Source organism: Papio anubis, chromosome 10 (assembly GCF_008728515.1).
Source record: "Papio anubis isolate 15944 chromosome 10, Panubis1.0, whole genome shotgun sequence".
NCBI lineage: Eukaryota > Metazoa > Chordata > Mammalia > Primates > Cercopithecidae > Papio > Papio anubis.
This window is the reverse complement of record NC_044985.1, coordinates 41373958-41662315: the sequence shown is the minus strand read 5'-3', so window position 1 is coordinate 41662315 and position 288358 is coordinate 41373958. Positions and strand designations below refer to the sequence as shown.

At 40.0% G+C, this 288358-nt stretch overlaps 1 protein-coding gene and 1 non-coding gene across 9 annotated transcripts; one reads left to right on the top strand and one right to left on the bottom strand.

Moving 5' to 3' along the window:
• Positions 1-37948: 37948 nt before the first annotated feature.
• LOC116269271 lies at positions 37949-38056 on the bottom strand. The gene has a single exon (XR_004176751.1). It is a non-coding gene; the product is annotated as a U6 spliceosomal RNA (small nuclear RNA).
• Positions 38057-75239: 37183 nt separating this feature from the next.
• ACVR1 (activin A receptor type 1) lies at positions 75240-216248 on the top strand. Of its 8 annotated transcripts, none has more exons than XM_021923637.2 (12): positions 75506-75784; positions 132411-132585; positions 149160-149329; positions 150771-150844; positions 170304-170567; positions 172564-172775; positions 176704-176803; positions 180394-180540; positions 184704-184979; positions 189806-190003; positions 214112-214242; positions 215029-216248. In XM_021923637.2, exons 4-12 carry the CDS (start codon positions 150778-150780, stop codon positions 215161-215163), a joined length of 1530 nt encoding a protein of 509 aa, XP_021779329.1. In that variant the 5' UTR covers positions 75506-75784; positions 132411-132585; positions 149160-149329; positions 150771-150777; the 3' UTR covers positions 215164-216248. The 8 variants fall into 8 exon arrangements, with proteins under 8 accessions (XP_003907550.1, XP_021779329.1, XP_021779328.1 ...); XM_021923636.2 differs by having other exon boundaries at positions 132411-132700; XM_003907501.4 differs by lacking the exon at positions 149160-149329 and having other exon boundaries at positions 75240-75784; positions 215029-216083.
• The last annotated feature ends 72110 nt before the right edge of the window (positions 216249-288358 follow it).

Genomic DNA, 288358 nt, shown 5'->3' with positions numbered 1-288358 from the left:
AGATAGATAGATAGATAGCTGCCCCTTCACTTACCACTTTTCAAGTATCACACAAAATGCCTCCTGTGGCCAACACAAACTGGGGACCATATGGAAAAAATAATTATAGGAAATGTGATTCCAGTAAAACTAATCTGACACAGTTCAAAGCTATCACAATATTATATTGTTGGTTTGGTTCAAGAACAAACATAGACAAAAAAGAACAGAAGTGAGTGCCAGGGACATGTTTATACAGGAACTTAATAGACACTAAAGGAAAACTAGCTATATTCACACAAAGACTGCATCTTTATATAACATAATAAAAAAATGGACTCCAGATAGATTTAAGAAGAAATATGCTGTAATTCCAGCACTTTGGGAGGCTGAGGTGGGTGGATCACAAGGTCAGGAGTTCAATATCAGCCTAGCCAAGAAGGTGAAACCCCATCTCTACTAAAAATACAAAAAATTAGCCTGGTGTGGTGGTGGGTGCCTGTAATCCCAGCTACTCAGGAGGCTGAGGCAGAGAATTGCTTGAACCTGGGAGGCAGAGGTTGCAGTGAGCTGAGATCGTACCACTGCACTCCAGCGTGGGCGACAGAGCAAAACTGCGTCTCAAATAAATAAATAAATAAATAAATAAATATGAATGTTATAACTATAAATTAATAAAACAAAATATAGAACATTTTTGTGACTTAGGAGTAGGGAAGCGTTACTTATACAAAACTTCAGAAGCACAAGCCATAACAAAAGGAAAAAAAGTAAAGTAATTTGATTACATCTAAATTGAGGCTTTCTGTTGAACGAAGAATACTTTGGACAAGATTGTGTAGTTAGGGCTGGGTGTGGTGATGGACACCTATAATCCCAGCACTTTGGAAGGCTGAGGCAGGAGGATAGCTTGAGGCCAGGAATTTGAGACCAGTTTGGGCAATAAAGTGAGACTTCATCTCTATTAAATTGAAAAATAAATATTTTTTTAAATAAAAATTTTTGAATGTACAAATAAAATCACAGTTGAGCAAAGGAATACAAAAAAAAAAACACTCAAGTGTATTAGCTGGATGCACGCATATTTATTCCTGCCCCCATTGTGTAAAAGCAGCCCTACTGCCTCCTAAAGAACAGGGTCCATGATCCCTGCCAAGATGATAACTTCTCTTCTTGCCTGCCAGTCCCTGGACACAAGGAGCATGGTGGCAGTTGTTGTCTACATTTGCTGGATCCCCTAGCAAACATTTGCTGGATCCCCTAGCAAAACCGTACCTCCTTTGGTAACCAGAACCTCTAACCCTTCAGAGCCTAGAGTTGTGGGGAGAGAAAGTTCAAGTCTCCACTAAGTCTTTAGGAGAGATGGTAAGTGGGGTCACTCCTGCTTCTATCCCTTAGTTCTTGGACCCCTGATTTTTATTACTAGAGATATAGTATCATGTAAAATTGTTTTGATTCAATCTCCTGGGAGATGGAAGCCAATCTCTCCTGATGCCCAGTAGCTGGAGCTCTTTCTGGAGAATGAAACCCTTTTTTGGTAAAGTATTGTCTCTAAGCTAGCATTTCAACTGTGTCTTGGGCATGACATTTCAATGCTCTCCCAGGCTGCCAGCTTCTGAGTGGTGTGGTATGTGATGTGACCAGTGGATCCAATTGTCACAAGCTCACTCCTATACCTCCTTTGCAGTAAAGTGAACTCTCTGCTCTGACAGTGTCAGGAAAGGATCCTTTCCTAAGGAGAAAACGTTTCACACGTTCTTGGATGGTGATGGTAGCTGAGGCTGTGCATGCAGGAAAAGTAAACCCACTCCCAAAACGTGTGTTTATTCTTATTAGAACAAGCCTCTGGCCTTTCCAAGTTTGAAGGGGCTTGTAGTAGTTAACTTACCACTAAATTGTCTCCTTGAGAAACTATAAATCAGGTGCTGAGCATCAGTGTCGGCCCCTGGCAAGTTGGACATTTGATGCTGGCAACAGCTAAATTCACCTTGGTAAGTAGGAACCCATGCTCTCTGGCCCATACATAACGTCTGTCTCTCCTACCATGCCTATTTCATTCATCAACCCATTGTGCCCGCACTGGGGTAGCTGATGACAGAAACTGGTGGAGTAATGCTGTTTACTTGGCTGTTTAGATCGATCTCCACAGTTAATGCTCTTTGGTGGGCATCAATATGTGACACAAAGACTTTCTCACTTCATTCCTACTTCCATTTGTTCAACCACTTGCTTATCTCATTCCTTCAATCTTACTCTTTCATGCGCTCCTGCCCATGAGTCTGGATTTATTGTTACATCAGGCCACTACTCCTTTTACACAAAGTGGATCAACAGGTGAATCATTCCAAACTACCTATTAGGAGGATTGTCCCTGTCCCTCATTATAGTCTTTTAAAACCTCTTCAGAGTGAGACTGCAGTTCAGTTGTTTCCATTTTTAAGAACCACATACTAAACTCTTCCGTTTCTAAATCAAGCTTTGGATTTTGCTTCTTCCATTAGCTGGTCATGAGAGATTCCCAACATGACCATGGCGAGATGAGAGACTGGTCCTAGTATGCAGTGGTGAAATTCATGGGGGTCTGGCCTACGTGCTTATGCTGCTTGTTTTTTGCTAGTCCTTCTTATGCTTGGAGCTCATGCTTATCCTTAGACAATTGCTGTGGCGCTTAAGCAACCTTATGATTGGGAGGTTCTGTGTGAATCAAGCTCATGATGGGCATTTCTTGGAGGTATGGCCATTGGTGTCTCCTGGTCAGGCATTTTTGTGAATTCTGTGAATGCCTGGCAGTATCCCAGGAGTTTTGTTTTGGTTTTTTCAAGTACCTAATTCTTTTTGCTCCAGAATCTCAGAATCTGGCACTGTTATTCTCCTGTTGGGGCTTACTGTAGCCCCACTGCCACTTTGTATCTTTTCTTGTTACTGGTATTTCTAATAGCATAGTATCTGCAGGGTCTTGTGGTCCAAGTAGTAGAGCTGCTAGTCCTACACCTTGGATTTGGTACATAACTCTTTTCTGCACTAGGACCTTCTTAAAGATGGCAATATTTCTTTCTTTTTTTTTTTTTTTTTTTTTTGACAGGGTCTTGCTCTGTTGCCCAGGCTGGAGTGCAATGGTGGGATCACAGCTCAGTGCAGCCTCAACCATCCAGGCTCAAGTGATCCTCCTACCTCAGCCTCCTGAGTAGCTGGAACTACAGGCTCATGCCATCACGCCAGCTGATCTTTTTTATTTTTTGTACAAACAAGGTTTTGCAATGTTGCTCAGGCTAAAGGTGGCAATATTTCTTATCAGCTGATGCATGGGCTGAAGAAGTATTCCCTAGTGTGGAATAGGCTATCTCCAGAATCGAGGGCAATGTATTACGCATAGAGTTTCCTTCTTTGTAGTGGGAGGTACAAGATGTAATGATTTGTCTTTTACTTTGAAATATGTGCCCATATATATTAATACTTCTGACTACGGGACTCTTAAAATTTGCTTACATGTCAGCCCCTGGTTCTCTACAGGCTTTATCTCATATCCTATGGAGCACATGTGTCTTACTAAGTCCTCTAATGCACTAGCCATTTTTTATTCATTAGCTCCAATTAACATAATATCACTGATGTAGTAGGTCATTGTGAAGTTTTATGGGGTGTCCAGATGGTCCAGATCTCTTTGGACTGTATTATTACAGAAAGCAGAAGAATTAGCATAGCTTTGGGACAAAACCATAAATATGTCTTGTTACCCATCCCATGAGAATGCAAACTCGTTGTGATCAGAATATAGAAGAAAGTTTTTGCCAAGTCAGTAGCTATGTACCATGTACCTGAAACCATGTTCATCTCCTCTAGCAAAGATATTAATTATATCTAGTCCTGTGGCTGAAATTAGAGAAACAACTTATTTAAGTTTGCAGTAAACTGACATTTTCCAGGAGCAATCTGGTTTCTTCTGGGGCCAAATTGGCAAATTAAATGGAAATATGAGAGCATCTATCATCTCTGCATCCTTAAAAGTAGTACTAATTTCTGCCCTCTACCAACCTGGGGTGGTAATGTTGTTTTTGGTCCTTTGATGATATCTTAGTTCATTTTGTGCTACTGCAACAAAATACCACAGATTGGCTAATTTTTAAAGAACAGAAATTTATTTTCTAGCAGCTCCAGAGGCTGGGAAGCCTAGGATTAAGGTGCCGGAAAGTTTGATGTTGTCCAGGGCCTGTTCCCTGTTTCCAGGCTAGCACTTGGTTGTTGCATCCTCATATGGTGGAAGAGATAGAAGGGAATAAACCTGCTCCCCCAAGGCCTTTTATAAGGTCCTAATCCTATCCAGGATGGCTCTGCCCTCATAATTTAATCACCTCCAAAAGGCCCTCCATCTGGCAGATCACTTGAGGTCAGGAGTTCAAGACCAGCCTGGACAACATGTCGAAAACTCATCTTTACTAAAAATATAAAAATTAGCCAGGCATGGTGGCACGTGCCTGTAATCCCAACTACTCAGGAGGCTGAGGCAGGAGAATTGCTTGAACCCAGAAGGCAGAGGTTGTAGTGAGCTGAGATCATACCACTGCACTCCAGGCTGGGCAACAGAGCAAGTCTCTGTCTCAAAAATCAAAACAAAACAAAATACCTCCCCTTAGTACTCTCACATTAACCATAAAGTTTCAACACATGAATTCTGGGGGATACATTTAGACCATCTCAGATGGGATTGAGTAGATGATGGGGTATTTTTAGAGGCTTCCACTTGGCATTTCCCACTATGAGATCCCTTAATCTACAGGCCAAAGACCCAAAGTTAGGGTTGTCCCAAGTACTACATAGGGCAATCCCAGTTATACTTTTGTGAACCAGAGGAATGACAGCCAGTTGGGAAAACAAACCCAATAGGCCCACTATAAGCAAGACTTTGGTCATAACACTGTAAGGCCTCATTCTAACAGGGAGACCATGATGTTACCTTGGGTCTCTGGATCTGGTATCACCTCAGAACTTTGCATCCCACAGTGTCCAAAATATTTGGGATACCTAAGTAAGTGAGCATTTGTCCCTTTAGAGAAAGATTAGCAGGTATTATTAACATGGATATTTGGCTGGATGTGGTAGCTCACGCTTGTAATCCCAGCACTTTGGGAGGCCGAGGCGGGCAGATCACCTGAGGTCAGGAGTTCGAGACCAGCCTGACCAACATGGAGAAACCCCGTCTCTACTAAAAATACAAAATTAGCCAGGCGTGGTGGTGCATGCCTATAATCCCAGCTACTCAGGAGGCTGAGGCAGGAGAATCGCTTGAACCTGGGAGGTGGAGGTTGGCCGATATGGCGCCATTGCACTCCAGCCTTGGCAACAAGAGAAAAACTCCATCTCAAAAAACAAAGAAACAAACAAACAAAAATGTATATTTGGCATGAGGTTAGGGTCTATCCTCCTGGAAACCTGGCCCTTTCTTCAGTCGATGGGTTCTGTAGCTGAAAACGAACTTAGATGCAGGAGCTAAATTGCTCTCAATTTAGTGGTCACCCATATTCAATTTCCTCTGATAGTACAAGCTGAGTTATACTCTTATAGCCCATATATTTTGCCCCTATGAATACTGTATTACAGCCATCTCCTTTACTCTCTGCAGGTCAGGCCCTCTTGGTTATAACCCTATGATTCTGCTACTCATTTAGATAATTATGTCAACCTGGCTTCTGGCAGTTCCTACCATTACACACCCTCTATTGTTTTGGAATCCTAACATCCCCATTGCTTTTATTGAGCCTACTCTGTAATAGCCTCTCCTACTATTAACCCTGTCTAATAAAGAAGTCCCAGCACTAAACATTTTAGTGATGCTGGTACCCCTCTCACCAGTGCATTATTGTGGCCTTGACAATGGTGTGCTCAATAGTCCTTCTCATGGTACATAATCATCTGGTGAGTCTTTCAGCATTACATAGATATGTAATGCCCATTTCAGCATGCCCATTCCCCTGAGCTTTTAATCCTTTCCTCCACTGCCTACCATAGCAATTCTGGCATTTCAACTTTAGTAGGGGTTATCATTTTCTGCATGCTTCTAGGATCTATACTAGTAGTGAGTTGCTACCGTCTCCTCAGATCCTTGACAGAGTATTGAATCTTATATTTTTGGAGAGTGCCCCAAATAAATAAAGTCTCTCCTATCCAATATATTGTTCCAGATTGCTTAATGGTGCACCCTCAGAATCCAGTGCCAATAATGCCAACCAATACATTCTGTTTAGGTCTTGCAATTCCTTTGGGTAGAGCTTCTTTCCCTCCTTATCAAACCCAGCAAGTCTGAAGCTGCATTATGTTGGAACTTAACCCTAGTTATAGATCTAGTGGCCAGGAAGGGAAATGGGAGTAAACCAGGAGGCGGGCACATGTGGCTACAGGAAAAGGCCTCTCCATTGTCTTCAAGCAAGAAGGATGTGCTAACTCTTGGAGAGGGATGGTCACTTCTGCAGACCAGGAGAATTCAAAGAAGCCTAGGGGTTCACAATCTTAAATGACATTCACCCAAATCTCCCCAATTTAAGGGACAGTGTCCTGTTTTTCCTAATCTTGGCCCTAATCTTGGCATAACAGAATTGCTTTAATTCCGCATTTACTCTTTTCCCATTATTATTACTAATTAAGAAAAAAGCCCTCTCTGTCTGTATGTGAACAAGTGTACACACATGCATGTACATCCAATGAAGTGCATGTGAATTTAAAGAAATCTCTAGAAGAAAATATCAAACTTTTAATACTGGTTAAATATATGGAGGGGAGTACAATGTAAAGCTCTGGAGAAAGAAATTTGCACAATTTTCTATACATTCTTCCATGTCTAAATATTTTTGCAAATATTTGTATAACATTTTAAAGTATTAGGAAAAGTAAAAGGATCAATCAATGTAGGGGAAGAGAACTGGAAGAGGGAAGAAAACTTTAGCAATGTTCTTTATTCTCTCCTAAGAAGTTTGACCTTACTTCACCCAACCCAAGAGGAGAGAATGAATGGGTGATAGGCATTGAGAGCTTGTGTGATGAGTCATTTCCTTGCCCCTGGAGAAGGTGGGAATGAGGAGAAAGGGGCTTACTGTCCCTAGTCAGCTATACTCTTTCATTCCTCCTTCAGAAGGGGCCCAAGGGCTTAGGGATTGCAGCTCTGATCCAGGGACCATGAGAACCACATGAGAGGCATATGAACCTGGGTGCATTACAGAAGGATGATTCAGCTAGGGACAGTTGTGAGCCGCACCACAGGAGGAAGTGTATCTGGGCAGAAACAGCTCTTCACAGCTTTTTGGAACATTGACATGGTAGGAAAGCGCAAAATAATCTATATAAATAAAATTAAATTTCTGTCTGTTAAAACAATTGATTAGACAGATTCTCAATGCATTTGACAAAGGTACTTAGAATCACATATTGGTTTTCTGTAGCTACTATAATAACAAATTACCACAAACCTGGTGGTTTCAAACAACAGGAATTTATTCTCTCACAGTTCTGGAGGTCAGAACTCCAAAATCAGATTCACAAGGCAGAAATCAGGGTGTTGGCAGGACCATGCTCCCCTGAAGGCTCTAGGGGCCTTGACTCTTCCAGTTTCTGGTGGCCGGCAGTATTCCTTGACTTGTGGCCATGTCACCTCAATTCTCCTCTGACTTCACATCATCTCTCTGTGTGGATAAAACTTCTCTCCCCTTCCCTCCCTCCTATAAAGGCCCGTGAGATTCCATTTAAGGTCTACCCTAAATGTAATTTGAATAATCTCCCCATCCCAAGATCCTTAACTTAATCAAATCTATAGAAACTCTTTATCCTTATAAATTAACACTTACAGGTCCCAGAGGCTACAACCTGACATGCTTGGGAGCCATTCAGCCTACTGCAGATGGACTGATTTAAAACATGCAACACACATGAAGTTAATGTTGAGAATTCTGGTTTTTCAAAGAGCAGTCTGCTTCTAGAGAACCCAAAATTGAGAAACAATAGCAGTTTCATGTATCTGTCAATCAGAAGAGAGCTATGGTATGTATTAAGACACCAATTACAGAAAATAACTGGTGGCTTCAAAGTCAAGCTCTGCCTCCCCAACTCAACCCAGTGAGTAGAATTTCTACATATGATTCTTACCCTGACTAAAGGCATAAGTGTCGACACTGATGTATAGGCTTCAGTTCACAGGCAGGCTGCTTCTCACATGAGCAACTCCCTATAGCTGACTTCTCAGTAATAAGTAGGGATTTATTTGTGTAACCATGTAGAATCCAAGTAGGAAGTCAAATTGTAGTAATAATACTAGCTAACGTTTACTGAGCATTTATTATATCCCTTGTAATGTGCTATTTGCCTCTCATGTATTGTCTTATTTAATTTCAAAGCAAACTTTTGAGGTAGCTTGACTCACTAAGGCTCTTTGATTATATCCACCACAATCAAACAAGATTAATTGAAAGGCTTCTAGGCTGGCTCACAAATCAGGAGAGCTGCAAAAACAGGGTTGGTAAGGACAGAAATAACAGCAGTTCAAGTGTGAAGAACTCAGTCACAGCTCTTGGTGATTTTCTCAGTTCATGGCACTATCATTGATAACTATCTAAATGACCTTTCACCTCTGTGGGTTTCCACTCAGAGTTTGAATTCCAAGCAAGTTAATCTCACCCTGGTGGGACAAAGCCACAATCATTGGCTTTGCCTGGGACGAATGCCCACCCTGGGCCAGCGGAGCAGGTTCAGACATGAAAAAAGAGTGAGGAGTTGGGTGCAGTGGCTCAAGCCTGTACTCCTAGCACTTTTGGAGGCCAAGCGAGCGGATCACCTGAGGTCAGGGGTTCATGAACAGCCTGGCCAACATGGCGAAACCCCGTCTTTACTAAAAATACAAAAATTAGCCCGGTGTGGTGGCACATGCCTGTAATCCCAGCTACTTGGGAGGCTGAGACAGGAGAATCACTGCAACCTGGGAGGCAGAGGTTGCAGTGAGCCTAGATCATGCCACTGCACTCCAGCCTGGGTGACAGAGCAAGACTCTGACTCAAAATAAAAAGTATGTGTCTCAAACACTATTTTGCAAGCGTGAAAGAAGGAAGAGATAGAATTGTGATGTTAAGTTCCCCAAGTCACTAAGCAAGCTGATAGTGAAACTATAATATATCTTTCAGTCTGTGACCTTTGGAACTCTCTGATAAGATGCAGACGACTTTAGCTATGTAGTAGACAGCTAATGTTTTTGCTAGGCCAGTACTGTGGATTAAATTGTGTCCTCCCAAAATTCACTTGTTGAAACTCTAACCCCCCAATGTAATGGTATATGGAGATAAGGCCCTTGGGAGATAATTAGGTTTAGATAAGGTCATCAGAGTAGAGTCTTCTTGATGGGATTAATGCCTTATAAAAAGAAGAAAAAGTTACCGAGTGCTCTCTCTGCCACGTGAGGACACAGCGAGATGACAGTTTTCTACAAGCCAAGAGTGTGTCACCACCAGAACTCATCCATGCCAGCGCCCTGATCTTGGTCTTCCAACCTCCAGAACTGTGAAAAGGGTCTCTGTTGTTTAAACCACCAGTCTATAGTATTTTGTTATAGTTGGTGCCCAAGCCAACTAAGACAACCAGCATTCTTACCCCTTATTTTGGGTAAGTCTTGGGTAAGACTTTCCAATTCTAGGAAGTCTTTTTTTTTTTTTTTGAGACAGAGTCTTGTGCTGTCACCCAGGCTGGAGTGCACAGTGGCACGATCTCAGCTCATTGGAACCTTCGCCTCCCAGGTTCAAGTGATTCTCCTGCCTCAGCCTCTCCAGTAGCTGAGATTACAGGTGCCCACCATCGTGCCCAGCTAATTTCTGTATTCTTAGTAAAGACGAGGTTTCACCATTTTGGCCAGGCTGGTCTGGAACTCCTGATCTCAGATGATCCCCCCATCTAGGCAGTCTTAGTAGGAAAGTCAAGGCCGGGTATGGTGGCTCACGCCTGTAATACCAGCACTTTGGGAGGCCGAGGCAGGCGGATCACGAGGTCAGGAATTCGAGACCAATCTGGCCAATACAGTGAAACCCTGTCTCTACTAAAAATACAAAAATCAGCTGGGCATGGTGGTGCGCACCTGTAATCCCAGCTACTCAGGAGGCTGAGGCAGGAGAATTGCGTGAACCCAGGAGTCGGAGGTTGCAGTGAGCCGAGGTCGCACCACTGCACTCCAGCTTGGGTGACAGAGCGAGACTTCGTCTCAAAAAAAAAAAAAAAAAAGTCAAGCACAGGGCCCTCTACCAAACCAAGTCAATTAGACTCTCCAGGGAGAATGACAGAGAGACTCTGGGTGGGTGAAATGGGGTGATTTCCATGACATGACCTAAGGAAAGACTTAATGTATATTTCTGACTAAGATTCGGTAGCTTCCTGTTCCTCTTTCTTCCCAAGACCTGGCTCATCAGTGTTTCCTTCAATTCTGTGAGCTATAAAGCGTCCTTCCAATAAATTCCTTTTTCCATCTAGGTGAGTCAGAGCTTCTTTCAGTTTCTTACAGAACTGATTCAGAAATGGTACCTGGGAGTGAGCACTGCAAGCAACAGAACTTTGCTGTGGAAATAGCAGAATTAGGTGCAAGGCAATGAGAATTCTCCAATTTAGTTTAGAAAGCTGAAGCCAATTATTTTTATTGAACTTCCCAATTCATATATTCACCAATAAATTTCCATTTTTGCCCAATCTAGTCCTGATTAATATAAGCTACTTATGCAAAATGCAAGGACTTATGCTAGTAAGGTGTTTCTCTTCTTGTGGTTATTTGGTTAATTGATGTGGGCTGCCATTGTGTATCTGCCTGGTAGCACTTTTTTTAACCCATCAGAGTAGCCTCAATGCACATCAATACCTGGCCCCAAACCAAGCCTTTGGCTTTTATAACCCTCAAACTAATAAATGAGAACTGGAAATTTAGGTGCATAGAGAAGTACCCAGCCACACTCCCCTTCTAAGATTATTGTATTAGAAAGAGCTTATGGAAAGCAAAAAGGTAGAGCACAGCAGGCGAGCATAATAATAATGATGACCACCATTTGTTAAACCCTTACTGTGTGCCAGACATTGGACTATTATGTCACTTAATCCTGGAAGAGCAATACTATTATGTTTTGTTTTATTTTGTATCTAAGGTTGAGCTGCAGAGGCTCAGAGCTGAATTGATTCAATCAGTCATTCTTTTCCGTTATGGGCATGATATAATCATCTGTCTAGACATGACCCCCATTTTTTCTTATCTTCTTTATCCTTCATCCCCAAGTGTATCTAATGTGTGTCCTTCCAATCTACTTTCCATAGACTTACAGATCCGTAAAAATATGTAGTATAGTGTCTGCTTTTAAACTGTATATAAATGAATCATACTGTATGTCTCACTCTGCAATTTGCTTTTTTTACTCAGCATTATGTTTCTGAGATTCATCCACGTTGATATATATAGAGAGAGCTAGTTCATCTGTTTAAACTGCTCCATTGTATATGATCATATCAATATACTGTACCTTACTTAGGTATTTTCTCCTGACAGATATCTAGACTGTTTCTAATTCTTTCCTAATACAAAAAAAAAAAAAAAAAAAACTTCAATGAATAATCTTGCACACATCCCTCCAGGCATTGTGCAAGAGTCTCTCTAAGATTTACCTAGAAGTAGAATTGCCTTAGGCTATATATATTTTCAGTTTTAGGAAATCTTGCCAAATTACTTTTCAAAGTAGCTTTACTAATTTACACTCCCACCAACAGTGTATGAGAGTTCTTGAGAGAGATACTATTTAGTATCTCTATTTTGCAGGTGAGGAAACTGAGGAAACACAAAAAATGTCCAAAGTAAAACACTGTATCTATCTGAACCATGTCTATCTAGCTCCAGAACTACACTATTCAATGTCATGATAAGATATATCCTAATTAACATAAGAAATACATTCAGCTGCAAGTGACAGAACCATCTACCAGTAGCTAAAGCAGTATAGGCATTTACTATCTCACTTAACACCATGGACTGAAGTGAGGTAGTTCCAGAGCAAGTCAGTAGCTCAGCTATGGCAACACAGGTACTCTTCAGTTTTTTTATTCTGCCAACCTGTAGCTGTTTTCACCCTTATCTTATCTCTTCTCAGTCCTAGGATGTCTGACATTGTTCTGACATTGTGTTTGAGTTCAAAGCAGAAAGAAAAGGGTTGGGGGTGGTGGTGCATGCAGCAGTGGCACCATGAAGCTCTTTGCTTGTTCTTCTCCTTTTTATTGGAAAGAAAAATGCCTTCCTTGAATCTTTACTCATCTAAGCCTACTTCCTTTATTTGTCTCATTGGTTAGAATTTGGTCAGATCCCACTACTGAAAGAATTTCAGGTAAAGTGAAATGAGATATCATGCATGCTTTAGATAACCATGACTCAGCTACTGGGACTACAGGAAGGATCTGCTTTCCTGGATCTAAAGTCATCTTCAAGACTAAAACCTGTTCTGTTAGCAAGAAAGAAAGGAAACAACTCTTGGATATTGACATGGCTTTTCTTCCAACTTGGTATCTTCCTAGATTTCTTTGCTGACATCCTCATCCCACTGAGATGTTAAATTCTTGCTTGGTCCTGGTCCTCTTCTCTTTCCAAGATATTTAAAAGAAGGCCAACAGATGGCCAACAGGCCAAATTTGAGTTTTTAACCCCTGCTGTATGCTCCCTAGGCTGATAGTATCCATTTTTATAGTTTTAATTACCATTTACATATTGATGACTCCTAAATTTGTATCTCCAGCTTCCTCCTCTGCCTTGAGCTTCAGATCCATATGTACCATTGCCTACTTGGATATTCCTAAGACACATCAAAGTCAACGTATCCAAAACTGAGTTTTTCACCTCCCACCCAAACTTGCTCTTTCTTCTTTGGTGACTCCTATCTCAGTGAATACCACCCCCTTCCACTCAGTTACCCAAGTTAGAGACCTGCAAGATATCTTGATATTTTCACTCACTTCCCACATAATAACTCTCACATTTATCTGCTTTTCTTCATCTCCATTGCAACCCTGACCTAAAATTTTGTGATTCAAGTGTTTGTAGTGTGGACCAGCAGCACAGCACCTGGAAGCTTGTTAAAAATGCAGAATCCCAGGCTCTACCTGAGATCCACTAAATCAGAAATCTGCATTTTAACAAGGTTCCCAGGCAAAATTCTTTAAAATTTGAGAACATCTCTTCTCGTCTTTTGACATAGTTTACTATGTCAAAGTAAATCTCTGGCCCCCTAAAACTTTTCCTTTACACTGCAAACCTCATAAGTCACCTCCCTCATTAAAGTCCATAACTAGCTCCCCATTGCTTTAGAGACAGAATGCAAAAGCCTACAGAGTACAAAGCCCTGCGGAAGTTCCCCCGCTGCCTAGTCTCCAGCCCCATTCTGCCTTCCCTTGTGGATGCCAGCCACATTAGTCTCTTTCCAATTCCTGTGCCAGGCTATATTTTTTCCAACTTGGGGCCTTTTTGCCTACTGCCCACCCCTATACCCAGCATGATCGCAACTGCCCTGGCACATAGCTAACTCCTACTCTTTTGCTTCCTCAAAAAAAGCCCCTTCTCTCACAGCCCAACTGACATTAGCAACTCTCCTGTTAAGCTCTCTTTGCACATCATGCTCCTTTAAACATTTATCACAGTTGTATTTAAATAATGAAGTGTGTGTTTCATCATTCAATGTCAGCCTTCCCAATTGAACTGAAGTTATACAAACAACTGTATCGGCTCTGTGCATTGTTATATCCTTTCAGCGCCTAGCACAGTGCTGGATGGACATTAGGCTGTTCAATCAGTACCTGTTGACTTAATGAATATGAATGAATAATCGTTCCCTGGGATTTGTCTTGGCTCAGGGTGGCCCCACTTTCTTAGTTCAACTGGAATTGAGAATCAGAAAAAGACCTCAGAGGGCCAAGGAGGTATAAATTGACCACCAGCAGCTAATCAGGGATGAAAATGTCCAATTCTGACTGATGGACCCCCATGCACGTGCTGAAAGGAAAACAGAAGCAGCCCGCCTGAGGGTGATGGTAAACATTTTGTTCCCCAGCCAGTGCCCTCCTCCTCAATACACTCCCAAACTGACCTTTAGAAGCACTTTTGTATTGTGGGAGGTCTCTTTTAACCTCCAGTGAATAGGGGTATGAAGTGGTGTTTGCTTTTTGCCCTTTGTTCTCTGGCTGAGAAAAGTCTGGAGGCGGTGGAGTGAGGCTTAGTAATACAATTGCCTTCCCTTTCATATGCTAAAGAGGGTTTTTCCTCCTGGTTTAGTATAATCTAAGAGTTGTGGAGGTCTGGAAGGGATCCACTCCTCTTCCTTTTGGCATCTCATTTCCTGCAGACTAAGGATAACTTTGCAACTAATAGAAAAACCAGAGCTATAAAAGTATCATCAACATTGCTCACCAAGCAACTCTGTGAGTTGAGCCAGTGTAGGATCATTAAATGCTAAGTTTACAGGAAGGACATCCAGGTGAAATGCGGGGAAGTCCTGCCATCGTTGAAGCTGGCCAGAGATCCTTGCATTCCTGCCATTCTCCACACCTGGAGGAATAGTTGAGTTTGACTTGCTCAAGAGAGCATGTTATCACAGCCTTTGACTCTCATACAGGGGCGGATCTGGGTTTTGGGGCATTACATTTATACAGTTCGGAGGGTTCCCCAAATTAAGAAACAGAATGTTATGAATAAAATCAGGTTCCGGGCTTCAGAAAGATCTAGTGCAACTGAGGACAGGCTTTGTGACATATCCACGTCTACCCCCAGCTGAGTATACTGGAAGAGCTAGGCTTCAAAGCCCTTGGGCAAGTGTCTCACTACCTAAAGGCTTTATCCAGTAATCTGTAAAATGGAACTCTCAATCCCTTCTCCACAGAGATAAGGTAAAGATACGTAAGACAACGGCAGAGAAAGTACCCATTATTTGACAGGAAGTACTCAGTAAAAACGTTGTGGTGGAGACCTCTTTGGGAATTTACAAATCCCTTCTGGGCTACCTTCTCCTTCCCTTTAGTATCTCCTTTGCCTTTAAGTTTTTGCAGGTACTTCTGTGATCAATCTAGGAATCTAGGATGAGTATTCTTACTGGAGACTTAAGGAAAGCTCCCAAACAGGCAGCTGAAGTCAATACATTTGTTGGGAGATCACAAGATTTTTTTAATAAATTTAATTTGCTTTAATTTTACTGTTTTATCCTTAGCTTGCTTTTTTCATATTTTTCTTTGTTTTACTTCATAAAGAGTCAATGCAATGTTATTTGTTTGTTTTGTTTTGTTTTTTCTTGTTTGGTTTGTTTAATTTGATTTTTCGTTTAATTTTTTGCTACTGTGCAAAAGGCAATCCAAAGGTCAGTCTAGTGTGTGTGTGTGTGTGTGTGTACCGAATTAGGTCCATATTGTTTACCATCCCTAATGTTTACCATCCCTTACCAGCTCCATGTTTATAATCCCGAGGGCATCTGAGTTTGTAATAAATTAAAATCAGCTAGCAAACACACAGAGGAGTAGGAAAGGAATAAGGAAACTGCTGGGAACTAATACATAGCAAGCAGGGAAATAGCACTGGAGTTTGTGAGGGAGCCTCTTGGCCTGGTACTACCTGGTTCAATTCCCACTTTAGCCACTTACTGGCTTTTAACCTATAGCTATATTCATTTGAACTTTCTAAATCTCACTTTGCTCATGTAGAACACTGGGATATTTATAGAGCTTTCCTTAGAGTTTTGCTGGGAGGATTAAATGAGAAAATCCTCTCGAAGTGCTAAGAATAGTCAGTGGAACAGGGTAAACCCTCAATAAATGTTAGTTATTATTAACAGCACCTCCTGTGTAGCCCATAGTGAGCTTTATATATGTCACCTCGTGTCACAGCAGTGAGAGGTTAAATGGCCTCCCCAAGATGGGGAAATGTAAGAGTTTAGACAAAGAAGCTATTTTTAATGAGTTTCCATTTACTGATTTTTACCAAATCAAAGACTCATGGATTTGTAAGATTTGTAATGCTTATTTTCAAGCATTAAAACTTGAGAAAAAATATATGTCTCAGAAACAAAAGATAATAGTGCTCTTTCCACTATACTACATCATGTATCTCCCCCCAAATTGTTCTTCATTAGCACATTGTCCAATGGTAGATGTGCCCATTGCCAGCATTATTTATTAGCTAGATCATGTACAGATACCTCAGTCTGGAGTCCTGTAGCACTTATTGTACCTTCCATTGTCATCACTTCAAGATGTGATCCAGATATTTGGCAGATCAAGCTGGGAAGGTCACCCTTCTCCCAGCTAAAAAAAACCACTAGGCCACTGTATAGTAATGTTCAGTTTCTACCCTAATCCAAGTTTTGTGCTGCCTTTCTCTGCAGGGCACCTTAGTAGAGACTGGGGAGACCTGATTGTGGAAACTGCCCTGTAGAAAATGGGGTGATGTAGAAAATAAACTCAGAATTTGGTGTGAAGAACCTGAGTTGAGTGACAACCTTTTCAACACAAGTAACTATGAGACTTGTGGGAAAGGACATCCTCTATAAAATGACGGGAACAATCCCACCCCACTTACTTCTGATCATCAGAGTGAAGATCTATGATATGCGAGTTGAGCATCCCTAATCTGAAAATCTGAAATCTGAAATGCTCCAAAATAAGAAACTGTTTGAGCACTGGCATGACACCATGAATGGAAACTCCACACCTGACCTCATGTGATTGGTCGCGGTGAAAACACAGGTACATAACACACAGTTTTTCAGCATTCCCAAAGGAAAAAAGACCCTCTCAGCCCTTCGTTAACTGTGACATCTTTTCCATACATGCCCAGATTTCCCCACACAAGCACACCCACCAAGGTTCATAAAATGGCACATGTGCAGGCCAGACACGCCAATGGCAGGTTCCCCATGATGCCCTACACAAGGCCAAAACCTACATGCATTACTCACTGTGGGTTTTTGCTTATTCTCTGCTCTGTGGTGTAAAAATTTGTTGAACATGTCAAAAGTGCCTGCGGATACTCCTTTGGGTAACAGTGATAAGGAAAAGAGGAAGCATTTATGTTTATCCAAAGCACACAGAAAGTCAAGCTGTTGGAGACACTGGACAGCAGTGTAAGTGTGAAATGTCTTATACAAGAGTATGGTGTTGGAATGACCTCCATATGTGACCTGAAGGAAAAGAAGGATAAACTGTTTAAGTTCTATGCTGAAGTGATGAACAGAAGTTAATGAAAAATAGAAAAACACTGCATAAAGCTAAAAATGAAGATGTTGATTATATATTGAAAGAGTAGGTCTGTCAGTGTCACAGTGAACTTATGCCACTTAACAATATGCTGATCATAACACAAGTGAAGATCTTTCATGATAAACTAAAAATTGAAAGGAACTGGTGAATATTCAACAGACTGGTACAAAATGTTTATGAAACCAATCAACAATGATGTCCCTGGGGATCCATGTCTTTTTGTTAGCATAATAATGGACTGGTAAGAAATTCACTCCAGAAATTTAAGAAAAGGCATAGCATTAAATTTTTGAAAATCTGTGGTGATATACCAGGTACAGTGGCTCGTGACTATTACCCCAGAACTTTGGGAGGCTGAGGCGGGCAGATTGCCTGAGGTCAGGAGTTTGAGACCAGCCTGACTAACGTGGTGAAACCCTGTCTCTACTGAACATATAAAAATTAGCCGGGCACGGTGGCACATGCCTGTAATCCTAGCTACTCGCGAGGCTGAGGCAGGAGAATCGCTTCAACCTGGGAGGCAGAGGTTGCAGTGAGCCGAGATCACGTGACTGCACTCCAGCCTGCACAACAGAGTGAGACTCTGTCTCAAAAAGAAAAAAAAATTACGGTGGTAAAGCATCTGCTAATCACAAAGCAGTGAAGAAACTCATTGATGAGTTTGCCAAGGTCATTGGTTATGAAAATCGGATGCCAGAACAAGTCTATAATGCTGATGAGACATCGCTGCTCTGGCATTATTGTCCCAGAAAGACATTGACTACAGCTGATGAGACAGCACTTACAGGAATTAAGGCTGCCAAGGACAGAATAACTGTACTGGGATGTGCTAATGCGGCAGGCGTGCATAAGTGTAAACTTACCGTGATAGGCAAAAGCTTACATCCTCCCTATTTTCAAGGAGTGAATTTCTTACTGGTTCATTATCATATTAACAAAAAGAGATGGATCACCACGGAATCTTTTTCTGATTGGGTTCACAAACACTTTGTACCAGTGGCTTGTGCTTACTGTGGATGGCTTACTGTAGATGGCTTGTGCTGAACTAGATGATGACTGCAAGATTTTGCTGTTCCTTGACAACTGTTCTGCTCATCCTCAGTTGAAATTCTCACCAGAAATAATGTTTATACTATGTACTTTCTCCCAAATGTGACTTCAGTAATTTAGCCATGTGACTCAGGTATCTTTAGGTCAATGAAGAGTAAATAGAAAAACATTTTCTTGAACAATATGCTAGCAGCATTGAACAGAGGTGTGGGTGTGGAAGATTTTCAAGAGGAGTTTAGCATGAAAGATGACATATATGCTGTTGCCAACACTTGCAACACAATGACTAAAGGCACAGTGTACATGCCTGACACAACCTCTGGCCTGCCACTATGTTCAGAGTTGATGATGAACAAAGTGGTGACTTTGAAGAATTCCATATGTCGAGTGAGAAAAAAAAGTCTCTGACCTTCTTACATATGCAAAACAATATATATTTTCAGAGGCTGTTGTAAGTAAGCTGGAAAAAGCAGATATTAAAGACATTTTTAACATGGATAATGAGTCTCCAGTTGTTCACTTATCAACCAATGGTGAAATAGCTGAAATGACTCTGAATCAGTATGATGGTTATAGTCCAGGCCTGGTGGCTCACACCTATAATTCCAGTGCTTTGGGAGGCCAACGTGGAGGGTCACTTAAGCCCATGAGTTCAAGACTGGCCTGGGCAACATGGGAGACTCCCATCTCTACAAAAAATTAAAAATTTGCTGGGCATGGAGGTGCACACCTGTAGTCCTAGTTACTTGGGAGACTGAGATGGGAGAATCACATGAGCCCATGAGTTCAAGGCTGCAGTGAGCTATGATCTATAATTTATGATGAAGCCATTGCACTCCAGCCTGGATGAAAGAGTGAGACCCTGTCTCTACAAAGAAAATTTAAAGAAACAACAACAACAAAAAGATGATAGTGACAATGAAGTTGATCTTAACACTACAGAAAAAGTGTCTATAGGCAGCGTGCTGAAAATGTGTGATGGGTTTATTGAAGGATGAAAGCTGCATGTATTCATAACAGAACAAGAAGTCATGTCCGTTAATAAAATCAGAGGCTTCTAAAACAAAAACCATTGTTAATGAGGCAGATGACTTTGGAGGAAACATTTTAAAAAGCTATCCAGCAGAATGTCTCCTCATTGCTAGAGGACCCACTTCCTGGTCCCTCAACTGCTTCTGATGTTTCTTCTTACCTGAAAAAAAAAAAGTACAGTGTACTGTAACCTTTTAATCCAAACCTTTTAATTGTAGGTGGAGACAGAAAGTCCACAGTTGTTTGTTTTGCTGTTGTTTGACAGTTGATACAAATATCCTGATGATGTCACCGTGCTGCTCAGTTAGCCCAAACACATCATTTTTTCCCTGTATTAATTGTATGTCATACTTTTTCCTGTATGTATGTGTAAATAAGTGTAAGAAAACAATTGCTTATCAGTAGCATATAAAATCAAAGTCAAGAATGATGGTGATGCCAAAGAACCACATATCGTCCACATGGGTGGGTAAGATAGTGACACCTTTGCTTTCTGATGGTTCAATGTAACTGTTTCATGCCCAAAAATGATCAAACATGTTGTATACAATTACCTTCAGGTATGTGTATAAGGTGTATATAAAACATAAATGAATTTTGTGTTTAGACTTGGGTCTCATTCCCATGATATCTTATCATGTACATGCAAACATTCCAAAATTGGAAAAAAATCTCAAACCCAAAAAATTTCGGTTGCAAGCATTTCAGATAAGGGGTACTCAACCTGTAACACTTGTGAAATATAATATGTGTGGATGTGCTGTACAAATGTAACCTTTATTAATGTCATTGTTAATTGCTGTAGCTTGTTACTTTTAGCAGAAAATAGGCAATAAGATGGTGGGAGTTGGGCAAATCACTTACAGAAAAGGTATATGCATATATGATTGTGTATGTATTCTGAAAATTCTAAAAGGGTATTTTCCAAATGGTATATGGTAGTGGGGCTTACTTCCATATTTGTGGATTGAGTTGTTCTTTTTATTTTTTATTTTTTTAACATTTCTTTGTCAATATTCAATAAAAATATGTAGTTTTAATAATAGTAAACTACATATTTTTTTATTTCAATGAATCTATAAAAACAACAAAGAATCCCATGCTATAAAGAGGTTCTTTCCAGGCCAGGCGCGGTGACTTGCGCCTGTAATCCCAGCACTTTGGGAGGCTGAGGTGGGTGGATCACCTAAGGTCAGGAGTTTGAGACCAGCCTGGTCAACCCTGTCTCTACTAAAAATACAAAAATTAGCCAGGTGTGGTGGCGCATGCCTGTAATCCCAGCTACTCGGGAAGCTGAGGAAGGAGAATCGCTTGAACCTGGGAGGTGGAGTTTGCAGTGAACCAAGATCATACCACTGCACTTTAGCCTGGGTGACAGAGCAAGACTCCATCTAAAACAAACAAACAAACAAACAAACAAACAAACAAAGTAGAGTTTCCAGAAACTGTGGTTTGACCAAATTGAATCAATTCTTAACACATCTTATTCCAGCCCACCACCCTGCCCCTGTAGGTTACAGATCATGTGAAAAAACAGCCCCTACTAACCAACTCTGTTTTAAATTCTATGGCCTAATTTTTTTTTTTGATGGAGTCTTGCTCTTGCTGCCTAGGCTAGAGTGCAGTGGGGCAATCTCAGCTCACTGCAGCCTCCACTTTCCGGGTTCAAGCTATTTTCCTGCCTCAGCCTTCTGAGTAACTGGGATTACAGGCGCCCACCACCACGCCCAACTAATTTTTATACTTTTAGTAGAGACGGGGTTTTGCCATGTTGGCCAGGCTTGCCTCGAACTCCTGACCTCAGGTGATCCGCCCGCCTCAGCCTCCCAAAGTGCTGGGACCACAGTCGTGAGCCAGCATGCCCGGCTATGGCCTAATTTTTGATGGTCGTTAGTTTTGGTTTGTTTTTTTCTTACAAAACTTTAGTTAGATATCTTCACTTAAGAAGGGAGTACCTCTTTGAAAGAAAAACAATGAATTTTCATACCACTAATTATTAAGATTTACAATCAAAAGAATCTCAATTTGAGCAGAGAATCAGCAGTTTCCTCAAACGAAAAGCACAACATCTCAGAAATTGGAAATTTCTCATACAATTTTAAAAACCAAAACAATTATTTTTTTTTTTTTTTTTTTTTTTTTAGACAGTCTCGCTCTGTTGCCCAGGCTGGAGTGCAGTGGCGTAATCTCGGCTCACAGCAAGCTCCGCCTCCCGGGTTCACTTTTTAAGAAAACTAAAACATTCATCATTTCACCTCCATGGCCAGCCTACGACAGGCTCTTTTCTGATAGGACTTCCTTCTCTCACCTTTGAGATTGATAACATGCTTATAGCTCTCTCCTCAGACCTGGTCTTCTAATAGGCTCTTCTTTGGAGATCACACATCTGGTACCACCTCTTTGCATATAATTTCCAAATATTATTTTCTGGCTTGAAACACCCTTTTCATTTCTATAAAACTTTTCACTTATCAGTTAGCCCAATTTACATTCATTGCTAATATCTCATCCCAAACTTGCTCAGAGCCAAATTAATCTTTCCTTCTTTTTGTTTTGTTTTGTTTGTTTTGGTACACCATAATTCTTTCCAGTCAACCAAGACCAGCCAAGACTGACATGTTTTTTCTTTGACTTCTTCCTTCTCTATGCCCCACAATTCTTTGCTTAGATTTTTATTATGCCCTTTGCTTCTTCCCATGTCTATTCCCACCTCCCTGGTTCAGGCTCTTGCTTTCAAAGCAAGCAACACAAGTGAAGAGAAACAAGCAATAGGAGGTGAGAGAAGCACTCACAAAGGGTCTAGCATGTGACCGAGAACTTGAAAGATATTCTCCTTAAGTGAAATAGGTATTCCAAAATAATAAAACAGCATCAATAGAGGCACCCCAGGCACAGATATGCCAGGCATCATGAAAGAAAAGGAAGAAGCTGGTGGGGCTTTTGTGTTGGGGCTGTATAAAGATTCTCAGGGATTAGGTTGGACAGGTAGGTTCATTCCAGAAAGACTTTGAATTACATTCTCTAAGCAGTGGAAAAATAAACTTATGTGGCAAGAAAAATCTGTTATAAAACTGGTGTGGGCCAGGTGCAGTGGCTCACACCTTTTATCCCAGCATTTAGGGACACTGAGGCAGGAGGATCACTTGAACCCAGGAGTTTGAGACCAGCCCGGGCAACAAAGTGAGACCCTGTCTCTACAGAAAATTTAAACAACATAACACAAAAACTGTTGTGATAGCCAAGGGAACAAACCATGGAAGTACTAATTATGGCAATAGGAATTGACACACAACATATTTGACTCTTAGAATCCACTGTTTTGGTGACTAGTTGCTTGTGGGAGAGGGGCAGGTGGGAGATGAAGAGGTAACTCTGAGTTTGGTAGCCTGGGTACTTAAAAGCATGATTCACCTTGAAGAGCAATGCAAATTGAGCTTTGCATTTCTGAATGACAGTAAAGCTCAGTTTTAGGCATGTAGACTGTGATGTGTCAGTGGGATATACAGGTGGAGAGGCCCAAAACACACTATTACCTCTGTGAGAATGATCTCCTAGGAAATCTATTCCTAGATCCCTGTTGGATATATGCCTTTTATTTATATATCCCATCAAAACAAAGACAACCTGTCTAGCCCTGAACCTATCATGATTTATTTGCCACAAACCATCTTCACATTCCCACTGCTCTATTTTGGATAATGACATTTTCATTTTCCAAAGTCCCTGTCTAGTACCTATAGGTTGTTTTCAATTCCTTTCTCCTTTAATGCTTATCTTTACTTAGGCACCAAATCTTATTAATTTTTTCCTTTACAGCGTTTCTCACATCCACAAATCTTCTGCCTCATCTAACTGCTGTTGCCTAACTCTGGCCCTTATTTTTTTTATAGCTTAGTAATCACTTCCTAACAGGACCCTTGCTGCCAGGCTGCCCTCTAACAACCCATTCTATCTCCCACAATAAGGTTACTCTTCCTAAAACCCTATATTGATCTTGTCACTCCCTTTCTCACAAACCTTCATTCCAAAGCAAGCAACACAAGTGAAGAGAAACAAGAAATAGGAGGTCAGAGAAGCACTCACAATGGGTCTAGCATGTGACTCAGAACTTGAAAGATATTCTCCTTAAATGGAAAAGCCTGGACAACATAGCGAGGTGCTGTCTCTACAGAAAATGTAAACAAAACAACACAAACCCTTTCTCACAAAATTTCATTGACTTTCTATTATTAATAACATAAAGTTCAAATTCCTTAATATGATTCAATTCATGATATGTATAGTCTAGCATTTTCTCCAGCCAAACTGATCTGCTTAGCATCCTAGGAAACTACTCTACTCTCCCCAGGTTTTGCTTCATTGTCTGCATTTTAATCAGAGTATATGGAGGGCAAAAACTACTTTTTAAAAAACACCTTGAAACGCAAAAGAAAGGTGTTGGTGTCTTGGCATAGTCTCAGATGGGACTCCATTGAACACATCTGGCCAACTTGCCATGCCAGGGGCTCCAATCACAGATCTAAAGACTACATAAAAGAAGGGAAAGAAAAAACAAGAGAAAGTAGGGAAGAAAGGAATAAAGAGGAGATCAAAGAAAGAGATGTATAGGAGTTGGCCATAAACGACACACATCAGAGTTCTCATCCCTTTCTAAATAACCAGTCTTTATAAACTTAAAAGTGATTATCCTCTTCCCTTGGAGCGCCTCAAGGGTAGAAATCAAGTCTTTTTTTTTTTTTTTTGTCTCCAGCGCCCAGCACAAAGGCTGGCACATAGATAGTGCTCAGTAAATGATTCTCAAATGAATTGCCAGCAACTGACTCATCTTCAATTAAAGGATGTTGGTGACTTCACCATCCTCCCAGATTACATTCTGCACTTGTAAAGACTTCTTTTGCTTTCTGTGTGCCTTTTCCAAGATGTCCAGAACAACACTGAGGAAAAAAACAGCACTCAAAAAGGGATTTTTAAAAATACAGTATATATTGGGAAAATTGATTTACTCCGATATACTCCTATTTGTTGGTCCTTTTTCTAGAATCATATTTGACTTTCTGTCTCATTTCCAGTTATGAGTAACTTCCACCATTAACTCCTTCAAGCAGTAATCATTCATTGCCAGTCACTGTTCTTGCTATGTTGGTATAATCTGTTTTTCCCTCTTAATAAACGTATTACTCTGTGATAGTTGCTAATGAAGTTCATTCTTTCTGCCTCCACCTCTTCCCCATCTTGCCAGACCATTTGGAATTCTAATCCTGTCCTGGATGCTCGCCTTCCTAACTGACGATGGGTGTCATCTGCTAACAGCATGCTATCATCTGTCAGCTCTAGGAGCTTATTTTCTGTTCTATCCATGTAAATCATTGATGAAATATTAAAGAATCAGCCCCAGAATGGAGGCCTGTAGGACATGATTTCTAATATCCCTGAGTTTGACATGAATACCATTGACAATAAATTTGTCGTAAAACTACCTACCACAGAGCCAGACTTTCCCCAGTGTATTGGTGGAATACACAGTCTTAGGGAAGGTAATCAAAAGTCTTCCTGGGGCCAAATAGCCATGGAAAAGTTTAGGGAGAAAACTAATGTACTGACTGCCCACATTTCTGTTAAGCAGGCACTTCATGTATGTTAATTTAATGAATCCCTCCACCATTCTATAAGGCAGTATAGTATAGTGGTTAATGCCAGGGATCCTAAGGTTAACGTGTCTGAGGTTGAATTTTTACTCCATTACTTTTTAGCTGCATGAAATTGGCAAAACATTGAAATTCTCTGTGTTTAATTTTTTCATCTAAAAATAACAATAGAATTCACCTCGAAGAATTATTTTGAGGATCCCATTGCATGTAAAGCACTTAAACAGTGCCTGACACACACTGAATTTTCTACAAATCTTAGCTGTTATTATTATCACATATTAAAGTTGAGGAAACTAAGGCTGGTATGTAGCAGAGCCAAAATTTGAGACCTAAGTGTGTCTGACTCCAAGTCTCAGCTCTTTCTACTCTATTGTACAGACTTTTAGATTTATATTCAACATATTTCCAAAGAGATTTCAGATGAAAATGACTCTAGCAGTCAGAAATGCATTAGATTGTACCTAAGCCTCATAATTTAAGCCACTATTTATTTGTTGGGGAGGTATTTATATTTGGTTGAGTTCTGTTTGAAAAACAAGTTATATTATAAGAGAAAAAAAATGACCTAAGTATAAAATGAGAATCATATAATACTAGGTTTGAAAAACTTCAGGGATCAACCAGTTAAAACTATAGACTAATGACTAATGAAGGGATTTTTGTTAATTTTTTTTTCTAATTACATAATGGTAAGTGCTTAAAGTAGAAAACTCGGAAAACTCTGACAAGCCCTGAAAAATCACCCATAATTCAAATAATACTGATAATCACTATTAATGTTTTCATGTGTGTACTTTCTTTAATTTGATCTTTCTTTATAAAATGAAAAAAATAGCAAAATGAAAAAAATGTATATTTGTTTACAAAAATTTTCTTTACAAAGTTGTATCACAGTATGCATGCTATTTTAGTAGGCTGCTTTTTCACTTAGCAATAGATCATCAGCGTTTTTCTATGTCATTGTTGTACTGACTTTTAATATTTGAAAAATCTATAAAAAAAAATCATAGGAAAGTACCATAAATAACTAATCCCCTTTTGTTGGACATTTAGGTTGATTCTATTTTTTCCCTTACTATTATAAATAAAACTGTCATGAAGAGCCTTGTATTATGTTGTTGCATAATTCTCTCATTATGCACAAATCCTTCTTATCCTTAACAGATGGTTAGCCAGCCTCTGTTTGATCACTTCCAGTAACAGGGAGCTCACTTCTTTGCCAGACAGCTCATTCCATTTATGGACAACTCTAATTGTTAGAAAGTTCTTTATTTTTAACCCAAATCTGTTCCCCTTAACTTACACTCATTGATTCTAGTTTTGTGGTCTGGAATTACCCAAAGCAATCTTTTTTTTTTTTTTTTTTTTGTACTTGGAAGCCCATCAAATACTTGAGGAAGGCCATAATGAAACTCCCTAAGTATTCTCTTCTTGAAGATAAATATCCACGTTTATAAGTCTTATGATAAAAAAGGATGAGAAATTGGTTGTGGTGAAGGGGTTCCTCAAGAAAGATATAAATTTGGTGACAGATCATATTTCCCTTTTTGCTTTGGCCTCCTGGAAGCTCAGAGCCTACTTGGCTGCCCTGTTTTTGTAACAGTAGATCCTTATCACCTGTTTATATGTGCAGTATCTTTTCTCTTGGACCTAATCATCCTATTTTGCCTACATTTTTATGTCTATAAGTTTTCTTTAAAAAAAAAAAATACTTACTGGTAGATCTCGTGAAGATGCAAAGTAGATTGGTGATTACCAGAGGCCAGGAAAGGTAGAGGGGTGGGGTGATAAAGACAGGGTAATTAAAGGATACAAATACACAGTACAATAAAAGAAATAAGACTTGGTATTTTGTAGATCAGTAGGATGACTATAGTTAACATTAATCTCTTGTATATTTCAAAACAGATAGAAGAGAATAATTAGGATGTTCCTAGCATAAAGAAAAATAGTTAAGGTGATGGATATTCTAATTATCCTGATGTGATTATAGGAATGCATCAAATGATCACATGTACCCCTGAAATATGTGCATCTATTATATATCAATTAAAAACATAAAAATAAATAAATAATAACAATTTTAAAATTTACTGTAAGCTCTCATAAATCCTCTGTAGTACAAGATGCAATATAATCATGTAGGTTTCTCTATTATCTTTAGCCACTCTGTAAAAAATTAGTTGATCCTTTTGGTTCTCTCTTAGTATTTTAGTACATATGCCCATCTTTAACTTCCAAAAGCTATCAGAGCAAAGCAATCGTTTTAATTCCCTGCCCCTTTTCTCTGGTGGGGGAACTGAATGGAATGGGAGGATAGAAAACAGACTCTCATTCCTCCAAATCATTAGTTGTTTCTATCAAATTTTCAGTATCTCCTCTGTCATCCAATGGCATCATTTTCTGTCCTTAAAAGACACTATAACATGTATCTCACTGACCCTCAGAGAAATGATCACCACGCATCACTGCAGGGTCCACAGACTATCCATACACATGTGAGGATGGGTCATCCTCCCCGCAGCACCTCTGATAGCAAAGTACCATTATCCTCATTGTAGCCTTGGAGAACAGAGGCTCAGAGAGGTGAGACTTGAATCCAGGTCCTCTAACTCCGAATCTGAGAGCCCATCCATGCCCCTACAGTGTATGGACTTCAGAAGAGCTCTGGACAGACCCAAGCCAAGAGGATTTCACTCCTGTTGGCCAGGAGGCAGGCAACTCTGCATGTTCCTCCTTTCAGTCAGGAATCCAGCTCTGATGATCCTCTTCCCACAGAGAGAAGCGTGCTGGCTGCCAGTTGCATATGGCTTGACGAAGATAGGAGAGGACATAAAGACACCCCCCTCCTCCCTGTGCCCCCGGAGGAGAATCAAGCAGATTGTTTCCTGCGTGGAGGAAGTGGATGTGAGAAACCCAAGGCAGCAGGCAGACCTCAAATGGGTGAGAATCACAGTGACTCCCCTGACCCCCTTGCAAGCTCTGTCTTGAGGAGCCAGGTTCGAAGGCACCAGGGCTGCCTGTGGGCCAAAGAGCTAGACCATTTCAAGCCCCAGGAGCTTCCTCCCTGAGATGCCCACCTGAAGAGAAGCCGCTCTTGCCTTCAGCCTCCCTGGAAGACCTCCGCTGCTGGCAGGCTGGTCGATGTAACAGCTCAGAGTTGAAACCCTCTCAAAAATAGCTCTGTTCCCTTCTGGGTTTAGCAACTCACACTTGAAAAGCTCTTTATTCTTTATAATGAATAGAGAGCAGGAACTTTTCATTGACAAAGAGGAACTAAAATACAAAATAAAGGCAGACCGATGGTAGTTATTCTTTTGAAGCGGTGGACAGAGAAGGCTTCAGTACTCAGCTTTCACAGATATCTACCCTTTCCTTGGGTTATTCCTGGAATAGAGGCATGAAGAGGCTTTTGAGCGGCTCTTGCTGTCAAAAGCTCATGTGTGGTGGGCAGTATTTCAGGTGACAGCATTAGCTAGAGACCAGCAGAGCAGTTTGAAGTTGAAATTTCAATCTAATTAATCGACTGAAGGAGAAAAAGACCTGAAAGAAGGACTTAACTCTTTGCTCTCCAGGCCTTCAAGACTCCTGACCATACTGAGGAAGGGCTGAGCAGGTCTGACAGTAACAGGATGGGAGTGAAAGGTCAAGAAGCCAATACTTATCTGGGTGGGAGGGACCATTAGGTTCGTGTTGGGGAACCTTGTCTGTCAGGCCAGAATTACTCAATTTATGTCTTGCCCATAAATCAAAAGTAATACAGATGGAGGAATAATGTCAAATCTAGTTTCAAAGTAATTTATTTTCTTTAAATCAAATGAAATGCATCTCTCAGAGTCCCAATGAGTTGGTGAGAAATTTTTTTTTTTTTTTTTTTTTTTTTTTTTGAGACGGAGTCTCGCGCTGTCGCCCAGGCTGGAGTGCAGTGGCCGGATCTCAGCTCACTGCAAGCTCCGCCTCCCGGGTTCACGCCATTCTCCTGCCTCAGCCTCCCGAGTAGCTGGGACTACAGGCGCTGCCACCTCGCCCGGCTATTTTTTGTATTTCTTAGTAGAGACGGGGTTTCACTGTGTTAGCCAGGATGGTCTCGATCTCCTGACCTCGTGATCCGCCCATCTCGGCCTCCCAAAGTGCTGGGATTACAGGCTTGAGCCACCGCGCCCGGCCGAGAAATTTGATCTCAGTTATTATTTGGGTCTTCTTCCCTCCTTCCAAATATAAACATCTGGGAGGCATATGAGTTACCTGGGAAAGAGGGAAAAGACGTGTACATTATGCAGGGTAATTGAAGCTGGTCATATGCCAAAAACTCCAAATCACATTGTCTTAAGATAGGATGTTTATTCCTTGCTCAAAGTCCAATGTGGATGTTCATGATCAGGAAGTCATCCCAGGCAGCTCTTCTCCAAGCAGTGACTCAGGGATCCAAGCCCCTTCCATGATGGGGCTCTGTCATCATCTGGGCTTTGAAATCATTTGCTTCCTGCCACTCTGACTGGAAAGGAATTAGAGGTAGAGATAGAGAGATCATGAGGATATATTTATGAATCAGGCCCTAAAGTGGTATATTACTTTAGCCCACATTCAATCAGTCAGACTCAACCACTTAGCTGTAAGTTGATACAAGGAGGCTGGCAGAGAAATAGAATTTAACTGTGTGCCCAGTGAAGAGAAATATCTATTGATAAAATTTAGCATTCTGTACCAATGTATCTAATCTTTGGGTCATATGGCTTTTTCTGTTATTCTTCTCGTTCATTCCACATGGTCCATAGTAGCTTGATGCTCTCTCTTTGTCAGAAGGATTCAGTGAGGCTGGAAACCACACCTGCTACAGTCTTGCTGCTGCTTCTGCAGAGGGGTGTCATGGACCCATCAAATTCTAACTCTTCTTTTTCTCTTTCCTCTAAAGCATCCTTTTCTATTCTCCTAGGATTTCTAGTATAACTTTTTCTTTTTTTTCTTTTTTGAGACAAAGCCTTGCTCTGCCGCCCAGGCTGGAGTGCAGTGGCACGATCTCGGCTCACAGCAACCTCCACCTCCCGAGTTCAAGTGATTCTCCTGCCTCAGCCTCCTGAGTAGCTGAGATTACAGGCACGTGCCACCACACCCGGCTAATTTTTGTACTTTTAGTAGAGACGGGGTTTCACCATGTTGGCCAGGCTGGTCTCAAACTCCTTACCTCAGGTGATCTACCTGCCTTGGCCTTCCAAAGTGCTGGGATTACAGGCATGAGCCACTGCACCTGGCTGTTCAGCATCATTTTCATACAGACAGAAAAGACATAATCACTGTGAAGAGAAAAGAGTAAGAATATGAAGCACACAGTTGAGACGGGCATGTTAGGCAGTTGGTTGGGCTCAGCTAGGCATGCTTATGTCACTTACAATTATGACAGTGGGCCAGAGTCCAATGCCTCAGCAAAATAACAAATTACTACCTACCATGTATTTCTGAGTCTATTCATAGTTGAAAACTACGCATGACAGTTGCCATAGTTTGTTTTAGTTTGCCCAAGAGAGACAAGATTTCACCTGGTGGTTTTTATGAGTTCCAGTGTCTAGACCTTGAGAATTACATTCCATGGTTCTGAAGGAAATTCAGGTACCATGTAACTACTACAATGGGCAATCTCAGAGGAAGTGTGGCTCATGGGAGTGGTTTCCAAAGACAAGAAATGGGTAAGTAGTCTGATTTTTAGAAAGGAGAAAAAGTGGGAATCACAGAAAGTACAAATGTGTAAGTTTGAGGTTTGAGGCCAGTTCTTTATTTTTTATTTTATTTTTATTTTTTGGTCTGTTGCCAAGGCTGGAGTGCAGTGGTATAATTATAGCTCTCTGCAGCCTCAACCTCCTGGGCTCAAGGGATCCTCCCACCTCAGCCTTCTGAGTAACTGGGACTACAAGTGTGCAACCACGCCTGGCTAATTATTTTACATTTTTTGTAGAGACACGGTTTTGTCATGTTGCTTAGGCTGGTCTTGAGCCCCTGGGTTCAAGTGATCTACCCAAAGTGCTGGGATTATAGGCATGAGCCACTGTGTCTGGCCCCCAATTCTTTTTAATACTCATCTAGATTTTACTAATCAACAGTTAATTTATAACTTTTTAAAAGTTTTAGGCTGGGCGCGGTGGCTCACGCCTGTAATCCCAGCACTTTGGGAGGTCGAGGCGGGTGGATCACAAGGTCAGGAGATTGAGACCATCCTGGCTAACACGGTGAAACCCCATCTCTACCAAAAATACAAAAAATTAGCTGGGCGTGCTGGCGGGGGCCTGAAGTCCCAACTACTTGGGAGGCTGAGGAAGGAGAATGGTGTGAACCCAGGAGGCGGATCTTGCAGTGAGCCGAGATCATACCACTGTACTCCAGCCTGGGTGACAGACTGAGACTCTGTCAAAAAAAAAAAAAAAAAGTTTTAAAAGGAACATAATAATCACTTCATATTATGATCAGTTTGCTCAAAATAAGTCATACTTTTGAACCAAAATGAACCAAACATTACCTTTCCTTTTTTAGTTTGGAGTATTAAGTTGTCAGGTTAGGGGACTATGACAGACTTACTTTTCCTGGAATTGGTTGAAGGCCTCAATAATAATATGTTTTGATAGATTTTAAGCTGTTGAAATATCAATCTTGAGTGTTAAGATTGAGCTTTGGGAACAGTCCATTAATAACAAGTTGCTCTTACCCATCTAAGTTCTGAAGCGATGAATAAGTAAACACAGGTGTCAACCAGATGGGGAAAAAAGAACCCCTCACCTCTGCTTTTGATTAAACTGATAAGAGAAAGTGGCTTGTTGTGTGTCCACAACCTGGCCCTTAATCCTTGCTAATATTCCAGGCCTGACACAGTTAAACATCCCTCTCCAGTCATAGGCACAGCTGAATTGCCTCTGGCCTCCATTCAGGGGCAGCTCAGTGATTGGTGGAAGAGGAGAATGTAGGTGTCCTGCACAGAGGCAACTTCAAAGAATTCGGAGAGGGCTTGTTGAGGCAGCTTCAGTTCCTTCTCCAAAATTCACCAACCATCAAGCATGGTTGGAGGTAGAAGGAGTGAACTAGAAGCAGTAGAAGTTATGATCCTGACATTTCTGCAAGGGCAGAAGGTCTCATTTCATGGATCAAGTTAGGAATGCATAGAGGGGAACAGAGAGATTCCTTTTAGCACACAATAGGGTAACCTAGAGTTCTTTCCGCTTGTGCTGTTACGGTCAACATTTTGCTATTTGATGCATATGAAGGCACAGAAGGAATGTGTAGCTTTTTTGAAGTTCTTACCAGAATAGGAAGAATAACTGACATGACAAATGATGGAAAATTAAAAATCACCTCACCTGCCCGGGCGCAGTGGCTCATGCTTGTAATCCTAGCACTTTGGGAGGAGGTGGGTGGATTGCTTAAGCCCAGGCATTTGAGATCAGCCTGAACAACATAGCAAGAACTCATCTCAAAAAAAAAAAAAAAGTGGAAAAAAAAATCACCTCAGCTGAGTGCAACCTATGCTGGAGTCTCCTAAACTCAATTATTTAGGTTAAAAAAAAATTTTAAGGAAAACTTCATACACTATGCAATTACTCAGATACAGAGTGAAGAACAACAGTGATGGCATCAGTTTATATTAAAATATGGCCGGGCACGGTGGCTCACGCCTGTAATCCCAGCACATTGAGAGGCCGAAGCAGGCAGATCCCTTGGGCTCGGGAGTTCGAGATCAGCCTGGCCAACATGGCGAAACCCCATCTCTACTAAAAATACAAAAATTAGCTGGGCGTGGTGCCACGTGCTTATAATCCCAGCTACTTGGGAGGCTGAGGCAGAAGAATCGCTTGACCCCTGAGGGGTAGAGGTTGCAGTGAGCCGAGATCGCGCCACTGTACTCCAGCCTGGCTCAGGCCTGTAATCCCAGCACTTTGGGGGGCTGAGGCGGGTGGATCACCAGGTCAGGAGATCGAGACCATCCTGGCTAACACGGTGAAACCCGTCTCTACTAAAAATACGAAAAATTAGCCGGCGTGGTGGCAGGCGCCTTGTAGTCCCAGCTACTGGGGAGTCTGAGGCAGGAGACTGGCGTGAACCCGGGAGGCGGAGCTTGCATTGAGCCGAGATCGCGCCACTGCACTCCAGCCTGGGCGACACAGCAAGACTCTGTCTCAAAAAAAAAAAAAAGTTGTGTTACAATTTTCTAGGGATTTTTAGTTCACCTGAACTGATATAATTATTATGCATCCACTAAAAATGTTAGTGCAGTCTCCAGTTGCATTTGTTCAACAAATACTTGTTTAGCATGTATTCCATGGCAGGCACTGTGCTGGGTGGGAGTTAATTGTACCACAGTGTCTGGAGTAATCTGCCCATTTAGGGGCACATACTTTAAGAGCAACATTAATGAATTAAGTTGGAGGATTGGTGGGTCGAAACCTAGTCCTATTTCTTCAGCTTTTCATGAGGCAATTTCTTTTCCTTTGTGCGTGTGTGTGTGTGTGTGTGTGTGTGTGTGACAGAGTCTTGCTCTGTAGCCCAGGCTGGAGTGCAGTGGAGCATCTCCGCTCACTGCAACCTCTGCCTCCCTGGTTCAAGCCATTCTCATGCCTCAGCCTCCCAAGTAGCTGGGATTACAAGTTTGTGCCACCACGTCTGGCTAATTTTTGTATTTTTAGTAGAGACGGGGTTTCCCCATGTTGGCCAGGCTGGTCTTGAACTCGTTACCTGAGGTGATCCGCCCACCTCGACCTCCCAAAATGCTGGAATTACAGGCGTGAGCCACCGTGCCCAGTCCCATGAGGCAATTTCTACTAAATCATAGAAAAAATATTTGAGTATTTTATTGGTAGAAATTATTTTAGCCGGAAATAACAGAGACATTGACATAACCAGCTTAAACAATTTAAAAAATTAATATTATTTTAAATAACAACAACAAAAGCCAGAAGTAGAGCAAGTATCATAATTGGGGATGGAGATTTATTGCTTTGCTGTTCTTTGAGCTCCTTTGTCCTCCAGATAGGGGCGTTTTCTTCAGGTTGCTTCCTCCTGGTGACTGCCATCAACTCCTGGAACAGCATGCTTCCTCATTAGAAAATTCTTTCCAGGCCAGGTGTGGTGGCTCACGCCTGTAATCCCAGCACTTTGGGAGGCTGAGGCAGGCAGACCACCTAAGGTCAGGAGTTCAAGACCAGCCTGGCCAACATGGTGAAACCCTGTCTCTACTTTAAAAAAAAACACAAAAAAATTAGCCAGGTGTGGTGGTGCATGTCTGTAAGCCCAGCTACTTGGGAGGCTGAGGCAGGAGAATCGCTTGAACCTGGGAGGTAGAGGTTGCGGTGAGCCGAGATCACGCCATTGCACACCAGCGTGGACAATAGAGTGAGACTCCTGTCAAAAAAAAAAAAAAAATCTTTCCTCCCACCTTTGAACAAAAGTAGTCTGATTAGGCTCGTCTGTATCACTAGTCCATCTCTCATCCAATAGCAATCTCTAGGAGTCATGCCATGCACTGATTGGCTGAAGCCTAAATGCTGAAACCAATCACTTGCAAGGAGATTAGATTTAATAGGATTGGCTTCAGTTGAGGATAGTGCTGGCTTCCTGAGACACTAGGGCACCATGAAAGGGGTTGTGGTGGGGCTTTTGTAGATAACATTAGGGTTCTGTTTGAAAAAAGGAAAACGGTGGGAAGGATGCTAAGGAGGCAACCCTGGGAGAAGGAAGCCTCTTGGGATGGGTGGATTTGATGGAAGAGAAGGTAGAGATCTTTCCTTTCTCTCTCCCAGGAAAACCTGATCTCTCCTAGTGCTGTTACATTTCTTTACGAGGCAATAGCTGTAACTCATACCCTTAAAACCTTGCACAGTGGTGTGGAGTCAACTGTCCTGCTTCTTTGTATATGACTCTATTACATAAATTCAATTAAGTGGGGGTTCATAGGAAGGCTGATTGTGGTCAAGGTCCAACTTCTACCCTCCAATCTATGCTTACTGGAAATATAATTGATCTTTTGATCTTCATCTGTTGGATTCCTATATCTGTTTCTAATTAACTCATAACCAGGGGTGGGGGGACATGATTATCACCCCTGAAAACCTTAACAAGTGTGCCTTTCAGAGCAAACCAGAATCTAAAGGATTTGGAGAACTGTCACAAAGAGGAAATGTAAAATTCAATATTGAGACTTTGTGCAGCCATCAGAAAAAAATATCGAGACTTTCTGCTGCCATACATCAGCTAGATGTATCAGATATTCGGAAAGTTCAAAGGGCACAAATTTCAAGAGCATAGCCATCAAGAAAGCTGCACTGCTAGTAAAGGGGACTCTGTCTTTGGAAGTATTCATGCAATGGCTGGATGATCACCTCCCAAGTATGCCTAAACATGGAATTCTGCACATTTGGGAAGTGGAACAGTTACTTCCATGGTAACTTTTGTTCCAATCCAACTTTTGTTCCAAGTAATCCTGTTTTGCTAATTGTTTGACCTATGGTTTTCAAAGTGGAGTTCCTGTAACAGCATTAGCACCAGCTGCGGAACTTGGAAATGCAGATTAACAGGCCACACCCTAGCCCTCCTGTTATGGGTGGAATTGTGACCCCAAAAGGATAGGTTGAAGTCCTAACACCCAGTACCTCAGAATGTAACCTTATTTGGAAATAGGGTCATTGTAGATGTAATTAGATAAGCCAAGATGAGGCTGTACTCGCTTAGTGTGGGCCTTTAATCCAGTATGACTAATGTCCTTATAAGAAAAGGAGAGAGAGACACGGATACACAAGGGGAGACCTCCATAGATGATAGAGGCAGAGACTGAAGTTATATACTGGTAAATCAAGGAACACCAAAGATTGCCAGCAAACTACCAGAAGCTAAGAAGAGGCAAGGAAGGACCTTCCTTACCAATTTCAGAGGAAGTGTGGCCCTGCTGATGCTTTGATTTCAGACTTTGAGCATCCAGAAATAGGAGCTTGTTTTAAACCACCTATTTTGTGGTAATTCATTATGGCAACCCTATGAAACTAACACACCTACTGAATTAGGAACTCATATATTGTGGCCCAGCAATTTGTGTTTATAAGTACCCCAGATGATTCTGAAATATACTAAAATTAGAAAATCACTGATTCCTTCCTTCCTTCCTTCTTTTCTTTTTCCTTCCTTTCTTTCTTTCTTTTCTTTCTTTCTTTCCTTTCTTTCTCTCTCTCTCTCTCTTTCTTTCTTTCTTTCTTTCTTTCTTTCTTTCTTTCTTTCTTTTTCTTTCTCTTTCTTTCTTTCTTTTCTTTCTTTCTCTCTTTCTTTCTTTCTTTTCTTTCTCTTTCCCTCCCTCCTTCCTTCCTTCCTTCTTTCTTTTCTTTCTTTCTTTCTTTTTGTAATTTCAACTTTTATTTCAGATTCAGGGGGTACATGGGCAGGTGTGTTTCATGGGTATATTGCATGATGCTGAGGTTTGGGGTACAAATGACCCCATCATGCAGGGAGTGAGCAAAGGGTTTTCCAATCCTTCCCCTGCTCTCTCCCTCCCCGCTCTAGTAGTCCCCAGTGTCTGTTGTTGCCACCTTTATGTCCATGAGTGCCTAATGTTTAGCTCCCACTTACAAGTGAGAACATGTGGTATTTGGTTTTCTGTTCCTAGGTTAATTTGCTTAGAATAATGACCTCCAGCTGCGTCCATGTTGCTGCAAAGGACATGATTTTGTTGTTTATGACTGTGTAGTATTCCATGATGTATATGTACCTTTTCTTTATTCAATTCACTATTGATGGGCACCCAGGTTGATTCCATGTCTTTGCTGTGGTGAACAGCGCTATGATGAGTGCATGTGTCTTTTTGGTAGAATGATTTGTTTTCTGTTTGTTTTTGTTTTTGTATTTGGTTTTTTGAGACAAGGTCTCATTCTGTTTTCTAGGCTGGGATGCAGAGGCGTGATCATGGCTCACTGCAACCTCAACCTCCCAGGCTCAAGCAATCATCCACCTCTGCCTCCCAAGTAGATGGGACTACAGGCATGCCCACCATGCCTGGCTATTTTTTTTTAAAAGATAGGGTCTCACTACATTGCCCAGGCTGGTCTCAAACTCCTGGAATCAACCGATCCTCCCATCTCAGCCTCTCGAAGTTTGGGGATTATGGATGTGAGCCATGACGCCCTATCCTTCTTTTGGATATATATCCAGTGATAGGATTGCTGGGTAAAATGGTAGTTTTCCTCTTGGTTCTTTGAGAAGTCTCCAAACTGCTTTCTACAGTGGCTAACTAATTTACATTCCCACCAACAATGTATACACATTCCCTTTTCTCTGCAGCCTCACCATCATCTGTTGTTTTTTTTACTTTTTAGTAATAGCTATTCTGATAGGTGTGAGATGGTATCTCATTGTGGTTTTTATTTGCATTCATCTGATAATTAATGATATCAAGCATTTTTTATAAATTTGTTGGCTGCTTGTATGTGTTTTTTTGAGAAGTGTCTGTTCATGACTTTTGTCCACTTTTAATGGGTAGATTCTGGATATTAGAGCTTTGTTGGGTGCACAGTTTGTGAATATTTTCTCCCATTCTGTAGGTCTGTTTACTCTGTTGATAGTTTCTTTTCCTGTACAAAACCTCTTTAGTTAATTGGTCCCACTTGTCAATTTTTGTTTTTGTTGCAACTGCTTTTGAGGACTTAATCATAAATTATTTCCCAAGGCCGACATCCAGAATGGTGTTTACTAAGTTTTCTTCTAGGATTGTTATAGGTTGAGGTGTTACTTTTAAATCTTTAATCCACCCTGAGTTAATTTTTGTATATGGCAAAAGGTAGGGCTTCAGTTTTATTCTTCTGCATATAGCTAGCCAGCTATTCCAGCATCATTTATTGAATATGGAGTCCTTTCCCCATTACTTATTTGTGTTGACTTTGTCAAAGATCAGATGGCTGTAGATGTGTGGCTTTATTTCTGGGGAGAACCCCTGTTTCCTTTCTACTTTCTTTAAAGTTTTTTTAATGAAATCCTTCATGAATTTGCATGTCATCTTTGCACAGGGGCCATGCTAATCTTCTTAGTATATATACTGCTGAAGCGAGTACAGAACCACTGTTTTCTATTCTAGATCTAGACCAATGCCTCTCTCACATTTATGTGCATGTGAATGAACTGAGGATTTTGTTAAAATGCAGATTCTGATTCAGTGGATCTGGAGTAGGACCTGAGTTTCTGCATTTCCAATATGCTCTCAATACACGCCCAATATGCTCTCCAAGGACTGAACTTTGAATACCAAGTGTCTAAATCAGTGCCGTCTGGTAGAACTTTTCATGATAATGGAAATGTTCTATACTTCTACTGCCCAATATGAAAGTCACTAGCCACATCTAGCTACTAAACACTTGAAATGTGGCTTGACTGAGAACTAAATTTTAAATTTTTATTTCCTTTTACATTTTTTTTTATTATTATTTAATAGAGACAGGTTTTCCCTATGTTGCCCAGGCTGGTCTCAAACTCCTGGGCTCAAGGGATCCTCCTGCCTTGGTCTCCCAAAGGGCTAGGATTACAGGCATGAGCCACCACACCCAGCCAAGAACAAAATTTTTAAATGCTATTTAATTTAAATAAATTAATAGCTACATGCATTATATAGTACAGGTCATCAATTTCCTGTTTCTAGTCTTAAATGGCATGTTTTGCAAAGCCTTCAGGGCTCTCAACTTTTGTTCATCTTGAAATATCCATAATTTGATAGTCAGGACTGGTGGTGTTCCCTATGCAAGACTGTGTGCTCAGCAGTATATTAGGAGCCACTGGAGAGCATAAAATAAATAGATTGCAGGGTCTTTGCCCCTGAGGAACTTCCTGTTTATTAACCAGCTCTCATTGTGTTTTCTTCCAGTTTCTGCCAAGCCTGAAAGTGTTCAATGTTAAAGGGTGGGGGGAGGAGGAAATTAAGCAATAATTAGGAGAGATGATGCTTGGCAGGGGCTTTTTTATCTCAAGGCTACCAGATTCTGTTCATGGAATTTGAGAACATGAGTGATTTGCATATGTTGCATAAATTTGCATCTTGTATTCAAGAGACCTGACTCCAAGTCTATGAAGTACAATTTAATTAATTAGTGAAACCTACTATGGCTGTATTCAGAATAGAATTCATGGCATAACACACATGAAATTGCTAGCTGTTGATAGCTGGGATCAGGAGATCCCAGACCAGGTCAGGAGACCAAAAAAAAAAAAAAAAAAAAAAAAAAACAGAGCAGAAGAGGTTGACAGTTAAGGGGGAAGAAAAGGTACCAGGACCTTTGTTATCATCCCTCCCCTCTGCCTTCTGTGCACCTCCAGCCTTTGTATATAGGGTCATTAATTTCCCACAAACAGCACTATGTAAAATGAAGTTGCACCAAAGAATGGAATTAGACCTCTTGTGCCCAGTAGTGTCAGTTTCCTTATCTTTGGCATACCCCATACTTCCTGCCTTGCTTCTCTGCCTACAACTGAACTCTGCACGAGTGTTAGCAGATAGTTAGATAGTTTAAAAAAGGAAAGATAGAGTGAAGGAGAGGATGTCTAAAGAAAAGAAGTGAAAAGTCAGGTCATTTTTTCTGCTCTCTCTTCCCTTCTCTTTCTTCTCTCCTCTAGTAAGCACCTACTCAATGTCTGTGCCAGGTCTGTGGTAGGCCTGGGAGATACAAAGGTAAAGTAACACAGCCTTCTTGTCTCAAAGGAGCTCAGCACTGCAGCAGTGGAGATGAACATATAAGCAGCAACTACCATACTGTGCATAGAAAGAAACGATAAAGGTATGTCCTAGGAAGGGGACCCAGAGGAGACAGAGATGCCTCTATTGATGTGGAGAGGTAGAGGGGAAGTTTTCTCACAGGAAGAAAGGGAAAGGACTTGAAGAAAGAGAAAGGACTTAAAGAAAGAGAAGGATTGTGGTGGGGCAGAGAGAACAGCATGTGTAGAAACAGCACGATGTGCTTAGCGTACAGTTAAGTATCACAAATGTGAAGGGGAGGAGGGAGGTCAGGGAGAGGTACAAAATCCAGACCAGCCTATAAATGCCTAATTAACTTGCTTTCAAGCACCAAGGGAATGGAACTAAAGTAGAGTACTTTAGACCACCTTACCTAGGAATGAAAACATGGCACCTACCCCAGCAGCAGGGCTAAAGGATCTTTCCCTTAGGAGTTAAGTCTCCCCTCCTAGCATCTCTTGACCAATGTTAGTTAGCTGTAGATTTGCCCTTAACATTTCCTACTTGTGCCCCTTTCTAGGAGAACTTGAATTCTATTATGACTCAAGTTGACTAGAAATAGGCATCTGTATAATATATCTTCTATCTGTTGTCTGTAACCAAATATACCCCCTGCCTGCCAGGCAGCCTGGAGAGGTCAGGTGGAGCTGAAGGGTCATCTTAAAATGGTCGTGTTCACCACCTGAATGATTCCCCTGATTCTCTCCTCTCCCCATCGTGTGGGTATTTACTCCTTCTTTCTTTTCGGAAACTCAGAACCAAATGTGGCAACTGCGTGTGGCCCCAGAGATACTAAAAACTCCCCTGCTCCCCCACCACCTCCATGGCCAAATCTGGGAGCCATAGAGCTACCCTTCACTGCAGAGCTAGTGGGATGGCATAAGGATAGAGACTGTGTCTGGTGCCTCCTCCCACCTCACCCATGCAACTCTATACTCTGTGGGAGAACTGGCTGCCATATTTCATTGATCTACTACTAAATGTTTTAGCAAAACAAAAAGCACAGAGTATACAATCGCTAATTCATACCTGCTCCTCAGCTTAAGAAATACATTTCAAATTCAACTGAAGCTCTTCTGTTTCCCTCATTAATTACATTCCTTTCCTTCCTCTTAAGAAGTAATTATTATCCTGAATGTGGTATTTATTATACCAAATACTTGTATTTATATGATACTATGGTATATTGTGTTAAGTATTTTAAAATTTATAAAAATGTTATGCCTCAAATGCCATCAACAACCAACTCTGTTAGTTTCCTGTGTGGGAAAGCTTCTGAATTGTGTGGTCTTGCCCCTCTGGACCCAATGGCTATATCATAATAAAAAGATAGCTTTTGGCAAGATTTTATCTTATGCTACATTGTCTCATATTTTTCCTTTATTCTTGTATATTCTATGAATATGGTGCTATCCTGTCATTTAGTTATTGTAATGTGTGTGAACTGCTGGGGACACACTGATGTGAGTGCAGTTCTTAAACTTACAAAGTCCTAGACATCACAGTTTTGGGGTTCAAGGTATGAGGAACAGCTCTACAAACAGGGGTTGATTGTATTGAATATTTTTCCTGCTGAGGCTGCCTTGTGATGGGGGATCTTGGAGATCTTGGAGCAAAAGAAATGGCTAATCGTTCAATAATGGTCCTGTAATATTCATTACCCATGAGCAGTTAGTAAAAAATGGCTGCGAAGCCAGAGTTAGGCTACTAACAAGGAATTTATGTAGATGTGCCATGTCTAGCCTGTGTTCTGGAACTATAGAGATGAATAAGGTATGGTCCATTCTCTTTGGAGGCTCATAATTGAATAGGGAGTATTAATAATCGAATGACTGCAATTCAGCATGGCAAATGCTAAAACATACGTATGTAGCAGCTATAATAGGAACAGAGTAATAGTGAGAGTCAGAAAGTATGGTCAAAACCCAAAAAAAGTCGGGTATATAATATGTGTATATTTGGTATATACATGTAAACTCTTAACTATGAGGTAATAATCTCTGGTCTGTCCTTATTACCTGTGTGGATTGGGCAAGTTACAACACTCAGCCTGTTTCTTCATCTGTGAAATGGTGATAATATCTCATAGTGTTGATATATGGATTAAATGAGATAATCTAAAAAAATGTTATCCAGTGATATCCTGGTTTTAACAACAGGCTCTCTAGGGAAAAAAAGACCAACTTAATTTAAAGCATCTGCCAATTTCCATGCTTACATACTCCCACCATAAGCAGTTAGTAAAGAATGGCTGCAAAGCCAGAGTTAGGCTAATTCCAATGCCAAAGGCCAAATTCAAATGACCACATTGCGTCAGTGAAGAAGTTAGGAAGAGACAACCCCAATACATGTGAGCCAGCTCTGGCACCCCACTGATTTATTATGCTCTATGTTCTTCATTAACTTGATTTTTTTCCTCAACATTATTATATTTGAGATTTGTTCATGCTGATACATGAAGGTCTAGTTTCGTTTTGTTTTTGTTTTTGTTTTTTTTTCTTTCACTTCTACTGCTATGTAGGGTTGAATGTATGAACACACCAAAATTTATTTTCCCTGCCAGGCACAAGAGGCTCAGGCCTGTAATCCCAGTGCTTTGGGAGGCTGCAGTAGAAGGATCACTTGCACTCTGGAGTACAAGACTGGCTTGGGCAATGTAGCAAGACCACTTCTCTACAAAAAAAGTTTAACAATTAGCAGGGTATAGTGGTGCATACCTGTAGTCCTAGCTACTCTGGCGGCTGAGGTGGGAGGATCACTGGAGCCTAGAAGTTTGAAGCTGCAGTGAGCTATAATCACACCACTGCACTCCAGCCTGGGCAACACAGCAAGACCCTGTCTCAGAAAAAATTAATTAAATAATTTGTTTTTCCTTTTTTTTTTTTTTTTTTTGATGGATGTTTAGGTTGCTTTCGATCTGGGGACTCTTGAAAATAATGCTGTAAAAATCGTTTTGCATGTACTTCATGGTGCACAGCTGTAAAAGATTTCCCAAAATCAGAGTAGAATTCATAGGTTTTGGACATACATGTTCCAACATGAATGGATTTTGCCAGATTTTCCTCGTAGGTAGCTGTGATGATTTACTTTCCCACTAGTATATCAGTATTTCCATTACCTTCATTTTCTCCTGTTCTAAGTTTTGACAGATGTTATAAACTAAATTGTGTCCTTCCAAAATTTATATATTAAGTTCCAACCCCCGATGTGACTGCATGTGGAGATACAGCCTTTATGGAGGTAATTAAAATCAATGAGGCCATAAGGGGGGGGCTTTAATCCTATATAATTGGTATCCTTATAAAAAGAGGAAGAGACACTAAAGCTCCCCCAACAACTCCACCCAACTCCCACCCTCTCCCCACTATGTGTGCATAAAGGAAAGGCCATATGAGGACACAGTGAGAAGCCAGCCATCCATAAGCCAGGAAGGGAGCCCTTACTAGAACCCGAATTTGCCAGAACCTTGATCTTGGACTCCTAGCTTCCAGAAGTGTGAGAAAATAGTCTCTTGTTTCAGCCACTCAGTCTGTGAGATTTTTGTCATGGCAGCCTAAGCAGATTAATGCAACAGACTTAAAATTTTGCCTTTAAACAGATGTAGTTTTTCTTTATTTTAATTTTAGAAACTCTTTGTTTCCTTCTAATCAAGCCTCGACTCTTATCTAGTTTAAACGAACTCTCAAACTGACCTCTTCCTTTATAACCCACCTAATTTACTTATTTCCAATTTACTTCATTTGAAATTGCTCTATTCAGGCTGATTTTCTCAGATTCCCCAAATATACCATGCTCATCCTTTTTTTTTTTTTTTTTTTTTTGGAGGGGGACGGAGTTTTGCTCTTTTTGCCCAGGCTAGAGTGCAATGGCACTATCTCAGCTCACCGCAACCTCCGCCGCCCGGGTTCAAGCGACTCTCCTGCCTCAGCCTCTGGAGCAGCTAGGATTACAGGCATGCGACACCATGCCTGGCTAATTTTTGTATTTTTAGTAGAGACTGGGTTTCTCCATGTTGGTCAGGCTGGTCTTGAACTCCCGACCTCAGGTGATCCACCCGCCTCAGCCTCCCAAAGTGCTGGAATTACAGGCGTGAGCCACCGCGCCCGGCACCATGCTCATTCTTATCTCTGGACCTTCATTAAAGCGGCTCTACTTGCCTGGACTACCCTACCATTTTCCCCGGGCACATCAAAATCCTGCCCATTTTTAAAATACACAAGTCAAATCCCATTCTCTAAGAGTTAGGACTCCTTCTTGGTCAAATGAAAGAACATCCAAAGCAAACTTCTATGGCATAAAAAGGAAATTTGGTTTTATGAAAAACAGAACAGCTTGCTTCAGAGATGCCAGGGACCTAGATAGTGCAATTAGGTCCCTCTTCTCATATCCAGTCTCACTTTACCTTGCACTGGATGTATTCTCTCCTTCTATAGACATCATGCCTCCATACTGAAGGACCAGCACAGGGCCACGGAAAGCTCCACACTTACAACATCTTATGCATAACCCACAAGACTTCCTCTCTCCCATCCTCCATTTGTAGTATCTTGGCTGTGGGGCGGGGGTGGGGGAGTTTTCATTGGCCTAATTTGGATCAAATGGCATCTTCTTGTTCAATCGTTTCATCTAGAATGGTGGGGTACTATGATAGCTAAGCCCAGGGTATATGCCCACATCTGTAACCAGGGAGGTACAGTATTATGACTGTCAAACCCATTAAAACCACATGGAGTGTGGAAGATCAAATCCCTTTGCTATGGTCTGAATGTTTGTGTCTTTCTAAAACTCTTATGTTGAAACCTAATCCAGGGCTGGGCATGGTGGCTCACACCTGTAATCCCAATGCTTTGGGAGGCCGAGGTGGGTGGATCAGTTGAGGTCAGGGGTTCGAGACCAGCCTGGCCAACATGGTGAAACCCCCATTTCTACTAAAAATACAAAAATTTCCCAGGTGTGGTGGTGGGTGCCTGTAATCCCAGCTACTCGGGAGGCTGAGGTGGTAGAATCGCTTGAACCCAGGAGGCAGAGGTTGCAGTGAGCCGAGATCCTGCCACGCACTCCAGCCTGGGCAATAGAGCAACACTAAAGAAACAAACAAACAAATAAACAAAGAAAAAACCGGAAACCTCATGCCCAACATGATAGTATTAAGAGGTGGGGCTCTTAAGAAAGGGTGCAGGTGAATCATCTTGAGCATTGGAGTTTGAGATCAGTCCAACACGGTAAACCCCTGTTTCTCCCTTCCTTCCTTCCTTCCTTCCTTCCTTCCTTCCTTCCTTCCTTCCTTCCTTCCTTCCTTCCTTCCTTCCTTCCTTCCTTCCTTCCTTGCCTTCCTTCCTTCCTTTCCCTCTTTCTCTTTTTCTTTCTTCCCTTTCTTTCTTTCTTTCTTTCTTTCTTTCTTTCTTTCTTTCTTTCTTTCTTTCTTTCTTTCTTTCTTTCTTTCTTTCTTTCTTTCTTCTTTCTTTCTTCTTTCTTCTTTCTTTTCTCTCTCTCTCTCTCTCTCCTTTTCTTTCATTTTTGAGACAAGAGTCTCACTCTGTCGCTCAGGTTGGAGTGCAGTGGCACCATCTAGGCTCACTGCAACCTCCACTTCCCAGGTTCAAGTGATTTTCGTGTCAGCCTCCTGAGTAGTTGGGATTACAGGCATGTGCCACTATGCCTGGCTAATTTTTGTATTTTTAGTAGAGATGGGGTTTCGCTATGTTGGCCAATCTTGAACTCCTGGCCTCAAGTGATCCACCTGCCTTGGCCTCCCAAAGTGCTGGGATTAAGGCGTGAGCCACTGCGCCTGGCCGCAGAACCCTGTTTCTACAAAAAATACAGAAATTAGCTGGGCATGGTGGCTTGTGCCTGTAGCCCCAGCTACTGGAGAGGCTGAAGTAGGAAGATTGTTTGAGCCCAGGAGGTCAAGGCTGCCATGATCTGTGATTGTGCTACGGCACTCAAGCAGAGAGCAAGTGTTTGCTAGACACCAAATCTACTGCTGCCTTAGACTTCCCAGCCTCTAAAACTGTAAGAAATAAATTTCTGTTGATTATTAATTGCCCCATCTAAAGTGTTTTGTTATAGCAGAATGGACTAAGATACCCTTAAAAAAGGGTCCTTGACAGACACAAATGACAGAATCTATCACATGCATTATCCATGAAGCTACCCCATTTCTCCAGCCCTCACAGCTCCTGTTTACTCTTGAATTGTTACTGTATCTAGAGCATCTCTCACTTAATTATCAAAGTATCTTTTGTCTTACGTTAAATCATAATCTTGTTAATATTAGGAATCATGTCTTCACTTACCATGTATCTCTCACAGTCCATTTTTTTTTTTGAGACAGAGTCTTGCTTTGTTGCCCAGGCTGGAGTGCAGTGGCACGATCTCAGCTCACTGCAACCTCTGCCTCCCAGGTTCAAGCGATTCTTGTGCCTCAGCCTCCTGAGCAGCTGGGACTACAGGCGCCTGCCACCATGCCCAGCTAATTTTTGCTATTTTTTAGTAGAGACGGAGTTTTGCCATGTTTGCCAGGCTGGTTTTGAACTCTTGACCTCAAGTGATTCGCCTGCCTTGGTCTCCCAAAGTGCTGGGATTACAGGTGTGAGCCACCACGCCCAGCCATCTTCACAGTCCTTAACAGAGAACTGAGTATGTATCAAACACCCAACAAATACTAATTCTCAGAACCTGTGGCCTGCTATTTCTAATGGAAGCAGATCTTTAAAATCCACTCCTATTGACTTCAATTGTAGTTTAGCTGAAATTTGAATTTTGAAGCTATGATGCAATTTTGGAGATATCATGGCCAAAAATGTATATGGTGCATAGCAGTTTAGAAAATACTCTCACATTCTACGATCTTCACAAACAGACAGAAGGCAGGTTCTGCCCCTTAGGAAACTGAGATTTACCCATCAATGCATGTAATTTTTTTGCCCAAAGTAGACTGGCTAGTGAGTGGCAGAAACAGATAAGCCACAGTTTGACTGGGCCTTGGGAGAAATTTACCTTTTGTCACAGCCCTATAGAGGGCTGAATGTTCTGGGAGGTGTGGTAAGAGACTCTTCTAGAAATAGTGCTCTAGGGGGCTGCCTTCAAGAAGCTCTGATTGCCCCTCCATCCTGTGAGGGTTGCATGAATGAATCAGCCCATGGAAACTCTACCTTCATTTGGACACTCACTGTCTGGAACATGTGTTTGGCGCCTGGAACCAAAGCATCTCTGTGGCCCCGAATGCTACTGAGGAGAGATTCAGCCCACATCTAAATGCCAGATGATAGAAGCAAGTGGCCAAGCAGTGCAGGCATTTTTGCCAAGTTGGAATGGGAGCAAGTGTGACTAAGCCAATGGGACTAGAGGTGGCAAACAATTCGTGTCTGGTTGGAATCAAGCACTGTGTTGGTGATAACACTTCCAGAACAGGCAAGGGTGACCATAAACTTGCGTTCCAAGGCACCCTGTAAAGGAATGAGCTGTATACGCTCATGCTATTTAACAGAAATTCACCAATGAGGCCCATCTTTTAACATCAGCTAGAACAGCAATGTCGACAATGGCATCACTAGGCTTCCCCTGCCTGCTGCTAGCCCAGCAGAAGCTTGTAAAGGCAGAACTTTCGGGCCCAGACGTCTTGTTTCTGTTGCTTTTGCCAGAGAGCTGCTCCAGAGGGGGGTTGCATTGTGTTATAATCACATGGTTTGCAAAATGATAGTTAAGAGTCTGTTAGCATTTCCACCCCAAACCTCATATTTTCAGCTGCTCGGAGTGACTCAAATATAAGAATTCTCTTTAGGCTGAAATTTGGCACACAGGGTCTCAGGCCCAGCTGGGGAGCAATTTCAACCTTTCTTGGGACCGGATTTCAATAACATCCATTTGGCTGTTTTTGAATAACAGCAGAAGTACAACAGAAGAGAAGTTAGCATTTTTATAGCAAAATGTTGCCATTGTGTGACTCAAGAATTGGTGGTGAGGGGTGGGTGGGACCCACCCTAGCAACTCCCAATAAACCCTGGCAGGTGATTAGCCTTCGAGTGGACTAAGCATGTATACTTTTCTCAAGTATGTATTAAAAAAACCAACTGCTAGTCTGTTGTTCAGAACAGAGGGGAGATTTTGTTTAATAACATATTGTGTTTTTGAAAAGCAAAGTTGACTCAGGAACAATGACACATACCAGTGGATATTGAATTTCTACTACACCCACTCCTTGGTGCAACTGGGGCAGTGGCAAATTGTGGGATGCAACTGAGTTCCCGAATGTAAAGGAAAAACTGCGAGGGGGCAGGAGAAAGGGAGGGGAGGGTAGTGCCATGACCGCAAACATGGTATGAGGAATATTCTCGATGGTCTAAGATCTCAGATCTGGTCCTTCCTTCTGGAAGCAAGAAGACATCGGAACTCAGTTCCTCTTCTGCTCCTCCCCACTCACTACTGACAAAGCATCAAATTACAAATGACAGATTCCAAAAAGGCAAAATGATACCAAGCTTTTCTTTTTTAATGACATATTCCAGGAAAAAAAAGCATAGAGAATAATAAAACACACATTCATGTGCCCACCACTCAGTTTATGAAAGAAAACATTGCAAACATAGGCCAGGCGCAGTGGTTCACACCTATAATCCCAGCACTTAGGGAGGCCAAGGCAGGTGGATCCCTTGAAAACAGGCATTTGAGACCAGCCTGAGCAACATGGTGAAACTCTTGTCTCTACTAAAAAATGAAAAAAATTAGCCGGCATGGCAGTGTGAGCCTGTACTGTAATCCCAGCTACTCGAGAGGCGGAGGCAGGAGGATCAAGTGAGCTCGTCTCAAAGAAAAAAGAAAGCCAATACAATCAAAGTCCTATCTGTGTATTCTTGATGATTTCCTTGTTTCTTGTTTCTTTTTTTTTTTTTTTTTGAGATGGAGTCTTGCTCTGTCACCCACGCTGGAGTGCAATGGCACGATCTTGGCTCATTGCAACCTCTGCCTCCCAAGTTTAAGCGATTCTCCTGCCTCAGCCTCCCCAGTAGCTGGGATTACAGATGCCTGCCACCATGCCTGGCTAATTTTTGTATTTTTAGTAGAGGCGGGGTTTCACCATGTGGGCCAGGCTGGTCTCCACCTCCTGACCTCAGGTGATCCACCTGCCTCAGCCTCCCAAAGTGCTGGGATTACAGGCATGAGCCACCACACCCAGTGATTCCCTTGTTTCTTAATATGAAGATTTATTATTATTCTCTTTATATAGGATGTTATATCTCCAGTTCGTATTTCATAGGAGTAATTATCTATGATTCCTCCTCCTCTTCTTTCTATGTTATTCAGATTTATAGAAATTCTGTTTAAATTTATGCCTTTTCTTTCCAGAAGTTCCTAGTTTCCAACACTGAATGGCAATCAGCTATAGCAGGTTTGCCCACGTGGGATCCAAAAGCACCTTTCCTGGTTAAAGTCAAATGAAGACAATTTTCCTCAACCTCTGCTAAAATGATACCCCAACATACCTTAAGAATTTTCTGGCTGTTACATTATAGGGATTGATACCCACAGTCTCTAAATTCTAGACTTCATATACTTTCTGCTACATCAAAGTGTCTTTTCTGCAGTTTAGGAGACTGCCCCCTGCTGTAACCATCAGTTCTATCCCTTCTATGCTCATCAACATCTTTGCAAATAGAAACCTTGATTTACAAGCCCCTTATATTCTGCGTAAGCCACCTCCAGTTCTATCCTGATCTCCTAACCACGACCTCAGGGAGAGCTTCTAACTATAAATACAGTGGTTTTTACCAACTCAGTCAATTCTCAGATTTGAAGATACATTGGTCCCAATGAGCAGGCTATAGAAGTCGCAGTAGTTTCCCCTCTAGAAGCCATCCCCACCCATTCTTGGGTCATAGACCCCTGATTTTGTTCGGGCATCAGGTAGCCACATGCTTCAGGAAGGCTGGGCCCTTCTCCAGCCCCAGAGCCAAAAGACCAGCACTGTATTTCAGTTAAGAGTCTGGTCTCATGATTCCTCCATAGGCTCTTGAGTGACTTTAGGTAAGTTACTAAAACTTTATGTGTCTTGGTTCAATTCCTCTTGTCAGGGATTGTTGTACCTGACTTGCTGGGGTTGGCAGAATTAAAACAAACAAATAAAAAATCTGAGAATTTGTTAATGCTGCTGAGTCACCGAATTGACCAACCATAGAATATAAGCTCCCTAAAGGCAGAAATTATTGCCTGCCTCATACACCACCAGCAGTGCCTGGCACTTAGTAGGTGCTCAATTAAGTACTGGTTAAATTGCATTGACTTGAATCTCAGACTCAGTAAATTTCAGGCAAGACTTTTTTTTATGTGACATAATAAATACCCAGCCCAAAGCATTTTTTTTTTTTTTTTTTTTAAGACGGAATCTCACTTTGCCACCCAGGCTGGAGTTCAGTGGCATGATCTCGGCTCACTGCAACCTCCACACTCCCAGTTCAAGCAATTCTCCTGCCTCAGCCTCCTAAGCAGTTGGGATTACAGGCGCCTGCCACTGCGCCCAGCTAATTTTTGTATTTTTAGTAGAGATGGGGTTTCACCATCTTGGCCAGGCTGGTCTTGAACTCCTGATCTCGTGATCCACCCACCTTCCAAAGTGCGGGGATTACAGGTGTGAGCCACCGTGCCCAGCCACGAAGCATCCAGATACATAAATACCCTTTGTCTAGTCAGTACCATTCTTTCCTAGGAACTGTCCCCTCCACATGTTTACAACTATGGCAGCGATGGGAGCTGAGTTAATACATTGTGACCCAGTGGCTACCATTAATTCATTCAGGGGTGGCTACCTGACCCAAAAGGGATCAATCTTAACCCTTTCCCAGGAGTTTGGAATTAGACTAAGACTCAGGCCAGTCTTGCTGCTGTTCAAAAAGGAAGAAACCTAAAGATGTGGCCTATTGGCAGTTGCGTTTCCCATGTGCGCGCATGAGCACTACAGCAGGTTAGCTGGCAGTGAGCAAAAGAGGAAGCCGACTGGCAAAACAAAGACAAAAGATGGACAGAGAGTGCTTGTGGTATTTAAGTGTGGTTAAGTGTGACCCACCTACATTCCAGTTCTTGGAGTCTGGGAAACACATGGATTTTCTTATGATAGTCTTTGCTCCTTAGGCTATTTTGAGTTGGGCTCCTGTTAATTGCAGAGAAAAGATCCTAAGAGGTTTTTTGTTGTTGTTGTTTTAATTATAGCTATGAATTCTGAGCAAACCACACCTTACTTCCTGTAACTATTATATGCACCCATGAAAAGTAAACACTTTTTAAAAATTTGGGCCGGGTGCAGTGGCCCACGCCTGTAATTTCAGCACTTTGGGAGGCCGAGGCGGGCAGATCACGAGGTCAAGAGATCGAGACCATCCTGGCCAAGATGGTGAAACCCTGTCTCTACTAAAAATACAAAAATTAGCTAGGCATGGTGGCATGTGCCTGTAGCTCCAGCTACTTGGGAGGCTGAGGCAGGAGAATTGCTTGAACCTGGGAGGTGGAGGTTGCAGTGAGCCGGGATCGCACCACTGCACTCCAGCCTGATAATAGAGAGAGACCCCATTTCAAAAAAGAAAAAAAAAAAAAAAAAAAAGAAATGCTGAGGGACAAATATAACCCAAAACATAACCATAAAACCTTTGGAAACTTAAATGAGAAACAAACTCTGAGTACAGTTGTCTCAAGTCTACCTTTAAGCCATCTTCTACAACCCTTGCAATCCAGTCCTCTTCTTTTGTCCATGCAAACATGGTGACCCATGAGATTCTTCACTGTTTACAATGGTGTGCTCCTCTGTCATCCCCTGGTTTTTCCATGTGGCAAACTCAATAACTGGAAACCCTTTCTATTCTAGCTGTTTAGTACCTAACTCCTAAAGTTCTCTCTTCTCGTCAGCTTTAAATGATTTCATGGTTGGTTTTGCTTTTATTTTTCTCTGAGGTTTCAACGTACAGTTCCAGGAACTAGCTATCTCTATCAACCTGAAACTGTGACTGGGTTCTATGTTGATATTTTTTTACTAAGCCACAGGGACCATCTGGTCTAAGGTCATGACTCTGTTTGCCATTTGTGCAGCTGCCTGCACATCTGTAGGTTTCGATGCATTCTTTTATTACTGTCTTTCTATTGCATGTTGTCAAAGGCCTGGGGACTGCATCTGTTTGAATTTTGTCTGTAGGGCTCCGAACATAGAGCAGTGTGTGGTTGGGAACTCAGAAAACATTACTTTCAGCAAACTGGATTCATAAAGAGTCATGATGAATGGAAATGATGAGGGAGATTTGAGCCCAGGAATAGGGACTGGATTTCCTATTTACTTCCTCACTAGCAATGATGATTTTAAATGTTCTCGCTCTGAACAACTAATGCTTTGAGCTGAGACCCACTCACATAATGATTATTTCCTTGTAAGTACTTATTATTTAGTTGAGTTAGCTGTTTAAATATGAAGTTTTTATACTGGTTTTTAGAATTGTTCACCATACATTCTCTTTAATATGCATTCTCTTAGTCTCTCTTTCTCTCTCTCTCTCTCTCTACACACACACACACACACACACACACACACACGTGTTCATTTGAAAACTCAAGTTTTAAGGCTGGGTCTATACTTGGCCAACATCTTCAAGGTCACTAATGTTACTTCTTGCCTCTGCTGTGTGGGAGCCAGAGTGTGAGTCATCAGGGTGAATAATGCCTCTGTAATACTACCAGATTGTGTTTGTCTCCACTTCAAAGCTCTTAGTTTTAACAGAATAGTATTTCTCCATCCCGCCCACCCAAACAGCAGTCTAGATGGCTGAGAGGCAACAGTTATATGAACAGTACTATCATTTCCATAGGATGGGCTACTCCCCACCCAACCCATACCCCTCAAAAAACCTGCAGGACCCTTTATGGAAGTTATCAGGCAACATTCTAGTCAGGTTTTGTTGACTAGAGATTACAGCTCATCACCTCTTTTTTTTTTCTTCTTTCCTTCCTTCTCCTTCTTTTCCTCCCTCCCTCTCTCCCTTCCTCTCTCTCTTCCTTTCCCTTCCCTTCCTTTCCGTTTCCCTTACCCTTTCCCTTTCCCTTTTTGAGATGGAGTCTCACTCTGTCACCCAGGCTGGAGTGCAGCGGCGCAATCTTGGCTCACCGCAACCTCCGCCTCCGGGGTTCAAGTGATTGTCCTGCCTCAGCCTCCCGAGTAGTTGGGATTACAGGCGCTACCACCACACCCGACTAATTTTTTGTACTTTTAGTAGAGACGGGGTTTCACCGTGTTAGCCAGGATGGTCTCGATCTCCTGACCTCATGATCCACTCACCTCAGCCTCCCAAAGTGCTGGGATTACAGGTACGAGCCACCACGCCTGGCCTCCTTCCTTCCTTTTCTTTTCCTTTTTTTTTTTTTTTTTTTGCCTCAGATAGGTCTATAAATCTATTTCTGATCCATCTTCAGTGACTTTTTTTTTTTTCATAGTTCACTGCAGCCTTGAATTCCTGGGTTCAAGCAATCCTTCCATCTCAGCCTCCCAAGTAGCTTGAACTACACAAGTGCACCATGGCTTCTGTTTTTCAGTTACTGCTCTTCCCTTTAGTCTTTCACTTTCTTTTTCATTCACCAAAGACTTTATGACTGAGTTTGTCAAAAAAAGAAAGAGAATCAGTGAAAGGAAGAACAGAAGAAAGGAAGCAAGCAAGCAAGCAAGCAAGCAAGCAAGAAAGCAAGAAAGAAAGACAGAGAAAGACCAGACGTGGAGGCTCATGCCTGCAAGCCCAACACTTTGAGAGGCTGAGGCAGGTGGATTGGTTGAGTCCAGGAGCTCAAGACCAGCCTGGGCAATGTGGTGAAACCCCATCTCTACAAAAAAGACAAAAATTAGCTGGGCGTGGTGCACATGTAGTCCCAGCTACTCAGAAGGCTGAGGTGGGAGGATTGCTTGAGCCCAGGAGGTTGAGGCTGCAGTGGGCTATGATCATACCACTGCACTCCAGCCTGGGTAACAGAGCAAGACCTCTCAAAAACAAAAACAAAAACAAGAACAAGAAGTCTTTAAACCCAAGAATCAATTCCCATTTCCACAGCCTCTCCATGGCTCCTCTCACAAGAACACTTTATTTTAAAAGTCATGTGACTCTGGTGAAACTATAGTGCAGAGTGGCCACGATGGAAAGAATAATGGTGGAACCGCCATCATTGAGCACCTAGTCACAGTACCAGCTGGTTTACATACATATTTCATTAACTCCCCAAAACTGAAGTAAGCCTTATTATCTTTTCTACGCATGAGTAAAGTGAGGTTCAGAGATACTCAATAACTTGGCCAAGATCATAGCCATTAAGCAGAAAGGAGGAAAATAACTAACTGTACGGTGCTGAGATTCACGCTTTTTTTGGCGGGGGGAGGGGGGCTCAGTTGCTTGGTGAGAGAGGAGATATTAGCCTGTCTAGACTTCCTAGTTTTTCCATGTCCTGCTTTCCTGCTGCTAATTTATGGGATAACATGAGAGTGTAATTTTCTCTGATCATTCCTATGTCACTTCCCAAAGCATCTTCTCATTGTTGTCAATGGTATCTGGGTATATTTCCCCATACTCATGAGTAACTCATGAATAACGTATCTTAGAAATTTTGCCAGTCCTGGCGAGGCCTTGATGGCTCAAGCCTGTAATCCCAGCACTTTGGGGAGGCGAGGCAGGCAGGATCACAAGGTCAGGAGATGGAGACCATCTGGCTAGCTACGGTGAAACCCGTCTCTGCAAAAAATACAAAAAAACTGGCAGGAGGAGGCTGAGGTGGCCTGCAGTCCCAGCTACTCGGGAGGCTGAGGCGAAGAATAGCAGCAGGAGGCAGAGCTTGCAGTGAGCTGAGATCCCGGCCACTGCACTCCAGCCTGGGCGACAGAGCAGAGACTCCCGTCTCAAAAAAAAAAAAAAAAAAAAAAAAAAATTTTGCCAGTCCTTATTCATGTCCTACATGTGTTAATCAAATGTCTTCTAGGCCTAGGGTAATGGTATATAATCTATCATCCAAACGCTTTTGAGATGAAAAAGAGTGCTATTAATAATTATGCTGGGAACACTGGGATGTATGGCCACCCATTTAGAAAAAACTATAGTCAAGCTAATGTCTCCTATGGACAAGGAGGGTATGAGTAGAATAGTCCAGTCTTAACTAGACAGAGAACAGAGGTGGTGGGGGAGAGAAGCTAAATCTACCAGATTCCAACCTTTTTGTCTCACTAGCAGTTGTTGTATTTCTGGGCCTGAGTGTGTGTGGTGAAAGGAGGAAGGTAGCTGAAAACCACTCAGAATTAGAATTCTCACTATCTCCATTCCTTAAGGAAGTGGTGCTCAAACTTCAGTGTGCTTAAGAATTACCAGTCGTTTTTAAATAAAATGCAGATCCCTGAACTATATGCCTTAGAGATGCTGAAAATACAGTCTGAGATGGGCCCTGGAAACTGCATTTTAACATGCTCCTGTAAAGATTTTGATCTAGGTAATTTATACATTACCCTGCGAAGAAAAACAGTATTCCTTGATAGAAAGATTCCTGCATACTTACTCTACAAAGACAGGCAAAATTTCAGAAGAAGTCCTTGCGGGACTCAATAATACAACAGTTTACAACACTGATATTTGTTCAGAGATACTGTCTATATGGCCTGAATCACTATTTGAATCAAATAATTTAAACCACATTAACCTTACAATTACTTTCAGCACAGATTCTTAGGGATTCCTAGCCAAATATATATAATTTATCTTTACATATATGGTGTTATATATATTCTTCGTATCTTTATATTGTAGTCAAAGGAAAGAGAATAACATTTTGTGTGCTTTCTGGTAATCACAGTAATAATAGTTTTTATATATTAAACATTGCTCTTGTGTCAGGCATTTATATACATTACCTTGAAAACAAAAAGCCTTGAAAGAAGTCAGTCAAGCGAGCTCTGTTTTGGACAGGAGGTGCTACAGGCTCAGAGAAGCTAGGTGACTTGCCTGAAGCCTCACAGCTAGTAACTGGCAGAGTTGCCATTTAAAACCAGGTCACCTGCCTCACACTTGAAATATTTAGTGAACTCATAAGCGCTCTGTGAATACTGAAAAATACTGGTTGGAAGGCTACATCATGCATGTAAGCTAGTATGACCTTTCTAGAATAGTAATTCCTAGAGAGAGAGAACAACTGAATGGTGACTTTGAGACATGAAAAGGCATTTCTCTGAAATAAAAGGCTGAAGAAAGCCGATGATCGGTTAACATTTGGGAAACTCTGGGGTACAGCTAACCATTTGCCAGGCTAGCCTTTGGATTTATTTCTCTTTTGTTGGCTGTGCCGCTGCTACGCTCTTTATTCATATTTTCAAGGAAACACAAGCAAAGCGAATGTTCTCTAATTGCGCTCCCTTCCTGCAGTAAACCCGCTCCTCCTGAGCACCCGGGCTGGTTCCATACGCAGCTCGTTGTGTGGAAGGGCTGGTGGCAGCTGCAAGTTGGTGTGTGACACATTGAGTAGTCATATTTCTCTTCTCTGTGGCCCTCCAAAGCCCTTTCCAACATAACTTTTCCCCATCTGTTCTCGTTTGCACTGCATAATAGGGGACAGGTTTTGGAACTTGGGATTCAAAAAAACATTAAGAGAAAATAAAAATGAGATGGAATTTGAGTAGAAAGAAACTCACTGGCTCTCCCCACCACAGCCCCCTTCCTTAGTTGCTGGGATCATTACCAGAGCATTAAATCGATCAAGTTTTTACCCTCGTCTAGTTGGTTCTCTTTATGGGGTAGTGGGGAAACGTGAGACCATTAAAAAATCTCTTCAAACTGTCTGCAATAAAGTAAGCGCAGGGCTGAGTCATTAGTAGGAACAATGTTGCCCAATACCTGACAAAGTTTTTCCACGTTTGCTTAGAATCTCTAATAAGTTACATGAATCGTCTCCTGCCTCAGGTTCCTTCTCTATGAAAGGGATGCCTGAAGTGAATTTTAGGAATATTTAGAGACAGTGTTTTCCCGGGTGCCATAAGCCCATCTCTGTTGTATGCACTAAATAATTTTGGAAATGATAGAAACATTTTAAAAGTTTGATAGTAATAAATTTCTTCTCATATACATTAGGAAGAAAACTGGCAATAACAAAATATACCCCTGATTTCACAATTATTTTTGCTTAAGTAGAGGCTAAACTGGGCATGTAAGTTTAAAAAGTGAACAAATTTAAAGAGGAATATTCAGTAAATAATAAAAGTGAATATGGCAAAACAGAGAATACAAGAATGGGTGCTTAAAAAGCAACTATATCAAGGCAGTGGTTCTTACATTCTTTGTTTGTGGAAAGCTTTACTGTATGGTATGGGCCTCTGGTTCTCAGGGTTGGATTAATCATAATCCTTGGGTCATGGCATATGCTATCATTGTTGGTTTAGCAGGGGCTTGGAATCCTTAATGGATAGCAGCCTTCTTTGAGAATCTGATGAAAGTTATGGGTTACCCTGGAAAAATGTATATTCCCATATACAGACAAACTTACATAGAATTTCTGGGTTTTCAGGACCATTTGGAGTGCATTTGTGAGCTTCTGGAAGTTTCAGGTGCATTCAAGGTTGTGTCCACTTGCTTCTCTGCTTTCTTAAGCTCACAGGCCAGCCAGCAGCTGAGCCTTTAAGTCACACCTACTACATTTCTGCAAGGAACAGCATCTTCCCTCACTGCAGGCACCACCCAGACTGCTGCCTAGGATCATGTAGATGGTATAGAAAATATCCACCCCCAACCCACCTCCCCACTTTCGCCTTTTCAAAAACAGAGATACTACAAAAATGTCAGTAGCCAGGACCAGTTGCTGTGTTTGCCCAGTTCACCTCCTCATCCACTGAGATCTGTTCCTCCTCACTCCAACAGCTTGCACCTCTGAGCACTGCTATTTCTTTCACTTGTCCAGAGACAGGCACCTACCCCAAGCCAGACCAATCAGCATCTTTCCATTTTCCACATCAGAACTTGGAAAGAGAGGTACATGACATGAAACTCAGTGGGAGTGCTTGTTTGTTAATTCTGCAGAGAAGAGCACTAGGTATAGACAGGGGGTTCTATACATGCTTCTGATGATATTGATTCCTTCAGCATGTCTTTGGAGCTGAAAAACTTTTAAGTAATCACTTCCATAACTCCCACCACGATAGTGTGCACTGTTCTTCAAGTACTCAGTTATTTATGAGAAGGCTGGTGATAATATTAATCAGAAAGATCATGGTAATGCCTGGCATCTACTGGACCCAGGCACTGTGCCACCTCCACTGCATGCTATATGCACGCCTTCTCGCTCATGAGGCAGGTAATATTATCTACTCCACTTTACAGAAAAGGACTCTGAGGTTATGGTGTCAGAAAGTACTAGAACCAGATGGGCATGGTGGCACGTGCCTGTAGTCCCAGCTACTCACAAGGCTGAGGTGGGTGGCCTGGCTGAGCCTAGGAATTCAAGCTTTGCTTGGGAAACACGGTGAGACTCCATCTCTAAATAATAATAATAATAATATATATAAATATAATTATATATATATAAAGAAAGGTGCTAGAACTAGTATACAGAACCAGGACTGCCTCGCTCCAGACTCTACAACTTTTTCTTCTTTTCAATTTTTGAATAGGTAATTCGTTCACATAGTCTTTCTTTTTCTGTTCAAAATAGTGAAACATCTTGCCCTGTCCTTTTCTTCCTTCTCGTTGTTCAAAGCCCCATCCACTTCTGAGAATTTGTGTCCAATTATACTACCCAACATAGACGTGTATCTCTTTTTTTATTTAAATGATAGCATATGGTAGCATACGATCTATTTTGCTGAACCTTGCAGGATTTTTTTTCCTACTTACTGCTAATTGAGGAGCTCAGTTCTTATCGATACATTGAAAACATCTTTATTATTATTATTTTTAAAAAGCGGCTTCATAGTGTTCCATTTTAAGAACGTTTCATAATTTACTGACTCAATATCCTATTGATAGGCAGGTTGTTTTCAATCTTTTGCTTTTATATATAGTGCTGCAAAGAAAACCTCCTACATCTGTCATTTCAGAATTGGGTGAGTATATGTGTAGGAAATATTCCTAGAATGAAATTCCAAGGTCAAAGTGTATGTGAATTTATAATTTTGCAAGAGAATGTCAAATGCCTTCCATGGACCTTGTATCAACTTCCACTTTGACCACAATGTACAAGAGTAACTTGCAGTATTCTTGATGATTTCAAGGTCTTCTTCTCCTCTCACATTTAAAAGTTTCGTCCTCTCTAGAATGTCTTAAATTGCTTTTCTAAAAAGAAAAACGAAGAGCTGGGCATGGTGGCTTGTGCCTGTAATCCCAGTTACTTGGGAGGCTGAGATGAGAGGATCACTTGAGGCCAGGAGTTAAGACCAACCTGGGCAACACAGCAATACCCTTCTCCAACTGTCTCTATAAAAAACTCTAGGCCGGGCGCAGTGGCTCACGCCTGTAATCCCAGCACTTTGGGAGGCCGAGGCGGGTGGATCACCTGAGGTCGGGAGTTCGAGACCGGCCTGACCAACATGGGAAACCCCGTCTCTACTAAAAATACAAAATTAGCTGGGCCTGGTGGCACATGCCTATAATCCCAGCTACTAGGGAGGCTGAGGCAGGAGAATTGCTTGAACCTGGGAGGCGGAGGTTGCGGTGAGCTGAGATGGTGCCATTGCACTCCAGCCTGGGCAACAAGAGTGAAACTCCGCCTCAAAAAAAAAAAAAAAAAAAAACTCTAAAAAATAACAACAGGAAACCAAAAGTCTTACAACCAGTTTCTCCCCTGGCTCCATCCGGCACGCACATACATACAGAACTTTTTTCTCTTGTACATTTTTACCTACTTTGCTTAGAGCTCCCCCAACTTTGAAAGGAAGCTATGAGGATAAATGGTTTAAGGGCTTGGGATTCTATCAGCAAGTCAGTCTTGCTTAACCACTCAACGAGCCGATGCTGCATCTCCAAGCCATTTACCACGAAGTCTTTCCAAGGGGGTCTCTGATACCATTTCCGTGTTCCCCATCGCCAACCCTCCCTCCATCAGCTCACTGTCAGGCATCTCCACCGCAAAACCCCTGCCTCCAGCGTTCCTGATAGTTTGTACCAACTCCATCTTTGGGGCCCTGCCACTCCACTTAGTATTCTCATTCTTTGGGAGGTTAATGACTTTGTGGAAATCTGAAACAGCCCCTCCTCAGGAAGTGGTAAAAGTCTCTTAGAATGACAGAAACAAGTCTTGAAAGAGCTCTTGAGTTCATCTGCATTTTAGGCCAATTAAAATCCCTAAAGAAACAATGATATGCATAAAAACTCAAGATTATATAATTGGCAGTGGCCAAAATCTCATAAATTTATATAGATATTGTCCTTTACAAACAATGAAAACATATCTAAAGGGGGAACACAAGCATTCCCCACTCTCTCTCTCTTCTTCACAAATTAATGACCCTTTCCCTCCTTTAAGTCATTTTAGATATCAATTATTTAGCCAAGAAGAACCAGAAGCAGTATCTTCTTTGTAGTAATGAGGCTTTGTCTTCACAGGAACTCAAGTTCAGTTCAGAAACTTTCAAACATGGTTTTAAAGGCTTTTGTGAGTCAACTGTTAGTGAATCACACAAAGGGGGCCTTTATTAATAAACATATTCTGTTCATTATAGAGAAATGAAAGCCTCAGAATAATTCGCCAAATGTTTAAAGAGAAAACAAAAACAATGTGGTAAACATATCAGGCCTTGATGAGCTGTCTAGGTAATTGGTTGTTTCTGTGCACCTGGTTCCAAAGACAATATTTAATGTGTAATCTGTTTCATTTGCTTGGGGAAGTAAGTGTAACTCTACCCCCTGGATCACATCTGCATTAAAATGAGGGGAGGCAGAGTCTTGTTTCAGCGAGTGGAAATTTATGCACATGAGTTGTCTTTTACATGGAGACAGCAATTATACCCCTAGAAATGCAGTCTGTGGGAGAAAATGACATATTCAATACCGGGGAACAAAAGCCTAATGCTAAGAGGACATTAACAAGGTTGGGAACCCCCTCCCAACAATTAACATGATCATTTACAAACTCTGCAATCTATAAAATTATTTTTAAAACATGTTTTTCAAAACAATGTGGTTTTTCTCCTTCTTTCTCAAAGAAATAAAAAGATTCAGCAGCAACCATACAGAATCTATTAGCTATTCCACAATAACAAATAACGTTTTGAAATCTCTTAAGATATATCTGGGGATTGAAACAAACACACACCAGGGAGTGACAGGTGATCCCTGGTTTAACAGCCTTATAACGACTGAGGGGAAAAGTGTGGCCAATAATTTTTCATTTTTACGTAAGAAAGTTATGGTGTTTGAAAGCAACAATCAGAATTCTAGAACACAGACTTAAAAAAAAATAGAGCATATGCAAATAAAAGTTGTTTGTTAAAAGTGTTTTTTTAAAAAATAATTTGTTGGTTGATTTTCTTAAAGTCCAGAAGGGCAAAACTGGAACCATTTAAATGAATTTAAGTTTGTGCTTCTCCCTGTCTTCTCTGGAGACTTTAAGGAACGGATGAGGAAGGATTTGCTCTCTCTCCTCAATGCCTCTGTGTCCTTTCCACTTTTGTGCTTCCTGGACACACAGAAAGGCTTTATTTCACACACCATACTTTATTTCATGTACTAATTGTATCACCAACAGAAAACTATGTGCCCTGCTTAACTAAGATAGAATACAGTAAGTCAATGAAAACTCCCATTTGTTTTTGAATTTTTCTAAGTTGATAATGCTTAATCTTAAGTTTTGGTGCATACTCTTTAATTAGTCCTGCTACAAAATCTGAGTGACAGCACTAATACTTTTTATTGATTTACTCTGAGATTATTTATTTGGGTTCTTGGAAAACTTAAGGTTTTCTATCAATTTTGGCATATTTTCAGAAAGTAACATTGAAAGAGTAACTTCAATGGGTCAGGCTCTGGGGAAAAGCAAGCTGCAAATTCTAAATCCCGACTACCTTTTGGAAAATACTAGGAATTGTAAATGTAAACAAATATGGAAGAAGGAGTATTTAAAATGTTTTTAATATATACTGAACCACCATAGCACTAAAATCGTAGATATTGTAAAATTATGGCATGGCAATATGATATATTATAGAAAACAGCATGATAGAATGGAATTAGAAAACCTGAATTCTACTCTGCATTGGGTAACTACCTCTTTTGGAGGAATTAATTCAAATTTTAAGCCTCCATTTCTTCAGCAATTGAAAAAAAAAAGTAAAATGGAGGTGGAGTCCACTGACCTGGTTTCATCAAGTCAGTAGCATTGCCATCATGATCATCATCAACAACAACACTAAATATGGGTAGGGTTAGGGGAATAGGGAGGACTAACTGATCTCAAAGTTAAAAGAGACCTAAAAGGCCAAACAGATAAATGCAGTAAGTGGTCACTGTCTGGATTCTGATTTGACAAAAGACTTTTCTGAGAAACTTCAGGCTATTAGAATCTGAACTGGGGATTAGAGGATACCAAAGAATCATTAATTTTGTTAGATGTGATAATAGCATTATGGTTGTGTAAGAAAATGTCCATATGCTTGTTTATTTATTTATTTATTACTTATTAAGATACTGTCTCACTCTGTTGCCCAGGCTGGAGTGCAGTGGCCCTATCTCGGCTCACTGCAACCTTCATCTCCCAGGTATAAGTGATTCTGATGCCTCAGTCTCCCAAGTAGCAGGGACTACAGGCGTGCACCACCACACTCAGCTAATTTTTTGTATTTTTAGTAGAGATGGGGTTTCACTATGTTGGCCACGCTGGTCTTGAACTCCTGGTCTCAAGGGATCTGCCCATCTTGGTCTCCCAAAGTTCTGTGATTACAGGTGTGAGCCATGGCGCCCAGGTGTCCATATGTTTTAGACATGCTTAGTGAAAGATGTCAGGATGCAATCACATGATGGCTAAACTTTACATCAAAATACTTTCAAAAAAAAAAAAAAAGAGAAAGTGGGAAATAGACAAATCAAGTAAATCAAGTCTGGCTTGATATTGATTGTTGTTCAACCTGGTGATAGATATATGGCATTCATTACACTATTTTTCCTCTTTTTGCTTATGTTTGAAACTTCATTAAACAGAAACCCTAATATCATCAAATTCTCAAAAAGAATTGAGGGCTGTATTAAATTAGTTCAAAATTCTCTTCAAAATAGAAAATTCCATCATTCTACTTCAAAGACTGAGTAGTGATAATTGTAAACATCTAAAGCAATTTTTGTTTTATTTTCAAGATCAAATAGTATCTAAGTAAAACTGTGTTATGATTATGAAATTTCACTGGTGCCTAATATCTATCTAACTGAGAATCAAGTGGAAGTAGAAAATTCACTGCAGAAAAACTTCTGATGAACACTTGATTTGTCAACAAATCCACACTTGATTTGCCAACAGGGAACTTCTGACCTTTAGCAGCGACAGAGTAAGCTTTTCCAATTGAAAGCTCATCTCAGCTCTACGAGAGGTTGTGTGGAACATGTTCATCCAGATCAATAAATTGCCTTTTTCTTCTCCTTTATCACCAAATAGATTATGTGGCCATTTTCTATCTAGGAATAACCACTGGCACCAACAATTTTTTTCCTTCTTGTATGTGTATTTCTTTTCCATTTCCAAGTCCTTTCCATTATGAAGAGATTAAAATGTTTTCACAATTCACATTTTGAAACTCTAAATTCTTAGATGTGATCAGTAACATCTTTAGTTGTTAAAGAGTGGGACGTTTATTTCCTTCATTCCAAATTGGATTTCTGTGTTAGAAACTGGAGGATTTGGTAACCTTTTGTACTCTGTGGTAGAGCACTAGGAGGAACTGAGTCATAGTCAAACTTCAGACTGTTCATTGGTTTAAAAATTCATGTTCGTCAAAGAGAAAAGTAAAGCAAGATTTGGTGCATTTTATACTCTGGTACTATTTGACTCGGTGTTGATGTTAACCTTGATAGGGATAGATGAATTTGGTTGAACACAATTTTTCTGGTTACTTAGGAAAATCAAACATTACTTAATGCAGTTTTTATATTATTGATAGTATATACAATATTATTTTGGAAGCTTTAGAATAAAATTGGCAAACAACCATTTTATCAAAATAAAACAAACTTTTCAGACTGTTCCCTCCCTCATCACTGGTGACTCCTTCAGTATAATAGAAATGGAAAGAGTTCCCAAGAGAAAGGCAGCCAGCCCCACTGCAAAGATGGGAAAATTAATAAGTGGGAACTAAGTTAATCTTTAAAAGTTGTTTGCAGATTAGAATTTCTACCTAGTCAGTCCTCAGCAGGAAAAAATCTCAAACCGCTTTATACTATTTTCAACAAAAATAATACTAAAGTGCTAATGGAACAGTATGCAAAGGGCCTTAATGAAAAAGAAAATTAGAAAAATAAACAGCTAACATATATTTATGAACAAGGTACAATCTCATTAGCAATCAAATATTCAGATTGAAGAAACTAACTCTTAAAATTTCCAAACTGGCAATGATAATAGAATGTGTGGTGACAAAGATAATGTGGTAAGATGGACAAGCCACTGCAGAGAGTTCTTATTACTGGACAATTGGAAATATGATCTGGAGTCCTATTTTTAAGAATCTATCCTGCTAGGCACAGTGGCTCACACCTGTAATCCCAGCACTTTGGGAGGCCGAGGCGGGTAGATCACTTGAGGTCAGGATTTCAAGACCAACCTCGCCAACATGGTGAAACCCCGTCTCTACTAAAAATACAAAATTAGCCAGGCAAGACAGTGCGCACCTGTAATCCCAGTTACTTGGGAGGCTGAGGCAGAAGAATCACTTGAACCTGGGAAGCAGAAGTTGCAGTGAGCCAAGATCGTGCCACTGCACTCCAGCCTGGGCGACAGAGCAAGACTCTGTCTCAAAAAAAAAAAAAAAAAAAAAAAAAAAAGAATCTATCCTAAGGAAACAATGAGATTCCCTATCACCATCATACTCTCATAGACTATCTAATGATCTGGGACAATGCTCACAACAAAACTCGAGGAGTCACAGAAAACCATGTGTATTTATATTTATATATAACATGTGAATAATGAAAAAAGCAAGATAAATTTATCTAAAATATCATATCTACTTACAATGGACAGTAAAATCAGTTTTACTTGCATTGAAATACTTTTCTCTCTCTCTCTTTTTTTTTTTTTTTGAGACAGGGTCCCACTCTGTTGCTCAGACTGGTGTCTAGTGGCACAATTTTGGCTCACTGCAGCCTTGAACTCTTGGGCTCAAGCAATCCTCCTGCCTCAGTCTCTCAGCTTCCTGCATAGCTGAGACTACAGGTATGTGCCACCATACCTGGCTAATTTTCTTTTTCTTTTTTCGAAGATACAGGGGTCTCACTATATTGCCCAGGCTGGTCTTGAACTCCTGACCTGAAACAGTCCTCCCTCTTCAGTCTCCCAAAGTGTTGGGATTACAGGAATGAGCCTCTGTGCACAGCCTATGTTTATTTTTTATAGTATATGTTGCATTATTTTAACTTTATTTCTAACATGTTTATTTTTATTATAAAGTAACAATTATTGCAAAACTTTTAGGAAATACAATATATGAATAAAAAGTATATGACTACTCAATATATCCATGTAACAAAATTGCACTTGTACCCATTAAATTTATACAAATAAAAAAATTAAATTGTGGAAAGATGTATAAATATGTTGAGAAGCTGCTAATGGCTGCAGGAATTCTTTTTGGGGTAATGAAAATGTTTCAAAATTGATTGCAGTGATGGTTGCACAACTATTTGATATGTGAAAAACCATTGTACACTTTTAAATGGGCGAATTGTATGGTATGTATATTATATCTCAATAAAGTTGCTGTCAAAACCCAAAAAAGAGGCTGAGAATGGTGGCTCACATCTGTAATCCCAGCACTTTGGGAGGTTGAGGCGGTCTGATCACTTGAGGTCAAGAGTTTGAGACCAGCCTGGCCAACATGGTGAAACCCCATCTCTACCAAAAATAATAATAAAAAATACTAGCCGGGCATTGTGGTGCATGCCTATAATCCCAGCTACTCATGAGGCTAAGGCAGGAGAATTGCTTGAACCCAGGAAGTGAAGGTTGCAGTGAGCTAAGATCGTGCCACTGCATTCCAGCCTGGGCACAAGGGTGAGACTCTGTCAAAACAGAAAAATGCCCAGAAAAGTATAAGAGTATAAGATCATCAGCACTGCCATCATCCCAAGATTACCACTGTCAGTATCTTGGCAAATAGCCCTTCAAGCTCATTTGTACGCATCATATATGGTTGTTTAAAGAACAAAAATTAAATCTTACCAGGCATACCATTTAAGAAGTATTTTTAGCCCAGGCACAGTGGCTCATGCCTGTGATCCCAGGGCTTTGGGAGGCTGAATTGGGAGGATAACTTGAGGTTAGGGGTTCGTACCTACGGTGAGCTATGATAGCGCCACTGCACTCCAGTCTGGGCTACAGAGTGAGATTCTGTCTCTAAAACAACAAAAAAAGTATTTTTTATTACAACATGTATAACTTCATAATCACAGAAGAACCAAGTTCTAGTTCCAGCCTTGCCGTAACCTGCTATGGAACCTGAAGAGTCACATTGATTTTCAGGGACAAACTTTTCCTGTGTAAAAGGCAGGCTGGGACTAAATGAGATCTTCTGTCCCTTCCAAGTCTAGAGTTCTGTGCTTCCTTGAGGGAGGTGGCACTATAACAACAGTACACGCTTGGATGTAACAACTGTGTTGAAATAATGAAGACTGTTTATCAATAGAGAACTACTAATCTTCAAGATAAACCTTTAGGTTAATTTTAAAAAAAGAAAACAAAGGATAGAAGAGTGTGGATAGCATACCATCTGTGTTAAGATAAAAGAGAATACATGTATACTTTCATATGTCTAGAACATCTCTTTAAGGATACATAGAAGCTGGCATTATGGAGAGGGAAATGAGTAGTTGGGAAACAACGGTGGTTCTGGAATTTATTTTTCACTATACAATATATCCTTTTGTGGGTTCCATGGTGTAATAGTTAGCACTCTGGACTCTGAATCCAATACATCCTTTTGTACTTGTACATTTTCGTTTCTTTTTTCCTTTTGGAGAAAGGGTCTCACTCTGTTGCCCAGGTTGGAGTGACACAATCTTTGCTCACTGCAGCCTTGACCTCCAGGGCTCAAGTGATCCTCCCATCTCAGCCTCCCGAGTAGCTGGGACTACAGGCTGGTACCACCGTACCCATCTAATTTTTGTATTTTTTGTAGATATGGGGTTTTGCCATGTTGCTCAAGCCCTGAGCTCAAGCAAATCCTCCTGCCTCAGCCTCCCAAAGTGCTGGAATTACAGGCATCTGCCACTGCCCTGGCATACTTGCATTTTTTCTTTCTTTCTTTTTTTTTTTTTTGAGACACAGTCTTGCTCTATCGCCCAGGCTGGAGTGCAATGCTACGATCTTGGCTCACTGCAAACTCCACCTCCTAGGTTCAAACAATTCTCCTGCCTCAGCCTCCTAAGTAGCTGGGATTACAGGCGCCCACCACCATGACCAGCTAATTTTTTGTGTTTTTAGTAGAGATGGGGTTTCGCCATGTTGGCCAGGCTGTTCTTGAACACCTGACTTCAGGTGATCCACTCAACCCGACCTCCCTAACTGCTGGGATTACAAGTGTGAGCCACCATGCCCAGCCTTTCTTTTTTTAAACAGTAAAATAATTATTAGGAAAAAACATGATTAATAGAGACATACGATGTACTGGGTATAGTGATAAGTGATGTAAAGCAAATTTGTCACTCACTTCCTTGCTTAAACCCGTTTTTTTTTTTTTTTTGAGACGGAGTTTTGCTCTTGCTGCCCAGGCTGGAGTGCAATTGTGTGATTTCAGCTCACCACAACCTCCGCCTCCCGGATTCAGGCAATCCTCCCGCCTCAGCCTCCCAAGTAGCTAGGATTACAGGCATGAGCCACCACGCCTGACTGTATTTTTAGTAGAGATGGGGTTTCTCCATGTTGGTCAGGCTGGTCTTGAACTACCGACCTCAGGTGATTCGCCCGCTTCAGCCTCCCAAAGTGCTGGAATTATAGGTGTTAGCCACCGCACCCGACCCACTTAAATCCTTTTAATCACTTCCCTTGATGGTGACTTGTGAGACCTGCATAATTGGCCAGGCTACCTCATCCTCCTCCATAGCCATTTCACCACATGCTCACTTCACTCTAGTAACACTGGTCTTCTGTAATTTTCTAGAAATTTTAAGCTTTTCTTCCTCAGAAACGTCAAATGCAGTATCAGCAACTTCAAACAATTAACTTCCTAGGAATTCCAACTTAACTTGAGGAATTTCAAAATGCAGAGACCTCCAAGGTGCAACCCACCCCTCACTCTACACCTGAGGAAAAACTAGGCTCTGAAATCTGAAGTTACTTGCCTAGGATCACACACCTAGTTCTCCACTACATATATGTAATTAACCTTAGCAGTTGCTCTCTGGAGTTTCACCAAACAAAAGTAGGTTAATAAAAAGGAAGCCTTTGGATTTTAGATATTGGTAGAATGGGGCTACATCAGGACTTAGAAAATTAATCTGATTTCTTATCCATGAAAATGTCTTCATGATGCCATTGCTCAGAACACCCATCAGGAAAAAGAATGCTTCCTAAAACTGAAAAGCCACTGTAGTGCTGGATTCTACTAAGAGCCACACAGTTATATTTGAAAGACATTGTTTAATTTCAGGAAGAAATTAATTTGATCTTCCCGCCATGGGACTAGCTTTTAAAATCCACATCTCAACAATGTAGCTAAATTAACATAATTAAGTAAATTAGAAACTCAAGGAGCTTCAGAATGTGAGCAAGATCATGGACAGTCCTGATGGGCATCTATCCCTTGAGGCTACAAGGAGGTTGTCACAAAGAACCTGAGATGCACGCAAAAGAGGCAAGTCAAAGCTCTATGAGTTCTCTGAAAAAATGTCTTCTGAAAGAGATGGACCTATTATCAGAGAACAAAAATGTCAAATTTGAATTCCATTCACAACACCGCACCTCCCACTTCACAAATAAAAATCCATATGCATTCCTTACCAGTTAGGTCTTGTCCTGATTATCAGACCCTTTAAAAATATGTGCACTGCTATTTTTATAATGTTTATTATTTCTGCTTATAAAAGTAGTATGTTATAGAAAAATTGGAACACATAGATGTGTAAAGAAGAAAATAAGTCAGTCATAATTCATGTAAGTATTGCACATCCTGGAATATTTCCTTCTAGTCTTTTTTCTTTGTGTATACATTTGATGGAGGAATGTGCTTATAAGGGTTATGGAATTGGAATATTACCTTTGTCTTTGATTTTTTTTCAACTTAGGCTTTATTGTTGGAATTTCAGAAGTTATTAGATAGTAATTATTCTTTTACATAAATTTTTGTGCAATAATAATTATTTTCATGGCATAAGTTTCTGAAATGGGATTAAAATGTCCAAGGGTATACATCTTTTAAAGTATTTGATACATATCACCTAATTATCTTCCAGAAATTGTTTTCCAGTTTACACGCTCCATAGCAACTATGTCCTTTATAAAGTCAATTTCGCCAATAGAGAATATATTTAATTGCTGACAAATTGTGTGAAATAATTATATTAAATATTTTATCTCAGTTTTGTTTGTATTATCTTTTCTTAGAATTTTAGAAAGGGTAAACTTTTTTCCTAAATCTCATATGTAATAATTTAAATTTTCCTTGTCTAGTCATACTATTTGCTTAATGCTCTATTAGATGGTACATTTTATTTGAAATTTTTTATAATGAAAGATTTTAACCCTTTGAGCATGTGTTGAAAATACAAAAAGGCCAGGCACGGTGGCTTATGCCTGTAATCCCAGTACTTTGGGAGGCCGAGGTGGGTGGATCACCAGGCCAGGAGATCTAGACCATCCTGGCTAACACAGTGAAACCCCGTATCTACTAAACACACAAAAAATGAGCTGGGCATGGTGGCAGGCACCTGTAGTTCTAGCTACTTGGGAGGCTGAGGCAAGAGAATGGTGTGAACCCGGGAGGTGGAGCTTGCAGTGAGCCGAGATCATGCCACTGCATTCCAGCCTGGGTGACAGAGCAACTCCATCTCAAAAAAAAAAAAAAGAAAATATCTTCTTTTGTTTGATTTTTCTTAAACATTTTTAGGGAACATTTTGGACAAAAATCAGAATGTTAGGGAAATTTTTTCCTGTAGTCAAGCAAATCAACCTTTATTTCTTCCATTGCTTTTATTTAGAAAGTTCTTTTCCCATCTAAAGATATTTACCTACATTTGCTTTAATTTTATGATTAAATATATGTGTGTATATTTAACTTTTTATTCCTTTTGGAAATATTTTCAGAAATGGCTTGAGGGGAGGCACTAACAGAATTTTTTTTCCAAGTGCCTCTATACCATTTAATAAATAATTGGCATAATTTTATAATGCCTCTTATATCACACTGTTGGCCCATAGTCACACAGTGGTTTGTATGTAGTCTGCCATGCCAGAAGTGACTGCATTGACCTCCCATTTCAACTATAGGCAGCTTGAGGACTCTGTGTATAACTCTCATAGTTCCCTGAATATGGTAGGTGGCCAGTGAACTCTTATATGAAATGCACAATTAATGAGTCATTGATACACCTGGGAAAGTTTAACTTGGAAGATAAACAAATGTCTGTCCTGACTGGTTTAAATGTTTACCTTTTGAGAAAAAGGGTGCCAAGCCAGACAGGACTTTTAGTAATCCTTTCCGCTTATGATTTTCTCTTCCACCCCCTACTATTTTGATCGAGTTGCTTAGATCTTTAGAATATACTATTGGTTTCTTAGGGCCTCAGGATTAGGCCCTTTCAGATCTCAAGGCCTTTTAATTCATTATTCTCTAAGAACAGTTATGATGCATCTGGGCTAGTATTTCTCACACTTGAGTGATATACATAGCTTTAAAATGTATGTACCTTTTTTTTTTTAAATGACCATGAACCTTCAGTAATGCCTTATTTTTATTAAAACATCATTTAAATAAGGTGGATGTCCTTTTAGGCACATAGCAAAAAAGGCAATGGGGTCATAGTTGCATGGTAGACACTCATATGATCCACAATATACACAATATGAATTTCTTTAATATATTGTTGCGAAAACATTGTGATTGATGCAAAAGCACAAATTTCAAGAATTCATAGAGAACCTGGAGACCTCCCTAGGAGTATATGTCATTATTCTAGTCTAACAAAATAGAAATTGGAAAATTATTTTAACCATATACCACATTCAACCCTCAACCTTTGCCATTTTTCTAGGTTGTGTGGATGCCTACCTGTATAAAGTCATCTGCATATATTGTAACCACTATACAACTATGAAACTGAAACTAAATATAAACAAAACTATATAAAACCTGTGCTTCAAATAACCTTATTTAATAAGACAGATGATATTGTTTGCTGAATAAAAATCTGTTCACATCACAAACATGGTACTATTGTCTTCTATAAGGAGGGATTTTTTTTTTTTTCGTTCTACATGCCCATTACTTAGTGAACAGACTTATCTGGATTTGTTTGTTCCTTCCTTCCACTATTAATCTTTATTTTTCTTCAAGAAACATTTATTAAGTTGAACAGCACATCAATCCATCAGGATTTTTATGAATTATCACCAGCTCTCAAATATCCCACCAATATTCTGAAGAATCTGCTTCTGGAAGTTGACAATTAAGCTGATTTTTATGTTACAGATTTTAAGAAAATGTGTTTTTTTTTTTTTTTTTTTTTTGGGACAGAGTCTCACTCTGTCACCCAGGTTTGAGTGCAGTGGCCCCATTTTGGCTCACTGCAACCTCCGCCTCCTGGGTTCAAGTGATTCTCCTGCCTCAGCCTCCCGAGTAGCTGGGATTACAGGCACGTGCCACCAAGCCTGGCTAAGTTTTGTATTTTCAGTAGAGACAGGGTTTCACCATGTTGGCCAGGCTGGTCTTGAACTCCTGATCTCAAGTGATCCAGCCGCCTCAGCCTCCCAAAGTGCTGGGATTACAGGCGTGAGCCACTGCACCCAGCTAAGAAAACATGTTTTTATCCCATTATGAAATAAAACCTCTCTCTGAAACCAAAAAGAAATGGTTCCAAGATGAAAGAAAAGTACTCAGTGAGGTTAAATATGTTAAATAAAATAATTTAAAAAATTATGACTTATATACTTATTGTATCACAATCTGAGTACAAAGAGGATGTGGTTATTGTTTGTAAATCTAAAAGCTTAACACACTGTAACAGAGAAGCTGTCTGCAAAATTTTATAAAATAAATTCCTCCAATTTTATAGAAAAATATCATACGGGACTCTTATGTTGCTCAAGACCCTGTTTCTTAATAGTTTTTGAAAGCTGTTGACTTTTAGAAATGAACATGTTGATCTGGGCGTAAAGGAGGAGGATATGCAGAAAACAGAAGAGATGCCAATTCACAATGCAGCAGGCAATTAATTAGCAAGAGTCGTGCTCCTTGAAACATATGATTGAGGAGATCTGAAAATCTTAGAATAACAGAAGATGTATTTCCTCCAAGTAACTTTACTAGTGTGATTTTCCACCAGAGTTCAATCAGTGAATTAGATCTTAGAGTAAGGTTGCGGGTCTCAACAGGAGGTAGTTTGGCACCCCCTCCCAGGAGATATTTGGCACTGTCTGGAGACATTTTTGGTTGTCACAACTGTGACGGGAGGGTGTTCTGGCAGTTAGTGAGTAGAGGTCAAGGATGCTGCCAAACATCTTACAATGCACAGGACAGCATTCACAACAATTACCCAGCCAAAAATGTCAATAGTGCTAAGGTTGAGAAACCCCGGATTAAGGTGTCCAAGCCAAAGGGCTGTATCTTTGTGTGCACAGGGCTTGTGTGGAAGGCTGTATCCTGGTGGAGGAGTGGAGGAGCCTTTTGCCTCTTGCTTTATACATACACACACACACACACACACACACACACACTCTCTCTCTTTATGTTAAAAGGCCACAAGTACTGTTATAGGACCCCAACACTTACCCAAAGGTAGCTGCTGGATCAGGGTTTCTGCACTGAAGTCCCATCTGTGGTTGCCAGGTATATGTTATAGGGCAGGGGTCCCAATCCAGACCCCAAGAGAGGGTTCTTGGATCTCACGCAAGAAAGAATTCAGGGCGAGTCCGCAGTGTAAAGTAAAAGCCAGTTTATTAAGAAAGTAAAGTGGTGAAAGGACACCTACTCCATAGACAAAGAAGGATGTTGCCGAAAGTAAGAGGAGGAACGATTCCATGCTAGGTACATCGCTTGTATATACCGGGAGATGTGCTCTGCTATAAGAGTTTGTAATAAATAAATTAATTACTATATTTTGCAAGAATCAATATTACTTTTAAAGCAAAATTAGGAATACCTTTGTTCTCCAGATATCGGGATATCTGGACACTCCCAAGTCTGGGTTTGTTTAGTAAACATTATTAATTTGTTCCCTTAGCTGTAAACGTCTAGAGGCTAGGAAAGCCTGACTTTCTGAGAATGCAGTCCAGCCAGTCTCAGCCTCATTTTCCCAGCCCTCATTCAAAATGGAGTTTCTCTGGTTCGAATGCCTCTGACAGTACCATCCAGAATTCTCCCAGTCTCCTGGCACACAAGTTAGTCACAGGAGGTTGAGTTAGAGGGTTTTTCACTGAGCCAGCCACACAATAAGACCACTATTGAAAGAACTGCTTAAGGAGCAAATAATAGGAACTGTTCAAAGCATAACGGGATTCATTAATTCATTTACCTACTCAGCAAAATTTTATTGAACACCCACATGAACCCTTCTGCTAGGCATTGTGATACATGATGAATACAACCAGACCTGGTCCCTGCCCTCTTGCAGCTTACAACCTAGGAGGGAACTCTAAAGGTTACCAAGAAGGGGCTAGTTTGTACAATGAGGACTCCATGAATGTACATGATTGAGCTTCACAAGCTTTCACGTTTGTAATCTCATTTGAACTGTACAACCACCTCACGAGACAACCTTTATTCCCTTCTTAGGTTAAAAATGTGCCCCAGGTCAAAACAGTTTGTAAGTGGCAGAGCTGACACTTCAGCCAAGTGACAATGAGGGCCCTGTTATATCATTCTATAGAGCAGGGACACATATAGGTGCTCTTGCCTTGATTGGTACTGAACTTGCCTCTCCTGATCCTCACCAATCATACAGGTACAAAGCCCTCCTCTTTATGAAGAAAATGCCCCCACCTACTCCATCCTTTTGCTTACAGCTGGGGATTCTAGTTTTTTCACGTATATATGCCTTGTGTTTCTAATTAGATCGTAAACTCCCAACCTGCAGGGACCAGATCTTCCATTTCCTTTGCAACCTTTTGCAGTACTGCAGTCACCCAATAAATGCCCTCTGCATGAATGAACCTGTAGAGATAAAAATACTTTATGGCATTCCCATTTATAGGTTTCATGTTTTTATTTTGCTTTGTGATAGGACTGTACATTATAAGCTTCTAGAGGGCAGAGAAAATGGCTTAGTGCTTTCCTTTACACTCAGCAGGAACCATGCAAAATTTGATCCTTGCTTGCCTTTTTGACGCTCTGGGTAATATTAGCACACTGGGGCGTTTTTGTGTATCTAAGGACCGAGGTTATCGGCCTCTCTGCAGCGGAGAATGTTCCTGCCTTTCCACTGTAAGCTCCCATGGCGCCTAGGACAGGGCTAGATCACTGCAGAAGCCCCTCCATGCTTATTTCTGTTACTAAGGAAGCCAACGGCGAACACGGCAAGCTCTTGCATAACCCTAGACCTTGCGAGGAAATGAGCAAAGTGGAAGGGGATTTGAAGGCAGGTCAGAGATGGCCTGGATGAGAATGCTAAGGCTTCTCTCTGAGAATCCAGCCCAAGTCTGACATGTAGGGCTCGAGTAGGTGGCCGCCCGCAGTCCCTGGGCCCGGGATGCCCGCCCGTCCGCCCGCCTGCCCCGCGCGCCCTCGGGAGCTGTCCAGACGGCCCCGCCCGCGCCTACCTGGGCACTCACCCGTGCCGCGCGGCCTCTTCTCCTCCCACCCCGGCCACGGGAGCCCAGCTCGGGCCTGCCCCGCCGCCTCCGAGGAGCCCCGCTGGCGGCGCGCTTGTAGCTTCCATCCGGCGGGCCGAGCGACCGGCCAGACAGCGCCAGGCGCGCCGGGGGCGGCGCGGTCAGGCTCGGCGGGGCTCGGCGGGCTCGCCCTCGGCCGGGCGCCTGCAGGGGGCGCGGGGACGGCCCCGCCCCGCCGCCTCCTCTCTCCCCTCCCGGCTCCCTGGATCCGCGCCGGGAGGAAATGATGTGTTGCTGCCTGGTTAATCACAGCTCCAGACACTCATTGGCCGAGCGCTCCGCAGCCACTTCCTCCTCCTCCTCCTCCCGCTCCTCCCGCTCCGGCTCCTGCTCTTTGCAGCCGCCGCCGCCGCCGCAGCCTCCCCCTCGGCGCTGGGGGAACTTTTCTACTCTCTGTGACGGTCTCCCCCACCGCCCCCGGGGGCAAGTCCCGCTGGTCCGCCCGCCCCGCCCGCGACCGTGCTCCCAGCCCGAGCCTCTGCGCCTCGGGAAGTTTATTCCGCCCGCCCTCCTCCCCTTCCTCCTCCTCTTCACCCCGCCTCCCCGCCCTCCCCCGGCTCTTTCCCCCGGGTGGCTGCCGCTGCCGCCGCTGCCGCTGCCAGCCTGCTCCTCGGCCAGCCGCGCCGGCCCCAGGGCTGGGAAGCCCCCGGCCCCACGCACCGCTCCGCTGCAGCCGCCGCAGCCGCCGCTGCTCTGGGCCGGCCCTCGGTCCCCGGCTGCCGGCCCCGCAGAGTTCCGGGCTCCCTCGCCGGCTGCACCGCCCCGCCCCGCCCCGCGCCGCCCCGCGCCGCCCCGCGCCGCGCCGACCTGCAGCGCCCGGCTGCCTTGCACTCCGCCTCCCCCGGCTCAGCCCCCGGCCGCGGCGGGACCCGAGGTGAGCGCAGGTCGCCTGCCGCGCCTGCTGGAGCCGGGAGGACCGAGGGAGGAGGTAGCCTAGCGGGAGAAGAGGCAGGGATCGGGGGTGGCAGGGTGGGCGTCTGCGGTGCCTCCCCCTCGCTTTCATTCCTTTCTCCCCCAAGCTTGATCCCCACTCCGTGGGGGAAGCAGCCGCGGAACAAAACTGTCTTGCTTTGGGCCTGAACTGCTGGTGGGATATGAGGGGGGGGAGGGCAGAGGCGTGGAGCGGGGGTCTCAGGCTTGCATTGGGGTGTGTGTGCGTGTGTGTGTGTGTGTTGTGAACTCCTTCAGGGTGTGCGACTCTGACTTTTAAATCGATCTGGCCGCGGGGCCACGGGGCTCACCTTCCTAGCAGAGCTTGGTAGAGAGTAAGGAGATAGATAGGCGAATTTCCCCCACCCTCAAAATATCCATCTCTTCCAAGAGGAATTTTCTGCTGGAGAGACAGCCAATAAACTCTGCTCAACTCCCTCCCTCCCTCGGTTCTTCCTAGCTGCAGTTTCAAAAAGCTTCAAAGCCAGGAATGTGGGATTCATCTTCCGATCCCCAGAAGGCAAATGTGGTTACAGATGTTGCACGGTACTTTGCCAAGTTTAAAACCCTTCCTTCAACACTGTAACCAAAACAGTGAGGCTAGAACCTCGGGCGCCCTAAGAAGAGATGTGGGCCTCTGGGGCCGCTGGATTCAGTAACTTCCGTCGGGTTCTAGACTGGCTCGGCTCTGTCCAGTTTGTGCCAGATAGTCTCCCACCCCCTCCCCACCCCTCCTTTCCCCTGGAGATTTGAACGCCGCTTGCATGGAAGAGAAGCTACTTAGAGAAGAAAACGTTCCATTTAGTAACATAAGAAAAGTCTTGATTAAAAAGTTGTCATGAATTTGACTTTCGGGGAGAGGCAGCAAGGTAATACAATGGACTTGTCAATTTTATTGGGCTTTTCTTTCTTTTTTGAGGGATGTATGATAAGAGTTCGATGATGGGCAAAGGGGCCGTTCCATACGTGCTTTTACATATTTTTGAAAAGAGGCCCATGAATTGAGACATAACCCAGTGGTTTTAAAGAATCCTGTCCCAGAGATGCAGATTGCTCTGACAGCCCAAGGGAAGGCGGTGGCAAAAAATAGACACCACCTCCCTTTTCCCCAAAAAAATTCTTCCTGGAAAGGTGGTGTTAAGAAATTTCAGAGATGGGCTGATCCAAGTGGCGGGCCTTAAATGGAAACACTATAGTATGTCCTGGCACTTGTCTCTGGAGGTGGGTTGCTGGCCAGGGGCCCAGGCTTGGGCAGCCAGCAGACACTAGACTTGTGCTGACCTCAGACATCGGCCTCTCCATGCAGCTTTATAGTGTGCAGACTGCTTAAGTTTGGAATATGGGCCTCATCCATTTCACTGATGGGGACATAGGGGTCAGAAGGTTATCTTATGCCTGGATGGGACTTCGATCACTTATTTTATGATTCATTTGTTTTTATTTTCTGTCTTGGGATTTTAAAATGGGATTCTTTTGAAGCTGAAATGTAGGCCTTAAGTTGATGTAACTGGGTGTTGGATAATAGCACTTCTACTATTACCCCTTATGCGGGTACTCACAGGTGGTGAATGATGTATAGATAAATTTCGGATAAGTGACAAAGACTAAGGATTGCGATGATTATAGATTGGGTTCATGCCCTCCCTTTCCAGCTGTGTTGTTGAGTTTTACTTGAAATGGAGAGGGTGATTTTAAATAAAACCTGAGTTAGATAGTAGTCTTAGAACTTTTGTACCTTGGAAGAGAGTGATCATTTGAATCCAAGCAAGTTTGTTGTTATCTGTGAGGAATTTAAAGGAATATTAAGGATTCAGAGTAAAGATGCCATATTCAGGAATGTAATATATTAATTTCAGAAGTGAGGAATTTAATTTGATTAATAGAATTGTAATGAATTTTTTTCGAAGTAGTGATTTGCCAGATTTTCTTCATGTGTCCAAGAAAGGTATAACAGAGATTGAGTCAGGATATAGAGGTTATGCATCTGTCTTGCCCTAGATTGTTCTGAACTAGTCCCGTGATGGTCATGATAGGCTTCTAGGTAATTCTCAGGCTTGGATTGAGTAGTCCAGTCTTCTGAGGGAGAGGGGCAGGACAGAAATGGATCTGAAAAATGATCCTGCTCTTCAAGGTCATGAGGTGAAGATGGAATCAGTGCTGGGACTGGGAGCTGTCATCTGTGGCTTGTTCTGCTCTTGGATCCCTGCATCTTGATTTATTTTTATGTGAAGAGATCTCATGCCCAACTCAGTAGGAATTCTGGAGAAGCAAACCACTGATGGTGGCAAAACTCTTTGATATGTTTGGGTGGCTTTAATGACAGGATAGTTTAGGGGTGCTGGATATGTGCTAGGCACTGGGCTTTACAGGTGCTTTTTCATGACATTTCCACAAATACCATATGTCTTATTGTTACTTTACCTTTCTACAATAAGAAATTGAAGCTTGGCAAATTTCAGTGGTAGAATGGGGATTTGAACCAGAGGTCTGCAGGACTTCAGAACTCATGTTCTTGGCCACTTTTGCCAGTGATTGTCAAACTTCATTCACTCACATACTGTCTTCCTGAGTTTACCATGGCTGAGTCCCACTTACTCTGTTAATATTTTTCTTTAAAGCAACGATTCACTTAAAGAAAAGAACCTAAAGACATCATTTTTTTTAAAGAGGAAATTGTGTATTACTACCGTATTTGGAAAGCCAACTCACTTGTTAGGAATAGGAGGTAGTCATAAATATGCGTTTGTACTTGCACTGAAATCCCAACTTCAGAATAAAGATTATGTGGAGTGTGCGTATGTTGCAGGGACCTGGAATAAAAATGGAGGAGGTAGGTAGATGATACAGTATTGGTGATGTTCTGGTTTTTGGATTGGGTGATGGGTTCATAGGTGATGATTTTATTTTTAGACTTTATAACCTACATACATGATACATTTTTTTGTAAAATGATAAAGAAAATTAAGCACATAACCATTAACATAATGATTATTTAGGGAATATTTTACTGCACTATGCTGACTATAGATTTAGCTTGGTGCCTTGTATGCAGTAGGCACACAAGAACTATTGGCTGATTGACAAGACCCCAGGAAATAATTGTAAAGCAAGCTCATTGTTTGTTATATTTGAATAAGGTTGAGGTATATACCCCTCCTCCCCTATTTTCTCCTGCTTCTACTCTCCTTTCCAGTATTGCAACTAAATAGCGTGGGCTGCAGTGAGGTTTCACCTGGCTGTAGTTATGGGAGACACAGCCTGGGCTGAAGCTAGCACTTTTCAGCATCACCTTGTCTTATATATCTAGCACTTGGGATGGGGCAAAGAATGCTGTCGTGAAGTGTTAAGACACCTTCATTTTTACCCAGTAGTAAGGTGTGACCATTCAGAGCTGGAAGCAGTATTTAAAGCAGGGCCTGGATGAAATGTTAGCAACATTAAACTGGTGAGGCTGGGAAATAAAGCCATCAGAAATTTTAATTGGAATCCACAGAATCTCCTGTTTTATTTTCCCAAGCAAGCACTGGGCACTGTGGCTTTATTCCTGGAAATGAGGATTTGGAATTGGGTTTCCTGGTACAAAATGCCTTCTTTGATCTTTTGGAGTGAAAACTTTGTGTTTCTTTCTGTGGCCAATTCCAGTTCTCAGAAGAACCAAATGGAAGATTTACCTCCTCATTTTTAGCAGTTGGCCATGGAGTGTTCTTGCTTGCCATGCTAAGTTTAAGAATCAGAAGTTCTAAACTAGGATTTGTCTGTTGGAAGGACATTCAAATGAAAGACTGCTTTCGAAAGAGCCTCATCAATTTGGTGTGGTTGGCACATCACAGCCTTTGGTTCAGATGGGAGGTAGTTTTGCTTGAACTCACACTCTCAAAGTTAACTAATAAGAGATTCCGCAGCTTCCTTTTCTGAGTTAACACAAATACACCCTCTGCCCCTAATATTCAAACTGACCGCATATGCGAATACTATTCCTGTGCTCTTCTAGGCAGTTCTGGAAATGTGAGATTGTTTATATGTGTAAAGGCTCTTATGTGATCCGTCAGCTTTGTTTTCCAGAGCCACTGCTCTTCAGTTGTTTGATTTTTGGGTTTCACTCTCTGACCAACATTCCACTTTGCCCATTAGAGTTGCTTCATTGTTGACTCTGGGTATTTGGCCTTTATTTCTGTGACTGGGAAAGTAACTTTAAATTTCAGTCTTCCTAAATTTTGTGGAGGCTTGTGCAGTAGGTGAAGGTTGTTTTGAAGAGGGGGGATCCCGGTGAGACTACTTTTAGTGTAAGTGTCCTGAGGGATCGCCCAAGGTCAGTTCTCATTCATCTTGAGGCCAAACCCTGGCTGTTCTGGTCTCTCCATTGCCCCCGACTCCCCTCCTTTTTGGGGGACCCAGATTCTTCAAGGCTCAGAGTAATCTTACTAAGCAAGACTGCTTTCTGGATATTGCTGTTTTGCCTTTCGACAGTCTCCTAGGTTTTATCATCCCCATTGCTTATTCTGGGACATGATTGATCTCTCTGAGGGCAAAGACTTCAAGTTGTTCATTTCTCCGTTGATTCTTTCTGCACAAGTCATTGCCCTTCACCAATTTAAAACCTTTCAAATTCTCTCCCTGGGCTCCTTGAGGCAAGGGACTGTTTTATTCATCTTTTGTGTAACTTTTGCACCTAACACAATGCTTGGCCTAGACCACACGGTCAATAAATCGTTTTTGAATTGCTGAGAGAATGAAGGGATGATTGCATATTAAGGGAGCAAAGGGACCCAGTCCTCTAGGAAATCAGGGAAATCGGGGACAAGATGATACTACCCACTGTGGTCCGTAAGGATGAGTTTGGAAAGTGGGAACGAAAGACATTCTATGTAGAAGGAACTGCTTTTGATACCTCTTCTTAGTGCTTAATGTTATAACCTGTGCTTAGTCAATTCCACAGACATTTATTGTGTTCTTTTCAGCATATGTTTCTTTCTTTGTTTTTATATTTAAGGGTGATGCCTACATTTTTGGGAAGAATATCTCACTAATTTTTTATATCCTACAGAGCAGGGAATCCTTTATTGTTTATAGTTAGGACCCAAACACTCAGTGAATCAATTACTTTACTCGGACTTTTTCCTGTTGCGTATGTTTCCAAACAGTTGACAGTGAAAATATAGTGGTGGGCAATGCTTGTGTGAGAGGTGGAAGAATGTAGGTGACCTCTTTGGAAAATGGATGGAATCCAAAGTAAACTCCTCTTCTGAGAGATTTTAAGGGCTGAAATCAGTGGACATACCACAAGTAACTTTTCATCTTCAATACTTGATGGCTGTGTGTTTTTCCTCATCTATGAAAGCCAAGATTGGCGATTAACATCACCATGCCATTGAAAAGCAAGGTTGCTCTGGTTTGGGGGATTCCTTTTTAGCCAGTTATAGAAGAATATTGATAGGCCCTCCAAAAATATAACCTTGAACTTTAGAAATGTACAGAGGGGAGAATGAAGGTGGGGTGATCTTGGACAAAGTTGGATGTTAGAAGTGGGATGATACTTGGGAGTTTGGAAAGTGGGTACTGAGGAAAATATGCAGTAAGAAGAACTTGAGCATTCTGGAATAGAAAGGATGAGTTGAGGTGATGTTTTAAACCAAGTTCCGAAACTTCCACTATCGCAGCTATTGATGAGTGTTGACTACGCTTGGAGTGAAAGTAAGATGTGCTTGATTTACTCTCTGTAAGTAGTGAGTTAATGTGTATAAGCAAACATGACCATAAAGGCTGGAGCTTAGGGGGGAATATCCCTTGTCCTGATGTCAGGGACTTACACAAGATAGAAATATATGTACGAGTGAAAGTGTAGGTAGTTATCTAGAGTGACACCTTCCTTTTCACGATAAGGGACACATGTGCCCAATGCTATTTTTCATACAGTTTTCATATGCTTATCTTGAACTTGAAGAACCCGAGTTGTTGTGAACAATAAGTGGCAAGAACAAATATCTTATGAGGATGGCCTAGTAAAAAACAAAAGCTCGGTCAGCAGAGATTACTTTATATAAACATAAATGTTCTATTTCAGTATTTTTATTTTTTTTTATTTTTTTATTTTTATTTTTTTTTTGAGATGGAGTCTCGCTCTGTCCCCCAGGCTGGAGTGCAGTGGCCGGATCTCAGCTCACTGCAAGCTCCGTCTCCCGGGTTCAGGCCATTCTCCTGCCTCAGCCTCCCGAGTAGCTGGGACTACAGGCGCCCGCCACCTCGCCCGGCTAATTTTTTGTATTTTTTAGTAGAGACGGGGTTTCACCGTGTCAGCCAGGATGGTCTCGATCTCCTGACCTCGTGATCCGCCCATCTCGGCCTCCCAAAGCGCTGGGATTACAGGCTTGAGCCACCGCGCCTGGCCTATTTCAGTATTTTTAAAACATTTTAACACTCAGCAGTACATTTTATATCATGACCTGGTGCACACACAAACATACATGCATGTGCACGGGTGTTGAAAAGAAAGCCGAATTACAAGTTCTACAAAAAATATTATAATGCTTTTTAATTAATATTCAATTTTTATTTTAAAAATTCTAGTCTTTATATATTAAACTGATTTTACAACTTGCTAATGGGTCCTAATAAGCAGTCAGAAAAAAACTATTCTAAGTATTGTGGAAATTTGCCTTAATTTGTTTATTGAATAGTTGCTAGTCTGGATGAGACTTTTGTTTTTCTTTTTGTGTGGATTTCTGTCATTTTACAGAAAGTTCATACCCCTATGCTCCTCTCCCTCGCTGGATTATTTTTTCTGTGTAAGGGTCTTTACTTGTTTCCAAATCAGATTAAAGTGAGTAATATGTGATTTGGACCAGCTCCAGTGTGCATCATCATCATCATCATCTTGATCCCCATCAGCATCAAAGGTGGGACTGATTCATTTAGAATGGTGACAGGAGCCACTTAACTCCCTGTTTATTTAGATTATACTTGAAGAGGTTGTTGACGTTCAAGAATAAGGAGAAGCCGAGGTTACACACACCCAAAGGATGAGAGGGAGGTAGGGAAGATGACCCCCATATATTGTTCAGAAATAAAAAATGAAAGCAAATCGTTAGTAGGGACAGCTCTTTGCATTCAAAGACACAAGAGCTTAATTGTTGTCATTGTCCTTATCATTAAAATCTTGCTTTCCTCCTCCTTCATCTTTTCCCCTCTTCTTTGTCCTTTATTTATTGAGCATTTATCAGGTCTTCCTGTAGGTGAGGCTGGGCATAGAAAGCTCAGTTAATATCAAGTTAATATTAAGGTTCACTTGAGTAAGGGAGTGAATAATTACACGTCTGACTATTAGTGGCAGAACTCTGAATATCTTGGTCACAAGTTACAGAGGGATAAGGATCAACCAACACCTTTAAGGAGGTGGCTGTTTGGCCTCTGAAAGAGGTACCAGTTGGATGTTATTTTGAGAGGTATCTATACGTGTATAGGTTGTAGCATAGGCAACATTCCAAAAAGAGGGAATGGGACAAGTAAATATAAGGGGGTTGTTTTTTATTTAGAGGCCAAGTTGTAGAAAAGATAGTTGCACATCTTTCTTTTTTTGAATCGGAGTCTTGCACTGTTGCCTGGGCTGGAGTGCAATGGCGCGATCTCGGCTCACTGCAACCTCCGCCTCAGGTTCAAGTGATTCTCCTGCCTTAGCCTCCTGAGTAGCCGGGATTATAGGCACGTGCCACCATGTCCAGCTATTTTTTTTTTTTTTCGTTTTTAGGAGAGAGAGGGTTTCACCATGTTGGCCAGGCTGGTCTTGAACTCCTGACCTCGTGATTCACCCACCTTGGCCTCCCAAAGTGCTGGGATTACAGGCGTGAGCCACTGTGCCTGGCAGTTGCACATATTTTTAATCACTGGTCTCAGACTCTGTGTCCTGGGATGTAGCTTCTCAGGGTAACATGCAAGACCTTAGACAACTGAAAGGAACAGCACGTTCACAGTTAAAAGTGCTTTGTGATGTGGCTTGACTCTATAGAGCACATCAAGATGAGCACCATAGGAGCAAGCTTAGAAAGGGAGATTTAGAGGCATGTTATGGTTTACTTTGAATGACAGGCTGGAAGTTAAGATATGGCATGAAAACAGGCCTTGGTCTAGCCTCTTGCATTATCTCATTTAATGCTCACTCACACTCCATAAAGTACCTACTCTTTTTTTTCTTTTCTTTTTTTTTTTTTTTGAGGCGGAGTCTCGCTCTGTCACCCAGGCTGGAGTGCAGTTGCGTGATCTCGGCTCACGGCAAGCTCCACATACCAGGTTCACACCATCCTCCTGCCTCAGCCTCCCGAGTAGCTGGGACTACAGGTGCCCGCCACAACGCCCGGCTAATTTTTTATATTTTTACTAGAGATGGGGTTTCACTATGTTAGCCAGGATGGTCTTGATCTCCTGACCTTGTGATCCGCCCACTTCAGCCTCCCAAAGTGCTGGGATTACAGGCGTGAGCCACCGCGCCCAGCTAAAGTACCTACTCTTATGCCTATTTTATAGAGGGAGAAACTGAGGCCTAGAGAGGTGACATAAATGTCTAAGGTTACACATCTGAACTTTAACTCAGACTGTAAATTCCTACTTCACCATCAGTGTGCACCAGAGCAGAGGTTGAAAACTGGTGGTCTCTGAGCTCAGTATACCTCAGAGTTCTGTCCTGTTTGATACTGTATTTAAGACATTTTTAAAAAAACATGGTTACTAACATGTAAAAATGGGGGACATTTTCATTTAAAAAAAAATCAAAATGTCCAGCTGCTCCTGCAACACTGAAAACTCTGGCAGCCCCAGGGCCGTAATCCTTCCTACAAGAAACTGCCAGATCTTCTTTTGACCGTGTCTGTCTGAGGGAGACGTGTGTGCTGTGGCTGCTACTGTCTCAGTTCATCCTGTTTTCTCCCAGACGCTGAGGTTCGGTGTTAGTTGCTATTTATTGTTCTTGCACTGACAGGTTGGTTTGTTTGTTTGTTTGTTTTAAACTCCTCGCCTACCTGGTTCCTGTAGGCCAACTGGATTGACCCTATAGGTGTATGAGTTTGAGGCCCTGGCACATAGCCTTCTGTTAGTCAAGGATGATTGGTCTAGTGGAGTGGGAAGCCCAGAAGCCAGGAGGAAATAAGAATAGATGGAACTAGGGTTTTAGCCTTGGGCTGGAGAAGCCATAGGGCTTGGTGAATAAATTACTTTTGCGATGAGAGGGTTGGGCAAACATATGACTTTTGGAACCTGGATGATGGGGAGAATGGTGTTGCTCTTAAAAGAAAATGGAAGGTTGCCAAGAGGACCTGGCTTGGGATGGACTGTGGTGTTGGGTTTGAGGTTCTGGTAGAGCGAGAACCCAGAAGAATGCTTACATGAGCCCTGTGAGAAGCTGGGACTATGGTACTGGAACTCTGGAGATGAGGGTTTGGGGCTTTGGCTTTGTATTGACTATTGGGTTTGTACTGGTGATTGGTGAGGGATGAGCATGCCCTGGGGGAGAGCTTCCTTTTGGAAATGGGAAGAAGTGGGTTGAGGTCTGAATGAAAAAATGAACCAGCTACAAACAGTTCAAAGTCTCATATTGACTTTTTGGGGTCAAGTGCCTTATCTTGCAAATAAATCAACTGTTTATCCGAATAGAGGAGTAAAATAACAGTCTTCAACTTTTGAACATGGGAACTGGTAAAACCTCTGCTCGTAGAATCAAAGGCAGATATGCTGTTTGATGGGTGACACCTGTAACTTATGTCTGTGCCTATTTCACTGAGCCTTATTAAGGTAAAACGAATTCTAATAGTGACCTTTTCTTGGTATCATAGATGATACAAAATGTGAAAAAGAAGTTGCTGGAGCCCCAAGATGGGAAAAAAATGCCAGAGGAAAATGCTCTGTGCTTGAGATTTATCCTTGCTTTTAACCAGTTTAGAATGGAATGTCCTTTTCAAATTCAGAGAAGCTTTTTTTTTTTTTTTTCTCCTTGGCTTGTTTGCTTAGGATTCCCTCCAACTTATTGTTTCTTAATCAGCTATGTCCTCAGCTCCTCTGTCTTCTCCTACTTGGTTCCCTTTTGATCCCTAAAGGTCTTATTGTTTTAGGACATTCTAAGCACAAGTAGGGTGAATCTGTCTCAGATGTGAGTGTTGTACATGGAAATCATCCAGGAGGGCATTTCTTTTGTTCTCATAGAGACTTGTCTCCTTTTGGGGCCATATAACTCTGACATTTTTAGTTTAATTCAAATTGGTGTTTTTATTTTTCGTTCCTGGTTAGCTTTATTTTATTACATGTGCACAGTAATATGAGTTCCTATACATTTTTTCCTAGAAATAAAATAATTTTATTATGTTGTTTTATTTTTGATACTAGTCATATTATGACAGTAATATGTGTGCACAATACAAGATTTGAAGTACAGGAAGGGTGTACAGTAAAACCATTTAATTCAGGGACTGTCCATAGATAGAGTTCAGTATTACCTGAGGTTTCAGGTGTTCACTGGGGGTCTTGAAACATATCCCCATGCCTACAAAAATCAATCAATCTATCTATCTATCTATCTATCTATCTATCTATCTGAGATCTATCTATCTATCTCTTTTTGCTCAGGCTGCAGTGCAATGGTGCGATCTTGGCTCACTGCAACCTCCACCTCCCGGGTTCAAGCGATTCTCCTGCCTCAGCCTCCCGAGTAGCTGGGATTACAGGCATCCGCCACCATGCCAGGCTAATTTTGTATTTTTAAGCAGAGACAGGGTTTCTTCATGTTGGCCAGGCTGGTCTGGAACTCCTGACCTCAGGTGATCTGCCTGTCTTGGCCTCCCAAAGTGCTGGGATTACAGGTGTGAGCCACCGTGCCGTGCCTATCTGTCTGTATGTCTATCTATCTATCTATCTATCTATTGATCTATCTATCAATCAATCAATCAATAATCTATCTCCTGTGTATCTGGAGATAAATACCAAGGATTGGAATTGCTGAATCAAGGGATAGTTACATTTTAAATTTCAGTGTAGGCTGTGCCATGAATTGGGTTTTTGCTTTGTATTTGTGAAGCAATGTGGTGTGGAGATGACCCTAAGACTCAAATGCTCGTCTGTTCTCTGGTGTAAACCAATTGTGTGGCCCAAGAAAGTCGTTTTCTTAACCTTTGTCTTTGTGGTGCTTTCCTTTCCTCATTTGTTAAGAAGGGCACAGACTTAGTTATTTCTAAAGTTTAGTAATTTGTTGATTCTCTCAGTCTCACTCTTTTTTGGTCCTTCCAGGAAATGGAGCTTTATGATTTTTTTTTTTTTTTTCCTGTGTAAGTATGAGTCTGTAAAGAACTCTGGGCTTTGGAAGCCTTGCTAACCACAGCTTTACTTTGATTGTTTTAAAGCACTATGTCTGGTGTGTGCTTTACGTTAAAAGCAGAGCTTATATGGCTGATTACCTTTTTTTAAAAAAAAAAATATGGTGAGTGGTAAGTAGGCAGTTAGTGACCAGGAAACTCATATAGTCAGCTTTTTATTATTGATCAAGAGTGGAGGCAATGGATTTTTAGACTTAAGGAAAAAGTTTTATTTTTATAATAGCTGTAAAAAAAAAAGCAGTAGGGCTATGATAGACAGTTTTTAAGAAACAGCAACATTTTATTTATGACTTTGGAACAGACCAGAAGAGGTAGCTTTTGATCTTTTGAATTGATCTTTTGGATTTGATCTTTTGAGCTTTTGATATTTTGTAATGTGAAGGTAAAATAGGAATTTTTGGAAATTTTGAGATATTTAGCCAGTATTGTGTAAAAAGATGATTGGATTTCCTGGTGATTAGCAAGCTAGATCTATTTAAAAACTGAAACCCAAGTAAACAAAATTTCATGGGAATTCGGCCAAGCGCGGTATCCAAGTGCGGTGACAATGGGTCACTCCTGTAATCACAGCACTTCGGGAGGCCATGGCAAGAGGATTCCTTGAGTGCAGGAGTTTGAGGTTAACCTGGGCAACGTAGTAAGGCTGTGTCTCTACAAAAATTTTTTTTAAAAATTAGTAAGGGGTGGTGGCATGTACCTGTATAGAGGTGGGAGGATTGCTTGAGCAGGGAGGTCAAGGCCGCAGTGAGCCATGATTGTGCTATTGTATCCCATACAGCCTGGGTGACAAAGACCCTTGTCTCAAAAAAAATTAATATAAATTTATGTTTATTTCTCATACTGCATTTTTTCTTTAGAATTTGCTCCTGTAAGGCTGGACACGGTGGTTCACGCCTGTAATCCCAGCACTTTGGGAGGCCGAGGCAGGCAGATCACGAGGTCAGGAAAAAAAAAAAAAAAGAATTTGCTCCTACAACATTAAGCAATGTATTTGGATTCCAAGTTAAAAGACTTGGAATTTAGGTTGTTAATATAAATGCATTTCTTCTGGAAAATTTTTGAGCCCTTAGTTACTCATTTTAGGAAAATCACTTACTAAATCAATCTCTCTCTGTCTCTTTTTTTTGCTTGAGATGGAGTCTCGTTCTGTTGCCAGGCTGGAGTGCAGTGGCATGATCTCGGCTTACTGCAACCTCCGTCTCCTGGGTTCAAGCGATTCTCATGCCTCAGCCTCCTGAGTAGCTGGGATAACAGGCATGTGCCACCACACCCAGCTAATTTTTTTATTTTTAGAAGAGACAAGGTTTTGCCATGTTGGCCAGGCTGGTCTGGAACTCCTGACGACCACAGGTGATCCACCAGCCTCGGCCTCCCAAAGTGCTGGGATTATAGACCTGAGCTGCTGTGCCCTGCCTAAATCTCTTTAAGTATATAAATGTATTCAACTAGGTGTAGAGTAGCAAAAAAAAAAAAAAAAAAAAGAAAGAAAGAAAGAAAGAATTATTTAACTGTTCTACAGGCCAGGCATGGTGGCTCACACCTGTAATCCCAACCCTTTGGGAGGCAGAGGAGGCCAGATCACCTGAGATCAGGAATTCAAGACCAACCTGGCCATCATGGTGAAACCTTGTCACTACTAAAAATAAAAAAATTAGCCAGGCGTGGTGGCGCACGCCTGTAATCCCAGCTACTCGGGAGGCTGAGGCAGGAGAATCTCTTGAACCTGGGAAACGGAGGTTGCGGTGAGCTGAGATCATGCCACCGCATTCCAGCCTCGGTGACAGAGTAAGACTCTGTCTGAAAAAAAAAAAAAAGGTAAATGTTCTACAGCAGAGGTTAGGTTTACATATATTCACAGAATAGAATTTTATGTAATCACTAAAAACACTATTTTTGATGAATTTTCAGAGACAGATCTCATTTTAATGGTAGTTACCTTTTCAAAGAGGCTTTTGTTGGCTATTCCATCTAGTTTGAGCCTTAATTATTTTCCGTATCTTACATATACTACCTTATATATATTATCAGTAAATACAAGGTATGTCTATTTTGTACTCTGTGTGTGTGTGTGTGTGTTTATCCTGTGCCTACTATACTGTCTTATGCATAGGAGGCACACATAACTTGTTGCAATGAATGAATGACCGTAGAGAGTACACATAATATTGTAGAGAGTACACATAATATTACGTGAAAAAAGCAGGACACTAAAAACATAGTATAATTCCTTTCATATAAATTATGTACAGTTCCGTAAACATAAACATAAAACATAGTACACTTTCAGATTTGTAGTTAACATATATATATGGATGTAGAGAAAAAAAGATTGGTAGGAAATAATCCTAAATTTTAGCTGTTACCTCTGTGCTGTGGGTCCTGCATAATTTTGAAGAGACAATCTTTAAATACAAATGGGTGAAGTAAATATTGAAGATTATGTCACCCTGATAATGTATTTTACCCTTTCCACATTAAAGGTGGTCACCTTACCTAAAATGATATATTACAATACCGTGGCCTTTTCTCCTCTTGAGTAAAATGTACTGTATCTCTGTAGTGTGACAGGTTTTATATCTACTTGAGGTTTAAATTATGATCTAAGAGTTGCACTTTTAAGAAACTGGCTTTAATTTCACATCAGTTGAAGTTAAAGGGTGGTGAAAGTATATTAGATCTGCTACAAGTGTGTAATTATAATTATTGACACATTTTCAACTCTTAAGTGTGATGCATTGCCCATGATTTTGACAGCTGTGACTACATTAAACCTGCTGGAATACTCTTTTCACAAAGATTTGTTTAAACTTAGAATTGTCAGAAGGATTCTCCATAAAGTGGATGAACACAGATTTCGAGGTGAAATGGTGGTTCATTTCCCACTGTGCCTGTTGATTTTTCGTCTGTTAAATGTTAAACAGAAGATTACCTGGATTTAGTTTTCATGTCAAGAAACCTGGGAATTTTATTTTATTTTTACATAGTATAAAAAATGTGTGCTGCTATTGCTTTGTGATAGGACTCTATGCAGTGATAGCGTAGAATCTCATTCTGTCTCCTTCTGAAGGTCCCCAACCACATAACTCCAAACTGACAGACTTGATGTTGCATAACATCCTTATTTTCTGAACGTCTCCTTCAAGAAAGTTCACATATTATCTCCTTTTCATGGCCATTCTATCCTTCTATATAGATTTATTAAGTAGCTACTGTGTGCCAGGCACTGAGAATATAGACAGAAAGGCTGTCAGAGAGCTCAGCTTGGCAGAGGCAGAAAAAGAAATAGCCAACGTACAGTAGAGTGAAGCGCCACATTAGAGCTCTAAACGTAAAATTGAGATGTACAGTTCTGTTTGAGGGTACTGGAGGTCATCTCAGGGAACGGATGTTCTTGAGTATCTTCAAGGTTAAGTAGGATGTTATCAGGTGGGGAAAGGGTCTTCTAGGCACAGAGGCTTTCAGTAGAGACAGCAACCTTTAAAACTGAATATGGCTAGAACCTTGCTACTCAGCAGGTGGTCCTTGGGTCGGCAGTGATGGCATCAATAGAAATAAAGAGTCTCAGGCTTGCCTGAAATCCTGCTGGAGCAGAATCAGCTTTGCAACAGTATCCCCCAGTGATCTGAATGCTTCCAAAAGTTTGAGAAACATTGGACTTGAGCATAGGAAGGGGTAAAAGATGGGAGAGCTTGGAAAGTAGACCACCTGCAAAGGAGATTGGATTTTTTTTTTTTCTAGCAAAAAGTTGATAATGGAGAAGTGACATTATCAGATTTATATTTTCTAAAGATTATCTGGAAGTACATGTAGAGCAGCATCTGCCAAGAATGTTTCTTGAAACCTTAATTGTATATAAGGTGCTTCACCAAAAAAGGTCCTCAAATAAGTTTGAAAAATGCAGGATATTATATTCTTCTCTCAGACAATATAAAGTATCATAGTAAATTGAAAGTTTTGAGAAATTAACTTTGAAGAAAACCATTCACTTAACCACTTATCCTGGAATATCCCTAGGGTGTTCCACATTTATTCCACAGTGGAACTCTTTGTAGCCTCGCAGCTGTTAATACCCTAGGGATGGTGGATAACATTCTGCTGAACTCATTTTGGAAAATGCTAGCGCTGCTTCCTAAACCTCAGACACTTAGCCTTATCTGAGTAGGGTAACTGACTGTCCAGGTTTAGCGGAGATCCTGGGATGCCAGACTTTCGCTGCTAAACTGGGCAAACTGGGGTGGAGTTGGGTACCCTTCCTAGCAGTTTACCACATATATTACTATTTACTTTATTTTCTTTAGGTAGGCTCAGCCTTCTTTCCTTCAATTCCTGTTTTAGTCTCATTTTCATGGACTGGTCCCCCAACTTGTCTGCATTGGAAGCACCTGGGGAGTTTCCAGACCTGAGCCTGTGCCCACCTCGTGAGGTTGTGATTTAATTGGTCTGGGGTATGCATTGGCCCTTGGGATATGAGGGAGACTTTTCAAAAAGTCCTCAGGTTATTCAAACGTCATGAAAGTTTGTCCAAAGCCATTATGCCTGTGGAAACGTAGTCTTGAAATGCTGCTTAAGAATTTATTTTAATATATAATACAAAAAATGACCATTAAAAACAAAAAAAAATAGTTGAAGAATCACCTAGCAGCATGTGAGGCAACCACCAGTTGTACATGTTCCACACTTTGGGAAACGCTTAGGGGAATAATCGAAGTGTGGGCAAAAATTAGGGGGCTGGAGCTTATTTGGTGAGTGGCGTGGCTGGAAACGATATTGCAGATTTCAGGGCTGTTTGGGAGTCTGAGCCCATGAGATGTGGTGACTGATGTGGTCTGTAAGGTGGAATAGAGTAGGAAAAGGAGAATCTGATAACTGCAGGCAACCTGGGGGTACATGATGATCATATTACTGGAAAGGGGTCCCAATCCAGACCCCAAGAGAGGGTTCTTGGACTCACGCAAGAAAGAATTGGAGGCGAGTCTATAAAATGAAATCTAGTTTATTAAGAAAGTAAAGGAAGAATGGCCCTTCCGTAGGCATAGCCCCCCAAGGGCTGCTGGTTGCCCATTTTTATGGTTATTTCTGAATTATTTGCGAAACAAAGGGTGGATTATTCTTGTCTGCCCTTTTAAGACCATATAGGGTAACTTCCTGACATTGCCGTGGCATTTGTAAACTGTCATTGTGCTGGTGGGAGCATAGCAGTGAGGATGACCAGAGGTCACTCTCATTGCCGTCTTGGTTTTGGTGGGTTTTTGGCTGGGTTCTTTACTGCAACCGGTTTTATCAGTGAGGTCTTTATGACCTGCATCTTGTGCCGACCTCCTATTTCATCCTGTGACTTAGAATGCCTGTCTGGGAATGCAGCCCAGTAGGTCTCAGGCTTATTTTACTCAGCCCCTATTCAAGATGGAGTTGCTCTGATTCAAATGCCTCTGACAATCACATGACAGAGCAGGAAGATGTGGGGAATGCAGCAAGGTGACAGGCTCTATTTGAGAGGACTTGGGATGTCCAAGTAGAGCTGTCTGGTGGGTTGTCAGAAGAAAAACAGACGGGGCATGCTGGCTTATGCTTGTAATTCTAGCACTTTTGGAGGCTGAGGCAGGAGGATTGCTTTAGGCCAGGAGTAGGAAACCAGCCTGGGCAACATAGCAAGACCCTATCTCTATTTAAAGAATTAAAAATAGGCCAGGTGCAGTGGCTCAGGCCTGTAATCCCAGCACTTTGGGAGGCTGAGGCTGGGGGATCACCTGAGGTCAGGAGTTCAAGACCAGCCCGGCCAACATGGTGAAACCCCATCTCGACAAAAATTAGCAGGGCGTAATGGTTATGTAATCCATAACCAATAGTAATCCCAGCTACTCTGGATGCTGAGGCAGGAGAATCTCTTGAACCCGCAAGATGGAGGTTGCAGTGAGCCGAGGTCGCGCCACTGCACTCCATCTTGGGTGACAGAGCGAGACTGTGTCTCAAAAAATAAAAATAAAATTAAAAAGAAGAAAAACAATTAATATTTAATAGCTTAGAGAGGAGAGGGCTAGATAGAGATGAGAGCCTCTACTTCTTGGTACAGGAGGCAGTAAAGTTCAAATGGGGATCAGAAGCTCCCTGGAGAAAGGGGAGAGGGTGGATCTGTCCCCTTGGTCCAAGGGATGAGTTCTTGGAGAAGGACGTTGAGAGAAGAGTCTGGGAACAGCCTGAGAGGTAGGAGGAACACAGAAGAGAGGCTCCTATCGTCATAGAGAGGAAGGGAAGGCTCCTCCCAGGTAGCCCTGAGAACCCAGTAAGAGAAGAGCTCAGGAGCGTGTTTTGTTGGAAGTTAGTCATCATTAGTAGTGTTTGTAAGTTTAGCATAAAGGAGGAAACCAACTTTTCGTGGGTTGAGAGGGAGGAGACCACTAGATCAAGTGACTTTTTTTTTTTTTTTTTTAAGTTTTTACTGAAGAAAAAGCCTGGCATAGTGTGGGACCTTAGGGAATAAGTATGGATTTCTTTGGGGAGTAGTCATCTTCTGGTTACTCATGAAGTTATGTCAACAAGGAAGAAAAAATTACAAGAAACATTCACATATTCACCGAAAAAGTGCCAGAGTTACCTGGGGCCCCATAAAATCCGTTTATTTTCAAATCATAACCTCTCACCTTTTCTCCCCATCTTCCCTAAAGTTTGCTCTGTTATTCTCTAGACACAACAATCTCAATTTCTGAATTGATATTCTTGTAAATGTCATTAGGATTTCTTACGGTGCTGATAAGGCTGCTTGTGATTAAGTGTTCAACCTTTGTCTATATGTGGTGCACATTTCTGGAAGGCTTTGTAGTTTACCAAAGCAACACTGCATTTTACATGATCCTCTTAATAACCTTGTACAGGAGGCAGGGCAGAAAATGATATTATTTTATTTTACAGGGAGAAAAAAGCCTTTGAGGTTTAAATATATTAAGGAGAACCTGCTAATGATGAATGATTTAGTGATGGATCCAGGGTGCAATTCTGGTCTCTCTGGTACAGTATTTCTTCCTTATGGTGGAGGAGGATGGGGGAAGGGTATCTTCTTTTTTTTTTTCCCAATTAGTTCATAATTTCCTTGAGGATGGGGACCATGTGTTCATTGTTGAGACTGTGGGTGTTGGGGATGGGTAGGAGAGCCCTTTGGTCCAAGCTTTACCACACACAAGGACTTCACATTGTCTTGATACTACCTTTGTATCACGGAATCCCATAAATATCCAGAATTGTATATTTTCTTTTTCTTTCTTTTTTTTCTTTGAGTCAGGGTCTTACCCTGTCACCCAGGCTGGATTGCAGTGGCACAATCATGGCTCACTGCAGCCTCAACCTCCTGGGCTCAGGTGATCCTCCCACTTCAGCCTCCTGAATAGCTGAGACTATAGTGCGTACCATCACACCTGGCTAATTTTTGTATTTTTTTTGTAGAAGCGGAGTTTCACCATGTTGCCCAGGCTGGTCTTGAACTCCTGGGCTTAAGCAATCCACCTGCCTCAGCCTCCCAAAATGCTGAGATTACAGGCATAAACCACTGTGCCTGGCCCAGGATTCTGTATTTTCAACAGGATTGAAAGAAGGTAGCATGGATCCTGTAACTTTGAACTTGCATCTCAGTATTGGACCATATAATTATCTTGAGACCAGCCCGATAGTATTGCTTGGCATGTTTTGTAAATATTTAAAACATACACAGTTTTTGTCATCCTGTTTTTACATTTAAAAAACATTTTTTGATACCAGAAATCATCTATAGTGGAAGTGGCCCAAACCTCTCGACTTCAAAGGGACCCTTCTCTGTATGTGCATGGAAGGACCTGAAAATGAACCAGCCCCTGTAACAAAGCTCAAGTCCAGTAAAGATGTTTTGTAACCACCATAGGGCTCACCACAGACACTTAATAAATACTTGTTAGTTTGAATTGAGGGAGGTGTTGTTTTGTGTTAAACATTCTCCACATTTATCACAATGGACCACTGACAATTTTTAATTTTTTGTAACGATCTTTCCCATGAGTCATTAAAGATACGGCACTAGGATTTGGGGAAGGGGAATGATGAAAGAGAATACAGAAATGGAATTAGCAAGTTTTAGGACAAGAGATGAGAAGTTTTGAGTGAGTGAATAGTTGAAAGCGGGAAGGCATTGCTCAGGGGAAACTGGAAATAGGTGGAGGCACTTTTAAGACGGCAGACCACGGGGATATGAGGATGAGACAGGAGTAATGCAGAGCTGATATCTTAAGGGGGAAACTGAAGGCTTTTTTTCAACTTTAATTATAGCCACAGGATAAAAGCACGTTATAGCACTTTTTTTCTACCTCTACTAAGGGCTAGGAGGATATAATCTGTCTCGTAGAGTCTTGTCAAAGAATCTGCACTTCAGACTACATTGAAATGTATTTCTTTTTAAGTTTTTGGGGTGTCACAGGTTGAGGAAGAGGAATAAACATTTGATTCCTTGTGTTTACATTAAAATTTCAAGCTACTATTTCATGATGAAGCGAGGAACTTTTTAGTCATTGAAGAGATTTAGGCGGATGAGTTAATGTTTGGTCATCAGAAAATGTAGCATGAGGAGCATGTTTCTTTTGGGAGGAGAAAAAAGCAAAATATGAGTCAGACAAAAACATCAAGTCATTTCCCGCCACTCGATGCAGCCACCCTTTTGCTGAAGGACCATCGACCCTGCAAGTCTAATTCAGACAGTGATGACCACTGGCATTTGAAGCAGACTTCACAGTTTATAAAGCTCTTCCCCCTGAAGGCCACTCACAGTGTTGCTGACTCTTTGTATAACATTGGCACTTCTGATGAGGTGGGCACAAGTGAGTTATTCTTCTGGGGAAGGTGCTTTGATTTAAAACCTAAAAATGCCATCTGTAATCCTAATGGGACAGAGTTTTCCTTTGTGAGGGCCCATCAGTTATTCATTGACAATGACATGGACTGTCACCCAGTCTGGAGTGCAGTGGCGCGATCTTGGCTCACAACCTCCACTTTTTGGGCTAAAGTGATCCTCCCATATCAGCCTCCTGAATAGCTGGGACCACAGGTGCAAGCCACCACATCTGGCTAATTTTGTGTGCGTGTGTGTATGTGTGTGTGTATATATATATATACACACTTTTTTTTTTTTCTTTTTTAGAGACGAGGTTTCATCATGTTGCCCAGGCTGGTCTCAAACTCCTAAGCTCAAAAATGTCTGTCCTCCTTGGTCTCCCAAAGAGCTGAGATTACAGGTGTGAGCCACCATGCCTGGCCAGTTCGTTGGCATTTTTGAAAAATGCTAAAAGGCAGTTAACTAGCCTGTAACATTGGGAGAGTGTGAGGTTTGTCTTAGATACTTATTTTATTTTTGAGATGGAGTCTTGCTCTGTTGCCAGGCTGGAGTGCAGTGGTGTGATCTTGGCTCACTGCAACCTCCGCCTCCCGGGTTCAAGCGGTTCTCCTGCCTCAGCCTCCTGAGTAGTTGGGACTACAGGCATGCACCACCATGCCCAACTAATTTTTGTATTTTTAGTGGAGATGGGGTTTTACCATGTTGACCAGAATGGTCTCCATTTTCTGACCTTGTGATCCACCCACCTGGGCCTCCCAAAGTGCTGGGATTACAGGTGTGAGCCACCGCACCCAGCCTGAAAAAGATACTCATTTTTTTCATTTTGGATTTGCCAATATGATGGCAGAACACTGTCATTGTCTTCCGGTATCTCTGTTCTTGATCTTTCAGTGATTTTTTTATGTTGTGTTCCATTTTGCTGGGTATCAAATTATCACCAAGTCTTTGTGCAAATCCAGAGAGGTAACTAACTAGAAATATGTGTGTGGAAGATAGGTATGAAATGTTAGGAAAAAGAAAATGCTTCTTCCTAACTTTTTTTTTTTTTAAACTCCTTTGGGGTCTGATTGATTCATGCTTTTTTATTTGTTGAAATTTTTTGAATACTAACTATGTGCTAGGCTCTGTGTTGATTATGTGTTGGTGACACTGAGACCAAAGGTGCTATTCCTGGCTTCAAGAGAATTCATGGCTTAGTAAAAGGAACACGTAAATCAGTGGTTACAGTACAGCTTGGCAAATGCGGGTGTGCACAATGTACAGCAGTGACCCAGAGGGGGAAACCTCACCCACGTTGGGGAGAAGGATGTAGGGAAGCTTCTGATCCTGGAAGGTATTACGTGAGGACTTGAAGAATAAGTAGAAGTTAGCCTGGTAATGTAGAGGAAGGGCATTTTAGCGTAGGGAAACTTCATTGTAAAGATAGAAGGCATAAGAAGAGCATAGTACAAGCTGGGAATGCAGGTGGTTTAGTTGAACTGCAGCTTAGGGTGCCTGTGGGAATTGATGTGACATAAGGCTGGAGAGGTGGATAATGGCTATGTCATGAAGACTACTTATTGCTTCCTAAACAATTCAGGTCTTATCCTGAAATATGCTAGCTAGGATTTTAGGCAGGAAAAGGATCTGATTAGATTTGGATTTTGGAACAGTTATGAGCAGCAGCTATAAGAATATTCTTTTTCAGTGGTGTCTATTCATCTATGCTTTAGACTGAATTGTGTCCTTCCCAGTTCATGTGCTGAAGCCCTGACCCTCAGTGTGCTGCTATTTGGAGATGAGGTCTTTGGGAGGTGATTAGGTTTAGGTGAGGTCATGAAGGCGGGACCTTCCTGATGGGATTAGTGAGCTTGTAAGAAGAGATACCAGAGAACTTGCTGTCTCTTTCCTACACGAGAACACAGCAAGAAGGCTGCCCCTCTGTTAGCCAGGAAGAGGGCCCACACTAGAACCTGACCATGGCATCCTGATCTTGGACTTCTAGCCTCTAGAACTGTGGGAAAGTAAATTTCTGTTTAAGCCATCCAATCTGTGATGTTTTATTATGGCAGCCTGAGTAGACTAATACAATCTATTTATTATTTGGGTAATTGTGAAACTAGGAACAGGAAGAATATTATAGTAATTCAAGTAAGTAGCAATAATTTGGCTACTGTCTTCTGTTTTAAAAATATTTGGGCATGGAACAAATCATTATAACTGAACTTCTAGTTTTGAGATCTTATGGTTAGGATATTACTAGCTATAATAAGTTTTATGAGAGAACCTTCTCCCTTGAACATCTCCACATCCTACCTTTTATTAAAGTAATCCACTGATTCCCTTCACTATAGAGGCTTTGGGTCTTTTCATTGTCTTCCGGTCAGCAGGTTGGTACAGCTGAACTCTCAGTACCTAGTGCCTGAGTGTTGAATCTGTTAGCCCTCTGCTTTATCTAATTTTGATACTATGACATTTATAGTGTTTTAAAGGAATCTTCTGTATATGGTTTTAGGAGTTCTGTGGGAATTAATATCATTTGGAGGATCATGTAACTATGGCAGATGATGTTTGTGATGAAATTGGTACCTATCTTGTGTATGTTTGAATAACTATTTAAGAGAGAATATTTTTCATAGTTTTGTTTTTATGTCTGAAGATCTGTCTTAAACATTTTATCCCATACTTAACTTGTGTCCGATATTTGAGTCTAGTTTCCCTTTCTTTTCCCAAGGTCTTGCTCTTTTTTTTTTTTTTTTGAGACAGGCTCTCGCTCTATCATCCAGGCTGAAGTACAGTGGCATGACCTCTGTTTACTGCAGTCTCCACCTCCCTAGTTCAAGCAATTCTCCCATCTTAGCCTCCCTGTAACCGGGACCACAGCCATGTACCACCACGCCCAGCTAATTTTTGTATTTTTTATAGAGATGGGGTTTTGCCATGTTGCCCAGGCTGGTCTGGAATTTCTGAGCTCAAGCGATCCACCCGCCTTGGCCTCCCAAAGTGCTGGGATTACAGGTATGAGCCACTGCACCTGGCCTATTCTTTATTTTTTAAACTCTGTCCTTTCTCCCCAATTCTCTCTAATTTGTCCTCTTTATTGGCCTTTTCTCTTGAGTTTAGAAATAGGCTTAAGTATTCTGTTCTTTAAAAAAAAAAGGTGTTTTGACGCCTATACCTCTCATAAGCCCCTTCCTGAGGAAGCATTTTAAAAAATGAATCCACATTTAATGCTATTGCCTCTTCAGCCTGTAGTCTTCTTCAGAACATAATAATCTTACATTGCTCCCATTCATTCAATGTTTTGGAAGTGCCTACCAAACGCCAGGACTGGGGGGTGTGTGTGTATCTTTGTTTCCCTCCCAGGAGGCCTCTTTTTAGTGGTAGGGTCACAAGACTGGGAGGAGTTATTTAGCCCATCTCTCCAGTGCCTGCAGTTGCTCTACATTATACCCTCTGAGTGAATCCTCAGCCTTCACTGAAATTCTACAAAGTTAGGGGATGCAGTATCTACTAGGAGCCCACTCTGCCTTTGGACTAATCTGACTGCCAGAGGGTTTTTTGGTCTATAATGAATTTTGCTTCTATTTATCCTTTGATCACAGTTCTTTTCAGCTATACAGAATATAGAGTATAATAGTATTTTTACATGATTTGAGCTGTCATATTTACCCCCAATATCTTTTTTCTAAGAATGTCTTCATAGCTTCCGTGGGTCTTCACCATCCTTCCTGCCTTGTTGCTTATACTTCTGTTTGATTGAGTCTTTAAGAATTGGTGTCTAGAACTGATTGTAATATTCCTGACTGGGTTTTCTCTCCTCTGATTTTTTGACTTCCATGCTTGTATTATGCAGCCCAAACTGCTATATTTCAGATGGCCACATGGTTCTACTTGGAGAGCTGATCACCAACGGAAATCTCAGTTTTTTTCCATAGATGATACTGCTAGGTCCTGTCTTCCTCAGCCTCTCCTTGTCTGCTTATACCCTTGTCTTTTATTCCCTTTACTGCGTGTGGGATCTTAAATTTACCTTAAGTTAACTTTCAGTTTGCTAGGTCCTGTCCATAGCAGTTTGCATTGGATTCCATTTCTGTTATTTTAGGGAAGATATGAGTTTTTCTGAAATAGTACCCTTTGAATGTAGTAACTTAACAGATCTATCTGATCTGTTAAGATAGATCTGTTAAGTTAAGATGGATCTGTTAAGATGGATCTGTTAAGTTAACAGATTTACTAAGTTAACTTTTCTTTTTATTTTTGGAGACACAGTCTTACTCTGTTGCCCAGGCTGGAGTGCGGTGGTACGATCTCGACTCACTACAACCTCTGCCTCCCAGGTTCTAGCAATTCTTGTGTTTCAGCCTCCTGAGTAGCTGGGATTCCAGACATGCACCACCACAGCCAGCTAACTTTTGTATTTTTAGTAGAGACGGGGTTTCATCATGTTGGCCAGGCTGGTGTCAAACCCTTGACCTCAAGTGATCTGCCTGCCTTGGCCTCCCAGAGTGCTAGGATTACAGGTGTGAGCCACCGCCCATGGCCAAGTAAACTTTTTCTTTTTCTTTATCTTTTAACTTTTTACTTATCTTGATCACAAATATTTCATAAGACATGTTGTCAAGTCTAGATGTGTATGTTCCCTTGAACTGCCAGCTTAGGAATCTTAACGAGAAAAGGAAACTGGGTTAATCTTGTATGATTTGTTCTTACTATTAGGGTTCGCAGGGATTACTACTTTCTAAGTGTTTAAAATCCAGTCTCAAGTATTGCCTGGGACTTGTTCTGAGTCTCTGTAGTCTGTTGGCATTTTTCCTTCTTTTTTTTGAGACCAAATCTTGTTCTATCGCCCGGGCTGGAGTATAGTGGCATGATCTCAGCTCACTGCAACCTCCACCTCCCAGGTTTGAATGATTCTCCTGCCTCAGCCTCCCGAGTAGTTGGGACTACAGGTGTGCCCCACCACACCTAGCTAAGTTTTGTATTTTTAATAGAGACAGGGTTTTGCCATATTGGCCAGGCTAGTCTTGAACTCCAGACCTCAAGTGATCCGCCTACCTCGGCCTCCTAAAGTGCTGGGATTGCAGCCATGAGCCACCACACCCGGCCTTCTCATTTTAATTTTTCTAAAGCGTCTTCTGAAGCATCTTGTTCCTTTCTGACTTCATTCTTTGCTGACCTCTTTTCCCCAAGTTTTGGAATTCTCTGAGATTGCTTTTCCTCTCTCTTTCAATCTGTGTCTTTTAAGATTCTCTATGCTTGCATTGTCCAGTAAGGTAGCTACTAGCCACAGTCAACATAGAAATGTTACTGGCTTTAAAGAATCTACTGATTTCAAGTTGAAAGCCAGAACAGGAAACGCTGACACCTGGGTAGAAGGTTAAGGTTGACTATTCCAGGAATCGAGAGAGGAGCACGAAAGTGGCCACAGTTTAACTAGTTATACTTGCTTGTTGGCTGTTGCCAGGTTATCTGTATAGGTTCCTGACCCCTGTCTCCTGCTAACAATAAGTCATTATTGCAAATAAAGTAAATATTAATAAATATATGTGTAGAGTATTTTTAATAAAAGCCTATGTGTAGTGTGCCAAAAGATAATGAGCTTTGGAAACAAAGTAAGTTCTTAAATTGGCAGTTTCTACGCCTGATTCTGTATAGTACTGCTAAACTTGCTAGGTTATTCAAATACTATATAATAGTGTTTGTAGGCATTTCCTAGTGTTTGCATATTTTCTGTAAGCTACAGTTTTGATATATACTACTGTACTTCACATTTTTTATTAAGCAATTTAAAAAGATGTTTATAATAGTGAATAAACAGTATTGGAAGTATTTGAAAAATAATTTATGATTTCAGAAATTACAGTTTTTTCCCCCCAAATTTTGAATATTGATATTGATAGAGAGTTTGAAACAATAGTACATAGTGCTTGTCCAAAGAACTATTTATTTCTTTTGATAATATGATAGGTCTGTACCTATCTAAACACAAATTGAGATAGTGTTTAGAGACTGTTATGGTAATTTGACATTGCCATCAGTACTTGTGATCAGTGGATTCAACCCACCGAACAAGGAGTTTTACAAAAGTATTGGTCCATTACAGATGGTAATTTTGTTGTATAAGTACTGGTCTAGGTGAGAGGTAGTGATTTCTTGAACCAGACTTGGAAGTATGAGAAGAGATTGGTTGGAATCAGGATATACTTTGAAGATAGAGCCAGTGGGATTTGCTACTAGATTAGATGACAGATTATTCTAGATTATCTTTCCCTCTAAACTGCTTCATTTATAAAATGGGTGTAGTTATGACAGCAACACTCATTTTTGTTGTAGCTGTGTCAGATGTTTCTTTGAGCTTGCTGGAAATCCCTTATGTTCATTGCTGCTAATATCATCTTTCTAATCCAATCATGTAATTCCCTTGACTTTCAACCATCAACTGCTCACCATTATAGATAAAAGAAATATTAAACTGCTTAGGTTGACTTTTAAGATATGAGGTGCATCTTCTTTCAGACTCTTTTCCATATCCGCTGTTGCTCCTGACAATAGCCCAACTAGACTGCCTGCTGGTCCAGTCAATCTCTTTCTGCGTAATAAACTACCCCAAACTTGATGGCATAAAACGACAACCATTTTATTGTGCTCACAGTTTAGTGAGTCAGGGATTTGGAACATGCACAGCAAGGACAGCTTGTCTCTGTTCCACAATGTCTGGGGCCTCAGCTGGGAATTCTTGAAGGTTGGGGGCTGGAATCATCCAAAGGCTCATTCACTCGCATGTCTGGCGGTTGATGCTGGCTGTTGGCTGGGAGCTCAGCTGGGGCTGTCAGCTGAAACACCTACATGTGGTCTCTCTGCATGGGCTATTTTGAGCTTCCTCAGAGCATGGCGGCTGGGTTCCAAGAGCAAGTGTCTCAAAAGACAGGAAGTGGAAGCTTCCAGTTTCTTAAGATCTGGTTCTGGAAGCTGTTACAGTGTCACTTCCACCATATTCTGTTGGTCAAGCTGTCACAGAGCCCCATTAAAGAGGAGGAGATACAGATCCCACCTCTTGATGGGAAGAGAGCCAAAGAATTTGAGGGCCATTTTAAAAAAATCAAATGGGGTGGTGGTGGGGGGGTATTTTAAAATGGCCACATCCTACTATTCACCAGTCTTCTCTGTCTTTCTGAGTCTCTGTCAGCTGCTCCCTGTCTCCACTCCTCACCCCCTCCCCAGTTCAAACTCCATCTCTTTCTCCATGCAGTCTTTGTCATGTCTCATCCTCTGGCTAAAATCAGTTTTTCTCTCTTCTGTGTTCCCATAGCATTCCTGTTTGTAATTCTTCTGTGGTAATTTTTCAGTGTTTTTCTTTCTTGGTAGATTATAAACTCTTTGAAGGTAAGAACCATGTCTTGCTTACCTTTGCATATCTCATAGCAGGTAAGTTTTTTGAATGGAACTTTCAATATCAAACTGAGTCTCACATCTGATACCCAGATGGGTTGGGACTTAACAGTGGTTAAACAGAAAATACAATGAGAAAATTTAAAACATTCCTTAAAAACATCGTTTCTGATGTTGTATTTTAAGACTTTTGAAATGAACTCTCTGTTGTGAGTAAAACTTCTAATTTTTTTCTCCTTTGGCCATAAAATTAAAAGAGATTAACTTTTTTTTTGATATTATCAACATCTTCCTGCTCAGGTCAATCTCTGATAGGCATGCCCTAGTGTTTTTTTGGTGAACTTTAGATCTCAGTCCATTACTGGATCAGTTTAGGGAGTCACACCCAAGACTAGAAATGAAAGGAAATTGAAGTTCTGAATAAAGCTTATGAATTGCAAGGGTAAGAATTGTTTCATGAAATTTTTGTTTCAGTTTTATATGCATGTGTATAATAAGTTCAAATATAAAATAAGTATTAAAAATCTTTGAAAGATACTCTCTTATGCAGCCTCATTCTAAACTGTTGATGTCCTGGTTCTTTTCTTTGGCTTTTTCTTTTTTAGCTTATTTCTTCTGGTGTCCTTTCTGAGGGCTTATATATGTACATATTGATTCTGGGGACCATACACACATGTTCCATTAATCTTTACCTATCTAGCCTCTTTTTATAGTAAACCTCAGTTTCCCAGAATAACATATGTTGCTTTTTCTCTTCTCCTTTGGAGACTTTACACCTACTCTCCTGCCCTCAAGAGGCCAGGAGGTGGAATTAGCTTATTCTTTTCTTTTTTCTTTTATGTTTTTATTGAAGTATAGAATCCATACAGTGAAGTGTACAAATCTACAGTATACAACTCAATAAATTTTTGCATCTGTATTTATCCCTATAAGTATCACTGCAGATGAAGATGTAGAAACAGTTTCATCAATCCAGAAGGGGTCAGTTTATTCTTAAATTATTTCTGGAACAAGGTGGTGGTGTGGTGGTGTGAGTAAATTAGTAGATTCTCTCTGATTTCTTCATATGGCATATGTAGGTTATAATGTTTAGTTTTGAAGATCGCAAAGGTCTGAAGCAACTGAGTTAGAAAGTGTTAAAACAGGGAGATGGGATGTTGAATGTGAGCTTTGGCAGAATTAAATGGGACGAACTTGAGTGAAACAAGGGGAAAAGCAAAGAGGAGTCATATCACGAAGAATTCAGGAGAAGCAAGGTTTATTTGAATTTCAGAAGGGAAAACATAAAACTTAGTTTGCCATTGCTGCTGTAACAAATCATGACAAATTTAGTATCTTGAAACAGCACAAATTTACTTTCTTCCAGTTTCGGAGGCTCTCGGGAGAATCCACTTCCTTTGGCTTGTGGCTCTTCCTCCATCTTCAAAGCACCTTCTTTCCTCTCTGTTTCCATCGTCACACTGCCTTCTCCTCTCTGAAGTTAAATCTCCATGTCTGTTTCTTAAAAGGACACTTGTGATTATATTTAGGGCCTACCCGGATAATCCAGGATAATCGCCTCATCTCAAAACTCTTAATTTAATCACATCTGCAAAGTCCCTTTGTCACATAAGGTAACATTCACAGGTTCTGGGGATTAGGGCATGGATACTTGGTTTTGTTTTTCAAGGATCTTTCTTCATAAAGGGAAGGTCTGCTATATATTTCCTGCTAGTTCATTCTCCTTTTTAATGCTAGATTAATTTTTCTAAAACAGCACCTTGTACATTTTACTTCTTTGCTCAAACATCTTTGATGACTTCCCATTGGCTGATACAATTATTAGGGCCTAGATTGACATTCACGTGGCTATTTAACCCCAAGTCACATTTCAGGTTTTTCTCCTCCTCTTTCATCATGGATGCAGCAGCATGCATTTTCTCACTGTTGCCCCCATGATCGACTTGTCTTTGCTTGCTCTGACTCTTCCTCCTGCCTGTGGGGCCCTTACCCTCCCTTCAAGGCCTTCTCAGCAGCATTCCCCTAACCATCTGTATTAGCTTCCTAGGGCTGCCGTAAGAAATTACCACAAACAACAGCAATGTATCTCACAAAGCTGTGGAGGCCCGAGGTCTGAAATCAGGGTGCCGGTAGAGCCATGCTCTAACTGATGGCTTTAGAGGAGACTCTTTCCTAGCTCCTTTCAGCTTCTGGTATCTCCAGGTGTTTCCTGGCTTGTGGCAGCATGACTCCAATGTGTGCCTCCATCTTCACATGACCTTCTCTCTGTGCTTCTCCATGCGTCTGTCATAAAGATGCTTGTCATTGAATTTAAGTACCACCTACAGAATCCAGGATGATCTCATCTCAAGATTCTTAAGTTTTTTACATTTGTAAAGACCCTTTTCCCAAATAAGGTCACACTCACAGGTTCCAAGGTTAGAACGCAGACAAATTGTTTGGCAGGATACTGTTCAACCCACTACACTACCTCAGTCAGCAGTCATAACTTATTTCTGTGACCTCTTGACATGACTGGCATGCCTACACAACTTATTGGGAACCCATCATCTCTATCTTACTATTTTTGGATAATTCTCACCTCTTTCACTAAACCGTAAGTCCTTGTCTTAGTCCATTTGTGCTGCTATAACTAAATCCCTTAGTCTGGGTAATTTATAAACAATAGACACTTATTGCTTACAGTTCTGAAGGCTCCAAGATCAACGTATGGGCAGGATTTGGTGTCTGGTGAGGGCTCACTCTGCTTCAAAGATGGCACTTTCTTGCTGTGTTCTCATATGGTGGAAGGGGGGCCCAGGGAGCTCTATTTTTTATAAAAGCACGAATCTCCCTAAAGACTTAATCACCCACCAAAGGCTCCCTGCCTCTTAATAGTATCTCATTGGGTATTAGGTTCCAATGTATGAATTCTTGCGGGGGCACCAACCTTCAGACCATGGCAGCCCTTGAGGTCAAAAGGGTTTCTTTTGCTCTGAAACCCTCAGTTCCTAGCAGGGTGCTTAGCTCTGTAGTGCTTCAGAAGCAGCATCTGTCAGATGATCAACTGTTTTTTTTTCTTTTTTTAATAAAATGAAAGGTGTCAAGTAAAAATCCTGGTGTGATTATCAGAATTTTATTTTGAAATATCACAGGTGATTTTTCTCATCACAAGTTTCTTTTTTGTTTGTTTGTTAATTTCTGGTACTTTACTTTTGGTGTAGAGTAACCACTTTTGATTGTCTGGAACCTTAAGTGAGTAGGGAGCAGAGCTGATGTTGGAGTAGCCAAGCTGAGAAAGGCCTCTGCAGGGAAGTGCAAACCCAGTGGAGACAGGGTGGGTTTGGAGATCGGCCAGATACAGCTTGAAAGGCTTGGGGGCCGAGCTGTCACTGTTACTTGGGAATTTGTCTTACCTGGGTGGGCTCTTGGAAGTCTTGATCCTCACTGGAATCCTTTCCAGTGGGTTCTACAAACCTGGAAGACACTCTTGTGAGCACTTGAACTTGATCTCCCACAGCACAATTGGAGGGCTATGCCGAGGGCGGCCCCCAGCCTTGCTTTCCATAAGGAGATGATGGTTTCACAATGTCTTCTGCATGACAGGGCCTCCTTTGCCTGCCCTGTAAGCACAGCTGCTCTTTGAAGCTTACCAGTGAGCATGGGTCTTAGGCTGTTTTCCCAATTATTCTCTTTTCTTTATTTGGCTTAATTTCAAGATTATCTGCGAATAGCTCCTTTTTTCTTTTTTGTCTTTGGATGCTGGCAGTCTAACCCCATTAAAGTTTAAGTAGTGCTCTCATGTTTTTTGTATTAAGCATTTGAAGGTGACTGATTTTCAGCCTTTGGTATGTTCAGGCTAATATTCAATGGTTATCTTCATTTGGAGTTTTACTCTATCCATGAATCCTAATATAACTGCTCAGGTCTGTGCAACATAACCATTACTTACAGTGCCAGTATTCTATTGCGGGGTTGGCCTAGAACGTACATGTTAATCCTTTCCCATGATATCATGGGAGAAAAGAAAGGCTGGAAAAGAATGCAGAGACTGTGACATAATGTGTAAGAATGGCCTATAGTGTCAGGCAAGTGTGGGTTTGAATCTCATTCTGTCACATCCCAGCTTTGTGACATTAGGGAAGTTACTTTTCTTCTCTGAGCTTCAGTTTTATCATCTGCGTAATGGAGATAATTGCTGTTATGTCATTATGTGTGTTGGGAGGATTGAGTGTGGTAATATGGATGCAAATCTCTGTCACAGTAGTGTCTGGTACCTTAGAAGTGTTCAAAAAACTGTGGCTGTTATTATTACTCATTTTTTAGGGAAAACCAAGGCACTAGTGATAATTATGGAATGTTTCCAAGTCACCCACAGTAAAAGTCTTTAACTTGTGGGATTTAGAAAACAGACCATTAGTGTGTTGAGTAATGCAGTATTGAATATGTCAGTTACTACAATCTGGCTCTATGGTATTTATTTGGTTAGTTTGCAGAAAGATAGACAAATGACATGAATAAAACACACTTATTGACTTTCTTACTGATCTGAAGCATTTATCATGCTGGCTGTGTAAAGCTATACTTCCTCTAAGTTCAAGGCCTCTACCTCCAAACTCAATGGGAGGATAGAATTTAGAGTATAGTTTAATTATTGGTGTTAAATTTGTATTCTTAAGAATAATTTTGTGACTGTTAAAGTCTGAGAGGTTTATTCTGTATCACATGGCTTTTATAATAGAGATGTGATTAAATACATTCTTTGTGCTGGGAAACCTGGAATCTGTACACTGCCTTGCTGGTTTTCAGATCAAAGAAAAACATCATAGTAGGTGAACCTTAGAACAGTCAGTCACCTGCCTAGAGTTAATATTTTGGATTAAAATTACATTTCTTAAATTCCTCTGTGTAGCAGATTATTTCTGAAATTTTCCGGGGATGGGGGAAGCAGGAACATAAAATGCTAGAAATTGAGTAAATCGCGTCATCTTTGAACCTTAAATATTGATGTTGTAACTGGATGTTGAAGACTTTGCCAGAGTTCATTGATTCATAAGTTGAAGAGTTCCTCATGTAGGGTCATGTGTTCATACACGGAGGAAATCTTCTAAGATTTGGAGTCTTACAGCGGGAGATACAGGGCTAGATGCATGAAAGAACTTCCATGTGGAGTCTTCTGCCTGAATGTAAACTCTGAGGGCAGGAACTTGATTGCATTTGCTGTCATACCTCCAGTGCCTAAATCAGTACCTGGCTCATTGTAGGTGCTCAGTACCTCCTGGCCAAGGGCATGAATGAATATGGGAAGGAAAGGCAGTGAACTTGCTGTGGTTCAGAACACTTTCTGTACTCTGTACTTTATGCAGTTTATTTCTGGCTTGGCCTTTGTTAAGGGTCAGGAAGTTGGTTGGAAGAGAGATCCATCCACATGTTGGAACATCAGCTGTGTGCCAGCACTGTGCCAGTCCTGGAGATGAGATGGTATAAAAACCTTTTCCAAGGTCTTCTTCAGTATTGGACTGTTGGGGCTTCTACTTTTCCTTTTGACAGTGATTGTAATAAGGGATGTTTCCCTAGAATGACTCCCACTAAAGTAGCAGAGTGATCCCTGAGTTCAGGGGATTGGATTATTTTTATTTATTTGTTTATTTATTTATTTATTTTGAGATGGAGTGCAGTGGTGCGATCTGAGCTCACTGCAAGCTCCACCTCCCAGGTTCACACCATTCTTCTGCCTCAGCCTCCCGAGTAGCTGGGACTACAGGCGCCCGCCACAGCGCCTGGCTAATTTTTTAAAAATATTTTTCGTAGAGACTGGGTTTCACCATGTTAGCCAGGATGGTCTCGATCTCCTGACCTCGTGATCCACCTGCCTCGGCCTCCCAAAGTGCTGGAATTACAGGTGTGAGCCACTGTGCCTGGCCAATTTTCTTTTTTATAAAGAAATGGGGTCTTGCCATGTTGTCCAAGCTGGAATGCAGTGGCTATTCACAGGCAAGATCATGGTACACTATAGCCTCCAACCTTGAACTCCTGGGCTCAAGCGATCCTCTTGTCTTAGCCTGCCTAATAGCTGGCTCTACAAGTGTGTGCCACTGCTCCCAGCTCTGGGTGGATCTTTAACCGTGAGTTTAAGTCAGTCCTGACAATTTTGGTTCATTTTATTGTCCCTGAGAAGCAGCTAGGTAAATGCGGTCGTTAAAATACATGTCTAAGCAGTCTTAGTGGCCTTCTTGGGCTTCCTTTTGCTCCTCCCAAGTTAGAAGTCAGGGCAAGTCCTTCCCCCTGCTTCATCCTATCCCCTTATAACTTCACATAAAATAATGACTATAAAGATTTGAAATCCCTATGATTGTGTTGAAGGAGAAGGGTTGAGAGTGAGTGGGTCTTATTTTCCTCCCTACCTTCCTTGTCAATTTTGAGCCTGTGTATTCTATAGTTTTTCTTTTTTTTCTTCTCAGTATCAAACTGAAATCTTATTTATATCTTTTTCAACTTTAATATCCCCACTTTTTGATCTTTGGAGATTAGAAGCCAAGTATGGACAAGAGGAGAGTGGCCAGGGCATTGAGTAAGCATGTATGTACATTTCGTAATTTTTGCCATACCTGGTGGGTTGTGCTGAATTTCTTGGGCAAAAGGCCTGAAGTTCTGTTACCACCAGGGGAACAGGAATTGTGGTTGCCATCAGGATCACAGCCAGGAGTCTATTTATAGTCTGCAGTGAGTGGCTGTGAGCCCACCATGGTTCTGAATATGCCTCCTGCCTTAAAGTTCCCAGTGTTCTTGAAGCGGACCCTGCCCTGGCTGGCCAGACAGTAGTTAATGATAAAGTGGACGGCTGCAGGATGTGGCGCGTGATGGCCTTGGCGGCTCCCAAACTGCAGGTGCTTGTGCTTTGGCTGACCTGAACCCAGCCAGAGAGCAGGTGCTCCCTGCCCCCATGCTGGCTTCCTGGCCTTTCTCTGAGCTGGCTGCACTGACGTGGAGCTGATGGACCACTCGCTAACCAGAGTCTACTTTCTTTATTCCACATACGCCATGTCAGGTTAAGATTTATAACAGGTCATGAATTTAGCTTCCTCCTCTCTCTGAGTTCAGGTCGAATATCTAGATTTGCCTTGCAAAAAGGGCCAAGATCAGCTGACACTTTGCACCTTTTAGCTCACATTAAGGTATACGGACTGGAAGGAAAAGGTGAAAAAATAAGTTCTCACAAGAAATAACCAAGAATGGAAAACTTTTTTCTTGCGTTCATAGCAATGTATGATATGCGTATTTATGTTGATTCTTGGATGCTCTAACGGTGGAGTGATAGTTTATGCGTTCAGTTCCTTTTGCAGGTGATGGAAAACTCCAACCCAGACGAGCCTTAGTAAGATGAACATGGAATGGCTGCCATTTTATGGAGTCCAGGGTAAAACAGGTTTTAGATCTGGGTTGACTCAGGGCTCAAGCAGTATCCCTAGAGCCCTGTGATTTCCCCTGCAGTTCCTCCTTTGTCAGTTCCATTCTCAGCAGGTTCTCCTTTCATGGTAGCAAAATGGCTCTGGCATATCCTGCATTCAAGTATAATGAGAAAATCACACCTTCTTTTCTAGTAGTTCCTGTAAAATCCCAAGAATCACTCTGGGTGGGTTCAGGTCATGTCACACCCTGCAATCCAGTGCAGTGTGATGATTTCCAACCACACCTCAGCACACAGAATACGAGGGGGTGTATCCCAGACCCAGTTCAGGAGTTGTTGCTGGGAAAGAGAGGGAGGAACTGAGGAAGCATAGAGTTTCTACAGAATGATTCCATGAAGCACATATTGGGGACTTTTGTTCTCATAAAAGAGCACTGTTCTTGGGACCTCATACAGTGTTGCTTGGTTCTCAAAAAGTACTAAGTTCTTGTGTGGTTTCTGGGTAAGTCTGGCATCCCCCAGAAGCAGGGAGTCAGTGATTTTGCTGATGCCCTTGGGATGTTCACTGCAGGGTACCAGATTACAGTAGGTTGTAATGGATGCCATGCCCAGGTAGTTGTGTGGTATGACATTAGATCAATTAGCTTTCCCTGTACACCATTACATTAAAGAGTGTCGCTGGACAGCTATTCTCAACATATGTTTTGTTTGTCTCTGAAAACACGTGTTCCATTTCTCTCTGACCATTCAGATTCATTTTGATGACTGTCTTGTCAGCTTGGGGCTGGGGAGAGGGGAGGACAGGCTTCGTTCTGGCAGTGCTTCAGGCTTGGAGCAGCATCCTGCAGCCAGCACCATAAGCTGTATAATTTGTCCATGGAGGCCTATGCATTATAGAAATGAAAATTCCTTCTCTGACAGCATTCATTGCTTAGCACGCAGCAATTTGGCTGTCAGAAACAGCTGGCCCTGCAGGGTGGGACAATAGAAAGGCGAGACCCGAGAGAGGCCAGTGCTTACTCAAGTCTCCCACTGTGAGAGGATCAGGTTACTGAGACTGTCATTAACAACAGACTGCAAGGGGCTCTGGGCACAGCTTCCAGTGAGCAGGAGCCTGTGGCTCAGACAGTTAGTGATTTTCCCCTGTTTTGCTGAATGGAACAAAAATAAATAAATTAAAAATAAACCATTAACCTTTGCTGACAGTTGTTCAGTTCTGATTGTGTCTTCTACTGGGTGATGAGCATTTCTGGGGAAGTAAATCCCTTCTAACCTAAGTATAGTTATTGGTGCATTGCAGAAAACTCAGAAGGGAGTGGGGCTGAGGGGCAGGATGGATTGCTTGACACCTGCATGTTAGAGGGCTATAATTTTTGGTTCTACTTACCTAGAAACAATGCTGAAAGGACCAGTATTGGAGACCTTATGAGACAGGTTTAAACATGAAGTAGAAATGGGGTTATGCATTCTCCCCAGATGTACATACTTGGAAGAGCCATGCAGCAAGCGGAGGAGAGGAACAGAGGAGCTGTGTGGCTTGACCCTCCTCGGAATCTGCAGTGTGGCTGGCTCTGTGTGCTTCCTGTATTGATTCCATGACTCACAGAGCATGAGCTAAGCAGAAAGCATACTTAAACTACAGAGGAGACAGCTGTCTGTTACAGGAGGACATATTTTCTGGGTTTAATGGCGCCACATTTTTCCTAATAGTTTGTACACTAGAAATGTACTTACTAGTAATGTCTGCTAAAGGGTCTTTATTATTTTTTCCTTTTTGAAAAAAAAAAGACATTCTTTAAAAAATCACCTTCTAAACATTATTCTTGACTTATTTCAGAACAGGACTTCCCATGTGGGAAAACAGTACCAACATTTTGTTTTTCTTTTTGTACAATAAGCAGCTTGTCACTGTGGGTTGTTTTTTTTTTCCCCACCTCTTGATAGCAAGGGTCTATCGGAAGTTTAAAGCAATGCAGCGGGAAGTACCTTGCCTTTTTGAAGCGAATAGCGTTTCAGAGATATTGGGCGGCTCAAGGTTAGTTCGCCTGTTGGAATTCGTTTGTTGTTCAGTGTGGCTGGAACTGTACTTTCTCCTGCTCTCCCTCTAAATCTGTTTCGCTTTTACATGATAGAGGCTGAAGTTCCCAGATGTTGTTTGGATTAAAGAGTGTGTGTGGGGAGGGGGGAAAAAAAAAGCTTTCTTGATGATAATAACAGAGTCAGACTGGCTGGTTCTGTACTGACAGGAAAATGGAGAGATAAAAACTCCATTAATGGTGTGTGCATTGCCTAAGTAGCCAATAAAACAATGCTGTCCTCACTGGAAGCCGGTCCCAGACTGGCAACGCTTCGTGCCAACTGTAGGAGACAACAGCTGCAAAGAGGGGCAGAGAATTCGAGTCAAGAGTCCACGTTCAATGACTGGCTTGGGGGGCAGTTCTTTTGTTCTCTTCCTCCTCCTCCTCCTCCTTCTCCTCCTACTTTTGCCCATTTTCCTTGATGAGCCCCTCTTAATGCTCACTGTTCCAGAAATTGAACCACATCTGATTAAAACTTAATGGTTACTCACAGAATGAAGTTGGCTGGTAGTTTCCAAGCCTGTTTGTCTGGTTTCCTTTGAGTTTGTGACAATAGAAATTGTTATTTTGTATAAAATGTATCTAAGGGTTACAGTCCTTAAAGTTTGACAGAACAGTCACTTATCACAGATGTACTGCTCTATTTTCCCTCAAATATCTTTAAATTTCCATTCTCGAAAATAAATTAAAAAATTAAAAAAAAATTTTTTTTAAAGCATCTAATTTTAGAAGATAATGGAAAATGGCAAAGGCTTGCTTTAGTCAGCTTTCGTTCTATGTGTACTTCCTGAACCCTTTCTCTGAGTGAAGCTCTCTTCTGTGATGCTGGGCCAGGTAAGGCTATATGCAGAGGAGACCCGACTTTGGGAACTTACTGTATCTTGGTTAGGTAAATCCTTTGATCTCCAAAGGGAAAGAAAGACATGCTGTTTGCATGGTTTAGAAAAGCATCCCTGTAAATTCAAAAGAGAGATGAGCTGATTACCTAGCCCTGCCTCTGTGACACGTGAGTGTAAATTTTAAATTACTTTGACTTTTATTCATAATATACATGGGGAAGGGAAAATATATTTGAGTGTTTATCTTTGTGCCACATCCTGTGCTACGAACTTTATATATATTAGGAAGTTGGTATCTGTAGCCTCATTTTACAGGTGAAAGAAACGTAAATCTTAAGGAGCTCATTTACTCAAGGCTGCAAAGTCTGTTCTTCCTGTTCATAGGTGCAGATGTAATGAAGGACATGATATGAACCAATTCATCTGGTATTTATTGCACGTAATTACAGTAGGCATCCAGAAGAGGAGATGGAGTGTTCTTTATCTAGTCCCTTCAGAATGCTGGTGTCATGGGGGAAGGGCACACACTACTTTTAAATTCTGGAAGCCTTATAAATCCTGGAAGGCTTCATAAAGGAGGAGAGACATTCATTTATCTTGCAGCACACCCCCTTGAGTGTGCTTATTGTGTCAGGCACCCTGGTAGGGACTGGGGACTCAGTGCTAAAGACGACAAAGTCCTTCTGTTGTCAGAAGGTGGTGGTGATTTCCTGGTGGGCAAAGCCGTGGGAGGGGAGAACAAGGGTGGGTATCCAAGTACGCTGGAGGAGATGAATCTTGAGAAAAGTACCTGGCGAAGAGCTCAGCTGGGAGTGACGCTTGTCCAGGTTTCCTTCCTGAAATGGAGGACTGTGCGCAGATATAAGGTGGTGGATAAAATGTATAGGAAGAAGCAATAAGGAATGCTTTTAGGTACAACCTGTGTTTCCTTTTTGGAAACCCCATGTGAATTGTGAGCTGCCTCAAGGTTCCTGACTGCGGACCTCTCACTCTCAGGCCACACCAAGTGGCCAGTGGCCACAGTATCTCAAGCCTGGTTTCTTCTCTCATCACTAAAGATGGCAAAGTAAGGTCATGGGCAAACCTTGTTCTTACAGATAAAGCCTTTATGTTAGGCATTTCCAAAAAAGTATTTGCCTCTTCTGACACAGTTTTAATTTACACAGCAAAGTAGGGAGCCTGCTCTGAGGAAATATGACTCCCCATGATGAATATTAGATATTGAATGGCCTTTAACATGTCATGCATGTATTACTGTGCCAGCTTGTCTTTTTCTAAATGTCAGGTCATCACTGTTAATTTTATATGTTTAAAAGATTTGGGTGAATTCCAGGTGTAACACTTTGGTTTTCATTTTTACATTTCATAGTAGTTGAAAGGCTCCATGGTATTCTTGATAGATGCTTGTCTGCATCCATACTGATGAAGAACAGTAGAGTATATTAAATTAAAGGTTGTTGGCTGGTTGGTTGGCGGTGACTTGCTTTCTGTTTTCTGTTCACTAGATGATGCTTGGAGGATGTAATCTTCATACTGGTTATCAATCTGAAGGTTTCCCTTTGTTCTGTCAATAAACCTTACTGGTTAACAGATCCTTGTTTTTAACCACTGGTTTTCAGCCCTGCTGTGGGGCAGAGCTACACTGCAGTCCATTGTGAGTATTGCTAAGTAATTTATTATTCATTATTGAGATAAAGAAATTTTGACATACATTGGAGCTGATTCAGCACAATACTCTTCCATGCGTTCCATTATGTCTTTCAGAGTGAGGAAAAAAATGGAACTCAAAGGCAAGTCAAGGTACTGTATGTTTTAGTTAGTAAAATACACTGTTAAGAAAAAGAAACATTGTTAAGGAAAGGAAAGAAATGAGTATCACAGAAGTCAGCATTGTGGTTATAAGAGCATCAATAATATTAATAACTTACCCTTTAATGGTGCTTATATCATGTTCTGTTCTGAGTGTTTTACATATATTAACTCATTTAATTCTTATGATAATTCTGCAAGGCAGGTATAATTTTTAATCTAAACTTTTCAGATGAAGGGAATGAGGCACATTAAGTTAGCTTCTGAGGCCTGAAAGGTAGCACGTGGCAGGACCACAGTTCTAACTGGCTCAGTTCTGGGTTTTAACCACAGTGTAGGGGAGGAAGGGGGCATAGTGGTTGAGGACACACGGGGTGCGGTGTGGTGGGGTGTGGAGTGCTGGCAGTTTCCTAGAAAGGAAACATCAGGACCTTCACTGAAGGTTTTAGTTGCATATTTAGTATATATGGATTGTTTTAGTCCATTTGGGCTGCTATGACAAAATTCCAGAGGCTGTGTAGTTTATAAAGACCTGATGTTTATTTTACGCAGTTCTGGAGGCTGGGAAGCCCAAGATCAAGGCACTGGCAGATTCAGTGTCTGGCGAGGGCTTCTTAGGTCATAGTTGGCATCTTCTTGCTCTGTCTTCACATGGTGGAAGGGATAAGGTAGCTCTCTGGGGTCTCTCTTATAAGGGCACTAAATCCACAGGGACACTCATCCCATAAGGCCCTGCTGTCATGATTTAATCACCTCCAAAAACCTCACTTCCTAATGTCATCCCATTGGTGATTAGGTTGCAACATATTAATTTGTGGATACAAACATTTAGACCATAGCATGGATTGAATATATATAGTCCTATACTATATGTTTTTATATATATGAATATATTTGTTTATTTGATATACATCTACATGAATTTATACTGTATTTGAGAAATGGCAGTATGAATGGCATGTATGTGTGATATATATAGCTCCCTATTCTTGCTGTTTGATGTATTAATACAATAAACCCCACAGTTGGGACCCACCCATCTACCTCTAGAGAAAGAGCATAATCACATATGGAAGCTTTTTTCAACCCTGGAATGCCCCTACCTCTGTGGAGGATTCACATTTATTTGCCTCTTAAAAAAAAATTACCAGGCTGGGCATGGTGGCTGATGTCTGTAATCCCAGCACTTTGGGAGGTCGAGGCAGGCAGATCACCTGAGGTCAGGAGATTGAGAACATCCTGGCTAACATGGTGAAACCCCGTCTCTACTAAAAATACAAAAAATTAGCCGGGCATGGTGGCACGCGCCTGTAATCCCAGCTACTTGGGAGGCTGAGGCAGGAGAATTGCTTGAACTCGGGAGGCGTAGGTTGCGGTGAGCCGAGATCGTGCCACTGCACTCCAGCCTGGGCGACAGGTGATTTTAAATATAATCCAAAATTATATTTAAAGGAAAATAGCTTCTAGACATGTATGTGACCTGCCCTTTGTATGTCCAAAGTATTACTGAAAAACAGTGGAAGGATACCTCATGGTTGTGTTAAACCAGTCTAAATTTGGTTAGAAGTTCTAAGAGACTCAGTTGAATTCATGTTAGTATGTGTTGTCTTAAGCCTGAGTGCACAGCAGTTCTGGCAGAACCAATAAAAATGCTGCCCATGAAACAACTGAAACAGATTTTTAAAAAAGCTGTTATCTAAGAGTTACCTCCACCAATACTTAATGCATTCAAAATTAAAACTAACAGGAGCTAACCTTTTCCTTCCTGACAGTTTTAGAAAATAAGCCATTCTAAAACTTACAGAAGATTATCATTTCCCTCTTGGATTTAGAAAGTAAAAAAGCAAAATCAGGTAGACAGATGTTTTTGAAATGGACTAGGGTTCAGTGACCCGAAACTCAGTTGAATTTTTCTCGTAATTGTTGACAGTGTGAATGGTAAACAGACAATTGCTAACGTTTTATTTCCTTTTTATATGTGTGTTGTACTTTCATGTCCTGTCATATTGAAGCAATCCTGAAAGTATTAACTGTTTCTTACCTTGTCTCTCTCAGTGATACTCAACTCTCAGCTGCTCATTTGAGCCACCTGGAGAGTCAGGCACTTTTAATGTACAGCCAAGGGTGAGAACAACTGGGCTTATTTAGTCCTTTAACCATGGGGTTTTGGGTAATGCTTGTCTGCCCTTCCTCTTCAGTGCACAAAGCTCAAGTATATGCTGAACATCAGGGATGCAAAGATACAGGAAGCCAACCTGTGCAGTATGGAGACTAATTTGTTAACTTACTGATCTCTGGAGGAACTTTTACTTAGAGAATTCAGCTGGCTGTAGTATCACCTCTACCAGAGGAAGGATAGGGCTGACAATTTACTAATCTCTAGCTCTTCTTGAATTGCTTTTGAAGGGTAGAAATGTGTGACAAAAGGTTTATACATGTGTGTGTCTGTACTTAGATATAAAAATAGATGTTTTTAAGTCTTTTTGAACAATGAAAGTTCCTTTCATTGTTGCTCGGATAAATAGAGCACATTTTAAATGAGAATGGTGTTAAAATGGCTATGAAGAATTAATTTCACATTAGAAATTCTGGCCCAAATTCTGGGAATTTGGGTTATTGATGATAAATATAGATCATTTGTATTAATTGTCAGTTAAGTTGCTTCTTAAGAGTTGCAATATCACAAATGATCAAAAAGCTGATGTTTCAACTTGTGCTTATGTAAATTAATCACAGGTGTGGAATCTTGAGGCTTGTGATGAAAAGACTCCTAACACAGTCATATTCAGGCATGTTTTATGTTATAGAATTAATCTATAAAAAATGAATCCTGATGCAAAACTATGTGTTCTAATTAATAGTAACCCAAATCAAGAGGCTAAAATTCCATTAGTGAACTGAATGCTGAGTGACACTTGAGGAGAGTAAAGTATAGAAAATGTCTCTGTTTTGTGGTTACTCATATAAAAGGTCTTGCGTTAAAGAGTCCCGAGATTTATGTATCATAGACAAGGTCGTCTTGATAATAGCACATAATTCTGGGAACAGACCCGTCCCCATCTTCCCACCCCACATCACCCCTACTCCAAAGTATCACTGGAATCCCAAAGAGGATTTGGCTTCAGGTAGGCTGGCTTCAGTCCTAACTCTTGACTTGCCATCATCCTTTCTCATTTTTGTCTTTCCTGTTATTTTCTTCTGATACCTCATGTGTCCTTTGGTAGAGGCCATTTCATTTTAATTATCTGCAATTTGCTAATTTAGTCTGAAGTCGGCAGTGATTTGCAGTTTCTCAGTAGTAGTTCTCATCTGACTGGGGGGTGGTGTCTGCCTGTTTTATGGATGGGACACAGGCAGAGAGTAATGTGCTTAAGATACCAGTGCCTGGGAAGTTACATGCCTAGGTTCATTCCTCAAGCTGTGTGATTCCAGAGCTTTTGCTGTTTTCACAAAAATTAACTGGGAGATAAGCTACGTCCAGGTGGTGAAGAGGCACAGCCCAGAATGTACTCGAGGTCTAAGTTGTACGGAAAAAAGGCTGTAAGACCTTTTAAACTGATTTTTAAAGTAACAGTTTTATTGAGTTAGTTCATATACCAAAAATATTCACCCTTTTATAATGTACGATTCAGTGGTTTTTAGTGCAGCCACAGAACTGTTCAACTGACACCACTATCTAATGTTAGAACATTTTCACCACCCTGACAGAGAAACTATTAGCAGGTAAGACTAATTTTAAAGCTAATATTATTGGAGTAGAAGCCAAGGATTGGGCTCTCCTGATCATCCTGTGAACTGAGTGAGGGTAGAAACCCAGTTCCTGGTCCAGCCCTGCAGTGGGCACACAGTAGACACCAGTGTTGACTCTCACAGAATCCTCCAGAACAGTGAATTCTCAACTTTTGAAATTTTAACCCAGTCCAATTTTGGTAAACTAAAAAATCTCCCTTTGCCCACTTGTTTTATGAAAACAACAGGATTTAAAATTTTTTTCTAAGCACCTATTTATGTTTTCTGATTTTTCTAGGGTAGATCTGCCACCCTCATTATTTTGCTTGGAGAGTCATTGGCATCTCAAGACTTCTGGGTTATTTTCATTGCAGGTTTGGTTGAACACATGACATGATTCAGTGCAGTCATGAGTTCACATGACTCACGCATTAAGCGATTTCATGGGTTAAAGTGATCCCAGCCAGCAAATGCTAATAACAGCCATTTATTATTCCTTGGATCTTCCTACTCTTTTCTTTAACATTTGTCTTTGGCCATTGCCTCCTTTCTGTTACCTTTTTCATGCTTATTAAAGTAAATTGAATAACATTATATAGCAATGTGTGTTATTTGTCTTTTCTTCCCAGTGTGATATAAACAGGCTGGGGCTGAGAAAATGGGTAGTGGGGTGGGGAAAAACCTTTAAGAAGGTAAAGGCCAGGTGTGGTGTCTCATTCTTGTAATCCTAGTGCTTTGGGAGGCCAAGGTGGGAGAATTGTTTGAGACCAGGAATTCAAGGTTACAGTGAGTTATGTTTCTGCCACTCTACTCCAACTTGAGCAACAGAGTAAGACCCTGTTTCTAAGACAAAAAATGTAGCAAATGTAATATTGTCATGGTGAGAGGAAGAGCACTTCTTTTTCCTACTTTAGCTCCCTCAGTCACCTTGACTGACAACATCTGGAAGCAGGCCAGCCAGTGAGAGCTTAGCCAAGGGAATTGTATGGGGGCATGAGTCCAAGTGACCATCTTGGGAATAATTCTCTGGGAAAAAATTACAATTTTTTTTTTTTTTTTTTGGTGAAACAAAGCATCGCCCTTCTTACATTTTATTGGTAACAATTTAGTTTCCAGTAATATTACATGGTAATATTACATGGTATTTAAGTATTGTTCTCAAGTTTTGTTTTCTCTCTGTGTGTGTATATAAAATTTAGAAAAAAGATTATGTCCTAAAATGTTAGAGTAGGGAATACTTTGTTTTCAAATGTAAGTCAGGAGGAAGCTGTGGTTGAATATATACATTTAGTTTACATGTTGTCTTTTTGTATGAAATCAGAAACATTGGTAGTTCTCTGTCTCTATAACTGAGGGTTTGGGGAAGTTTGTTTTGTTTTTTACTTTGAGTTAAAAGCCATGACAACACTGAAAATGGGTTCTAGTAGGTCTATCTCCTTTTTTGCCATTAGCATAATTATTTCTCTGTCATTTTTTAAATTGTTCATGTTTCTCTTGGATGGTACCTCTTATGCTTTGAATCCATTATCAGGGTACACCATTTATTATCAACATTTATTAAGGGCATTTTATTTTATTTTGAGACGGAGTTTGCTCTTGTCATCTAGGCTGGAGTGCAATGGCATGATCTCGGCTCACTGCGACTTCTGCCTCCTGGGTTCAAGCAATTCTCCTGCCTTAGCCTCCCAAGTAGCTGGGATTACAGGAGCCTGCTACCACACCTGGCTAATTTTTGTATTTTTAGTACACATGGGGTTTCACCATGTTGGCCAGGCTTGTCTCAAACTCCTGACTTCAGGTGATCCACCTGCCTTGGCCTCCCAGAGTGTTGGGATTACAGGCGTAAGCCACTGCACCCAGCCTCTTGGCCTATTATTTATATGACTATCCTTGATGTTTCAGAGGTGAAAAATACTGCTTACCTTTGAGGAGTCCATGGACTCACCAGGGAAACAGTAAAATTTAAAAATTGAAATGCACTTTTAAGGGTCACAATAGTTAAGTTTGGGAACAACAGATGAGGGGGCATGTATTAATATTTCAGACAGGATGTAGACATGGGGGCTTTGGGAGGTGATGCTGGGGCTGATCCTGAAGCATAGGAGTTTGCCAGATGGAAAAAGACATTTCAGGCAGACAACTGCAAAGGCAGAAGGTGAACAAGGCCATGGTGTCCCCAGGGAGCTGTAAGATACAATTAGGATGAGGGTACTTATGAGATGATAATTCGATGATGTTGGAGATGTCTGGGGACAGATCGTGACAATCAGGAAATCTACACGAGCTAGGAGAGCCATTGATGGCTTTAAGCAGAGGAGAGTCACTAGTGTGCTTTACTCAATGAACGATTTACTACGCTGATGGCAGAGATGTAGAAGAGACCATGAAGGGGTCAGCTGGAGCACTGTTGGTGGGAGAGGTCCTGGGCTGGGATGTAGGTAGCGGTGGGGTTTGTAAGGCGAATTTGGTTTCTGGCTTTGTCTACAAGATTCTTCAGTGGTTCCATTGCAGAAGATAGGGCATAAAGAAAGATTAGTAGATTTGGGATGGTGGGTGACATGGACAGGATGCCCTTTAGTCTTGGGAACCTGGATGTATTCTTTTGCGCCCTTGAGAGACTGTTCTTAATAGACCCACTGTTACTCTACTTCTGTTTGTACATTTTCTTACTCAGTTGCCCTTCAGTTGGTGAGCAAATGATTGGTGAGCAAATTAAATTAAGGGCAAACCTCAGTCAGACACAGTGGCTCACGCCTGTAATCCCAGCACTTTGGGAGGCCGAGGCGGGTGGATCACTTGAGGTCAGGAGTTCGAGACCAGCCTGGCCAACATGGTGAAACCCCGTCTCTACTAAAAATACAAAAATTATCTGGGCATGGTGGCGGGTACCTGTAATCCCAGCTACTCAGGAGGCTGAGGCACAAAAATCGCTTGAGCCTGGGAGGCAGAGGTTGGAGTGAGCCAAGATTGTGCCACTGCTCTCCAGCCTGGGTGAAAGAGTGAGACTCTGTCTCAAAAAAAAAAAAAAAAAAAAAAAAAAAAAGAATGAAACTCCTAAATAAAAAGTGTTATGTTATTTTTACATTTTTTCTTTAATTAGTGGGCTGGGTGCCATCTCAGTACAGAGGTACATTGGACAGCTGTCTTTTTTTTTTTTTTTTTTTTTTGAGACAGGGTTTTGCTATCACTCTGTTGTCCAGGCTGGAGTGCAGTGACATGATCTCAGCAGCTTCTGCCTCCCAGGCTCAAGCAAGCCTCCTGCCTCAGCTTACCAAGTAGCTGGGACTACAGGGACCCACCACTATGTCTACCTAATTTTTTTTTTTTTTTGAGACAGAGTCTTTCTCTGTTGCCCAGGCTGGAGTGCAGTGGCGTGATCTCGGCTCACTGTAAGCTCCACCTCCCAAGTTCAATTGATTCTCCTGCGTCAGTCTCCTGAGTAGCTGGGATTACAGGCATCTGCCATCATGCCCGGCTAATTTCTTTTGTATTTTTGTAGAAACGGGGTTTCACTGTGTTGACTAGGCTGGTCTCGAACTCCTGACCTGAGGTGATCCGCCTGCGTGGGCCTCCCAAAATGCTGAGAATACAGGCATGAGCCACTACGCCCGGCCTTTAGTATTTTTTTTGTGGAAATGAGGTTTTGCCATGTTGCCCAGCAAATTCCTGGTCTCAAGCAATCCGCCTACCTCGGCCTCTCAAAGTGCTGGGATTACAGACGTGAGCCACTATGCCTGGCCCCCAAAAAATCTTTAATTAAAGAATACCCCTTGCCGTTAGCATAATTCTTGAGGAATCCTGGTAACAATCATGAAAGAAATATCTAAGCAGAATCTTTGAGCTAGAAGGAGACTTAATGACTTGGGCCACTGCTCGCTCTCTCTCTCTCTTTTTTTTTTTTTTTTTTAAGACGGAGCCTTGCTCTGTTGCCCAGGCTGGAGTGCAGTGGCGCGGTGTCGGCTCACTGCAAGCTCCGCCTCCCGGGTTCAGGCCATTCTGCCTCAGCCTCGCGAGTAGCTGGGACTACAGGCGCCCGCCACTACGCCCGGCTCATTTATTTATTTATTTTTTGTGTTTTTAGTAGAGACAGGGTTTCACCGTGTTAGCCATGATGGTCTCAATCTCCTGACCTCGTGATCCGCCTGCCTCGGCCTCCCAAAGTGCTGGGATTACAGGCGTGAGCCACTGTTCCCGGCCTGCTCTCTCTTTATAGTTAGTATAAAAGGATAACAGAGAAGGGTGAGAAGGGTTAGTGACTTCTGAGTGTCATACAGCAGTGGTGCAGGGTCATGTCTAGCTCACCAGTTCAGTGTTATCTCCATCGACCTGGATGACTCCCTGCTCAATCCCATAGAGACAATAGAGCTGAGTTGAGAGACCCTAGTGCTCAAGACCACCAAGTCAGCGGCAGACCCAGAGTTGCCTAAATTCTTGACTTTAATCTTATTTTAAATTAACTCACTGTTCATAGGCCAACAAGTATTTGTTGACTAGTTAGTATGGAAGGGATACTACCCCAATTATTACACAATCAAAGATAAATAAGAGGCTATTTTTCTCTTCAAGAAGTGTGCAGGTTAATTTTTCAGATTAACTCATTACAGGACTGGCAAATACTTATACAATTCATGGCTTGTCTGACATAATTATGGGTATGTAGTATATACACACACAAAACCAATGAGAAATGAGGCCACATAAAACATTGGTCATTTTTCGTTTCTTTTTTCCCTAACTTTATTGGATTTTGTTTTGTTTTGCTTTGCTTTTTTGCTTGTTACCTTGTTCTCTCTGCACAGTGGGCAAGCAGTTTTTAGACTAGCTTTAGAAATGCCTATATGCTGGTGGGCAAACAATAAATGGAACCAAACAATAAAAAATAATATTGATTGTCTTTTGTTCAGTTTATTCTTGTTCAATCGTAATTAGGAAGCGTGATCTGGTGAAAATTTTTCTTAGGTTGGTAATGACATAAATACTTGCAGGAAGGTATTTGGTACTTTCTGCTACTGCTTTGAATTTAAGCCTAGAGTAGAAATTTAGCCACTTAGTGATAGAGAAGTTTCTTTTTCTTTGCCAAGCTTATGAGCTTGAAATTATTCCTTCCTTCCTTTCCTGCCTGCCTCGCCTCGCCTGCCTTTCCCTTCCCTTCCCTTCCTTCTCTCTCCTCTCCTTTCCTTTCCTTTCCTTTCCTTTCCTTTCCTTTCCTTTCCTTTCCTTTCCTTTCCTTTCCTTTCCGTTCCCTTCCGTTCCTTTCCGTTCCCTTCCGTTCCCTTCCCTTCCCTTCCGCTTCCCCTTCCCCTTCCCCTTCCCCTTTCCCTCCCCTCCCCTCCCCTCCCCTCCTCTCCCGTCTCCTTTCCTTTCCTTTCCTTTGTTCTTCTTCTTTTTTTTTTGACAAAATCCTACTCTGTCGCCCAGGCCGGAATGCAGTGGTGTGACCATAGCCCACTGCAGCCTCCACCTCCCAGGCTCAAACAATCCTTCCCCCCCTCACCTTCACAAATAGCTGGGACTACAGGTATGTGCCATCCATGCTTGGCTAAATTTTTGGAGATGAAGTCTCACAGTATTGCCCAGGCTTGTCTCGAACTCTTGGGCCTAAGCAATCCTCCTGCCTTGGCCTCCCAAAGTGTGGGGATTACAGGCATGAGCCACTGTGCCCAGCCTGTTTTTTCTACAATTTTAAACTTCATTCACGCCACAAATATTTAAATAGTCTGGCATGATGCTAGACCAGGCATTGGAGATATAGCAGCACATTGAATACACAGAGTTCCTACTTTCAAGAGGCTCCTCGTTGAAGTTTTGCTAAATACCTGTCTAGTGAAGGTAAATAGTACAGCCTAAGTGAAACAAAATGCCAGACACTCCATTAGAAAACCAGAAAATCTGGTCCTGGCCTGGTGGGTGGCAGTCTTGCGAACTCTTATAAAAGTGCCTGAGATCATGAGCTGATGAAAGCCTGTATAGTCTTATGTGTGAGTGTAATCACCAAGGATTACCACATTCCTGCCAGACAACAGTTACAACACGGATGTCTCATGGTAATGAGGAGAGCTGGAGCGCTGCTGCAATGGGGTGTACACACATGAAAGCTGAAGCCAAACAGACAGAAAGGCGATCTGATTACCAGAGAAGTCTGATTCTGTTTAGGGAGTCGTGTGTTGGGGGAATGGAAGAAGTGACCGGTTCCTCCTTTCTTCCCTTCCACTTGTTCTCAATCCCTCTTCACTCAAGGTGCTCTGATTCTTCTCTGAGAACCATTTGGAGATGTATATATGGCTGTAATAAAGCTACTTGGGTTAGCCCAGGACAGCAGACTGGTTTCATGGAAGACATTTTTTCTATGGATGGAGTAGTGGAGAGGAAGAGTGATGGTTTCAGGATGAAATTGTTTACATCACATCACCAGGCATTAGTTAGATTCTCATAAGGAGAGTACAACCCGGATCCCCCACATGCACACTTCACAATAGGGTTCGCTCCAGTGAGAATCTAATGCCACGGCTGATCTGATCTAACAGGAGGCAGAGCTCAGGCCTAATGCTCGTTTGCCAGCAACTTACCTTTTGCTGTGCGGCCAGGTTCCTAACAGCCCATGGACCAGTACCCGTCCACAGCCTGGGGGTTGGGAACCGCTGGCCTGGGGGTTGTCATGAAACTCATTTCTCACTCAGGAATTGATATGACTCCATAGAACCACCACAGACCTGTTAACTGGGTGAAGGCTGATGGGACTTGAAAAAAATGAAGGACAATTAGAAAAATAGGGAGAAAGTGTGATGGATCCATTGGATGTCTATATTGAGCTACTAGCTGCTCTGAAAGGCTTATAGAAAGGCCTTCTGTGTAATTGGTAATATCAGTTAACCAGAAAGGCTGTGTTTATTTCCTTCCTAAACTGGTTAATCAAAAATTTCAGTGGGCCTTGCATAGGGAAAGAAATCAGGATAGAAAAGGGAGAGAGCAGGAATAAAGAAGAGAGAGAGAAAGGAGTGGCTGGGTGTGGTAATCTCTCACTCCTATAATCTCAGCACTTTGAGAGACTGAGATGGGCAGATCACTTGAGGTCAGGAGTTCGAGACCAGCCTGGCCAACATGGCAAAATCCCATCTCCACCAAAAATTAGCCAGGCGTGGTGGCATATGCCTGTAATCCCAGATACTCAGGAGGTTGAGACAGGAGAGTCACTTGAACCTGGGAGGTAGAGGTTGCAGTGAGTGGAGATTGTGCCACTGAACTCCAGCCTGGGTGAGAGAATAAGACTCCATCTCAAAAAAAAAAAAAAAAAAAAAGAGAAAGGAGTGAGTGATATGGGTTACTTATGAGTGAGGAGTGCATGTGTGTCTGTCTTTTGTGAAATCTGATCTTCTCTGAAGTCACACCTCATATCTGGTGAGAAGCTGACTTAAGGGGGTATTCTATTTTAGTCTGTAGCCTTCCTGTTTGGTGTCTGGATTTTTTCTAAGTCATCACCAGTGGAAGAATGAGTATTGGGCTGTTAGTCTTTCATGGTCTCTCTTTTCAGGCTTCCTGTGGAGCCTTTTGTAATATTTATTTCAAAGTTGCTTCTTATTGTTATTATTATTTTTGACAGGTCTTGCTCTGTTGCCCAGGCTGGAGTGCAGTGGCGTGAACATGGCTCACTGTAGCCTCGACCTCCTGGGCTGAAGCAGTCCTCCCATCTCATCCTCCTGAGTAGCTGGGACTACAGGTGTGCACTACCATACCTGGCTAATTTTTAAATTTTTTGTAGAGATGGGGTCTCACCATGTTGCCCAGGCTGGTCTCCAACTCCTGGGCTTAAGCAGTCCTCTTATCTTGGCCTTCCAGCGTGCTGGGATTATAGGCATAAGTCACCATGCCTGGCCCTAAATTGCTATTTTGATAAGTCAAAATGGTCAAATCTCAGCAATTGCATAGGATTCAACCTAATAATTCAACCCTGGTAATCATCACTTCTCTTCTTATAGCTGCTCCTTAAATATTGAGTTCACAACATTAGCTACCATTTATTAGCATACACTGAGTGCCATGTACTTCATACATGGCGACTCTGCAAGGAAGTCATGACGCCTGTTTTGCCAGAAAAGATTACATGGGCCAGGGCCGGGATCCAACTCAGAACCCTTTGGTTCAAGCATGGAACTTCTTTATGCTACTATAGCCCACTGACTGCCTTTGTTGCCTCAAGTTTTCTCCTTGATTCCTTTACTTTATATTTCTGGCAGGAGTAGATGAATCTTTGGCTGGACAGATGAAAGGGATTTTGATGGATCATCAAACCACTTCACTTGAGGGTTTCGGGGTTACAGAGTGTAGGCAGATTATCTTTAGAAGTGTAGTCTGGTACTTAATTACACTCTGTAATTAAGTAATCCACAGTGGGCCCCTTTTGTCTTAGCCAAATTGTACGTTAAATTCTGGAGGAGAAAGGTAGTCTAATATTTCAGCCAAAGCATTAGGAAAACCCATCTTCACTGTATTTCCACTTTGACCCGGTCTTCTTTCTAGGCTGTAAGGCAGACCTGAATCTTTTCCTTAAAACATCTTGGAGATTTTGTTTTTCCTCATGCTCTGCCCTCCCTCCCCAGCTTTTTCTCTTCATTCTCTAGAAGTCTAACATATGATTCCTACTCTGTCTCTCGATATACACCTGGAGAGAACAGTGTTTCTGTCACAGAATTCCTTCTCAGGATTTCTTGGGAAATATATGTTTTTCCAAATCCCTAGAAACATCACTTATGAGGTAAATGGGAAAAAGTGTTATAATTCTCCTGTGAGAATTGTATGAGTCAACACAATGACAGTAGAAAGAATTCACTGATGTCAAGTTGAAAGCAAGAACAGGAAAAGCTGACTTGCGGAGTTGAAGGATAAGATCCACCTTTTTTGGAGCCAGCGCAGGATAGGAGCATGTGGGAGAGAATGGGTCATGATTTCTTCTCGCTGTTGCCATGTTAAAAATGTGTCTTTGTGACCCAATCTGCTACTACCATTGATCTGTCATGTTTGCAAATAAAATAAGTTTATATGCACAGCATACTGTATACATATCCTACGCTTGGTATTACAAGAAATAAATTTTAGAATTAAACTGAGTCTTTAAATTGGCAACTTCAACATACGAGTCTGTGTTGTACTGTTAATTTGCTTGTAGATCTGAATGTAGGTTATTGCAGTGGTCAACAAAGTCTCTTTCTAAAGGGCCAGATAGTAAATATTTTAGGTTTTGCAAGCCATACGGACTCTGTTACAACTATCAGTTCTACCATTTCAGTGTGAAAGCAGCCATAGACTATACTTAAAATGAACAAGTGTGCCTGTTCCAATAAAACTTTTATTTACAAATCCAGACTGTGGGCTGAAGTTTGCTTGCTACTGGCATAACATCCAATAATGTTCACTGGCATTTTCCAGGATCTTAGTATTTGCTATAGGCTACAATTCTTTGTAAATACTACTAACTATGATAGTTCCCATTTAGCAATGTTTTTGGATATCCATAATCATGAGTAAAGAATGGAAGTATTTTAAGAACAATATATTCTGGAGAAATTCCTGGAAATTCGCATTTCTCATGGTCATTCACATTTTCTTATGCATAATTTGGGAATAATATAACCTCTCAATTTCATTGTTAGGATTAAGTCAGACAATGCAAGTAATGTGGTTAGCACAGTTATAGAACTAACAACTCACTAAATGATAGCTACTATAATTAGTAACTAGATGGGAAGTATTTACCCTATTTCATGGAAAAGGAAACTGAAACTCAGAGGTTAAATGATTTGCAGAGGTCACATTTAATAGGTTGGAAAACTGAGTTTGGCTGCTTCCTAAGTCTATGTTCTTGCTACCATATCCTGCTTTCTGAAGTAGTTCTGGTTAATGGCAATTCCACAGCAAGATACACCATGGTTTATTTGGTTTATGGACTGGGTGAACAGACAGGGAGAGTATGGAATGGTTCTTGAAAGGGTAAGGATTTGCAATGTTTAGAAGCCACAGTTTCTAGAAGCCAAGGATATGGTTGTAACTAAAGAGCTGAGAAAACTTGTCTTGATTTTTTTTTTTTTTTTTTTCCTGTTGCTTAGCTGCTGTGTGGACTGCCAAGAGCTTGTTTGATTTTAAGTGCTTTTTGTGCTTGCCTGTTACTCAGGTCCCATCATATTGCAACAACTTTTAAGAAACTATGCGTGTTCTTTTAAACTGGATTAAAGAAAACTGTACTGTAATGTTAAATGCCCAAAATTAGAGTTAGAAAATTGGATTGGATTTTCCTTCTCCTTCTTCATTGTCATCCTCCAACCCCCTGCTCAGGAATGTGCCTTTGACCCTTTAGGGTCAGACTTTTACACAGCTTGATTAGCTGCCAAGAATTGAAACTCCATTGCCAAATAAGTTGGCTAAATTTTTGGGAAAAACTCAGCTCAATGAATGGTTTTTGAAAATTTGCTAGAGTTTATTATATAGATATTTATTTCATGGCACTGATTTTTGTTTGTTTGCTTGTTTTTTTGAGACAGATTCTCCCTCTGTTCCCCAGGCTGGAGTGCAGTGGCACTGATCTTGGCTCAGTGCAACCTCCACCTTCCAGGTCCGAGTCACTGGGATTACAGGTGCCTGCCACCATGCCCGGCTAATTTTGTATTTTTGGTAGAGACAGGGTTTCACCATGTCGGCCAGGCTGGTCTTGAACTCCTGACCTCAGGTGGTCCACCCACCTCAGCTTCCCAAAGTGCTGGGATTACAGGCATGAGCCACTGCACCTGAATGATAGCACTGATTTTAATTAGTGAGTATATCTTTTTGGGGAGTTGGTTTTTGTATTTTCAGTCCCTCTTGGGGTTTTGAACACAACAGTTTTTAGCTACCTTTCAGGTGTGCCGAGCTTGCCTGTTGATATGAAAGGTATTTGTGGGGAGATGGGTGCCAAGTAGAACATTTGAAGAGTTAAGTATCCAGTTCAACACGTTATTTGCCATTTTACCAACCTGGTCTTTCTTATAGTACACCACAGTTTTGATTTCAGTCCATGGTTTGTTTGAGAGCCCAGTGAATTTTAAAACAAATGTTAAATTATATTTAACTTGGAGATTTAGTTAAACTCTTGAGCACCAAGTATATGCTAAGTATCGTGAAAGAGGGCTAAACACTGAAGAATAATATGTGATCTTTATCTAGTTTTGAATTGGTTTCGAGAAACCCAGTGCATGGCAGGGAATTAATGCCAGGTTGTTTGTCATATAGAATATAAATACCAGGGGAATTAGAAAGATCTGGGAAATATAAGAATCTTTAGAGAAGACTGGACAGAGGCAGGGGAACCCAAACACTGTCTTGAAGGATGAGAAGGAATTCCATGCAGTGAAGATGACGGGGCTGGGATGCTGGATGGCAAATTAGAAGCACCTTTATAATAAGGGGGAAAAAAAAAAAGAGAGAGAGTCTCTGATTTTTAAAAAGAGAATCAGAAAAATACGTACCGGTGTTTATTTTCTGGTTTATCTAAACCTCTTCCCACCAATACAGTAACTCTCACTTAAAAGACATGGTTGACCCTAGGCAGGACAGCTGAACACTGGCCTCCTCTTAAAATGCAGTTAGTCTTTGGCAGAGGGGAAGGCAGCTTTAGTGTGACTCTGCCAAATTTCCCTGGCCCCAGCATCTTGGAAAATACCAGTATTTCAACAGTTTGTTCTGAAACTCAAGGGTTTGTGGGTGCTGCTCAGCTGATGAGTTTGTTTTTAAGGATGCCCACTTTAGAAATGCATTTTTGCTCTTTAACTTTGCTAAGTGATTGCTGAAAAAGACAAATTTCTGGTTGACCTCTCTATGGAAGATAGTTTTACATGTCTTTTTCTTACTGCGCCTATTATATGTCTAGATTTTATTTTCAAATAGATTGTGAGCCTCAATTTAATTTGAAGTGAGGAACGGTTTGATAGTATCTGTAAAACAGTTCCCCTGAATTCCAAGGTGGATGGGAAGATTTTTCCCCATAATTACTGCAGAGTGCTGCATTTGGGGCTTGTTTTCTGCTTAGATTTATTTACGTGAAGGTTTTCTTAGCAAAATGTTACTTGAGGTTAAAAAAAAGGTGCTGTTTTCTGAAGGCAGTAAGTTTTCCAGTGTTTTGTATTAACAATTTGAATGGGAAAGTTTGGTTCTAATAAAAATTTCCTCTTCCTTTGGTTCTAATAAAAATTTCCTCTTCCTTTGGCAAATGTTGATGTTTTTCAAGTCTTCCTAAAGGAAAAGGGGGCCTGGGTGGGTTTTTGTTTTTTATTAGATATCTAGAGCTCCGCTCCTCTTCCCTTCCGCTTTGTGCTCCTTCCCCACCATTGTTTTATGAGCCTTTGAACCAGATTTGTCTATGCCAGAGATTGTTGCTTGAAAATAGACCAAAATCAGATATATTTGAATGGATATACAAGAAATTGGTTACTCTGGTACACTGGATACCTCTAGGAGAGGCCAGGGATGTTGGAACGGGAGGAAGACTTTTCATTCTATAGTTTGTACTGCTCAGACTATTTTTTTTTTCTATTTTTGAGACAGAGTTTTGCTCTTGTTGCCCAGGCTGGAGTGCAATGGCATGATCTCGGCTTACCGCAACCTACGCCTCCTAGGTTCAAGTGATTCCCCTGCCTCAGCCTCCCCACCAGCTGGGATTACAGGCATGTGCCACCACACTCGGCTAATTTTGTATTTTTAGTAGAGACAGGGTTTCACTATATTGACCAGACTGGTCTTGAACTCCTGACCTCATGATCCGCCTGCCTCAAATGCACATAATAGTTAGTACATGCAGAGTCAAAATTTTTGTTTGATTTTGTGTGTGGCAAGGGAAGGAGAAGAAAGGGCTAGAGTACATAGTGTATAGGCTTTAAAGTAACTTGATTTTGAAATGTGCCGACTGCAGATCTTACTGGTTTTTGTGTTGTTTAGAAAAATATTTAAAGACCACTGTAGATCCATGACCTTTACACTCTTCCTATCAGTGTTTTCAAACTTTTCTGTACTTGCTGCACTTGTAGATGGGCTTCGTTTTGTGGTACAAATTGAAAGACGTGCCAAATGTGCACTTCCTTTAGCCACCACATTCACAGCTACAGGATTTTCTTCTGCTTAGCTGGTTTTCTTTCTTCTTTCCCTCTGCAGCCTGGAGCGTTGTTAAGCGTCACACTGCCAAAGTGAAAGCTGCTGGAGAACTCATAATCCCAGGAACGCCTCTTCTACTCCCCGAGTACCCCAGTGACCAGAGTGAGAGAAACCCTGAACGAGGGCACGCAGCTTGAAGGACTTTGGGCAGATGTGACCAGGAGCCTGCGTTAAGGTAGCTGAGTCAGCTTTACCCGGAGCTCTCAGAGCGGCGTTGCCAGAACCAGCAGTGCAGCCACTTCAACAAATCACTTCTTTTAATACTCTTTGGCAGAGATCAAATCTACAGGGTAAATTCTTTGCCACAAATGATTATTTTGTTTTTTCATATGAATCCAACATAAGAAAGTTAGGACCAGCCTAATAGCTCTTAGTTCTGACATTGCTTTCATAGTAGGCTTTGTTGGGTGGATCTGCACAGCTATTCTTTAAATTTGGCCAAGTTTTTCAGATAAATACTGCCAATGTTTCCCTACCTATAAAATGCCCCTGCCATCCTTTTCACCTTACAGGGCCACTACATTAAGTTTTTCTTTTCTTTTTTTTTTTTTTTTTTGAGACGGAGTCTTGCTCTGTCGCCCGGGCTGGAGTGTAGCGGCGCGATCTCGGCTCACTGCAAGCTCCGCCTCCCAGGTTCACACCATTCTCCTGCCTCAGCCTCCGGAGTAGCTGGGACTACAGGCGCCCGCCACCTCGCCCGCTAGTTTTTTGTATTTTTAGTAGAGACGAGGTTTCGCCGTGTTAGCCAGGATGGTCTCGATCTCCTGACCTCGAGATCCACCCGTCTCGGCCTCCCAAAGTGCTGGGATTACAGGCTTGAGCCACCGCGCCCGGCCCAAGTTTTTCTTTTGTTTTGTTTTGTTTTGTTTTGTTTTTGAGATGGAGCCTTGTTCTGTCACCCAGGCTGGAGTGCAGTGGCATGATCTCGGTTCACTGCAACCTCTACCTCCCGGGTTCACGCAATTCTCCTGCCTCAGCCTCTTGAGTAACTGGGACTACAGGCACGCGCCACCACACTCAGCTAATTTTTTTTGTATTATTAGTAGAGATGGGGTTTTACCATATTGGCCAGGCTGGTCTAGAACTCCTGACCTTGTGATCCGCCTGCCTTGGCCTCCCAACATGCTGGGATTACAGGTGTGAGCCACTGTGCCTGGCCCTAATTTTTTCTTTTAAAATAGACCTTATTTCTTTTAGAGCAGTTTTAGGTTCACAGCAAAATTGAGCAGAAAATAGAGTTTTCATCTATCTCCCCAACACCCCCCTACTGTCAATATCCCACACCAGAGTAGTACATTTACTACAATCAATGAACCTACATTGACACATCATTATCACCCAAAGGCAATAATTTACATTAGGCTCAATCTTGGTGTTGTACATTCTGTGGGTTTGGACAAATGAGTAATGACATGCATCTACCATTATAGTATTATACAGAGTAGTTTCAGTGCCCTAAAGATCTCTGTGCTCTACCTATTCATTTCCCATCCCCACTAGCCCTTGGCAATCACTGGGCTTTTTACTGTGTCCATACATTTACCATTTCCAGAACTACATTTTAATAATACATTTCCCGTGGAGTGCTTTGAAAGCATAAAGAAGCCTTGAGCCAGGCATGGTGGCTCACGCCTCTAATCCCAGTGCTTTGGGAGGCCAAAGGAGGAGGACTGGTTGTGTCCAGGAGTTTGAGACCAGCTGGAAACCATAGTGAGACCCTGTCTCTACAAAAAAGGAAAAAAAAAAAAAAATTAGCCAGGCATCTTGGCAGGTGCACATATTCCCAGCTACTTGAAAGGCTGAGGCACATGGATTACTTGAACCTGGGAGGTTGAGGCTTCAGTGAGCTGTGATCACACCACTGCAGCCCAGACTGGGCAATAGAACAAGACCTTGTATCAAAAACAAACAAACAAAACAAAAACACAAAAGTCTCGCTCTCCAGGATGAAACGATATTAAGGGTGTGATAAGTTATGGGGGTAATATGTATACCTACTTGGAATAGAGTCAGTAAGATGTTTCTGTGAGGGGAAGCCTGAAGTGCAAAATGTTGATGTGTGTGTCTTTCTTAATTTAACATTTGAGTTGCTCAGATATGGTTTGAACCATGTATGTGGAGACAGAAGCAAGGAATTGAGGATTAAATTCTGCCAGGGTTGGTCTATGCAGCCTTCTTAGATTTAATACTTTTGAGGAAAGTCTCTGATACGGCTATTAGGTGCATTCTTTTTAAAGGAAAGTCCAATGTATTATTATAAAACAGTCATTATTCTTCTTATTATTATTATTACTATTTTGAGACAGGGTCTTACTCTGTTGCCTAGACTGGAGAGCAATGATGCAATCATGGCACGCTGCAGCCTCAAACTCCTGGGCCCAAGGGATCCTCCTGCCTCAGCCTCCCAAGTAGCTAGGACTATGGATGTACATAACCACACCTGGCTATTTTTTGTTGTTTGTTTTTTTTTTAAGACAGGGTCTCACTCTGTTGCCCAGGCTGGTGTTGAACTCCTGGCCTCAAGTGATCCTCCTGCCTTAGCCCCCCATAGCTTTATATTTTATATAAAAGTTAATTTTGATTATTTCATTTCAGATAATACAAAACACTATAAAGTATAGCCATATATAAAGATAAAAGTTCTTCCCTTCTCTCTTTCACTTTTGGCCAAAATCTTGGAATATAAACTTTCCCATTTATAAACCTTTTCATATACAGATATTTTTATACACAAACAAATATGCATATTAATTATGTTAAAAATTGGTGACACATGAGCATACATTCTATTTTACAACTTGCTTTTTGGCTTGACTTGGTATATTGTGGATATTTTTCCTTTTAAGCAGAATTTAATCTCAGGGTGAGAAATCCCTGCCTAGTGTCCCTTATATGGCTGTGACGTAATAATCACCAGTCCTCAAGTGAGAGATTAGTCCATAATTTAAAGGGGGTAGGCAAGAGGCTTTTCACATTATGGACAAAACCAAGACCATGACTGTTGACATTGGACTTTGGTCGCTAAGGATGTGTGTTTTTATTTTCGAAGGCAGACGATGCACTGCTTGGGGTTGTTGCTAAGGTGTCAGTTTTGTGAAATTTTTATTTTTTGGAGGCTGTTAATATATTAGCATAGTTGTTAGTTCTGGCTACCATCCTTTGAGCATTTTGAGACACTTTTATGCCCATTTAAGGTGGTGTGAGGGTGAATTAGTTTTAAGAGGAAGTAATGAATAACAGAGATGGTATTAGGAGACAAACTTTATTTTCTGTATATATTTATTTGAGGGAGAAGTAGATGATGGCTGTAGTTAGTTGCTACCCCTGTGATAATTATGAAACAGGGCTAAAATTGTTCATAGTTTCCTAATGTGGTTAACAGTGCAATAGGTAAAAAATGGCAGTTTAATGTGCTTTAATTTGCATTTTTCTTAGTTTGATTGAGATTGAGCATCTTTTCATGAGTTTAAAAACCACTTTTATTTCTGGTTATCTTCTTTCTATGTTTGTGTTCATTGTCTATTTTGCTGTTGGGTTATGATTTTTATTATCAAAATATGACATCAAAATTATCAGTCCCCCCTTTTTATCCTTGTGATATGTGCTATTTATATTTTTCTCAGTTGGCCATTTATATAGAAATAATTATTATTTTGTTGTGCAGGTTATTACAAATTTTATATAGTTAAAATTGCCAATTTATTCAAACAAGAATTATTTATTAAATGCCTCTTGTGTATGAGAACTTGTTCTAGACAACAGGCTATACAGTAGTAAAAAAGCAGACCCCAATTCTTGCTCCGCAGCAGAACTTACATTCTTACTTACATCGGAGGAAATGGTCAATATCATAGTATTGTAGTTAAAAGACCTCCTTTCATTTTTAGATTTAAAGACCTACCATCTCCTGGTTCATTCTAATGTCATGTGGGGGTTTTTTAGATTTAAGTCTTTGATCCATCTGAAATGTTAGGTATGAATTCAAATGAATTTTTCTCTAGATGCTCTATTAATTCGGGTTAGGTTGAATTGCTGTAACCAAGGGACTGAAATATGCTATGGTTCAAAGAACACAGAAGTTTATTTTTTCTTCACTTAACAGTCCCCGTGTAAGCAAAACAGATTAGCAGAACCGCCCATATCCACTGATCATTCGGAGGCTTGAGTTACGTCTGTTCTTTGGCTCTAGTAATTGTTGCTGTGATTATCTGCATGGTCCTATCTGAGTTGCTGCTGTATCTGGGTCCCCTCCATGGGAAGGGCAAAGGAGAAAGTCCAGGGCTAGTGATCAGAAACTGCAGACATCACTACAGAGGAGAACTATAGTGATGAGAACTTTGTTATGTGGGTACATCTAGCTGCAGTGGAGACTGAAAAGTGAAGTCTGTGTTGGCCGCCTTGTACCCAAGAAGAAGGAAAGAAGGGATTTTAGTGGAAAATTAGCAGTCTCTGCCATATTGCCTAGAGATTTGGCTAAAAATTCCAATTTTACTGAACGATCCCAACTTTTCTCCTTTGGTTTCTTTTATAGTATAAATTTCCATGTAGCTTTTGGTCTATTTCTGGGATAACCGTTTAGTTTCATTAATCTATCTGCCTATTCATGCAGCAGAATCGCATTGTTTTAACTTTCTGAGGCTTAGTTTTTTTTTTTTTTTTCTTTTTCATAGTGGTAAGTCTCCCCATTTTAAGTCCTATTTCACAGAATTTTAATACTTGTGTGTGTGTTTTAAAAATATGAACTTTAAAAGAATCGTACCCAGTTACCACCCTCTTCCCCCATGAAGAAAACCTATTATTTTTGGGATTTTGTTAAATGTGTAGACTTCATTAGTGAAGGTTCACTCTTTATGATGTTAATTTTTCTTATTTGACCGTAGTGTTGCACAGTTCCTTTGAGAAACACTGATCTTGAACCCTAGACTTTCTATATCCTTCGACCTGTGACACTTATTGAAGTACGTGGGAGGAAGGACCACTTTATATGATATTTTAATTTTATTTCAATACATGATTTCTGATTATGACCAGGAAACATACTTATTTCGCTATTCTATTAGGAATAAACTTGTAAAAACAATTTCTTCAGTTTGAAGATAAGGAAGAGTTGATATTTCAGAAGTTTATCACATAGACTTATTTGTAATATACAAACCTGGGCTAATTGTTGGCATATATATGATGCACAGTGCTTGTAACTTGCTTAGTGTATGTGTATGTGTGTATATATTTCTAACAACATGTATTCAGCTTTTGTCCTTTCCTTTTTACCTTTTTTAATGTAAAATAAAACACTAATTTATACAAGAAGCGTACATAGTTTAGTTAATTACAAGGTGAATATTTTTTGTGATCACCATTCAGACCAAGAAACAGTATATTATGTAGTATATACACTATAGTAATTGCCTCCTTGCCTTTTTATGTGGGTCCATCAACCAGGTGTTCAGACCTATAGGTTGGTCTCATATTATCTCTTTATGTTTTGTAAGTCTCTTAAACCTGGGGTTTCCACCTCCAGCCCTTTCTTTCCCTTACAGTTTCTCTGTTGAAGAACCTGGCCATTTGACCTCCAGCTTCTTACTTGCTAGATTTTGGTGATTGCATCCACATGGTTCAATTCAATTTGTTTTTCTTTTAGTGGCATATGTTGTATTAACACCACAATCTGGACAGCAGGGATGCTCACTGCTACTGAGTGGGTCCTTGTTTCTACACCCATTTAGTGGACAGAACCAGGAATTAAATATTTATAAAATACTTCGCGAGTTCATTCTGATACTTGTGATTGAAATTCAGTTTAAAAGGTTTTAACTTAACGTTTTCTGTGTAACATCTTTATCTCCTTTATTTGACACAGAATTCTAGTCCTCAAACACAACAGGGGATGATAGTCAGCATACTCCATAGATACTCATTTTCTTTCTTCCACATTATACACACAGTATTCTCAGTAGTGCCACAATACTAACACTATACCGCTAGTTATGAAAACTGAAAACAATTTCTTTTTTTGTATGCTATTTCCATTCTCCTTTTAATTTTTTTTGTTGTTGTTGTTGTCATTGTTGGAGGGTGTTTTAGTTGTTGAAAATTGGGCAGATTTAAACACTGATTAGCTCTTAGATGATATTTGAAGGAGGAATAATTTTAACTTTGTTGGGTGAGATGTGGGGTTTTAGTTATGTTTAGAAAAAAATCCTTATCTGTCAGAGAATTTGTGGGTGAAATGATATGACATCTGTGATTCTCATTAAAATACCTCGGGAAGAAAATGGGAATGGAGGAAAGAAGGCTGCTTATTTTTGAAACTGGGGGTAGAATGTTGCTTATTTTTGAAACTAGAAGATTTTAAAAGGAGGCATATTATGCTTTCTGTTTCTTTGTAACTTGAACTATCTGTAATAAAAAAATTTAAATATTAATTTTATTAACAGTGAAAAGAAAAGAACATATGGGGAGGAGGGTAATAAGGAAGGAATAGACAGGGAGGGGGAAATGACTAAAGAATGGGTGATTTCATTCTCAACCGGGTAGTCCAGCCTGGTGGCCTACAGTGGTTCCTGAGTCTAAGAAAACAAGCAACGTCTTGAATGAAAAGAAAAGGCTGAGCCGTGAGGCCTAAACCAAGATTTAAGGCATGAGTGACAGAAGAGGAAGCTTCTATGCAAGGAAACTGAGAAAGATCAAAGCATTAAAAGTAAAGATACCTGAGAGTGCAGCCCACAAATCCCAGCTAGGGAGGAAGCCCAGGGAAGAAGGTGGTCACAACCCCACATCCTACCTCATAAGTGAGTGAGACCTCCTTGTCATTCTCAGCATCACCCGATTTGCTGGGGGATGGGGGATTCCTAGGCCTCGTCATCACAGATCAAAATCTCTAAGGGGTGAGGCTTGGGAATCCATATTTTGAGCAAGCTCCTTTGTGAACCTGAAGGATAAGGTAAGACTAAAACGAGGTAGAACCTTAGCAAGGGGTATTTCAGTGGATTGACTAGGACAGAACACTGTGGACCGAAGACTGGATGGGCGACGTGGAGGAAGCCTGTGTAGTTGCTGTTCCAGAAATTGTTCGGTGAAAGGATGAAGAGGGTGGATACTGGGGACCTTGGGGCTAAGGAGGTGGTGGTAGTTGAAATTGTTGCTATGATGATGTAAGAGAGATGGCCTATAAATGGGAAGGGTGTGGATGGTTTTCAGTGCAGGATAACTGAGCAGTTTGGCTACACATGTACTTAGGCCCTCCACTGCCAGAGAGATTATTTTTTGGAAAGAGAGATTTTTGATGGTTCAGGGAAAGCTTGGAAATGTTTATCATGGATTAGATGTTTCTTTCACTTGTTAGCATTTTGAATTACATATTAAGGGAGGAGACGCCTCAAGAGCTTCTCAGTGCATTTGCTTCTCAAGTTCTTATTGGGCCTTTCTGGCCTATCCTTGAGAAAGAAAGAAGGAATGGGGCCTGGCACACTGGATGCAGGGAACCCTCCCTGCCACCTGTCCCCCATCATGTTCTTACAGTTTGCTCTTTCTCCATTTCCTTGCCTCATGTTAAATGGCAGTCTTGCATATGTAGAACCTCCTTAGGGATTGCCTGGTACAGAGTGGTGTTTTTCAGTCATTATACTTTTGGACTATTGGAAGCATACCCATGTTTCCACAGTGATTTCCTAATCAGAGTGTTTGAAGGTTGTGGACAAGGACTGAGGTGAGAATACTGTTCTCCCATTTTCCACTGCCTTGGGGTCTTTGTTTTGTTTTTAGTTTTAATTTTACATATTTTTTAGAGATAGGGTCTCACTCTGTCGCCTAGTCTGGAGTACAGTGGCATGATCATAGCTCACTGTAACTTTGAACTCCTGGGCTCAAGTGATCCTGTTGTCCCGGCCTCCAGAGCAGCTGGGACTACAGGCCTCCCACCACCACTCCTGGCCAATTTTCTTTTTTCGTTTTATAGAGATGGGATCTCACTATGTTGCCCATGCTGGTCTTGAGCTCCTGGGCTCAAGCAATCCTCCTGCCTCAGCCTCCCAAACTGCTGGGATTACAAGCGTGAACCACTGTGCCTGACTGCATTTCATTTTTAATAACAGATCAAATTCACCATTTTCTACTCTATCGACTTTCTACCTTTGTGTTCTTGGGTGCCTCACCTATTTTTAAGATTTCATTCTTTCTCCCTACTTCATAGAGTGCATTTATTTTTACTTTTAACATTGTTTTCTTATTTAGTTCAGTGAGTGTTTCTGGTTGGGTGGGTGGTTTTTTGGTTACATCCGTTCTCCAGTCTCTCTCCACCCGGTTTCCATCCAGAACCTCTCCCTGCCTCCTCTCCCCGTCTCCTTCTTGTTTTCTGTTGTGGTTACTTGGATGCTAACCCATTCAACTTGTGCACTGACCCTGGTACATGGCTCGTTTTCTTTCTCATGATCATATTTATACTTTTGATGGATATATTTAAATGAACAGCTGTGTGTTTGTTGAGTCATACCACAATTATCTGATTCTGCTTTAGCTGCTTGACTGGCAAAAGCATATTTCAAGCTAAATTGTGAGAGAATTCCATTAATCACATTCTATTTGGGGGAGGGGAGAGGAGAAAGACCACTAAGAGAATTCTTTTCCAAGATGAGTGTTAATTAGTGATTCCATTATTTAGAGTAGGTTGATCTGGTTGCTATTTAATGTGTCACTTGGAGAAACTTTACAAAGTTTAAATAACTGTAAAAATAACTATAAAAGGTTTAATGATAACAGCCGTGTAGGCAAAATTCCTTGGAATAATTGATGTGCAGATAAAGTTAGTTGCTGCTGCTGGTCTATTTAAATAGATACGGGGTCTTTCAAGAGTTCCTTTTTGTAAAGACCAGGGTTCTTGCCTCACATTGCTGTAATTCATTGGCTAAGTATTTTGTTTTAAGCTTCCTGAAAAGATAACATCTAATTCAGAAAGGTTACAACTTTCCTTTTTTTTTTTTTTTTTAAATGTATTACTGACTGTAACCTCTGGTCAAGTCTTTGGCTTTCATCGGCTGGATCTATTTTTCTCCTGACACTTCCTTGGGGTTCTTTCTGAAGGTTATTAATAGGCATGGAAGCATGGCTTTCCAAATAGCGTCAATAAATGTTAGAAGCCTTCAGGGGAGATAATATGTCAATTTCTGACTTGTAGGAGATGTATTTTCAAGAGACAGACGCTGTCTCAGAGGTCACTAGGGATGGCTCTGGGCCTATCAGCTGGTGTCTGCAACTAGAGATCCAAGCAATCCCTTCCAACTGGGATATTGTCCACCAGGGAGTTGTCTGGTACACCCGAGGTCTGCCAGCCGTCTTTTTGTTTGGCTCCCTCTCTTGGATGACACCCTTGAAAACTGGAATCCAAGTTACAAATGATATCTTTTAATTTATCTCAAATATCTGCTTGCTACTCTATTAAATTGGGGACATACAAACCCACCCCTGCCCCCCATTTCCTTGCTAGGATATATAAAACTTAAACTTCACCTTCCTCTCTCCACATCAAAGTGTAGCCAAGGCTAAAATGTTAAAATGAGTATGTTTTAATTTTTACTGTGCGCCTGGTAGGTGCCAAGCATGAGCATGTATCCATGATCCAGGCAGAGTTCTTACTCTCATTTGCTTACTTTTTGGTGTGTGGAAGAGGGAGAAACACAATAAAAAATAAATAAACTAGTAAGTAAGTGGCAAATTTCACCCAGTTGTTAAGTGCTATGAAGAAGATATGGTGGGGGAATATAGTTCATGGGGGCGGGTGAGAAGGTCTGAGACAGGAATGGGCTTGGAGTATGGGAGTGAGACAGAAGGCTTTGGTTAGGCCAGTGTATAAAGTGAGGTGTTTCTCACTACAACAGAAAAGTGCTCCAGTGTCTCTCAGTAAAGACAGACAGAGAGAGAGAGAGAGAGAGAGAAAGAGAGAGAAATGTACTTCTCTGGCCTTGACATTCCTTTCATCTTATACCCACCACCCAAAAATTATTATAGATTAATCACATTAGCCTGAGAATGGGGACAGCTGTGTCAGATGGGCAGTGCTTCTAACACCACTTGTAAGTCATGGGAGGGATAGAAAGGTCTACACTGTTAGGTTAGAGGGGAAGCTTCAGGTCAGGCACAGCTAGAAATGAGACAGAGCACTGAGACGGTGTCTACCTGAGGACTTTGGGAAGAAGTGGGATTTGAAATGAACTTCAGAGTTACATGTCTAGATGAGCTTTATGGGAAGGAATAATGGGGCTTTTCCTACTAATAGGTTAAAAACAAAAAAAAGGTTCTAGTCACAGTTTGCAAACAAGGGACAGGGAGTGGGCTGTGAGCTGCATTGGAGAATGTAACAAAATAGCAGGGAGATGATGGAGTCCTATCAGTTGAAACAAAGCAGGTGGACCATGGCTATTTGAAACAAAGGAATGAAGTGGAAAATGAAGGACAGTCTCCATACAGTCAAGCCTGGGGAAATAAAACCTAGTTTTGAGGTACGAGTAAGGCATGCAGCAAGTGATCAAAACCCTGGACTCTTAGAAGTTTAACGTAGGTATTCTGTGTATATCTGGAAAGGATGTAGCAAAGTCTGTTTCATTCTGTGTACAGTTAAAATAAATTTACTGGGGAGCCTTTGATTCTTACATAGCAGCCTAAGCTAAACCTTTCACTTTCTTTCACATTAAGCCTTATCTTTTTTTCATCTTTTTTCATTTTACAGATCATATTGTTTGCTTCCCTTCCTTCCCAAACCATATCTAGGGTCCATCTGTTACAGCTGGAATGTTTATAGTGTAACTCAGTCAAAACCCATTCTTTCCTGAAATAATCCATAATTATTTCCTCTAACTACAGGATAAACCGATCCAGGGCCTGGTTTTCAGTTCTATAGGACTTGTCCAAGAAGCTATTTGTATTCATCTATCATGAAAGATCAAATTACATGCTAATATTCTGAAAGTAACACCCCGCCAGAAACCCTCCAGCAGCAGTGAAGTCTATATAAAACCTAGCCTTGGCAATTTGCACATTGCCAGTTCAGACAGAGTGTGGTGTTAAAAATATTTAACAGGTCATTTTGAACCGTAGAAAAGACCCTGACTTAACTTATATGGTATGATAACTTCGGTTTAACCTTTCTTTGCAGCTATTACTGACAGCCCATGTCTCATTTCACTCCTCCCAAAGGCCCAGGTAGTTTGGCACAAGCTGCCTTTGGGTTAGCTCATTGCCTTTTGAGCATAGAAGAGATGTGACTGTTCTTGTATTATCTAATCAGTTGCAGTGGCTGATTTTGGCCCTGCTTGGTGGCGGCTGATGTAAGTCTATTTTCCTTCAAAGTTTCATGTCTAGAATTTGCCTTGCTGGGCCTAACTTTGCCCCCAAATGTGTCTTACTAATTTCCATTTATTTTGAAGGGTGAATTTACAAGAGAACTGAAGAGTAGGGATGGAAGATGGGAGCTAGAATCTACTGATGCACTATCGAAGAGACTTGTTTTTTTCTATGATGTCAACATCTTTTCTGGGGGCAGAGGGAGGGAGGAGATAATTGGAGATCACAGAGTAACATGAAATTGTTTAAGGTTAGAGAAATGGAAAGAAGTCATGATTGAATGGTGTATTAAATAACCATGAGTAAAGATGTTCTTTAAGAGGAAAATCAAGATTTTCAGTTGAAGTTCAGAAGAATTGAGGCTTGAATAAAATGTTAAGGATGGTAGAGCTTGGTGGCTCCCACCTGTAATCCCAGAGCTTTGGGAGGCCGAGGCAGGGGGATTGATTAAGCCCAGGAGTTCGAGACCAGACTGAGAAACATGGTGGAACCCCACCTCTACCAAAAAATACAAAAAGAACTAGTCAGACATGGTGGCATGTGCCTGTAGTCCCCATTACTTGAGGGGCTGAGGCAGCAGGATCATTTGAGCTGAGGAGGTTGAGGCTGCAGTAAGCTGAGGCTGCACCACGCACTCCAGCCTGGGCCATGGAGCAAGACCCTGCCTCAAAAAAACAAAAACAAAAACAAAACCCAAAAAACAAACAAACAAAAAACTGTTAAAGATGACAGAACAAGTTTGCTAAACTGTGGCTGGCTAGTTAAGTGAAAGTTGTGTAGAGTGGTGGTTGGTTAAGACCTGAATGCTCTGATCTGGGGGTTTGCGGTTTGACCTGTGTCCTTAGGCAAGTTTCTTCTACCTTCCTAGATGACTAAGAAAAAGCAGGTTTCCACAAATTATTTTTCCGCATTGCCTCTGCCTTTTATATTAAAGAGAATTATTATATTTTCCTTATGGAAGGCATAGTACAGAATGCCTAAAGATACATAAAGAAAAAAACTGTCATAGGATCGTAGTGAGAGCCCTTACCAATGGTGAGCAAGCATAGGTTAGAAAGTGTCTACACGTAGACAATGTAAAAGTCATTCAAAATAGGGATGGGTGATTGTATGACCTGTCTTCCAAGATTCTTTCTAATTCACAGATTGTTAGAAATTGAATTGAGAAGAGTATCAAGAATGTCCTTATTGAATGAAGGTAGTCACTAAAGTATGTATTGAAGAATGAGTTTAGACTGTCAGACAAGATAAATGAACATTTTGTCAAATTTTCCAATGGGAAAGAATTTTAGGGTTCATCTTATAACTTTTCTCTCATCCTCAATATTATAGTTAACAAAGTGTATGCTACTCGTAAGTCTAGTTTTCAGAAACATCCTTTATAGCTGTATTACAGATTAGCACTTAGATTGCCTAATATGGATTCTGAAAGTTGTGTATAGAAGTGTATTATATTCTCAGTTATTCTGTGACCAATATCACAGTAATTTTTTGGGTAGTACATTGTGGGGTATCTGTGGCTTTACCTAGCTGTAAAATTGTGATGAGCAAAAAAAGTGCCAAACTTGGTTTCAAGCCCACATATATTAGAAATTGAGCTAAATGCTAGCTCCTTAACTATGTACAATCTGATCTTCAAGTGGAATTTGAAAAGTACCGTGGGATTTGGAAAGTCATTTTGTACTGACCTGGTGATGTGTCTGTTTTTAGTAGAATATCATGGGAATGTTCTGTCTTCTAAGAAGGTAGGCCTGAGACATTGTAAGAAACAGTATCGATTTAAAGAGGGTACCTTAGTTAAGTCAGGAGGTCTCTAACCATTTTCTGAATAGCGATTTTTCTTGTGTCTGAAATATGAAAACCAGTTACTGGGGTAGAGGGTCTTATCCAAGAACAGAAGAGAGATGTGTATACATGAGAGGCATGGATTCATACTCTGAACACTTCAGATAATATTTTGCAGTCCTCAGTAGCCTGTGATTTTTCGGTTAGAGATTTTGGCATTACAGCCTTGCACAAGGATTTAGTTGAACCCAAGCAAGATAAGCAGCTGTGAGTACCTTCATACAAGTTTATATCCCATTTCAAAAGTATTTAGCTGTATACATAAAATATTATTCCAACATTAAAAAAAAGTTAATGCTTTCTTCCTTGACTGTTGGACTCGTTGATGTCTGTGATGTTAGAGAGGTTAATGAAATTTCTAAAACTGTAGAACAGTGTCATTTTTGTCAGGTATCTGGTAAGTGCTCAGTCTAAAATATCTGGTACCATCTGGTCATCTGATAGAGTACAAAGACTGAGGGTTTAAGGACTAAGTCAGTTATTCAAAGTGTTGTCCAAGAACTCCAAAGGCGCCTGAGACTTTCTCAGGGGTTTCACAAGGTCCTCCTTCTTCCAATGATATGGGTGATACTGGATTTTGTATATTTACTGCAGCCAGTACATGATGTAACACAATGAATGTAGATCATATATGAGAATCCAGCTGTCTTTTATTAAATCAGAGATTTTCAAAAAAGCAGGAAAACAGTGCCACTTTTCTCACAACATGTTTTTTAAAAAATACATCATAGCTCTTTTAAAATAAAAAAAAGGTAGTATGTTATTGTTATTTTATTATGAATAGAATATTTTTAAGATTCTGTTTAAATTTTTAACACTGTAAATATCAAGAGATGTAGCCTACATACACACGCTTCTCAGTAATTTTCAAGAGTTTAAAGAGATTCTGAGACCAAAAAAGTTTTAAAAATACTGGAGTAAGGCAATCCTAGAACTATTGAGTTATTGCCACTCCCATTTTCCACTATTAGTCTCTCTTTCTTGCCAACTTACATATGAAAACTCCTTAGCCAAAAATATTTGAGAGCAGGAGAGTCGAAATTTTACTTTTAAAAATGATATTTTCTTTTTGGTATATTTTTAAATTAAAAATAGATCCTTGGGACTTCAGGTTGAGATTTTAGCATATTGATGTTTCTTATAATTGAAATATAGTCAGGAAATACCAGAACATTCCCCTTTCTACATTCTTTTTTTCTTTCCTTTTGGGGGTGCTGTTTTTAATAGCTGAGTTTACTGGTCAGGAGAAGCACTGCAGACCCTGAACAAAATGGCAACCAGTAAGTTGACTTTTTTCCCAAAGATTTTTGGCAGATTTTGAGCTGTCTTTAAACACTGGAGACGGAATTAGTCCCTACTGTTTGAAGGTCTGAATTTATAATTCTTTTTCTGTCTTCTATTTATGAGCCTAAATTATTGTTTTAATTTTGTTCGCACAATGATAATCTGTTAATAGGTATTTGGGACGTGGGCTTTTGCTGGCTTTGTGACGTGGAAAATATGCCAGTGGTGATTGTTTCTTAGTTTTTTTTTTTTTTAAATAGTAAAAGGAGTATTGATTTTGAAGCTTGTTAACTGTTGACTTTTACTATTACTTTAGCTAAATTCTACAGATTAAAGTTATAGAGATGATAAATCTCTTAATCTTGCCATTCCTTTGCAGGTCTCTGTATGTGTGTGTCTGTGTGCATGGCAGGCAGGGGCTGCTGTTAATAATTCTTTAGAATTTAAACTTAAATTGAGCCGATTAATTCAGGAAAAATTCTAATTAAACTGTTATTAAATGTGCACCTACTTGGCTCTGGCAGTGATGAACAAGATAGACTATAGATTTTGCTCCCATGGAGTTTACAGTCTAGTGACAGAGACAGATGTTCAAAAGCACACACAGGTATGAATACATAATTATTAATTAGGATGATTTGTATGAGTGAAACTTAAAGTGGTCTATAAGAATGAGCAGAGAGTATTTAAGGATTTAGACAGGCTTATAGAAAGTGGTAGCCTTTAGAGAAGCCATTGAGACTTACCAGATGAGTAGGAATTCAGTAGGTTGGGCCCTGAAAGAAGGGCCCAATCATAGGGAGCATCACATAGAAATGTCCAGAGATAGGCAGAAAGTGGCCTGGTGGGGGTGATAATAATGGATAGTGGGGACTGAGGAACTGCAGAATGATGGTGAGAGCGAAGGGGGCAATGAAGTTAGGTAAGTAGAGGGCCTAGAGTGCCTTACCTCTTTTCTGACCCTTGCCTTCCTCTCTAGCCTTCTTGGGTGTTCTCCGACTTTTTGTAACTCTTCCAGACCCTTTGTGTCCTGGCCATTCTTGCGTTTTTTTGGTCCTGAGGTTTGCCTTAAGTCCTCAGGACACACCATGCTTGCTCTGGCCACAGGCACCTCAATAGAAGTGCCTTTTCCCTTAAGTATTACCCTATCTGTGTCCTTTGTTTACCCTCTCCCACCACATTCCCAAAACATTTACCCTTTTCCTAGGACCTGTACTCATCCTTCTGATTCCTGATTCCTTTTCAGATGTTACCTCCCCAGGGAACCTCTGCACCCTCCAGAAAGTCTCAAGTTGTTTTGTTTTATTAACACGGTTATTTTAACTATGTTTCTTCCCAACTCTTAATTCAGTTTTTAATTATGCAATCTTTTGATGATTATTTGATTACCACCATAGACATATCTTGTAAGTGCCACGATAGCAAGGACCCTGTTTGTATTTGCCATTTTAGGCTTCTAATATGTAGCACATAGTAGGTTTTGAGTAGTTTTTGAATGCATTAATGCGTTAATGAAGGACTGGGAATTCAGATAAGACTGAGATAAGAAATAGTTTAGTTCAGCAATTTTCAATGGTTTGTGATAACATATCCCATAGAAAGTTTTTTGATGCACCCACAATATGTAAATTGGCTATACATTTTACATAAAATAAATAAGTACATATTATAAAACATTCATAAAATAGCAATTAAATAAGCATAAAATATTTAAGGTGTTGCCAATGGCAGTGGAATAATGTTATCATCAATGAAAGTCTCAAGCCACTCAGGATAATGTTTACTATCTATGACAGTAGTGGCAAATCCATTTTTCAAATGTTTTCAAATTTTGAATTTGGGGGGACTGTTTCTTGTCAGATTGAACTGAATATTACTACTTTTCTCTAGTAAAGTGGTTAAGGAAGAACCAGTAGAAATAAGTGATGTTAAGTTTACCGTTTTCTTACTCTTCTCTGGTGCTTGCATTAATAATATGTGCAATCTCTAGTTTCTTTAATGGTTTTAGAACACTTGCCATTTGGGAAGGCTCATTTCACTGTAAGTAGCCAATGTAACCTGTAATTCCACTTGAACGGACCTTCAAAACTACAAGTACGTGGTTGTACTCTATAAGCAAATCATGTCCACTCTAACGTTATGTAACTCGTCTTTCTGTAAGATACCTCCTGTACTAGACTGTCATAGACAACTGAGATAGAGACCAGATTAAGTCTCAAGTTATTTTCTACTTTATTAGATTAAAACATTCTTATGAAAAAGCAGTTTAATAATTTCATTCCATAGCTCAATGAATGACCCTTGCTTGCTCCTTGGATGTGCGTACCTGTTTTGGAGATGAGTGGACCAGTGCTGAAGACTGCCCTAGACAGATGATTATGAGTCCATGCCGGGGGCTGAAACCACTGCTGAGGGAGAGGTTTTTCACCAAGGACTTACCTTTGAGCTGGAATCATGTATGACAGGAGGAGGCAATGGGGTTGGAGAGGGATGGAGGAGGGGGCTCAGGGCAGTTCAAGCAGAGGGGAACAAAAAGCATATTCATGTCCAAAGGTACAGAGATGTGTTGGAGGAGTCACATTCTGGTTGTGAGGGGCCAAGATGAAGGATTTGTACGTCCCCAAAAGGACTCACTTATAGGAAAGATCTGTGTGAACATGGAAATAACAAAAACAACAACAGTAGTAGGATCTTGTTCAAGTTTCATATGCTTTTAAAAATAGAAAAGAAAGGTACATAAAAATCCCCTTACTTCCTCCCTTACCTTGCTTTTAGGAAAGGGATTGACTGAAATATAATTATGGAACCAAAGATAAATAAATTTAAGTGAAGGGTGGTAAGATATGATGGAGGTATGGATGGTAAGCAGACTGCCAGCCCAAAAAATTGATTTTTTAAAAAAATTTTAAAAATAATTAAAAACAAATAGAGATGGGGTCTCACCGTGTTGCCCAGGCTGGTCTCAAACTCCTGGGCTCAAGTGATCATCCCACCTCGGCCTCCGAAAGTGCTGGGATTACAACTGTGAGCCACCACACCCAGCCTAAATAATTTGATTTTAAAGGTCAACACTCCAGACATGCTAGATAGCAATGGGCTTTCACTCTGGTTTAAAGCTGAAAGAGTACAAGCACACTAACCTATCATTAAAGAACTTTACCAGCTTTTTCTTTATTTTACCATCCAGAAAATTGCAGCTAACCAAACTCCCATCACATTCCTGATATTTCACATTATTCAAATGAAAAAGTTTTAAAAAAAATGTTTACATGATTTTAGTTGTTGTCTATCCTTGTTAAATTTGTTTAATGGAGAAATGCATTGCTTTGCCTTAGATGGGGTAAAAGTTTGTATTTTTTTGTTCTTTGTTTTTGCTTTAGGTCTGTATGTTGATGTAGGTTGCTCTACCTCCAGTCCTTTTAAAGGAGAAATGAGACTCTAGCATAGTAATTTGGCTTGAATTATTCAGTCGCTTAATCTTTAACATCGTGTTAAAATAGTCTATTCATGCTTCTCAGGGTTTTTAATTTAGTGCCAATTTTGCATTCAAATGGGGTAAGATAAAATTCAAACCTAAAATCTTTTGGAACGTGCCTCACTTTATAGCTGAAAATTTTTCGTTTCCTGATTGATTTCTTTGTAAGAGAGTAGACTCTGAGAAAGTACCCTTGAGTGACTGCCAGTTGGAAGTGAATATGACTAACTCTTTAAGGTGATATGTTTAGGTCCACATAAAAGGTGTATGTTTAAATGTAGTAATACATAAGGCAATATATCTGAGGATGATTACTAAGAAGGGCCTTGAGTAGCAGTTTGAAGGTGGTATGCTTAATTTAATTTGTCTTCCTGCAGTTGGATGTTTATGCTTTACTTACATCTCTTCTTTTCCCTTTACAGTTGGACAATGGTAGATGGAGTGATGATTCTTCCTGTGCTTATCATAATTGCTCTCCCCTCCCCTAGTATGGAAGGTAAGTGACTCACATCTTTTTGGGTTAAGATAAGTATACTGTGATTTTTTTTTTTTTTTTGGCTTACTATAAACGACTTCTTAAGCCTATCAAAGTTAACACACTCTTTTTATAATAAATATTTGGTGATTATTGACTATTTTGAAGTGAAATTCTTATATACATTATATCTGAATATTTACATACACCTATTTTTAAAAAAATTCAACCTAATTTTCTACTTAAAATAAATATAGGACCAAGCATGGTGGCTCACGCCTATAATCCCAGCACTTTGGGAGGTTGAGGCAGGTGGATCACCTGAGGTCAGGAGTTCGAGATCAGCCTGGGCAACATGGTGAAACCCTGTCTCTACTAAAAATGCAAAAATTGCTGGGCGCGGTGGCGGACACCTGTAATCCCAGCTACTTGGGAGGCTGAGGCAGGAGAATTGCTTGAATCTGGGAGGTGGAAGTTGCAGTGAGCCAAGATCGTGCCATTGAACTCCAGCCTGGGCAACAGAGTGAGACTCTGTCTCAAAATAAATAAATAAATAATAAAGGAGAAATAAGAGAAAACTCTGTAATTAACAATAAAACATATATTTAAACAAATGCGAGGCTGGGTGCAGTGGCTCATGCCTGTAATCCCAGCACTTTGGGAGGCCAATGCGGGTGGATCACTTGAGGTCAAGAGTTCGAGACCAACCTGGCCAACATGGTGAAACCCCATCTTTACTAAAGGTACAAAACTTAACTGAGTGTGGTGGTGTATACCTGTAATCCCAGATACTTGGGAGGCTGAGGTGGGAGGATTGCTTGAACCCAGGAGGCAGAGGTTGCAGTGAGCCGAAATCATATCACTGCACTAAAGCCTGGGCAACAGAGCAAGACTCCACCTCAAACCCCCACCCCCCGTCCCCCTGAAAAAAAGCCCAAATGTGATATATTATAGTGTAGTTAGGCATGAGCCTACAAGAAGATATGATGAAGTAATACATGCTTGCACCTATATAGGTAATAATCTTCAACATCTTCGAAAATAGATTGGTACTGGTGTGTTATATTGGTGGCTTAGTTGTCATAAGTGGTCTCTTATCTTCAGTGATTGAATTTTCTGAATTGGTGAACAGATTTTGGTGGAATTAAAAAAAACCAGAACCATTGGCCCTTGATTTATATATTAGTTATATTTTTGGAATATTTAGTATCCATTAAGGCAGCGTGAGACATACATACTTTGTGTTTTTATGTATGACAGAGTTAGGTACTGGTTTCAGTTCTACAAACATTATTCATGAAAATGAATGCTCAGTGGGATAGTTGATACTTGTGGGGCAAAGACTATGTCTTGGCCTATTTGGGATGTTATAACAAAAATGCCAGAAACTGGGTGGATCAAAAACTAAACATTTATTTCTCACAGTTCTGGAGGCTGGGAAGTCTAAGTTCCAGGTGCTGGCAGATTCAGTGTCTGGTAAGGGCTCCTTCCTCATAGAGGGCGCCTTCTCTGTGTTGTCTCATAGTGGAGGGGGCTAGCTAGCTCTCTGGGTTCTCTTTTATAACAGCACAAATCCCAATCATGAGGGGTCTGCCCTCATGATCTAATCACCTCAAAAGGCCCTATTTCCTAATGCCCTCACCTTGGGAGTTATGATAGTGGCATGAATTTTGGGGAGACACAAACATTCAGGCCATAGAAGGCTAATTCTTAGTTGTGTGGCACCACCCAGGCATTTCAGTGCCTTTGGTGTCTCTGACCCTTGCTTACTTACTGTCATTACTCACTTTCCCATCCCCTCGTTTCCAAAAAGTTGCTCAGGGATGGTCCTGTCCTTGTTGAAAAGGACAAAATAGATAATCAAGAGAGAAAGATAGTAAAAGTTACTCATAATTCCCTTCGCTTACATGTAATTGCTTTTAACATGTTGGTATATATCTTTCTAGATACAGAAAGCCTAAACACTACTTTATTGCGCATTGAGCGCACCCACTTTATTTTACAAGTGTTCCTCCATAAAGAGTGGTGCTTATTGTAGGAATCTCGGCCTTGTTATGGTCACATGGGACAGTAAGACTAACGCCCCTGTTACAGGCTCTTCGGAGTATAGTGGTCTTCTTTATATAATTGATGAGTTTCCAAGGAGGCATATAATTTGACAAGTTAGTATAGCCAACAGTGTGAAAAAATCAGTACTTAAAATATTACGTCTATTTCATTATATATTAGGTTCATAATATTTGATCTGTTCCTATCTCCTTCCCATACTTAATGACATATATTATACTTCTCCATTGTCCTATATGGTAGCTGATAGTCACATACAGCATTCGAAATGTGGCTAATATGAGTGGAAATATGCTGTAAATGTAAGATACAAGCTGGAGTTTGAACACAATAAAAATTTGACCTGTTTTTTCCTACTGCTGTGATAAAACTTAGAATTACATTAGGTGGCTCACATTTTGTTTCTGTTGGCCAGTGCGGTTATAGACCATTTTAGATACCTAGTTTATATTCCACTCTGAGCAGTGGTGTTAAAGATATTCCCATAGTATGGCAGTTGTGTCAGTTAGTGCCAAGAAGGTATGGGAAAAGGATCCTGAGTGGCAATGTTGAAGGAATTAATATGAGGAAATGGGCTTATACTAAAGCTGGGAGGATTTGATGAGCTAACAGTGGTTTTCAATTGGGGGTAATTTTATCCCCCAGGGGATACTTGACAATTGCTGGAGACATTTCTAACAGTCAAGTTTCTAGGATATTTTTACCTCTTTTAAATTGGTAAATAATACGATTATTACTTAAAAATCTAAGGAATGTTGAGAATTAAGTCCCTCCAAATTTCACTCTCTTCCTTAGTTACCGTATCAATTCTGTATGATATTTTTGTTGTTGCTATTTTGTTGTTGTTGTCGTGGTTTGAAACAGGGTCTCTTTCACCCAGGTTGGGGTGCAGTGGCATGATCTCAGCTCACTGCAACCTTCTCCCAGGCTCAAGTGATCCTCCCACATCAGCCTCCTGGGTAACTGCAACCACAGGCTTGTGCACCACAACTAGCTAATTGTTTTGTATTTTTGGTAGAGACGGAGTTTTGCTGTGTTGCCCAGGCTGGTCTCCAACTCCTGAGCTCAAGTGATCCACCCACCTTGGCCTCCCAAAGTGCTGAGATTATAGGCTTAAGCCATCTTGGCTGGCCATCAATTCTGTATGATATTTTGCCTTTTATTTTTATTTTATTTTATTTTTATTTTTTTGAGGCAGAGCCTCACTCTGTCACCAGGGCTGGAGTGCAGTGGCACGATTCTGGCTTACTGTGGTCTCAACCTCCTGGGCTTAAGCAGTCCTCTTGCCTCAGCCTCCCAGGGCACCATGCCTAGCTAGTTTTTGTATTTTTTGTAGAGCTGGGGTCTCACTGTGTTGCCCAGGCTGGTCTCCCAACTCCTGGGCTCAAGCAATCCGCCTTCCTCTATCTCCCAGTGTGGTGGGATTACAGGCGTGAGCCACCGCACCCTGCCTCTGTGGTATGAGGCAGTTCAGATGATATCATGGGTAGACCTGCGATGTGGGCAAGGTATAAAAAAAGAGAGAGGAAGAGACAGAGAAGTGGAAATGTAGTGTGAGGAGAGAAGGAGAGGTGGAGAGAGAATGGGGAAAAGAGTGGGGCGGAAAAAGGACAGTTATGGAGCAATGCTAATAACCATGCCATTGGTTGTTTTTTTCCCCTGCTTTCAGCTCTTAAGCTGTCCAAGAATCCAGCAGATAACCTCTTAATGCCACAATGAAGACATGTAAAACATGTAAAAGTTAGTTTAGGCTGAAGTGGAAATGGAAATAGATTGACACTTAAGGTTTTGCTATTTAATCTATCACCACCACTAGGATGTTTACAAGTATGGAAAAGAGCATATCATCCTTTAATTGCAATGGATTTTTTTTTTTAAATAGAATATCCAGTGAGTGCTATAGCCTAGCATACTCTAATCATAATAGCCGTTGCCTTAGTGCCATCTTTCTTCTGTGACTCAGCTCCCTATTGTGCGTTTGTGTGTGTGTGTGTGTGTGTGTGTGTGTGTTCTATGGAAGGCATTTTGTTTTTATATATTTAATAGGAAAATTTTAAAAACCAAAGAGAAACCCTATTTATAATATACTCTAGTATCCTCAACATTAGTTAAAAAGCAAATATTAAGTACAAATGCTTAACCAAAAGAGGTAAATAATGGGGCCGATAACAAAAATATGTAATATCTCTGTAGCTTGTCTACTGCTGAGTGAGCTTTAGACTACTAAGCTTAAAAGGAAACAGACCCATATTTGATGTTTATAGAACAGCTAAGGCATTTTATTAATTATGCTTTAATGAAGCTAGATTACATTCTTGGGACATAAATAAGAGTCATAGAGATTTTGTTCTAATACATTTTGTTGGGTAGTGTACTCTTCTTAGTTTATGAAAATAAAAAACCTTTTACCCCTTTGTCTCTCAAATGTCTCATAAATATCGATTAGAAATAGTGGTAATATTTCAAATATTAGTTCCAAACAGTGATTTTTTTTTTTTTTTTTTTTGGTAGAGTTTGAGTGTACTTCAGAGTATTTCTCAAGTTCAATGGAATCCTAAATGCTGTGGGCAATAAAATATTTTTTCACCACTTATATTTGGAAAATGCTTTCCAATATAACGACCTGTTTGATGATTATAGGTAATATTTAATGAGTGCTTAATACGCACCAGATGTTGGGCTAGCTTTCATGCATAATTTCCTATAATCCTCACAAGTGCCCTCATAAGATACATTTTTTTGGATGTGCTTTTGGATTGGTTAAAGCTCTTGCTTAAGGTTACACAGCCAACAAAAGGCATCATATACTTTGAGGAATGGTGTTCAAGAGCTCCAGTCATTATCAATCTTCTTCAAAATTTTGCATTTTTTTTGTGCCCTAAATTAGCTACATCCACATTCATATTATGTTTGGTGCATGTTAGAATCCAGCTCAATCCAGTCTGTTTGAGAGCGTGAGAAGAGAGTTTGTAATAGCAAATGATGAGGCCCCTTCACCTGGGGTTGTGTTTCTTACTTTTCTTGTCTCTCCTACCAGTAATCATTTTTCATATTCATTATATATACAACTCTAGCTGCAGGAAGAGTTTTATTTGCTCTCATAGAGAAGAGCACTTGAGTCCTAATTACCTGTATATCCTTCCCTTTCCTTCCCATTAATAAGACTAATCATGCTCTAATACTACTATTATACCACCAGGGTGAAGGCAGAACCTCCATGTTTGGCTTTTCTTTTGTCCCTGTATGCATTTGCAGGTGAAGACTATGACACAATTACTTTAAAGGGAATATTGCTCCTTTGGAAATATTTCAAAGCTGAGACGACCCACATTTTATTAAATTTGTAAACCACAGTTAGATTTTATTATAGCAACGAAGGCCAGACTTATGCAGAATTTTTTCGCAAGAGATTTCGGCCTGTTCTAGAGAAGACTGCTAGGTACTAAATTATTTTCTGAGTTAACTTGATTTTAGTATTTCCAAAGCCATCACTACTCAGACTTTCCAGCCCCACTACCCAATGAGGGAAGGAAGGAGATAAATTCAATGGACTTTTTGTTAGGGTTACAAAGGTGCCCCTCTTTGCTACTGCGGGGGGGAAGAATAGAGTAAGCCTTTCTTTGATTTTCTCATTATTCGGGATTCAGGAAGTTCTTGAAGGGGTGAATGAATGTAAGAGAAATGTCTTAGTATTACATTTGTTTCTCTTCTTGTTACTATAATTTCTCTCTTGTTCAGAATAAAATCTTTTTCTTTGGCATATCATCAAATGGAAGATGTTTTTAGGGAGAGAGATGACATATACTAAGCCATTTGCTACTACTGGGACTAGAATGTAAATATCTGATGAAGCATCATACTTTTAAGACACTGCTTCTTTATTATCAAGTTTTCTTATTTTACAAAATGATCCTATACTAGTTGATGCAAGGCGAGCTGTGACAACGCATCCTTTCAGCCTTTCGTTCCTGGGAAGTGTTTGTTTCAGCCATGAGTAGTTAAACTAGTGCCATATTCTTTTTTTTTTTTTTTTTTTTTTAGTGGACAGTAGAAGAGGGGTATGGATAGCAGTAGGGTGTAGGAGGATGCTAAACATTCATTCAAAGAAAGTCAAATATTGAACAGAGGAGAAAACAAATTCCACACCCAAGCTCATGAAATGATTTCCTTGTGGTCATCAGTGTGCAGTGCAGTCACTTCTAAGAGTCCCCTTTTATAAAGACAGGTCTCCAGAGTGAGAGGATTAATGCCATCTCCTCTTTGTGGAAAAACTGGTAAAGCAGAAGGATTGTAGGCATGTCGTATAGGCCGCTTTCACTCTTGAAAAGGAAAACACCAAGGAAAATAAAACACACTTAAAAATTAATTTATAACTCTTAAAACACTGCAAACTGTCCTGCGGAACTTGCCTCTGCAGCCCGGGATGACCTCAGTCAAGATTCCATACATAATGTTTTTTCCTAATAGCCATAGTGACTCAGAACTCATGTCATTCCAAGATAGTGTAAGACACAGGCGAGGTGGCTTTCAAACTTTTGACTGTGACTCACAGCAAGAAGCATTTTGGAGTAAGGCCCACTGCATGGATAGTGCCCACACACATCTGAAATGAAAATTTCATGAAACAGTAATTACTCTTACTATGTTTAATGTGCACCTATTCCTTGTCTTTTAAATTTTTATTCAGTTTTATTTCACTTAAAAAGACAGAAAGAAACCTTGTTTTAAACTACTAACTTGATTTTGCTACCCAATAGTGGGTCCTACCCCATACTGAAATTAAAAAAGACAACACCAGTCTGCTTCAAGGGTTCACTGCGCAGGAGTTCCTACTGCCCTCATGTGACAGCTCTCACACCTGACTATAGGTCATCTGGTGTATTCCTCAACACAGCTGGTCTAGAACCTTTTATTTTTTCACAACTCCATGTAGCCTGACCATCCTTTCTCTCTAAGTCAGTGATTTGGCAGGAAGAGGGAAGTTTACATTTGCACCTTCTCAGCCTGGATCATAACACTGGAGCACCTGCGGCCTGATTCTCATCAGCTGAATCTGAGCCCGGCAAGCAGGGTGTTTCCTAGAGCCATGGTTAATGCTACATCTAATTCTTTGTTATGGGCTAGAACAGAACTTGGACTTTGCTGAGAATATGTATATGGGATGTGAGGAGGAGAGATGTGGGAAGAAGAGAAACAATAAAAGGAAGAATGAGAAATTCCTCTTGGGCACATGGTGGTGACATTCACCTTAAAAAACCTGCTGGTATATATATATATACACACACACACATACATACACACACACAACATTGTATATATACACACACACACACACACACACACACACATATATATATATATATTTTTTTGAGGCGGAGTCTCGCTATCACCCAGGCTGGAGTGCAGTGGCGTGATCTCAGCTCACTGCAAGCTCCGCCTCCCGGGTTCAGGCCATTTTCCTGCCTCAGCCTCCCGAGGGACCACAGGGACCCGCCACCACGCCTGGCCAATTTTTGTATTTTGAGTAGAGATGGAGTTTCACCATGTTAACCAGGATAGTCTCAATCTCCTGACCTCGTGATCTGCCCACCTTGGCCTCCCAGAGTGCTGGGATTACAGGCATGAGCCACCATGCCTGGCTGCCAGTATTTTTTAAATTGGCGATTTGGGGGATTGGGGTGGGGATGGCTCCTTTGTTTTATTTCTTGCTGCATTTGTTTTGTCTTCTGAATTATGGTACCCGCACCAAAATAGTTTCAATTGAAAAACAACAGCAAAACAGAGATTCATTCAGAAAAGTTACAAAGAATGGATAGAAAAAAAATTACCAATAGTCCAGTTTAGAATTTGACTCCTCTGATATATGTATAATACTGCAGCATGCCATGTAGAGTTACAGTAATGACTTCTTTTTATCCTTAACTTCACGTCCCAGTTCATATGCTTCACAATTTCAGTTTTGCAAAGGATTAGGATCATGTTTGACATAGTATGGATGGTCAGAGTCAAAGAATGTGTTCTGAAAGGAAGGCTTTGGCCATGCATAGAAATCAAGCCTTTCTCAGGAAAGAGACAAGGCCAAAACACCATTGTTAGTCATCTTCTGTTTTACTATGCCTTTGCATATATTCTCCTTCACCTCTCTGTGCTTGTTGCTACCTGGTACTATGGAAACAATAATGGTACCCACCTTGTTGTGAGGAGTCATGAGACTACATGCCAGGTGCCCAGCACATAGTGAGCCCTAGAGTGTGAGAGGTCAGAATGTGGAGGTATTCATTGTTTTATCCCTCGTGTCTAAGACACTACCTGGTATGCAGTTGGTGCTCAATAAATATTTGACAAATGAATAATGTTGGCCACAATAATAATTATGGTAATAGAGAAAAGATAATATTATAAGAGACAGAGGGACTGATCTGGGCTGATCACATGTACTCTTTCAAATAATTTATGAGTTTGGGAAAAGTGAATCAGTTATAAGACAAACTTATATTCTTTTAGTCAATTTAAATTAACAGGAGTACCAGTTGACAACACTGGTAGGCACTGGTGATGTAAACATAAGCAAGAAGTGATTCCTGGTTCAAGAAGTCACAGTCCAGTTGGGTACAGCAAAGGTCACAGCATAGCATGAGGGGTATGGGCAGGAAAGGCCTGCATCCCACATGGAGCTGGGTTTGGGGCTGGTGATGCATGGAAGCTGAGTTTTGAAGGATAAATAGCCATTAGACCAGCAGAGGAGGGACTAAGAAGGATGTTGCAGGCAGGGAAAGGGTGAATACCAGAGACGTGAGACCATGGGGGGGTCACCAAGTCATGAGACGGAATTAGGGTTGAGGGTTGAGACCTGCAAGCGTGGCAGAGCCTTATGCTAAGGTGTTTGTCTTCTATCCCGAAGGCAATGGAGAACTGTGGAGAGATTAAGTAGGTGCAGTTTGTGTGTTTTGAAAGAGTGGTGTGTGGTGAAAGTGGATCATAGAGTGTGGCAAGATGAGAAGTAAAGGGATGGGAAAAACTAATCCTCCTGCAGTTTAGGGACAGGCAGGCACACATACTCCATTTTCAAAGGCATCCCAACTGTAGCAACTAAATGGTGGCAAACAAAACAAAAACAAAGCCTTAGTGCAGAAGTAGAACTGTTACAGGTGTCTCACAAGTGATAACAACAACAGTGACAAAACAACAATCATCTAATAATAATGCTATTGCTAGTTTTATTATGAAAGCAGAACCCAGAGCTGCTGACTTTCCTAGCAACTTTTGCAGGACATTTAAATCCCTCTAGCTGGCCCTTTGTTCCTGTGTTGCCATGGTGTGTCAATAAGCCCAGCTCAGAATAACCCAGGCAGTGAAATGAGAGGTACAACTTGCTCACTGGCATGTTGGCTGGCCAGGTTACACTGTTTTCATTGCTCCCGTCTTGGGAGGAGCACTGGGCAGCTGGTTGCCCTGGCAGCTGTGAAGGTGTATGTCTCTTGGCTGCCCAGAGTTTGAAACAGAACCAAAACTTGCGTGCCTACTGAGCATGTGCAGCTCCCGACTGAGCTGATAGCAACTGAAAATAGCCCACTGAGCACCTGTCCCTTGTACACCAGCCCCTGGCTGACTGCCATTTAGGACAATGTGGACTTACTCAGTAGACAGGTGAGGTGCTGAGCAGATTTTAATGGTTCTTAGGAAGATCTTGGGAACTTTGGCCCTACTTGAAAGGAAGAAAAAAAGCAGCAGGCCTCTGAGAAGTTCCATTTGTTGCTTCTGTGGTTAGTGGGTGTCCACACTGGCTATGTATATATAGTTTGTGCCTGAAGACTTCATATTGTTCTCCTTACAGCAGTTCAGTAAACTAAGTAAGTTTTCTCTTGGAGGGAAAGGCTATCCTAAAAGTCTCCTGGGGGTAGCCATCCATGGTTTATACAGCCTCAGCTTTAGAAGGTTTTGGAGTTAACTATTTTGTTTCATTTTAGACCTGCTCTTTAATCCCCAGTGATTGTTAGTCAATTCTACAAGGTGTCTCTTTGCTACATTATTATTTCTCAGTAGTCCAAATGTTGGCACAAGTAGAATCACAGAATAGAATCCCAGCATGTCAGGAGCTGTCTGTTCCCTTTTGGGATTTCTTCCATTTCCTTCTGGACTTTAATCTCTTCAGTGAGCTTGCCATTGTTGGACAGACTTGGTGGCCAGTGTGGATGGAAGCAGGCTCTGGAAGGAAATGCTTCTGAAATGACTGGTGGCATTAAAGCTACTATTTAAAAGTGACCCTTTGTAGATACTTGGGTTATCTTTAGGCTGTCAGTGATCTGCAGCTACAGGAGCCAGAGGGAATCTGCGGAAACTCTTGCTTGTTGCTCTCGCCTGGATTTGTGTTTAGATATTCTTGCTCCCCGGCCAGTGGCCTCGTGACACATCTCAGACTTAGCTGGCTTTCTTCTGCCAAAGTCCAAGATTATTGTGGAAGCTGGGAATGATTTGCCATGGCACAGATTGAGGGGGAGGGATTGTGTGCTTGAAAAGCCAGTTCTGGTTCACAGCACTCAGATGGGATGCTTTCTGTTTCTACCTGCAGTGTAGGCACCTGGAGCCTTTCTGTGGGCCCAGGGGTACAAAAGAACAAACTCAAAATGACTCAAATGTAACGGTCTCATCGTGACTGTAAGATCTTTATTCTATGACTGATAAGCCAATTTTGTTCAATATGTTAAACCTGAGAATTAATGAATTGTTTTGGACCATATTAATTAGACTGATGGGGAAAGAAGACATGTAAAGCAAAGATCGAGTTATAACGGCTGGTATACAGAGGCACAGGCATGTCTTCCTGGGATTGAAGGCATGGGATTCCTTTCTTCATTAACCTTTCATGGAGTTCTGGACTTGGTAGGGCCTTGGGAAATAATGGGGAAATTGGAGGACAAGGAAGTAGCATTATCAGAGGCTTGGACTCTGCCCCAAGTTTTTACCATTTTGACTTTTATTTTAAAATCGCTTTGACTTCATCTAGGATGAGAGGTAAATACAGTAGCCCCCTATTTATCCATGGGGAATACGTTCCAAGACTCCCAGTGGATGCCTGAAACCACAGATGGTATTGAACCTTATATATACTATATCTTTTCCTACATCTAGGATAAAGTTTAATTTATGAATTAGGCACAGGAAGAGATTAACAATAATAACTTAAAGTAAAATAGAACAATTATAACAATAGTCCAGCATCACCACTCTTCTGCTTTGGGGCAGTTATTAAGTAAAGGAAGGGTTCCTTGAACGCAACCTGCAATACCATGGCAGTGGATCTGGTAACCGAGACAGCTGCTCAGTGACTAGCAGCAGGGTAGCATCTACCATGTCGGTACGCTGGACAAAGGGATGATCCATGTCCTGGGCAGGATGGAGCTGGACAACATGAGATTCCATCATGCTACTCAAAGAGCACACAACTGAAAACTTAGGAAATGTTCATTTCTGGAATTTTTTGCTAAGTATTTTTGGACTGTGGTTGATGGTAGGTAACTGAAATACTGGAAAGTGCAACGGTGGATAAGGGAGGATAAGCGGGGACTACTGTAGTCTGGAAGTTACTTTGTTCCCTCTGTGCTTTTCTTTGGGGTAGGATAGGTTGTGGAGCTAGGAAGGGGAGTTTAACTAATTCAGGACATTTTCACCTTTAGCTGTGGGTGCCACAGTGCCTAAAGGTTGCATTTCAAGACTTGTTAAACAAATTGGAGCCCTGTATAACTTTTGAAGGGTTTGTCTCTGTGGTTTGAAAGCTTCCAGAAAGGCTGTAGGAGTGTGGTAGAGGCTTGCTGATGGCAACCAGAGCCAAGATTGGCAACCTTGGAGGAGGTCCAGTCCCTGAATCCCAGAGACAGAGGTAGAGTAGGATGCAAGGAGAGAGAAATCGAAGTGGAGAGCTAAGCACAAAAGCTACCTGTTGGTTCTTTCTCCACTGCTCTGTCTCACCTAGAGCCCATCGTTAAATGTTTCCTGTAAAACCAAAATTCTCAGTGTAGAGCCCAGGTGGGAAATCCTCACTGAAATGCCATATACTCTCTGGTTAGCCCGAGGAGGTGGGGGAAGCAATGAAAAGTGTGCCTGTAATCCCAGCACTTTGGGAGGCCGAGACGGGCGGATCACGAGGTCAGGAGATCGAGACCATCCTGGCTAACACGGTGAAACCCCGTCTCTACTAAAAAATACAAAAAAACTAGCCGGGCGAGGTGGCGGGCGCCTGTAGTCCCAGCTACTCGGGAGGCTGAGGCAGGAGAATGGCGTGAACCCGGGAGGCAGAGCTTGCAGTGAGCTGAGATCTGGCCACTGCACTCCAGCCTGGGCCACAGAGCGAGACTCCATCTCAAAAAAAAAAAAAAAAAAGAAAAGTGAGTCCTCAGAGTCAACACTTCTTCCTGTGGCTTGAACAGATCTTCCAGCCTGAGACATTCAATAGATGGAACCACATTCCTGGCTCTCTCCTAAGACTAAACAAGGAATGACTTCTGAAATGTTTACAGTTCACTGGGATTTTCTTCCCTCTTCCTCCAGGTTATTCTATTCTCTGTTACTCTCCCTATCACTGGAGTTCCACTTAGACATGGCCATTAGTACATATGCTGAGGAGACAGTATTTTTTGGTTTTAAAGTGTTCCTCAGTAGGCAATTCCCAGTAGGCCTTGTAAGCCTTTGTTTCTCTGAAGCAGAGATTCAAGAAGTTTGAAGACAAAATGAAGAAAGGGGTCATTATTTTCTCCCATATTAAGGAGTTGTTTTACAGACATGCTGTATTTGTTAAAGCCAAGTCTTTGCAACATTCAGAGGATCATAAAAAGCATGGAAAAGACAGACCAATATTGTCTTAGGTCATTACCCCACAGTGTTCTTTCATTTGTTAGTCACTTGAACACAGGCTGAGTTTTTTGGCTTCTAAATAGAAGGTGTGGCTGCTGCAATAGGCTTAATTTACAGGGATTATTTCAGAGACAAGGAGTCAGCCCAGACACAAAATAAACAGATGGCACTTTTTTTTTTTTTTTTTTTTTTCTCAGCTTCAGCAGTTCAAATGCAGGATGACTTAGGAATCCTTATCACCTTCAGCAGAGCAAGAAGGGGAAAATGATGTAATTCACTCTTCCCCACTCCCTACTGAAGGTGCCATTATTTCACTGATAGGGAAAAAATATGGCAGCGAAGACCAGGGAAAAATGACAGCAAGGAGCAGGGGCAGCTTTTTCTGTACTAGGCAGCCAAGTCCTGCACTGACCCCTCCAAGCTGACGAGTTGCAGGCATGTGTTGTGTTTTGATGATTCTAATCACCGTAGCCCAGAGTCCTCAAATCAACCATCCAGAGAAGGACCACCCACAGAGCCCAGCTGTTCTATTAATGTATTAAATAGTTCCTCAATTATTTTTAGGAACACTTGTATTTTACCTGTTTCTTTTAACTGACAGGCAAACAAAAAACCTACCACACCACAAAAAGTACTAATTTTCTATATTCGTGAGCCCAAGTAGGTGAACAGATGTGATGGTATGGCAAGCTCTTCTAGGAAGAAATGGTTTGCTCAGGCATGCCGGCTTGGTGACTAAGCCTTGCCTTAAGATCTGTGCTGACATTTAAAGACTTTATGGGCTCAGCCTGCTCTGAAAACCAGCATCAGGTCTGTCCCCACCTCTAAATCCTTTCTGTGAAGGGAAAATTCATTCTGAAGCAAATACTCATCAGGCCTGCACTCCTGCCAGCCACTGAGGCTGTTGTGGGGTATGTAATGAACGGTGAGCAAAGTATTAATAGATGCAGCTCACCCTCATGGTGCTTACAATCTATAGGAAAGATGACATGTGAACAAAGGCTTCTCTGAGAAAGTAACATGTAAGGTGAAATCTGCACAGTAGATAGGCACTAACTGGGTGGAGAGGTGTTGGCTGGAGGGAGATAAGCATTCAACATAGAAGGAATTCCATGCTTAAAAGGACCTGAGATCCCTAAGGCCTTTTAAGAACATTCAATAACTGAAGAGGAGGCTGAAGAGCATGCAGGGATCAGGTCAGCCAGCACTTGTAGGCCAGGTTAATGACTAGTCTCCACTTTTGAGCAGGCCAGGTTAATGACTTTGAGTGTGATGGAAGCCGAGAGAGTCAGCCTTATGTACCTGAATGAATGGGAATGCCATTTCCTGAGGCAGGGAACACTGGAGGAAGAATACATCTGGAGTTCAAAATCATGGAAGTTTTTGTTATTGATATTCAATTTATATGCAATCTTATTTGAATGCCTCTATTTGCCTTCATAACTGCCGAAATACATTTTCTTCTTGACTTTACAACTTAACTAAGTGTCAGTCTCTCGGATAAGGGGAGAAAAATGATTTGAGTTCCCTAAATGAGTGTTTTATAATGAGAGATTATTTAGGCACTGGGTGTATTTTATCCCTGAGAGTATAGCCTGTCCTCTTGTCAGAGGATCAAATGCCCTTCACTAGGCATTCCAGACAGACCTTTGTGTTTCTGTCTTAGGAGCAGGCTTGCTGGCAATGATACCTAGCATTGCAAAATCCTTCTTAAAGCCTTTGTTTAATGCCAGAGATCGCAAATGCTTTCAGATTCTGGAGAGGTGCCAAACTGTGCTCCCGGATTAGGAGACGATGGAAGGACTCCTATAATCTATAAACCTCATATAAGCTTGCCATTTCAAATGAATGAATTGTTTAGAGTGTTGGAAGGAGTCCAGGGATGCTTGAGTTCCTTTTTTAGCTATACAAATTCTAAGCTATTGGACTTTTATAATTACAGTCTAATTTCTGCATTATGATTTGTGCTACTTTGAGGTGAACTTGTAAAAAATTCAGCCTGTTCCTTTTGCTGCCCTCTAGGACAGATCATGGCCATGGGCCAGTTTACTTGTAGCGTTTTCTTATTTGTCTTTTATGTCAAAGACATTTGTGGGAAATGTTGGTTTTTGTGCACCATTTAGAGTGATACTCAGTTTCAATGCCTTAAAGCATTGCAGAGTGCGTGACTGGGCAGGTGTGAATAGGTAAGTCCACAGTGTTGTGATTGCTAAAGTCCCAGTTAAACATAAATGTGAATACTTTTATCATGAAATACAAGATTATACCAGACTGTGACAGTTTTTAAAAGTCCACGATGCTCTTTGGTCTGCCTCTTTCTCTGCCAGTCCAGCATTAGACTGGGAGGAGATATGCCCAGATGGTGAACTGAGTATCATCCAGAGCAGGACAAATCTTTTTAAAGAGCTGGCCATGGTGAACTCCTGGGATTCCCAGCCTGCACCGCTGGTTTGTGGAGCCAGCCCCGCATTCTCCCTGGTGGCACCGAGGCAGTCTCTGTTTGTGGTCAGAACTCCCTGCTGTTCCCAGCCAGCCCAGGCTGCGAGTGTTTTCACACGACTCTGGCTCTGGTGATACAAAGGGCACGCAGTGCCAGCCATAACACTGAGTAATGCCGGGAGGTGCCTTCTAGAACAAACAATGTGGGTGAGCTCTGCAGAGAGGGAATACCTCTGGCTTGACATTTAAATTACTGAATTATTCAAATGAATGTCAATTAGGTGGAGTAGACTTTCTGCCTTCTGCCAGGGCACTTCCTGGATATTCGCACAGGCGAGTGTAAAATACTTTACATCAGATACAGTGCTTCCTGTCAGTACTGTTGAAAATCAGTCACAGAATGTGATTATCTGTTCCTTGGTGTTCCTTGATGTGTGCTGTATTTATATCACAGTCTGAAAGATTAGGAGTCTACACACCCATACCTGTGGCTCTGAAAGGGGTTTTGTGATCATTCTCGAACCCCACCCCCACTCCCACACCAAATAAAATATCACAGGCCCACACATGTTATGCTTATTCCTAAATTTGACAAGACTGAAAAAGTGAGTCATGGGCATTTTGAGTCCTGCTGTCTTCCTTAGAATTGTGGATATCAAGATCCGAGAATGCTATTACTACCTTGCTTTTAACCTTCTTTGTTGACTTAGTAATTCTAGTTCAGAAAATACTTCCATCTACTCAACTCTGTCAGATGAAATTGCCAAAGTGACATGTAGCGAATGTGAATGTGTGCCTGCATGTGTGTTCACCTGTGTGGTCATTTTGTCATTCTTACGAATTTAGGGTCTTCATTTATATTTGGATATATATAAAAAATAAATACACGATGAAGGACTTTGCTAATTAGTTATGTGGGAATACACAAAGTAAGAAGATTGAATGGTGGATAAGGAACAAAATAGGAAAGAGAAGTTAGGGAAGGTTTTGTACTTCCCCGTTAGCTAACTGTTGGACTCAGCTCAGGGTTCTTTCATATCAGAGATTGAGTTAATTATTACATATCATTAACAGTTGTCCTTCCTTGCCTTTTCCCCCCGATTGTGGAGGGTAGGTTATAAAAACCCTGGTATTTGACATCTTACTGAAAAGAATCACCAACTTACAGGTAGTTAATCCCTGGTTGTCTACATGCAACTACAGGAAGTACATAAAGAATTTAAGGAGAGTGCTTAATAAACAGATGAATCCCTTTGACTTAGTTTGTGACCCTGCAGGATTAAAGCCTAGGTATACCACGGAGTTAGGTATAGTGAGTGAATTTTACTGAAGGTGATATTCACTTGAGGCTGTCACATCTGGCAAAACTCTTTAGGTTATAGTACAAACGACTGTCAGGCTCCCTGCACAGCCTATCAAAAACTAGAGACCCTGGAAAAGCAGTGCCCCTTCTGCATCTGTGTACTTAGAATTTAGTTTGGGATGGAACTTTAAAAACAGAGTTTGTTTTGAGAGCACATTAGAGAAATGATTGTTGTTGTTACTTTATTTTTTAAAAATTTGGCATTTTTAAATTACAAGCACTAGTGTCCTTAATCCTTTGGTTCCCTGAACTGTCCATTTTCTCAGGACCAGTGATGAGCAGGCTCTCTCTAGTCTAGCATTGCTGGTTTATTGTTATTCTTAGCAGCCTATACGTGCAGCGAGCTGAGTAAATCATACTCATCAATTCATTGTCAGTCCATGAACAGCTCTCTCCTACTTTATTTTTATTTTGCTCCTTCATCCCAGCGCTAACCCCTTATCCCCAAACCAGTGTCAACAGGCACATACTCTTCAGTGGGTTAGGTATATATCCCGGAGTATCTGTGATCTTCTAAAAATACTCAGGATTTTAAAATATATGTTTGCGTTTCAAATTTACATAAATTGCATTATTTCAGTTTTTAGCATAGTCTTTTCAATTGCCTGCCATAGATCACAAGCAAATTAGTCTGACACTATGACCTCTCCCCCTCACCCCACCCATCCACTTCCCTCCAAAGAATCATCACCTGTTGGGCAGCATAGTTGGCAGCCCTCAGCCTGCTTTGTGCCATTCAAGAGTGGCAAGCATGTCTAGACTCCCTGGAAATATTATCTTTCAGCTCTCTTTTGGCAAGTGTAAACTTTTTGCTGGATTATGTCAACAGATATACATGTTTCTCATCCCCATAGAAATAGATTGGTGCTAGTATTTCCTTCGGATTTCTCCAGGCAAGGAACATAAAGACTATCTCTTTGCTCATTAAAACTTTTGCTCATTAAAAATGTTTGATGGCTCTTGATTCTCAGGGGTGAGACTGGTGACATACATAGACTGTCAGCGGCTATTTTGGATTTTGTGCTTTCAGGCATGTCTTTGCTCTTGGATGAGCCCCTTGTGGTTTTCAAAGGAACTAGCAAGTCAATTATAAATAGAAGGCTGTGTCTGTGTGTCTGCATGCACTTACTCTGTGGGACGAGGCACCCACATTACAGTGGGCAGTGAACTATTTTTCCACTTCTTTGAAGAGGGAAGAAGAAAGATTAAGAATGCTTTTCTCTTTTTGAGATAACCCACATCTCTACACACACCCACACAAATCTGTGTAAATGAACTTGACATTTTCAAAGACCTTACCTTAAGGTCTCCTCTGGAAAGCACAGCCACCCGACCTGTTATTTTAAGAAAGAAGCATTTATCTCACAGACCCACTACTGAGGGTTCAGGGATTAGAAGGCAGCCTCTATGTGCCATAGACCTTTGGAGGGAGCTCTGAAAACGGAATTTCCTTATATGAGCAGTGCTTTGGCAAAAGAGGTCTCAGCTAACTAATCAGTGGCCTCTAGGACTTGGCTGTTTACATTTTATCCTCTCTTTCCTTCCCCACTAGTAGAAACTGTGGGACCAGCAAGTCTAAACTAATCATACTGACAAGGGAAGAGAAAAGAGTAATGTGAAAATGAAACTGCAAATAAGTATTCTCAGAAAGAGACAGTTAAGTGGAGTGATTAGGTGCGCTTCCCTGATCATCCATTTCTGCCTCTTTCCATTGCACCTTGAACTTCCCACGTGTGTGTTCTTCCAGTGGTCCCACCTGTCAGCTTACTGTTCAAACATTATTTGGTTCTCTTTGACTCCTTGTGTCCTCACTCTTCATATTTGGCACCATTTTTTTTTTCCTGCCAGCCAAAAATTCTTAAGCAGCTATTAATTCCCACTATAATCTATGTAAACTTTAGTGTAACCACTATTGAAAAAGTTAGTCTAGGTATCTAGCTGGAAATATTGGTACCATGGATTGTAATGATAGATTGTGCAGCCTTGCAAACTCTTATTATATTACAGGTTGAACATCCCGAATCTCAAAACCTGACATTTGAACTGCTCCAGAATCCAGACCTTTTTGAGCATTGACCCAATGCTCAATAGAATGCTCATTGAAGCATTTTGAATTTTGGATTTTTGGATTTGAGATGCTCAGCTGGGATAGATGCAACTATTCCCCAATCCAGAACATTTTTAAATTTGAAACGTTTCTGGTCCCAAACATTTTAAGTAAGGGATACTCAGTTTGTGGTATATTTCTGCATGTAGCTGCAAGAATGTCAGCATTCCTTGTTTTACTAGTTGATGGGGATTTGTACAGAGCTAGCAAGAATTGGTATTAATAGCTGCCATGTATTTAGGAGCGGTTTTTTTTTTTTTGAATAGAATAGAAGTGATAAACATTATGTTCCAGTAAAACATTTTATTTTGATGCAATAACTGGGATCTGAGAGCCAATCGAGATGAAGGTTATATGAACACCACAGGGGAGAGGCTCATTTTCAGAGGTCTGTGGACAGATGATAGCCGGTCTTTGCCCTAATATGATCTAAGAGGGTGCACAGCTTATATAAATGAATCGCTATGTTGAGAGGCAATTATTATTTGTTGGTTGGTTAGGTGACAAGATCACAGAATGTGGACCTCATGGTTGATGGTGATGCTTAACTTGACTTTCTGTTCAATAGAAGTGTTTGGAATGGTCATTCCCTCAATGAAGGCGAAACTCATACAGTAATTCTTTTTTTTTTTTCCCTTCCTTTCTCTCCCTCGCAGATGAGAAGCCCAAGGTCAACCCCAAACTCTACATGTGTGTGTGTGAAGGTCTCTCCTGCGGTAATGAGGACCACTGTGAAGGCCAGCAGTGCTTTTCCTCACTGAGCATCAACGATGGCTTCCACGTCTACCAGAAAGGCTGCTTCCAGGTTTATGAGCAGGGAAAGATGACCTGTAAGACCCCGCCGTCCCCTGGCCAAGCCGTGGAGTGCTGCCAAGGGGACTGGTGTAACAGGAACATCACGGCCCAGCTGCCCACTAAAGGTTCCCGTAGACTTTTCTATTTCTAGATCAAGGGGTTTTGTTAGTGTTGTCCTGAGTCTGTGTGGGTTAAAGATCTTAGTAGCTATGATGCATTCCACCTACGTTTTGAATCAGAGTCAAAGAGCTAAAAGGAAGGTAGCCCTGGGTGAAGAAGAGAAAGGACCAGCCTTTTGGCATCTAAAAGAAGGATGGGCCTTTTGGGGGAATGTAAGCAAGATGATGTCCATCTTGGGGACAGCTTGGCTGACCAGTTAGCTCTCTCTTGGTTGCTGTGACTCAGGTGAACAGCTCCCAGTACCTTTTTAGGTTACTGACCTCTAATGTCATTCATAATTTCTGAAACAATTCTGTTAGTAAATACTCATCTCTATGTCAAGTGTGTAGGGAGGAAAATGGAACGGACTGATGACTGAGTGGAATGCCTTTACTGTTTTATGAGGAAGGAGACAAAAGAAGGCTCACTGATCTGTTCTCCCGTATCTGATGCCCAGTGACCCTATCACTGAAACTTGAAGCAGGATGAGATTTCACACAAACCCTGTAGTTTATGTGGAATCTTCTCTCTACCACCAGTACAGATTGCATATGCTAAGAAAACCAGTCCACCTCTGAAACTGTTTCCCTATTAAATGAGCCCTAAGTTGCAATCTTAAAGTCTCTGCAAACATTAATGTAGACTCATTCTAAGCCAAATTTATTCTCTTACCATATAGTACATTTTTAATAGGTTTAGTTATTTAATTTTGTACTCAGAAAAAAGAAAGAAACCAAAAAGTGGAGGAGAGGTAACAAGGAGCATCCAAAACTAGAAATGTCAGCCAGCAAGGAAGGAGGCAGAAGAACAAAAAAGCTGATGCAAGATCATGTTCTAGTAATTTTGAAGTTATGGTGATGACTTGAAGGCATATGGAAAAGGTTAAATACTGACAAGCAAATAGGACTGAATAATCAAAGAGGGTTTTAAAAGAGATCAAGTGTTTACATGGTTAAAACTAAAAGGTTCTTGATGGAATAAAATTTACTGTTATATTTTGTGAGTTAAATTTTTATTAATTGGGTGAATAGACATGAACAAATGTCTGAATTCATACAAAAATTATACCAACAGTTTGAAGTTTCTCATCTGCAGATTACTCTGCTAGACCTTGAGTTTTAATAGAAGATTTTTTTTTTTTTTTAGTTTAAGGACATTCTAATCTGATTAGGGTGGCCACAGTATTTATAGTTCCATGTTGCATTTTGTTAGTTTTACGCTTTCTCATATGAATGACATATGCCATGGAGTATGATGTATGTCAAGCTGTTGATTAGTTGGTCTTGGAAAGTTAAATAAATATGTAAGGGAAGTTAGGCTTGTGATTGGATGGCTGAAGAGACCAGTAATATGGAAATGGGTAAGGCCTGTGTAGGGAAGAACAGGACCTGATGACATAATGTAATGAAGAGGGCTGAACCAAGGGAGTGAATCAGTGATGAATGTCTGAATAAGTGAGTAAACAATGAGAGGAATGAGTGGGTTCCTAGGCAGAAATTGTGATGTGAAAAAATGAATGAGAAATCAGTAGTAGACACCCAGGATATGTGAAAGACAGAGACCACAGATGGGTAATTTGGTTTTAGCTCAGGTAGCCCTTTCTCTTAAGGATAGTACAGTATCTGTAAGGGCTTGATGGTGAAACATACCGAATCCAAGTTAATAAGAGTAATGTCAAAGATTTGTACAGTACTTTATATTTTAAAAGCACTCTCACATTCATGCATTAATACAATTGATTCTCAGTGGAATTTTTTTCAAGTTCTAGTTGTGTCTAATTGAATGATGGTTAAAATGTCTGGGCCATTGGCCAGGTATTAGGAAGTGTTTTAGTTTTAATACTTCGTGAGTTGTGAGACTGTGTGGTCAGAATCAGGAGCCACTTGTTAGGATATTGGTTATGTTAATAATAAGTAAGCAGTGATCCTTACAACCAATTCCCCTTTTCCCCCACAACTCCAGGAAAATCCTTCCCTGGAACACAGAATTTCCACTTGGAGGTCGGCCTCATTATTCTCTCTGTAGTGTTCGCAGTATGTCTTTTAGCCTGCCTGCTGGGAGTTGCTCTCCGAAAATTTAAAAGGCGCAACCAAGAACGCCTCAATCCCCGAGATGTGGAGTATGGTACCATTGAAGGGCTCATCACCACCAATGTTGGAGACAGCACTTTAGCAGTAAGTCATGACCCCACAGGGAATCCCAAGCATAAGGAAGATGTCTGGAGACATGTTCTTATTTCAAGCATGAAACACTAACCAGTAATGAGTGACTGAACAGTGTACACACATGCTGTTGGTTACTTATGTCCTAAACAAGCACATGCTGGCACCTGTGTAGTCTTCCCATATCACAACAGCCATTTTAGACAGACATTTAAATAAGGGATGGGATTTATTTTAGTAGTGTTGGTAGTTAGTTACTTTTCTCTGAGGAGTAAAGCAAAAAAGAATGGTTGCCTACAATTTTGGAGGGTTGGAATTTGTGGTCTTCAGGTACTCTATTTTTAGCCATAAAAGTGCTCTTTGAAAAAGGCACCTTTTGCTTAATATTAAAAATTAATTTCCTTTCTAGATTATTTCAACACCCTATAATTTAAGGCTTAAAAACTTGACATCCAAAAAAAGCAGCTTTTAAATTTTGTATGCTCCTGTGGTGCCCCCTTGTGGAGTGCAGTCATTTGGTTAAACCGGTGTTGTCCAATGGAAGCATGTGCATCACCTATGTAATTTAAAATTTTCAAATAGCCACCTTAAAAACAAATGAAAAAAACCCAAAAAGTTTCTTAAAAGTAGAATTAATTTTAACAGATATTCAACCAAATATATACCATTTTTGTCATTTCAATGTGTAATTAAAAAATTATTAATGTAAATTTTACATTCTTTCTGCTTTTGAAGTAAGTTTTCAAAATCTTGTGTGTATTTTACACCTATAGCATATATCAATTCACACCAACCACAGTTTCCTTGCTCATGGCAATGTGTGGCTAGTGACTTACTCATTGGACTGCACAGTGTTAGAAACCATTGTATTTATACATTAAAAAATTATTCTTTTGCATATTTTTAAATGATAAAATCACATTAAAAAGTGGCTGTCTCCTTTTATTTACCTTTTAAAATTGCTTACCAAGCGTTCATTTTAAAGACGCTTTGAACTTTAAGTGGGGAAAGGGTATCACTTGCTCTAAATAGAAGGTTATCATAAAGTGCAAAAGAAAAAATAATAGCATTCTATATGGATATTATGCTGAGTCTGATGCTTACTTTGAAAAAATTTGAGATTTGTGGGTGTTAAGAGAGTGCAAGAGACATGCCAATACCAATTCGAGACTCTCTCCTTGTCACAATCTGATGAATTGAAAGACAATCAAAGTAATAACTTTCTAATGTGATTCAGTGTTACTTAATGCCATTGCCCATGCGTATTTAAAATCATTTTGCAATAAGTCTTGTTCTGCTAGACAACAAGCTTCAAAGTGTCTGACAGTTCGGCAGTTACACTTGCCCTGCAGCTCCCCTTATACTGGAGAAGACTTCCCCTCACCATTGGCCATCTGGGTAGCACAGATGCTATACCTGGACAATTGCAGGACCCACCTTTGGTAGGTTGTCACAAACATTTGGTAGTGCCTGATATGGGCTGGGAAACATCCCATTCTACCACCTGCCCCATCATTGGGCCACTTTTTGGTATGTAAAAGGGGGAAGTAACCTTCTGTAGCTTCCATTTACCTACTGTTTAAACTGTGGCACAGTGGAACTGGGGAAAGAGAATGCAGTATAAGGACATTTCATTTCAAAAAGTAGAGAAATACAATTTTTTTTGTTAGCTATATACTTAGAAGTCTATTTCAAGCTTTAAGGGAAATTAAATGAGTTTATTGAGTTAGTAGCAAGAAGATGTGAGGATGAATCCTGACAAAGCTTTAGCAAAGCAAGATTCTAAAATAGGTTAGTTAGAACTTCATTCCTCAGAGCTGCTAACATAACTAATTACCAAGGGCAATAATAGGAATATCTGGTATAAATTACTGTTTAAATAGCTTTTAGAATTTTGAGAGAGGAATGGAGCATATGCCAAAATAGTCCTTTAAACTCAACCATGTCATGTGACAGTGTATCACGATATCATAACACAGTAAAGAACACTATTGCAAACAAGTTGTGATTATTGGTCTACATACTTGCTTATTTAAGCAATATGCTCATTTGCATGTTTCAACAAAGCATACCTTTACTAAGCTGCACATCTGCATTGAAAAACGAGCCTTGGCCATGCATGGTGACTCACGCCTGTAGTTCCAGCACTTTGGGAGGCCAAGGGGGAGGATCACTTGAGACCAGGGGTTCGAGACCAGCCTGGGCAATATAGTGAGACTCTGTCTTGAATTAAAGAAAAGAAAAGAACAAAAAGAAGGCTTGGCATCTGAGAGTTGAGATATATGTTTGTTAGTCTTGGGTTGATTATTTATTTTTCCTTCCTTAGGTCTATGAACAGGGTTTAGAAGCAGGATCATACATTATGAAAAAAATAACACATTAGTTTAATTTTCAGAATTATTCTTCTCAAAAAAGAATGAATGAATAAGGAGAAAAAAGAACCGCAAGAGAGAAAATGGCTAGGGAGATATGAAACTCTGCTTCATCTACACTCATTTTCTTGTTGATTATCCCTTTTGTGGTTTTTAAGGGTTCTAAATTTCTTCCGTTGGATGTTCAGCTTTTGGTAATTTTGCCGATCAACAGTACTTCACAGTGGTGCTCAGAGGAAGTGAAAGAAGATGAAATTCATACAAATCAATGTATTGCTTTAGTAGGCCAGCCAAAATGTTTGGGAAAGGATGAGCTTTGGGAAATATTAACTCAATATTACTGCAACCCTACCTTTATCACCCATCGGCACAATATTGTTTATTACAAATAACCTGTGCCTGATACCTGCTTCTTGGCTTATGTTGAGAGTAAGAAGGAAAACTTTATCAATGAACTAACTGGGAATCTTTTTGCCAACACCTTCATTTGTAGACATTAACTTGGGGCACTGGTTTTATGTTTTCAATGAAAGCTTTATTTGTTTTCTTCTCTGATTTGTGAGTGATTCACATTAAGAAATGACAAGTAAGTGTTAATATAGTTTTGCTCCTCACCTACCTAAAAGGAAACCTCCAACCAGGCAGCCCATTGCTGCCTGAGCTTACCAATTTAATGATCCACATGGTCATTGGAGTCTTTTCGTTACAAATCACATTAGAGTTGTTTGTTCCTTATTCCTAGTTTGTTTGTTCCTAATTAGAGTTCCTTAGTTGGTATGGCAACTAAAGTGAATCATTTGACAGATACTTAGTGAGAATAGCAGAATATGGTAAATTATACCCAGTTCTTGAAGTTGAAGGGACGTCCCCCCCTCTTTCTCTTCCACCTGCTATACTCTCTACTGCTTCTCTTGTGCTCATCTCTGCTTCTTGGGCTTTCTGATTTACACCTTCAACTTTGTCTGCTCAGCTTCTTTCTTTATATATTTTATTTGGAAACTCTGCATATAAGAAAGGACTACTTATCCTTTGGGAAAACCTATCATATATTAGGTGAAGTGCTAGCTTGTAGTATTCCGAAGAAATAAAACCAGTCCTGGCCTGGTGCGGTGGCTCATGCCTTTAATCCCAGCACTTTGGGAGGCCAAGGCAGGCAGATCACCTGAGGTCAGGAGTTCAAGACCAGCCTGACCAACATGGAGTAATGCCGTCTCTACTAAAAATACAAAATTAGCCGGGCGTTGTGGCACATGCCTGTAATCCCAGCTACTCGGGAGGCTGAGGCAGGAGAATAACTTGAACCTGGGAGGCGGAGATTGCAGTGAGCTGAGATCGTACCTTTGCACTCTAGCCTGGGCAACAAGAGTGAAACTCCGTCTCAGAAAAAAAAAAAAAGAAATAAAACCAGTCCTTCTTCCTTCTTCCAGAGGAGCTTTACATGCACACTAACAGGCCATGTGTCCCGGATTGCTGCCCTTCATGTGAGTTACAATGTCATGCATGCTAATGTTCCAAAGTGGGAGCTATATTGGTCAATTGTTTCTTTTCCCCCTTGTCTTAAACCACAGGATTTATTGGATCATTCGTGTACATCAGGAAGTGGCTCTGGTCTTCCTTTTCTGGTACAAAGAACAGTGGCTCGCCAGATTACACTGTTGGAGTGCGTCGGTAATTCTTTTTTTTCCTTTCTTTGTGGGTAATATGCAGTGTGAGTTGTGTTTTTGAAGTAAAAGATGGAACTTGGAAAATCTGCTTTTTGTTACCAGTTGTTTCCTTATTAAACTTATGAGATGTGGTCTCTATTCTGTATGACTCATGTTGGAGCACCTGAACTTGTTTAAGCTCTTATCAAAGGAGTCCATCACTAATGAGTACACAGAACACCTCGTCAAAAGCTTTCAATTGTAAGTGGACCCTTTGGGATGGTGAGAGAATGCCTAAGAAATGAATTGATACGGTTGCTCCTTACCATAGGTATTGGATAATCTGAAGTAAGTAGGCTTTTGGACAATAAACTTGTTTATTGAAATTCTTTAATTCCTCTCATTCTTTTCTTCTTTTTGATGGGAATAATTAATGAAAATAATTAATGAAACCAATTCTAGCAAAGGGATCTTTATAACTCCTTTATTTAAATATGAACTATATACATTTCTCCATGACCTCTCACATTTTCCCCATACATGAACATATTTGTATGTGGACATAATCATGTTGTACATATAATTTATGTCCCTTTTTTCAGTTTTAAGCTCATGGACATTTCATGTGTTTGTACACATCACAAATACTTTTGAAGATTATGTAGCAGTCCATGAAATGACAGTGTCACTATAACTATACTGCTTGAAAAAGATTTTGCACACATTACTTCTTTCTTTTGAGTTCTCAGAAAAAATTCCCAGGAATTGGGGGTTCCTGGGTCAAAATTTGTAAATTTTTTTAATAGCTTGTTTTATATGCTGCTGATTGGCTCTCTAGGAAGATGGTACAAAGTACCAATTTCCTGATTTTTGTTAGCTTTGCTTTTATGTGGCAGGTATTTGCAAGTTCCATAATCATTTCCTTAACTTTCTCTTTTAGACGGCTTGCAGGGATAGCTGCCGTAGCAATCATGGGTTGGCAACATCTCCACACCCTCTTCCTAGTGCTCATGGTTTCCGAGGGCTGGATTTGGCAGTTCCTGCCATTGCATCTTTTGCTTTTGGGAGGTGACCTCTAAGCTGCCCCCATCACTTGGCTGCTGTTCTCCAGATTTTCTTCTTGTTTTCTTGGAAAGAGGGACACCCCCAATCTGAGTAGTAGAAAGGGGGAAGGGCAGAGGTAGGAAGAGCAGTGGCTACCACCCTAAGGCACAGGAGTAACCAGAGGAGCTTATTTGTCCTTTCTCTAGGTCTATAGCTATTGTCACTGTTTCCCACTTCTTGCTTCTCCTCCACGGCAGATTGTGAGCAGAGAAAATAAAGATGGAAAAGCCCCAAATGAGCTCATTAATTTCAACCAGAGTTGTCCTCTTGTACAACTAGTATCTTACTTGATTATGAACAAAATTATCTGGATAGTGGTGGGAAGGGGGTACATTTCCCTGCCTCATCTCCCCTGTCTACTATTCCATGCAAGCTATCGCAAGATTAGTCTTCAGAGATTGGCTCCAGAGTCCAAATGGCAAAAGAGTAATGCACCTTTAAAATATGTAGTTTCTGGTTCTATAGATACTCCTCAGCATTTTTTTTGAAACAGTATAAATATCATTGTTGCATTCTCTTGGGTTAGCACTAAAGACTTTAATAAAAGCAGTGCCTTCATTAGCTTGTAGTTAGTGTGTTCATGCGGTACAGCTTTTAGTAAAAATATACGTGATGAACTGCATGGATGGTGTATTATTTTTGGTTCAAAAACATGGGAAGTTGGGGTAGGGGAGTCATTTCTGGATGATGATCAGTGAAACTACAACTTTCAGGTGCCTTAAGGGAGCCTTTTTGTGGGGCTCCATGGCCAGGGTTTTGGGGCAGCTCTGCTTTTGTTTTAGGGGCTTCTGCATAATGATGAGTTTGCAAAAAGCATTTAACAACTTAAAAGCATTTGAAAACCATTGAAAAATATTTCTGTTTTAATTTACCTACCTCGACATTCATCTCCTGTTTTCTTTAAAACATCAACCAAAAAAAGGATGTGAGGTAATTTTATGTCCACAATTCCCTGGGATATTTTGCTGTCATCCCTAATGTCAGAATGAGGACAAAGGGAAAATAAGGATACAAAATAGAACCAAAGATAGGAAAAGGTTAGCATATCATTTTCTGGCAGCCAGTATTGGTAGTATCTTAGCACTAGCCCTCATCTTGAGCTGTAAATGCTGGGCAAATTGCTATGACTTTATTAAAAGGAATCCTGTACTAAATTATATTTGTGTGACCCAACAGTGTTCCACAGTGAGCACTTGTTAGCCCCATTCAACATCCTTTTGGGTTAGTTGTTGGTATTTAATAGGGACATTATTTTCTTGTCAGGTAATCTAGATTTAGTGGTTGTGATTATGATTCAGGTGTGTCTCCTGGACAGACCTGCTTCTCTCTCCATGTTTGGGTTTTCAGTGGCTTAGTGTTCTAGCAAATAACTGTATTCCTGTATATGCAGGTGGTGCTGCAGCTGCTTATTAGAAGCTGTGTGATTCCAGCAGCCACTTGCCTGGGTAGAAAGCCCCACTGCCCTCCAAGTTATATCTCTTGCCTTGTTATCTAGGCTGATTATACCCCTTGTTGATCCTCATAGTCTTGTGGTAATTACCTCCTCCTCCAACCTCCCTGATCACCCCTACCTATAATTAAAGAGAAGAATGGAAGAGGGAGCATGTAGCTGACAAGCTGACAAGTGTGTTGCTGCTGCAAGAGGGGGCTGTGCACCAAACAGATTAGATCATAAGTAGAGTTGCCACGTTTTCCAAAATGTATTCTCCAAGTAGCCTTTTCAGTGTAGCCCATTTGTAGCATCACAGGAGCTGTCTGACAAACAAATACCCATGACCAGTACCAGAAGAAGTCAGAACTGTTCTGGGATTATGTATTTAAGACTTTGCAAATCCTCTTTTTTGAAATACATCTTCCGCCAAGAAATCTTTATGGATGGCAGTGGCTGCTTGTCGATCTCCTACACAGCATTGTGTTTTGGTTTGTTTTTGTTTTTTAATCCTTCGAACACACATTTTAAACTTAATTGTTCTCCTTTGTGGAAAAAATGCATATCTAAATTCACCAATTTGGACAGTGCCTATGTTGATCCTGTGTGAAGGGAAGGAACCAAGGAAGGAATTCAGTTTACTGATGTGTACTTTTTTGGCTTTCAGAACACAATTGAAATTTAATAGTCTGTACCATTTCGTAAGTTTTACTTTCAAGTGTTTTAAAAGTCATATGCATTTTATACCTTTCAACAGAGGAGTTTAAATGTAAACTGAGTAATTAGCAGCTAATTATACAATGCAGATACAGAAGGCAGTTTGTTATCACAATATGGTAGATGGGAGGGGCAGCTTCCACCTTATTTTTGTATGCCTTTATAGGCCAAAAAAAACCCAAAAAAACAAAAAAAACTAAAAAGTAAAGGTTGTGATATTTATATTCCCAAGCTGAGTTTCTCCAGTAAGCAATGGGAGGGATTAAGAGTTGCAGGCACTAAATTAATTGGCTTATTCTTAATGATGGGCTGGCCACCTCCAAAATGCCTACTGTTCTGTGTCACCTATGTTTTGTTTTCCATAGGGAAAGGCAGGTATGGTGAGGTGTGGAGGGGCAGCTGGCAAGGGGAGAATGTTGCCGTGAAGATATTCTCCTCCCGAGATGAGAAGTCATGGTTCAGGGAAACGGAATTGTACAACACTGTGATGCTGAGGCATGAAAATATCTTAGGTAAGTACAAGGATAACCCCCTCGTTAATTGTATCTAGGGAGAAATAATTGTCCACCTTTGCTGTCTCTGTTTTGGTGAATGTGAATTTGAGAGTGTCTCCTAAAAAGCAATATAGGGATCCTTAGCATTTATATGCTATTTAATTTTCTCAAACACCAATTTCTTATTTAAATCTGCAAATAAGTTTAAGACTCTCTGGATGATGAAAAGGAAATCCACTAGTGCTAATTCTTATTCCTACATCTGCAGATTGTTATTTAAATAACAAAAATTTGCCCCATATTGTTCACTTCAAGGCTCATTGGTTGTTCTACTTACCCCATCCTTTTTGAATATTTATTACTTGAATCAAACTAAGAAAGATCTTTGGACTATTTCCTAGAGATTCACAGCTCCCAGGGATATCGTAATTAAATGCACATTCCCTCAAACTAGGCATCATTTTTAAAACCCAGATTTGCAGAGGGATTCAGGATACATTTTAATTTAGAAACTAAAGCTTAGCAACATTTGTGAAATATGTAAAGTGCCCGTTGAAATACTGCTATGGCAGTATAAAGGGTGAGCACACTCCTTAGGCCCATTGACTTCTATGTTTTTGAAAAGTTTCTCCAAATGTGTTTATACTGATACATGTATGGTGAATGCTGCCTGGAATGCTTCTTCAATAGTGGATATAAAGTTTATATAGAATTTAACTCTGTATAGAATAGTGTTGGCCACCTTATGGCTATTGGATTAGGTCTGGCTCATAGGAAGGCCATTGCCAAAATTTATTTCTATTTTAGCACTGCCAATTTAGTATTTAAATGAGTCAAGTTGTCTGCAAATAATGATTTGACAGTTGTCCAAAGCTTCAAAGCTTTGCTTCCGTGGTGTGGTGGTGATGTTCCATCTCAAAATTGTTTCAGTTTCTGTAGTTGATTTCTCACTTTTGCTTACCCATCGGGTCCTAGTCATCACTTAATCCTCCTCACCTCAGCTGTCAGCTTTCCCTTTCCAATTCATCTCTCCACTTGGAGTTGTCTTCCATTGGGGAGCAGAGATAATTCTGTTCAGTGTCTTTGGTGGCTCCCACATTTCCTGCAACACTTGTGACTGGTATTCAAGACTCCCTGGTTTGGGGCTCCAAGGAATCACTTAACCATCCTTTACAAGTATACCCCATTCTGTTACTACGAATACTGACCGTTCTTTGAGCTCGCCGCAAACATTTAGGTCTCATTGTCCTTCCTCAGGTCGCTCTTGATCACTCACTATCCCTTTCACATCCTCCAACCATTCCTTCCTCCGTCAAAACCTCTTGGCCCCCTTTAGTTTTGCCCTGTGGAATTAATTGTGCTTTTCTGCATTCCCTCACTTTGTACCTCTGTTCTAACTCTTACCACACACTGCCTTGTGTTGCCGTTAAATGTCTGTGTAACAAGAATAGCAACAGTCGTGACAACAAACATGTAATGGATCATTACTACGCGGTAACCACGGGTGCATTATGTGCATTTTGTTATGAATCTTCACCATGACCATAAGAGAGTAGATACTCTCATTTTCCCAGTTTTAAATGTTGAGGTAACCAGTATATAGAGAGAGGTGAAATAGTGGAGGTGGGAATTACACCAGGCAGCCTAACTCTTAACCACAGTTTTGTACTCAAAACACAAACATTCCATAAAAGTAATCTAGAATCATGAAGCAAACGAAGTTATATAATTCATGCTTAAGAGATAAACAGTTAAAAAAAAAACCTGATTATTTAAAAGTATTTTTTTCCTGATGGTCTAGAGCATAATTAATGGGACAGATAAAATTCTTCCCTAAGACCTAAGGGGCTTACTGAAGGTGAGATAATACAAATGTATTTGTTTATTATTTATTTATTTAATCAGAAGCTCCTTTTTCTTGGGGGAGGAAATCAGTAGAGGCTACACAGATATATAACAGTAATTTAATTTCTTTTGAGTGGTGCTGTTAGAGTTGGGGGTATTTTTTAAGAAAATCATTAAAGATTAGTATTATTTGGTTCATAAACTGTTAAAGCAGAAACATTTTCTTTATTAAGAATAACTAATGTCCAAGAACACATTTTGATGCATATTTTGGCCAGCTAAGGGCTCCAAGAGAAGCAGCTTCAAGGGGAAAAAGCAGATTGGGGAGTAGGCAAGGAGTGGGAGACTCAGGGCTGGCCATGGGAATAGGCTTAGAGGAAGAGAGAGAAAGAAGTAGAGGGTGAAGGTGCTAAAATATTATTCAGTTTGCTTTGCATATGTCCCTCAGGCGAAAATGTGAAATTATTTTTTCTCTGAGTAGAAATCATTTGTTTGGGGACAGTATGGCGTAGTCAGTAAGAGTCTGGGTTCTAGAATCAGACCTACAGGAATCTAATATCAATGATGTGATCTACTTACTTCGTGTGGTTTTTGGAGGATTGCATATAAAATTCCAGGCACATAGTACTCAATAATTATTAACTGCTTCTGTTGTGGTTGCTGATGATGAAGATGATGATGATCAAATAGGGGACCTTTCTTGGCTCACAGAACCTTCCTATACAAGGTATCAGGACAGCTAGCTCCAAATTCAGAGTTGATAGCAACTTAAATAGCTATGTGATCCTTGGCATCTCCCAGCAGCAACTTTATTATCTGTAAAATGAGCATAATGATGTCTTTCTTACCAGCTTGTTGAGAAAAATCTCATGAGAAAATATATGTGAAAGTGACATAAATTTTATATAAAGTACTATGCAAGTATAAAGCATTTTAATGTATTTTCTCTTACATTTTCATAAGTCATTTAATTCTTCCTCAAGCCATATCCGTCTTAAATTTTTTTTTTTCTCACTTCTTTTTAAGTCCCAAACTTCACTGTCTACCAGCGTGGTTCATATATGTGAGAATAATCCTAGAAAGGCACCTCTGTAGCAGAAAAGGCAAGCACACGTCACAATTTATTTCATAAGTTAGAAAGTGCCCCTAACTTCCAGACAGTCTTCTGCATGCTCAAAAGTTCCCTCCAGATGTCTAGAAAAATCTTTTCCGGGCTGATAGCGATGGCTCACGCCTGTAATCCCAGCACTTTGAGAGGCCAAGGCGGGTGGATCACCTGAAGGTCAAGAGTTTGAGACCAGCCTGGCCAAACTGGGGAAACCTCATCTCTACTTAAAATATAAAAAATTAGCCAGGTGTGGTGGCGGGCCTCTGTAATCCCAGCTACTCAGAAGGCTGAGGCAGGAGGATCGCTTGAACCCAGGAGGCGGAGGTTACAGTGAGCCAAGATCACGCCATTGCACTCCAGCCTGGGCAACAAGAGTGAAACTTTGTCTCAAAAGAAAAAGAAAAATCTCCTCCAACCTCTTCATCCACATTTGTCAGTCTCTCACTTTACTTCAAGACCAGTTGAGTTGCTACTTCCTAATGGAAGCCTATTGTAACATCTAGTCTGAATTACTATAATTTCCTGCTCTGGGCTCACGTTGCCTTTTGAAGATATATATTATAGTACTTTTCACATTTTATTGTAACGTTTTCGTTTTTACACCTGTCTTCGGCCAACAAACACTATCATCTTGGTTTTTCTGTGTGTGACTGACAGAGAGCATCATAAATGCTCATTATATTTGGTTGGTTTCTTTTTTTATTTTGTGAATCAGTCAATCGTTTAATGTAAACTCACCCCCTTTATTTTACATCTGAGCAGACATAGTCTAGGGAGCCTAATTGAATTGCCCAGTATTACACAAGTAAATCACAGGCAGAGTCAGGACTAGAATACCATACTCAGGTTTTAGGTTTGGTGTTCTTTTAGGATGGTTGATGAATGGCCTGTTCCTAAAATATCAACATGCTGAAGGGCTTGGCACTATCATTATGGGTGAGCACAAAGATATTATTGCTATCTGAATCTTAAGGAACGTAAAATATTCTTTAAAATATTGCTTATAATGAAATGAATATGAAATTTTCCTATTAGCAGTGCCCTTTTAAGGAATAAATGCTATTATTTTTCTCTGTTGATGCTTCTGTAAACCCCCTCTTAGGGCAATTGGTCAGTTTAATTACTTTTTGTTACAGATGACATTTACTGTGTAGGTTGCTGTTTCTAAATACTTAAAGTTATAATGTGGAATTCTCATGTGTATTAATTTTGTTCTTGGTCTCTTCAGGTTTCATTGCTTCAGATATGACATCAAGACACTCCAGTACCCAGCTGTGGTTAATTACACATTATCACGAAATGGGATCGTTGTACGACTATCTTCAGCTTACTACTCTGGATACAGTTAGCTGCCTTCGAATAGTGCTGTCCATAGCTAGTGGTCTTGCACATTTGCACATAGAGATATTTGGTACCCAAGGGAAACCAGCCATTGCCCATCGAGATTTAAAGAGCAAAAATATTCTGGTTAAGAAGAATGGACAGTGTTGCATAGCAGATTTGGGTAAATTTCTAAAAATATTTTTTTCATTACCAGTTTTACTTTTGTTTCCATGTTTAGCTGAGTTGCATCTCTCCCCCACAACATGTTATGCAAAATTTCAAACATGCAGAAAAGTTGAACATTTACAATGAACACCTTTATACCCACCACATAGATTCTCACATTAACATTTTACTATCCTTAAGCATTATTACGTATTTATTAATCTATTCATCTCCCCATCCATCAGTCCAACTCAACCTTTGATAGAATTCAAAGTAAATTGCAGACAAAGGAATTCTTTCTTCTGATGATTTCAGTGTGTACACTAGTAGATCGTTGACAAGAATGCATTATTTGCTTTTTCTTTTTTCAGGTAAAATTTATATACTGTGAGATACACAAATTTTAAATACTGTCTGAGAGTTTTGACAAATGTTGTAAAACCCAAATCCCTGTTGAGATACAGAGTTTCCCATTACTCGTGACAGTTACCTCATTCTCATTTAGTCAGTCCCGGCCACACCCTACCTCAGAAGTAACCAGTACTTTTGAATTCTGATTTCACAAACCTTCACATAAAGTAGGTGCACAATAAATACTCTGTAGAATTAGTTTGTCTTAAAAGTGGTCTCTAAAATCATTCTGTAACCCAGGCAAAAGAATCAAGTTAAGAAATAGGAAAATAATCCCCAATGGATTCACTCTTTTCCCTGTTAGGATAGCTCATTCTTATGGTGTTAGAGTAGTACTCAATGTAGTTTTAATTGCGTTATAAATAAGAGTATTTTCATGTGTAGTGGCATTTTATATAAAACCATGTTCTTCCTGGATTCCTGGAATATTGACTGAATAATTGTACTAATGAGAACTGAATTGTAATAACTATATTCAATTCAGTGAACTATTCAGGGCCCTCTACTTGATTAAACATGGTTTATATGATATTCATATTATTGCAATTATTGTTAGACTGATAAAGGTTCAGACAAAAATAGCTTTAATTATGTAAATAACAATGTTTATTTTTGTTTGTTTTTAAACATAAGGGATTTGACATGTTAGGAAAATTTACTTCCTTTGAATCCTTTTAAAGTCTTTGCTTTTACATTGAGAAATTACAATGTTTCCCAAGCAGGAGAAGAAAGATTTTAGGATAAGCATTGAAAGAGCATGGTCCTAAAGTTTTTTGCAGGCATTTTTAGTTGTGGTGTAGAGGACTTTTATGGCTTATTCCATGGCTCTTAGAGCCAGGGTGATTTGGGTTTAAATTCTGGCTTTCTTAATTACTAACCCTGTATATTTGTGCAAGTCTATTTATCTATTTACCTGGCCCGAGTACTGACACTGCTTTCACTCAGGGAGACAGGGACAGTGAGGGTGAAGGCGGGTGGGGTTGGGAGTTAGCCAAGAGGAACTCCAGGGTTTGACACTGTGCCCTGTACTTCACTTGAAAGGTTAGGAGTTCAAGACGAGCCTGGCGAACATAGTGAAACCCCGTCTCTACTAAAAATACAAAAAAAAAGAAAAAAAAAGTAGTCGAGCATGGTGGCGCATGCCTGGAATCCCAGCTACTGGGGAGACTGAGGCAGGAGAATTACTTGAACCCAGGAGACAGAGGTTGCAGTGAGCTGAAGTCGTGCCATTGCACTCCAGCATGGGCGACAGAGCTAGACTACGTCTAAAGAAAAAAAAAAAGAAAAAAAAAAAACCAATGTGATTGTATATTACTCATATAACTAAAAAATAAGCCCACGTCACAGGATTCTGGTAAGGCCCAGAAATATTATAAATGTCTGGTAAATAATAAGGATTCAAGTTGGAGCTTCTGTTATAATCCAGTGGTCTGTGGAGGGTGGACAAATCGAGGTGGCTCTTGGTTTTGGTTTATGGGACTTGGTAGGGAAGGAGTTGAGGGGAACTTTGCAGTAAGTCCAGCTAATTAATTCTTCAACTACATTTCTTTTGGCTTGTCCTTCCAATTAGATATATGGGTTTGTATAAAAATCTGTTAAGGAGTTATTATTCAGGATATGGTAAACAATGCGGTATAGGAAACAACTCTTATAAGACCATGATTTGTATATAACTTTTCAGTGTATACCTAGCAATTAAGGATCGCATATTAGAAATAGTGTTCTATGATTAATCCTGCAAAAAAGTCAGTATTCTATTGATTAATTGGTTGAGAGAGGATCTTATTCTGTTGCCCAGGCTGATCATAGGTCACTGCAGCCTCGATCTACTGGGTTTAAGCGATCTTCCTACCTCAGCATTCCAAAATAGCTGGGACTCCAGATGTGCACCACAACACCTCGCTAAGTACTTTTTTTTCTTAGTAGAAATGAGGTCTCACTATGTTGCTCCAGCTGATCTTGAACACCTAAGCTCAAGTGACAATCCCATCTTGGCCTCCCAAAATGTTGAGATTACAGATGTGAGCCACTGTGCCTCGCCTATTTTTCTAACTTTTTATTATTAAAAAATTCAAATGTTATAATGATCACTTAAATCCCAAACACCTAGATTCAAAAATTGTTAAAACTTTGCCATGTTTGCTTTATCTATCTGTGGCTGTGTGTATATTTTTGCCAGTCCATTTGAAAATAAAGTGTTACAGGCATCACAACACTTTACCCCTCAATACTTCAAAATCATCCCTATTTTTATGCTATCCCAAACTTGCAAAATACTTAAAAATGCATCTTCTTCATAATCAGTTTATCATATCTACAAATTATTGATAACTATCTAGTATCATTTTATATTCATTTTCAGATATTTTCAGTTTTTTCAAAGAAGAACTCAGCCAAAGTTTACAAATTGCATCTGGTTGTTTTGTCATCTTTAGTGTAAAAATCACTTATTAGTAAGAAGAAATTACTTGTAAAATTTAGCAGCTTAAAACAACACAGATTTGTTATCTCACACAGTCCCTTCAGGGTCAGGAATCTTGGAATGACTTAGCAGTGTGGTTCTGGCTCAGGGTCTTATGGAGGTTGCAGTCATCTGAATGCTCAACCGGAGCTGGAGGTTCCAACTCCATGACGACACACTTACAGCCATGGTTGGCAGCAGGTCTCAGTTCCTTGCAGGGGGACCTCTCCACAGGGCTGCTTGAGTGGCTTCATAACATGGTGCATGGTGAGCTGAGAGGGACAAACAGGAAGCCTTTTATAATTTTATAATGTCTTTTATATTCTAATTGTGAAGATACGCACTGTCACTTCTGCCAGATTCTATTCAATAGTCCAACATACACTCAAAGAATGGGGAATTATGCCTCACCTGGAGATCCTAGCTGTGGTGGCTTTAAAATATGTCCACAAGGTCTTTGAAGCTTCTCCCATCTTCCGAATATCTCCATGTTCTATTTAACGTGCACCTTTTAAATATTCTGATATTTTGACTGTTTGGTTCTGGAAATGGTGGAGGGGCATACAGTAGTCCCCTCTTTTCCATGGGAAATACCTTCCAATACTCCCAGTGGATTCCTGAAACCCAGGATAGTACCAGATTCTATATATACTATGTTTTTTCCTGTTACATACCTACTATAGTTTAATTTATAAATTAGGTACAGTAAAAGATGAACAACAATAACATAATAAAATGGAACAATGATAGCAGTATGCCATAATACAATTTATGTGAATATGGTCTCTCCCAACATCTTAATCGTACTGCACTCACCTATTTTTGGACTGTAGTTGACTGTGGGTAACTGAAGGATAAGGCGGGGACTATTGCATAGGATTTGGGAAATGTTCACAGTGTCCACAGAATCTTGGGGTTGATTATAAAAATAGGTGAAAGAGGAACACTGTCTATTTTAGTCTAATGCAATTGCCAGTGTCTTTGCTAATTATTAAGGATGAGATAAGGTGTGCTAGCTCCCTGATGTTATATGAAATTGTCATCCCGCACATTCAAAGCCGTGGAGTGGAAGGTGAAGCATTCTCTGTAGTCGGCTTGAGAGATCACCAAGGGATATTTGCATTGCAGTGGTTTACAGGGACTGCTTGCTCCAGTTTGGCACTTTTCATTACAACAAATGTTATAGGAATCATTTTCAGTCAGTCTGCGTATGCATCAATAACATAAAATCATCCACAAATACAGCATGCATGTATCTGTCTCCCCACTGGCCAGTGAAGAAAGCCTGTCTCCCTAATTGACTGAGGAATTCTGGAATGAGTCATGGTTTAAGAAAGCATTTGAAAGCCATTTAACCTTTCATTTAACCAGAGTTGTGCTTTCAACTGAGGTCCAGTTAAATGCTGTCTGTTTCCATGATTCTAGAGAAAGGCTTGTGGGTTTGGTCAGCATTATTGCTCAGATAAGCAGCTCTTCCTTTAGGAATAAAGCAGTGCTTATAGCAATCTGCCCTTTATGTAGTGATAAATTACTTTAAATGCTCTATCTCACACTGTTGGAAATTTGTGTTTGGAGACTAGTAAGAGCAGTGGTGGAGCTTGAGAGCTTTATTTGCTTCTTGTTAAGCCACTTAGAGGCTCACATTTAACATGTGAACCTGTTTTCCTGTGGACTTCAAACACTGGCCACGTTGGTTTAGTGCATTGGTCTACCATTTACCCAAAACTGTGTCTCTTTGAGGTTCATATATTAACCTAATAGCCTCAGAATGTTTCTGACATTTAGTCCCTTTTCTGCTCTCACCCCAGAAATAATCACAAAGGGCATTCTAGGGATTATTCTGAGTGTACTGCAACAGTGACCCTGAATCCACAAGAGGGCACTTTTGATTGGGGTTGGTTTAAAATCCTTCAGCAGCCCCTTATGAGAAAGGAAGTGGTTTGATTACATTGTTATCTTCTTCCTTTCAGGCCTGGCAGTCATGCATTCCCAGAGCACCAATCAGCTCGATGTGGGGAACAATCCCCGTGTGGGTACTAAGCGCTACATGGCCCCCGAAGTTCTAGATGAAACCATCCAGGTGGATTGTTTCGATTCTTACAAGAGGGTCGATATTTGGGCCTTTGGACTTGTTTTGTGGGAAGTAGCCAGGCGGATGGTGAGCAATGGTAGGTATCTAATCTAATATTGTCTTAATCCAAGCTCTCTTGATCCAGCTACCTTTAAAAGGACTGAAGGGACTATTGAAGTTCACATTGTTCTTTGAATCATACTTGTCAAGTTATAGGCATTCATATTTGATTTATGGCTGGTAGATGGAGTGTAATGACTTTTATGTTTGAAATACACCACAGTAAGTGATGGTTGAAACCAGTATTTCTGGAGAGACCAGCCATTCCTTGGTTTTTCTTTGGATTTGTTTCATATTTCTTTTCTTTTAAATTTTAAAAATTGATACATAATACTTGCATTTATGGAGTACATGTGATATTTTGATAAATGTATGTAATACGTAGTGCTCAAATCAGGGGATTTAGGCTGTACATCACCCTGAACATTTATCTTTGTGTTGGGAACATTCAAATGGTCTCTTCTAGCTATTTTGAAATATATAGTATATTATTGTCAACTATAGTCATGCTACTGTGCTGTTGAACATTAGAACCTATTTTTTCCATCCACCTCTATGTTTGTACCCATTAACCAATGTCTCTTCATCCCACTGCCATCCTCACCTGTATTCCCCAACCTTCTCAGCTTCTGGTAACTATCATTCTACTCTCTACTACCATGAGATCAACATTTTAGCTCCCATATGAGTGATAACTGGCTGTATTTCTCTTCCTGTATCTGACAGATTTCATTTAACATAATGACCTCCAGTTCCATCCATGCTGCTGCAAATGACAGACTTTCATTCTTTTTTGATGGCTGAATACTACTCTATTAATGTATATTTACCACATTTTCTTTATCCGTTCGTCCATTGATGGTCTCTTAGGTTGATTCCATATCTTGTATATTGTGAAGAGTGTTGCAATAAATATGGAAATGTAGATATCTCTTTGATATACTGATTTCCTTTGCTTTGGATAAATACCCAGTAGTGAGATTACAGGATTCTATGGTAGCTGTATTTTTAGTTTTTTGAGAAATCTCTATACTGTTTTCTATAATGACCCTATTCGTTTATATTCTCACCAACAGTGTATAAGAGTTCACTTTTCTCTGCATTCTCACCAGCATTTGTTATTTTTTGTCTTTTTGATAGTAGTCATTCTAATTGGGGTAAGATGATATCTCATTGTAGTTTTGACTTGCATTTCTCTGATGATTAGTGATGTTTAGAATTTTTTCATGTACTAGGTGGTCATTTATATGACTTCTTTTGAGAGATGTCTGTTAATGCTCATATTTTAATGAAATTATTTTTTGTTGTTGTTGTTGAGTTGTTTGAGTTCCTTGTATATTCTAGATGTTAGCCTCCTGTCAGATGAATAGTTTGTAGATATTTTCTCCCATTCTACAGGTTGTCTTTTTGCTCTATTGATTGTTTCCTTTGTTGTATAGAAGCTTTTAAGTTTAATCTCATTTGTCTATTTTTGTTTTTGTTGCCTGTGCTTTAGAGGTCTTAGCCATAAAATCTTTGCCTATACCAGTGTCATCAAGTGCTTCCCCTGTGCTTTCTGCTAGTATTTTTATAGTTCGGGGTCTTAAATTTAAGTCTTTAATTGGTTTTGAGTTGATTTTTTTTTTCTCTCTTTTTTTTTTTTTTTGAGACAGAATCTTGCTCTGGCACCCAGACTGGAGTGCAATGGTACCATCTCGGCTCATTGCAACCTCTGCCTCTGGGGTTCAAGCCTCCTGAGTAGCTGGGATTACAGGTGTGTGCCACCACACACAGCTAATTTTTTTATATTTTTAGTAGAGACAGGGTTTCAGCATGTTGGCCAGGCTAGTCTCGAACTCCAGACCTCGTGCTCTGCCCACCTTGACCTCCCAAAGTGCTGGGATTACAGGCATAAGCCACTACGCCCGGCCGAGTTGATTTCTTATGTGGTAGGAGATAGGAGTCTGATTTCATTCTTCTGCATATAGCTATCCAATTTTCCCAGCACCATTTATTGAAGAGGGTATCCTTTCCCCAAATTATGTTCTTGGTGCCTTTGTTGAAAAATATGTGGATTTATTTCTGGTTTCACTATTCTGTTCCGTTAGTCTATGTGTCTGTTTTTATACCAATACCATGCTGTTTTGACTACTATAGTTTGATGTAATATATTTTGAAGTCAGGTAGTGTGATGCTTCCAGCTTTGCTCTTTTTGCTCAGTATTGCTTTGGCTATTTGGAGTCTTTTGTGGATTCATACAAATTTTAGGATTGTTTTCTCTGTTTCTATGTAGAATGTCACTTGTATTTTGATAGAGTTTGCTTTGAATCTGTAGACTGCTTTGGGTAGTATGGTCATTTCAACAATATTCATTTTTCCAGTTCATGAGCATGGGATGTCTTTCCATTTGTTCGTATCCTCTTCAACTTTTTTCATCAGTAGTTTTTCTTGTAGAGGTTTTTTACCTCATTGGTTAAATTAATTCTTAGATTTTTTTTTTTTTTGGTAGCCATTGTAAATGGGATTGCCTTCTTGATTTCTTTTTCAGCCAGTTTGTTATTGGTATATAGAAACAGTACTGATTTTTGTATGTTGATTTTTGTAACCTGTAACTTTACTGAACTTATCAGTTCTAAGATATTTTGGTGAGTTTTAGTTCTTTCTAGATAAAAGATTATGTCATCTGCAAAGGGACAATTTGACTTTCCTTTTTCCATACTGAGTGCCTTTTATTTCTTTGTCTTGCTTGATTGCTCTGGCTAAGGCTTCTACTACTATTTTGAATAAGAATGGTGAAAGTAGGCATTTTTGTCTTGTTCCAGTTCTTAGAGAAAAGGCTTTCAGCTTTTCTCCATTCAGTATAAATTTATCTGTGAGTTTGCTGCATATGGCCCTTATTATGTTGAAGTTTGTATATTCCTTCTATACCTGCTTTGCTGAGAGTTTATATCATGAAGGGATGTTGAATAGATACAGAATTTTTCTGCATCTATTGAGATGATCATAAGGTTTTTGTCTTTGATTCTGTTGATGTGATATATCACATTAATTGATTTGCTTATGTTGAACCTTCCTTGCATCCCAAGGATAAATCCCACTTGATCATGATGTGTTATCTTTTTGATGTGTTGTTGGATTCAGTTTGCTTGTATTGTGTTTAAGATTTTTGCATCTATGTTCATTGGGGATATTGGCCTGTAGTTTTCTTTTTTTTGTTGTGGTGTCCTTGTCTGGTTTGGTATCAGGGTAATTCTGGACTCAAAATGAGTTAGGGACAATTCAATACTCTTCAATTTTTTTGGAATAGTTTGAGAAGAATTGCTGTTAGTTCTACTTAAGTTTGGAAGAGTTCAGCAGTAAAGTCATCCAATCCTGAGGTTTTCTTTATAGGGATACTTTTTATTACTGACTCGATCTTGTTACTTATGGTCTGTTCAGTTTTTAAATTTTCTTTTGGTTCCATCTTGGTAGATTATATCCATTTCCTCTAGGTTTTCCAATTTGTTTGTAATAATCTCTGATGATTTCTGTATTCCTGTGGTGTCGGCTATAATGTCTTCTTTTTTGTTTCCAATTTTATTTACTTGGGTCTTCTCTCCTTGTTTCTTGGTTAGTGTAGTTAACAGTTTATCAGTTTTGTTTACCTTTCCAACAAACTTCTTATTTCATTAATCCTTTGTATGATTATTACTTTTTGGTCTCTATTTTGTTTAGTTTTGCTATGACCTTTCTTACTCTATTAAATTTGGGTTTGGTTTGTTCTTGCTTTTCTAGTTCCTTGAGGCTCATCTTTAGTTTGGACTCTTTCAACTTTTCTGATGTAGGTGTTTATTGCTACAGACTTATCTGTTATCACTTCTTTTGTTGTATCCCATGGGCTTTGGTATGTTGTGTTTCTGTTTTTATTTGTTTCAAGAATTTTTTTTTATTTCCTTCTTAATTTCTTCATTGACCCAGTGGTTGTTCGGGAACATGTTTTTAAATTTCCATGTGTTTGTACAGTTTCCAGAGTTTCTCTTGTTATTGATTTCTAGTTTTATTCCATTTGTTGAGACTTGTTTTGTGGCCTAACATATGGTCTATTCATGTGCTGATGAGAATAATGTGTATTCTGTAGCTGTTGGATAAAATGTTCTGTAAATGCCTGTTAGGTCCATTTGGTCTAAAGTACATTTTAAATCCAATGTTTCTTGGATTTTCTGTCTAGATGATCTGTTCAGTGCTAAGAGTAGGATGTTGAAATCCCCAACTATTATTGTGTTGGAGTCTGTCTCTTTAGGTTTAATAATACTTGCTTTGTATAAAAATGCTCCAGTGTTGGGTGCATATATATCTAGAATCATGATATTCTCTCTCCCTTTATCATTATACAGTTGACCTGGCACATCACAGGTGTGAACTGCATGATTTTTTCAACCACACGTGAACAACAACAAAAATACATTATTTGTGGGATGCAAAACTGAGTATATAGACAGCCTACTTTTTGTATCTGTGGGTTTCACAGGACCAACTGTGGTACTGAGTATGTATATATTTTGGTTTAGACTGGGGTCCTGGAACCAATCCTCCATGTATACTGAGGGACCACAGTATAATGACCTTTTTTGGTCTCTTTTTACAGTTTTTGGCTTAATGTCTGTTTCATCTGATACAAGTATAGCTACTTCTGCTTGCTTTTGGTTTTCATTTGCATGGAATATCTTTTTTTATCCCTTCACTTTCAGTCTATATGTGCCTTTACAGGTGAGGTGGGTTTCTTGTAGACATCATGTAGTTGGGTCTTGTTTTTAATCTGTTTAACCAGTCTATATTTTTAAATTGGGGGGATTTAATCTGTTTACATTCAAAATTATTATTTATAGGTGAGAACTTATTTCTGCCTTTTTATTAATTGTGTTCTGGTTGTTTTGTATATCCTTCATTTCTTCGCCTTTTACTGTTTGTTTTTTTGTGTGTGTGGTTTGTGTATTTTCTCCTTAAATTAGAATTTTTTCTCTTTCTTATTTTTGTGTCTGCTTTACCAGTGTTTTATGCTTTCATGTCTTTTTGTGATGGCATATATCACCCAGATATAGTATTTCCTTATGTGTTTCTTGTAGGGCCAGTCTAGTGATGATAAATTCCCTCAGTTTTTGCTTATCTGGGAAATAACTTATTTTTCCTTCATTTAGAAAGGATAGCTTTGTGTTGAGTGTTGAGTGTAGTATTCTTGGCTGACAGTTTTGTTTTTTCTTTCTACATTTGAATATGTCATCCCATTCTCTCTTGGCCCGTGAGATTTCCGCTGAGAAATCCACTGTTAGTCTGATGGAAGTCTTTCATATATGACTTGATGCTTTTCTCTTGCTGTTTTTAGAATTTTCTCTTTGTCATTGACTTTAAAAGTTTGACTATAATGTGCCTTGGACAATACCATTTTGGACTGAATCTTTCTGGGGATCTTTGAGCTTCCTCTATGTGAATGTCTATATATCTCTTGAAAGATGTAGGAAGTTTCAGCTTTTTTTGGGGGGTAGGGATAAGTTTGCTATGCCTTTGCCCATTTATTTGCCTCCTGGAAAACCCAAAATTTGAATATTTGGTTGTATAATGATGTCCCATATATCATGTAGGCTTTGTTCATTCCTTTTTGGTCGAGTGTGTGTTTGACTGGTTATTTCAAAAGACATGTTTTCAAGTTCAGAAATCTTTCTTCTGCTTGATTTAGTCTCTGGATTGCATTTTTAAATTTCCATTCAGGTTGCTGTGAATGCCATTAATTCATTCTTTTTTACAGGTGAGTAGTATTCTATTATATATATATCTCTCTCATTATGTATATATATCTCAAATATATATATACACACACGTATATAGATATATATCTATTATATGTGTAGGTAGATAGACAGATATCTCACAATTTCTTATCCACTTGTTGATTCATGGGCATTTGGGCTAGGTCCATATTTTTGCAATTGCAAATTGTGCTGCTATAAATGTGTGTGCAAGTATCTTCTTCGTATAGTGACTTCTTTTCCTCTGGGTAATCAGTAGTGGAATTGCTGAATCAAATTGTAGTTCTACTTTTAGTTCTTTAAGGAATCTCCACAGTGTTTTCCATAGTGGTTGTACTAGTTTATATTCCCACAAGCAGTGTAGAAGTGTTTCCTTTGCACAGCATCCACGCCAAAATCTGTTATTTTTTGATTTTTTGATTATGGCCATTCTTGCGCGGTAAGTTGGTATCACATTGCGGTTTTGATGTGCATTTCCCTGATCATTAGAGATGTTGAGTATTTTTAAAATATGTTTGTTGACCATTTGTATATCTTCTTTTGAGAATTGTCTATTCATGCCCTTAGCCTACTTTTTGATGAAATGGTTTGTTTTTTTTTTCTTGCTAATTTGTTTGAGCTCCTTGTAGATTCTGAATAATAGTCCTTTGACGGATGTATACATTGTGAAGATTTTCTCCCACTCTGTGGGTTATCTGTTTACCCTGCTGACTGTTCCTTTTGCTGTGCAGAAGCTATTTAGTTTAATTAAGTCCCACCTATTTATCTTCATTTTTATTGCATTTGCTTTTGGGTTCTTGGTCATGAAGTCTTTTTCTGAGCCAGTGTCTAAAGGGTTTTTCCAATGTTATCTTCTAGAATTTTTATGTTTCAGATCTTAAAGTCCTTGATCGATCTTAACTTTATTTTTATATAAGGTGAAGGATGAGGATCCAGTTTCATTCTCCTACATGTGGCTTGCCAGTTATCCCAGCACCATTTGTTGAATGGGACATCCTTCCCCACTTTATGTTTTTGTTTGCTGTGTCAAAGATCAGTTGGCTGTAAGTATTTGGGTTTATTTCTGGGTTCTCTATTCTGTTCCATGGGTCTATGTGCCTATTTTTATACCAGTACCATGCTGTTTTGGTGACTATGGCCGTATAGTATAGTTTGAAGTCAGGTAATATATTATTTCCAGATTTGTTCCTTTTGCTTAGTCTTGCTTTGGCTATGTCAGCTTTTTTTTGGTTCCATATACATTTTAGGATTGCTTGTTCTAGTTTTGTGAGGAATGACAGTGGTATTTTTATGGGAATTTCATTGAATTTGTAGATTGCTTTTGGCATTATGGTGACTTCCACAATAATTAATTCTACCTATTCATGAGCATGGGATATGTTTCCATTCGTTAGTGTCATCTATGATTTCTTTCAGCAGTGTCTTGTAGTTCCTTGTAGAGGTCTTCCCCTTCCTTTGTTAGGTATATTCCTAAGGTATGGTATGGTATGGTATGGTATGGTATGGTATGGTATGGTATGGTATTGTATTGTTTACAGCTACTGTAAAAGGGATTGAGTTCTTGATTTGATTCTCAGCTTGGTTGCTCTTGGTGTATAGCAGAACAATTGATCTGTGTACATTAATTTTGCACCCAGAAACTTTAGTAAGTTCTTTTATCAGTTATAGGAGCTTTTTGGAGGAGTCTTCAGGATTTTCTAGGTATACAGTTATATCATCAGCAAACAGTGACAGTTAGACTTCCTCTTTACCGATTTGCATGCTCTTTATTTCTTTGTCTTGTCTGATTTCTCTGGCTAGGACTTCCAGTATTATGTTGAATAGAAGTGGTGAGAGTGGACATCCTTATCTTGTTACAATTCTCAGAGGGAATGCTTTCAAATTTTTCCCTGTTCAGTATTGGCTGTAGGTTTGTCATAGATGACTTTTATTACATTGAGGTATGTCCCTTGTATGCCAGTTTTGTTGAGGGTTTTAATCATAAAGGGATGCTGGATTTTGTCAAATGCTTTTTCTGCATCTATTGAGATGATCATGTGATTTTTGTTTTTATTTCTGTTTATGTGGTGTATCACATTTATTGACTTGCATATGTTAAACCATCCCTGCATCCCTGGTATGAAACCCACTTGATCATGGTAGATTATTTTTTGATATGGTGAGGGACTTGGTTTGCTAGTGTTTTGTTAAGGATGTTTGCATCTATGTTCATCAGGGATATTGGTCTGTACTTTTCTTTTTTTGTTATGTTCTTTCTTGGTTTTGGTATTAGGGTGATACTGGTTTTATAGAATGATTTAGGGAAGATTCTTTCTTTCTCTATCTTGCAGAATAGTGTCAGTAAGATTGGTACCAATTCTTTGGATGTCTGATAGAATTCAGCTGTGAATTCATCTGGTCCTGGACTTCTTTTTCATTGGTAATTTTTTAATTACCATTTCAATCTTTCTGTTTGTTATTGGTTTGTTCAGGGTTTCTAATTCTTCCTGGTTTAAGCTAGGAGGATTGTATATTTCCAGGAATTTATCTGTCTCCTCTAGGTTTTCTAGTTTATGCACTTAAAGGTATTCGTAGTAGCCTTGAATGATCTTTTGTATTTCTGTGGTGTTGGTTGTAATATTTCCCATTTCATTTCTAATTGAGCTTATTTGGATCTTCTCTCTTCTTTTCTTGGTTAATCTTGCTAATGGTGTATCAATTTTATTTATCTTTTCAGAGAACCAGCTTTTTGTTTAATTTATCTTTTGTATTTTTTGTTTCGATTTCATTTAGTTCTGCTCTGATCTTGGTTATTTCTTCTGCTGGGTTTGAGTTTGGTTTGTTCTTGTTTTTCTAGTTCCTTGAGGTGAGGCCTTAGATTGCCTGTTTGTGCTCTTTCAGATGTTTTGATTTATGCATTTAAGGCTATGAACTTTCCTCTTAGCACTGCCTTTGCTCTATTCCAGAGGTTTTGTTAGGTTGTGTCGCTATTATCATTCAGTTCAAAGAAATGTTTAATTTCCATCTTGATTTCTTTGTTGACCCAGTGATCATTCAGGAGCAGGCAATTTAATTTCCATCTATTTGCATGGTTTTGAAGGTTCCTTCTGGAGTTGAATTTCCAATTTTATTTCACTGTGGTCTGAGAGAATACTTGATGTAATTTCAGTTTTCTTAAGTTTATTGAGACTTGTTTTGTGGCCTATCATATGGTCTGTCTTGGAGAAAGTTCCCTGCGTTGATGAATAGAATGGATATTCTGTAGTTGTTGGGTAGAATGTTCTGTAAATACGTTAAGTCCATTTGTTCTACGGTATAGTTTAAATCCATTGTTTCTTTCTTATCTTTCTGTCTTGACCTGTCTAGTGCTATCAGTGGAGTATTGAAGTCCCCCACTATTATTGTGTTGCTGTCTGTCTCATTTCTTAGGTCTAGTAATAATTGTTTTATAAATCTGCTAGCTCCAGTGTTAGGTGCATATATGTTTAGGATTGTGATATTTTCCTGCTGGACAAGGCTTTTATTTTGAGATGGAGTCTTGCTCTGTCACCTAGGTTGGAGTGCAGTAGTGTGATCTTGGCCCACTGCAACCTCCACCTCCCAGGTTAAAGCGATTCTCCTGCCTCAGCCTCCTGAGTAGCTGGGATTACAGACACCCACCACCACGCCTGGCTAATTTTTGTATTTTTAGGAGAGACGGGGTTTCACCATTTTGACCAGGCCAGTGTCAAACTCCTGACCTCGTGATCTGCCCACCTTCGCCTCCCAAAGTGTTAGGATTACAGGCGTGAGCCACCACGCCCGGCTGACAAGGCCTTTTATCATTATTTAGTGTTCCTCTTGTCTTTTTAAAATGCTGTTGCTTTAAAGTTTGTTTTGTCTGATATAAGAATAGCTACCCTTGCTCGCTATTGGTATCCATTTGCATGGAATATCTTTTTGACCCCTTTAAGTTTATTTGAGTCCTTATGTGTTAGGTGAGTCTCTTGAAGGCAGCAGATAGTTGCTTGGTGAATTCTTACCTATTCTGCAATTCTGTATCTTTTCAGTGGAGCATTTAGGCCATTTACATTCAGTATTAGTATTGAGATATGAGGTGCTATTCCTATTCATCATGCTATTTGTTGCCTGAATACCTTGGTTTCTTAAAAATGTATTTATTGTATTTTTTTAATAGGTCCTGTGAGATTCGTGTTTTAAAGAGGTTCCATTTTGCTGTGTTTCCAGGATTTGTTTCATGATTTAGAGCTCCTTTTAGCAGTTGTTGTTAGTGCTGACTTGGTAGTGGTGAATTCTGTCAGCATTTGTTTATCTGAAAAAGACCGAATTTTTCCTTCATTTATCAGTCTTAGTTTAAGGGCATACAAAATTATTGGCTGATAATTGTTTTGTTTAAGGAGGCTGAAGATAGGGCCCCAATTCCTTCTAGCTTGTGGGGTCTCTGCTGAGAAATCTGCTGTTAATCTGATAGGTCTTGTATCATTTTTTGGATTTTCTTAAGTTGAACTTCACCTTTCTCTGGTGCCTCCTTGATTAGCTTAATAATAGACCTGAATTCTTTTTCTGGCAATTCAGGGATTTCTTCTTGGTTTGGATCCAGTGCTGGTGAGCTAGTGTGATTTTTGGGGGTTGTTAAAGAACCTTGTTTTGTCATATTACTAGAATTGTTTTGCTGATTCTTTCTCATTTGGATAGGCTGTGTCAGAGGGAAGGTTTAGGACTCAAGGCTGCTGTTCAGATTCTTTCGTCCCACAGGGTGCTGCTTTTATGTAGTACTCTCCCCCTTTTCCTCGGGATGTGGCTTTCTGAGAGCCGAACTGTAGTGATTATTTCTCTTCTGGATCTAGCCACCCACACACGGCTACCAGTATCCAGGGTGGTATTGGGGGGTGTCTTCACAGAGTCCTGTGATGTGAACTGTCTTCAGGTCTCTCAACCATGGATACCGGCACCTGCTGTGGTGGATGTGGCAGGGGAGTGAAGTCGACTCTGTGAGGGTCTTTAATTGTAGTTGTTTGATGTGCTAGTTTTGTGCAGGTTGGCCTCCTGCCAGGAGGTGGCGCTTTCAAGAGAGTATTAGCTATGGTAGTATAGGGGAGGATGAGGTGGTGGGCAGGGCCATAGAACTCCCAAGAGAATATGACCTTTATCTTCAGCTACCAGGATGAGTAGAGAAAGACCATCAGCTACGGTCAGGGTTAGGCGTGTCTGAACTCAGACTCTCCTTGGGTGGTGCTTGCTGTGGCTGCTGTGGGGAATGGGGTTGTGGTTCCCATGTCAGTGGAGTTATGTTCCCAGTATTATGGCTGCCTCTGCTGTGTCATGCAGGTTGTCAGGGAAGTAGGGGAAAGCCAGCAGTTATAGGCCTCACCCAGCTCCCACGCAACCCAAAAGGCATGTCTCACTCCCACCATGCTCCCCACCCCCTCAACAGCACCAAGTTTGTTTCCAGGCAGTGGGCCAGCAGGGCTGAGAACTTGCTTCAGGCTACCAGCTTCCCGGCTGAGGAAGCAAGCAGGGCTTGCATGCCTTCCCACCTGTCGAGTCTTGACACCAGATTCATGTCCTCCCCTGAGTTCGGGCAAGGAAACTGCATTCGGTTGGAATTTTTAGAGTTCAGCTGGAGGTTTCCTTCTCCCTGTGGTCTTTTCCCAGTTCCTCCGGCAGCCGTTCCCAAGGACCACTGTAAGGCAAGTCAGAAATGGCTCCCCCAGGGACCGAGAGCCCATAGGGCATTTCCCGCTACTTCCCGTGCCCCTGTATTTCATTCAGCTCTCTAAATTGTTTCAACTCCAGGTAAGGTCAAATCCTTCTTCCATAATCTGAATCTTCAGATTCCCCAGTGAGAGTGTGTGTTTGGGGGTGGACAGTCAGTCCTCCTTTCCCACTTTCATAGTTTGGGCCCTCAGAGTATTTGGGCTGTCTCCCAGGTCCTGCAAGAGCAATCCCCTTCCTTCAAAGGGTCCGTTGATTCTTTCAGATTTCCTGGTATATTCCTGGAGTAGTTATTGGAGCAAAGGTTTACGGTCCGAGTCTCCATACGTTGTTCTGTCCGTCTGAGTGGGAGCTGCAATTTAGTCATGCCTCCTATCTGCCATCTTTTCCTCAACCTCTTTGATTTTTTTTAATGATACCTATTTCTTTGTTGAGTTTGCCACAGATTGTGAATTGTTTTTCCAATTTCTTTGTGTATTTTTAGCATGTGTTCTCTGATATCTCACTGAGCTTCTTTAATATTGTTTTGAATTTTTTTCAGGCATTTTGCCTAGTTTTTCTTCATTGGAATCTGTTGCTAGAGACTTATTGCGTTCCTTTACTGTGTCATATTTCCTTATTTTTTTCATGTTCTTTGTGTCTACATTGATATCAGCACATCTAGTGTAACCTTTGTTTCTCCCAATTTTATGGTTTGGTTTTTGTAGGCAAAGACTATTTCCTATATTGGGTTGGTAGGGTGCTTTGATTCTGGGTAGGTTCACTAGTGTAGTATCCGTATGATTACTTCAACTGTTATTGGCTCCAGTAGTGTCTGTGAGTCTTTTTTAGTTTAGGCTGAGATTAATGGAGGCTGTGGTGAGGCTTTTCTTGGGATGGGGATGCCAGGAAGACTGGTCCTTGGGACAAGTGGTTGTGGCAGCAAGCCAGGCATGCTGGTCCTTTGCTTCTCGGTGGCATATATGAGCACCAATGGAATCAAGTCCAATGGACTAATCCTTGTGTCTCCAGGCATCTTGCTTAGGGCCCAGCAGAGGCAGCAGTGGGTTAGGTAGACAGGCCGGTCATCAGGCTTCTGGGTGGCTTGTGTGGCATTGATGATGGCAGTAGTGGAATGGGCCAGCCATTGGGCCTCCAGGCAGCAAGCTTGGGTACCAGCCAACTGGGAAGGCCGGTCGCCAGGTCCCCAGGAGGCATGCGCAGGCTCCAGTGGTGACCAGCAGGGCAGGTCACTCCCTAGGCTGTCAGATGATGTGTGTGCGGGTGCTGGCTCATCCTCAATCCCCCAGAAGGTATACACACACACTGGTGGTGGCAGGGGGCTGAGCAGACAATCCCTAGGCCCCCAGATGATGCATATGGGCCCTGACAGGGGCAGCACTGGGTGGGATGAACCTGTCCTCAGGCCTCCCATTGGTGCACATGGGTGCAGGCTGTGATGGGTGGAGCAAGTTGATCCCTAGACCCTTGGAAGTTGTGCTTAGGCACTGCAAGTGGTGACTCTTGGTGGAGGAAACCTTTCTTCAGACCTCCAGATGGCATGCTTGGGCCCTAGTGGTGAGTGGGGCAGGCCTGTTTTCAGACCCCTCTGATCGTGCCTATAGACATCAGGGATAGTGGGTGGACTGGTTCGTATTTCATTCTTGTCTTCCTCCATCTTCCTATTTTACCTTTCTTCCCACCCTCCTTACTTTTTTGCTCTTCTCACAAGGAAGTTTTAACTTGAGGAGAATGATCAAGTAAATCTAAGGGTGAATTCTGCTATTTTTTAGGTGTTTTTACTTGTTGAGTTTGGATTGTTGAGAAAAGGCTCAATTTTTGCACTCAGAAGTCACTTATTTATAATGAGCAGACTGTACCTACTGAACAAGTCAAATTTAAATGCAGGAAGCCCTGGATAGATGGCCTATGTTGATCTGCTTATAAGTAGTTTTATTAAATGGTGATGCCTTAGCAGTTAAAGAAGCACTTGTCATTTTTAACCTGTGTTCCCTACAGTGCGCTCGCACCCTTGCCTTTCATGTACCCAAATCAGCCACAAATATACTGTTGAACTTTACTTTCAGTACATTGTATTCTGAAAGCACTAAGTATACTCTTTCAAATTGGGCATGCCCCAACTACCCACAAAGTGGTTTTTATAGCAAAATCCCTTGAATTAACTAGATGAACCTCTTCATATCTTCACAACTGAAAATCTTATTTCACAGAGCATGTGTCTGAAACTATTCCAGGAAAACAGAAGAAAATGCCATATATTTAGATTAATGTTCATTTCCAAAAGATGCTTTACATTTTAGCCTTCTGTGACCCATTGGAATCCTGGATTTGAAGAAATAATGCATGAAGTCTCTAATAGCTGTTTTCCATTCCACGTTCCACTGATGTTTTCTTCCAAGGATTGAGGTTTGTGGGACAATCATAGTTTTCGTGAATAGCACAGCCAGAGATGAGGACTTTCTGTGAGGTAGTGGAATTGGGTAATTTATGTAGTTTTAGTGTACAATAATTAAAATTGGCATGCCTTTAGGTGGCTTTTTTTCCTAATAGCAGAGTGGATCTGCTTTGAACAAACTATCTGAGGATATCAAAGTAAGTGTTCAGATTAAACATACATGGATTATAAATTGACGGTTCTTTTTCTTTTTTTTTTTTTATATGAACGTTTTCTTGGTAATTGTTTCTCAACCATTGGGAGCTGCTGCCTTGCAGTTTGTGCCCTTGATGCCCCTTGAGAATTGTTTGCAACAGAGAAATTGTTTTGCAGATTTATAAAGTTCTGAACTTTGCCTGAAATTGCACATCAGCTTCATTTCCTCACCCCCTCCCCAATCATTCTTGAACACCTTCAGACTGAAAATTTTAATTCTGATTAGTTTATCTTAACAAACAATTTAGAGAAGGATTGGTGTCCAAATAAACTGTGTGATGTGGAACTTGCCCCAGATGAAGAGGAAGTTGGCGTTCCATAGCTAGACAGTAGCATTTCCAGCTGTGGGGGTGCCGGAGCTGAGCCAAGCAGGCCTGCTCAGCAGAGACTTGGGATTCAGGCTTTGTAAGAACTCATGTTGCAAACCCGCTCCCTGTGTTGCACGCATAAACCCAAGTGGCTTTTAAAGATCAGCTGTGATTAATAGTAGTCAGTTTGAAGTCAGAGTCATCAGTTTAAAATTTAGCTCAACAAATGGTGGCTTGCTTGGTAGTGCCTGTGTTTAACATTATTTTTGGGGAAGAAAAAAAAAAAAAGGAAGGTAGAGGAAGGGAGAATGTTTTGATTGTTTTCTGATTTATTGATCTCTCCCTTGCATCATCACCAAGACTGTTAACTAGTTCCCAGAATGTTGTGGGTTGAGCTTCTGTGCTGTGATGTGGTTTGATTTTTTTAGAGGGGCGGTAAGGGTATCTCCTGTCTCATTTAAAATTATCTACTGTCCTTTGGCAATGACTAATTTGATATTTTCTCTTTTTGTTCTCTGTTCTCTCTTCTATGAACATTCACGTGTGTACACACACAATGTATACTCCCTCACCCACAAATCAGTTTATCTAAACTTAAACCTGTAAGTATTCGATGCTGCTTGCAAACCTGTTTTTACTACTGTTAATCTTTTAATTATTACTCTCCCAAAACAGAAAAAAATGAGTAGAAAGAGAAATTTTGCCTTCAAATTTCAACATTTACATATTTTTCTACTTCTGTATGCACTCATTTTAAAAATGTAGCTGTAATCATATATAGATATAATTCCATATCATCTTTTTTATTCGTGCTTTTTAAATGTTGCTGAATAGTCTGTTTTTATTTTAAATGGTCACATGACATCTTATTAGCTTAACCATTTCCATATTGTTAGATATCCCGTTTCTACCATTTGGGGCTTATTGTAGACATTTTTGTGCATATGATGATTTCGTTTGGGGAACTGATTCTGAATCTGAAAAGAAGTAGACTTAATAGGTCAAAGAATATGGGTGTTTTTATGGCTTGACACATATTGCCAAGTTGCTTTTCATAACAGCTGTACTAATTTACAATATCCCCCATACCCCAGGGTGTGATGTACCTATTTCATTTTCTTACCAGCTTTAGGAACTGTCATTAAAAGAATATATATTTTTGAAATTATTGCATATAAAATGTATCTCATTTAAATATATGAATATTTTTGGTGAGGAAGGTCATTATAATGATATATCCTTTGAGTTTCTGAATCCATTATAAAAATTGATGACCAGATAGTTCTCCTGGAGTACTGTGATCCTCAAGTGAACCATGAGCATAAAGATATGTTGCATTTTTTATTTTTTATTGGAGTTTTACATTTATTTGCTACTAATAATAAACCTCATGCTGTTTCTTTACAGGAAATGAGAGTTGAGTCCATTTTTGCATCTGAACATTTCTCAATAATGTCCTTTGGAATTTACTTTTGGTGTTTAATTTGACATTGAATTTGGAATTGGTAGGAAAGAAAATGGTTTTCTTCCCTTCCCTGTGTGAATTTTCTATATGAACTTAAGTCAGGGGTTCACTTGGATCAATAGTTTTTAAATTGGAATGTGCGTCACAGTCACCCAGAGTGCTTAAGACACAGATTCCTGGGGCCCAGCCCCAGCATTTCTGATTTAGTAGTTCTAAGGTAAGAAAATGTGATGCCAAGGCTCCCATCCAAATACACACTAGGGTTTTTGAAAAAAGACAGTGTGCCCAGATTGAATAGAGAAACACCAATTTGGTTGGACATGTTAGCGTGATGTGCTTCTGTCTTCCTTGCTGTGGTTCTCCTAGGGCCATTGTACTGCACACAGAAGAAGCCTGTGTGAAGAGTGCCCTCTAGAACTGTGTGGGGTTTGTGCTGGGTCTGTGGGAGGCAGTGAAATGGAATCACTAACATTCCAGGGTCTGACGTCATACTCTCTGATCGGTGACTTACATCAGTTTCGTTATTAAAAAATATATATGTATATCTACTTTAAAGGGTTATGGTGATTAAAACAAGATCATATATGTAAAGCATCCTGTGTGTCTGGCATAAGAAAGTGCTTTGGTCTGGTTTCCTTTCCACGGAAAATGGGTGATGAAGGCCACCCAGGAGCTTGCAGATCACAGTGGCCATCTTCTGCCTCTTGTTTTGCTACCTCTCGGCCCTGCTACATTTGTTTCCCCTCTTCACTGCCCACAGGAAGGCTCTGTGGACATACTCTTGTTTCACTATTACTGGCTTTGGTTATTTTATGATGGAATCCAGGGTTAAAATGTGTCAAAAACCACTTGTATCTCATAGAAAAATCCTTGCTGGCCAAGCTGCGCCTCTTATGGGGTGGGGGCTGGGACATACTTGTTAGAATAAGCTTATATTTGGTGCACTTACTTTGAAAAAAGAACCTCTTCTAATGAATCTTTGAGCCAGCCAGGGAGCTGCTTGTGTGCTTCTGCTCCTAAGTGCAATGGGGCTTGTGTATGGAAACCATGACAACTCTTATTTTTGTCAGCAACTCAATATTCAACATGTTTCATGAGGTTAATTACCTACTTTTGTGTGTATTAAGGTTTGCATAAGAGGATGAATCATATTAGGGCCAATTTTTCATATTCATTAATTTCAGTTTTGTTTGTTTGTTTGTTTTTGTTTTGGTTTTAACATTTAGGATGTGACTGGGGGCAGGAATATGGAGTTAGAGTGGGAGGGAAGAATTATTTTCCCCCTGACTTCCTGGAATTTCATATCCCTGATTTAGAGATCCAAAACAGAGGAGAGTGGTCAACTAACCTCATGACAAAATAAATTGAAGGCTGCAAAAGTTTATTGGCTGCTGTTTACTGACTAGTAGTCTCTTTTCCTTGACACACCTCTAAAAGCAGTCTTCCACCAAGACAAATATCTGTATCATAAGCCTTATAACAGCTACAACATTCAGTGAATGATACATTTTTCTGAAGAAGCCTTCCTTCAGAGCTACCAAATGTTTGGAACTCTTGTGGTACTACTCTCTTTCTCGGTTTTGGAGGTATGCAAGCTCTAAGGCTGTCTTGTTCATAGTTTAACTCAGGGAATAGCCATGCAGCGTCTCTAGGCTTTTTGCCCTCTCCTTTGGCAATTTACAGTAATATTGACACATGTTTTTAGTAGGGTCCAACTACACAGTAATCTATAAACCATTTACTTTTGCTACATCGATGAGAATTCCAACAATAGAAATTAATTTTATAATTTTAACAGATTCCTGAGAATGCAGTTAGTTTAGACTTTGAGTAATGTACATGGTTCCATAAGCCCATGAATTACAATGGGCTAGAGGGGCAGGACACAGCTGTCACAGCATGTACTTTACCCAGCATGGGACAAGGCTGTCTTTCCAACTCCTGCTTTCAGGAAGAAGTGCCTGCCATGAGTTACAGGAATGCCTGAGGTACTGATTCTCATAACCCTCTGGCAGTGCGGCAGGGCTGAGGGGCCAGAACTCGGGCTGTCATCCCCTCTGCCAGGAACAACCTCATCCATTTATTCATCAGTCGTATTTTATCTGTGCCATGGGATGAGAAATATCTCGAAGCCCTCTTGTGAGGTCTGTTAGGTGAAGTAACACAAATATTGGATATACCTTTGTGAATCATGTCTCAGCAGGAAGAATGATGCCTTTCTGTGAACTCAGTGTTTCCCAAGATTCATTCATTCATTCATTCCTACTACCCTCATCATTTTTTTCCATATCCAAATGCTACTTTGTACCGTCATTTACAGAATCTTTTCCTTCAAATTGGCTCTTTTTGAAGTTAATTTTGTTTTGAAAGGAAATTATTATCACTGCTGGAAATGGAAAACCAGTATCACATGGCATAAAATGGAAGGTAACTATGAAAATAAATGTGTAACTAATGAAATGAAGAAGTTTAGTCCATGAACTATACCAAATTTTGTCACGTGCCACACCTGAAGGAAACACTGTATTCACTTATAGTCCTCTCAGATGCCAGATATGGGCCATTTTCTTTTTTTCCCTCTCTAAAATAGTGTACTTGTAATGTTCTGTTCTCTGAAGGATTTCAGCACTTCTGTAGGAGTTAATTGTTAAAAATAGCTCTCTGTATGGATATACATGCCAGAGAGTCTGTCCTCATTACCTGGATATCTGATGTGACTACCCAAGTTGGAGGGGATGTCACATAAAATGTAGGGTATGCTATTACCTTTATAAAATGTTAGAAGTTCCAAATTTGGCAAATGCATCTAACCTTGAGAGTTTTGAAAAAGGATTGTGGACATATATAATCAACATTTATTTGTGTATTTAGTATCTGTAATACACTAGATGTGTGTTAGGCTCAAGCACTTGAGCAAAATAACCCCCAGAATATCTGATTAAAAGGTGCTTACATTCTTGTTGAAGAGTCAAATTATTATAAATAAATAGATCAAGCCACTGCGGTTGAGGTATAAAGGAAGGTGACGGAGTATGGGGGTGAGGGCACTGAACTTCATTTAGGCCCCTGCGTTGTGGTAGCAGGATGGAACAGTCTTCTTGGAAGGTGAGAAGCATGAACTGAGTCATCCGTGGACTGAATAAGAACATAGTTGGACAAGCTTGGGAGGATGTGATGCAGGTGGGAATGAGAAATAAAACTTGACCACGGTGACAATTGGTATGTCAGACAAAAGGTAGAGCTGAAGGATCCCATAAAGGTGCCCTATTGATGGAACTACAAGTAATTCTGGTGTGGCTGATGTCCACGTATGTGAAGGACAGTGGTGGGGAATGGACTTTAGTGGGAAAGGAGTGGGCTCCCATGGACAGCACTGATGGAATACACGCAGAGGAGGGGCATGGTGAGCTCCTTTCTCAACTTTCTCCTACAGATCTCACTGAGGGCAGTGGGATAGGGTGGAGGTTGGCAGGGAAGGACCGACATAGAGAAACCTGTGTGTCCCACATGCAGCTGTCAAGTGGAAAGAAAATGGGTGTCTAGTTCAGGACCTCGGGGGCAAGATCTTGAGGAAGGACTTGTTTCTGGACATTTGTGAGGCCACTGGTGTTTCATGCTTTTCGAAGTGCATATCTAGGACATATTTGATCTGCACGTTGGCTTTGTGATGTGTGCTTTAAAGGTATTGGAAAACTAAGGCCTGGCAGCTAAGGGGTTTACTCAGAGCCATATAGCAAACCAATGGGAGGGATATTGGTTGATGAAGATAGGCTTACCCCAGAAAAGAGAAAACTTTCAACTAGACATATGCCCAGGAAAAAACTATTGTATAAATCAGACACCCCTGTCAAAAGTTGTGGGGGAGTAGGTTATGAATAACGTTTTTGATTTCTTTCTCGTGGCCCTTTGAGTCACGCTGGCCGCCTTACATGGGAGGCGAGGCCTGGCTCAGTCTGTTCCGTCCCTGGCCACCATTTAAGAGCGCCTCTTCCCCTGCCTTCCTGTGTCGTTTGTTGTTTGTACTGCTCATTTGGCACTTGAAGTGCTTTGTATTTTTAGTTACTTGCCTGAATTCATGCTGTGCTCTTTGCTGGCTCACGATTTGGCAGTAACTTCTTGGGTGCTGCCTCTAAAGGACTTAGAGTTCACTTTTTTGCCTGGCTACGCTGATGATCACTTTCTGGCAGAAATGAGGCACTGTTGTAAATCAGTTATTTCCTACCTTGACAACATGCATCACCTCACAGCCTGGCCTCACCTCCTGTCTCCTTCTTCTCCCCCGGCTCTCCTGCCACCACATGCACCCATTTCAGCCCCAGAGAACTTCTCTCCATCTCTCCAACATCAGAGGATGCTTTGTCAGTTCTTGTCCTTGCCCCATAGCTTTCCTCTGCCTGGAATGCACCCACTCCGTGGGGGTTTCTCTTCCCTGTCATCTTTTCTGCCTTGCAAACTCTTGATCTTTCTATTCTGCCCATGCCCCACTTCCCTCCTGGAAAGCTTACCCATGCTTCCACGGCACCCAGTTTATATATGGGGACTTGGGATACCATGGAGGTGTTTTCTCCTGTGAGCACTGCCAAGTGCCACTGTCCCTCCCACCCTCTTCTCTGTGATCTTCCCTCTATAGCTAGTCTGTAATTTTTTTTCTTTCACCTTTCTCATTATTCTCATCACCAACACTGCATCTTTTTCTTTTCTTTCTTTTTTTTTGGAGACAGAATCTTTGTCACTAGGCTGGAGTGCAGTGGCATTATCTCTGCTCACTGCAACCTCCGCCTCCCAGGTTCAAGCGATTCTCCTGCCTCAGCCTCCTGAGTAGCCTGGACTACAGACGCATGCCACCACACCCAGCTAATTTTTGTGTTTTTAGTAGAGACGGGGTTTCACCATATTGCCAGGATGGTCTTGATTTCTTGACCTTGTGATCCACCCACCTCGGCCTCCCAAAGTGCTGGAATTACAGGCATGAGCCACTGTTTTTTTTCATTTTTTTTTTTATCCCTCCTGCCAAGCACAGTCTCGGGCACACACAGCTAATCCAAATGATCATTGAGAATTTAGGATCTCAAAGTGAAAGTAGAATGAGAATTTCTAATATAGTTTTATTATAAAACTATATAGTTCTAATATAAAACTATTTTTTTTAATTTATTTATTATTATTATACTTTAAGTTGTAGGGTACATGTGCATAACGTGCAGGTTTGTTACATATGTATACTTGTGCCATGTTGGTCTGCTGCACCCATCAACTCGTCATTTACATCAGGTATAACTCCCAATGCAATCCCTCCCCCCTCCCCCCTCCCCATGATAGGCCCCGGTGTGTGATGTTCCCCTTCCCGAGTCCAAGTGATCTCATTGTTCAGTTCCCACCTATGAGTGAGAACATGCGGTGTTTGGTTTTCTGTTCTTGTGATAGTTTGCTAAGGATGATGGTTTCCAGCTGCATCCATGTCCCTACAAAGGACGCAAACTCATCCTTTTTTATGGCTGCATAGTATTCCATGGTGTATATGTGCCACATTTTCTTAATCCAATCTGTCACTGATGGACATTTGGGTTGATTCCTATAAAACTATTTCTAATATAGTTTTATATCTTTCAAGATATAAAATAAATGGGTGAAAAAATATTTTGAGGTTCTTTTTGACAAGATTTCCATTGTCTAAGGGAAAAAAAAATGAGAGACTTGTCCTGCTTTTCCACTAGATTTTGATTTCCTTGGAAAACAAGAGCATGTCTTATATTTTTATCACTCTCAGCATTTAATACGGCATCCCACCATAGTAGTAATGCACTTTCAACTGATTTATTGCTTTCCTTGATCAGAGGGAGTTCCTAGTGACTGTTCGAGCTTAATCCCAGGTTTATTTTATTTTGGAGAAGCATGGCCAGTGTCAGGTGAAAACAATCAACAGTTGGCCAATGATTGAGGAAAAAGAGGCTTGACTAAGTCCCAGGGATAATCAGTTAAATGGTCTTTTAAAAATACTTGACTCCTTTTATTAAAACATGGGGACATTTAATAAAATTAAAACATGGGAAATGGAAACACAAGAGTAAATTTCAGCTTTGTATAGTGAAATTCATTGTTTGATATCACCAGATCTCATGTTTTAAAAATCCAGCCATGCTTTGTTTTCTTTTGCATTTATAGAAAACTTCAACTTTGTGTTACTGTTCACATTCACATAACCCTTCCTAAGCTCAACAGGTAAATTACTCCAAATAGATGGCTGTTATGCTAGATATTTAAATATTAAGGTAGGCTATTAAATATACTCTCAGAAAAATTGAGAGATGGTGAAGGGCACATGTCTTACTGTTTTCTGTAAATTCTTGTGACCCTAGAAAACATATAAAATATCTCTCTAGGTCCATGTTCAGCTGTATTTTAGATGGTGTCTGTTAGTACTGAAAATAATTAAAAGATATTTGTTTGAATGCTTCCTGGGATTCTTACAGGAGAAGAAGGGCCTCTAAGATGAGGTGTTCCAAGACTTCTGAGAGTAGCAGTTTATACCCAATATGACCTGTTTATGATTTGCCAGGAAGGTTTTAATCCACTGACTGATATGCATTTCAAATGCAGTTACACAAGGTGGGTAAGTTATTTGGAATTAACTAGTTTTTTGTTTTGTTTTTTTTCTTGGGAGACAGAATCTCACTCTGTCACCCAGGCTGGAGTGCAGTGGTGTGACCTTGGCTCATTGCAACATCCACCTCTCAGGTTCAAGCGAATCTTGTGCCTCAGCCTCCTGAGTTAGCTGGAACTACAGGCATGCGCCACTACACCCAGCTAATTTTTGTACTTTTAGTAGAGACAGGGTCTTGCCATGTTGCCCAGGCTTGTCTCGAACCCTGACATCAAGTGGTCCACCCGCCTTGGCCTCCCTAAGTGCTGAGATTACAGGCGTGAACCACCACACCCAGCCTAGATTTTTAAAAAATATAATTTAGACTAGTTTCCATCTCAAATATAAACCTTTATTTAGCCAAATTTGTGAAGTTTTAAAAAGATGTATAGTATTTCTTGAAAAGATGCTCTTTATCATAGCTAATGTTTTGCATAAATGGTTTGTATTTGTATGGAATTTGTAAGAATTCCCACTGTTAGTAATTTCTATGATAAACGAAAAGGGAATTGAAGCTTTTCAGGTGGCTTCTAGGAACTAGAACAACTGAATTACAACTTTCCTCACTGTCTCCTTCTGTCCCCTCCAACAACTTTTTAGGTGTTTAGGAATAGAAGAAAGACCTGGAGGAAGAAAAGAGAGCAGTAAACCAAGTTATTACCTCATTGTTTGAACCCTTTGTTGAGGGAAAAGCAATAATAGATGTCTTGGTTTTATGTCTATGAAGGGGAAGAATCCATTTTCTAATTCCAAATAATGAAGTTAAACATTTTTCTGTTTAAGGAGTTGATATAATTCTGCTGGAAAAGAAAAGGTTTCCAGGCCACTGGAAATCATGCAGGGGCAGAAGCTGAAATTAGCTACTTTTCACATTTGCTTTCGGGCAGAGGAAGAGCTCATTATTTATCCTTCTTTTCCTCTGCCTTCCCACGTGGCTATCCTCTTTACATTTTATTTTATGCCTTCAATGTGATTGTAAATAATAGAACCATCAGTCAGACAGCTGTGCCTGGCAGTTAGCGGGTACTCAGTACATGTAGAATGAATTAATGAGGAAATGAGTATTTCCTATTATATTATTTGCATCCCTCCTAATGGAAGAGATTAATGTATAACAATGTTTTTCTTAACAAAATATTTTTATAACAAAAAAGGGGTATTTTGATGATGGTCTTGGTTTATTACTTCCTAGCTCTGGTTTGTGGACAACTTTTTATTTCTATTTATGGTTTGAAGCCACTAGATTCATGTGCTTTCCCTAGGTGGCTTGGGTGTTTTTGATCACCAAAGGAATTTTTGTTCTGTGTCTCCAGTGCCCTATTGGGCATTACAGGGCTGTTAATACACACTGTGGGAGAATTTTGCTAATAGTTATGATTACATGAGAAGTTTTCACGTATTTCCTTCTAACAATTATCCTTCTTCCAATACCCTGCAGGGTGTATATTTATTGCCTTTTTCTCTGCCTGTTTTAGGACCTACCTTTAGCTTCCAGGACTGCCCTGAGGTATGAGGAAGGTGATTAGTATTTTCTTCTGTCACATTATAACCTGTGACACCCATCAATGAAACCTTGGGGGAACCTGTACTCTCTTGCTAACCCAACACAATTCTTGTCCTTGTGTGCAGGTATAGTGGAGGATTACAAGCCACCATTCTACGACGTGGTTCCCAATGACCCAAGTTTTGAGGATATGAGGAAAGTAGTCTGTGTGGATCAACAAAGGCCAAACATACCCAACAGATGGTTCTCAGACCCAGTAAGAATGCCAGTTTCTCAGTTTTAAAGCTCTTTTCCATTGTTTGCTATTTGTTTCCCTTTGAGTTTCAACTGGTATAGCATCTGAGTGATCTGTCCTGTGTATCTGTTGTTTTCTCTTCCTATTTTATGTAGAAGGGTTTAGATCTAGTAGAGGAAGCTCAGACAAATACTCCCATTCTCGAAGAAGCCATATCTGATAGGGGTTGCTAGTGAATGACAATATTTGTAAGAATTTCTATGAATGAGCAGCTCCAAGAATCGGGAGACTCGTGACTACCGCTACTAGCCCTAAGACTGCAGTTTCATATGTAAACCAAGAGACTTTAAGTGAAGCTTTTAACCTCCTTTCCATCTCTGCATATCTGAAATCCCAAACACAAGCTGCTGAATGCTGAAGATCCTGTATTGCTACTCATAAGTAGTAGTAGATATAAAACAATGAGAAATGACCCTGTTTGGAAATTTCAGGATTATCTCTAAGTTAGTATTGCTGCCTTTAGCACCCATAAAATCATTAAGGGGTCCAATCTGGCCTATGTCGTTTACCTGATAAAGTAAATTGGTAGCATTAAGAGTCCAAAGAACAGAGTTCATGAAACTCTACGAGTAGCCTCTTTATCAGTGGTTAAAGCTTGAATATTTGTTTAAAGAAGATGACAGTAACATAACTCTAATTTCACAAGACCTGCGAGTTCTTCAGAACAGTTGACATGATATCAGCCCAGCTTCCAGGGCCACTGAAAAGCCAGTTTGTCATTGTGGTGTTTGTTCTTTCTCTCCTCAGACATTAACCTCTCTGGCCAAGCTAATGAAAGAATGCTGGTATCAAAATCCATCCGCAAGACTCACAGCACTGCGTATCAAAAAGACTTTGACCAAAATTGATAATTCCCTCGACAAATTGAAAACTGACTGTTGACATTTTCATAGTGTCAAGAAGGAAGATTTGACGTTGTTGTCATTGTCCAGCTGGGACCTAATGCTGGCCTGACTGGTTGCCAGAACAGAATCCATCTGTCTCCCTCCCCAAATGGCTGCTTTGACAAGGCAGACATCGTACCCAGCCATGTGTTGGGGAGACATCAAAACCACCCTAACCTCGCTCGATGACTGTGAACTGGGCATTTCACGAACTGTTCACACTGCAGAGACTAATGTTGGACAGACACTGTTGCAAAGGTAGGGACTGGAGGAACACAGAGAAATCCTAAAAGAGATCTGGGCATTAAGACAGTGGCTTTGCATAGCTTTCACAAGTCTCCTAGACACTCCCCACGGGAAACTCAAGGAGGTGGTGAATTTTTAATCAGCAATATTGCCTGTGCTTCTCTTCTTTATTGCACTAGGAATTCTTTGCATTCCTTACTTGCACTGTTACTCTTAATTTTAAAGACCCAACTTGCCAAAATGTTGGCTGCGTACTCCACTGGTCTGTCTTTGGATAATAGGAATTCAATTTGGCAAAACAAAATGTAATGTCAGACTTTGCTGCATTTTACACATGTGCTGATGTTTACAATGATGCCGAACATTAGGAATTGTTTATACACAACTTTGCAAATTATTTATTACTTGTGCACTTGGTAGTTTTTACAAAACTGCTTTGTGCATATGTTAAAGCTTATTTTTATGTGGTCTTATGATTTTATTACCGAAATGTTTTTAACACTATACTCTAAAATGGACATTTTCTTTTATTATCAGTTAAATTCACATTTTAAGTGCTTCACATTTGTATGTGTGTAGACTGTAACTTTTTTTCCGTTCATATGCAGAACGTATTTAGCCATTACCCACGTGACACCACCGAATATATTACTGATTTAGAAGCAAAGATTTCAGTAGAATTTTAGTCCTGAACGCTACGGGGAAAATGCATTTTCTTCAGAATTATCCATTATGTGCATTTAAACTCTGCCAGAAAAAAATAACTATTTTGTTTTAATCTACTTTTTGTATTTAGTAGTTATTTGTATAAATTAAATAAACTGTTTTCAAGTCAAACAGTGAAATTGTTTTTCAAAATATAAAAAAGATCTGTGTAACATTACGCATTTTATTATGGGAGCAATAGAAGCACAAAACTAATTTGTAAATTGAATTTGCTTTTTAAATCTACTCATGCACTTACGTAAGACATCATAAGGATGTCTTACAGCTTGAATTTGGTAAAAGAAAATTTGTTTCTTCCGTTGGCTGTGATTCTTTGGTTTTTTCTTTTTCAGTCAGTTTCTCCAGCTGTAAGGTGAGGGTAACAGATACCTCTGACCTGCCTTTCTTGCAGGGGGGTGTAGTGAGTGTAAACGGGAAGGAGGATGTTAAAGCATTTTGTTAGTGAAGGGTTCCATGTAAAGTGGTCTTATGCATCTCCTCTTACTGCTTGGAGAGTCCATTCTTGATTTTTTCACTTCTTGTACACAAGATTAAAAAGGTAGAGTTAACAGTAGCCCAATAAGAGAAGAGGTGTGAACATGCTGGAATGTCTTCCAGAGGTAAGTTAATAACTTCATTACGATGCATGCATTTACTTGGAAGGTATATATTAGAATCACTTTTTTTTAAATTAAAAATTAAAATTTTGATTTGTGTTACAGATAACATAAATTTTACTAATTTTAAAGTGTACGTTAACTACATTCACCTTGTGCTACTATCACCATCATCCATCCACAGAACTCACGTGAAACTGAAACTATATCTGTCAAACAATAACTCCCCATTCCTCCCTCCTTGGTCCCTGGCAACCATTATTCTACTCTGTGTCTCTGAGAGTTTGATTACTCTAAGCACCTCATGGAATCATGTAGTATTTGTCCTTTTGTGAGACTGGTTTATTTTACTTCACATTATATCTTCAAGGTTCATTCGCGTTGTAGCATGTGTTTGAATTTCCTTCCTTTTTCAGGCTGAATAATACTCCACATTTGTATATAGAAACTGCTTATCCATCCATCCACTGAGGGACACTTGAGTTGCTTCCATCTTTTGGCTTTTGTGAATAATGCTGCCATGAACATGAGTGTGCAAATGTCTCTTTGAGTTCTTGCTTTCTACTCTTTTGGGTATATGCCCAGAAGCGGAATGGTGTTACCTTTAACGGTTATTAAAATATTACATAATCACATCAAAGTATACATATATAAAAGTGTACAACCCGATGAATTTTTATGAATTTATTACATCCATGGAAGCAGCACCCAGATGAGGAAGCAGAGCATGCCAGAAGTCTCCCTCTTGCTGCTACCTCACTCTCCAACCCCAAGAGTAACCACCTTCCTGACGGCTAAGAGCATTGATCATATTCGTTTCTTACTGAAGACTTTATAAATGGAATCATACAAGATGTGTGCATGCAGGAGTGCACTCTCTGGGTAACAGGGTCCAGTGTATGTTAGGCTTTAGTATATGTTACCAAACCGTCTTCTTCACAAAGGGTTATTCAGTGTTTATTCCCATTAGCCGCCCATGAGAGTTCTGGTTCTCCATCTTCAACAGTACTTAGTATGTTCTTCCTTTTCATTTTAGTCTTTCTGTTGAGTATTATGCACATTTCAGCAAAACAAAGACACAGAGGGGAGAGAGTGAATAACTGATTCTATTTAAAGAGCTCTTACCATTCCCCTCAAGTGAGTCTTTTTGAAGAGACTTGGCCCTTCCATCCTGCTTCCTATTCTGTCAGCCTCACCCCAGCCTCCCTTCTTAACCCTGGCAGCAGCCATTTTTTGTAGTAGCAGTAGGTGAATCTAGTTTGCAGTTGTTCTAAAATTTGCAGAAGCACCTTTATTGTGCCCTTACCTCAGAGATGCCAGTATCAACTGACCAGGGATCACACCCCAGAGGGCTGCCCTGCCCTCAAACTCAGAGACACTAGTACCAGCTCAACAGGACCTCCTCCTCAGAGACCCAAGGATCAGCTCTCTGGGTGCTCCCCTTTAAACCTCAAAGTTCTGGTAATTCCATCCACTTCCTTTTGTTCCTTTAGCCTTGGTGTAGCTGTATATTAGTCTGTTCTTATGCTGCTATAAGGATATACCCAAGACTGGATAATTTATAAAGGAAAGAGGTTTAATTGACTCACAGTTCAGCATGGCTGGGGAGTCCTCAGGAAACTTACAGTCATGGCAGAAAGGAAAGCAAACACATCCTTCTTTACATGGCAGCAGGGAGAAGAATGAGAACTGAGCAAAGTGGGGGGCCTCTTATAAAACCATCAGATCTCATGAGAACTTACTGTCATGAGAATAGTGTGAGGGAAACCACTCCCATGATTCAGTTCTCTCCCACTCCCATGACACATGGGGATTACAATTGTTATGGAAACTACAATTCAAGCTGAGATTTGCGTGGGGAAATCTTGGTATGGACACAACCATGCCAAGCTGCTGTCTCTAGTTGATTCCTCTGTGGTACTTTTTGTTTTCGTTTTTGAGATGGGATCTTACTCTTTTGCCCAGGCTGGAGTGCAGTGGTGCGATCACAGCTCACTGCAGCTTCAAACTGCGCTCCAGTGATTCTCCCATCTCAGCCTCCTAAGTAGCTGGCACTACAGTCGTGTACCTCTATGCCCAGCTATCTCCATGCCACTTTAATGTCTTTTTGGCCTTTTCTGTAACATAATTAATAATTTGTTATTGCTAGTCAACTATTCTCTCTACTGAAAAATAACAAAAAACTGATGTAGTATCTGTCACCTGACTGGACTTGGACTGATGAAAGCATTATCCCATTCATTATCTCTTTCATGATACTTGTTAAGGTAGGTAGAACAGTTGTTATATCCCCAAATTACACACCAGAAAACCGCCGCAGTGATGAAGTGTGATTGTGCAGCTAATTAGTAGCAGAACTAAAATCAGATAATTATTACAGATAATTATTACGTTTTTAGGCTAGAGCTCTCTTAGTTACCTGTGACTCCTTCACCTCTATCCCCACCCTTGCCTTTCAGTTTATATATCTTCCTAGGGGAAGGACTAAGAAAATAAAGGGCATTTGGCCCGACATTTGTTGTTTTATTTCTTAATGTGTTTATATTTCACAGGAAGATCAAGTGACACAAGTCCTGGGCAAATCTCTTTTTTTTTCCTAGAATATTTACTCTGCAACAAGAAGGGATGATCTTCCTGTCTCCTCTCACCCCATCCCAAAATAATCATTTCTTCACTGAAATTGGAATGCCCTGAAGGACTCTCTCATTCACTACAGGCCTGTGTTATATGTGAGCACTTCTTTGGCTCCCAAGATTTCTTTTCAAAGCATTCTGACTCTTATTCTCCCTGTACCAGGGACCCAGGACGCAGTAGACTTGTCCCTCAGTATACGCAGGGAATTGATCCCAGGACACCAATTCATGCACACTCAAGTCCCATAGTTGGCCTTGCAGAACCCTTGCCTAGGAAACGTTGGCCCTCCCTATATGCAGGTTTTACATTCTCTGAATACTGTGTGTTTGATTGAATTTGTGAATATAAGTGGACCCGTGTTGTTAAACCTGTGTTGTTTAAGGGTCAACTGTATTTCAAAACCTAATGAATTCACATTTTTGAAGAGTGTCCTATTGTGCAAGACCTGTACTCTAGAGTGTGACCCACTGCACTGTCATTTTGACAGTTTCCATTAGCCAAATCACCCTGAATAGCTGTTACCCTCTCCATGCAACTCTCTCTTACTGGATGAGGTCACTAAAATTGCTCGGAAACTCCTCAGCTTGGAATTTAAAGTGCATCCATGATTTGCTTATTTGACAAATAAATTTTAGTGTCAAATATCAGAAAGGAGAGGCTTCTGTCCTGTCCTTCCTCTCACACTGGTGACCCTTTGCGTTTGGCTTTGTTAAATCCCTTTGTTTATTCCACTGGGCTTACATATTTTTGTTGTGTCTTACCCATTAGATAGTTATTAATCATAATAATTGCAATGCTAATGTTTACTGAGCATTTACGACATGCTGGGTTATTTGCTTACTGTTGAACAGGTACTCCTCATAGAAATATTAGGAGGTAGGTACCATTATTATTTTTATTTTACATTTAGAGAAACTAAGGTTTGTGGAGGTTATAATAGTGCCCATCACACAACCACAAAAACAGTAGAGTTGGAATTTGAGCCCAGGTAGACTATTCTAGCACCTGGACTCTTAATTAATATGCTGCTGTTTGTTGAAAGAGATTACACATTTTGTTCTACTTTTTTTTTGCATGAAAATGTTATTGACTTCTTTTCAATGGAATATGCATACTGAATTGCTGTGTTATGAGTTGGGAGAGGTTGGCTTTCTTTTTCCAGCAAATGATCTTTTCCTCTTATTTAGTTTGAGTGTTTTTATAAATGAATTCAGGATACCAATTTACATGCCAGATATGAAGTCAGTTGTTGAAAATATGCCTAGAAAAAAATATCCAGTTATACCAAAATATTTAACATGATTATCTTTGAGTGGTGTTGCTCTGTGTTATTTCTTCACATATTCTGTGGTTTCCATCTTTCTAAAATGAGAATGTATTTTGGAAGGTTGAAGTTATGGCAGTTTTGTGCTGATTTGGGAGGTCAGGTGGTCTATAGAGTTCTACAAGGTTTATAATAAAAAGCAGCGATCTTGGGCTATTTTCTGCTTTCATTTTCCCCTTCCCTGGTAGCAACCATTTTCTATTTTTTTTAATTTTTTTAAATTATACTTTAAGTTCTGGGATACACGTGCAGAACATGCAGGTTTGTTACATACGTATACATGTGCCATGGTGGTTTGCTGCACTCATCAACTCATCATCTACATTAGATATTTCTCCTAATGCTATCCCTCCTCCAGCTCCCCATCCCGCAACAGGCCCTAGTGTGTGATATTCCCCTCCCTGTGTGTCCATGTATTCTTATTATTCAACTGCCAATTATGAGTGAAAACATGTGGTGCTTAGTTTTCTGTTCCTGTGTTAGTTTGCTGAGAATGATGATTTCCAACTTCATCCAGGTCCCTGCAAAGGACATGAACTCATCCTTTTTTATGGCTGCATAGTATTCCATGGTGTGTATGTGCCACATTTTCTTTATCCAGTGTATCATTGATGGGCATTTGGGTTGGTTCCAAGTCTTTGCTATTGTGAATAGTGCTGCAATAAACATATGTGTGCATGTGTCTTTATGGTAGAATGATTTATAATGCTTTCGGTATATACCCAGTAATGTGATTGCTGGGTCAAATGGTATTTCTGGTTCTAGATCCTTGAGGAATCGCCACACTGTCTTCCACAATGGCTGAACTAATTTATACTCCCAGCAACAGTGTAAAAGCATTCCTATTTCTGCACATCCTCTCCAGTGTCTGTTGTTGACTGACTTTTTAATGATCACCATTCTAACCGGCATGAGATGGTATCTCATTGTGGTTTTGATTTGCATTTCTTTAATGACCAGTGATGTTGAGCTTTTATTCGTATGTTTGTTGGCCGCATAAATGTCTTCTTTTGAGAAGTGTCTGTTCATATCCTTCGCCCACTTTTTGATGAGGTTTTTTTTCTTGTAAATTTATTTAAGTTCCTTGTAGATTCTGAATATTAGCCTTTGTCAGATGGATAGATTGCAAAAATGTTCTCCCATTCTATAGGTTGCCTGTTTACTCTGATGATAGTTTCTTTTGCTGTGTAGAAACTATTTAGTTTAATTAGATCCCATTGTCAATTTTGGCTTTTGTTGTCATTGCTTTTGGTGGTTTAGTCATGAAGTCTTTGCCCATGCCTCTGTCCTAAATGGTATTGCCTAGGTTTTCTTCTAGGGTTTTTATGGTTTTAGGTCTTCCGTTTATGTCTTTAATCCATCTTGAGTTAATTTTTGTATAAGGTGTAAGGAAGGGGTCCAGTTTCAGTTTTCTGCATATGGCTAGCCAGTTTTCCCAACACAATTTATTAAATAGGGGAATCCTTTCCCTGTTGCTTGTTTTTATCAGGTTTGCCAAAGATCAGATGGTTGTAGATGTGTGGCGTCATTTCTGAGGACTCTGTTCTGCTCCATTGGTCTATATATCTGTTTTGGTACCAGTACCATGCTGTTTTGGTAACTGTATCCTTATATTATAGTTTGAAGTAAGGTAGCATGATGTCTCCAGCTTTGTTCTTTTTGCTTAGGATTGTCGTGGCTATACAGGCTCTTTTTTGGTTCCATATGAAATTTAAAGTAGTTTTTTCTAATTTTTTCAAGAAAGTCAATGATAGCTTGATAGGGATAGCATTGACTCTATAAATTACTTTGGGCAGTATGACCATTTTCACAATATTGATTCTATCCATGAGCGTGGAATGTTTTTCCATTTGTTTGTGTCCTCTTTTATTTCGTTGAGCAGTGGTTTGTAGTTCTCCTTGAAGAGATCCTTCACATCCTTTGTAAGTTGTATTCCTAGGTATTTTATTCTCTACCCCAGTGGCGCCTGGAACATTTTCTGTTTTTTAAATGATCTCTACTGGTCTTTGCTTTGTTTTTCAAAATAGCATGATTACCCTTCTATTTCTTGTTTTTTTTTTTTTCTTTTTTTTTTTTGTGAGTTGTAAACATTAATAGAGCTCTTTTACCAGCATTTCCTCACCCTCATCCTACACACACATATACATACATCCTCTCTCTTATAGACTCATTGTATTTATTCTTAAATTCAACATATATTTATTGGGCACCTACTATGTGCTTGGCACAGCTCTGATTGCCAAGAGAAAAGCAGTGAGCAAAACAAGTAAAAATCTCTTCCTTCAGATAACTTTACAGAGTATAATTGTGAGTTAAGTCAATGTCTGCTGTTTATTTTATTGTCACCAAGTAAATATTAATTCACTAGTGATTACATTTCCTTTCCTGTACAGGCATTTTGTCTTCCCTGCAGTTAGCCATTTTCTTTTATTTGCAGTTGCTAAGTTTTTACTGTATTGTCATTAATTCCTGACCAAACACTTTCCAAACAATTCCCCTGGTTTGTTTCTATGTAGGAACCCTGTTTTCTGATATCTTGCTTATCATTTACTGTGTTGTTTTTTTGAAGCGCATGTTCTAGTAAGATCCTTTGTGACCTTTCAGATCTGAAAATGTCTTTATTCTACCTTCACAACTAATTAGTTATGTATCCCCAGTGGGATATAGAATAGAGCCCTAGTTCTCTCAATCTGGAACTCCTGTTGTTTGGATGTTGGACCTTCTGGGCTGATCTTCTAATGTTTAGAAAATCTCTTCTGTTTTCCAGATCTTTATGTTTGCAGTATAGCATAAAGATTAAGAACATTGACTCTACAAAACAATGGTGCGATTATAGTCCTAGTCCTGCTGCTTAGTAGCTGTCTAACTTTGGGCAAATCACTTTACTTCTTTAAGCTTTTAGTTTCTTCCTCTTTAAAATAGAGGGTAATTATAGAATAGTACCTATTTCATATAGTTATGAGGATATAGAATAGTACCTATTTCATATAGTTATGAGGAGGGTAATTATAGAATAGTACCTATTTCATATTGTTATGAGGATTGCATAAGTTAGTATCTGTAAAGTACTTGGAACAGTGCCTGGCACCTAGTAATTCTCAATGAATATTAGCTATTATTAATATTCAGTTTTATCTTATGACATTATTATTGTATATTTAATAATATATATTATATGTTATTTCCTAGTGTGTAATTTCTCAACAATATTTTAATTTCCAAAAGTTGTGAAAGGACCTTCTTATTTTACCTTTATTATTTTTATTTTTATTATTTTTAGAGATGGGCGTCTCAGTCTGTGATCCAGACTGGAGTATAGTGGTGTGATCATGGCTCACTATAGCCTCAACCTCCCAGGCTCTAGTGATCCTCCCACCTCAGCCAGGCATAACTGGACTACTGGCATGCACCACCACACTCGGCTAATATTTTGTATTTTTTGCAGAGATGGGGTGTTGCCATCTTGTCCAGGCTGGTCTCAAACTCCTAGTCTCATGCAGTTCTCCTACCTTGACCTCCCAAAGTGCTGGGATTACAGCTGAGAGCCACTATGCCCAGCTGTGAAAGGACTTTTTAAAAGATTCTTGTTCTTGTTATATGATGCTACATCTTCTTGTATCTCTCTGAGAATGTCACAGATTTTTTAAAAGTCTTCTTTAAGTCCTTTTTTGTTTCCACTTCTTCAGGATTCTTCTTTTTTCCCCCTTTATCTGTGTATTTTAGATTCTGTGTTCCTCATGAGAGGAATTCCATAAGTAGATGAAGATCCTTGACTGTTCATTCATATTTAAGGGTAAGACACTGGAAAGCTGATGGGAAAAAAGAGTTATGGTCAGGTTCGTTATTAAAAATAGTGTGTATCTACCTATGTTTAAAAGTCATCTGGATAGTTTTTGTTTGTTTGTTTGTTTTCCCTCTTGGCTAACTTGTTTAATCTTATTTGGTAATCATGCTTTTACCTGATAATGTGACTCACGCATAGCTCAAACTATAATAGGAAAAGTGTCAGTTTTGCAATGTTCTTGTTCAGTTTTACTGGCATGACTAGTATTACATTTAACCTGCAGTTTCCTTCTATCAATCGTTTTAAGTCAGTTGTCATTCTGTGATGGCTAATTTGACCAGAGATAAATACATACTTCACGACTCCTCATAACTGAATTAAACTTCAGAGCAATTTGTTTTTAATACATTGAAAGCATACAGTGCTTTGGGGAGGAGGGCTTAATCTGTTAGCTCTTCTGCATTGGAGATCACCCTCTCTTTTGTCTGATATATGACACAGTAAGGCTATTAGTGCCCACCCCTGGGTTAATATTAGTAATGCTTAAAATCTCTTTTTTCTAGATGTAAAATATATGTATATATTTTATATATATATATATATATTTCTTTCCATCCCCCAATGATTCATCGTGTATACCTCTGTGATGTATGGACCCCAGAGCCTGCGTTTTGGGGACTCTTTCTCATCGTCACTGGGTCAACTAATTCAGATCCCAGGCAGTCAGGAGGGTGTAGTTGGAAACTTAGCTGCACATCAGGATTCTCTGGAACTAAGGACCTAAAAACGTGGATTCTTTAATAAGAATGCCAGATATGTCATTCTGGCTAGAGCCTGGGAGATTGTAATTTTTGACTCACCGTAGTGATTCAGAGAAAGTGGTTGTCATCCACATTCGTTTTGGAACAAGTGGTAGGGAAAGAACATTAGGTGGAATAAGGAAATTCAAGTTCAAGTATTTCCTTGCCAGATTATTTACATGGGTAAGGCACTTGACTTCTCTTCATGTCTCGATTCAGTCAAGTGAAAAGTTTGGGAGAGAAGTGATCTAGCTGAAGGTCTTTCGCAGTGCTAGCATTCCATTAGTCACCCACATGGCAGAAGTTGTTTTTTCTTTTTCCCTCGATGGGTTGAAAATTGTTTATTGGAATTAACATTTTCATTGCCCAGGATGTTTGTAACAGAAGATGATCTCTATCCTTATAAAAATGTAAAAATTCAGGTGCAGAGAAAATAATCCCTAAGAGTTAACCAGTATGTCAGTCCACAGTCAGAAATTGAGCCTAAGTTGGATTTAGTGACGTCAACTTTTTGTTGCTCAATGGTAGATTTTTAAACATTTCAATTGAGAGTCATTGCATATATGCCAGTTTAGCAGTATAAATTAGCAGTAATTGGTCAAGGCAGTGATTTTTGAGCAGGGCCCTGAGTAAACAAACTATATGGAAGAGCTCAACGGATCCTAGAAAGAAGGAAGAACAAATATAGAGCCCCAGAGGCTTGGGAGAGGAATGAAAATGTGAGGGTCACTCTAATGAGGTTGAAAAGCAGATGAGGTGGAGTTAGAGAAGGCCAGCAATGGTAGAGAGTTTATGCTTAATGACTAGAAGTAAGCTAGAAAAATACAGGGAGAAATTGTATACCCAACTGGGTATTGATGCGGTATCTCTGAAGTTCAGTTAGGGGCCTGATTAACTCCACAGAAACTAAATTGAGGCTTCATGTGCAGAAAGAGGCCTATAAAATACAGAAATCTGACATACAGCCAATCTTTAAGTCTAAGTGACCCTTAACTGCTATACTTCCCAGTAGCAGATTTTTAAACCAAATAGTCAGGAAACTAAATATACCATAATCTCCACCACAATCCATTTAGTTTGATTACTGTGATTGGCATAGAGCATCTGAAGAGAAAAATTGTACTCTTCAATGACCATCATGACTCATAAAATCCTGTTCCCTCTTTTATCCTTTGTATCTTATATTTCTTACAGTATAGCAGTTGTATGAATTTTTCATTTGGTTCTTAGAAGAACTACAACTGTACTTTGAAGAAGTATGAAGGACTCTGAAGAACTGCGAAGGACTTCATGCCACTGTGGTTGGGTGGTCAAGGTCATGAGATACTCAGAGGATCTCTGCAAGCAACTGCCTGCAGGAAAGCAGCTGCCTTCTTGAGATTTGCTGATTCATTTTGACTTTTTTTTTTTAGTTTTTCCCTAGCTTCATTTCCAGCTGTTGCAGACACAAGAGATGAATGTCTGTTTGATCAAGAGGAAAGGAGTAAACTTTTGTTCTCTCATATTATTTCTCTCCATCAGTTAAAGTGCTTGCTTCTTAAACCTTCATTAGCAAAGTGTCTTCTTAGGAAGAAATCTGTTCTGTCCTTGCCACTGGATCCATCTCTATAAAGACTCTAGCAAAAAGTTCTATAGGCACAATCTAATAATATGCAAAAATAAATGCATCTTAAGAAAACAGCCTAAATTTATTTTTGTGCTGCTGTTTGGCCAGGAAAAGGGGGAAATGCCATTAGGTGTAATTTATTATTGACCAGTCTCAAGAAGGGCAAAATTGGGGCAGGTGCTAAGAATTTAATAAATAAAAATGTATATGTGCACCCCTGTATGTAGATCAACATGTAAAATTAGAAAAGACAAAGCACTAAATATAAAACATATAACACCTAAATTTCTTCTATTATAAGCATCTTTTTGGTTAGAAAATGGAAAAAAAAATCATATGCTTTTTTTATGGTGGCAAAATATATATAACATACCATTTTAACTCTTTGTAAGTGTATATTTCAGTGGCAGTAAGTACATTCTCTATGTTGTGCAACCACTGCTATTATTTCCAGAATGTTTGTATTCCAAAGAGAAACTACTCATTAAAAAATAATTCACCATTCCCTCTCCTCTTACCCCCGGAACCACTATTCTACTTTGTTTCTGTGAATCTGACTATACTAGGTACCTCATATAAGTGGAATTACACAATATTTGCCCTTTTGTGTCTGGCTTATTTCACTTAACAATGTTTCAAGATTCAGCTAGGTCATGGATATAGTCCTTTTTAAAAAATTCTGGTAAAATATATGTAACATAAAAGTTGCTATCTTAACCATGTTTAATTGTACAGTTCAGTAGTGTTAAATACATTCACATTGTTATGAAACCAATATCCAGAACTCCTTTTATCTTGAAAAACTGAAACTCGATACTCATTAAACAATAATTCTTCATTTCCTTCTACCCCATAGTCCCTGGCAACCACCATTCTACTTTTACTGTTTTTATGAATTTGACTACTATAGGTATCTCACATAAATGGAATCATACAGTATCTTTTTGTGTCTGGCTTGTTTTGGTTAGCATAGTGTTAACATAAATTATCCACACTATAGCATATGTCAGAGTTCTCTTCCTTTTTCTGGCTGAACAATATTCCATTGTATGTGTATATTATATTTTGTGTAGTCATTCTGTGGATGGATTTTTGCATTGTTTGCTCATTTGGGCTATTGTAAATAATGCTGACCCAAGACTTTATTTATTTATTTATTTAGAGACAAAGTCTCACTATATTGCCCAAGCTGGAGCGCAGTGTCGTGATCTCAGATCACTGCACCCTCCATCTCCCAGGTTCAAGGGATTCTAGTGCCTCAACCTCCCAAGTAGCTGGGATTACAGGTTTGTGCCACCATGCCTGGCTAATTTTTGTATTTTTAGTAGAGACGGGATTTCACCATGCTGGCCAGGCTGGTCTTGAACTCCTGACCTCAAGTGATCTTCCCACCTCAGCCTCCCAAAGTGCTGAGATTATAGGCGTGAGCCACCATGCCCGGCCCCTAGACTTTTTAGAGTATATCATACACATACGCTATTTACCTCATTCCACTTCCAACATTTGTGTCCAAAGTTGCCTTTTGAATGGGGTACATTGTAAATGTCACATGATATAAAAAGATTTAAGTTGTGATTTTTCAGATATGATTAAGTATGGCTTTGTCTTGGTTCAAAAGAGAGAAAGATATACTAAAGTTAGGATTTTGGACATTGTTTGAGCAGGAATATGGTAATAGTGGCCATTTATTGGGTACTTACCATATGATAGGAACTGTGAGTGCACTTTATACTTTCTAATTTGATTCTCATGAATTCCCATCTGTCCTCTGTTACATATGAAAGAACAAATTCAGAGAGGTTAGGAACTTGCTGAAGATTATACTTTTACTAAATGGCTGAGCTGAGCCTTCACTACCTGGGTCAGTTTGAGTCCAAAGCCTGAGTGCTTAAAAATGTACTTTCCTATGTATCAAACGATGGATCCTTTACATTTGTCATTTTGTAATTTGTAGAACTCCGGATAGACTGGGAAAGTTTGAAGGGAGCTATGATAACAGAGGTTAGACCGAAAGAAGCAATTTCCTGCATCCAGAAGGCAAGGATTATTTCTATAATGTGATTCTGGCCATTTCTGGGGGTTGGAGGGAACCCAAATAAATCCTTAGGAATCCTCATGAATGGTTTTTGGTTTTTGGTTTGTTTTTCTGTGAGAAAACCTTGCATTTAATAATTCTAGATTTTCTATAGTTGGTTGTTTAACAAGCGGCTAAAACAATTTTTGTTTATAAAAAAGATTTGGATGGATAATACAGACATAAGATTTTTGGAAAATTAATGAGAAAGGATGATTTGATAGCTCTAAAATAAGAAGCTGAGCAAGAGGAAAATATAATTTTCCCAGAAGAGTAACAAGGCATACCTGAAACCCTCCAGAAAGTGGGCAGCTTCTTAAAAGTCAGTTTAAATGTAAATGCTGACGGCATAGTGACTCTTATGTCTTATTAAAACACAACCCTTATTTATAAATTGATAAAAATTTATTAAGACTCCGTGTTGAAATTTTTTTCTGTTTTATTGAAAAGACAAGGGCATGTGGGTTTTATGTTACCTATCAGTCTTCCAGGCTTTTGTTCTTCTTCTTTTTTTCTGAGATGGTGTGAGAAGTTGAGAAAAAAGAACTCATCCAGATAATTCCTAGTTACCCAGAGAGGCTGAATGGTAAGTTTTAATAGTTTAAATGCTAATTTTGAAATCTTATGTACTCACCCTTGTAGCTACCATATCCAGTGCTCTTTTTCCCTTTGTGTAGATCCACACTTTCATCTGGTGTCAATTTCCTTCCTCCTTTAACATTTCTTATAGTGTGCGTCTGCTAACGATGAATTCTTCCAGCTTATGTATGTCTCAAAGCCCCAGTTTTGGGGAAAAAAAAGTTTTCACTGAGTATAGAGTTTTTGATTAACAGTTTTTCTTTCAGTACTTTAAATATGCTGTTCCACTATTTTTTCATTTGCATTGTTTCCTGTGAGAAATCTGCTGCCATTCTCGTCTTCCTTTCTCTTTTTGCCCCTCTTGTGACTGCTTTTAAGAGTGTGTCTCTTTCACTGTTTTTGATAATTTGATTTTGTTGTGCCTTGGTGTCAGTGTTTTGGAGGTTTTTTTCTTTCATTTTTCTTGTACTTGGTGTTTGAGATTTTTGGAACTGGGAGTATTAGTGTTTATCAAATTTGGAACATTTTTATTATTTCTTCAAACATCTTTTGTTTTCATTTCCCATCTTCTTTCTTTTGGGGACTTTCATTAGGGAGCACAGATATTAGGGCTGCTTGAAGTTTTGCCACACAGTTCACTGATACTCTGATACTTTTTTTTTTTTAAAAAAAGGTCTTTTTTCCCTCTATTTTATTTTGGATTTTTTTTTTATTGTTGTGTTTTCAAGTTTATTAATGTTTTTCTTCTGCTGTGTCCAATTTGCCATTAATCTCATTTAATGTATTTTTCATCTCACATATTGCAGGAGTTTTTTTTATCTTTAAAAGCTCAAATTGAATGTTTAAAAAATATCTTCCATGTCTCCAATTAAAGTTTTGCCTATGTGGAATATAGTTATAATAACTTTTAATGATCTCATTATAGGTTATATTTTCTTGTTTCTTTACAATCTTGGTAACGTTTTATTGGATGCCAGACATTGTGAATATTACCTTACTGGGTGTCAGATATTTTTGTATTTCTATAAATATTTCTAAACTTTGTTCTAGAATACAATTAAGTTACTTGGGAAAGTTTGGTCCTTTTGAATCTTGCTTTTAAGATGTTTTAAGTTTTTTTTGTTTTTTTTTTAAATGATTTGTTAGGTGGGACTAGAGCAGTGCTCGGCCTAGGGGTATTCTCCATTGCTAAGGCAAGAACTATTCTATGCAATTTGGCCAGTGCCCCATGAACAATGAGTTTTTCAACCTTACCTGATAGAAACAAAACTATTCCTGGCCCTGTATGAAGACTAAGGGCAGTTGCTTATAATCCTTTCAGGCTGTTCCTTCTTCAGTTTTAGATACTTTCTTTCCTTTTCTTTTCTTTTTTTCTTTTTTCTTTTTTTTTTTTTTTGAGACAGAGTTTCACTGTTGTTGCCCAGGCTGGAGTGCAATGGCATGATCTTGGCTCTCCGCAACCTCTGCCTCCTGGGTTCAAGTGGTTCTCCTGCCTCAGCCTCCCAAGCAGCTGGGATTACAGGCGCCCACCATGACACCTGGCTATTTTTTTTTTTTTTTTTGTATTTTTAGTAGAGATGGGGTTTCACCACATTGGCCAGCTGGTCTCAAACTCCTGACCTCAGATGATCCACCCACCTCGGCCTCCCAAAGTGCTGGGATTACAGGCATGAGCCACCAAGCCTGTTCTAGATAATTTCTTCACACACTTACTGATTAGTGCCCAGGTGAATACTGTGCATACAATTATAGGCCTTTGCTTCCAGAAGGTCCCTTTTGAAATCTTTGTATTGTTTTGAGTGATACTGAGTGATTACTTTTTCAGATCTTGAGTTGACACCTTAGGGCAGTGGTTTCCAACATGTGGTTGCTAGTCAATGGTATCAATATCACCTGGGAATTTATTACAAATGCAAATTATTAGGTCACAATTCAGACATACAGAATTGGAAACTCAGGGTGAGGAGGCATAATGTAGAGCCAGCAATATGTCTATTAACAAGCCCTCTGGATAAATCTGTTAAGTGCTAAAGTTTGAGAACCAGTGCTTTAGAATCACAGTTTGAGTAAGTGGGGGAAGGAGTCTTAGAAAACACTTTAAGTGCCTTCGAATCCTTATAATCAGGCAGCTGCCAATCTCACCTGCACCCAGGTTGGCCCTAATCAGGCAGATAATTGAAGACAGGAGTTACTTAAGCTGAAGAGAATATAGGGAATAGAAAACATCGTCTTGGAAAGTTTCTTGGTTAGAAAAATTCTTTCCAAATCCCCTCCCCGCTCATAGCAGAGGGAGTATGGGAGATACGAGAAAGTTCAGCACTAACAGTAACTAATTCTATTGTGCATGTAAAGTTTTCAAGGCAAATAAGCTAAGGGACTGCCCAGGGACCATGTCCCTAGCCTTTGGGATTTCTTAGTTCCTGGTGCCTTGTCTGGTAAACAGGCTATTGGCTCCACAGGGGGAAGTTGGCAGCATCAATAAAGAGGAGAGGAGTCCATGCCATAGGGCAGCATGTATTGGACAAGAGTTGCAAAAATGTTGGGCAAAAGCATTTTTCCGGAGAAAAATGGCCATTTCACAGCAGTGGGCCAGCTTCCCAGACAGGCAGATTTGTCTAAAAGGACTCACTCTTGCCTCTTGATCTGTCTCCCTTGGCCACATGATGGCCCCTCCTCTCCTGTCATTCAAGCATGAGACAAGAAGAACAGAGAAAAGGAGACAAAAGTTACTACTCTCTTTGTTTTTGTAAATAGTTTCTTTGTTTCTTCTCACAGGGTAAAATTATTCATTTTAAAATAATGGGGCTCTCTGGCTGGGTGCGACGCCTCACGCCTGTAATCCCAGCACTTTGGAACTCTGAGGCGGGTGGATCACGAGGTCAGGAGATCCAGACCATCCTGGCTAACACGGTGAAACTCCGTCTCTCCTAAAAAATACAAAAAGTGGTGGCGGGTGCCTGTAGTCCCAGCTACTCGGGAGGCTGAGGCAGTAGAGTGACGTAAACCCGGGAGGCGGAGCTTGCAGTGAGCTGAGATTGCGCCACTGCACTCCAGCCTGGGCGACAGAGCGAGACTCCATCTCGAAAAAAAAAAAAAAAAAAAAAAAAAAAGGGCTGTCCTTGATCAGACCCTAGTTTAGGAAGGAAAGATTGGTAACCTGAGAAACACCTTGTATAGTACAAGAAAGTGATGTTATATATATAAAAAGAAACTGATTTTGCTAATGGCTGGATGATATACGCATCCCCAATTGATATAATTGCCCACCCCAAAGTTGTAAGTACTTAGGAACTGAATAAATAGCTACCGTATATCATTCCCCCATAGAGCTGTTTACTCCCCCAGCTGGTGCTCATTTACCCTAATCTCTAGGCTCAGCCCAGCCACTCCCAAGGCTATGGTGTCAGTGCAGTTTGAACTGTCCTCATTTGTTCACATACTTCATTTTTCTATAATCTTTTATGATGATCTACTAAGAGCCAAGATTGTAGGAGGTACAAGAGACATAAAACAAGAAGTATCCTTGCTGCTTTCAAAGGAGACAGCCATACAAAAATGCAAAGGATACTCTCCGTGTATCAGGAGTCCTGAGCCAGTGGCTCTTTATTGCTTTGGCAAGGTATGTACAGCCTCTTTTGCCTGGGTATAGTCACTGAACTCTGCAAATGTTCCCTGTAACCAAGTCTGCCTTCATCTCCTGTCTCCACATTCCCTCACCTCACCACCACCATAATCAAGTTCTTACCTTACAGCCCTGTCTTAAAAGTTACTATGGTATGATTATTGTGATTTAATGACTAATATTAATAAGCCATTTGATATATGCCAACAGTCTCTAAGGGCTTACCATTAATTCATCTAATACCTCAACTCATTTAATTCTCACAACAACCTGATGAGAGACTATCTCCATTTGCAGATGAGGAAGTTGAGGTATGGAGAATTTAGACAATCCTCATTCCTGCCTTGCAGTGACAGTCTCGTCTGGTTGTTGGAGTTTGGGGACATGCAGATTTCCATGTCTAAGTGTATATTTTCTTGCTTCTGCAATCACTCAGTGTCTGCCTAGAATAATACTAGTTGCAAACAAGAAACTGTACCTTAGCTAGGTCCTGGTGTGTATTTTATTACACCTGGGTTGTTTGTCTTCTAGAATGTGAGTCACTTAACAGCAGGAATCATTTGGCATGTACTTGATACCTAATAAATATTATTTTTTTTTCCCCTCATAGTAGATACTGATTGAAGGTGTCATAAATGCTGCTGGACCTTCCTATAGTACCAGCGTTATTTGGCAGCTTTGTCTGGTTCAGCGTTCTTACATTTAAATGCATCAGGTAGGCTAAGGGTAAGACAAGAGGGAGTGTTGGGGCCTCAGATACACTGGAGAGTATATGTCTAATTAATGGAGGTAGCTGCTGTTCACTTCCAACTAATTGCTGCCATGCAAAAATGATGATGACCCCATGTTGCCAAATTTTCTAGTTGTTCAAGACAAGTCAGGAATCTGGATTATTATGTAAAATTTGTCTATTTTAAAAACACTGTGCTGATCCCAGAAAATCCAAGGTCCAAATTTTTTTTTCTTTCTTTCTTTTTTTTGTTTTTGGAGACAGAGTCTCATTCTGTCACCCAGGCTGGAGTGCAATGGCACGGTCTAGGCTCACTGCAACCTCTGCCTCCTGGGTTCAAGCAATTCTCCTGCCTCAGCCTCCCGAGTAGCTGGGACTACAGGTGTGTGCCACCACGCCCGGCTAATTTTTGTATTTTTAGTAGAGATGGGGTTTCATTATGTTGGCCAGGCTGGTTTCCAACTCCTGACCTCATGATCCACCTGCTTTGGCCTCCCAAAGTGCTGGGATTACAGGCGCAAGCCACTGCGCCCGGCCCTGAGGTCCAAATTTTCTATATGAATTCCACATGTTTTACTTTGTAAGAAAGGTAAATCACAGTTTTGTTTTATAGATGATTTATTATATAAAGACACACAAATTGAGCACCCAAAAACAGTAGTTTATGATGATATCCAGTAACAGACCAGATCAGATGAAGCCTTCATGAAACCAGTAAATGGGATACATTCAGATGAGTCAACTTACAGGCAAAGATTTCAAAAGGAGAGAGAACGAGCTAGAGAAAGATGGAGACCAATGAGAACAGCTCTGGAATGATGGATAAAATCTAGAAAATCTCCACACTGCCCAAACAGGGCATTCTTTCACTAAAGTGTCTGTTCATAGGATATAGCTAAGAAAGTGTGATGCTTTGTCATTGTGGTGTCAAAATGGCATGGTGGCAACTTTATCTGTTTTGGAGTTAGAGGGAATGTCCTTGTTGAGTTGCTTCTTGGGGCATCTGCTGCTTTGTGGAAATGTTTTCTAGAAACTCCTTTTGCCTGCAGTCACACCCATAATCATTATTAATGTTTACTACAAGCCCACAACAGTACACAAGGTTTAAAAGAATAATTTTTCACAAGGATGATTTTGAAAATAATCATACATTCATATGACATGTGTTAAGATTGTTTTGGAGGATGGCACCATCTTCAGGAGAATGAGAAGCATTTGCTGATTCTCTGTTTCTTCAACACCTGTTATGCACTAGGCATGGTCATAAGTAACTTCTGAGGAACAACAGGTAAGAAGAAATAAAAGTGCTGTCTATCTTTTCAGAAATGTACAATTGGCTTGGGAAGAAAACATAGCCAGCCACAGGGGAGCAAGCTCAAAGAAGTTGCAAAATGAGAAGGAGGAGATGAGAGAAATCAGAGAAGGAAGCAAGCATTCTGACTTTTGACTGAGAGTCTCTGCCAGTTTTGCCTCACATATGAACACTTATTTACTTTGCACACTATTGCAATCTGTAATATTGCAAAACATAAAGTCAAATATTCTCCCCTTGTTTTAATACTTAACAAGACCTCAGCCTTATTAGCTTTTACCAACTATTATGAAAACTTAATATGGCCTCCAAGTAACATCATTCTCAGACCATATTCCCAATTGTGAAGATTGTCCCTAGATTGGACCTAGGTTAAAACATTAGATGTTAGTATGAAAAGGAGAATTATAACCAAATAAAAACCAGAAAGATCCCACATCTTAGAAATGAAGATGTGCATCTGTTTAAGCACATGGCTTTATAGTAAAATCTGTGGCTACCATACAGGAGATGAACTATAATGACTCTCTTTATAGCTCTATCTATCTGTATATTTGCTATAACATGTATTAAGATGAATAACTGACCAACATAGAAATATATAAATGGGAATTTTAAATTCACTTTCACATCTAGTTCACAAAAATACAAAATGAAAATTAATTTTGTGCTTTAGAAAGTTTATTGCCAAGGATATTTTTAAGACTGTAAACACCATTTGTAGTAAGCAGACTAATATCTTCCCTCAAAGATGTCCCCATTCTAATTCCCAGAACTGTTACATGGCAATATGTTAGGTTAGATGGCATGACAAAGGGAAATTAAGGGTTCAAATGGAATTAAGACTGCTAATCAGCTAAATTTATTTATTTTATTTTATTTTATTTTATTTTTTTGAGACGGAGTTTTGCTCTTGTTGCCCAGGCTGGAGTGCAATAGCACAATCTCAGCTCACCGCAACCTCCACCTCCCAGGTTCAAGCGATTCTTCTGACTCAGCCTCCCAAGTAGCTGGGATTACAGGCATGTGCCACCACGCCTGGCTAATTTTGTATTTTTAGTAGAGACGGAGTTTCTCAATGTTGGTCAGCCTGGTCTCAAACTCCTTACCTCAGGTGATCCACCTGCCTCAGCCTCCCAGAGTGCTGGGATTATAGGCGTGAGCCACTGCACCTGGCCTAATAAACTAAATTTAAAATAGGGGGATTATTCTGGATTATTCACATGGAACCTATGGATCACAAAGGTCCTTAAAATTGGAAGGAGACAGAAGAGAGAGTCAGAGGGAGATCTGACTATGAAAGAAAGGCACAGGAGACACAATATTTCCAGCTTTGTGGATGGAGGAAGCAGGTCTCTAGAGGTTGTAATACGCAAGAAAACATCCTCTCCTAGAGTCTCCAGAAAGGACTGCAATGCTGCCAGCACCTCGTTTTTTGCCCAGCTTGTGCTGAGCTTCTGACTTACAGAACTGTAGGATAATAAGTTTGTAAGTAAATAAATTTTTGATAGTTTGTTATGGCAGTGGGTAGAAAATTAATACACCTTAAAATTAGTCAATTTTGTCAAATTAGACTTGTTTTGTGGAGTGTTAATAAAATTCACCTAAAACACAGTAGATTTCTGCTTCTGACTATGAGAGAGTATTTAATAATAAAGTTCAAAATTAGCCTTTTGCCATAAATAGAAAACTGGATGAAATATATGAAAAGCCAGTTTTAAACATCAGACAGGACTGTGACACTCTAAGGAAGGAAAACAAATGAAGTAAGCCCTATAATCATACCGACTTTCTGCTGTAGAAAGCAGAACGTCAAATGAGGTAAGCCTTACAAATCAGGTAAGCCCACATACACCATATTTCTATAATATAGAAATGGAGAACTCAAAATATATTCACAATATTGCTGAGTTGAGGAGATTGGAGAAACCAAGGCAGCTAGAATTTGTGAGGCAGCAGTAATGGTGAAGAAGGAGCTACGCAGAGAAAGGGCACCAGAAATGTTTATAGGGATGTGCTTGAACCTTTGGGTAAAGAACAATTTGCACATGTTTAGGCCAAAACCCAAAGAGACTAGGCAATAAAAACTGCTAAGGAATAAATGATCATAGGGGAGCTTTATAAGCCCGATAATTACCTAAGCTTTGTTCACAACAGCCAGCCTGAAGAATCTTCATTGAATTCATGAAACATTCCATAGATCCTCCAGAAGGGTTACACCCTAGTAGCAGGGCTAAATCAACCATAGAATAAAGGCTCTTGTGGGATTACTCTAAAGAATAAAAACAAGCATTCTAATTAGCAAACTGTTTCACAGATAAATATTCTCCAGGTCAGAGTTCAAAATTCTTTCAAGATCTCACACTCAGCAACGTAAAATTTACAATGTCTTGCATAAAGTAAAAAATTACACATACAAAGAAACAGGAAAGTGTGATCTGTTACCTAAGAACAGGATAATGTGATCCATTACCAAGAAAAAAATCAGAAACCTACATAGACCAAGAAATGGCAGAGATGATGGAATTATGAGGCACGGATGCTAAATCAGCTATTCTAAATCTGTCTGATTTGTTTGTGAATTTAAAAGAAAATGTGAACATAATGAGAGAGAGGAAAGATATGGAAAGAACAAAATGAAACTTCTAATGATGAAAACTACAATATATAAAATGAAAAAATGTACAGGCTAGGATAGCAGCAGATTAGACAGTAAAAATAAAAGTTAGCGGACTTGAAAACATAACAATAAAATAACATGAAATGAAGTCCAGAGAGGAAAGAAATACTGGAGACCGCAAAGAGAGCCTCAGTGATTTTGACCTGTCATTGATGTCCCAGGTTGCAAACAGGAGAAAGAAAGTTATTTGAAGGAATAATGACTAAAAATTTTACAAATATAATAAATGCTATATACATACATATCTAAGAAGCTCAAAAAACCCTAAGAAACCAAATGAACACAAAACCCAATAAACAGTAATAAATAGTTTGGATATTTGTCCCCTGCAAGTCTTATGTCAAAATGTAATGGGAGTGGTGACTAGTGGTGTGGTGGGTTTTGGGTCATGGAAGCAGATCCTTCATGAATGGCTTGGTGCCCTCCCTGCAGTAATGAGTCAGTTCTTGCTCTGTTAGTTCATGTGAGTTCTGATTCTTAAAAAAAGCCTGGCACCTCCTCCTCTCTTGCTCACTCTCTTGCTATGTGACACAACTGCTCCTCCTTTGCCTTCCATCATGACTGTAAGCTTCCTAAGGCCCTCAACAGAAGCAGATGTTGCTGTCGTGCCTTTTGTACAGCCTGCAAAACCATGAGCCATGTAAACCTCTTTCCTTTACAAATTACCCAGCTTCAGGTATTCCTTTATAGCAACACAAATGGACTAACACAATTACCAAAATTTGAATTGAACAACCAAGTAACCAATAAATCAAAGAAGAAATCACAAGAAAGAGTAGAAAATATTGTGAACAGGCCAGGCATGGTGGCTCACACCTTGCTGAGGCAGGCGGATCACTTGAGGTCAGGAATTCAAGACCAACCTGGCCAACATGGTGAAAAGCAAATTAAATCCAAAGTAAAAAATAAAGGAAATAAATATAAGAGCAGAAATCAGTAAAATATACAATGAACAAACAAAATGAAAATATCTGCTGTTTTGAAAAACACAATAAAATGTGTAACATTTAAAAAAATGTATGAAATTGATAGTTCACGACTATCAAGAAAAAAATAAGAGAAATTATCAGTATCAGGAATGCAAGAAGGAATATCATGAGAGATCCTACAGACATTCAAATGATAGTAAGGAAATGTGAATACATTTATACCAATAAATATGGTAACTAAAGTGAAATGAACAAATTCCTTGGAAGACACAAATGTGCCTGGCTTGTTTCATTTAAGATAATGACCTGCAGTTCCCTCCATGTTGCTGCAAAAGACATGATTTCATTCTCTTTTAAGGCTAAATAGCATCCCATTGTGTATGTATACCAACTTTTCTTTAACCGTTTGTACATTTATGGACACAGGTTGATTTCATGTCTTTGCTATTGTGGATAGTGCTGCAATAAACATACAAGTGCAGGTAACTTTTTGATACATAGATTTCTTTTTCCTTGAGTAGAGGCCTAGTGGTGGGACTGCTGCATTGAATGATAGCTATATTTTTAGTTATTTGAAAAATCTCTATACTGTTTTCTATATAGGCGGTATTAATTTACGTTCCCACCAACAGTGTGTAAGAGTTCCCTTTTCTCTGCATCCTTACCAACATTTTTTTTTTTGGTCTTTTTAATAGTAGCCATTCTGATTAGGATAAAATAATATCTCATTGTGGTTTTGATTAGCATTTCTCTGATGATTAGTGGTATTGAGCAATGTTGAATATGTCCGCCATTTTCATGTCTTCTTTTGCAAAATGTCCATTCATCTCCTTCACCCACATTTTAACGGGATTATTTGGGAGTTTTGTGTAGTTGTTTGAGTTTCTTCTATATTCTGGATGTTAGTCCCTGTCAGATGAATAGTTTGCAAATATTTTATCTATTCAACAGGTTGTCTCTTCACTCTGTTGATTGTTTCTTTTGATGTGCAAAGACTTTTTAGTTTAAATCCCATTTGTTGATTTTGTTTTTGTTTCCTGTGTTTTTGTGGTCATAGTCATAAATTCTTTGCTTAGACCAATGTCCAGAAGAGTTTTTCCTAGGTTTTCTTCTAATATTTTTATAGTTTTTATATCTAATATTTAAGTCCTTAATCCATCTGAGATGACTTTTGTATTAATATATGGTGAGAACAGGGGTCCAGTTTCACTTTTCTGTGTACAACTATCTAATTTTTCCAGCACAATTTATTGAAAAGAGTGTCCTTTCTCAAATGCATGTTCCTAGTACCTTCGTCAAAGATCAGTTGGCTGTAAATATGTGGCTTTATTTCTGGGTTCTATATCCTATTTCATTGATCTATGTATCTATTTTTTTTTATTATTATACTTTTCCTGGGATATATGTGCAGAACGTGCATGTTTGTTACATAGGTATACATGTGCCATGGTGGTTTGCTGCACTCATCAACCTGTCATCTACATTAGGTATTTCTCCTAATGCTATCCCTCCCCTATCTCCTCCCACCCCTCAACAGGCCTTGGTGTGTGATGCTCCACTCCCTGTGTCCATGAGTTCTCATTGTTCAACTCCCACTTACGAGTGAGAACATGTGGTGTTTGGTTTTCTGTTCTTGATAGTTTGCTGAGAATGATGGTTTCCAGCTTCATCCACATCCCTGCAACGGACATGAACTCATCCTTTTTTATGGCTGCATAGTATTCTATGGTGTAAAATGTGCCACATTTTCTTTATCCAGTTTATCATTGATGGGCATTTGGGTTGGTTCCACGTCTTTGCTATTGTGAATAGTGCTGCAATAAACATACGTGTGCATGTATCTTTATAGTAGAATGATTTCTAATCCTTCGGATATATAACCAGTAATGGGATTGCTGGGTCAAGTGGTATTTCTAGTTCTAGATCCTTGAGGAATCGCCACACTGTCTTCCACAATGGTTAAACTAGTTTACAGTCCCACCAACAGTGTAAAAGTGTTCCTATTTCTCCACATCCTCTCCAGCATCTGTTGTTTCCTGACTTTTTAATGATCACCATTCTAACTGGCGTGAGATGGTATCTCACTGTGGTTTTGATTTGCATTTATCTAATGACCGGTGATGATGAGCTTTTTTTCATCTGTTTGTTGGCCACATAAATATCATCTTTTGAGAAGTGTCTGTTCACATCCTTTGTCCACTTTTTGATGAGGTTGTTTTTTCTTGTAAATTTGTTTAAGTTCCTTGTAGATTCTGGATATTAGCCATTTGTCAGATGGGTAGATTGCAAAAATTTTTTCTCATTCTGTATCTTGCCTGTTTACTCTGATGATGGTTTCTTTTGCTGTGCAGAAGCTTTTTAGTTTAATTAGGTCCCATTCGTCAATTTTGGCTTTTGTTGCCATTGCTTTTGGTGTTTTCGTCATGAAGTCTTTGCCCATGCCTATGTCCTGAATGGAATTGCTTAGGTTTTCTTCTAGGGTTTTTGTGGCTTTAGGTCTTCCATTTACATCTTTAATTCATCTTGAGTTAATTTTTGTATAAGGTGTAAGGAAGGGGTCCAGTTTCAGTTTTCTGCATATGGCTAGCCAGTTTTCCCAACACCATTTATTAAATAGGGAATCCTTTCCCCATTGCTTGTTTTTTTCAGGTTTGTCAAAGATCAGATGGTTGTAGATGTGTGGCATTATTTCTGAGGCCTCTGTTCTGTTCCATTGGTCTACATCTCTGTTTTGGTATCAGTTGCATGCTGTTTTGGTTACTGTAGCCTTGTATTATAGTTTGTTTGTTCTTTTTGCTTAGGATTGTCTTGGCTATACAGGCTCTTTTTTGGTTCCATATGTAATTTAAAGTAGTTTTTTTCTAATTCTGTGAAGAAAGTCACTGGTAGCTTTTTGGGGACAGCATTGAATCTATAAATTACTTTGGGCAGTATGGCCATTTTCATGATATTGATTCTTCCTCTCCATGAGCATGGAATGTTTTTCCATTTGTTTGTGTCCTCTTTTATTTCGTTGACCAGTGGTTTGTAGTTCTTCTTGAAGAGGTCCTTCACATCCGTGGTAAGTTGTATTCATAGGTATTTTATTCTCTTTGTAGCAATTGTGAATGGGGTTCATTCATGATTTGGCTCTCTGTCTATTATTGTGTATAGGAATGGTTGTAATTTTTACACATACAGGATTTGGTATCCTGAGACTTTGCTGAAGTTGCTTATCAGCTTAAGGAGATTTTGGGCTGAGATGATGGGGTTTTCTAAATATACAATCATGTCATCTGTAAACAGAAACAATTTGACTTCCTGTCTTCCTATTTGAATACCCTTTATTTCTTTCTCTTGCCTTATTGCATTGGCCATAACTTCCAAAACTATGTTGAATAGGAGTGGAGAAAGAGGGCGTCTTTGTCTTGTGCCAGTTTTCAAAGGGGATGCTTCCAGCTTTTGCCCATTCAGTGTGATATTGGCTGTGGGTTTGTCATAAATAACTCTTATTATTTTCAGATACGTTTCATCTATACCTAGTTTATTGAAAGTTTTTAGCATGAAGGGTTGTTGCATTTTATTGAAGGCCTTTTTTGCATCTATTGAGATAATCATGTGGTTTTTGTCATTGGTTCTGTTTATGTGATGGATAACATTTATTGATTTGCATATGTTGAACCAGCCTTGCATCCCAGGGATGAAGCCAACTTGATCATGGTGGATAAGCTTTTTGATATGCTGCTGGATTTGGTTTGCCAGTATTTTATTGAGGATTTTCGCATTGATGTTCATTAGGGATATTGGCCTGAAATTTTCTTTTTTTGTTGTGTCTCTGCCAGGTTTTGGTATCAAGATGATGCTGGCCTCATAAAATGAGTTAGGGAGGAGTCCCTCTTTTTCTGTTGTTTGGAATAGTTTCAGAAGGAATGGTACCAGCTCCTCCTTGTACCTCTGGTAGAATTCAGCTGTGAATCTGTCTGGTCCTGGACTTTTTTTGGTTGGTAGGCTATTAATTACTGCCTCAATTTCAGAACTTGTTATTGGTCTATTCAGAGATTTGACTTCTTCCTGGTTTAGTCTTGGGAGGGTGTATGTGTCCAGGAATTTGTCTGTTTCTTCTAGATTTTCTAGTTTATTTGCATAGAGGTATTTCTACTATTCTCTGATGGTAGTTTGTATTTCTGTGGGATCGGTGGTGATAGCCCCTTTATCACTTTTTATTGTGTTTATTTGATTCCTCTCTCTTTTCTTCTTTATTAGTCTGGCTAGCAGTCTATCTATTTTGTTGATCTTTTAAAAAAACCAGCTCCTGGATTCATTGATTTTTTGAGGGTTTTTCATGTCTCTATCTCCATCAGTTCTGCTCTGATCTGAGTTATTTGTTGTCTTCTGCTAGCTTTTGAATTTGTTTGCTCTTGCTTCTCTAATTCTTTTAATTGTGATGTTAGGGTGTCGATATTTGATCTTTCCTGCTTTCTCCTGTGGGCACTTAGTGCTATAAATTTCCCTGTAAACACTGCTTTAGCTGTGTCCCAGAGATTCTGGTACATTGTGTCTTTGTTCTCATTGGTTTCAAATAACTTATTTTTGCCTTCATTTTGTTATTTACCCAGTAGTCATTCAGGAGCAGGTTGTACAGTTTCCATGTAGTTGTACGGTTTTGAGTGAGTTTCTTAGTACTGAGTTTGATTGCACTGTGGTCTGAGAGACTGTTTGTTATGATTTCCATTCTTTTGCATTTGCTCAGGAGTGTTTTACTTCCAATTATATGGTCAATTTTAGAATAAGTGTGATGTGGTGCTGAGAAGAATGTATATTCTGTTAATTTGGTGTGGAGAATTCTGTGGGTGACTATTAGGTCTGCTTGTTCCAGAGCTGGGTTCAAATCCTGAATATCCTTGTTAATTTTCTGTCTCGTTGATCTGTCTAATATTGGCAGTCGGGTGTTAAAATCTCCCACTATTATTGTTTGAGGATCTAAGTCTCTTTGTAGGACTCTAAGAACTTGCTTTATGAATCTGGGTGCTCCTATATTGGGTGCATACATATTTAGGATAGTTAGCTCTTCTTGTTGCATTGATCCCTTTACCATTATGTAATGCCCTTCTATGTCTTTGTTGATCTCTGTTGGTTTAAAGTCTGTTTTATCAGAGACTAGGATTGCAACCCCTGCTTTTTTTGTTACAATTTACTTGGTAAATATTCCTCCATCCCTTTATTTTGAGCCTATGTGTGTCTTTGCACACAAGATGGATCTCCTGAATACAGCACACTGATGGGTCTTGACTCTTTATCCAATTCGCCAGTCTGTGTCTTTTAATTGGGGCATTTAGCCCATTTACATTTAAGGTTAATATTGTTTTGTGTGAATTTGATCATGCCATTATGATGCTAGCTTTTTATTTTGCCCATTAATTGATGCAGTTTCTTCATAGTGTTGATGGTCTTTACAATTTGGTATGTTTTTGCAGTGCCTGGTACTGGTTTTTCCTTTCCATATTTAGTGCTTCCTTCAGGAGCTCTTGTAAGGTAGGCTTGATGGTGACAAAATCTCTTAGCATTTGCTTGTCTGTAAAGGATTTTATTTCTCCTTTGCTTATGAAGCTTAGTTTGGCTGGATATGAAATTCTGGGTTGAAAATTCTTTCTTTAAGAATGTTGAATATTGGCCCCCACTCTCTTCTGGCTTCTAGGATTTCTGCAGAGAAATCTACTGTGAGTGAGTCTGATGGGCTTCCCTTTGTGGGTAACCCAACCTTTCTCTCTGACTGCCCTTAACATTTTTTCCTTCATTTCAACCTTGGTGAATCTAACGATTATGTGCCTTGGGGTTGCTCTTCTCAAGGAGTGTCTTTGTGGTGTTCTCTGTATTTCCTGAATTTGAATGTTTACCTGTCTTGCTAGGTTGGGGAAGTTCTCCCGGATGATATTCTGAAGAGTGTTTTCTAACTTGGTTCCATTCTCCCTGTCACTTTCAGGTACACCAGTCAAACGTACCTTTGGTCTTTTCACATAGTCCCATATTTCTTGGAGGCTTTGTTCATTTCTTTTCATTCTTTTTTCTCTAATCTTGTCTTCATGCTTTATTTCATTAAGTTGATCTTCAATCCCTGATATCCTTCCTTCTGCTTGATCGATTCAGCTATTGATACTTGTGTATGCTTCGTGAAGTACTTGTGCTGTGTTTTTCAGCTTCATCAGGTCATTTATATTCTTCTCTAAATTTTTTATTTTAGTTTGCAATTCCTTCAACCTTTTTTTAAGGTTCTTAGCTTCCTTGCATTGGGTTAGAACATGCTCCTTTAGCTTGAAGGATTTGTTATTACCCACCTTCTGAAGCCTACTTCTGTCAATTTGTCTAACTCATTTTCCATCCAGTTTTGTTCCCTTGGTGGCGAGGAGTTGTAATCCTTTGTAAGAGAAGAGCCATTCTGGTTTTTGGAATTTTCAGCCTTTGTGTGCTGGTTTTTCCTCATCTTCATGGATTTATCTACCTTTGGTCTCTGATGCTGGTGACCTTTGGATGGGGTTTCTGTGTGGACATCCTTTTTGTTGATGTTGATGCCCCTCCTTTCTGTTTGTTAGCTTTCCTTCTAACAGTCAGGCCCTCTGCTGCAGGTCTGCTGGTGTTCGCTGGAGGTCCACTCCAGACCCTGCTTGCCTGGGTATCACCAATGGAGGCTGCAGAATAGCAAAGATTGCTGCCTGTCCCTTCCTTTAGAGGCTTTGTCCCAGAGGGGCACCCACCAGATGCCAGCCAGAACTCCCCTGTCTGAGGTGCCTGTCGACCCCTAGTGGGAGTTTTCTCCCAGTCAGGAGGCATGGGGGTCAGGGACCCACTTGAGAAGGCAGTCTGTCCCTCAGCAGAGCTTCAGTTCTTTTCAGAGCCGGCAGGGAGGGATGTTTAAGCTTGCGAAGCTGTGCCCGCACCTGCCTGTTCTCCCAGGTGCTCTGTCCCAGGGAGATGAGAGTTTGATCTATAAGCCCTTGACTGGGCTGCTGCCTTTCTTTCAGAGATGCCCTGCTCAGAGCTGAAGAATCTAGAGAGGCAGTCTGGCTACAGCAACTTTGCTGAGTTGCAGTGGGCTCCCACCCAGTTCGAACTTCCCAGCAGCTTTGTTTACACTGTGAGGGGAAAACTGCCTACTCAAGCCTCAGTAATGGCGGACAGCCCTCCCCCCACCAAGTTTGAGCATCCCAGTTGACTTCAGACTGCTGTGTTGGCAGTGAGAATTTCAAGCCAGTGGATCTTAGCTTGGTGGACTCCATGGAGGTGGGATCCACTGAGCTAGACCACTAGGCTCCGTGGCTTCAGCCCCCTTTCCAGGGGCGTAAACAGTTCTTTCCCACTGGCATTCCAGGCACCACTCAGGTATAAAAAGAAACTCCTGCAGCTAGCTCAGTGTCTGCCCAAACGGCCGCCCAGTTTTGTGCTTGAAACCCAGGCCCCTGGTGGCATAGGCATCAGAGGGAATCTCCTGGTCTGTGGGTTGCGAAGACCATGGGAAAAGCATAGTATCTGGGGCTGGAGTGCACCTTTCCTCAAGGCACAGTCTCTCAGGGATTCCCTTGGCTAGAGGAGGGAGTTCCCAAAATCCTTGCACTTCCCAAGTGAGGTGACACCCCACCCTGCTTTGCTTGCTCTCTGTTGGCTGCACTCACTGTCTAACCAGTCTCAATGAGATGAGCCAGGTACCTCAGTTGGAAATGCAAAAATCACCCACATTCTGCACTGATCTCGCTGGGAGCCACAGACCTGAGCTGTTCCTATTCAGCCATCTTGCCAGCCACCTTATGTGTCTATTTTTATACCAGTACCATGCTGTTTTGGTTACTATAGCCTTGTAGCATAATTTGAAATCAGGTAATGTGATACTTCCCACTTCGTTCTTTCTGTACAGGATTGCTTTGGCTATTTCGGGCTCATTTTTGGGTCCATATGAATTTTTAGAGTAGTTTTTTCTAGTTCTGTGAAAAATGATGTTGGTTATCTGATAGGAATAGCATTGAATTTGTAGATTGCTTTGGGAAGCATGGCCATTTTAACAGTATTAATTCTTCTGATCCATGAGCTTGGTTTGTTTTTCCATTTGTGTCATCTTGAATTTCTTTGATGAGTGTTTTGTAGTTTTCTTTATAGAGATTTTTCAGTACCTTTTTAAAATTTATTTATAGCATTTTTTGGTAGCTATTGTAAATGGGATTGCTGCCTTGATTTATGTTACTGGTGTATAAGAATGCTATTGATTTTGGTGCATGGTTTTGTATCCTGAAACTTCACTGAATTCATTTAGCAAATCTAGGAGACTTTTGGTGGACTTTCGGTTTTCTGGGTATTCGATCTTATAATCAGCAAACAGAAATAAATTGACTTCCACTTTTCCACTTTGGATGCCTTTTATTTTCTTCTCTTGCTAGATTTCTCTGGTTAGAACTTCCAGCACAATGCTGAACAGGAGTGGTGGAAGTGGGCATCCTTGTCTTTTTCCAGTTCTTAGGGGGAATGCATTCAACTTTTCACCATTTAATATGATGTTAGCTGTGGGTTTTTCATATATGGACTTTATTATTTTGAGATATGTTCCTACTATGCGTAGTTTGTTGAGAATTTTTATCGTGAGGTGATGTTTAATTTTATCAACTACATTTTCTGCCTTTATTGAGATTATTATATGGTTTTTGTCCTTCATTCTGTTAATGAGTTATATCATATTTATTGATTTGCTTATGTTGAACCATCCTTTAATCCCTGGAATAAATCCCACCAGACAATGTTGCATTATCTTTTTAATGTGCTGTTTGATTCAGTTTACTAGTATTTTGTTGAGGATTGTTGCATCTATATTAATCAGAGATGTTGGTCTGTAGTTTTCTTTGTTTAACTGTTTTGGAATTGGGTAATTCTGGCATCATAGTGTGAGTTATGGAGAATCCTCTCCTTCTTGAGTTTTTGTGATAGTTTTAGGAGGATTTGTATTATCAGTTCTTCTTTGTGTGTTTGGTAGAGTTCAGCTGTGAATCCATCCAGTCCTGGGCTTTTTGTTGTTGTTGTTGTTGGGAGACTTTTCATTACTGATTCAATGTCACTAATTTTATTGGTCTGTTCAGGTTTTCTATTTCATCCTGGTTCAATCTTGGTAGGTTATATGTTTCTAGGAATGTATCTATTTCCTCAGATCTTTCCAGTTTGCCAGTGTATAGTTCGTAATAGTCTCTATAGTCTTTAAAGATCATTTGTATTTCTGTGGTATCATTTGCAAAGTCTTTTTTCATTTCTGATTTTGTTTATTTGGTTCTTCTCTCTGCTTTTCTTGGTTATTCTAGCTAGCAGCTTATCAATTTTGTTTACCTTTTTAAAGAACCAACTTTGTGTGTATGTGTTTTTTTAAGTCTCCACTTTATTTAGTTCTGCTTGATTTTTATTATTTCTTTTCTTCTGCTAATTTTGGATTTGGCTTGCTCCTGCTTTTCTAGTTTCTTGAAATGCCTCCTTAGATTATTGGTTTGTAATCTCTTTACTTTCTTGATGTAGGTGTTCATTGCTATAAATATCCCTTGTAACACTACTTTTGTTATGTCCCACAGGTTTTGATATGTTATGTTTACATTTTTATTTGTTCCAAGAATTTATTTTTATTTTCTTCATAATTTTTTTATTAACCCAATGGTCATTCAGGAAATTCAAATTACCTCATGTTGTATAATTTCCATGTGTTTCTGTATTTTCTAGAGTTCCTCTTGCTATTGATTTTTAGTTTTATTCCACTGTGGTATGAGAAAATATTTGGTATGATTTTGATTTTTTAAATTTTATTGAGGCTTATTTTGTGGCCTAACATGGTCTATCCTGGAGAATGAATGTTCAGTGTGTTGATGAAAAGAATGTTCATTCTGTAGTTGTTGGAGAAGTTATTCTGCAAATGTCTGTTAGGTCCATTTGATCTAACATCCAGTTTAAACCCAATGTGTCTTTATTCCTTTTCTGTCTAGGTTACCTGTCTAATGCTGAAAGTAGGGTGTTGAAGTCCCTACTATTATTATATTGCAGTCTGTCTAGTTAGATCTAATAATATTTGCTTATGAATCTGGATGTTGCAGTGTTGGGTACATATGTATTTAGAATTGCTATATCCTCTTGCTGGATTGATCCATTTATCATTATATAATGACCTTCTTTGTCTTGGTTTTACTGTCCTTTGCTTAATGTCTGCTTTATCTGATATAAATATTAGCTACTCTTGTTCACTTTTGATTTCTATTTGTGTGGAAAATCTTTTTCCATTGCTTTTCTATCAGTCCACATATGCCTTTACTAGTAAGGCGAGTTTCTTTAAGCATCATGTATTCAGATCATGTCTTATTCATTCAACCATTCTATATCTTTAAAAGGAGAATTTAATGTTTATATTTAAGGTTATTATTGATATATGAGGCTTTGTTCCTGTCATATTGTTAACTTTATTCTGATTGTTTTATATATTCTTTGTTCTTTTCTTTTTCTCTTATAGTTTGTTGTTTTGGCTTAGTGGATTTTTATAGTGGTTTAATTTGAGTCCTTCCTCTTACTCTTTTGTATGATTTTTTTAGCAATGAGTTTTATACTTTTGTGTGTTTTCACGATGGTAAATATTATCTTTTGATTTCCAAGTTTAGGACTTCCTTGAGCATTTCTTGTAAGGCCAGTCTAATGGTAACAAGTAACCTCAGCATTTATTTGTTTGAGAATGACTTTATTTTTTCTTCATTTATAAAGGATAATTTTGCTAGATACAGTATTCTTGGATAGCATGTTTTTTTTTTTTTCAGCCCTTTGAATATATCATCCCATTCTTTTCTGGTCTGTAAGGTTTCTGCTTAGAAATCTGCTGTTAATCTACCTGCACATTGTGCACATGTACCCTAGAACATAAAGTATAATAAAAAAAATTTAAAAAAGAAAAAAAGAAATCTGCTGTTAGTCTAATGGGATTTTCTTTATAGGTAACTAGATGCTTTTATCTTACTGTTTTTAGGATTTGCTTTTAAACTTTGATTTTACACAGTCTGATTATAATGTGCCATGGGGATGACCTTTTACATTGTATCTCTTTGGGCATCATTAAGCCTCTTGTGTTTGAATGTCTAAATCTCTTGCTGCACATGAGAAGTTTTCATCTATTATTTTGTTAAATAGGTTTTCTAATCCTTTCTTTGCTTCTTTGTCCTTAAGGAGACTGATAATTTGTAAATTCACTCACCTTATGCTGTCCCAAATGTCATGAAGATTTGGCTCATTCTTTTTTGTTCTTTTTTCTTTATTTTTATCTGACTAGATTATTTCAAAAGACTTGTTTTCAAGTTCTGAGATTATTTCTTCTGCTTGCCTAGTCATTCCTTAAGCTTTTAATTGTATTTTGTATTTTCTTCAATGAATTCTTTATCTCCAGAATTTCTATTTGTCTCTTTTTAAAAATACCTATCTCTTTGGTAAATTTCTCATTCATATCCTGAATTGTTTTCCTGATTTATTTATGTTGTTTCTCAGAGTTCTCTTGTATCTCCCCAAGATTCTTTAAAACTAATATTTTAATTGTATATCTGGGATTTAAAAATTTTCTTTTTGTTTAATATCTGTTGCTGGAAGATTATTGTGTTCCTTTGGAGGTGTTATATTTCTTTGCTTTTTTTGTGTTTCTTGTGTCCCTACTTTGATATATGAACATCTAGTGTAACAGTCACTTCTTCCTATGTATCAATTTGCTTTCACAGGGTAGGACTTTTTCCTGAAGTACCTATGGTGTTGGTTGGGTAGGATATTTTGTCTTTCATTCTGGGTGCGTGTAATAATATAGTCTATGATTTATTTGGCTGTAAATAGCATTAATGGTGTCTGTGATTTCCTTAGTGGGCTAGGGTGCAGTTCTTAGTGGAGGCTGTGGTGAAGTTGTGCTGGGCACTGGGATGCCAGGTGTGCCAGTCTTCAGTTTTTAGTGGTGGTGGAGGTGGGCTGAGCATGCCTATCTTTATGCCCCATGACAGTGTATGCTGACACCTGTGTCAACAGTTACCGGTGATTTGTTCTTGGGCCTCCATGTGGCTTACTCAGGTTTCAGTAGTGGTAACAGCAGACCTAGTGGGCCAGCAGGTTCTTAGGCCCCTGGGGAGCCAGCATGGCATGAGAGTAGCATTGATGGGATGATTCTCTGGGTCCCAAGTTGTGTGCATTAATGGTGGTGGTAGATAGGATAGGCTGAGGAAGCCAGTTTCCAGGCCCACAGGTGGCACTTGGAGGTGGGAGCCAGCTAAGTGGTAGTGGCTAGGAATTTAGGCCATCCTCAGGTCCCTTGGAGGAGTGCTTAGGTGCCCAAGGTAGCGGATTGGGTTGAACAATCCCCAGGACCCGAGGCTACATGCTATGTCTTGGAGTAGGTGGCAAAGCTGGCCTGAGCAAGCTTGCTCTTTGGCCCGCCAATGGTGAGCATAGGTACCATCCATGATGGGTGGAAGCCAGGTGATCCTCAGGCCCCAGAAGGAGTGCTCAGGTGAGATGCAATAGTAGCTGTACTTAGGCCTTGCCACTGAAGAGGGTGGAGCCACTATTGGTGGCCATAGCCTGGACCAGCAGGTGGGGGATGTATGTCCCTTTCACACGCTATTCCTGGCAGGGTTTTCTCCCTACCTGCTGTGGTTACAGGAGCTCACACTCAGTTCGCAACCAGTTATCAGAGACAACTCATCCCCACTCACATCCTCGTCTCAGATTCTCGCATTGTTTGCTTTTTGGTACTGGCATTTGCCACACAAGCCCCACTCATTTCCCAGCTGTGGGATGACTCCCTGCTCCTTCCTCTGACCCAGGAGTGACAGCTTGAGTTTCAGTCCTGGGACTGCTGGGTCCCAGGACAGTATGCAGTTTGCCAGAAGCTAGTTTTGAAAATGACACCTTGCTGTAGCCACTTAGGTCTCAGAAATGCTGGAGTGACCCAGCATGCGCTCCCTCTCTGGAGCAGTTTCTTTCCATGTACTCATGGCAGCTCCCTATGTTAGATTCAGGGGTTGATCCCTGCCACACTTGCTTTATGGCCCCAGCTGAAGGAGTGCTCTTGGCCTACTCCCCTGGGACTCCCAGGACAGAAGTGCAAAAGGGATACATGTTGCCCACCTGCCAGCTCAGGTTACGTCCACCAATGGGAGTTACACCCTCTTTAGTGGCAATTCAGAAGCGACAATCTGAGTTTCTGTAATGCCCAAGTCCCAGTGCCTTTGGTTCCTCAGACAGCATGCTGTTTGCCGGAAGATGGTTTGAAAATGGCATCTTGCTGTAGCTGCTTCGGTCTCATGAAGGATGTGGGGCCCAGCATGAGCTCCCTCTCCAGAGCAATTCTGTCCCACAGACTCTTGGCAGCTTCCTATGTTAATTTCAGCAGTTGAGAGAGGTGAGGGGTTCTCCTGTGTCCAGGATTGCACAACTGCAGGTGGGAATGCAGGCTGCTGGAATTCTATTACTAACCAACGGGGGCTCCTGGCTCCCAGCTGCTCTCAGCCAGTAAGACTGCCTCTCCTTCTCCTTCCATGCTTTGTGTCCCCTGTCACTTCCCTATTGAATTCCACCATTTTCTCTCGGGTAATGTGCTCAAAGTTTGACTATCTATATACTACTCTGGTGATTCTAGGTGAAGGAGACAGACATGAAATTCTTCTGCTTAGCCATCTTGAACCAGATTCCAGAATTTATTTTTTAATTTTAACTTTATTTTACTGTTTCTTTTAAGGTATGTTCTCTTTTATCTACTGATTAACATAATTTCTTACTAGTGCAATTTTTTCTTTCATATACTTAATTCCTTTAGAATTGGATTATATATATAAACATTGCTAAGAGCTAAAGCAGCATCCAAAACACTCTGAATGAAAGAATAAGCTTTTCAACCCAGTGAAAATGGTAAAACAGTGTAATTAGTGTAATTAACTTTTATGTTAATGGATGCTAATGGGCATTTACAATGGTTAAAATCACTCTCCATCATTCAGCAAAACCCTACTGTGTGTAGAACACTGATAAGCAGACTTTAGAGAGACTTTATCACCCTATTAAGCATTTGTTAAATGGGATTTGAGTCATTAGTAAGCAAAAGCCCCCAAAAAACACCTCATGAGCTTTTCCACCTTGAGAGAAGGTAACTATTTAAGACTATTGCTCAACTAGTGGTCACTGTAAGGGTCCTGTCTATCCTCCTATGAGTGTTCAAGACATTTATGAGGCAGGTAAATGAATATTGCTTTTTTGCTTGGCCAAAACCAGAAGGCTCATTGAAATGTAGATTGAGATACTTAAGCATGGTTTTTATTACACCTTCTAAACTGTTTGAGCATGTATCCATGAGATTATAATATTAAATTATTGAAATATATGAGTTGTGAATATAAAGTAATATGTTTGGGATTTGTCATCCAATTTCTTTCTCTCCCTACAACCTCAAAGTGCAAGAGGACCTAATGCCCAGCTCCATCAAGGAAGAGTGCTATGTATGAATTTGAAGAATCCTTAATTTTAAGAGGAATCAGAGGTCATTCAAACCTAGCTGACTTTGGGGAGAAGTTGGAGCTCATGACAGAATGAGGTTTGAGGGAAGATGACTGTCTCAGAGCCTGACCTGACACAATTGATTTAGAATTGGTGCTCCCATGTTAGAATTTTCTGGCAATGTCTCAAGACTTCATATATCCAGCTCTGTACCACTTAATAAGTCTCTGAAATAAAAGGCTCCAGGTAGTGGTCTGTAGGTTTATGTTTAGCAACTGGCTCAAATAAAAGAAAAGAGAAGAAAAACTGATTTGTAGCATTTGCTCATTTCCATGGTGTGTAAATACTCCTACCAAAGCAGATTTCAAAATACCAAAGTGGAATGACTACAAAATTGGAAAGAGATGCATACAATTGACTCCACAGCACTGGCTCTGAGTAACAGCCCTAGAAGGAAATGTTGATTGAAGGACCTTAACCAATCTGGGGAGTCATTAACAGCTCCCTAACAGAAAGATGACAACTACTGTTAAATGTGGGCAGTAGCTCAATGTGGAGGATTCTAAATCAGGGTTAGAGAATGAAATCTAAAAATGGTACTGTGTACTATGAGGACTCCAGAAAGTTCAGTTTTTCTTAAAATTGTTTTTCTACCTTATAATTCCTTATGAGTTAGAAGCTGACAAATCACTAAAGCATTTTTCTTTTTATTTTATACATTCAATGACTAATTTTTTTAACAAATATTTTTCATTCAACAAATAATTACAGGGTTTCTACTCTATGCCAGGCCCTGAAGTAGTGCTAAAATGTACAATAGACACAGTCTCTGCTCTCATAGAGCTTAGAATCTAGTAGAGAAGAAAAACTTTTCGTATTTATGATTGAAGACAAGTCCTAAAAAAAAAAAGGAATACAATTTATGAAGCAAAGAGGAAGTGATATTTGAGAGACATCTGAAGAAAGAAATAGGTATTAACCTGTATAGGGGAGCTACAAGCAAAGGGGAGGGAAAGAGTTCTTGCTGTAGTGGATTCAACATCAAAAATGGTCAACAGAGCTGACAGTGGGTGCTGGAGGCACAGCTAAACCAGTGGGCATGGGTTTGGTCATGCAGGTCCTTAGAGCATGTTAAGGGTTTTGTTTTTTCTAAGAGTAATGGACACCCACTGAAGGGTTTTAGGCAGTAAGACGATGAGATCAGTTTTAGCTGCAGTGTAGAAGAATGGATTGCTACATCATTCTTTCATTTCTTCTTCAAATCATGATTAAGAACCTACTGGCTAAACACTGGAGTCAACCAAAATATGCAAGATACAGTCATCCCTTTGAAATGCTCACAGTCTAATCAGGGAGAAAGGCATTTGTATTCGTGTCCTGTTGATGCTGTAACACATTCTCATGAATTTAGTGGCTTAAAACAACACACATTGTTTTCTTACAATTCTGGAGGTCAGAAGTCTGAAATGGATTTCACTGGGGTGAAGTCAAGGTGTTGGCAGGATCATGTTCCATCTGGAGGTTCTAGGGGAAAATTGTTTTTATATGTATATTTTTTCTTTTCAAGCTTCTAGAGGCCACCCACGTCCCTTGGCTCGTGTTCCTACTTCACTTCAACCTCTGCTTCCATGATCACATCTTTACTTACCCTCCTGCCTTCTTTTTTCCCTTTTAAGGACCTTGTGATTCCATTGGGCACCTGGATATTCCAGGGTAATCTTCTCTCAAGATCCCTGACTTAATCTGTAAAGTCTCTTTTGTTACATAAGATTACATGTTCACAGGCTTCAGAGACTAAGAGTGGACATTCTAGGGAAGCATTATTCTTTTTATCACAGCATACAATTAAATGATGGACATAAGGTTGAAGAGGAAGGTTGGAACTCACACAAGAACATTTGTCTAATTTGCCTTATTTTTTGGTAGTTACCTAGGAGCACACTGTCATGATTCAGCAAAAGACAGTTTGCTTTTGTGTTTTAAATCTCACTACTTCTGGAATATTTTAAAGTCTTAAATGAAAAAAATCTATATAGAATTTTAAGAATTACTGCAAGCGGCAAGACTGATTATTTGTTTTTGTGGTATGAGCAACAGCAAATTTCATCAGGGTTTTTGTCTGTCTCCTAAGTGTAAATTGAATGGAGCTTAGAGCAGTTCTTTTCAAATGTTAATGCACATACAAATCTGGTTAAGATGCACATTCTGATTTATTAGATCAAGGGTGCAATCTGAAATTTCAGTTTTCTAATATGCTCTCAGGTGATGCGCTTCTCCTTCTCTGAGGAACACACTTTGAATAGCAAGAACCTAGATTTGTAATTGTCAAAAATTTTCCTAACATGTATAAAAGAACATATGGAGTGCATAACTTCGGGGAGAAAAAGAATCTTTAACCTATAAAAAATGTAGTAAGGTGTGTGTGTGTGTGTAGATGAATGAAATAGTTTAACTACTTATGCTATTTTATTCAGAGGAAAACATTAATATCTGTGCATTTTCTTGGAAACAAGGATTAAGAAATGGAGAAAAGGTTCTGATTATGGACTTACTTGATCTGAGTTAGAAAATTTGAGAGCTTTCATTCCTCTAGGGACTATTAGAGGTAAATTTTTATATCATTTAAACTTCCCAATAGTTGAAGCTAGTGATTGATGGAGCCAGTGATGTGTCAGAGCTGGCAGGAACAGGTGATTGGGAAGTATTCAGTATTTGTGAGCTAACAGTTATTAAATTATTGGTAGCCTGACACTGTCCATGGCGGAAGTATTTACACCAAGCTTGTGAGGCCTACGGCCTGCAGGTCTCATGTGGCGCAGGGTGGCTTTGAATGCAGCCTAGCACAAATTCGTAAACTTTCTTAAAACATTATGATTTTTTTTTTTTTTTGAGACGGAGTCTTGCTCTGTTTTCAGGCTGGAGTGCAGTGGCACGATCTCGGCTCACTGCAACCTCTGCCTTCCGGGTTCAAGTGATTCTCCTGCCTCAGCTTCCCAAGTAGTTGGGACTACAGGCGCCTGCTACCAGGCCCAGCTAATTTATATATATATATTTTTTTTTAGTAGAGATGGGGTTTCACCATGTTAGCCAGAATGGTCTCAATCTCCTGACCTCATGATCCACCCGCCTCAGCCTCCCAAAGTGCTGGGATAACAGGTGTGAGCCACCGCGCCTGGCCACATTGTGAGTTTTTGTTTTGTGATTTTTTAATAGCTCATCAGCTATTGTTAATATTAGGTATTTTATGTGTGGCCCAAGAGAGTTCTTCTAGCCAGGGAAGCCAAAAGATTGGACACCCCAATTTACATCTTGGAAGTTAATAAATTCTACAAATCAGGCTGCTCTCTTTCTCTCTCTCTTTTCTTTCCCCAAGGGAGCCATTTCAGCAGCACAGCACGACCATAACCCATTATTTAAAAAAATTTGTTCATTTCAGCAACTGGCAGGTGAGTTCAGACTTAGCCTTTCTCTCTAGCTGTATTGTCATTGCACACTGTCCATGGCTTCTGCCCTGTAAACACAACTCCCGGTGTGGAAGTGGCTTCACTTGGCATCCTCTAAGCCCAAATTTCTCCAGTTTTCTAGAGCTGCATTGCTGCTTTTGGTCATAAGTGAATTTCTCAGAAGTAATCTAATGTACTCTACAAAGAATCACACACTCCACTTGAATTGATAGTTTTTTTTCTTGTGAGCTGCTCCAGGGGCATCTTGGAATAAGCCATTTATCTAGAAATCATCCCATTTAGAAAAAAAGTTGGGCCAGTTATGATGTTTATTCTCTCTAATCTGAAGAGGGACAACTGAGAGGGAGCATGTAAAAATCAAGCCTAGTGGAGAATGGATAGGAAAAGAGGGCCTAAGGGTATAGCTGGAGCAAGTAAGAATATAGCACTAGGGATGTAGGACTTCTGTGTGTGTGTGTGCACATGTGCATACACGGGCATATGTGTAGGAGGAAGAGTGAACAGGGAAAAATAGATGGAGAATTGGGTAGAGAGATAAAAGAATGGAAAATAAAGGTGATAGTTTACAAGAGGCCAGTATTAGTGGGTTAAGCCTCAATGTTTTTAACAATTACACTAGCAGTAGGCAGTGTATCAAATAATTTTAGATAAATTATCTAATTTCATCCTCAATAAAACCTTATCATCCTCATAAGTTAGTTGATATGGTAGTTGTATCCCCATGTTTACTGATAAAAATAGTGAAGTTCGGAAAGTTTGAGTATCTTTCCCTAGAATCACAGAGCTTGTCTGAGACCAAGCTTAGACCAAGAGTAGACAAACTACAGTTTGTAGACCAAATATGGCCCACTGTCTGTTTTTATAAATAAACTTTTCTTGGGACACAGCCATGCCCAATTGTATACTATTTTCTGTGGCTGCTTTTACCCTACAGCAACAGAGTGCATTAGTCATGGCAGAGAAGTCTCAACAGAAACTGCATGGCCTGCAAAGCCAAAAAATCTCAGCCACCTGGCCCTTCATAAAAAAAAATCTGCTGACACCACCTTTAGATTCCAGATCCCACTGTGCCAGCTGAGTCAGTCTGATGTTGATAGAGGATATGACCACAAACAGCATGACTTTAGCAGAGTGTTACATGCCTCTGGGGTGAAAATAATACCAAAATAGAGCCACAGTAATGGCTTAAGATTCCTGTCATTAATCACTTCTGGGAGTTAGGTCATGGAAGGTCTTATTTAAGATATTATCTAAGGAAAAATGACACCTGAAATCTTCATCAGTTTGCAACATTCTACCAAATAAACCAAAGAAAGTATGTCCTAAATGTCCTAAATGAGTGGGCCATGAGATGAAAGGTTTGGTGGGAGAGTAGATGTCATATGGAGCAAAATGGTGTAAAGAGAAGACTCCAATAATCCTGTATTCAGTCCCATTTTTTATGATTACTAGCCTGTGGCCTCAAGAAAATGTATTCATTGAGATATGTGTAAAATGACTATAATAGTATCTATCTTCTAGGATTATTGTGAACATTAGAAATTATTCATATGATGTGCTTCACACAAAATAAAAACACAATATGTGGTGGTAACAGTAGTGATTGCTGCCAGTGGTGATGGTAGTAGTAGTAGCAGCAGTAGTAGTAGTAGTGGTGGTGGTGGTGGTGGTGGTGGTGGTAGTAGTAGTAGTAGTAGTGGTAAAGCATTACTAAAGGAGTACCTGAGTAACAAAGAACTCTGGGACTTTCTGGGGCCTCCCTAAGGGAAAAGGCAATACTCCAACCTCCAAAGCCTCACAGGTGATACACAAGCATTGGATGCAGTTATGATCGATCTCTCTCCAAGCTCACCATGGGTAAATAAGCACATTTTATTAAAAATTTTCTGGTCATTATTTCTCAAATGGACTATTTTATAAAAGAGAAAAATTTCAAAATTCTGTATGTTAAATTCCATTATATCAAGCAAGCAACATGGCTCATTGTTTTTCTTTCATTTATATTTTCCATCTCAATAAACAAAAACAAAACAAAACAAAATACCTGATTTTTCACTGTAGTCAAGAAATAGATCAGTGACATAAAATTTACAATCTGTGGGCAGTTTCATATACTGTGGTTGAGTCTTGTCATGATTCTGTCAGCCACAGTTTCTTCCCTGCTCTGACATTTGTTGGGAGAAAGAGAGACAACTGTTATGGCTGAGGGGGATAAGGTAGGGTCAGGGATGAGGTGAGGAAAATCTAGTTATGCAATGCTTTGTAATAACTTTTAAGCAAAACATTATGACTTTTAGATGACATCAAAACCCTACTTCATTTGGAAATAGACTTCTCAATTTGATGTGTTTTCCCTTGTTCTTCTACAATGTGGGAATTCAATAATGATTTTTATGTGAAGTAGTCTGATTTTTAAAAAATGTTAGCAATTAATTTTTAAACCTACTTTAATAAAATTTAATAATTTAAAATTGGTTCTTTGATACCAAAAACACATGATGGGGAAGAAACAACCTCTTTAATAAATGGTGTTGGGAAAACTGGATATTCACATGCAAAAGAATGAAATTTGACCCTTACCTCACCCCTTATACACGAAAAATTCAAAATGGATTACAGACAAAAATGTAATACTGGAAACTATAAAACTACTAGAAGAAAACATAGGGATAAACCTCCATGACATTGTTCTCGGCAGTAATTTCTTGTATAAGATGCCAAAACACAAGCAACAAAAGCAAAAATAGACAAATGGGATTGCATTGAACTAGAAAGGTTCTGTACAGCAAAGAAAACAATGCACAGAGTGAAGAGACAACCCACAGACTGGAAGAAAATATTTGGAAATCATCTATCAAAGAAGGAACTAGTATCCAAAATTCACAAGGAACTCAAACTACTCAACAGCAAGAAAACAAATAACTCTTTAAAAATGAGCGAAAGACCTGATTAAACATTTCTCAAAAGAAGACATATAAATGGCCAACAGACATATGAAAACATACTCAACATCTTTAATTATAGGAGAAATGCAAATTAAAGCCACAAAGAGATATCACCCCACACATGTTAGATTGGTTATCATGAAAAAGATGAAAGATAAGTGTTAGAGAGGATGTGGAGAAAAGGGAACCCTTGTACATTGTTGGTAGTATTGTAAATTAGTACAGCTTGGAAAACAGTAGGGAGGTTTTCCAAAAAAACTAAAAAAATAGAACTACCATATGATTCAGCAATCTCACTTCTGGAAATACAAGCAGACTTCATTTTATTGCACTTTGCTTTATTGTACTTAGCAGATTTTGCGTTTTTACAAATTGAAGGTTTGTGGCAACCCTGCGTCGAGCAAGTCTCTTGGTACCATTTTTCCAACAGCATGTGCATACTTCGTGTCTCTGTCACATTTTGATAATACTTGCTTTTTTTCTCAAGCTTTTTCTTTATTATTATATCTGTTATGGTGATCTGTAATCAGTTATCTTTGATGTTACTATTATAATTGTTTTTGGGTACCATGAACTATACCCATATAAGACAGCAAACTTAATCGATAAATGTTGTGTGTTTTTTCACTGCTCCACCAACCCGCTGTCCTCTCATCTCTCTTTTTCTCTTCTGGCCTCCCTATTTCCTGAAACACAAAATATTAAAATTAAGTCAATTCATAACCCTACAGTGGCCTTTAAGTGTTCAAGTGAAAAGAAGAGTCACTCATCTCTTACTTTAAATCAAAAGCTAGAAATGTTTAAAGTTAGTGAGGAAGGTATGCTGAAAGACAAAAGAGGCCGAGAGCTAGGAATCTTGCACCAAACAGCCAAGCTGTGAATGTAAAGGAAAAGTTCTTGAAGAAAATTAGAAGTACTACTCCAGTGAACACACAAATGATAAGAAAGCAAAACAATCTTATTGCTGATATGGAGAAAGTTTAAGTGGTCTGGGTAGATTAAACCAGCTTCAATGTTCCCTTAAGCCAAAGCCTAATCCAGAGCAATGCTGTCACTCTTTTTGATTCTATAAAGGCTAAGAGAGGTGAGATAGCTGCAGAAGAAAAGTTTGAAGCTGGTAGAGGTTGGTTCATGAAGTTTAAGGAAAGACACTGTATTCAGAACATAAAAGCACAAGGTGAAGCTGCAAGTGCTGATGTAGAATCTGCAGCAAGGTATCCAGATCTAACTAAAATGATTGATGAAGGCGGCTTCACTAAACAATGTCTGTTCAGTGTAGATGAAATAGCCTTATACTGGAAGAAGATGCCACCTAGAACGTTCATAGCCAGAGAAGAAAAGTCAATGCCTGGCTTCAAATCTTCAAAAGACTGGCCAATTCTCTTATTAGGGAATGATGCAGCTGGTGACTTTAAGTTGAAGACAATGCTTATTTACCATTCTGAAAATCCTAGGGCCCTTAAGAATTATGCTAAATCTACTCTGCCTATGCTTTACAAATAGAACAACAAAGTGTGGGTGACAGTACATCTGTGTATAGCATGGTTTACTGAATATTTAAAGCTCACTGTTGAGACCTACTGCTCAGAAAAAGCATTTCTTTCCAAATATTATTACTGCTTGACAATGTACCTGGTCACCCAAGAGCTCTGATGGAGATGTAAAAGGAGATTAACATTGTTTTAATGCCTGCTGACATAACATCCATTCTACAGCCCATAGATTAAGAAGTAATTTAGATTTTCCAATCTTACTACTTAAGAAATATATTTCATAAGGCTACAACCACCATAGTAATTCCTCTGAAGCATCTAGGCAAAAAAAAAAAAAAAAAAAGCCAGATGCGGTGACTCATGCCTGTAATCCCAGCACTTTGGGAGGCTGAGGCAGGTGGATCACCCAAGGTCAGGAGTTCAAGGCCAGCCTGGCCAACATGGCGAGACCCTGTCTCTACTAAAATACAAAAATTAGCTGGGCATGGTGGCAGGCACCTGTAATCCCAGCTACTTGGGAGGCTGAGGCAGGAGAATCACTTGAACCCAGGAGGTGGAGGTGGAGGTGAGATGAGATCATGCCATTGCACTCTAGCCTGGGCAACAAGAGCAAAACTCCATCTCAAAAAAAAAAAAAAAAAATATGGAAACCCTTCTGGAAAAGATTTGTCATTCTAGATGCCATGAAGACCATTCATGATTCATGAGAGGAGGTCAAAATACCAACATGCACAGTAGTGTGGAAGAAGTTGATTCTAACCCTCATAATAGCTTTGGGGGATTTAAGACTTCAGTGGAGGAAGACACTGCTGGTGTGTTGGAAATAGCAAGAGAACTAGAATTAGAACTGGAGCCAGAAGATGTGACTGAATTGCTGCAATCTTTTTTCTTTTTTTCAGGTGGAGTCTCACTCTGTCACCCAGGCTGGAGTGCAGTGCCGCAATCTCGCCTCTTTGCAACCTCCCCCTCCCAGGTTCAAGCAATTATCCTGCTTCAGCCTCCTGTGTATCTGGGATTACAGGCATGCACCCCCATACCTGGCTAATTTTTGTATTTTTAGTAGTGACAGCGTTTCACCATGTTGACCAGGCTGGTCTCAAACTCCTGACCTCAGGTGATCCTCCTGCCTCGGCCTCCCAAAGTACTAGGATTACAGGCATGAGCCACCACACCTGGCCAATTGCTGCAATCTTGTGATAAAACTTGAACAGATGAGAGGAGTTGCTTCTTTCGGATGAGTTTAAAAAGTGGTTTCTTCAGATAGAACTCACTCCTGATGAAGGTACTGTGAACATTGTGTAAATGACAACAAAGGATTTAGAATATTCAATAAACTTAATTGATAAAGAAGTTGCAGGGTTTGAGAAGGTTGATTCCAACTTTGAAAGAAGTTCTACTGTGGGTAAAATGCTATCAGACAGCATCAGATGCTACAGAGAAATTATTTGTGAAAGGAATAGTCAATCAATTTGACAAACTTCTTTGTTGTCTGATTTTAAGAAATTGCCACAGCCACGCCAGCCTTCAGCAACCACCACCCTGATCAGTCAGCAGCCATCAACATTGAGCCAAGGCCATCTGCCAGCAAAAAGATTATGACTCAGGTTGAAGGCTCAGATGATTGTTAGCATTTTTTTTTTTTTTTTTTTTTTTTAGTGATAAAATATTCTTAAGTTAAGGTATGTACATAGTTTTTTTTTTCTTTTTTCTTTTGAGATGGAGTTTCACTCCTGTTGCCCAGGCTGGAGTGCAATGGTGCAATCTTGGCTCACTGCAACCTCCACCTCCTGAGTTCAAGTGATTCTCCTGCCTCAGCCTTCTTTCCATTTTAAAGTACCAACTACTTCATTATTTACTAAATATATTTCTTACCTAAAATTTAAGGCACCATGTTACCCTGCTTCTTAAGCAGTTTCCTGAAGTCACAGATTTGATGTGTCTAGCTTTTTTTGAATACTCATTAGATAGACAGGTAGATAGATAGAGATATATATCATTCATAGATAGTAGTTATGTATATATATACACACACATATATTACATATAACTACTAAATGAAGCTGTTAAAATAGGAAAAATATTCATAAATCATCCATTAATGGATGTCTTGTCTGGGCAACCTATATAGCCTCCTAAGAACTTCATATCCACTTTTGTTCATTGGACTCTTGTCCATTGTCCAATGCATTCCCCCATATCACAGCCAGAGTGATATTTTGGACATACAAATATAATCATGTAACCCTTATCTCCAACTTAAAATGCCTTAGCGGCCTCTCCTTGTCCAGCAAATGGCAACTCCATTCAACCGTATAATCATGTAACCCTTCTCTCCAACTTAAAATGTCTTAGCAGCCTCTCCTTGTCCAGCAAATGGCAACTCCATTTAACCAGGATTCAGGCCAAGACCTTGGATTCCTCCTTGACTCCTTTTTCACTAACACCCTTCATCTGATTCATCTGTACCTCATGCAGTGTCTGCCTTTGAAATGCATCCGGAATCTGACCACTTCTTGTCACTTCCATCACCACCCTCATCCAAGACATCATCTTTTTTTTTTTTTTTTTTTTTTTTGTGCCTGGATTATTACAATGTATTACCAACAATTTTCTCCCCTTCTGCCCATACTCTCCTCCTGTCTATATCCACAGAACAGCCAGGATGATCCTTCTAAAACATAAGTCAGATCATCTTGTTCTTATGCTCGAAGCTCTCCAATCACTTTCCATTCCATTGAGAGTCAAAGTCAAAGTCTTTAGCCCCAGGGCTCTTTAACCCTCTCCCTTTAAGTCCTCTTCCCAGATCCTTACTCTTCCTCTTGCTGACTGGGCTCCAGGCACAGTGGCTTCTTTGCTATTACTTAAATATTCAAAGCATCTTTTTCATCTCAGACCCTTTGCCTGTGCTGTTTCCTCCACTTGGAGCACCCTTCCTGTAGCTAAATGGCTCTCTCCTTCACTTCTCTGTCTGCTCAAAATGTATCTTAGTAAAGGAGCTTTTCCAGTCACTCTTTCTAAAATAACACTTCACACCACCACTCTCCGTTTCTTTTTCCCTGCTTCATTTGTCCTCATGGTACCTTTCACCACCTGACACATTATAATTTTTATTTACTTCTTACTCCCTCCTACTAGAATGTCATCCCCATGAGGGCAGGGACTGTTTTGCTCATAGCTCAATCTTTGGTGCTTAGTACAATACCTATTTCTTGGTGAGTGTTCAAAAAAATGTGTTGAATGAATACATTATGTTAGAATGACTGAATAAATGAATGAATGAATGAACATGACCTACAAGGTCTTTTATGGTCTATCTTCAACACCCCTCTCCAATCTCCTTTCTCGTTCTGCACTCTCATACCATTGTGTGCCTTACTTGTCACTTGCCACAGCTCTAATTCTATATGTATTGATGGAATTATTTGATTGTCCACTCACAAATGTAGGATGGTTTCTTTTCTATCAAGGTGCTCAATGAATAGACGAATACAGACCCAGATTCTAGTAATAGATCTGCAGCTAATTTTCTGCATAACTCTGTACAAGTCAGTTTTTCTCCCTGGCTGTCAATTTCCTTAACAGTAAAATGAGGGAAGCTTGTCTATACAAGGCCTATTTTAACGTTCCCTTTTATCCTTCTAATTTTCTTTCGAAGTAGAGGTAGCCATATTCAATACCTGTCTTATGGTTTTGGAAATAAAATCTAGGGGACTCAAAATGCATCTTACATGCTCAGTGAAGTAAACTCTTTAATTTGTTCTTGAACTCATTTCATTTTATAGGCAACATTTACTTTCTGAGTTCTTTATGTCTTTTTTCTCACTCTTTGATCCTTTTTCCTGGGAGGATACAGTTACTACGAAGCGTATTTAACAGAGAGGAAGGTAGGATGAGTTATGGGAGAGCTACACTAGAGTTCTCTCCCAAGCCTGGCTCTTCCCACAAATCATGCCGCCTCCTGAAAATGGGCTGATCCCTTTGTGGCTTGTCTGTTCCCTCATTTATCTCAACATGGGAATGTTAAGGACACTGTTCACTTTAAGAGGCTTCTTATGTGGTGAAAGCAGAAAATGTGCCCCTGCATTACGGAAGCAAAGCCCAGAAAAACATTTTAGGGAAGGACGGTTTCCAATTAAATTATTGTGTCTCTTGTACTCAGATCTTTAAATTTTCTGCTCGATTTCTGAAAATTACAGAACGACCTGGAAAAGACCTTATCCAATCCAAGCCCCAAAGTTTATGGATGAAGAAACTGAAACCCCAAGACACAGGGTGAATTATCTAAGATTACAAAACTGGTTAAATGCAGAATTGGGAATTAAATCCTTGTCTGATTCCTAGTCTGCTGTGTTCTTAGGCACATTTAGGTTCCTAGGAAACTCGAGGGACCTAGCATCAGTTATCTAAGTTGATGAGGTGGGCATGACTAAGTTAATGCAAATCAGCCCTCCCACCACTGAATTCAGTACTGAATTTCAAGGCCCCACATCACAGCGTGGGGTGTTCAATTATCTCTATTTTTAAGTATTCAAGAGTCAGATTGTGTTACAGACCAATCTGGGCTTAGTGGAGGCAGGGTATCGGTACCCAAAAACCTTTCATTTCAAATTCAAAGTAAATTCACTCTGTTTTCCCTCCAGGTGGCTCTTTGCTTTAGTTAGAGCATTTCCCTCACAACTTAAAGCCACTGTAGGAGGCTCCTATGTGCAAAGCTGTTGGTTCAAGCCCAAGTGGGTCAAAACAGATTGCTTGAAGAAAAAAGACTGTGTTTAATCAGAAGGCTCTTGTTTCAAATGGAAGAGCAACCTGAGGACTTTGGTGGGTGGCTATGTTTTTTTCTTTTTTTTGAGGAGCTGTGGGACTCCAGGTGGCATTCAATCAAGAATATCTAGAGTATGTCACTGAATAAAGGATAGGTGTCTTTATGAGGCTGGGAGAACCATCGTGTTTGTTGGGGAGGGGGTGGCGGTGAGTGGGAAGGGGCTAAGAAGGTGGGTCCTCCTGGAGCCAGACTATAAGATACTATCCTGACATTTGCAGTTCCTAGCTGTGTGGCCTTAGGCTGGAAGCTAAATCTTTCTCTGCCTCAGTTTCCATAATGTCAAGTGGAGATTTAAAATTGGCATCTACCTTGGAGGGTTGTTATGAGTTTGAAATGAGTTAAAAACATATATGATGCTTTGGACCATCCCTGGCACATAAAACATATTAGCAACTCTTTTCCTCATTACAGTTATTGGTATGATTTTGTCTCCTTTCTTTCTTGTCTTGGAATCATGCCCGTGAAAGGGGACATTGTCTAGGAGAGGATGCCTCCCTTTAGACCTGCATGACAGCAGGTGCCACAGCGCATGGGGAGGTGAGGACACGAATGGTTGCAAATTGTTCTGTGAAAGGGCCGTATATGCAAAGCAGCCCCCACATGCCAAATAAGATGGAAAAAAAAGAACGAGGCAGACAAATACAGTTTGTCTGTAAAGGATATTTGGGAAACTTAGAGATGGAAGCATGTTCTTGGGCAGCTGCAAGACAGGTAGATCTCTGCACCTGTTACCACTAGACCCAGGGCTGATATGTCATAGGGAAAGGGTATAAGTACTCTATGTAAGACAATTAAAGGCAGATTTAATTGAACAGGTTCTCACCAGAACAGGTGAGAATGTTGTATGTGTCATAACCTATAATTTGTGTGAAAACATCAAGGTTGGCATGTTCTTGCACTAAGGAAAGTAAATAAAGTAGGAATCAGGAGGCATTGTCAGGACTGGGGCTAATCGAAGTCACCGTGGCAGATCGGCATCCAAATTGGAGTCACATTTGTCACCACACAAATTCATTTTCCCCAATCCTTTTTCTGTTGGGAAAAGCTGAATATTTCCCCTCTTATGTCGCTTATTTTTTTCTATATCTTTTGTGTTGTGGTAGACACAGAGATGGGCCATCCAAATCCTTCTTTAAACAAGGACTTGTCACCCCCGCTGTAAGAACATGCCCTTCAATTATCACTTTTGAGTTGCAAGGGACCATCTCACCCAAGGTTATGCCCTTCCGGGGACATCCCATATTTAATGACTGATCACAGCTCTAGTATTAAGAAGTGGCCATTTTGCTCAAATATAGAACACTCTGAGGGTCCATATACTTTTCAGTGACCCCCTCATATTGCCAGAGACTTTCTTGGCCTGCATTGCAGTTTGACATGCCCCTCTGCCCAGTCCTGCCACTTCAGCCCCACTCCCAGAGAGGCTGATTCCTAATACATACTCTGCATGCAAACTCCATCTCTGTACCTGAATCTGGAGAACTCACCCTGTGAAAATTGACTTCCAAAGGCTATTATTAATTTAGAAAATGTTTGGAAGCCACTGACAAAATATAAAAATTTGGAAAATTATTTGATCTCTCATCGTCTCAATAAAATGAGGGCAATTATCTCTAATTTGCAAGGTTGTTGTATTAGAAGTAGTAATGTGCCAAGCCTGTGACAGTGATCTCTGTAAGAGTTAATTTGCGACTCCCTCCACTTTGCCTCCTTGTTTTCTTCAATTTTCTTTTTCCTCTTCCCTTTCCTAACTTGGTCATAATTTTATTTTATTTCAGTTTCTTTTTCTCTTCCTTTCCTATCTCTCCATTTGTTACCTTCTTTTAGTTTTACTTTAGTGCTTTAATCAATGTTATTGAGGTATAATTTACATACAATAAATGCATACATTTTACTGTGCAGGCAACAACTTTTGAAAAATGTGTACACATATGGATCCACCACCACAATCAAAATATAGAACATTTCCATCACCACAAAAGGTAGTCTTGTACCTCTTCCCATTCAATCTCCAACTGCAAACATAGCATAGGTAACTATTGATCTGCTTTTTATCACCATAGATTAAATTTGTCTTTTAGAGTTTCATATGAATGTAATCCTACAGTAGGTACTCTTTTCTGCCTGGCTTTTTCTCTCAACATAATGTTTCTGAGATTATTCAGGTTGTTGTGTGCACCAGCAGTTTGTTCTTTTTAATTGCTGCACAGTTTTCTATTGTATGAATGTATTACAATTTGTTTCTCCATTTACCAGGTGTTGGAAATTTGGTTGTTTCCAGTTTGGGACCATTCTGAATAAATCTGCAATGAACATTTATGTACAAGTCTTTCTGTGGTTATATGTCTTCATTTCTTCTGAGTAAATATGTAGGAGTAGAATTACTGAGTCATATGTTAAGCGTATGTTCAACTTTATAAGAAAATTCCAGTATTATGTTGCATTCTTGGAGTCACATTTGTCGTTATGACAAATACATGTTGCAAGTATGAATGTTCCAGTTGCTCTACATACATATTCTCCACTACTTGACATTGTCAATCTTTTTTTTTTTTTTAATTTTAGCCACCCTAGTAGGTAGGAAGTGGAAGTATCTCACTGTGATTTTAATTTGCATTTTTCTGATGATAAGTAATATTAAGCATCATTTCATGACTTAATGGCATTTTGTATATTTTTTGTGAAGATTTTGTTAAAATATTTGCTTATTTTAATTGAGTTGTTTTCTTAGTTTTTAGTTGCGTAAGTTTGATATATATTTTAGATGCAAGTATGTTTCTTAGGTATATGTACTGTGAATATTTTCTCCTGATTTTTGTCTTGCCTTATCATTTTCTTTAGGCCACTTTTGAAGTAAAAGTTTTAAATATTGATGAAGACGACCAATTTATTATTTTTGCTTTTATCATCCATGCTTTTGTGTCCGAGAAAACTTTGCCTACTCTAAGGTTGCAAAGACTTCCTCATTCCTCACTCAATTTTTTTTTTTTTTTTTTGTCTAGAAGTGTTCAGAGTTTTAGGTTTCGCATTTAGGCCCATAATCCATTTTGAGTTAATGGTTTCAAAGGATATGAGGCACGAATCTCATTTTTCCATAAAGATGCTTACTTCCAGTACCAGCTGTTGAAAACTCTTTCTTGTCTCACATTGAATTACTTTGGCACCTTTGTCACAGTCATCTGACCTTATTTATGGAATCTATTTTTTGTTATCTGTGTTCTGTTATCTGTATGTCTATCCTGATGCCAATAACAAGCTCTCTTGATTCTTGTGACTTAATCAAGTGTGAAAGCCCTCAAATCCTGTTTTTCTTTTTCTAGTGTAATATTTTGGCTACTCTGGGTCCATTGCACTTTCATATTAATTTTAAAATCTGCTTGCCAATTTCTACAAAAATGCTCACTGTGATTTTGATCAGAATTGCATTAAATCTATCTAGGCAGAATGGATATCTTAAAAATATTGAGTCCTCCTGTCCATGAACATGGTATAAGTCTCTTTTTATAATCTAATTTTTCTTAGTAATGTAATTTAGACTTTAGTGTAGACATCTTGCATCTCTGTCCTTTTTTTTTTGGAGACAGGGTCTGGCTCTGTCACCCAAGGCAGAGTGTCATGGTGTGATCTTGGCAGATTTCCACCTCTGCCTTCTGGGCTCAAGCAATTCTCCCACCTTAGCTTCTCAATAACTGGGACTACAGGCACATGCCACCATGCCCAGCTAATGTTTGCATTTTTTGTAGACAGTGCTTCATGATGTTGCCCAGGCTGGTCTCAAACTCCTGGGCTCAAGCAATGTGCCACCTTGGCCTCCCAAAGTGGTAGGATTATAGGCATGAGCCACTGTGCCTAGCTTCTTGTATATCTCTTGATAAATTTACTTCTAAATATTTTGTTGTTTTAAGTATATTTTTAAATTTAACATCCCAATTGTTTATTGCTAGTATATAGAAATCCAAATTTCTTTATGTGTTAATATTGCCTCTTGAGACCTTGCTAAATTCACTTATTACTTGCAGGAAATTCTTACATATTAATAGATTTTTAAAGTATGTGTACATATATAATTATATCATCTGCAAATAAAGACAGTTTTACTTTTTTTATAATCTCAATTTTTATTTTAGATTCAAGGGGATACATGTGCAAGTTTGTTACATAGGTATATTGTGTGATGCTGAAATTTGGGCATATGAAAGATCCAGTCTCCCAGGTAATGAGCATAATAACCCACAGTAAGGTTTTCAACCTTTTCCCCTTTCTCTCTGTTTTTGCCCCCTCTCCTCCACATAGTAGTCCCAGGGTCTACTGTTGCCATCTTTATGTCCACGAGTTTCCAATGTTTGGCTCCCACTAAATAAGTGCAGTACTTACTTTTCTGCTCCTGCATTAATTTGCTTGGAATAATGGCCTCCAGCTGCATCTATGTTGCTGCAAAGAATATGATTTTGTTCTTTCTTACAGCTGCGTAGTATTCCATGGTGTATATGTTCCACATTTCCTTTATCCAATCCACCATTGATGTGCACCTAGGTTGATTCCATATCTTTGCTATTGTGAATAATACTGTGATGAACATATGAGTGTATGTGTCTCTTTGGTAGAGTGATTTATTTTCTTTTGGATATATACCCAGTAATGGGATTGCTGGGTTGAATGGTAGTTCTGTTTTAAGTTTTTTGAGAAATTTCCAAACTACTTTCCACAGGGGTTGAACTAATTTACATTTACATTTGCACCAGCAGTGTAAGTTGTTCCATTTTTCTCCACAGCCTCACCAGCATCTGTTTTTTTTTTTTTTTTTGACTTTTTAATCATAGCCATTCTAATTGGTGTGAGATGGTATCTCACTATGGTTTTGATTTGAATTTTTCTGATGATTAGTGATGTTGAACATTTTTTCATATGTTGGCCACTTGTATGTCTTCTTTTGAGAAGTGTTTGTTCATGTATTTTGCACACTTTTTATGAGGTTATTTGTTTTTTGCTTGTTGAATTGTCTAAGATCCTTATAGAGTCTGGATATTAGACTTTTGTTGGATGCAGTTTTCAAATATTTTCTGCCACTCTGTAGGTTGTTTACTCTGTTGATACTTTCTTTTGCTGTGTAGAAACTCTTTAGTTTAATTAGATCTCACTTGTCAATTTTTGGTTTTTTGCAATTGCTTTTGAGGACTTAGTCATAAATTATTTCCCAAGCCTGATGTCAAGAATGGTGTTTCCTAGGTTTTCCCCTATGATTCTTATAGCTAGAAGCAAATATCCCTGGTGAACACAGACAGAAAAGTACTCAGCAAAATGCTAGCAAACTGAATTCAGCAGCACATCAAAAAGTTAACTCTATGATCAAGCCAACTTTTTTCCTGGGATGCAAGGTTGATTCAACATACGTGAATACATTTTGATTCACTATGTAAAAAGAATTTTTTTAAAACCATATGATCATCTCAATAGAAACAGAAAAAGCCTTTGATAAAATTCATCATACCTTTATTATAAAAACCCTCAACAAACTAGGCATCAAAGGAACATACCTCAAAATAGTAAGAGCCATCCATGACAAACCCACAGGCAATATCATACTGAATGGACAATAGCTTGAAGCATTCCCCTTGAGAACTGGAAAGAAATAAAAAGCATCCAAAAAGGGAAAGAAGAAAGCAAACTATCTCTTCACTGATGCTATGATTCTGTACTTAGAAAGCCCTAAAGACTCTGCCAAAAGAACTGTAACTGATAAACAGCTTCAGTAAAGTTTCAGGATACAAAATCAATACACGAAAATCATTAGCATTTCTGTGCACCAATAACATTCATGTTGAAAGCCCAGTCAAGAACACAATCCCATTTACAATTGCCACCTGCAAAAAAACCTAGGAATTACATTTAACCAAGGAGGTAAAATATCTCTATAAGGAGAACTACTTGTTCTGCTGGCAATGCATTAGCTTATATGAAAATGCTTTTATTTTTTAAAAATATTTTCTCTGGGCATAGAAGTCTAAATTGAAAATTCCTCCCAGCACTTAAATATATTGTTACGTTGTCTTCTGGCTTTCATAATTTTTGATGAGAAACTTGCTGTAATTCTTATATTTGTTCCACTTTATATAATGACCTTTATTTTTTCATTTAACTGGTTTAATATTTTCCTCTTTATTGCTGGTGTGTTGGTTTGTTTTCACACTGCTATAAAGAAATGCCCCAAACTGGGTAATTTATAAAGGAAAGAGACTCACAGTTTTGAATGGCTGGGGGCGGCCTCAGGAAACTTACAATCATGGTGGAAGGTGAAGGGGAGGCAGGCACCTTCTTCACAAGGTGGCAGGAAAGAGAGAAAGAGCACGGAGAAACCATCGCTTTTAAAACCATCAGATCTCATGAGAACTCACTCACTATCACAGGAACACTGGGGGGAAACCAACTCCATGATGCAATCACCTCCCATGAGGTCCCTCCCTCAACACATGGGGATTATGGGGATTACAATTAGAGATGAGATTTGGGTGGAGACACAGAACCAAACTATATCAACTGGTTTTTAACAATTTAATTATGATGTGCTGTGGTTTTCCTTATGCTTGCCCTGTTTGGGGATCATCATGCTTCTTCAATCTTGGTTTACAGTTTTCTTCAAATTTGGAAAAATATTGGCAATATAATTTTACATAATTCCCCTTTGGTGGGATTCTAATTACATGCATACTCTGTTTGACACTTTGATGTTTTTCCGCATGTCACTGAGAATCATCATCTCTTTCTCCTTTTTCTCCTCCTCCTCTTTATTTTTCCTCTTCTTCCTCAAGTCTTCTTCCTCTCTTCACTTCATTTCGGAGAGTTTATCTAGTATGGTGTTCAAATCCACTCTTTTTTTCCCTTTCAGTTTGTAATCTGCTTTTAGTCCTATCCAGTTACATTTTTATTTCAGATTTTTTCATCTGTAGAATTTCTTTTTTTATATATCTTCCATTTCCCTCTTGTTTGTATTTATTTTTTCCTTAATTTTAAAGCATAATAATCATAGATGTTTTAAAGTTCCTGTCTACTAACCATATCTCTGTAATTTCTAGATTTATTACTATAGACCTACATTCCTTCTGTTTATATATTTCCTCTTTTTTATACATTTGTAGTAATTTTTCATTAGATTCTGAACATTATAAATTTTATGTTCAGTGCTAGATTTTGTTGTCTTCCTTTAAAAAGTGTTTTTGGACTTTGTTCTGGCAGTCATTTAGATTACTGACAGATCAATTTGATTAATCTTTCCAGATTTATCTTTTAAAACCTTTTTTAGGGAATGTCTATAGCAGGTTTTAACTTTATGGCTAGCATTACTAAGGGTTGACCCTTCTGTGTTCTCTACTGAATGCCATCTCTATTCAACAAGGACATTTCACTTTGGCTCATGTGTGCTCCAAATAGTCCCAATCACATGTGAACCATAGGATTACTCTTCTTATAGCTCCCTGGAAATCAGTCTCCCTTCAGAAGTGCTTTTTGCACAGACTTGTAGAATTTTACCCAGTACAAGTGCAGATTAATATTTGGCCAAAGACTAAAGGGGACCCATATATTTCTGAAGCTTTTTCTCTTCTCTATTACTCTTCCTTGCACACTCTAACTTTCTAAGCCTCTTTGAATGCTGAACTCTGTCTTTTCAACTCCGTGAGAGTTTTGGAGGATCTTTGGGTTTCCTCTTTCTGCACTGAGTTTTGGAAATTACCTCTAGTTGGAACTCCTAGGTACTCACAGGGTTTACCTAATTTGTTTTCCATCTCTCTGACATCACAGTCCTTCTCTGCTGCCTATTGGTATGTTTCTGAAAACCTTTGTTCCATATATTTTGTTCAGTTTTCTAGTTGATTATGGCCTAGCAGTAAGTCCAAACTTTGTTTCTTCCTAATGGCCAGAAGCATATGTCATAATTTTAATTTTTATCCAAAGTTATACACATAATTTAAAGAGTAAAATAGTGTTGCAAAGTTGTTATAAAAACAAAACAAAACTACACACTCCCTTGTCCTTGATCCTGTTGCTCACTCCCAAAGGCAATCACTTTTAGACCTTTCTATTAATTAGTAGCTGGGACTACAGGTGTGTGCCACCACGGCCAGTTAATTTTTGTATTTTTTTTGTAGAGATGGGGTTTTGCCATGTTACCCAGGCTGGTGTCAAACTCCTGGGCTCCAGCAATCTGTCTGCCTTGGCCTCCCAAAGTGCGGGGATTATAGGCATTAGCCACTGTGCCTGGCCAAGTCTTTAGCTTTTAAACATTGACTTCCTACCAGGGAACGTAGAGTTGACTCTCTATCATGTTCTCCAAACTTATCCAATACATATACTTTTCCCATCCCCCATCATTTCAATATTAGTATATTGTTATTTTGGTTAGATAGTCAGTATACATTATTATGGTATGTGAATATTTTTCCTAGCTGGGTCTCATGGTATACTACAATATTTTTATTGCATACATTTTTTTTTAGTTTCCCTGGAGTTGATAACTATTTTGATTTTTTTTATTTGCTTAATTTTCTAGGACTAGAAAAGTTCATCTCCAAATCTCCTTTAGTTCTTTATTTCTGTTTTTATTTTGTTCAAACAGCTCAGATATTTTATCTCTATCATGCTACTGGAGAAGTTTCTAGAGCCTTTTGACCTTCTCTAACATGATCTTGTCCTCTGAGTCCTGGGTGTAACATTTTTCTTGGCATCTTAGTTTACCATTATCCTAAGGTTTACCTCTGCCTTTCTCTTGGGTTATCCCTGTTCCCTATATCCCATATTTTCTTTTATGAGACAGAGTCTCACACTCTATTTCCCAGGCTAGAGTGCAGTGGCACAATCTTGACTTACTGCGACTTCTGTCTCCTGGGTTCAAGTGATTCTCCTGACTCAGTCTCCTGAGTAGCTGGGATTACAGGCACGTGCATGCCTGGCTAATTTTTGTATGTTTAGTGGAGAGGGGATATGATCATGTTGGCTAAGCTGGTCTCGAACTGCTGGCCTCTAGTGATTCACCTGCTTGGCCTCCCAAAGTGATGGGAGTACAGGCTTGAGCCACTGTGCCTGGCCACCTATATCCCATATTTTTTTTCTTTGGTTCACTATTTCTTTTTTGGTGGAGCAAATCTTCTGGCAATTAACTGAGAAAGGGTACATAAGAACTCTTTTTGTTTTATTTCATTTTGTTTTTATTTGTTTGCTTTTTAAAAAGTCATATGCCTTAATTTTACCTGCCTATTTGATTAATAGTTTGGCTGGTTACATTCTATGAATACTTTCTATCTGATTGAAGATATTTTCCCTCCTTTTTTTCTAAGTGTTTTTTCATAAATGAGTGTTAACTTTCATCAAATGCCTTTTCTGCCTGTAGCAATAAATATAAAAGTTAGATTTTTTTCTTCAGAAATTGGAAAACTTTTCTCCATTTCTTCTAGCTTTCCGGTGTTACTATTGTGATACTCAACTCTCTGTATGTGACCTATCTTTTGTTCTTTCCAGAAGCTTTTAAGATTTTTTTTCTTTATCTCTAATGTTCTAAAATTTCTTGATGATACATTTTGATGTATGTTAACACTGGTTTCCCAGAAAGTAAACTTGAGGCAAAGAGTTATGTGCTATTACTTTATTGTGAATGCAAATCCAGACATGAAGAGTAAGGGACAAGGAGGGTGAAACAGAAAAGAGGTAGAGCCAATATGAAGATGAATGACTAATGCCCTGACATCGTGGAACTATCCCTATAGGACAGAGTGCATCTGAGGATCATCTACCTGAGGTAAGAAAGGTGAAAGAAGTTCCTCCTTGAGCCGCCACTTCCCACTGGTCAAAGATTTGTCCCGAACTTCAGGGTGGGAACATGTGCGGTGTAAAATAGGGTTCCGGGGCATCCCACTTTTCAATGCCAATCAAAAGCCTTAGGGCAAGAGTCAAGAGGCCTGCAGTGCTGTCATGAGTTGAGATATATGTGAAGCTTGGCAGAGCCTGGCAGATCTGGTTGCCATCACAGCAACTGAAATGAGAGACAACGGGGACCAAGAGGATCTGATGTGATACATAAGAGGTGTCTGATTCAGTGCGGGTCTTTTTTGCTTCCATCATACTGAGCTTTTGATGAGCCTTTTCAGTCTGGAAAATTATGTTGTTCAGTTTGGGAAAATTTTCTTGAATTATTTCTTTGATGGTTCCCTCCCTTCATTTTCTCTGTCTTTTCTTTCAGAAACACCTGTTAATCAGATTTTAGACCATCTGGACTCTTCCTGAAATCTTCTTATGTTTTCTCCCTTATTTCCATACTAGGTCATATTGGCCTACTTTTGGGGAAGATTTTCTCAACTCTACCTTCTAGAGTTATTTGGACTTTTATGAATTTCTACTGCCCTTTAAATTTCCAAAGGATTTTTCTTATTGTCATTGTTTCTGAATATATATAATATATGTACATATGTACACACATACACACACATTTTATTTTTGTTCAATGGTTGCACTATTTGTCTTTGAATTCTCTGGATATTAATTATGGCTCATGTGTGATTTTCCAGATTTTTTTCTTCATAAAAATACATTATTTCCTCTCTGTTATATCCTGTTATTAATTTAAACTTGTATCTTCATATTAGAGTTGTTTTCCAAATGTTTGCTGATTATATGTAAGAGTGGGACCGCGAAAAGCTGATTGAAAGCTCTTTGTGCATGACTAAGCCATTTAATTAAAAAGCTTTCAATGTCATCTTCTTCAAAGCCGCTGGTCGGATCCCTAGAGAAAACTCTTGCAATCTTTGACCTAAAGGGTATATGCTAGGCTGCCAATACTAAGGAATCCAAGTGGGGCAAAGGTTGGGAGGGTCACAAAATTTACTATACCAACTTATACACATCCTCTCTTTTTTGTTTCTGGTTAGGGCACCCACTGTCAATTGTGTCTAGAGTCTCCCAGCCCAAAACCTTCTATTTTACCTTCTCTGGAGAATGAGCTCCACTTCTCTCCCAGGAGAGGGAAGGAATCTTGGAGACTGTTTCTTCAAAACACTTAGAACCAACCATTCTGATTTTAATCTTACCTTCATGCTTCCAGAGGTACCTAGCACCAGCCATTCCTAGGTCTTCAGGAGTTCTACAGTGTAAAATGAGCTGCTTCTTACTTCTCCTCACTGCCAGTTTAGGATTTAGTTTCTTGGGTCTGCTAAGTCATCCATCTCTTTTTCAGTTTCCAAAAGTCTGTGGCTAGGATCTCTTCTGTTTGTGGTATCTTTTTCCAAATCTTGTTCTGGGAATGTAAACATGTATTTGAAGGTCTGCTTTTTCTTCTACTCTAACAAATATAGATGTTGACCAGATTAAGTCTAGCGACAATTCCACTGTTCCTTGTACCTTGGAAAATGTAGGGCCCCTCAGTGTATGTGTACTATAATAGCATTTGTGTCTCTTAATGTGTCAATTATGACTTAAATGAGGGGTTACCAAAGCCTGACAGTATAGTATATAAAAGAAGACCTTATTCATGAACTCATGAACTTTGTTTTTGTTGTTGTTGTTCATTTTGTTTTGTTTCTTTGTTTGTTTTTGAGACGGAAACTTGCTCTGTTGTGCAGGCTGGAGTGCAATGGCACAATCTCAGCTCACTGCAACCTCTGCCTCCCGGGTTCAAGCAATTCTCCTGCTTCAGCCTCCTGAGTAGGCTGGGATTACAGGTGCTCATCACCACACCCGGCTAATTTTTTGTATTTTTAGCAGAGACAGGGTTTCATCATGTTGGCCAGGCCGGTCCCAAACTCCTGACCTCAGGTGATCTGCCTGCCTCAGCCTCCCAAAGTGCTGGGATTACAGGCATGAGCCACCACGCCCGGCCTCATTCATAAACTTTGACTTCATCTAAATACAGTACAGTAGAAGTGTAAATCTTTCAGCTGATTTGATTATTTTCCCCACTGCATTCAGCTTCTAGGTGAGAGAAACAAATTCAAAAGTAACAACTGGGCATTTAGTTAAATTTAAAAACAAATATTCTGGTATGTGTTCTGGGGCTGAAGAGATGTGGGGCCACGTTCCACACTTTCTAGATCTAAATGACAAAAAATATATTGCAAATGATGACCTGATGGCACTAAAATATATTGTATCAAATACACATTAAATTATGTTCTATCTTTACTTAGTAAAGTGGAAACTTAGACATTTCAGAAGAGGTTTTAGCAGTGAGAGTAGACGTGAAGGTATTTCAGGTTAGCTGTAAGACATTCACCAGAATGTTCTAATTCTCAAAGTTATTCTAGCTTTATGGCACAGAAGTAAGTAAATGAACAGTTGTGCAGAATATTTAACTAGGGAGTGTGCTTAGTTAGAAGAAGCTGAGTCTACAGAATTGTAGGCTTGAGCCTACATTCAATACAGCAAACTATTTTTCACCCAGAATCTGTTTTAGTGATTGCTTTGCAGTTGCTGCCTCTAATGAAACTCCAGAATCACAATAAATCATTGAAGCATTCTGTATGGAAAACTAATACTTCACATGACAACTTTAAAAAATCCACAGAAAACCCTCTTGAGACAGATCTTTCACTCTGGGCTCTGGGGGACCCAAACACATATGTCTCTTTCCTTGAGGGTCTCACAATTTCGTCAGGGAGAAAGATAGGATAGTAGTCCCCCTAGTTCATGGCTTCACTTCCCATGGTTTCGGTTACCTGCAGTCAACCACGGTTTGAAAATATTAAATGGAAAATTCCAGAAACAAACAATTCATAAGTTTTAAATTGTGTGCCCTTCTGAATAGTGTGGTGAAATCTCACACCTTCCCACTCCATCCCGCCCAGGATGTGAATCATCCCTTTGTCCAGCGTATCCTCGCTGTACATGCTACCCGTCGGTTAGTCATCGACATCATCTGCTCCTGACATCCGACCATCCACATCGTCACGGCTCCATGACCCAGGATCACCTGAAGCAGATGATCCTCTTTCTGATGTAGCATCAGAAGGTAAATAATAGCCTAACACTACATACATCATAACACCTACATCACTCATTTCACTTTCTCTCATCATGTAGGCATTTTTATCATCTCACATCATTGCAAGAAGGGTAAGTACATTGTAATAAGATGTTTAAAAGAGCTCACATTCAAATAACTTCTATTACAGTATACTGTTATAATTGTTGTGTTTTATTATTAGTTGTTTTTATTCTCTTACTGTGCCTGATTTATATATTAAACTTTATCATAATTGTATATGTATAGGACAAAACATGGTATATATCGGGTTTGGTGCTATCCATGGTTTCAGGCGTCCACTGGAATCTAAGACCCCAGGGGCTACGGAGGGACTATCTAATATACAAATATGAGTATAAAGTGGGAGGGTGCATGCTGTGTTAGTGATAGGAATGTTAATGACATTGCTTTAGTTGTAATATAGAGGAGGTAAGAAGAGCAACCTACCTACCTCAAGAGGCAGGTGGAGTCACCCAACTGAAGGAGGAATAAATTGAAGTCATTCTTGCTTTTGTTTCTTAGCTCATCCTTAGGTCCTTGGTGGTAGCAGCTCAGGGGAGTAGTTTAGATGCAGCAAGTTAGAATAGTGGCAGCTCCAATGAGTATATTTTAATATACAGTTTGGGTCTCCCAAATTTCAAGATCATATTTCATGTATATAAAGTGTATTTTATATACATGTACATATTAATCAGGTTTCTTCTGTTGACCGAAACCTATCTTAAAACACTCTAAGCAAGAAAAAAAATTTTTATTGGTCTACGTGATTGACAAAGTCATTGTTAGAATGAGTCAGATATGAAAGGATCTGGATGCTTAGATAATGTCAGCAGAAATTTCTTTATCTCCTGGCTCTGTTTTCCTCTGTGTTGCCTTGACTTTTAGTCAGACTTTGTCCATGTGATGGGAATTATGGTCAACTGGAGTCTGTGGCCCATACAGAGATTTCATATTGGAAGATTAGAAAAGCTTCAGTCTTAGCGCCCATACATAAAAAAAAATGTCTGGAGGGAACTCTGACTGCCTACTTTGTGGACCAATAATGATAGCAAGAGGATGACTGGTCAGGCCTTGATCACATGGGATAAATGAAAAGCAGTTCCTTAGCGAATAGGTGCGCTAGGAATGGAGAGACAGTAAGTGTTGTTACAGACTTGGAACAACTCAGTTTGGCTTAATTTATGCCAATAAACAATGAAATATATCTGTTTCTTGAGTTCAGGTTGTATATATAGTAAGAGTCACTGGCTTTGACATAGGTGGAGGTTTGGGTTTGGGGATATTATGCATTTATATATAACCTATCCCATCTTCTAGGAATTTTCCATCATCAGCAACCCCACTCATGAAACTATGTTACTAATTGGTGACGCAGTTCCAGTTATTACCATTAGGAAATCTGGCATTCACAATGATAGTGTGCTAATGAAGGGACTGAAGACTATTTATGTTCAACAGGACTTATTGGATCTTTTAGGATTCTTTCTGGGTTTTTTCCTTTGTTAATGTTTCCTAGGGTTCTTCTGAGTATTCACACTTTCTATTTTTCCTGGAGATTCAGAAGCATAGAAAATTGCACTTACTGAGTTCAATCTGGAAGACCTTAATTGATGAATTTAAGAATAGAATCTTCTGAATGTCATGTGAGGAGGAAAAAAAGTACTCATGGAGAAAGGAGCAAGTGGTTCAAAATCCAGCCAGAAGACCAAGGCCTTCAGACCTGCAAGAGCTTAAGGGGCAGAGAAAATTTCAAGTCTTTGGGGGTGCAGTAGAACATTGAGTACTATGGCAACTTTACAGATTTAGCATTATTAGGTGATTCAGGTATTTGTGAAAGAATGAGAGGGAGAGAGACAATGACCAGAAAAACATGGCTTGGAAGGAAAGCTGGCAGTATGAGCAGATAGGTCTTGGGCATCAGAAACAGCACATAGGGCCGGGTGCGGTGGCTCATGCCTGTAATCCCAGCACTTTGGGAGGCCGAGGAGGACAGATCATGAGCTTGGGAGATCGAGACCATCCTGGCTAACACGGTGAAACCCTGTCTCTACTAAAAACACAAAAAATTAGCCAGTCGTGGTGGCGGGCACCTGTAGTTCCAGCTACTCGGGAGGCTGAGGCAGGAGAATGGCCTGAACCTGGAGGCGGAGCTTGCAGTGAGCCAAGGTCGCGCCACTGCACTCCAACCTGGGCCACAGAGCGAGACTCCACCTCAAAAAAAAAAAAAAGAAAAGAAAAGAAAAGAAGAAAAGAAATAGCACATAGGCCTCAACTGGTTATTTAGTAGAGACTGTCTTGAACAATGTGTTGAGAAGGATTCAGAAGCTTTAGGGAAAAGGGCTGAATCATTTCAAAAGGTCAGCTAGAGCCCTGAGCACAGAAGCAGATGTATAGCCCCAGTAATTCTCACAAGGACATTTGGTAGACTGGTCTAAGGAAATATCCAGAACTCAAATCTAAACACTAATGTATAGGTTGCTGCAAAGAACAGGAAATCAAAATTATAAAATGCTTTACTCTGTCAAGTATTGCAAAAGTTAAAATAAGAAACACATTAATAGATTCCTCAAGATTGTTGGTTGTAGGGTAAAGTTTGGGGGGATGGATGGAAAAACTCATAGAGGGGATTTTGTTAATGATTTCAAAAATTACTAGTTAATTTTTTGGAAACAATGTTTGCTTAGCCAAATAAATGCAAGGACTATTAGAGCGGACTGATAATTAGCAATCAGACATTGACTAATCTTAATGTGTATTTGTCAGTTTCGATTGCTGTTCAATCAATTTAATGCTGCTATTTTATATACAAGATAGTTCAGTTTCCCAAACACCTTCAAAAGTGTTTTCCTTCATTAAGCAATCAAATATTTATTGAGAATCTACTACATTCCAGATGTGCTAGGCTCTGGGATCCAAGGCTGGTTATGACACATTTTCTCTGCATTTGGAGTCAGCAATGTATTAAATATATCTGTTTCTTTTCTTTCTTTTTTTCTTTTTTTTTTTTTTGAGACTCTTACTATATATACAACCTGTTTCTTGAGTTCAGGTTGTATATATAGTAAGAGTCACTGACTTTGGCATAGATGAAATGGTGGAGGATTGGATTTGGGATATTGCACATTTATATATAGATTATCACACTGTTTGCCATTACTTTTAATGGCAAAACCCACAATTACTGTTGCACCAATCTAATAATAACCATTCCTCCAGCCTCAGGATTTAGGGAATACTTCGCAGAGGAGGTAACATTTGAGACAGGCCTTTAACAGTTGACTAAATGCTATTGGCTCCAAAATTCTCTCTCCCCACCCCGCTCCATTCACCTTCAGGCTTTAGTTTAATTACCAAATATGTATTGCGTATTTATAAAGTGCAAAGTACTGATGATGGACCCTGAGGATACGGAGTAAAAAAAGGCAGGGTCTTTATTGTTCTTAAGAAGATTAAAGTTGGCTGATTAGAAGACATGGATAAGTGAAACAAAAATAACAGTAGTGTGAAGAATGTTTTAAAATTTAGAGGAGGGCAAGACAGGAAATAGAAGAATCAATTTGAGACCTGTGGCAGTAATCCAGGGGCAAAATGACGAAGACGTGAAGGCAGTAGAAGCAAACTCAAGTTTCTCATTGAAAAGATAATGTTATGGTTCTATGTAAATTTGGATTCCAAAAGAAATGACCATCTTTATTGAGAGGCTATATAGCATAGTGGTAAAAAGTACAGTTCTGGAGACAGTCTGCCTAGATTTAATATAAATGTAGACAATGTATTGCATCTTAATTTTTTCATCTGTAATATAGTATAGGAAGCAGTAATAGTACCTATATCCCGGGGTTATTGGGAAGATTAAATGAGTTAATCTAGGCCAAACTCTATATTCCTTGGTGCGTAGCGAGATCTCCATAAATTCTTTCTAAAGACCAAAGACTAAATTGTATTAGCATTCCTATTCAGGCTCTATCTCATTATGTGTGATAAACTTCAGACCCTTGTGACTTTAGACATTCTAGTAATCAAGTGTGAGACTTGAGTGGGAGAAGGTATCACAGACTGTGAGGTTTGCTTATTTTGTCATTACATAAAATCTATTTAAATGCTTTTTTTATTCACCAGAAGCAATCTGCCCCTCCCTCCATTTTTCTTACTTTTTGAAAAAAAAATTGAGGTATAATTAACATATAGCAAAAAGCATAGCTCTTAAGTGTGCAGCTTGATGACTTTTTTCACACAGTATATACCCATGTAACCATCACCTAGATCAAGATACAGAACACTTTCATCACTCCAGAAAGTTCTAAGTCCATCCTTAGCTGGTGCTTTACAATACCACTTTGGGCCATCAAGGAGCTTGCCTGGTTGTCTTCTCAGGACTTCCATACTTACATTCACCTCTCACAGCCCAATTTTTACAAAGGGATAGCTCTCTCAAGGTCAGGAGTGAGGTTGTTGAATGTTAGAATAGTCTCCTAAAATATGACTATATTAAAATCAATCCAACTATTTTCAAAGCCAGGACCCACACCCCTTTACTGGTATTGCCACAGCATCTGAAATCTGAACTTTGATAGAGGCCATAACATAACAAGAGAACATCTGGCCAAGCGTGGTGGCTCACGCCTGTAATCCCAGCCCTTTGGGAGGCCGAGGTGGGCAGATCATGAGGTCAGGAGTTCAAGACCAGCCTGGCCAACAGGGTGAAACCCTATCTCTACTAAAGATACAAAAATTAACTGGGCGTGGTGGTGGGTGCCTATAATCCCAGCTACTCGGGAGGCTGAGGCACAAGAATCATTTGAACCCAGGAGGTGGAGGTTGCAGTGAGCTGAGATCATGCCATTGCACTCCAGCCTGGGTGACAGGGCGAGACTCTGTCTCAAAAAAAAAAAAAAAAGAAACATCAAGTTCAACTTTTCTGAGGAGATGGTCTGTGATCAACTAAGTTTAGATATCATGCTGTATCTTCCCTCTTGGGATTGCTCTTGCACGTTAGTGTATTAAAAATATGGAAAACTACTGTATTAAGGAACTCAATCTTGAAATCCTTTCTCATGGCTTTTTTTTTTTTTTTTTGTCCTATCTCCAAGTTAACATTTGAGACAGCCACAAACTGGCTGTCTTCCTTTCCCAACTTTCCCCATTTGGTAAAATTACTTTCTCAATTCTCCAAGTTCAAATCTTGAACTTTTATTTTATTCCCTACTTAAAGTCTCCTACAAAAATACTGCTGATTCTTCAAAATCCTTCAAAACATTTTATGTCTTCACCCATTCTATTTCTAATCCAAGCTTTAAAATATGTGAAGAAAATGACTGCAATCAATTATGTCTCCTTTGAACCTTAGAGAGGTGCTTACTTGTGAAAAAGTTCAAGATTGTCATCAATGCTCCTCAACTCTTTCCCTCTCTTCATTGATACTGCTGCTTACTGTAAAATTGTAAAGACTTAGCTAGTATAACAGAGACTCCCAGAACATAGTGGGCTAAATAAAATATTAGTTGATTCCCCTCCCTCTCATATAATGGTTTCATAGTTAGTCTAAGTTGTTTAGGCAGCTCTGCTCCACAAAGACATTCAGGAATCCACATTTCTTCTAATTATAGCTTTACCAGCCCTTGGTCATTGTCATATCAAAGTTCCAGCCCATGTGAAAAAGAAAAGTCAAAAATCAAGAAAGTAGTTTGTCTTCAGGTTAAAAATAAGCTGGGAGTGGCACATGTCACAGAAGTTGGCCCAAACTTGGTCATATGGTCTCGTCTAGCTGTGACCACATCTTGGCTATGTGCACAGGAAGGAGAGTAAAATGGATCTTAGGACAATTAATATTCTGCCTTACTATGTTATACTTCACTCTGGCCAAAAATATTTTATTCTTTCTTTCGTTCTTTCTTTCTTTCAGTCAGTCATTTATTCATTATTGCATTTGTTCAGTCTATATATGTTTAAGCACCTACTCTGTCTTATTTTGATTGTTTTCTTAAAAGAGTTCTTACAAAGTTGAATAAATAGTGCATATTTTCATATTTTGAGACTCCTAAATAATCTGGGGGAGAGATTTTGGAATGAGGAGCTGTTTAATCTTTATATCAGTGATGCTACCCTGCCAGTACATCAAAGGAGCCCACTCTAGTGGTTGAAAGGCGATTTGGAATGAAGCTTGCTGATTCGGTGTATTGAAGTACTTTTGGATGCAACTCTCTTTCATTCTGAAATGTGAGTAATTAGGGAAGAAAAAGGTGGGCCAAATTCTTTAGCAGCAATATCACAGTTGTTGTTTCCATTTCATGTTCTAGTGTTCCATACCTAGTAAATTGCTATTTTAATTGCCTCCAGAATCTGTCTGTCATCTGTTGCCTAGTCTATTGGAACTCTGTCAATGGTTGCACGTGATTTAATGTAAAGAATTTGTCAAGGCACACATCCAAATGTTTACATGTCAAATATACAGTCTTATTCTGTCCATTCTTTTTTTTTTTTTTTTTTTTTTTGAGGCAGTCTGTACTATTGCTCAGGCTGGAGTGCAGTGTCACTGTCTCAGCTCAAGGCAACCTCTGCCTTCCAAGTTCAAGCGATTCTCCTGCTTCAGCCTCCCGAGCAGCCGGGATTACAGGCACATGCCACCACTCCTGGCTAAGTTTTGTATTTTTTGTAGAGACGGGGTTTCACCATGTTGGTCAGGCTAGTCTCGAACTCCTGACCTCAGGTGATCCACCTGCCTAGGCCTCCCAAAGTGCTGGGATTACAGGAGTGAGCCACCGCACCCGGCCTTATTCTGCCCATTCTTGGTGAGAACTCCTTCATGCATAAAAAACGAAAACCTCAAATTCTACTCTTTAGTTTCTCATTTCTTTTTTTTAATCACAAATAATTTATTCTTCCATTAGAGCTGATACAGTTTTAAATAGCAACCAAGTAAACAGTGGTGGAAAATTGGCACAAAATCTACAAGCATTTCAATAACAAAAGGCTGTCCGTGCTTTATCTGTTCAAACTTGATGTCCATTTTCTACTGACCAAGTTGAAAAAAAACCTGTTCTGACCTTGAAACACATGAAACACAGCCTCTCTCTCATACACACACAGAGACACACTGAAATTCCTCCTTTTGATTGCAGTATGTTGAGAACAGTATGTTCTGCTTATTCAAATTTATGGTACCCCTTCTGTTTTGTTTCCAGTTAGAAGCGGGAAAAACCAAATTCAATTATAAAGAATACAGCTTATTCCCTGGGCATAGGCAACTGTGATGAAAATAGCAACTTACCTTTGCGTTAGATGTTTTCAGATCATGCTTAAATAACCATGGTTAGAAATTTTTCGATGCATGCTTTCCTGTCCCACACAATCTCCAAGAACTTAGCTAAAATAATCAGGCCCAGTATAGTCTCAAATAATGATTAAAATATGCCATGCTAATAAACAAGGTTATCTAGAATGCAACCTCTGTGCTTTCAAAACAGACAGAATAAACCTCATCAGTAAGCATTTTCCTAAACATCTCTTTGTGTTATATTAACCAACATAAAAAAGGGAAAAACATAAAAATGTCCCTTTATAAATGACATTATTTCCAGATAAGAAAGGTTTGTAAAGTCTCCTGAATGATTCTGTTTAATAACCCTTAATGTTACAAAATAAAATTATCCCTCAATATTACAACATAAAATTACTGGATCATTGTTGACTCTTCTTTGATATCATTTATAAAATGCTTTGATATTACTTACTCAGTTCCCTGATAACTTAAACAAGGTAAAATTAACACTTTCATTTTCAGTTACTGCTATTTTAGAAGAGGATTACCACTTTCTTTTATATGAAACTGTTTTACCAAAGGCTCCTCAGATCCAACACAAAGTAATTCTTATTGCCTCACATTTTAAAACAGTATTATAAATGATCTTTATAAAAAGGTTAAATCCACAAAACTTGAAGTCTTAAAAAAAAGTCTTTTTACTCAGAACTGTATCACAGTGCCCTCGATTGCCCAATAGATAAAAAGGATTTGGATTTCCTCTATGAGAACATAGCAGTGGACATATGCACCATGTATTATTCCCAGCAGTAGACCCAGCCATGATCAGATTAAAACTTCTGCTAACTGAGGCAGTGATCTAAAACAAATGATCTTACAGAAATGAGGCAAAGGACATGATCTCTGAGACTACTGGGACAAGATCAGGAACTATTCTCCTACCCCGTAGACTGGACTGGGTATCCCCTCTTAAATGTTCCCAAAGCAACACAAATTTAATTCCGTCACAGAACTTGCCACTCTGTGCTGTGTCCTCTGTTTCCTTGCCATCTTCCTCAATGAGCTGGAAGCCCATTGACGGCAGGGACTGTTTCTTGTTCACGGTTGCACCTCAGTGCCAAGCATAGTGCTTGGTAGGTAATAGACTCCTTAAGTATTTGTTGAATTAATAAAGGATGGATTGTTAAAAAGTGAGTTGTGTATAACGTTTTCTCTCTGCTGTTCTACCTGATATGCTTTGATTAACCTTGTCCTTGTTGCCATTATAAAGTAATGAGTTTGCTAGATCAGAGGAGCCTTTGGATTCATGGTGTGCCAATCTCCTGTTTTAGTCATAGCACCTGGTATCAAGAGCTCCAAAAACTTTCAATTGAACAGAAAAAAAAACCTATTAGAAGACAAGGACTTACACCTCTGAGAGTGTTACTCTCAGTGTTTCCTTTAAGTGTTACTGTGTTACTTAAGTGTTCCTTTAAGTGTTTCCTGTAAGTGTTACTGAGAAAGAAACACCTCAAACAACAAAACTACTTACTTGGTGTATCAGACGCCCTAAGCAGGGACTCACAGGCATGTTTCTGCCATTTCTAGCTTGTGACTTTGACAAGTTAAATAACCTTTCAATGCCTTAATTTCCCTGGTTGTGAACTGAAGATAAAACTCTCTTTCAGGTTGGTAAGAATGGCCGGGAGAGGTTTGTGTGAAGCTCATCAAATGGTAACGTAGGCCTACTCTGTGCTACATCATGTCAATACCCGGTGCAAACTAACTACCTAATAAATGATATTAGCGTGGATTATGTTTTAAAATATGAGTCATTATACACAACACTCATGTTTTATTGGTTTGGACAATAATGACAAATTGCCCAGTGTTGGTGAAATGTAGTACTGATTCTGTCAAATCTTGACAAGAAAGGAACAAGAGAAGGGGGGACTAGAAGTGAAACAAAGTAAAAGAGGGTAAGAGGGATCTAAGTAGATAACTAGCATCACAAAATTATTTATTAGTGTCTCCCCATTGCAGAAATATAGGGTCCCAAAGGTTAGCAGATTTGCTAAAGACAAACACAGCATCTAACTCAGAAAT

What these genes read in the sequence shown, in the direction of transcription:
- ACVR1 (XM_021923637.2), top strand. Translation starts at nt 150,778, where the DNA reads ATGGTAGATGGAGTGATGATTCTTCCTGTGCTTATCATAATTGCTCTC. An exon ending in GTGTTGCATAGCAGATTTGG is followed by an intron (nt 184,980 to 189,805) that starts GTAAATTTCTAA and finishes TCTTCCTTTCAG; the next exon opens with GCCTGGCAGTCATGCATTCC. An exon ending in ACAGATGGTTCTCAGACCCA is followed by an intron (nt 214,243 to 215,028) that starts GTAAGAATGCCA and finishes TTCTCTCCTCAG; the next exon opens with ACATTAACCTCTCTGGCCAA.